The sequence below is a fragment of the Trachurus trachurus genome (genome assembly GCF_905171665.1).
Source record: "Trachurus trachurus genome assembly, chromosome: 5".
In the NCBI taxonomy this organism is placed as follows: domain Eukaryota; kingdom Metazoa; phylum Chordata; class Actinopteri; order Carangiformes; family Carangidae; genus Trachurus; species Trachurus trachurus.
The window spans coordinates 29,777,826-30,052,834 of NC_139896.1; the positions used below are offsets into that span (position 1 = coordinate 29,777,826).

At 42.7% G+C, this 275,009-nt stretch overlaps 4 protein-coding genes across 6 annotated transcripts; 1 reads left to right on the forward strand and 3 right to left on the reverse strand.

The window, feature by feature from the left end:
- Positions 1-3,809: 3,809 nt before the first annotated feature.
- On the reverse strand, positions 3,810-20,996 carry mst1 (macrophage stimulating 1). 2 transcript variants are annotated; one of them, XM_083972031.1, is made up of 18 exons: positions 20,735-20,995; positions 20,148-20,292; positions 18,001-18,116; positions 17,788-17,902; positions 15,615-15,751; positions 14,398-14,518; positions 14,186-14,304; positions 12,514-12,688; positions 11,590-11,720; positions 10,478-10,580; positions 9,637-9,773; positions 9,459-9,491; positions 9,231-9,345; positions 9,064-9,141; positions 6,152-6,298; positions 5,954-6,060; positions 5,514-5,653; positions 3,810-4,104 (listed from the first exon to the last, which is right to left on the reverse strand). In XM_083972031.1, the coding sequence occupies exons 1-18, from the start codon at positions 20,781-20,783 to the stop codon at positions 3,943-3,945; spliced, it is 2,130 nt and encodes a 709-aa protein (XP_083828157.1). In that variant the 5' UTR covers positions 20,784-20,995; the 3' UTR covers positions 3,810-3,942. The 2 variants fall into 2 exon arrangements, with proteins under 2 accessions (XP_083828157.1, XP_083828158.1); XM_083972032.1 differs by lacking the exon at positions 3,810-4,104 and adding an exon at positions 5,122-5,410 and having other exon boundaries at positions 5,468-5,653; positions 20,735-20,996.
- A 129-nt stretch (positions 20,997-21,125) lies between these two features.
- On the forward strand, positions 21,126-26,353 carry abhd14b (abhydrolase domain containing 14B). 2 transcript variants are annotated; one of them, XM_083972034.1, is made up of 5 exons: positions 21,126-21,432; positions 22,386-22,600; positions 23,737-23,978; positions 25,315-25,503; positions 26,150-26,353. In XM_083972034.1, exons 2-4 carry the CDS (start codon positions 22,387-22,389, stop codon positions 25,492-25,494), a joined length of 636 nt encoding a protein of 211 aa, XP_083828160.1. In that variant the 5' UTR covers positions 21,126-21,432; position 22,386; the 3' UTR covers positions 25,495-25,503; positions 26,150-26,353. The 2 variants fall into 2 exon arrangements, with proteins under 2 accessions (XP_083828160.1, XP_083828159.1); XM_083972033.1 differs by lacking the exon at positions 26,150-26,353 and having other exon boundaries at positions 25,315-26,138.
- Positions 26,354-29,911: 3,558 nt separating this feature from the next.
- cacna2d2a (calcium channel, voltage-dependent, alpha 2/delta subunit 2a) lies at positions 29,912-196,995 on the reverse strand (the record flags this gene model as incomplete). Its single annotated transcript, XM_083971151.1, has 38 exons — positions 29,912-30,096; positions 31,457-31,539; positions 31,834-31,943; positions 32,259-32,382; positions 33,527-33,582; positions 33,941-33,993; positions 34,125-34,277; positions 34,365-34,436; positions 34,541-34,588; positions 35,228-35,319; positions 35,529-35,627; positions 35,736-35,839; positions 35,986-36,048; positions 36,156-36,246; positions 37,543-37,640; positions 38,518-38,578; positions 41,691-41,767; positions 44,663-44,724; positions 44,900-44,971; positions 45,126-45,197; positions 45,345-45,419; positions 45,633-45,707; positions 46,643-46,711; positions 47,626-47,715; positions 49,965-50,014; positions 53,929-54,007; positions 54,869-54,979; positions 57,487-57,648; positions 59,784-59,883; positions 60,143-60,193; positions 70,593-70,650; positions 70,870-71,001; positions 86,457-86,595; positions 92,370-92,414; positions 109,510-109,569; positions 143,120-143,236; positions 190,980-191,061; positions 196,880-196,995. 38 exons carry the CDS (start codon positions 196,993-196,995, stop codon positions 29,974-29,976), a joined length of 3,324 nt encoding a protein of 1,107 aa, XP_083827277.1. The 3' UTR covers positions 29,912-29,973.
- Positions 196,996-262,804: 65,809 nt separating this feature from the next.
- LOC310986335 (uncharacterized protein) lies at positions 262,805-274,097 on the reverse strand. The gene is made up of 7 exons (XM_083972182.1): positions 273,845-274,097; positions 271,831-272,803; positions 270,257-270,346; positions 268,473-268,860; positions 265,852-266,759; positions 265,664-265,753; positions 262,805-263,983 (listed from the first exon to the last, which is right to left on the reverse strand). The coding sequence occupies exons 2-7, from the start codon at positions 272,758-272,760 to the stop codon at positions 263,663-263,665; spliced, it is 2,727 nt and encodes a 908-aa protein (XP_083828308.1). The 5' UTR covers positions 272,761-272,803; positions 273,845-274,097; the 3' UTR covers positions 262,805-263,662.
- Positions 274,098-275,009: the final 912 nt, after the last annotated feature.

The following is a 275,009-nucleotide window of genomic DNA, read 5'->3' on the forward strand; positions in this document are numbered from 1 at the left end:
CCGAAGCAGGAAGTCGGAGTAATTTGAGAAATCTACGTCCTCGTTCAAACGATTTAAAGCCAAATGAGACGCACGACGTCGTCTCGTCGCTTCTAAAAAAGTGATTTCCGAGCAGCACACAACCATCCGTCCTGCACCTCTCCTGCAGCAGCAGACCCGTCCGCTCCGCCGCTCTGTGTCTGGCAGTCAAGTACGGGACTGAATGTACTTTTTGCATATGGGCGGCAATTGCAAACCATAAAAACACATTCTTTGATAAGACTTTTGAGAAGGTGCGTAAAGCGTTCCCGAGGCGGACCCGCGGTTCCCCCCGAAGCGTCCGGAGCTTGTGCCTGAAGTTATAGCTGGCACATGTTAACCGAGATCAGTCGAGGCCATCAAGAGTTTTTTTTTTTTAAAAAAAGCGGTGGTCGGCTGCTCACTAACACAACATCCCCTGCTCCCATCACTTGCGCAATCGATCTCAAATGTGTGTGTGTTTTTTTTGTTTTGTTTTTTTGGTGGAGGGGGGGGGGGGGGGAGTGATAACAACAGGTCCGCCGCTGACATGGATGAACCCGGTGCCAGCAAAGAGCCGCAAGAAAGACAGAAAGAAAAAAAAACTTTTAAGCAAAGACGGACAAAAGGCAAAGCAACACAGGTGCAAAAGCTCTGCCTTGCACAGCAGACACACAACATACATACATACATTGGAGCTATAGGCTCCATGTTGAGGCTCTGCAGTCCTGTCCATGCAGCCAGCGCCAAATGCAACACAATGAGAGCGGAGGCTGTTCAACTTACCTTGAGTCGCTTTGCAGTTTTACCTGGAAGTTCACACAGTCGGCTCACTTTGTGCTCCTGCACAACTATGAAAATCTTACTATATCGACCGTCTCATTGGCTGGAATGAAATGGTAATCTCTCTCTCTCTCTCTCTCTCTCTCTCTCTCTCTCTCTCTCTCTCTCCCCCTCCCTCCTCTAATCGGAAATGTGTGTGATCCCCCCAGACGTCCAGTCACGAATACCCCAGTTGCAGTATAATGGGGGGTTGTAGCAGAGTAGTATGCATTGCATACTTTCTCTATTAAAGCATGTTTCAAGAAAGAACGAGGGTAGGAGGGTTGAAACAGAGAGGACCCCGCCCCGAAAAAGCTCACCCACTTGAGAGAGAGAGAGAGAGAGGGGGGGGGGGGGGGGGGGGGGAGAGAGAGGGAGAGAAGGAGACGGGCATCAGACAAGAGCTCGGGGGTAGAGTCTGGTTCCGGGGTTCCCAAAGTGGGGTCCGGGGGGCTGGGAAGTTCCCTCCAACACAAGGGAGGAAAAAAGTTGAGCTTCAGTTGAAATGATGGTGAGATCAGAGCCAGCAGAGGTTTCTCTCTCTCCCTGCTGTTATCTCCCCACCTACAGAGTTACATATTCTCCTGTAAGTCAGAACAAAGGACATAAATATCAAGTAGGGTTTCTGAAAACAAAGTCTGCAAGGCAGCTGTCTCATAGGCTTTCGTCTGAGCACCAGTTTACCACAGTTTAGTTCATTTGTCATCATGCACTACATGAAAACATACAGGGGCAACACAAGAAGCAGTGAACAGATATGTCTGTGTCTCCTCCAGACGCATGTATTTAAAAAAAATCATTTTCATATGGAGCACATGTAAACAGTTTAGAAACCATCTCCAGTCTTTCATCCAGCTACTTTTAAAAAAATTGTATTTATATTTTTTTTAAACAAATGTATGTGTTTTGGTTTTTATTTTCAAATAATAAAATTTATATCCAAGAGTGGCCAATTGTGTTGAAAAGTTTTGCTTTATATTGAGGTTTATCGGCAGCTCTTTATGACTCAGAGGTGGAAACCTTTCAAGTTTGCACAAACTGATAAATACAGATGGAAATGTTCAAACCACGGTGAATACACATTCCAGGGACGGCTAATGCTGGGTTGCTCATGGAGTCATGTCAGGTGAGTGTGCTGGCATGAGACCAAAACATAAAGCTTTAAGTTACAAAGATGAAGCTCAGAAGTTGATTTGAGCGGTTTACATTTGAGAAGTTTCATGATGTAATTCTGAAATTCACCAACTGAATAATATCCTGTGGAAGCAGATACCACATTTAGTCAAAAACCAATGATGATGCTAATCTGCAGGTAACATGGAATTATTTTCTCTCTTTCAGTTCGCATAATTTCTCTGGTCATTACCTTAAGATGCATAAAACTGACAAAGAAATAATTTGCATATTTTTGTCACAGTATTTTCTCTTTAATTTTAGTCAGCTTCCTCAGAAGCTTTTGGCAGCAGTTGCTAAGAAGAAGTCATTTATGAATTTGATTAGTCACCCACTATAAATATTACTAAATGAAAGTGAACAGTGACATGAAAATCACAACTGTCAAACAACTATTTCCAAATGCTGTGTAAAGCAGGAGGATAATTGGCTGTCATTAGTTAGCTGTGGACATGGCCGACACTTCAGAGCCATTAGTTCCTATTTCTGCGAAAAGAGAGAAAAAAAAAGTCGGCGTCTTCTGATTGTTGAAGAAAAAGAAAAATGTTGCTGTGAAAATAACCAAGAGAAAGAAACTAGGAAAAGACATAATGGGAATTAGAACAAGAGGGGTGGGGAGGGGGGTGTGGGTTGCATGAGAGAGAATTGTGCGTGTGAGTGTGTGTGTCAGACAGAGAGAGTTCAGTGGCCTTCTGCAGGCTGGTGTGTCTGAGATTCGGTTGGACTCTGATCTTGAGGTTTATTTAAGCTGAATTCCGTGGGCTCATCAGGACCGGGTTACAAAAATCCTCCTATAGAACTAGAAAGAATGTGCAGCGCATACAGTTCTGCATAAGGCACAAAGGCATGTCTTTAGAGGTGGGGGCAGGCATCAAAAGACAGGCAGAGAAGGGATTTCTTTAGAGGCTGGGGGCAAAGAAGGTATTTTGGAGCTCCATTCAGTGCCAGGGAGAGGAGGGGAGGCATTTTGTGTTAAAGGGTGCATTTCCAGGGGATGTTAGGAGCCCGAAAACTGCTGCAAACCTCGCACACCTCCTCTGTTACTGGAAGTTAATTAGCTCCAGTCATTCTTGTCTGAACCCGAGGGGCTGCAATTAGTTTTCATCCTTAAATCCTTTCAGTTTTTTTAAGTGAATAAAAAACAGAAAAATTTGCAACACTTTACTTAAACTGCCTGTTTAGCATTTACATACACATAAACGTTTAAGAAATTGTGGACACCCTACAAAGCAGTTGTGAGCAGATAGAAGTGTTTATTAATGTATTGAGTCAACAACTATTATTCCTGCTGTGGGCTCCCATAAGTGGAGGCTGGTGAATAAACCAATGCTGAATTACAATATAGTAAAACACAGTTATAATAATAGAAAATGTGTCCTCTGATAATAGCTGCAATTATGTAAAATAAATGCTTAAAAGTGCTTGCAACTACAATGTAGTGTGTGAAAAATAGTATATTAAATGCTTTTATTCTGCTTATAAATACTACACACAGGGTGTTGAATGTAAAGTTAAGTTTAAGTAACGTTAGAAACATTTTATGCTAAATAATCTCTGCATGGCTCTTTATTTGGCACCTCAGGGTACATGATTATGATCTGAGAATGCAAATGTTTTTTTTTTCTTATTCTGTCTGGTGCAACAGTTTGTGAATCTTAATAACTCTACTGGTGCATCTAACGTTGATTACTCTGAAAGAATCAACTATTTCTCCGTGAAGAAGCACATGTACCTGCAGAAACTCTTCACGAAACAACAATGATAAAGTTCATAATGATACAATCTGATGTAATAAAATGTGTCTATACACTTTGATGTATTGTTTGTGTTTTTAATTGTAAAAGAAACGTGTGAGAAGAACAAAAATGCAAATGGTCAAACTGAATAACTGCTCCAGAGGAGTCTGAAAATGGATCTGATCAGTCCCTTGTCGGATGGCGGTATCCGTCTCTAAGCCATCTCCATGACCTTCTTGATCCAGTCCACGTAGACGGAGACGCGGATGAAGATGTTGGGCTGTCCGGGGTGTCCACAGCGCCTCATGGGGATGATCACACCCTCGAGTACCCAGCAGTCCCTGTTCTGACACGCCAACGGGCCGCCGTAGTCTCTCTGCAGACACACAGGAACAACACTCTGGAGTCATTATTTGTCTCTGTTATGACTGACTGTCACTGCTGAGGTTGGAAACATCTTGCAGTCACATCTCGTCCAATCCACCTCCATTACCCAAATGGCAAATTTGTTTGAATTGCAGGAACGTATAAATAGCTGTAGGCTACGCTCTTTGCTTTAAGTGATTTTCATCATCAAGGTCATAAAGTTTTTCCTTCACAATCAGTATTTGAACTCTTAAACACTCTCTCTGGCCATTCATCGAAGAGTTTGACGTTTTGTGAAATGTGCATACGCTTGCTTGCGGAGAGGTTGATGAAGCTCAGGAACACTCACGCCTGTACAGTAAACATGAAGCTACAGTCAACAGCACGTTATCTTAGCTTCGCATAAAGCCTGGACGGATGGGCAAACATTTAGCCTGCTTCTGTCCAACGTCAACACAGCCCACCTAACAGCACGGCTAAAGCTCAAAGGCACATAACCCCCCCCTTATACCACAAACAGACATCTTTAAACTTACATTTTCATAATGGATTAACCATAAAGATCAGAAAAAGACAAAGTCCTGCATATATATATATATTTTTTTTAAGTATATTTTTGGGCTTTTTGAGCCTTTATTTACCGTAGAGGATTAGGGCCGCTGTGGGGAAAAAAGTGAGTTCTTTAAGATCAGAATTCTGTGGAAAAAAGTCAGAATTCTGAGCTTAAAGTTCTGAGTTTAAAGTAAATTCATGCAAAACTGCTGATGTGTGTTTCTGTCGGAGGCTGTTTTTCAGCAAGCAGTCTCTGCATTCGCCTCGAAACCAACTCTGTCTCGTAATGTTCCGTTATTATCTCATAGCGTGGTGAATGTGCAGGTCACAACTTGTCCACAAGAGCGTTTTGGAGTTGTTGGATTGTGTATTTGATGATTTTGATGAGGGAAACCAAGAAATCCCATTAGCCTCTGTAGCGTAGCTCTGAGCAGCTCGCGGCTCTGCTCCGCCGTTCTAAAAATAGCTTGCACCGACAATTAAAGGTAACAAACCTACTGCTATGACTATAGGGATTATGGCAATGGGGCAATTTGCTAAAATGTTGAACTATCCCTTTAAAAGTCAAGTACAAGAACGGAAGAAACTATTCCTTTAGTTGCACAGTGTAGTAATGACCAAAGAAAAGGCTGAATATTGAGGTATCCCAGTGACCAAGTGGTTAAGATAAGGTACCATGACAACAACATCTCTGGTTGGTCCTCAGTATCACGTCTGCATCCTCTCAACTGTCTCACAATCTACTGAAGGCAAAATGTCAAAATCTAATCTTCAAAGTCAGCTGCGGCTCCAAATGAAAACTAGAAATCTCACTCAAAAACCAACAGTTAAAGCGTTGACGCTGGACATTTTTGCGTGGACACCTACCTCACAGGCACCTACTCCGCCCTGGAAAGAGCTCGTGCACATCTCATTCTCACGGACACGACCTCTGAAGTATTTGTTGCATTCCCTGTTACTGAGAACTGGTATGTGGGCCACGTTGAGGACAGTCTCATCTCCAGTCCCTTGAAAAAATAGAGAGTAGCAGAAATGAGTTAGCAGCTGTCGTGTTCAGAGAGATGGAGGAAAAGAAAAGGAAGGTGGACAGATGTTGAACGGTTCTGGAAATAGCAACACCATCTGTTGCTCAACGGTCTGAATAGCCTTCTCTTTTAGATGCAACATTACTTCCAAGGGCAGAAACAAGACGCTTGTCCCAAGGAGTCTATTATGAATCACTGCAACAGGAGCATATTGTAGTTGCACCGAGCGCAGCGTGTAGTCAATTCAGTGTCAAGTTATCATCCCTAATGGATTATACTTGCCTCTCGTGTCGCCCCATCCTGCGATCTCACAGGTCGTCCCCTCAGCTACAATGTAGCGCTCAGGGGGGAGGCAGATCTGAGAGACACGCTCATTAAACTGGGCAGGTCTACAGAAAGAAGAGGGAGTCAGAGGGAGATTATTGGTGTGTGTGTGAGTGTCTGCGTGTGCGCTGAGGTGGACACTTCAACAGTACACACGATTCCAGTTGTAGCATGACCAGCTGAGACTCCGAGGGCCCACAGACGATCTTGGTGAGAGGGATGGTCTGGACGGTAGGCTCTCCTTCCTGCGGATCCCGAAACAGTGTTCCCATCATGGCCGAGTATCCGGGCAGATCCACGTAGCTGTCGACACACACAGACAAATAACATGGAAATATAAATGCTACGTTCATCCATTGTAGTTATATAGTTGTAGTTAATTGTATGTTAGTCTACTGCCATGCAAATGACCAAGCTGAAGATGAACATTTTTGCACAATCTCGCGCATGTGCACAAACATCAACAGAGCCACTGGGAGCTACTGCTACAACAAGACAACAAAACAGAGATCAAATTCATTTATTCTGAACAACTTTTTCATGTTGTAGCTTCAGAACACTTGGGTCCGTACGAACGAGCTGTATGGAGGTATTTGGATGTTTCATAGTGTGTGTTTTGGACGATTCAAAAGTGAGCACTGGGTGGGGTTAAGAGATGTCATTCCCCCTCTCTGCTTCTCCATTTCCTGTGCGTCTCTCTACTGTGCTGTCAATTAAAGGCAATAAAAAGCCCAAAAAATACACTTAGAAAAAAAACAACTGAGCTCTATCCGCCGCCATTATATGAACATCCGTTGCCAGCCAGACCCCCCCTGGAACTCCTAAAGTGTTTTGATAACTCTCTTCTCTAAACCCTTCCTTAAGTAAGTAAGTAAGTAAGTACTTTATTTGTATAGCACCCTTCTCAGTACGAATACACAGAGTGCTTCACATCATAGATAAAACCATCATACACTACATCACAATATGCAATAAAATAAAGAAAGTACTGTGCATATTACATAGTAATAGTACAGGTAACAACATATGAGAACATCAAGTGGCACTTGATCGACCCGAGGGGGTCGAGGCAAAAACAGTGTTAAATGAGAGGAGAGTCACATCCCACTGTATCTAGCACCCAAAAGCCCTTTTAAACAGAAAAGTCTTCAGTTGACCTTTGAAACAGTCTGCCGACTGGGCAAATCTCATCTCCAGTGGGAGCAAGTTCCACATCTTCGGGGCCACTGCCCCAAAGGACCGGTCCCCCTTGGTTTTCAGACGGGTCCGAGGGACTGACAGGAGGCCCTGGTCTGCTGATCTGAGGGAACGACTGGGGGTGTGATGGTGAATGAGGTCACAGATGTAGCTGGGGGCTTGGCCATGGAAAGCTTTGTAAGTGAGCAGTAAAACCTTAAATTGAATTCTGAAGGATATTGGTAACCAGTGCAGTGAGGCGAGTATGGGAGTGATGTGACAGGACTTTTTTGACCGGGTGAGAAGTCTGGCTGCTGCGTTTTGAATGAGTTGAAGGCGGTCGATGGATGACTGATTAAGGCAGGTGAATAAAGAGTTACAGTAGTCCAGTCTAGATGAGATGAAGGCGTGAATTGCCATTTCTAATTCCGGGTGAGATACTATGGAGCGGAGTTTGGAGATGTTTCTCAGATGGAAAAAGCAGTTTCTGGTTAGTGATTTTACATGTTTGTCTAGTTGCATGGATTGGTCGAATTGCACCCCGAGGTTCCTGATGTCGGTATGGATGTGGTTTTTGAGGGGACCCAGATGTTCTTGTACTTTGGCTGTAACACTGTCAGATGCGATGATTAGGACCTCTGTTTTTGTGGTGTTTAACTGCAGGAGGTTATTGGCCAACCAGCCCTCAATAGCTGCCAGGCAATCACTGAGGATGCTGAGGCTCTGTAGGTTTTCAGGTTTGAATGAGAAATGGAGCTGGATGTCATCAGCATAGCAGTGATGGGAGATGCCTGGAAACTTTCTGATGATATGACTGAGGGGGAGCAGGTAGAGGGCGAATAGGAGAGGGGCCAGAACGGAGCCTTGGGGTACACCACAGTGAAGGGGGGTGGGGTCTGACTTGTGCGGGCCTACAGCCACTGAAAACCACCTGTCACTGAGGTAAGAGGTGAACCAGGCTAGGGCGGTGCCTGTTACACCCACCCAGTCCCTAAGTCTGTCAATGAGAATGTGGTGATCCACAGTGTCAAATGCGGCGCTTAAGTCTAACAGGACTAACACAGAGCATTTGCCTGCATCTGAGGACATCATGATGTCATTTGTCACTCTGAGCAGTGCTGTCTCCGTGGAGTGATTTTTTCGAAATCCAGATTGAAATTTGTCTCCGATGTTATTTGCTGCTAGATAGGTGGAGAGTTGATTGGCTACCACTTTTTCTAGCAGCTTGGAGACAAATGGGAGCTTGGAAATGGGTCTGTAATTTTGTAGTGTGGAAGGGTCCAGGGTCCTTGGCCTGACGGTGAGTAGAAAATTGGTGAATTATCGATTTTGGGTGAAGTATCCCTTTAAGAGAGTGTTTTTTTAAAATCTTTTTCATCTTGTGGGACACCTATGATAAATGATACATTTCATATTAGATTAATCTATAATTGTTGATATGAATGAATGAATGAATTTATTGTAATGTCTAAAATGAAAAATATATATAAAAAATATATATATATATATATATAAGCATCATCAAATCATAATATGCACAAGTTCGAAGAAGAAGTTTAGCATTAGCCTGCTCAGAGTGGTGATGCTAGCATGACAAAAAAGGTTCAAATCATAGCAGCAGAGGCCACAACATCCTTAGTGTGGATATGTTTTTATCATCTTGTTGGTGGTGAATAAATAAAAAAAATGTGAACAACGTCACTTACATTTTTATGTTAAATCTTGTTTTGCGCCTCAGCGTGTGTTTTGGGAATGTGTTCTGCTTATTCTGTCTGCGCCCTGGTGGATTTTGGCTGCTTGCAACAGGCAGCTCATGAATTTAAATGACCCTGCTGATGCGCCCTGCTGATGGGTTGTGCCTCCGAAAACCTTCAAATAAATAAAAAGTTTACCAAGAGGAGAAACACTGCTTGGTGCTGATCACCCATCTGGAGTTAACCAGGGATCCTCCGCAGAAATGGTTTCCTTTCCTGCACACAGAGGTCAGAGGTCACACACAGAACAGCCCGGTGTATTTCACCTGTTGAGAAGCGAACACCGCGCTGGCTCTCAGACTCACCTGTCTCTGAGGCTCACCGTCCACGGAGAGTTTCCAGGAACCCCACCCACGATCCGCAGCCTCGACCTCTGAGCGCGGTCCTCTCTCTTTCCACACTCACTGAACTCAACCTTCTCTGTGTTCACAAAAGGGCATGAAGAAGAAAAATATCAAATATTACCGTGAAGATACACAGGGACGCATGTTGTCAACTTGAAAATCTGACTTCATGTTCATTGAGAAACTAACCTACTGATTCAGTCAGCGACACTTTCTCTCCAGCTGTTTGAAAACATCAAGAAACAGATGAATCGTTAAATTGCCTGCCAGCAAACAGAAGCTCTGGATGAATGTTCACCACACAGTGCATGACACCAAGTTAAAAAATAATCAGATAGACAATGGGAGCTGAGCTCTGTGTCTGTACCACACTGTTTGATGGCACAGTAGTCAAACTCAGTTTTGGGGTCAGTGGTGTAGCACCAGGGTCCATGCTGGTCCCCATCTGGGTTACGGCAGTAGTTCTGCGTCAGATTGGCCTCGGGATGTGTCCGTGGGTTTATCCTGGAATATCACACAAATCATTTGTGATTTAATTTAAGCATCTAATCTATGTCACAAATCAGAGGAGTGAAGAACGATCTTTTCTCTCTTTTTTTCACATGAAACAGTTTGTTCACACTCACACAAGTGAATGAAAAGGATGTTGCCTCCTGGTTGGCAGCCCACTGAAGCAGCTGAAGGCACTGTCCCAATTTCATATTGCATACTAACAGTGTACAGCAGAGGTCTCCAACCCCCCATAGACCAGTACGAAAAAGAAAGGTTGGAGACCATTGATGTACAATATGTACTGTATCAAATCTTTACAGTTAGTTAGAGTTATTCTGGTAGTAACACAAAAGAAGCAAACATATCTAAGTGTTATAACTAATATTTCAGTCAAGTAAAATACCTTCCCGAGTGGAATTTAACAGAGACTATTAATGTTTTCACAAAGGTGTAACAGTTTCCCAGTTGTGAGCATCTCCTCTTTTTCCTTTGAGTATTGCATTGTGAGAGATTAGTGTTTGCACTACTGCTTGTGTTTTCAGTAGCCTGTACTTTATTTTGGCACTTTTCTAGAAAGAACACACAGCATAGTGTTTAGGTTCTATACTGCTCATCTACACAGCTTTAACATCGCTCCCCAAAGGTCGACAGATTGGGATTTTCTTGTTAGTTAGAAAAAATCCTCCATCTCTGCCAGAGTTTAACGGTCAGTGTACCTGGTGCGGTGAGGTGTGTTAACGTTCCATCTCTGGCAGGTGATCCCCTTCCGGGTTTTGCGGACCATTCCTCTGTAGTTTCTTCCATTTTCATGGTAACAATCTGAAAAAAAGAGCACCTGTTACGTTGTGGAATTCAGTCATTAAACCCTTTACAACATTTAAACCCTTGACCATTATTGGTATTAGGGGATTTTTTATTTTATTTTATTAACTTTTTTAATAAAAAAAATAAAATAAAATAAATAAAATAAAATCGCTGCAAATCAAGGTCAGTGAATTTACCATTTATGGTTCTCCACCCTTCAAAGGTAATAATCTATCCAAAAAGTGTAAATAAAAAATGTTTAAAAAAAACACACAGAAAAAGATATTTATATAAAATTGCAAAACTACTTAAGCAATTAGCCTTAACTTGAATAACTTATTTTATTTGTCAAAAATTAGTTACCAAATGTGATTAACTCCCCAATAAAGAGTTAAAAGTTGTATTTGTAACATTGATGATTGCTGTGTCATTATGAAGGATAATAGGTTCAACTAACAACACATAGGGAGGGGAATTTAATTCTACAGACTCATATTGAGATTACAGGTGAATAATAGCTTTTCTTATACTTATTTAAATAGAATTTGAAATGCACGTATCTGCTTTCTTGTGGGTGTTAGACAATAAGACAGACACCGTTCTCATATTCAGTGGTGAAATATAATAATAGAACTAGCAGCCTGTTAACCTAAGAAACAGATAGCCTGGCTCTGTCCAAACTATAAAACACTTCTATCAGCTGGTGGCTGGGCATCTAACTCCCAGCAAAAAGGCAAATAAACATCAGCACTGTCTCTGTTAAATAATAATACACCAATAAAAACAAAAAACATAGACTGTGAATTAACATGATAAAACATGAAGACTTGTCAAAACATTTCTTTAGTCCTGGTTACCGCTGTCCTGCATGTCCTCATGTGATATTAGTCTATACAATCACCCTTATACTGATAGACTGGCCATATTAACATGGCCTCATCTGGATCCACTGATGTTGACAGTAACCAGCGCTTCACTGAATTCATCTCTGCTCTTTCACAAATCTGAGGTGAGGAGCTGTTACCTTCTGCTTCAATGTCGTCTGCACAGCGTTTGATCTGCAGGCAGAGAGCGGTCCTCATCTCTGGCACCGACGTGAAGCACCAGGGAGCCTCCGACCCGTCAGGATTACGGCAGTAGTTCTCCTCCAAACCCCTGGATCAGGTGAAACATGCACTCAGCCTAAACAACATCCACTGGCTCATCACAGATACATTAAATGACCTGCTACATAGACTCACAATACTGACCTCCTCCCCTATGATTTAATAGATCAAAACAACATTTCTTGTTGTCTTCTACTAAAAATGGATGAGTGAAAAGCTCCTAATGGATTTTGGTATGATGAATGACCACTGCATCACGAGTAAGGTTAATATTCATTTCACATCCATATTGCCACTCAGAGAGCAACGTGCTTTGTAATGTGCAGCCACTAACTAATTTATCATTGACTGTCAACTGTCAGCAGAGAAATAAGATCACAAGAAAAAATGTACTGCAATGACAACTTGACATTAATATTCATGCGTGAGACAAACAGAGCACTTTTCAACTAACAGGCAGTGAGTGCAGGAAGTGACCTCAAAGTACTTCTCACCGTAGAGCAGTGGTTCACAACCTTTTTTGGCTTGTGACCCCATTTTGACATCACAAATTTCTGGCAACCCCGTCAATCAAGATGCACGATTGAACACGATTCAAATTTGAGAAAGTGAAAGTATAGAATACAGTTGTTTAAGATTGTGTGTTGTGTTTTTAATCATAATTTAAAAAAGAATAATAATTAGTTAAAAAAATATTTTTATTCTTTTTTTTTTTTTATCAATTACTAGACATTTCAGGCGACCCCATTTGAATTACCCCAAGGTTGAAAAACACTGCTAATTAGAGACACACTCAACCTCTTTTCCCTCCTCCATCATGCTGTGTTTGTGTGTATTCTTACTTGCATTCATATGTGTTTGGGTAGAAAGGATGCTCATGAGGATACTGGGCATCCCAGCGCTGGCAGGGAATGCCCGATGTAGTCTCGTTGACTTTCCCGCGGTAGTCCTCCCCGCGGCCGCGGAAACAGTTGGTGGTGAAGCTGGAGCGCTGCCGCTTCTCTACACGAACCTCAGCTGGGCAAGAGGAAGAGGAAACAAATCAGTGTTACAGGTTTTCTTTGGATAAGACAGTTGGTGGTTGGTAAGTGTGGATACTGAACCGTATGTAACATTAATACATTTTAAAGATTCATATTGCTGAGTGTGGTGTTTCTGTCCAACTCAGATTGACCTCAGGCCATGCTGTTAGAATGAATATGTGCATTTAGAGCTATTTAACAGCTCCTTCATTGTCTGATCATAATGCCTACTCTGCTGTGTTGTAGAGTAAAATGTATCAATTGTCAAATGTAGGTGTAGCCTATAAAATGTCTAAAAGTGAGATTTTTGATGTAATGCTTTTATTGAGAATAGCAACATACAGTATTTTCTTTCTATATTTTTGATGTTGTGATGAGAAACAGAGTTTATGTGGTGTAGTGATTTCTTTGCCTGGCTGCACCACAGGATGGCGCTGTGTCTCAGGCTGCCCTGCTCTCTGCTGCTCTCATCTTGCACAACTCATGTCGTAATGTTGGAGAAAACACTAATGCCCTGTTTGGTTTATTTATTTATTTAGTTGATGTAGATGTACCGAGGTTGAAGGTTCAGTCTGTTTGTTGTGTCATGCAAAATAATTATTTTTTAATTGATATATAATTCTATATTAAAACAAACAAGTACAAAATACATATTTAGTTCTGTCATAAATGTATTATTATTATTAATTAAATGAACTAGCCTGTTATGAACTATCATCACAGTAAAAGCTAAAAGGGAAATAAATATTTTCCAATAAATTAAAGCATTGAATCAGTCAAACATCCTGTTGGAGCAAGAAGAGCTTGTATTAATCACAAACATCTTCTTCTTTAGCAACATTTATCGTTTGATTTTCATAAATCAAACTGAATCTTTGGGCAAAACTATATTATGATTGTTTACCTGCTGCAACATTTCAGCAGGTTGATATTCAACAATTCAAGTCCAGGTTCAGAACATCAGAAACAAAGGTCAAGTGTTACATCGATCTGTAAACTCTCTGTGGGCGGACATTGCAGATAAAGTGTGACCAGTTCTGAAATGTCTCACAATTTGGGAGTTCATTTACACAAACAAGGAAAAGGTGATTTGTTTAAATTTAATTACACAGACTTGATGAGACTAACTAATTCAGCCTTGTCTCCTTAATGTGGCAGCAATCGACTCAGTCCAGCCCAACTAATGACTAACACCAAACAGGGCAAACAAACAAACAAGGTTGAATCCAACAAACCTCTACGCTGCTACGGTACACTACAACATCAATGCGTCATCTAACAATTAATCATTAGATCTATTAACTGTGACCAAATAGTGAAACTTGTTTTGTCCGACCAGCTGTTAAAAGATGTTCAATTTACACTCAGAGACGATTAGGACAAGCAGGAAAACGTCACATTTTTGAGAAGACAGAAACATTTCTGTCTTCGTTCCAGTTCTAATCTGATGAACAACATTTCTAATTGTGCTACTGTAACAAAATCGTCTTACTGCACTTGCTGATCTCGCAGTTCTCTCTCTCCACCTCCGGGTCTGTGGTGTAACACCAGGGCACCGGAGAGGCGTCGGGGTTGCGGCAGTAGTTGTCATCTAAACTCTTATCAGGATATCTGAATGTGAAAAACACATGAGAGCCAATCATACAATCAGTTTCATCTGTCTAATCTGATTCATCAAAGCTGATCTAGTGAATGTATAAGTACTTCTCAGGCTGGTAGATGTGCTGGTGAGGGTACTGCTGGTCCCATCTCTGACACTCTCTGCCACTCACAGTGTGGTCCACCTGCCCTCTGTAGTCCTCTCCATTACAGGTGATACACACCTCTGCAAACAAAACCACAAAGACAGAGTTGAGTCAGAGGTGTGAGAGGAGGAAACTGAAACATTTCATTTTACAGGTCCAAATGATCTCCTCTACAGGGACTGATGAGGTTCCCGGAGAAGACTAATGTGTAATTTGTTGCTAATTACAGGGGAATGGAGACTGTGTTTAATTGGCACACTTGTTAATTACAACCTTCTTTTTCTAAAATAACGATCTTTTTAGTCAGTGCACATTAAGTTAACTGAACATGCAAAAATATTTTTAAGGATGTCTTCCTGTATAAACTGCACTCGAGTAAATACTGATTTATATCCCTGTTCCTTTTTAAAACTGTATCTCTCTGAAGATTATCCAAATCTTCCTCTTAATTACAGACATTCTGTGGAAAACCCCTTATGAAATGAGACATTTCAGGGCCTACAGATAAAGTATGAGCCATCACACATAGTTCAACATTTTGGCAAACTGGCCCATTGCCATAATCCCTATAGTCACAGCAGTTGGTTCGTTACCTTTATTTGTCGGTGCAAGCTGTTTTTAGAACGGCTACTCAGAGCTACGCTACGGAGGTTAATGGGATTTCTTGGTTTCCCTCATCAAACTCATCAAATACACAATCCAACAACTCCAAAACGCTCTGGTGGACAAGTTGTGACCTGCTCATTCACCACACTATGAGATAATAACAGAATGTTACGAGACAAGAGTTGTTTTCGAGGTAAATACAGAGACTGCTTGATGAAAAACTGTCCCTGAAGGCAACGGGCATCAGTGGTTTTGCATGAATTTACCTCTAAAATAACTCTATTTCGTTATTATCTCATAGCGTGGTGAATTTACAGGTCACAACTTGTCCACGAGAGAGTTTTGGATTTGTTGGATTGTGTAGGCTATTTGATGAGTTTGATGAGGGAAACCAAGAAATCCCATGAGCCTCCGTAGTGTAGCTCTGAGCATCTCGCAGCTCTGCTCTGCCGTTCCAAAAATAGCTTGCACCGACAAACAAAGGTAACAAACCTACTGCTATGACTAAAGGGATAATGGCAATGGGCCAATTTGCCAAAATGTTGAACTATCCCTTTAAGCAGCATGTACCATCTTTGCACTGAGGGATGTTGCAGCTCTCGTAACGTCGCTCAGGATCCGTAGTGTAGCACCAGGGGCCGATCCGATCCCCATCTGGATTCCTGCAGTAGTTCAACTCCAGGCCATTGGCAGCGGTGGGAGTCCACCTGAGACAGAGTTTTACAGTGAGTGATGGAGTCGTTCAGTTATTATACAGAGGAGTCAGAGGGTTATTAGCACCTATTTCTGATGTGGCGGTTCTGTGCTCCAACACACTTGACTCTGGGCGAAAGGTTGAGGTGAGTGTTTCAAATCCACTTCAGATGAACATTGTTGGACTCGGGCAAGGAAGCAACTGGACAAATTAACATAAACTTAGACCTAACAGCTGCACCTCTGCACTTCTCTGACCACTGTTTAATTCACCTCCTGGAACTGAGGTCCATTCCAACACCTCCTGTTTCTTTTTGCTATAAAAACCTCCGCAACTTTGTCTCCCACCCGCTTTTCCTCCGTGGTCACCTCCGCTCTGGCTTCATATTAACACATTTTCCTCATTAGAGGTCATTACCCCAGAGGCCTAGTTTCTAGCTGAGTGCTCAAAGTGTAACATGTTTTCGTCCTGCCACAGGTCCAATGATATGTCAAAACGTCATTCCCACAATCCTCCCCCGAGCCATATTTCCATACATTATGCCAGCAATAACACATGAGATGAAGGCTTTACTGGCTTCGGGAACGTTTCCAACATTCAGCCCTCACTTGACCCTGTCCAAGAGGGGAAGTGGCTTTGTACATTGAAGGAGCGGCCACACACACCCCCACCCCCCCTGAACTGGCTCTGCTGTTAGGTTTGAATCCTATCTCACTGGGCGCTCATGTCCACATGGTCAACCAAATGACACCCTCAACTAAAGCTCTTTAACCTTCGTTTTGTGTTAGCTTTCTGCTACCATCTCTTGTGTTTTAAATCAGCTGTAAAACACACTAAAAACATTATGTTTCGTCCAATTTGTTTTTCATCTCTTGGTTACATTGTTAGGCTTCCTTATCCATGAAAATGTTGGTTTTGATATTTTTGGTGTGGGCCCCTGGGGCTTTTTGTCAGTATACCCCTTGACTTCAATTAACCTTCTTCTTGTCAGCTTTCTGCTACCATCTCTTATGTTAGGGTCAGTTATGACCTGGGTCTTAAATCAGCTGTAAAACACATAAAAAACAATTATTTATCATTCCATTTGTTTCTCATCTCTTCGTTATATTATTAGGCTTCCTTATCCATGAAAAGGTTGGTTTTGCAGTTTCAGTTTTAACTCTAATTATTGTTTTTATCATTATAACCAGGTCAAAACCGACCTTAACACCACAAATGTCAGAATTTTAACCAGAGCATTTTCAAATTTTGTGAAAACATTTTTTTGTTTGTTTTATTTTGTTTAAATAGAGAGTCAAAAAGGCTTGATGCAATAAACAAAATTATTTGGTACTCTTGTGCATTAACAACCTAAAAACACAAAAGGAAGGTTAACACTGAACGAAACCTCCAGCAACCAAACAAAAAGGCAACTTCATAATCACTCACATTAAAGGAATCATTTCTGTCCAAATGAGCTTCACTACTGCTGACTCTCTCTGACCTGCTCACAGTCCCACACTTGGATGACTAGGTGCTCAAACTGTTGCGACTTTGAACACCTTTAAACACATTTGAAGATGAATCAGCTAGGGGGTGAACCGATTATTGGTATGGGCGATAATATCGGCCAATGTTCAGCATTTTTTCGCTGAAACCCAAAATATAAATGTCTTAAAACACGCTTGTTTGGCTCTAATGCAGCTGTCTCTCTTCCTGAAGTCCCCACTCTTGGCTGTGGAACAATGTCCTGCCCACTGAACCAAGATCTGTGTTGGAGTTTGTGTTATTCTACAAAAAAATTGAAGGTCTTTTTATCACAGATTTTCACAGTGTACAAAAAACATGTATTCAGTCTAATCCCAGGTGTGTTATTCTAAATTTTGACACCAAAAGCTTAATTTTTCCTGTGAATGAATATCTGTTTTAAATATCAGTTTTCTTGATCACTAATAATCAGTATCGGCCCCGAAAAAAACACATCGGCCGATCCCTACAACCAGCACTCTGAGCTCCTGAAGCCTCAGCCTTCACAGTGTGAAAGAGGCAGATCTAGAGGACGTGTCTCACCTGTGATCATGAGGGAACTTGGACCACCACTGTTGACAGGTGAGGCCGCTCCTCGTGGTGAAAACCTTGCCTCGGTAGTCTTCCCCTTTGCCCACGATGCACTTTCTGACGTAGACTTCACAATGAAAACAGACAGTTGAAAAGCAACCCCAATGCTGACACACCAAACTGATCTGAGTGCAGTGACAGGGCACGAGTGCGTATGAATCTCACCCTTCTTCTCATACAGGTCACAGTTGACGTTTCTCTTCACCTCTGCGTTGCTGCCGTCGCCCACCCAGGGCAGGTGCTTACAGGTGACGGTGGGACGAGTCTCGTAGTTGAACGCTCTGGTGGTGGAGGAGAAATTCATGTTAAACATCGTCATGGAGTTTTACATGTAGGCTACAGGCTTGGTTTCTAGGTTATTATTAATGGCTTCATTTTCTACCTCAGATATAGACATTTCAGGATTGTGATGATAATTCAGCCTCATTATAACTTAAATTACCTGTAATAATAACATTGACTTACATTAATACCTGAGATGTGACTGTCTGGATCTCAATCACAACTGACAGAGCGACTCCCTGTTTCAGCTTTGATCCACTGAACTTGTAAGAGCCATAATAAGAAAGGCAGGGTGCTAATATGTGTTGTGATTCCACAGGGCTGCGTTATCACTAATTAACTGTTGTTGCTAAAATTGAAGTTGAAATAGTTATAACGTTTCCATTATTGTGATGCTCCACTTCTTTTATCAATCATGTCACGGCTGACGGCTCTTAGCTGGAGGTGGAATTAATTAAGTCTGTGGAGCGAGACAGGTTCAGAGCGGGAGGATAACAGTTTCTTTTCTTTTAACTTTTTATTTTCCAAACCTTCATTTTAGTCTGCTGCCTCCGAGGACTTCATGCATTTATACAGATTGTGACTCAGGAGTCGTTGGTGGTTACATAGAACCATACTGTTTTCCTCTGCAGTGAGGGATTATTAACAACATTGTTTGGGCGCACATTACCATCGCGTCAAGTGTTTCAGATAGTTCTGTTAAATTGTTGGTTTGTTTACAGCCCGCCTCTTCGTCTGGCTGCTCGCATTTCTTGCCCAGTTGGACTTAATTGAAGTGAGTTCGTCTGATGGCTGCAAATTACTTTGGTGAGCACAATGTTTTCACACCAGGTGGAATTAATATGACAACAGACCGGAATTGTTAAAAACTGGAGATGCCATTTAATTTAAGAAATCCCCTTATCAAGATGTCCCCATCTCATCGATCATTATTACATCTGGAAGAAAACAGCATCACAGCTGTTTATTAGGAACATTAACAACATCAAGAACTTCCTGCTGATCTTCCTCAGGAGATGAAGCTGGTTCATGGAAATGAACTTTGAAACAACACTCAGATAAATGAGGGTTTTCATGAGAAAATCGAGCTTAATCTGCTGATGAAGATCATGTGACGTGAGTGAAAGCCCCGGCACAGCTACAACATGTCAACTGTCAAGCTGCGATTGTTTTACCAGCTGATGGATCCAGGGTGAAGAAGGAACTTTGAGTATCATCAATATTACATAACATTAACTTCAGTATGAGCTCATTATGACAACACAGACGTTAGTTTTATTTGTGTAGCTAGATTGTAGGTAACAGATAAGTTCATTTACTACAGGCACTGATCAATTTTTTTCTTCCTTCTTCTTTCAAAAAAGTCAAAAGAAATAGTAGAAAATTATTTTATTTCATTTTGTCTCTTTTGTCGGTAGATTTATCCTCAATTCACCAAAAGTTAGCAGCTGTGCTGTGCCTGTTGTCTGACCCATGTCATGTCAGGTATCACTGTAAAGCCCTCTCTCTCCTGAACAATTATGTAGGCTCCAAACATTTCCTCCATATCCGCAACCAATCGTACCAAGTATGATTTACATGAATAATCTATGGGATTTTACAGTACAAGTCTTTAAAGGCCGTTTTCTCAAAATTAGTTTTTCCTCAGACTCTGAGCCCGAAATCTCCACTTCAGCAGCACTTACAGACACCAAACTATATTCTGAAGGTTTTTACAGAGGGCATTGTTGATATATCATGGTGACAGTATTTTCTCATTTACAGAGTGATAAAAAGAGATATCTAAAATCCCCTCTGTAAAAACTTCTGACTCTAATATGTCAACAAAATAAAACAAGACTTTTGAAAGTGGATTTATCCATTGTTCAGATTTCGGTTCTGGAAATGTATGGAAATTAGCACATATTTAATTAGATATTGTCTCATTTAAAAATCCAATTTGACAAAACTTGTAATACAAAACATATTTGTCTTAATGTAAGTGATGGTCAGGACCTGCTGTATGTGTCGAGGGGGGTTTATGTGGATACCTGCAGTCCAGTGACTGTGCGCAGCGTGAGGCGCAGTCGTCCAGGGTCAGGCCCTGGAACAGCAACACTCGTGCTGAGTTCCAGGAGGTAGGGACCAGCTCTCTGCCCTCGGAGCGCTGGAAGTCATTCAGAGGACTGCGGGACCCTGTTCACACACAACACAACCAGAACCATCTACAACAGGTGCTAATTGAACTTGTACCGACTCCATCATTTGGGCATGAGCCTGCTCACATACAACCTTTGGACCAGGAGAGCAGAACAGCTGAGACCAGACACAGCTTAGAAGAGCAACATGTGTAAAGACCAACCACCACCAGTAGTAGTAATAGCCTATACTAGGCTACTACAACAATCACGAGCATGTATTTATACTGAGCTGATTTTAATTCCTATAAAGAAAGAAAAAATTAAACAAAAAATAACATAATATTGTAGGCTATTTGAGGTATTTCTTTATTTTTGTATCTAAAGCCATGAGCTTCAATGTGCTATGAAACACATTCAGATTAAAACATCCCTGTCCTCATAACAAATCTAACTTTTAGCCTTTTAAAATGAACAACAGGGACCAGTAGAGTTCTTACCAGTGGCCAGTCCGACTGTCAGAAGAATAAAGGACAGGAGCAGCTTCATGGTTTGTTCTCTGGTGGAGATAAAGACTCTTCTTGTCTGATACTGGGCAGCAGTGGAACCACACACACTGAGACCCTGTGGTTACTGGTGTGTTTTGGTTTGTTTTTCTCTAAAACCCTAAAGCCTAATCAGAAAAAAATCCCCAAATGCTGAAAAGGAGTTGGAAAATCCACACAGAGAGCTGCACTAAAACACAACCTCCCACACGGTAACACTGCGCTCTTACTCAAACAGAGGCCCTAATCCCCCAAAACACAGCCGATCAATACACGGATCAATCATTAATGAAGAGTGGCACGTCGGCCCTGCTCCGCGCGCCCCTCATCCCCTCCTCCCCCCTCCACGATCCTCCACTCTGAGCCCAGTGTACCTGACACACACACACACACACACACACACACACACACACACACACACACACACACACACACACACACACACACACACACACACACACAGTCTGCTGCCTCGATAACGGTGCTGCTCCAAACCACCGCTAGGGGGCACTGCAACATTTTACACAGGGGGTTTTTCGTGAAGTTTTTTTTTTTTTTTTTTTTTTCCCTTTTTCCGGGAAATAAAGTGAAACTACAGCTGAGTGCGGACTACAAAGTGATCTGATCACCAGCTCGTCTCTGCAAAGTGAAAGGTAAGAGGAGGAGAGGAGGAGAGAAGGAGTGTGTGCAGAGAGAGAGAGGGAGAGAGAGAGCACACACACACACACATAACATGATCTAACGTGGACTTTGATCAGAGTTGAACCTCCAGCTGTGCACAGACAAACTAACAGCTGTCGAGTTACAGAAACCCAGTGGAAAAGTGACCAGGACCACGGTGTGTGTGTGTGTGTGTGTGTGTGTGTGTGTGTGTGTGTGTGTGTGTGTGTGTGTGTGTGTGTGTGTGTGTGTGTGTGTGTGGACTGAAGCAGTGAGGTCACCTTTGGCTCTGATGTGTCTTAGACATGTTCCACTTTATTAAAGTGAGGGGAGTGTTAGTGTAGAGTGTGTGTGTGCTGTCGAGCAGCTTCCACCTCTCACCTGTTTGTTATGTTGATGAACACCACACCCACACAGTTTCTGTCACGTACACGCAACAATATGCAGTGAGCAAATATAAGAGCACATTCAGACTCAACACAAAAATAATCATAATATCGATATAAAATAAGACATTGTTAAACACTTTACCTGAAACTTTATTGTAGGTTTGAAATCAACCATACTCTTATTTTCATTATTGATTTACTGTGTAAGTTGCTGTGGTGTGATATGAGCTCAGAGTGATGTGTAGCCTACTTCAGTTACATTTATACATTTATTCATTTTACAATAATATAACAATGAGAAAAACAAAAAAATTGCCTCATTCAAGAAGCAATTCTGACTGAGAGGAGACTTTAAAATAAGTCAGTTTGTGATCTGTTGAGGGAACAAAAGTCTACTGACACTGCTCTGTCCTCTTTTGATCTTTAAATATGGTTTAATGTCTTTGTTGTTCAGATTGTGAAGCCCTTTCCTACAGATTTGTGAGTCAGGACAATACTCTAAATGCACTGACTGGATTATAACCCTGCGTCTGTGTGTTGTTGTTGTTGTTGTGCAGGATGTCAGCTGTTAGGATGACCGAGGGGAGTGTGCAGGTGGAGAGCTGCACAGCTCCGCTCTTCTACAGACAGAGTGAACCTGCCACAGGGGAGGCCAGGATGTCGGTCCTTCTCCTCCACGGCATCCGCTTCTCATCTGAAAACTGGCTCAACATCGGCACCATGGAGGCTCTGGCCAGAGCCGGCTGCCGCGCTGTGGCCATCGACCTGCCAGGTCAGTCTGTGGGGGACAAGTCTGTGTTAACAAGTGGGCAGAGTGGGCAGTGTCCCTGGACTCCCAGTCCTCCCTCCCACTGGTCACTGATCTGTATATACGCTCAACACCTACTTTATTAAGTACACAATGTCTACATGTGTTTAAAGGGATAGTTCAACAGTTTGGCAAATTCACCTATTGCCACAATCCCTATAGTCATAGCAGTAGGTTCATTACCTTAAATGATCAGTGCATGTTGTTTTGAGATCAGCGGGGCAGAGACGTGAGCTGCTCAGTGAACACAATGGAGGTGAATGGTACAGGTCCCCTGTCCCTCATCAAATACACAATCCAACAACTCCAAAACGCTCTAGTGGACAAGTTGTGACCTGCACATTTACCACGTTATGAGATAATCATGTAACTTTACGAGACAGAGTTGTTTTCGAGGTAAATGCAAAGCCAGAACTACACTCCAGACATGGCTGCTGGGCAGAGTGATTTGAAAAGCGTAAGTAGTTCAGAGTATTTGTTCATGTGTCATAATGTTACATAATTATACATGATTATTTCATAGCGTGGTGAATGTGCAGGTAACAACTTGTCCACCAGAGCGTTTTGGAGTTGTTGGATTGTGTATTTGATGAGTTTGATGAGGGACAGGGGGCTATGTACCGTTCACCTCCATTGTGTTCACTGAGCAGCTCACGTCTCTGCCCCGCTGATCTCAAAACAACATGCACCAATAATTAAAGGTAATCAACCTACTGCTATGACTACAGGGATTATGGCAAATGCCATCGCAAATCTGTAGCAACTTTATGATGTCATCATGTCAATATGGACCTGTACCACTGAGGAATATTTCCAGCACCTTGTTCAATCTATGTCTCAAAGAACCAAGGCAGTGATGAATGTGTGTGATGAAAGATCTAATCTGGTAAGAGCAGGGTGTACCTAATGAAGTAGTGAGTGTATGTGGGGGCATTTACATCAACAACTGCCCCCCTGCCCTGTGTGTCACAGCCACTGGTGCTAAAAGTAAATGTGGACCAGTAGCTGCTGAGGCTCTGAGGTCGTAACAGAGAGAGAAACACTGCATTTATAGTGAGTTTCCACTGAAGCGCTGTGTCCGTGTGTGTGTCTGTTTACAGGACTTGGCAGGTCGAAGGCGGCGGAGGCCCCGGCCCCCGTGGGAGAACTGGCCCCTGCAGGTTTCCTGAAGGAAGTGTGTGAGCAGCTGAAGTTGAGCCCGGTGGTGGTGATCAGCCCGTCCCTCAGTGGGATGTACTCGCTCCCCTTCCTCCTCCAGCACCAAGTCCTGGTCCGAGCCTACGTCCCTGTAGCTCCCATCTGCACCGACAAGTTCACAGCCGAGCAGTACCAGAGTGTGCAGGTACAGTCTGCACACGGGGATATGGTGTGATTTATATCCCTCTGTAGCCCTGATTTTTTTTTTTGCTCTCTGAGTGTGTGCTCTTCATTTTCTCTTTACAGGACAACTGAAGTTACTGTGAATGTCAAATTTAATTTCCAGCACTTTCCTCTCCCCTGTTCAAAAAGAGGCTGTGGATTTGTACACGCAACCATGGCAGGAGTAGATATCATGTGACTTTGTACTTTTCACAGAATCCACTTGCTTTCATCCAACTCCAAACCTTTTCAAAATTAAATTTCGTAGATAGCAAAGCAAGTGAAGGTGCATAATCCATGAAGGAGAGGTGTGTGTTACAGTGAAGTAGTTCACCTCCAGGAACAAACAGAACAGACATGTCAGAGGAAACGCATGAAACTCCAACTGAAGCTTAACATTATTAAATATTCACAGCAAAGGAATAAAAGGACTATTTTTAAGTATAATATGAATATGCTTTTTGAAATATTTCCACTTTATATTCTTTGATACTTTTAGTCCACTACATTGATTTGACAGCTATACCAGTTTCTTTGATGATCAAGGTTTTACATAATAAACACATGATCAGGTTTTAAAGCTGCACTGCATTTGGTTCAGCACTTAACACCAGTAACTTTGATGCAATAATTTACAAGTGATGAAGCTCGTTTTCTTTTCATACTTTTGACTCATGTATTTTAGTGATTAGGTTTTTAAAGGGCAGTTCATTGATTTGACAGGTGACAGTCGTGGGGAGAGTTACGGTGTCCTGTGTGTGGAGGAGCTTTTCAAAAACCTGAGAAAACAACCTCAGTGACGTCAGAGTGAAGTAACCAGGTTTATCTTGGTTTGGAGACGACAGTTTTATAACAGAGACTGAATTTACACCCTGTTAATGAAAAGACGCTGTCAAACTGTATCATGGAAATTGAAGGATCCAGCGTTTTTGGGAACATGAGTCATATTTAAGCAATTTTATTATTAATCTTATTAATTGTGTGAACTCACACTACATGTTTTAATTGGCCACAGCTTGCAGCATCTGGACTGGAGTCCTGGGACTTTTATTTTGTAATTTAGTGGCTGTGTGACCTTTAAGTGTCTAAGTCTGAACCCTACTGATAAAAGCAGCTCTTTTATTAAATGTTTATTTGCTTTTTTATTCATTCTACTTTTGTCCATATCAAAACATAAATTAGAATAGAAATAAAGAGCTTGTCTTTTTTTTTTGTTAGCAGATGTGTTTGTTTTTATTTTACTTTAGGTAAAATGTATATTTACAATAACTCCTTTGGCAGCACAGTTGAATTTCTTTTTTTCCTCGTGTCACCTCCAGGTCCCATCGCTGATCGTCTATGGCGACCAGGACGCTCAGCTCGGAGAGGTGTCGCTGCGCAACCTGAGCAATCTGGCCAATCACAGCGTGGTGGTGATGAAGGGAGCGGGTCACCCCTGTTACCTGGACGACCCCGACACTTGGCACAAGGCTCTCACAGACTTCCTGAACACGCTGTGAAGCTCCTCAGTGTGTAGTGGTGGAGAGATCCATACACACACACAGACACACACACCTTCACCTATAAGACTGAGAGGAGCCACACAAATAAACATGTTGTTCATTCACGACAAACGTAGACCACAGACATCCTCCGGCAGGACCTGATTTTGACTTTTTAATAGTGTCATAGATGAAACTGGAAATCAAGTCCTGTTTTTATGATGAAGAGCAGACGAGGCTCAAATTTTAAAGGACAAGTTCAACATTTTGGGAGATATAGCTACTGGGAAACAAGTCCCAGCCATGAAACACAATGGGTTAATACTATGTGTAATGCCTCTCTTTGGGAGAAAGAAATAACATATTTCCCAAAATACTGAACTTTTCTTTTGACACTTCACCATGAAAATATATAATATGTATTACAACTGATACAGTTACAATTTATTCTCCTATAGATTTAACGTTTTCAATTCAACTCAGCAAATAAAATGAATCTCCAGCTGCGTCTCACTGAGAAACCAAACACCACACACTGAACTGAAGTGAAAAATATGAACATTATTTAATAACTGATTCTCTGTAATAAACAATTTGAAAATATTTTACAAGGAGTCACAGACACAATATTTTACAAATTTTGCCCTCTTCTTTTTTTTTTTTTTTGTTTTAGCTTCATCTGTACAAAAGAATGGAGCGACATGGACCAGTGCCCAGAAAAGAAGGAGCGAAATCTTCCACACACACACAAACATTCACACTCACATACGTACAAGAAATAAAAGAAACAAAATCAAATGAAAAAAAGAAAAGAAAAACATTTTGACTTCAGATCTCAAACTTATCAACAGTGCTGTATTCCTATTTTTTTTTTTGACTTCACTTAAAATTCGACTGATTTTACTTTTTTTTCCTCTAAATGTTGTTATTTTTTTCACACACTTGTCAAACATGGTCACATAGCACCAGACTACAGACTACAGAATCACATACACACGTGTCTTTCCCACAGAGACGTACCAACACAGATGCAGCGAGGGTCGGGAGGGGGGGCTTCGTGAAAACTCTCCCTTTACTGACTTACTTTAGGGGCGTGTCCCAAAGCTGACCCCTCCCTCTCATCCCCAAGCTGGTCCAATAATCTGTTTTTTTCTTTATTTTTTCTTTGTTTTTTTTTCTTTTCTTTTTTTTTTGGCAAAAGTAAATCCGTCAAACCACAGAAATCATCCGTGTGCCCCTTTCAAGAAGACGTTTTCTGTCGGGGTGCACACACAGACGTCACTACATGATTCCTCCATGACCTTCTGTCGACAGGCCCGTGCTGCTCTGTGGAGACCCACTCCCTGAGCTTTCCTCTGACATCCCGCCCGCTCACAAACACACACACAAAAAAAAAACAACAACAACAAAAAATAAAAAATACAGATTGCTGCAGACACCTGGGAAGTGACGTCCTAAGTTTACTTCTGCCTGGTGCTTGACATCCCAGCTGGGCGTGAGTTTGCTTAAATATGTGTGCGCGCGTTGTGCATAATGTCTCGGTGCAGGTGCACAAACTGTAGGCCTACATATTTTACGTATATGTGTGAGACTGTAAGCATACAGAGCCGGGAAAAGAGAGGAAGTTGCAGGGCGTACATTTCCACAGGCACGTGTAGTGTTCATTTACAGACAGTGGAAATAGGGAAACAGACAGAATTAATGGCACAGGACAGACAAACCACTGCCAGAAAAGTAAAACTGCACCCGGCGTCAGGTGAGCCGGCCCAAACCCAACTCTGAAAAGAACCAAATTGCAAATACAAGTCTTAAATTTCAAATTTTTTTTTTTTTAACAGTCTTCAGTTTCATCAAGTCTGATTTCTTCCGAGCCGCGCTGCAGTTACTGTGCTGGCGTGTTTGTCGCATCGAAGAGTACCAACAACTGTACAGAGTGTGTTAGAAGTTAGGGATTCTCCACCACCAGAGCGACACGGCGAGGGTCGGGTGGGTCGAGAACGTCGACGGTCGGAACAACTCCCGCCCTCCTTCAAGCGTTTAATCGAACAGGCATCGATCGATACTGAATCATTCCAAGACGTAAAGATACAAAACTAGAGCTCACTAAACTTACTGCAGAACACCAAGAAAAACCGGGGGGAGTGGATATTTTGGAGGATCTATTTGTGTATGTGTGTGTGTGTGAGAGAAAGAGTGTGGATGAGAGAGGAGGGGGGACGTATCAGAGCTCTGTACTGCGTAACACTAAGGCATTTATAGAGGCTTTGTTAACTATGTTGCATTTGTAAAAGAAAAAACACTGATGAACTACACATTCTTTCAGACTCCTCTGCTCCTGTAGACTGATATTTAAGCTGACGGATGGTTAAACACAGATTCTTTTTTCTTGGTTTCAGTAAAATCCCTTTTTTTTTTTTTCTCATTGACAACAACACTGGATTTTGTCCTTTGCAACATAGGAACTGGAAAAACAGCTGTGCTACCACGACAGTCCTCCCTCACACACTCGTATGTAAAAGACATTCCCTTTGAGGGGGGTTTGAACGCAAACTAACACACATACATCCATACACACACGATTCAGGCAGAACTATAGCAGTCAGGTGGCCCTAAAAGTTATGTCGCTGTATACTGATAGTGTATCGTAGATCTATACATGGCTTTGTAAAGGGACGGTATAGTAACTCCATATGATGGCAGTCAGGTGGCTCTGAGGGGGGAACAGCAGCCACAGCCGGGGCAAATACATTAAGCTAGAGCCGCTCAGTGTGACGGCTCCGTGTAAAGCTATGTCTAATAGCCTCACGGGCTCCAAAGCCTCAAAGATGGCTGCGTTATAAAGGTACTATACAGTAGCTCTACTCTAATACAGCCGATGCATTCCAAAACAAAGTGCGTCAAGGCACTATGAAACAGAGCGGCTCCTAAACATGGGAGTCTAAGTGACTGTTCACACATCGCGATGATCAAATGACGAACTGTGACGGATTACAACCAGAGTCCTACTGTACTGTGATCACCATATTTAGTGGCCTCTTCTGCACTTTTGTTGGAAATGTTGATAAGCCCCTATCCCCCAGCAGCGAATGGTTTTGAAGTTTGAACAGCATCAGTCACAAAGGTAAAATAAGCCCCCATTAACAAAAAAAAAAGAAGACAAACTCACCTGGGACTACTATGAGACAGTCATGAGGCAGAGAGCTTGGTGTGAGCACAGATACAAATCGTGGTTAGAGGAGTGTTAGTAGGAGTTAGTGGAGAAGCCTCATGAGGATTGGCAGAGGTGAGCTTTCCTATCAAGAGAGTGCAGGGAGTTCTTCTTTTATTTTTTTTTCTCAACATCAGTCTAAACCAGAGGTCAGAGTGGTCGATTGATCGTAAAGGAGAAAACTACACAACATCAACAATGCTCCTGAACAAATCTGAGTAACTCAACGCTGATTCATCTCTCCCAGCTGTCACTAGTGTTAACACAGAGCGCACTAGCCGTAAGGAGTCAATATGAGGACAAACACCACATTACCATAATGTCCGGTGGACGTCTTTTAAAAAGCATCATCAACATCTGCACTAAGCAGCTGCACGAAATGAATCAGCCTTCAGTTTCCGACCGTATCCACACCTCCTCTCAGGGTTTATCCTAAATCTAAATCAGAAGCATTTTTCTTCCCATGTTTTGGCTATAAAAATAAGACAACATGAAAGTCTATCTCATTTTGGCAAGTAGATATAGTGCATAAATTAATTCATGTCTTTTCAGATTAACACCTAATGACTTCCTTTTCAAATTAAAAACCTAAATATACTGTATGTTTGGAATACTCATCACTTCAGCAGTTTATACTTGACATTTTGTATACGTGACAGTTCTTATTTTTCTGTTGTTTTTTTTTTCCTTTTCTTCTTTTATGGTGGCTATTAGGCGGCTGAACGGTCCACAGCCCGTTATGAGAGGCGAACGACAGAGCGGTGAGACTCTGAGATGGAGAGAAGAGGAGGAGGAGAAGTCCCATCATCTGTCCCACAGACAGAGGCCGAGGTGGACAAGATCACCTCGGGCCCTCCGGTCTGTGTGTGAGGCGGGAGATCTGTGTCCAGGACATGGACGTGTCCTGTTTTCCCCCCTCCCCTCTCTTGGATGGTGGACGTGGTGATGGTCGTTGGGGGTGGGACGGAGGGAGGTTGGGTGGGGGGGCTTTGTTTTCTTTTCAGACGTTGTCTCTGATGATTCAGGTCCTCCTCTTCCTGCAGATGAAGGTTAATTGGCTGAGGACACAAATGTCCAGCAGTTGTCACTAAGCGACACAAACTGAAGCAAGCTGGGTAGCGCGGCACTCAGGGCTTCCGACTTGCTGTGATAGGAAGTCCCATTATTACCTATGACTATATCAGGGGAGGGAGGGGGGGCAAAGGGGGCACAGAGGAGGGGCAGAGGGTTTCAGGACGGGGGGAGAAGCCTGGGAGGGCTAAAAGAAGGAGAAGTGGAGGAAAATGAAATTAATGTAGTAGGGAGTGGACGTGGGGGCCGACAGCTGGATAAAGCAGCAGCAGCTGGATGAGCAGTAAAGTGTAGAAAGACGGACGGAAAGAGTGACCTCGGCCACAGTCCGACGTGTTCTCCTGCAGAGGAAAAGACACAGCGGTATAAGATACAGTGGAAAACTCTGATATTTATTCCCTATGCTTGGTTACCTCCATCGTCCCACTAATGTGTGTGACTAACAACAAACATTTTGTTTTCATTCTTTTTCTCTCATCATTAAAGGGATAGTTCAACATTTTGGCAAATTGGCCCATTGCCATAATCCTTATAGTCATATGAGTAGGTTTGTTACCTTTAATTGTTGGTGCAAGCTGTTTTTTGATCGGTGGGGCAGAGATACGAGCTGCTCAGCTAATGCTAGGGAGGCATATGGTATTTCCGGATTTCCCCCATTAAACTCATCAAATACACAATCCAACAACTCTAAAACGCTCTGGTTGACAAGTTGTGACCTGCACAGTCACCACGCTATGAGATAATAACGAACGTTACGAGACAGAGTCGCTTTTGAGGCAAATGCATAGCTGGAACTACATTCATGACACGGCTGCTTGGCTGAGTGATTTCAAAAGCGCAAGTAGTTCTGAGTATTTCCTTCATGTGTCATTATGTTACATAATTATGCGTTATTATTTCGTAGCGTGGCGAATGTGCAGGTCACAACTTGTCCACGAGAGCGTTTAGGAGTTGCTGGATTGTGTATTTCATAAATTTGATGAGGGAAACCCGGAAATCCCATGAGCCTCCGTAGCGTAGCTCTGAGCAGCTCGTATCTCTGCTCCGCCAATCGAAAAACAGCCTGCACCGACAAATAAAGGTAACGAACCTACTGCTAGCCTATGACTATAAGGATTATGGCAATTGGCGAATTTGCCAAAATGTTTTAATTTAATTTTTTTCTTTTTTTAAAGTCTTGGATTATTTAAGGAATAGTTTTCTAGCATTTTGAGAAATTCACCTATTCACTATCTTGTCAAAAGTTAAATAAGAATGCTAATGCTGTTAGCTTAGCTTCACAGATAAACACGGAGAAGCAGTTACTCTATCTCTGCCTAAGGTTTTAAATTCACCACTAAAGTTCACCAATTACCACGCTGCACCTCGTTTGTTCAGTCAGCTCAGAAACACACAGATCTAAAAGGAGAATCCAACTCTCAACAAGATAGCAAATAAGCATAATGCCCTCAGCTAACCAGCTTGCTCTGAATTATTCATGTGGATAGGAGACATAAAACAATGACACTATAAAACTAGGAGATCACGTCTCAATCAACTGCCTATTTGCATTTACATAATGATACTGCTGTGCATTCTGTTTTTCTGACTGGAAAAAATGAATAATTTCCTGTTCGTGATTTTGAACCTCGCTAGTTTGTGGACTAGAAGTGCCTGTTTGTCTTTCTCAGTGCTTATTGATACAGTGTGTGGAAATCTTACAGAGATGTTATTGTCAAAGCAGGTGGACGGTCCTTTTCGATAACGGGCCACGGGCATTTCTTCACACGGGTTTTCCTCCTGGACTGCAAATCGACTCAATTAAGAAAAATGTTTGAAATCCTTTGAATTTTTTCCTTTTCTTTTTTTCCCTTCTCCCTCTCTGCAGTGTCTCATCATTCACCCACACACTGATTCCTCATGCAGGCCTACAGATGTAAATGACTGGTCATAATTCACGGCGTCGTGATAAAAATAACCTTGAAATGAATGTGAAACGTCTGTGTTTCCGCAGGTATGGTAATAAGGAGATAAAATCTAGCGATTAGAGAAGTGTGTCTTCTCCTCTGCCAGCTGGTGAACAATGTGAAAAAGGATACACTCCTCCTCCTCCTGGGACAGCTTCTCTATCTCGCAGGTGTTGCATGGCATCTTCTCTGCCACCACAAACAGTAAGTTGGTGTTGTTTATCCTCTTGGCATGAATCAGCCTGCAGAGACACAACTCTGTCAACAACACACACACACACACACACACTCCTCCTTCTGCTTGCTTACATCATGGACTCATTTGCTAATGGATCAGTGAGATTCATGAGACAGTCTTATGAGGCTCATTTAGCCGATGAAATGACCGTTTCATTAAAGCTGATATGGTTTAATCATCAGCTGAGTTTATTAGCTCCAACGCAGAGATCCGTCTTCCTAACCGTCTCTGTCACAGCACAGTTCTTTATGGTGTGAGCACATGCATGCGTATTCAAATGTGTGTGTGTGTGTGCGTGTGTTTTGACATGTGTACAGACCTGGAGCAGTTGCCACAGTCTTGCAGTATGTTGTAGGAGCTGCTGAGATTACTTAAGTAGTACTGGGTCTGGATCATTACGCAGCTCCGCTCTTTGGAATCAATCCCGTCGGCCTCCACCTCATCTGCAGCGTCACCAGAGCACAGAGACGCGTCAGTCACAAAAATGATTTATAGAGGATCTGATTCTGGAAATAATATGAACACATGTGTCTGTCACTTCCTCACTATTTCCTTATGTTCACAGTTTGTGCACTGTTGCTGAATTATACACAAATTGCTTCACATCTGTGAGAATTAGAGCTGTCAACTTTGTTATTCGAACAGAATTCAAATTATTTAAAAAATGAAAACATTCGAAGGTGGAAACTGATGTTTGAATGTGTGCGTCGTGACGTTCGGGGTAGTAAACATGTTGATAAAACAAACTATTTTGTTGTTGTTGTGCGCAACGTAGAGCTGCAGCTTCAAATTTACGAGCAGAGTTTTTTTAATTGCCCGTTTATTGGGCTGGGGCGGTGCACCTACGTGTTCCCACACTACACACACAACTTCTTTTTTTTATCGATCGATCCCGCGGACCACTTGGATGTAGCCTGGCTCGTAAACCAGCCTCTCCCGGAAATGCATTTAATTTCATTTCACTGAAATGAAATGCATTTCCGGGAGAGGCTGGTTTACGAGGCTACTTTGGGTGCCGATCACGGATCAACTGTGATCCGTTGCATCACTACTTATAATATTTCGATTCCCCTTTGTTGGTAAAACACAAGCGTGTTGCAAATGTTACATAACAGATTTAGTTGGAATGCCCTTTAGTGGACGTAGGACGTAATAATAGGTATAGGTGTATATAATAAGCTAAAAACAAACAAGCAAACAAAAAAAGAGACATTAAAAATTTGAATCTAATTCAAATATTTAACATAAGAAGTATTAGACATTCAAATCTCTTTTTTCGTTTTGTTTTATTGTTTTTTTTTCTATTTGCTTTCTCTTTCATACTCCATAATCTATCTATCTGTCTTGCAATGTATTGTCGACATTGATAACTAAAATAAATACATTTTAAAAAAAGAAAAAAGGAATATGAATCTGATTGGGGGAAGATTGACAGCCTGAGTGAGAATAAATTTGACCAAAACTGACCAGTTGTAGAAGCTGAAGGCTTTTTGTCTCATCTTGATGATGTAGAAAAGTGTAACCGACAACAAAAACACACAAAAAACGGAACTAACACTAAGTGATTCAATATCTCGCTGCACCCACCTGTGACAAACCAACTATGATAAGCCAGGCCGTAGATGAACTGTTGGAACAGGGACCTGTGAAGACGGTGTGAAGGAGAATATGTAAACACAGAGCTGCAGCCCAGTAACAGAGGCTATAGACATCTCCCACACTCAGGCTGAGTGTGATGGAAACAGAGCTGCAGCACAAGCTGAAAATCTGATCACAGACAAAGGCACTGACTCAAGAGTTTTACAGGTACAACAGGAGAGTCGCGTAGCTGTTATGTTTAATGTGGGTGTAAGTGCTGGGAATGAACTGTGACTGAGCAGAGGGTATGAATAATGCATTTCTCATATCCACAGGTGGGAGATTTGGGGACGACCCTACGACTGGGAGTTTCAATTAAATCTTTAAACATCAGGAGAAAAAAAGAAAAAGACAAAATCTTACCATGCAGCTGCTGATGTCCACCACGCCACGTTTACAAAATCAGCAATTGTTGGCTGCAGACGAAGAGGAAATGTAAGAAGAAGAAAAAAAACACAAGCACAATACATGAATATTTCATTCTTCTACTCTGTGCCCTTTATTTCCTGCACCTTGTCCTTTTCCAGTGCTGAGTTTATGTTCTTACCACAAACACTCCTCTGGGTGCAGCTCCGGCTTCACTGTTGGGAATCCGCTCACACACAGACTGGTAATCAAATGACTGCTTTCGGTTGTAGAAGGAATTGTTGTAGAGAGCGTGCATCAAGTACGGGTCAACGTCGTTGAAGAACATTCCCACCTGTAGACGACGGGAAACACTATTCAGGCTTCGAGTCAGGAAAAATAAACTACAGTGAGGGTGTGAGAATCCATTCATCATCTTCACCTTGTTCCAGTCGTCCTTCTGATTGGACATGATCAGGAATGCACCGTCGTCTATTAAGTAACACAGGAGGTCCTGCACGCAGAGGGTAAAAACACTGGGCTGTTAACTGGAGGCACGGAGGAAAAAACGCACAGTGGTTTGATACATTTGATGAGAAACTCATTAAAAATCCTCACATCACTGTTGGCTTCACAGTCCATCTCACAGCCCCTGTTTGGTCCGCACTGTCAGAGAGACAAACAAGTTGAAAACACCATTTGAACATGTAAGTGCAAAAACTGGACTTTTAAAAGTCTATTTCAGTGAAAATCTAAAGTTGCCCTCCCGCTTTGGAACAACTGCCTGAGGAGATACGGCGTGCTCTTAAAACCCACTTTTACAGACTTGCTTTCCTTTCGTTTCCTATCATTTCTATTCCCCATCTTACTCCCTTAGTTGGTTTAGTTCCCCATTCCACTTTTAGAATCACTGCCCCTACACTATTGCCTCATTTTATCTCACAGTTTTACTCAGATGCTCATTCTTCTGTTTTAACTTTTTTATCCCATCTTTTCTTATCGTATCTCATCTTATCTCCTTTTATCATGACTGTAATACCCCCTTTTATCTATTTTATCTAATTAACTGCACCCTGCATTTTAATTTGAGTCCTCCTGGTCTCAATCTGTTGTTGGTGTCTTGTATTGCCTGTGTTGCTGTAATGCTTGGGTCCATCTCCTAAGGTTTGTGACACTTGTATGTGACTTCTGTGGTCTCTACTGTACATGTTGCATTTGTCATTTTGTAAACTTGTGTTTTTAAAGGTGCTATATAAAGAAGTTATTATTATTATTATATTATTTCACTACATTTTCATGTGTTACCGTATTTGAGCCTTGACGATTGTCGGTGTGGTTACTGGCAAGAATCTTGAACTTATCCGTCCAGGCTTCAAGATCGAGTTTCACTCCCACCACTGAGAGAAAAACAAGAAGATTCATTGGAATAATTAGATGAAAAAAGAAAAGACAGATGCACACAAAAGCAGAGCATGCAAACGTCGAGCAAACACATCCACACAAAGCGACAAGAAATGAAAACGTGGACGTGTAATTATCTCGTCTTGCTCTGACACATTTTCCATCATTATAAGGATTTTGTGTCTTCTCTCAGATCGGAGCCCACCTGCAGGTTTGATGGTCTTTCCTCCTATTGTGATCTCCACAGCTGTGCTGACCAGGATTCCTATGGTGTCATTCTCTGGGTTCAGTAATTCGTCCCTGGCTGAAGGAGGGAAAGAAATATAGAAACAGACCCCGGGCGGTGGGGGGTTAGAAACAAAGAGACACAACATTGTGAGCTATATAACCCCGGACCCAGAGCATCATTCACCTGTTCGATAAGGCGCTCGGAAGATGTAGCCCTTGTTGTCGAGGCTCCGGCGGTAATAGCTGGCATTAAACGGCTCAGGGTCTTCCTCCCATGTTTCTGCAGCCCTGAGATTTAAGACCACAGACACCAGAGCTGTGAATCTCTAACGTACAAGCTTCCTGCTGTTTGTGAGACATTTCAAGTGTTCCAAGAACTAGAGAAAAAAAAAGACACATAACAGAAATACTGAGCAACTGAGAGCAGCTCTTACTTGTTGGGGAACACTCTTGTTACACCTCCATCTGTGGCAGCAAACACGGCCAGGAAGCCATATCTAAATGTCAAGGTGCAGAGAAGAGACAGAAACAGGTTTCAAAATCAAATTCTTATCCACAGCCCAAATGTAGAATATGCAGCTCCCAGGCTCTTCCTGTTACTCACGTGTTCAAGTCTTTATTCTTCCACACTTTCTCGACCAGCTGTCTGATGATGCCCGTGTCCAGAATCAAGTTATGAAGGAGCAAATTGTCACCTGAACATAAACCACATGTTAGAGACTTGGCACAGAGCGTTAAGTCATGATGGAGATAATACTGCATCTCTGGTTGTAAGTGTTACCCGGTAACACTATATAGGTACCCACTATTAATAAGCATTAATTAATACTGAATTCTTAATTTATAAGGCATGAATACTCATTATGTAGTTTATAAATACATAAGTAAAACATTTTTAACTGTGTTTATAAACTACATACTAATGAGTATTCATGTGATGTGAATGATGAATTGAGTATTTAATGCTTTACTAATGCTTAATAATGTGTACTTATTATAAAGTGTTACTACCCTGTTAATCTATCAGTGACTTTATTAGGGACTATTTTCAGCCATGGACTGATACACATCCCACTGCCCTGGTGAGTATGCATGGCAGCTGGATGCTGGATGTGGGATTGACTCAGTGCCCATGACTGTCATAATAAAGGAGAGCGTCACTCAGCGCAGTGCTGCCACTCACTGATGTGTTTTTAATAGTTTTTTGGAAAACACAGTGCAGACAATATTTGCCAGTTGACAAATTATTCTTTGTTTCACTGTAGTTTGTCAGTTTCATTTTGTTTGTGAGGGATTTGTTGACAATAAGACATCCTTTATAGAAGCTGTTTGTTAGCTGGTAGCGCTACATAGGCAGTGTTAGCATCCACAGCTAACTTCACACACCAGTCTACAGCTGTATGCATCCATTTCTTTTAACTGTTAGCATGCTAACCAGTTAGCTCTGCATGGCCGAGCCATTTTGTCAGTGGTTCTGCTCAGAGAGCCCATTATAACCTATTTTTTCTGCTTTTGACAAGCCTGGTCAGTAAACAGCTCTTAATGCTGATGATGGCTACATGTTCACAGGAAAACGTACAGTACACAGAACTCTTTTAAAGGTCCAGTGTGTAAAATGAGGGGAAAACAGTGACATCTAGCATTCTGATTCTATTATTTAGCTATTAAATAATTCTATTGTTTATTCATGGACGTGAAACTCTTGAAACGTGCTCTCTGGTTGGCTGGATTTTCCATTCCATACAAACATGGCGGCGCAAGATGGCGACTCTCTCTAAGCAAGACCCTTGCTAATAAAAGAAGAATTGTAAGGCTATGAAAACCAAACAGATGTTTATTTTATAGCGATTATATACAAATATATTAATTGGTAGTATATTCAGATTTTGCCAATAAATCTTGACAATAAATCTTGACAAATATTACACACTGGACCTTTAAAGTCAGTCCTGAATGATCTAGTCTGTGTGGTGGAAGAGGAACAAACTCACATTGTTTAGAGTCCGGTGTCACCTTCTCCATGAGAGCAATGAAGTTGAGCAGGAACTCGGTGTTGTTGTTGGCCAGTTCCAGATCATTGCAGTACTCCCTGAGGAACAGACAAGACATTTAAACTCAGATGAAGAGGGAAAAAACAAACAAGTACACACCATTTACACTCTGCCTGCCTCTCTTGCCTCTCTTAAGGGAAACGCAACGCAAAGTGGAGAAGCATCAAACCAAACCATACACAGGTTACTTGATGCTATCATGTGCAGCATGCATGTCCTTAAGCTTATATTCAGATGCACAAAAAACACCTGTCAGTCAAAACAACACGTGGATTGAACTGCGGAGCAGAGAACAGGCAGCACGACCAAGAAGAGATGTTTATCAGTGTGTCTCAGATTCCAGGTTGTTGCTGGAGGATGTGAAGGTTTGATAACAAAGCAGCACATGCAAAGAGGATTTCACTCTTATTTTCCTAGTTATTCTTTTTGCTGTCCAATTTTATATTTAACAGTACACTGTACAGTACAACCAAACCAATAGGCTAATTGCTATAAATATTAGTGTAATGTAAACATGCAGCACCACAGTGGCAGCAGGGAAAGCAGATTCTATGTCTTTGGTACTTTATTGTAATTAGGGGAATTACATATAGTGGGTTAAAGTAACAATAATAATAACAATAAATAAGCATAAGCCTATGATGAATTTTATATTTTATAATGTTCATTAGAATTACTCACAGTACGTAAAACACACCACTCAAAAAATGAATAAAACAAAGAATGAATGAAACCAACAACTTACACACAGTGAATAAACACCACACAATCAATATAACTGAAGGAAGCAGATGATAGATAGAAGATGGTAAGTGTGGCGCAGGAACAGAACACAAAACAGGTGCGTCAAAGGATGTGAAGACAAGACCATAAACGGAACCAACAACGACAGCAAGCATTCACACTCAGGGCTACCTGGGAGCAATGAATACATGTCCTTCAGACTCAAAACTGTTTGGCAGCAGTGATTCAAAATCTGCAACAGAAAGGGGAAGATTATCCGGGAAGAGCAGTGGGCAGAGCAGTGGGGAGTTGTGGGTAAACAGCAGCTGTTCTTCAGAGGTGCAGGGACGCAGAAGGGAGTTTACCATAGCAACACTGAGGTATCATGGGAACACTAGCGTTAGCCAATATGGTGCCTAAAATGAAACCTGACTCTCAATGGACCAAGTTTTTATTTCACAAGCACTCACACATTTTGTCTTTTTTTTGGAATTTGTCAACAAACAATTTCCGATTCATCCTGTTTCAACCTAACATAATTTGGACGTCTGAAAACTGACTTGACTGACCGAACGTGATGTGTCAGGAAGGAAGTTTTCAGACAGGTTACCCACAATGAGTGCTGTTAGATCAGGCAGGCATCAACATGGCCAACTATTGCAGGGGAGGTGGGTGAAAAGTCCTGATGGAAGTGGTCACCCCTCAGACTGGCAGGGGAGAGGGCAGCGCACAGACACATAATCAGAGGAAATGCATTGCATTGTGAAGGGCATGTTGAAGGGCAACTTCATTTCATCTATCCTAAGACAGAACACATAAAGATATCGACCGACTCTGAAGCCGCAACACGTGAGTCTGCGATGGATCCGGCTTTGTTTTCTCATTGTGTGGTGACCTGTAGCTCTGTACAGCAGTGGAGGGAAATGTTGACTTTTAGTGCTAAAATAGAGTGCCCAGGTAGTTTTCCGCCCACAATGCCGTGCACATCCGGGGTCAGGGTTACTGAGGAAGTGTTGGTGCCGTGCCCCTGACGGTCTGAGGGGTGAGACGGGGGGGAGGAGAGGGAGACAAGCTGATGGAGACAGGGAGTACAGAGGGACGACACAGGAGTCAGGCGCTGCGCCGGGCGGCACCCTGACACCTGACGACATGGGAGGACCTGGGTGGGCTGGACACGGCTCGGCCCTGTAGGGTCAGTCTGCAGGCTGCAACGCCTCCAGCTCTAGACGAGATACTACGGCAGCTAAGAAAGTGTTATATAATAGTATAATATACCAATAACTCTACTAATGACTCTTTTTTTTTTAACCTTAAAATATCATATGATGACAACAATAAATCCAGATTTACTAGACTATGAATAAATAGCAGTAGCTACATGATGTAGGTTAACTGTAAAATATGTGTATTAATGTGTATTAATGTGGCATTAGAACATGTTAATTTGGGAGTAAACTGTGTATATAACAAACAATTACAAGTACTTTTACTGTATGTAGAGCTCGAAACGCTCAATTCTGGTCTGGCTATTGCACTCTGGCTAGAGTTGATCTGTCAATACCTGAGCTCTAGAGCAAGAATTAGTTAAGACGTTTAGGAACTAATGACGCTGTAAGAAAAAGACAGAAAGAGAGAGACAGACGAGAGTGAAAGAGAAGTGATGATACAGAAAGAGAGAAAAACAAGGACAGAAAAAGACAGAAATATGGTCAAAGAGCATGAGAAGAAAGTGAAAGAAAGGGAGAGACAGAGGAGGAGGGAGACAAAACCCATTTGGAGCTATCCACAGAAGGAAAAAGGATTAGGAGGAGGGGTGGACAAAAGACAAGTTTTAACAGAGAACATGAATATCTGTCTTCCTTGGGTGCAGGAGGCGTTTTTTTTTCTCTTTTTTGTTTGTTTTCTTTGCTTTCGCTTCTGGAGCAGCAGATACGTGGGGAGGAGAGGGGGGTGAGGTTGAGGGACTGGAGGAGCCATCGTGAGAGATGTGGGATCTGAGCTGCAGCAAGAGGGTGAAGAGGAAGAAGGGGAAGGGATAAAAGAAGGAAGAGGAGAGGGGAGGGGGGCAAGCAGGCTGGGACGGGTGAGGGTAGGAGGGAGGGCAGCAGGAAGAGGTTCAGGACGAGAGGTGTGGGAAGGAGGAGGCAGCGGTAAAGGAGTAGGAAGTAAAGGTAGGGAACGTGGACCAATATGGAGTATACTTGCCCTTGGTGTATGGCACTGTGTGGATCCATCAGAGAAGGAGTGAGCAAGAAAAGAAACAGGGGATCGGGTGGGAAGGGGGGGATCACAGACAATATTTTATTCAATTACTGTTTGAATAAAAATATTGTTTTCTTGAAATAAAGAAACCAATTTAAGTCAAACAAGACAAGAGAGAAAAAGAAATGAAAAGCAAACATCTTATTTGCAAGAGCAAACAGAAAAACCAACAGAAGAAAGAAAAAACTGGAAGATCCAGGAAAGGAAAACAGGAAAGACAAAACCAGTAACTGTGAGAGATAACCATGGGGAACGAAAAGATCAAAATAAAACAAATGAACTAGGAAAAGAGGGGAGTAACAGGGTCTGGACAAAGAAAGAATGAGAGAGACAACACGTGTCCCCATTCAGACCCACAAAAACCCAAACTCCCACATCTGACGAGCCCTGATCCCGGGCCGTGTGGGAGTTTATCTACTGAATGATTCCAAAGCTGAGAAACATCGCACACAATCCAACGGAAACAAAAAAAACAAGAAGAAAAGAAAGAAAAATCACACATAACAGAAGGAAGATTCCCAAAATCATAAAACTCATCATAAGGAGTGAAAAGCATGCAGTTTTTCACAACTTTTCAGAACATCAAATACTTTGAACACAGACGCTTCAGAATCATTACTTGGTGGAGAAGAGGCGAGAGCATTTGGCAAAAAAAATAATAGCACAGAGGTCACCATTATTTTCACCTGAGTAACACAGTAAAACCACAGCTTTCACCTTTCTGTCCGTTCAGTTCTTTTTTTTCTTCAGCCAGTGTGAAGAAAAAACATCACCGTTTTACAGCACAGCATGAAGACAGGAGGGAACAGGGGGCAGTAGAGGAGGCAGTAGGGGGGAGGGGCTCAGGTATGATCCTGCCTATCAGAGAGCGCCGAACGGGGGGAGAGGGGGCGCTAAAGAGAGGGAGGGAGGAGGACGGGGGGGCAGAGCTACTGACTCTGCTCAGACACTCCCTACGATGATGTCGGAGGACCCAGGACGAAGGGATGAATAAGAGCGTAAGGTCATATTTGGAAGAGAGAGAAGAGAGGAGCGGAAAGAGAGAGAGAGAGCAAATAAGAGAGACAGAGAGCAAGGGATGCTGGGTAGTCGCAGGTACTTACACTGCACCTGTAGGATCTGGTCACTCAGGTTGGCCTTGATGTGGTTCTCACTATAAGTGGGCAGTACCAACCCTAGACTGAGGTAAAACATCAGGAACATAGGATGAACTCACATGTAAACACACACACACTTTACTTTAGGCAGTTACCGTACACCACATACAGTAAAAGTAAATCTGTAACGCTTTATATTAAGGTCCTTGTAATAAGCATTAGTTAATAGGTAATAAGGCCCTTATAAGTGATTACAAGATGGTTATTAACATTATTATGCGTAGACTATATGTATTAATAGTCTCATTATAATATAGGTAATAGCAGACTATAAGAGATTTATAATAACTTATGAGAAACGTGTTAACTGTTTGTTGATGCTTATGCCTTTATTAATCTTGGAAGGACCTGTAATAAGCGTTAGTTAATAGGTAATAAGGCTCTTATAAGTGTTTACAAGTAATAATAGTCTCATTATAATATAGTTAATAGCAGACTATAAGAGATTTATAATAACATAAGAAACTTGTTAACTGTTGATGCTTAAGAACATTAATAAAATCCTCATGAGTATCTTATAATTGTTCATAATAACATTACAAACACATATTGAGTCAACTAGCCCAACCATGATGTCTTTGTAGAAGTTTATTATAAGTTATTATAAATCTCTACATATCTACATATATAGTCTTATAAACGCATAATAATGTTAATAAGCATCATGTAATCACTTATAAGGGCCTTATTACCTATTAACTAACGCTTATTACAAGGACCTTAATATAAAGCGGTACCAATAAATCTTGTTATTTTGGACCTCTACTGCTCTGACCTCACCTGGTTGCAGTGATCTTGTACAGTAGTGTACTCCAGCACACACCTGAACACACCAACCACCTGACCACCTGACCACCTCTCAGAGGGGCAGCCCTCACTGTCTGGGAGTTTTTCTTTTTACATTCAAAACATCCACATACACTATTGCACCGAACAACAGGTGGCACTATTGCTGCAAAAATAAAGATAACTGCAAGCTAGAAAACACAGTCCTTGGTGCAGCAGCTTCTAAAATATTCATTTACAAAAGCAGGCTTGAAAATGTGTTATGAAGATGGAGATAGCTTCAAGACATTTTTGTTAGACGTTGAGGATCCACTGTGTTGTTGGTCAGAACTAATAAACCCAGAATTAATTGTTTTATGAATCTCCACAGAGGAGCTTTACTAGTTTAGAAAGGGCAGCCCTACTAAAAACTTTGTGATGACAAGTCCGATTTTTCAAGGAAGTTCAAGCCCCCATGACATGAGAGATTTAAGCTGCAACCCAGATGATAGTCAAACCCCACAGTCAGTATATGAGAACACACATCTGGTATGTCTCTGCCTCTGCAGTGAGAAGGCTAGCATCCTGTTATTTCTGAGTGAAGCAGGTTAACAAGTGTCCAGTGAGTCATATTCAACAGGTTTGATAGGTGATGGTGGTCGCATTCAATGGAATAAGTCTCAAGTATAAACCTGTATTAGCTGATCTTTGTGGGCCTAATGTGCGGTGCAAGCTGTAAACACAACATTGACGTATTATTACCCAAGAAAGCTGATATTGTGAAATACTGGCAAACAGTGACCTTTTACCTATCTAGCACACAGAGTACCATCATGTTTCCAACCTGCTGTTTATTCTCAACCACCTATGTTCAACAGCTCCCTCACCTTTGTTTCTCAGCTCTCTGCTGCTGAACAGGTTGAATCACAGAGCCACTTTAACAGAGCTTGAATTCTAAAAACAGCTGCAGCAAGCAAGAGCACCGATGAACCAGAGCAGTTCCAGACAAACAAAACCACCAAAACAATGAGCCGAACGATGTTATTGAGTGCGGTGAGTGCGGATCAACAAAGGACCACTTCATATTACATGTACACATAGCCATTTGTTTGACTGTCAATAGAAAAGTATCGATTACAGCAGCTTTGAGTTTCATTTCTATTATAGCCACATACTGGTTTTGCTTTGTAATATGTCATCGCCACATCCTGAGCTCTACATCTAATCTACATACACGTTACTAAATATTTACTCTTCTACCAGAGCCTGAAATTAAAGAGAGAATAAATGGAAATACATGTCTCATCTCTTAATCTGTGGAGCTATACAAAGCTAAACTCAGTAAGGGGATTAATTGGAACAGACACAAAATCAGGCTGTGACAGTATCAGGTTCGGAGTGCCACAGTTCAATTTGACTATAATATAAGGCGAATGTAGATTTAAATAAACATCCAAATGTCACCAGTCTCACAAGAAAAATATTCTGCTCTGAACTCTAAGGGCAAAGGACCAATAAGAGCGCAGGGCTGAGGTTCCATTTGAACGTTGCAGGCCACGACAGTGACATACGGAGCATTAAATAGGCAGGAAGTTCCCTTTGAGTTGAATATTAATAGAATTTTGCAGAGGAAGCCTCATATGGACTCGGCCAGGACTGGGCACGCTGCCAGCAGATGCAATAATGAAAACACACATCAGGCATTTGTAGGACTATTGAATATCATAAACTGTAATTTACCAAGTGCTGCCTGGAGGAAATGTCATTATGATGCAACCTCAAATGTTCAACCAAGTTTTGGGATGATTAAACTATGCAATTAATTTGTGCTTAGAGAACTGTTGAGGATCTTTACGAGAGAAGAAAAACGTTTTTTTTTGTTTTTTGTTTTTTTTACATGGGTGATTCAGATGAATTATTTCATGCAAATGCAGAAAGCAAATGAGCTGCATTTAGTCAGTGACAGGTTCGGTCTATTCCAAACGCACGACAAACGCTGCCGGTCGATGAGTAACAGCTGTCGACAGGAAAATCTGAGACCTGTGGCTGAAAATGGACGATTAAAAAGTATCAAAGTTGGACTTCACTCACTGGTTCAAGTTGCACAATCTTTGGTTCTGAGGTCAGGGGATGACGTTCCATTTGAAACCTACCTGTAGTCTGTGCCGTCCACGGGCGTCCACGTGTACGTCCGCATGGCCTCGTCGATGTACCTCTGTTGGCGGCCACAGAGAAAAGTCTGGTGAGTAAAAACTGTCACAACCTCGGCTCGCGTCTCTTCCCCGTCAATGGAGGGAAACAACGGATCCTGAACATTCAGACTGATTCAGATTCATTACAGGAAGGTGCTACTTTGGATCGTGATTGAATCTCATATATTGATGACTTGCCTCATCAACTGACTTAATGAGCGTCTTGATTTTCCTTTGCCCTGATTTGCCATCAATCATCTGTCGACGGATCTGGAAAGCGAGAGAGAGAGAGAGAGAGAGAGAGAGAGAGGCTGCAGCATGAGAAGGTGTATAAATACGTACAAACACTTGCACAAGTCAGAACCGGTGACAAATAGATACGCAGGTTTTCCCAGATGAAGATGTCTGACAGATGTTGACTTGCCTCCTCCTTGTTGCTGTCCTCCAGCTCAGCGTCCAGAAAGTCCAGAGTGACGGGCTCCCTGAAGTTAATGATCTGAGGCGGGGGGAGAAAAAAAAAAACAGAGGAAGATGGAGAAGCAGATTCACATCAGTCAGCGGGAATGACATCTAACTTTGCCTTTAGAATCAACAGAAGCAGCAGGCTCAGTATGTAGAGAGTGGGGTGCACAGTCAGACCAACCTTAGGTCGCAGGTTGGGATGCAGCAGCACGTAGCCATTTGGATCAATAGCAAAAGTGTAACCATTGGCTCCAAGCTGCACAGAAAAAAATGGTAAATGCAGATGAGTTTCAATGATCATCATGAAGGTGATATGATGTAAATGTAAATGTACCTTTACCCTTTACAACAACCTCTTTGGTGAACCAAAGTGCTTTATAATAGATAATAAATAAAAAGAAATAAGTAAAAACAATTAAAAACAATAAAATACAGTATGAGGTGAAACTGAGTGTGCAGCACAGCTCACTCTGTACGTAGGAGTCTTCCTTTTGATTTCGTTGATTGCAATATCCACTCCCATAACTCCCAGGATGAGCTGGTTCTGTGTGAAAAAACACATAAAGGCAATTATTAGCATTTTACCCACAACCCCTGCCGACATCAGAGCATCACACAGAGCTGGGAGCTGTGCCGCGGGACTGCTGAGAAACATCTCTGTGCCATCGCTTGACTTATCGTCACTTCGTGCGCAATCTGATTAGTCCGCATTTTCACAGTCTATCTTAAACTGAGTCGCTTTGCGGCAGCGTCACTGCTTTAAGCCGGTGTGATAAGCTCAGAGTAAATACTTTTGTCATGGATACTGGAAGCTGGATGCATCTGTGCTTCTCCGGATGATAGTAGATACCACAGATGGGTGGCTGTGGTGTTTGCTGTCACCTCAGGGGGGAGGTGTTGCCTCGAAGAGCAGCATCTGCACGAATGCCATCACAAATGACTGATGACGGTCAACAGCACCAAACAGATGCCAAATAAAAACCGAAACCCTCCTGCTACTGCAACACACTGTCTGTTTGAATAACCTCAAACATCTGTAAACTTACTCACCTGAACGAATTTCAAAACATCACTTTTATATAATAATAATAATAATAAAAAAAGGCAAAGAGTCATTTTGCAGTGTTTTTCAACCTTGGGGTTGGGACCCCATGTGGGGTCACCTGGAATTCAAATGGGGTCGCATGAAATGTCTAGTAATTGACTACTGATAAAAATGTTTTTTAAACTAAAATTATGATTAAAAACACTACACACAATCATAAACAACTGTATTCTATACTTTCACTTTCTCAAATTGAAATCGAGTTCAAATAAAATGCAGCATATAGAAATATCTGAGCTGACACATCTTGATTGGTGGGGTCGCCAGAATTTTGTGATGTCAAAATGAGGTCACAAGCCAGAAAAGGTTGGGAACCACTGCATTAATGCAAAGGTAGAAGTCATACTGTTTATATGTAAAAGTGTTGTATTTACCCGAGAGCTCACAGTATCAGCAGTGAGGTTGAAGACTGGCATTGTCCCAGTGATGACAAGGCCCAAACCCTAATCAAACAGATCAGAAATCCAGTTCATCCAGGAAAAGATAACATAATGTATTGCATAATCTTAATTATAAAATGAATAATATAGCAAGCAAATAAATCAAATGAAATTACACTCACAAACCAAATTGATTAGATTTAAAAAGACTGTGACACAAGGTTTATGACCTGAATTTGCCCAAATATCTTTAACAAACAAAAGCAGCAGAGGGAGTGAATGATGAAACGCAGACTGCATAAGTCTGCAGAAGAAAGATCTGAACAATTTTACATAGATTTCTTTAAAGGGATAGTTCACCCTAGAATGATATTTCGCTCATTATCTACTCACCCTCATGTTGACTAAGGGCTGGAAGAATTTCCAGAGTCCACCGTCCCTTCTCTGAGTTACAGGGGGTCTTGGCGTCGCAGTGCATTTCAATGCAACGGTTGCAAAGGGACACCAGAGCTCTTCGTAAAAAAACACACACAAAAAAACATCCAAATACCTCCATGATGCTCGTATGTAATGTCCGTCTTGTGCTGAAGCCCCAAATTGCGTAATTGTCCCGAAAAAAATTAAATAAGCTTCCGCTACAAACAAGCTTAAAATATAGACTTATTTAATTTTTTTCAGGACAATTACGCAATTTGGGGCTTCAGCACAAGACGGACATTACATACGAGCATCATGGAGGTATTTGGATGTTTTTTTGTGTGTGTTTTTTTACGAAGAGCTCTGGTGTCCCTTTGCAACCGTTGCATTGAAATGCACTGCGACGCCAAGACCCCCTGTAACTCAGAGAAGGGACGGTGGACTCTGGAAATTCTTCCAGCCCTTAGTCAACATGAGGGTGAGTAGATAATAAGCGAAATATCATTCTAGGGTGAACTATCCCTTTAAGGATTGAATGAATAAAATGCTGTCTCTCTCACCAGTGCATCCTGGTAGACGTTTGTCCACAGGACCTGCTTGGCTCTGGGCCCGGCCAGCACCATGGGACGGCCCAGGACGTCCAGGTACTCCTGAAACAGGAGAAACACACAGCGGTGGTGCTGAGACAACATAAACCCTCGTGATCAAACAGACGTTTACAGTGCTTGTCATGTACGGTCATAAAAAGCAGAGAGCTGGAAGAGCCGCCCAACATCCATGTGTCATAAAACTATAAGACCCTGACCGGCACCCTCTCAGTAACCACATAAACCAGTGGGCCACCAGCAGCATCCCGGCCCCGCCGAGCAATAAAGCCTCCGGTCCTGATCCACTCAAGGCCGTTTTTCATCATTATGAAGGAGCTATTAAAAACACATTAGGGGTGTCAATGGCACGACGTGCAAACAGGCCTTTCTCCCAGAGGCTCTACTGTCAACGCTGGCACTGTGAGAATGTCCCACAGCGCTTGTGAATAGAGGTGAGGGGTTAAGTCTACTAGTAATACATCACATTCGCTATATTGTGTTGTAAGGAGCCACCTCATACGAAAGCTGAGATGTCTTTTTTTTTGTAAACAACCTATTGATCCGTGTCATTTTGGAGATGGAGTGTAATTGGTAAAAATTATTGAGGGAGTGACCTCATGACATAAGAAGCAACCACACTGTGAGGAGGAGAGAAAAAGCCTTGCAGGAAGAGGACGGTTAATCATTGAGTTTTTATTGTCTTGTTGATGATGTGTTTACAATATCCTATTCAACAGCCGAGTGAGTTATAAGAATATATATGTATTGACATAATAAACTCACATAAAAACAGAGCAGGAGCACTATACAATTTAATTTCATATATAATATGATATATATATATGATGACGTATATTTTGCGGTAAAAAACGGAACATTACTGCAAATTCCTGACCCTTGCCACAGCGCCACTCCTCTTTGTGCATCCATCCTGAATATACAAAAAGGGGCTCCCTGTATAAGCACACGGCGATTCCAGTATTGCCTTTTTGACCGTTTGTTTTTCATTGCCTGAACAGTGAGGTGCTGACAGGCGTAACCTATTCTATTATTAGCTCAATAAAAGTCCGGTTTAACGCGCCACAGGGAGATATTCCATCAGGACAATGACAGCCAGACCTTTTCACGGGATATAGGGGGAAATTTTCCGCCTGGCTAGAACAATCTAGGAAACATAAAAAGTCAGCAACCGCAGATGTGTGGTCCAAACGGAGACGGAGCCATATAGACTCCGGCAGCCTCTCTGCGCGTTGATTAAACGCTATTGTCTCCCTGGGTATTGTAACAACCACCACTGCGGAAAGTAAACTCATCAGTATGTTCCCTGTAAAGACAAAACATCCTAACTAATGTCTGGCCTGTTATTGTTGTTCCACTGACAAAACGTCCAAACAAAGAAGCAAAAAATGGATGAAATAGCAAGAATTTCACAGGTAACCTTGAGGAATCACAAAATATACACTCATTTATTTTCAAAATGACTCCACTCTTCCCACATTACTGTATGACTCAGGAAAATATGAAATATAATATTTTTTTTGCCATCTGTGGTCCATCCGTTATTGGAATGTTGTCATCTCAGTCAAGTGAGACTATGTGATGAGTGTGTGACGTTGAAGGGCAGAGTATGGTTAAATAACATAAGGCCCCAATGTGTCTTCTGGCCCTATGCAGAGAGCTGGAGTCTCCCACTTTCAGAAAACCTATTAGAGTAAGTGGCAGTTCTCAGAATATAAATATGCCAGAGTTAATGGAACAGCTGACAGTCTATTCTGGGGCCTGATCGCTCACCGGGGCTGTGGGGGGGTGGGGGGGTTGTTGTGCAGTAGCTCCCCCACCTCCCAGCGACTGAGTCAATTTCTACAGCTGGAATGAGGTTATCCCAAGGGCCTCTAGAAGCTCATAGTGCCTCGAGCGAGTGTGATGGGGGGTGGAAGGGCCCTGAGTGTGTGAGGGACCAGAGAGGTGTGTGTGTACCAGACAGAGAAAAAGAGACAGAAAGAGGAAAAGGAGATCTGACAGTCTTTAGATCAGAGCCTCCCCCCAAAAAAACATTTCTCACAGAAAGACTGCAACCATGTTTGTTATCGCTGCATCTCCACCTCTGTCACCTCGCTTCTTTAGTCATACAGCTGTGCCCTCTTATGTCCCTTTGTTACGGTATACTCAAAGATATCTACAATCTGAGTAATTAACATCAAAGCAAGCATGAAGAAAGGGGGAAGAATGGACTAGCATCTTGCTTGAAATTGATGTTTCTGTGGATTGGTGAAGGCGCATTCAGACGCATGTACACACTCTATATATCTCACCTGGGTGTTGATTCTGATGGCGCCGATCGATGGAATTTCAAAGTAGTAACCTGCAGATTAAGAGGACAGGATCAATACAGTATTCCACTCACATGCTTCTGTCATGTTGCGTCTCAGAGCTTTACATTATCAAGAGGTAAAACATTCAAAGTGTGCGCTAAAGTGATCTAATCTCTTCAGTGTTATTGGAAACGTCTAACACCACTGTTTCAGTCTGATGATGTTGAGCCAGACGGGCACGGTGGAGCTTGTGGCCATTGACCTCTGCACACTCATGGTTGTTCTGTAGGATGTAAATGCGGAGGCATCTTGGGACTGCAGAGCCCCGGGCTCTGCTGCTGCTGATTAGGAATGGAGGAGAGTGACCGACTGGGTCAATAACCACGCCGCTCCCCAAGTTATTAAAGCCATGAGTGTTTATACAAAGAGCCGCGAAATGGAGACGGCATCCCCTGAATGTTAAAAGGCAGAGATGACTCTCATTATTTTGATGCATTATGCACTTTGCCACAGTGGTCTGTGTCGAGATTCGCCTCCTCTGTCTCATTCATTTGCACATGCAGACCGTGCAGACACCGCGCGCCGCACGTGCACGGGCGTACACATCCCTGCACGCACAGTCACGGGGAGCAGCTATTTGTTAGAGTTTTCTTCGGAGCAGCGGTTCAACCCCGGCTTTTGGCTGTTTGCCAGAGAGGTGGCATCTGTGGTTGTAGTGGAAGAGAGCAAAACAGGCTACAGGCAGTAACCAAAGAGTAGGAATGTAACATGGTTCACGTCTGGGCTGTGGACGTTAACTACAGCAATCTGCTGCGCAGGGGGCAATTATGCTTGTAATCGACTAAGTTTGCTTTGCAACTCTCATTTACATAACGGCTTTACTCTAGTAGACGTCAGTTTTCTTCAAACATCAGCCTCAGATTTTGGGGTTGTATGTGTTTATTTGATTTTGACAAAATTGACTGATTGAATCTCCTGCTCTGTCCAGTGTGAGAACGTCTTTTCCTCTTATTTAGACCAGCATGCGCTACTTTCTATTCATGATCAGTTTTCTTGTCTTGCTTTAGTTGATGTATAAACTGTAATAAGTCTAGCTGATAAAGTGGTAAATGAAATAAGGATTTTACTTCTACTCCGGGTGGTCATCTTGAATTTCTGCCATATTTTATTCCCAGTGTTGGATTAACAGCACCACTTTTGTGGAAGTATTAGGATCACCAATGTGGTAGATCACATTTGCTGCTTTTTATCCTCAACTTCACCTCTATTTTTTTTTTTTTTTTGAGGATAACTCTCTTTTCTGTTTTGGATTTTGTGACACTGTTTGAGAGCATGGATAAATGATTCCATTGTCCTCAGAGTCAAAGAGAGGTTACTTTCTGCTTAAGATGGGCTTGCAGCTCGAGTGAGCCAACAGCTAGCATCTCCAAGTGGCCTAGTTGTGGGTGTTTGTGTGTGTGTGTGTGTGTGTGTCACGGGTGTCACGGGTGAAGGGTTAGGGCCTGTGGAAGTGTCAGGGAGCTGACTCTGTTGGAGTGAGATACCAAAGAGTAATAAGTACTGGAGATATGAGAGGACAGCTCCATAGAGGCTGGTGTGTCAACACTATTGTCTTATGTTGGCATAGACTTTAGTAGCATGGTAATCACTACAGTGGCGAGCTGCAGAGAGCGTGTTGGCACAGAGGCGTAATCCTGGACTTTCCCCCAGCCTGACAGGGAGATGGCACGGTAATCATCCTGCTACCAGACTCCTCCTGCTAATTAATAACAACTTCTGGGGAGATACTTCTGAAGCACTTGGCTCCAATGGCGACGCTCTAATCAGCGGCAGCAGTTAGCCGAGGCTTCACACAGGCAGCTGAAGGCCTCATAAAGGAGCAGCTTCGGATAAACCGCAAGAACTGAGGAAATCTAGTTAATCAAGCCCACAACTGAGATGAAGGGAAGTGGGTTACGGTTTAAAAAGAAAAAAAAAAAAGCGTGTTCACACAGCAACAACAATGTGAGCTGAAAACGAGCTGAGTCAAGATGAGATTCGTTGAGACAATGCAGCTAACAGGAAGAGCCGCTGAGTCATTTGGGCTGTCAGACTGTCAGTCAGAGGCAGGGCGGCCCGCTCGCTGGGTTATTTTAGGGACTGGAGCAGCTTGAGATGAATACAATATTGATTTGATCACGTGCACATCAGACAGAAGACACACGGATAAATCTCAGTGATGATGAGTTAGTGACGGTGCAGGTGGGTCTGAGTACTTCCATCTATTTTACTTATTTTCTGCTAAAGAGGTTCAATCAAACTGACCTGGATGTGATCAGAACCGGGCTTTGTGTATTTATAACCCCACACAGCAGGAGAACATCTTTACATACAACTGATAGATTTATTTTGTGGTGGAAATTTTGATGGAGTCCTATTCTGGGCAAGTCTGTTAGAATGATCAGTGTTGACCATGTATGGTGAGCCTGCTGAAGGTAACAGGATGAACTCTGTATAACATTCTCTGAGACTGATCTGGGTTGTAAATTCCTAAAGTTAAAAGGATAGTTCAACATTTTGGCGAACTGGCCCATTGCCATAATCCCTATAGTCATAGCAGAAGGTTCGTTACCTTTAATTGTTGGTGCAAGCTGACTGAAAAACAGCTTCTACCCCAAAGCCATCACAATACTAAATGCAAACATGAACTGCCTATGGCTATATAATATCTCTTATTGATTTACTTTTATCTTTTTATTTTTTTATATTTTTATACATATACTCTCATATTTTACCATGCTAGCACAATGCACTTGCACTTCTCACTTTATCCATACGCATACTCATAAAGTTGACTGCTATACAACTGAATGTCGGCACTGATGCGTTATTGTTATTGTCTGTCTTGTTTCTATGTGTGGTGCACTTTAAGGTTTAGCTTTTAATCTCGTTGTGCTGACAAATACATTCTTATTCTGATTCACATCCATTGAGTATTGCACCCTGATTGTTTTATTACCTATGTGAGCTTATCTTATGACTGGGAATGAGATAACCAGAGGCATAGGATGGAGTACGTATAACGAAGGGGCTGCAACCACTGCTCAGTGGGCACATCCCTGAGCTACTAGACTGCCGTGTGGTTCTGTGTTGTGTCCTTCTCTATACCTCTCTATAAAGAATAAATTATTGCGCATGATGTTTCGTTGGTCTTGTTTTTTGACTCTCCTCAGGCAGACCTAAACATTTCCACAACAATTTATTTACCTGATTATGGCGATGGATCAACATTATGTTGTACAAGGCAATAAGAAAACCACACCTGCACAGTGGTGTGGTCTTGGTCCCCGACAAAAGTCAAGGTATCAAATTCACAATAGCATTTTACAGGAAGTAATCATTTACATTTCCTAAAGAATGACGAGATTGGAGCTGCTTTCCAAGTCTCCTTTGCTCACTCACTGCTCCCTTTGTAACAGACCTGCTGTATTCCACTCACTACAGGAAACAGTAGATTTAGATTTACATATAATTGTGATATTGTATCACTGCTAAAAGGTGTTGTGTTACTCAATTGTTATTTTTGCATCTATAAATTGTGACCTGTGACACTGTGGGGCTGTTTACAGGGTAGAGAGCAAATCATGAACAGATTTTCATTGTGGGGAATGACTGAGAACACTACACTGTGCATACATTTCACATTCAGAGATTCAGACAGTAAACAAATATAACACAGAAGGGAAATAAACCATGACTGTCACAAGAATCCTCTACAAATACAATTCTTTGAGTTGATTCCCTCAATATCTGCATGCACTAAGGTGCTCAGGGACATGCAACCGACTAATGACAGAAATATTTGTTCATTTAGGACATAATCCCTCCACCTGTTTTACCTCTCTTACATATACATATATATATTTTTCTTTACTTAATTGTGAAATTGATCACACACAAACATGGAAACATGTTATCCACTTACCTTTATTGGCACAAGCTATCCACTGCAAGGGTGTGACATCATAGTTATGCTGGCCAACAGAGAAGGTGAAGACACGAACCTGAACAGAGGGAGAGAGAGAGAACGATGGAGACAATCATTTGAAGGAAATCTGAGAATAAAACAGAAAGCAGTCAAACAGAAGAAAAGCAGAAAGTTCCTGCAGAAAAACGCTTCTGGAGCAAAACCAGATCCCACAAAACCTCCTTCTGGACGACAGGGAGTTCACTGTCATGCAACAACTACGATGCACAAATCTTGACTATGATTAGATTAGCCTCCCAGTCAACTCACACAACTGTCTCCAACGCAAGAGTGCAGTGAGAGAGTTGTCAAACTGCAGATTATTCCTGTGTGACAGCAGCCGTCATGAGGGAACTCGATAGTAATGGATATCAGAATAAATATTGGTGGGGCTGTGAGACCGGGGTGGGGGAAGGAGGGGTGAGAGTGACAACGAGACGGGAACAAAGACACAAACCCGGTATCTATTGGCTGTAATTTTCATAGGCTCTGATGATAAAGTGGCTAATTAGTCAGCAGGTCAGCGCTGTTAACACCCAGCAGCAAAAACAACAAAAGAGACAGAGCAGGAGAGAAAACAGACTGAGAGACACGAGGACAAAGTTGAACACCAAATCACAAGAGGAAAAAAAGAATCTGAATCAGAACAGCCAGAGTGGAAGTGAAGAAAGCTTGGGAGAGGATGTTCTGTGCACAGATTGGAGTGCTTGGCATGTCTGACAGCCTAACGAACACAAGCGCCTGTGCTATAATGAGACAATGTCAGCAGAAAATGGTAAAATGGTGGGATATGGGGAGAGAAAAGGACCTGCTAAGACAGTTTGTGGACATGCATGATCTCTTGGGCTGGCAGAGCGAGTGAGATGACTAGATAACAGCCTTATGGGGACAGACTCACTGTTTTGTTGGGCCAGTTGTACTTCTCAAAGATGTCTTGTGCACGATCCTCCCCGCCATCTGTAAACATCATTATCATCTTATTGCAGTTGGCCCGCGGGGCGCTGCTTTCCTGTGGCACATGAAGAGAGAAGAGGGAGGAGAGAGGAGCGGTGAAAGGGAAAGAAGAGGAGAGACACACGGGAGTTGGAGAGAAGAATAAACGGGGGAAGGTGGTTAGACTAGAGCATCATTCAAAACAGAGTGCTATTGTAGTAGATATATCAAAGAGACAGAGGGGACATTGTGACACTTTAACCCCGCTGTTAAGCATTCATAAGCTGTACACAAACATTGACATTTTATAACACACTCTAATGATGCAGCTGTAGTTAGATATGTGTCAATTTATCTGTCAACAACTAGAAACCCCCTGTGGACACCAATAAGAGGAGGCACAGAATGTAAACTGGACTCCTTTCTACAGCATCTGCAAAGAGCTGACACTGCTGATTTACAAGATGGCATTGCAATAGTAATATGCGTGATATGGGTACAGTATCATTAAGTAAGTACATTTTAATTTAAATATAGTAGTACGAGTACACAGAGTGCTTAACAGTATACACATTAAACCATAATTCCACAACACAAATATTAAAGGGATAGTTCAACATTTTGGCAAATTGGCCCATTGCCATAATCCCTATAGTCATAGCAGTAGGTTCGTTACCTTTAATTGTCGGTGCAAGCTATTTTTAGAACGGCGGAGCAGAGCCGCGAGCTGCTCAGAGCTACGCTACGGAGGCTAATGGGATTTCTTAGTTTCACTCATCAAACTCATCAAATACACAATCCAACAACACCAAAACGCTCTGGTGGACAAGTTGTGACCTGCACATTCACCACGCTATGAGATAATAACGGAACGAAACGAGACGGAGTTGTTTTCAAGGTAAATGCAGAGACTGCTTGCTGAAAAACTGCCCTTGAAGACAATGCGCATCAGCTGTTTTGCAGGAATTTACCTCTAAAACAACTGGACCGGCTGGGGGTGTGATGGTGAATATGGTCGCAGATGTAACGGGGGGGTTTGGCCATTGAAAGGCTTCGTCAGTGAGCAGCAGCACCTTGTACTGAATTCTGAACGGGACGGGTGGCCAGTGCAGAGTAGCGGGTGGTATGGGTATCCTGTTGGGTTCATTTCATAAATCTCCACTTCAGGTAAGAACCTTCTTTGTAAGATGGGACTTCCTCATGGGATATTTTATGGACCCACCTGGCAGAACCTGTTTAGATTTCATTCATTGCAAAAGATCTCCTGTGCATGAGCATTTTCCTTTTTAAGCTTCTTTCATTGGGTAAATTAATCAGTAGCTACACATATGATTGTGTTTTGATGATCTGATGGTAATACTAACGGGTTCATTTTTAGGTGTAGCATGGAGCGGTAATATCACCAAATCAAAGAACTCATCATAACACAGAGAAGTCGATCATCATACGCCACAGATAGAAAGCAGATATTTGTTCAGGAAATGTATTTACATCCCTACAGAGGTGAAATTACTATTCTTTTGTCCAAATATATTGTTCTTTTTTTGCTGCAGTGAATCTATCTAATCCACTTTGAGTTTTCATTCTTTGCTTTTCATCTACACATTCCCCAGTAGGGAGGCACACACTTCCTCATATTATCATGATTTTAGGATTTCATTTGAAGTATACAATATTATTCCAGCGTTAAATTTGATTGTGTCAGAAGCACTTTCACAAGCATTTCAGGACTATATGTTCATAGCCGGGCTGCAATGTTTAGCATTCAGCTTTCATACAACCCCCCCCTCGCCCCCCTCCACCCCTCTGCACGGCAGCTGCCATTGATATGCAGGCCAGCGGCATGTCAATCTGACAAGATTCTAATAAAGATAAATAATATTGCTACAATTACATATTTTTATTGTGCTTCTGCCACCAATCATGGGTGTGAGTCTGCCACAGACAGCGATTAAAGGGGCCTTTTTATTTCTCATTCTGCTGGCAAGGGGAGGAGGAGGAGGAGGAGGAGGAGGAGGAGGAGGGGTGGGGGGTTGCAGCCGGCACTTGGCTCTGTGCCGCCAAACCCCACCAGAGGAATATAAAGTGTCTGTGGCTGATCTCCTCTGGGCTGCGCTCATCAATCATCCCATCAGAGCCCATTAGGGTGGCAGCCTCCTAAAATACACAGCAGCATACGGAGCTGAGGCAGCACCTGTGTTGAGAGCACGTGGCTGCCCGCTGCTGACAGGCCTCGCTGTTGCGCCGGACGGTCGGCTGGCCGGCTGGCTGGCTGGCTGCAAACGCTCACGTCACTCCGTCACAAGAGCGTTGGCTTTTAATCGGACAAATCTTCCCCAATGACAGAACTCTGGAAATGTCACACACAAACCTGAGCCCCTCACTGCCGGCACCGCTTTATCGCTAAGTTTGGATTTTATTAATTGGATTAGACACTAAAGTGTGGCAGAATGTACTGGAGCTATTACAGCACACACAGACCCAGCATGTTATCCGAGTCTTTCTGGAAGCGCACGATTTGTCAACCACAAACAAACATCCTCCCTCTCGCTGCCCTGCCCTCAAACTGTTGCTGGTTCTTACATTGAGAAGTTGTTCAAAGGCAAAAGTGAAGCCAGACTTGTAATCTGTGGTTCCTTTGGCTTGCATGTGCATCACAGCCTCCTTGAAGATCTTCTTGTTACGAACGTTGGCTTGGACCAAAGTCCTGAAGCAAGGGACAACGGCGTCGGCCTTCTCATTGAACTAGAGGGAGGAAACACAAAAATACATGTAAGTGAACCATACAGTACGTATGTCAGCTTTTCCTGGCAAGAAGACCCATCGATTCACAACATTTAAAGGGATAGTTCAACATTTTGGCAAATTGGCCCATTGCCATAATCCCTATAGTTGTCGCAGTAGGTTCGTTGCCTTTATTTGTTGGTGCGAGCTATTTTTAGAACGGTGGAGCCGAACGGCGGGCTGCTCAGAGCTACGCTATGGAGGCTCATGGGATTTCTTGGTTTCCCTCATCAAACTCATCAAATACACAATCCAACAACTCCAAAACGCTCTCGTGGACAAGTTGTGACCTGCACATTCACCACGCTATGAGATAATAACGGAACGTTACGAGACAGAGTTGTTTTTGAGGTAAATACAGGGACTGCTTGCCGAAAAACTGCCCTGAAGGCAACGTGCATCAGTGGTTTTGCGTGACAAACAACTCCGTCTCGTAACGTTCCATTATTATCTCATAGCGTGGTGGATGTGCAGGTCACAACTTGTCCACGAGAGCGTTTTGGAGTTGTTGGATTGTGTATTTAATGAGTTTGATGAGTGAAACCAAGAAATCCCATGAGCCTCCATAGCGTAGCTCTGAGCAGCTCGCCGCTCCGCTCCGCCGTTCTAAAAATAGCTTGCACCGACAATTAAAGGTACTGTAACAAACCTACTGCTATGACTATAGGGATTATGGCAATGGGCCAATTTGCCAAAATGTTGAACTATCCCTTTAAGTTTGCATCCGTCTGTTCTAAGACTATGTGCTTGTGTGTTATCTGTATGATGTGTGTGTGTAGTTGATGGCAGCAGGATGCAGACGTGGGTGTGTGCAGATGTAAGCCGCCCTGCTACTCTCTGGCTGGCAGTAAACACTGGTAATTACAACTTTCCACACAAAGAACAGGTGCACCTGAAACACCAGTGCAAACCACTGAACAGAAACCCAGCCAAGGTAATATCATCTGTCTCATCTCATCCACCAAATTAGCCTAAAGGCGCGCGCATGTGTGTGTGTGTGTGTGTGTGTGTCATATATATTTCCTCTGAAATCTAGTGTCTATGCATGATTACAACACAAGCAGTGATGTCAGTAATAGCAGGTTTCAAATGTTTCTTTTTGAAGGTCAACTTCAAAATCTACTGACATTTTCAGGCCAGATTGATGTAAAACGCGAAAAAGCTGACATTTCTCATGGGGTTTTGTTGTTTCATATTTAAATTGGCAGACAAAGAAATCAAAGAGACAAAAGTATCCACAGCCACATGTTGAAAAATCCCCACTTATTCCCCATATCTTGAGTCATAAAGGGTTGTGATACACAGTTAAGAACAGGCTTAGACAAAAACAAACTGGGTTACATTTACTATCTATAGTAAATAAAAATAAACTGGTCCTTTGAAATAAATTCCCTTATTCACAACTAATGATATTAGCATTACTGAAGTGAGGGCACAGTATGTGTTCAATAAGTCTACTGAAACATGTGGACTGGAGAGATGCTGTCTGATGATTATTTTCAGTTAATTTTTTACTTATTAATGTCCTTTGTGTTTGCAAATAATTCACAGCAAGCTTTTGTAAGCCCTCACTTTCTTTATTGGGGTGAAAATCAGATGCGTTCCCACCCAGATTACCATGCTCATTTCTTGCTCTTAGAGCTGGGATTTAGAGGCATACAGTGGCTAAGAGCAATGGATTATGAAGGATTACTGAAGGAAGTCTCCAAACACAGCCACCACACCAAGCATGTGGACGTGCGCGCGCGTATGTGTGTGTGTTATCTGTCCTGCAATATAGGATAACGTTAATATTCCCCTAAACATGAGTCCTAATAGAAAGCTTAGTAACTGGCAGAGAGTGAAAGAGACAGACAAGCAAAAATCCCACACGGACAACAGTGACGCAGGAAGAGCAAATATACTGTAATGAGGGAAGTGCAGTGTTTCCACTACGAGCAAACAACTGGGAACAGTATGAGCACACGGTGCCGTTTACTGAATCCCTGCTTGATTACCACCTGCTTAATGAATACAGCAAATATTTGTGTTATCGTTGTTTACAGAAGCGATTTGTATGATTAATCGCACGTCATGATCTACAAACTTGCACTTACCCTGGCCACGTTCACATAGTCATCATCTGATAAAGTGTCCAGCATCTCCACAACGGAGGTTTTCATGAGCTTCAGGGTGAGTCCGCTGACACTCCCACTCCTGCAGAGGAGAAGCAACAAAGGACTTTAGAGGCTCAGATGAATAAAAAACAGGACTGGAAATTTCTCCAAACTCAAAGTAGCTCCTGTGTGTTTTAGACAGTAGTGCAGTGGCAAATGGACGACGGTCGCCTTCTTCTAACTTTGGGCTTTGCTCAGACCAACAGGTGGCACTAGTGCCCTTTGAAGGAGACACACACACTCACACACTCTAGCCAGGCGGGGAGTGATGTTGAAAGAGTGGGCAGCGAGACACTTACACATCCACAATGATGACCATATCCTTTGGAGACGATGCACCTTGGATATACCTGCACAAAGGACACAAAGGAGGAGCTTTAATTTGTTCCCATAATCTTTGTGAACTGCAATAAAGAAAGAAGCCAAAGTCGCAATGAGCTGAGCCATGATAATATGAAGCGACCATGGCTGAGCCCACTTAAGCTACAGAATACAGAGAAGGCTTATGTGCTTAGAAGAGTTAATAAGTTGTGCTGTATAGTATACTTCAGTCTTGGCAACGGCTACTGTCGACGGACCTCGACACAGATACTCCACCGTTCTCCACAACAATACCTACTCTAAATAATTACTGCGTAAGCCACAGTAATTGTTAGTTTATGCTCTAAGTATGTAATGTATTCATGACAATGGTCTGTACTGGACTATAACCTCTTAACCAAACAAGCTATCACTGTAAAAACAGCCTTTATAACAAGCCAAGTGCTCTGTCCAAAAGATACAGCAATTTACTCAATATATTTCTCTACAAAGGCTTCATAATACCCTCAATCAATGACAACAGCTGAGCTGATACTGTCTTGTTCAGAGCTCAAACAATTATTTTGATATTCAGAAATTAACAGGAGGCCAAATATCTATTTTTTTTTAAAATCTGCTTGAATAAGCTGTTTTATTTATATATTTATATGAGAAACAGGTCACAATATGTTGGTTAGTACATTTTATTTCCAGTTCCAGTCAACTGATTAAATAGTTTTTGTCAAAGGAAATGACAGTTTGCTCTTAGTAGTGAATGATCAACCTTAAGTCTGCCGGAAAGTACCAATTCTCATAATCATAATGATATAGAAAGGAAGAGCAATTTATCTTAGGGCTTAAAATGAGCACAAATGACTGTTCAAAATAGAATTTTTTTTGCAGTGACGCTATTGTGAATCACACAATGTAATATGCTTTATTCTTAGTCACTCGAAATTTATATAAACTTGTCGAGGAGCAGCCTGAGTGGTGCTGACCTGTGCTGTGGAGAGCCTGTGCTGAGCTAAGTGCTGTCAGTAAAGGAAGATGGCTGACGTTCTGTTCCTTTAATGACTCATCAGTTGGGCGTCAAACACATTATTTACTGTGGCGGGCCTTTGTTGGGGGGGGGAAGACGCAAGCTGCTTAAGACCATTATGCTTCCGCTGCAAAGAAACTCCTAAAATAGGTGCTGTTCTTCTGGGTGCGTGTCACAGCGCCGGCCAACAAAGCAGCCGCGGCGCTCAATTAGCCAGGCCGGACAACTTGTGTCCTGGGAGACACTCGCACGCAACACCTGTCCACGTGGATAGAGGATGATATACAGAGGGAAATCAAACATTCCCTCGCTCTGCTCCAGTTGCAATTAAATTCACATTCACCCATGATACAAAGAGAAGTGACATTGATGGACACAGTAGGCTTTTTTCTGTGGCACGCTGGGAAGAGGGGGAGCGAGGGGGGTTTGAGTGTGACATTCTGGGGTGTGAGCAGGGAAGCAGTTAGCAGCCGTCTTAGGCAGAGGCAGAGTAATCATCAGGGGTCTCTTTCTGCTGATTATCAGCCATTCCGCTGAGTGTGGAGAGAAGCCAGCTGCCTGTGGGCCAGAGAGCCTCTGTTCTTATGCTCGGCCAAGCTGATATGGAGGTAGAGCTGCCGAGCCCCCAGCAGGCTTTGCCGGCGCTCCCACAAGTCTCGGCGCTCCCCGCTCGCTGGCAGGCGCCGCTCCAACCTGCAGAATGACCCCTGACCCCCCCTGAGTTGAAGTGGCGTCCCTCAGCAACACTGCCGGGGCTGCTCAAATCCGGTTTTCAGATGCAACCTGGGCCCCGCTCCGCCGGAAAAGCTGCCTGGAAACCCCCAAACGGAACGAGGGACTCGGCAGCACTGGCCGCACCTCGCAAGAGGTCGATTAACTGAGCATGCCCAGAGTGAGCATGGGCAAAATGTGCGTCTGTGTGAGGGAGAGAGGGGGGAGGGAGAATCCAATTATTTTCAATAATAAAGAATGCCACATCAAAGGTAGAACTTCCACAGCTCTCCACAACTGTGTGGCATATGAAATCAGGTCTGGAACCATGAGGCATATTGGCATGCTTGACTTTTATCAATTTAATTACTGAAATCTTAATTTGAGGGAGAGAGAGGGAGAGGGAGAGGAGGAGAGATCTGAGACTCCACACAGTGGTGGCCTCTTTCTTTTTTTCGAGCGGATGGGGTTTGTGAAAGCAATCATCGATGCAGGACGGAGACTCAGTCAGAATGTGGCCCACGTCTCCATTCCCTCAGGCTCATGGACGGAGACACCCTGTCTGGAGATTGAAGGAGGGTCATTTGGTGACGGCCGATGCCTGCAGACCAACAGTAGGATTTCATTAACTTCTCTGGTCAGCCTATTTCTCATAGAGGAGAATAGTCCTTTAATGGGACTTCAAGTTATTTTGAAGGGGGCTAAATGTTAATTATACAGCAATGCAGACTTCAATTACTCAGTCATTATGGGTCATCTCACAATGTAAAATCTCACAATGGTGGACTGTGTAAACTTTGGCCCTAAAATCTGCTGAGAAAATATTACTTTCAAGCAGATCATTTCTGTCTAACTGTGAAAGAGGCAGCATTGATCAGCAGTAATGGGGTTTAAGAGGAATGTGTGAGCAGCGACGGAGGAGAGAAGAGTAACACATGAGCCAGAATAGTGTCACTCAGCGCTGAAGCTATAGTGCTACCACGGCTGATCTTCCCCGCAGATTGTCTTGGTGTATCAGCACCGCTTCTCTTTCTCTCCCTTTCCATTGCCTGAAGTACGATTGAATTTCTCTCTGTGCCTGTGAGCAGAGAACATCAGGATCAGAGTGAGAGGGAGAGAGAGGGGGGGGGGGGGGGGGGGATGAAGTCAAGGATTTTTAGTCTCCGGGCTGATATGCAGTTCCGTGGTTCTGACAGATAAAAATCGCGAATTGAGGCCGGTATCAGTGTATAATTCTCCACATTTTGACTCATGGATCCAGATGTGTTGTTTCTGCATGGATTCCAGTCAGTAATTACCTCTCAGCTTCTGCCCACTGATGCCATTCTTTCCCTGTCATTACCCAGTCTCCTGCGTGCCAAGACCAGGTGACAAGCAGATGGGCCTGGCTGGTGCTGAACTGAGCCCCGTCGCCCATTCTGTCCCGCAGCGACGCAACCATCAGCCATCAGGCCAGGAGACTCAACGGATCAGCCTATGGCCTCTCTGTTCTGTTCACTCACCGAAAGTTATGGTCAGCATCCGACCACTGGCGTTGAACCAGCGTAACTAGTGGAGGCGTTTTATTTTGACATCACATGATGATGGTGTGGTTCAGTCTGAGTGGCTCACTGCAGAAGATCCACCAGCAGACGCTCTAATGCAACCTGTTTCTACCCGTCCATCATCTAGAGGTATTCACACCTCACATCTCATAAATTACCGAATCTGAAATGTGAAACCGGTAACAACTCCTTTGCTGGCAATCTAAGTGCAGCTGCCTCGCTGTAAAGTGAAACACTGCAGTTGGAGTTAACAGGATTCAGCTAAAGGGATCATAAAAATAAAACCATAAAAACAAAAATCTAAAATTTGTTTATGTGATCTCTAAAATACATACAATAAAAACCTAAAAGCCTCCGAGTACCACAACAAAGAGATGTTGCACTGTGGAAATAAAATGTTGCTCTTATTCTTAACAAACACTGCACTGTTGCTTGTGCTGTGAAATATAAATTCATCCACAAAGTGTCTTGTGTTGATCTGACATCAATCTAATAGTTGTTACACCCCTACAAAGCTGTTTTGATTGTTTGAAATAGCTTATTGATTGCGTTTTTCTGACAAACAGAGATCAGTCAATAGACAGAAAATTTATTAAAATCAATTTGGAATATATAATTAGGTTATTAAATAACAAAATGTAAAACCTTGGGAGAATTTAACTATTTTTCTGTTGTAAATGTGATATTTTCCTGGTTTTAGACTGTTGCTCAAACATCATTTCTTATATTTCTTTAATTTATACTTTTTTTTAACTGACAGATGAATTGATAAGGGACATAATTGTTAGTCACAGCCCTAAAGCACAGTACCGAGTTGTACAATATATCTCAGCTGGCATCAGAGGTCTTTTGAGTTAATAGTTAATTGCAAACATGTGATTGCTGAGATCTTTTTTCTCCCTATTGTGATATATTATAAACCACATACATCATGTATGTCATGAAATAACCGTGTTCACGCTATCACACATGTGCATGTGACATTATGTACAATCATGATAAAGTCTGATGGGTGTGTGTGTTAGACATGTGCTCTTTACACTGAGGTGGAACCAAGTATTGCTCTAAATGAGAGGAGATTAAAGCAGCGGCATTCACAGCCACCTCAGCCTTTACACCCCGCCCCCCCTCCACATAAATCTAAAAGAAATGCATTATACAAGCAATGAACACAATGACATATTCTTCGTTGTGGTGATTGTATTTCACTCCTTTTGCAGCAGTCCGGCAAAGGAGTCTCATTGGAATTCATGAAATAGTTTTATCATGGCACAGCGTTGTAAAATCAATACATTAACCGTGCCGGGGGCCTGACTCTCTGAGGAGATTGTGTTTATGCACCCAGACACATTCCACAAAGTGTTGCGCATTACATTTAAATGGAGGAATTATCTCCGACATACATTTCAGATAAATGCCATAGATACATGTAGCATGATACACTGAGTAGCTTAGGCTCATTTCATTATGCTACAGCAAGTGTGCAGGGAAAGCTTATGCGCTGTGTGTGTTGGTTTCACCATGCTCTATTGTGAACTCATTTTCTTGAATGCACCGTATAGTGCATACACAGAATGACTGGGACATACAGTAGAGTAGAGGAGAGTGCCTTCACTATTATATACTGTGTTTGTCCACTATAACATCCACTAGTGTGTGTTTGTCCACTATAAGATAAATACACTACAGTGTGTGTTTGTCCATTATCCACCTTTTTCCGAACGTCAAAAACGTAATGTGGTTTTGCTCTTCCGGTGGAATTTTTTGGAATTTTTTTTTCCAGTTTCCATGGTTTCGGTAGTCGCAGTAAATGCATGGATTTTTTTTTTCAATGAAAATCTGTAAAACACATGGATCATCACATCAGCTTTTAACAATGAATATCACACAATTGACATCCGTGTTAAAAGCCAGCGCTAATAGATCCATGCATTTACTGCAACTATGACAACGACTGAAAACCATGGAAACGTAAACGTACAATTCCACCGGAAATGCAAAACCGGCTTCCGGTTTTGACCATAGATGACGTTCGGAAACTTGTGGATAGCATACATCCACTACAGTGTGTGTTTGTCCATTATAACATACATCCACTACAGTGTGTGTTTGTCCACTATAACATAAACAGACTACAGTGTGTGTCTTCTATAACATACATTCACTATAGTGTGTGTTTGTCCACTATAACATAAACAGACTACAGTGTGTGTCTTCTATAACATACATTCACTATAGTGTGTGTTTGTCCACTATAACATAAACAGACTACAGTGTGTGTCTTCTATAACATACATTCACTATAGTGTGTGTTTGTCCACCGTGATGTGTGAATTTTCTCCACAGCATGAACTCTGATGTCCATGCACCATGTTCACCATACCATAATGGCAGAACTATGCAGAGAAATTGCTAGTGTGCATGCATATGTGTGCACTGTAGGTGTGTCTGTGTGCGTGCTCCCAAGTGTGCGTGGATTTGTGTTGTGCTGATGGGCTTATTATTTTATGGACTGCTGCTCTCTTAGTGCTCCTGTGGATGTGGCAGGCGAATAAAGATTGAATTAAGATAAAAATATAGGAGGACGGCGTCCAGAGAGCCTGCAGGAGAAAGAGATGTTGTCTGCCGTTTATTTATTCCACTTTCTGTTGATTATTGGAAGTGTTGGTGCCAACATTCACATTTCCATATTTTCGGTTTCCTCTAAAGAAGAATACATGAAATTCTATGCTGAAATTTTCCACCACTTTCCACGCTGTAATAAGTACAGAATATTAAATTAGCCCTGCATATTGGAATACATCAGTGCCAATTATGAGTGGGTAAGTACAAGTCTGTTATTGCCGCTCTTAAGACGGAACAAAAAGTCTCCTGCTGTGTGTTCGTTCAAAATGAAATGTCAAATGTTTTGATTGGGACTCTCCTTGTTGAACTGCTGAAGCTTTATGTCTTTCAGTCTCACCAACAACAACAATAAAAAAACAGCCTGTCCATGAGGCAGCGCTGGAGTACAGGCGCTGAAGGATGAAGAAGAACTGATGGAAAAGGTGAAGCTCAGGGCTCTAGATATTGGAAATTGTATTTTGGGGGAGCCTCAGCTTTGAGGATCGACTAGTCGTCATAATATTTACAAAGAGGTTAGATTGACTTTTTAAAGAAATCAATAAGTGATATAGCCTGCTGCAGTGAACCTGGGAGGTAATGGGATCTCTGCAACGCTTGGCTAACAGGACTCTGGTTACTTCTCTCTTCCCCCTTTCATTTCCCTCTCCCCCTCTGCCTGACTTCTCCCTCTCTGCTTGGCTTCCCCTGATATTGTGAACAGACATTATAATGGACAAATGTTAATAATTAATGTCAGAGCAATTGGAGACAATTAAGTGTGTTGACTGGACCATTAATTTTCCTGGGGCAGTTGGTGGGGGAGCAGACGGGGGAGAGGGGAGAGGGGAGAGCCCATCTGTGGAGGCAGACGGCCCACCCATCTTCTTGGTAAGAAGTGCACCTGGTCAGCTCCGGCCAGGTCGGCCACGCCGCCGTCCATCCGTCCCAGTGAAGCTACAGGTCTATTACACTACAAACTGGCCATGAATTTTTGGCAGCTATTTCCTCCACGGTGAATTACAGCTCTCACTGGGTGACGAGTCCCCGAGACAGTGTCAGTGAAACATTACTGAAGCTTGACCAAAGGGTTGCATCTGTGTATTCCAGTGATTAAACCTGTATTAGAGCTACATATCAGGTATATCAGCCCATATGAGCTGAAGAGTTTGAGATAGGACAGATGGGTTGGAGACAGAGTGTGTCTGTCTGTGTTTGGACATTATTCACTGTCCATATTATCTTAAGTCCTATTTGCCTCTATGTGTTCATCCTTGGTGTCGTCTTGTCTTTCTTGGACAGAATTGCGAATATCAAGAAAAGTGATATTTCAGAGAAGAAAAAATGGAGCGACATCATACTGTACACACCCTCTCAACTTGGCGGTCTATTTAAGATGGGTGACTTATCCATCGTCCTCTTTGCTAATCTATGACACAGCAGCATCTCACAGCTCTGTTCTGCCCCACCACCACCCCAGCATCCACCTGTCGGCTCCGGGTTAAGATAGCTGCTCATCACTCCCATATTCTCAGGGAGTGATGAAGTCGGAGCCTTGACGCCAAACGCAAAGGTATAGTCTGTCTGTCTGAAATATATTTTTGTTTTACAAGTGTCAAATCTCTGACTTTTTTCTATTCTGCTACATTTACTATTTACTATTATCTCATAATTGTCACAGTGGTAGGTTCACTATCCCCATTTTAAACTCAGTTGATAGGCAACGTTATGTGGGAAACTGTTTGTTGACTGTGGGTGGTAACTGCTTCTGTCAGAAACACCTGTAGCTTTAGATGATAATCTAATTCTCTTATAGAAATATGCTCAGTACCTGCAGCGTCATAAATTATATTAATTTTCAGTTCTCAGTTCTATAGAATCAATAAGGGAATGTAGAGTTACATTATGTGTGACTTGAGTTAATGCCCACGTTGCGGTTTGCGTTACTGTCCGTGTGACGGACGCTGCTGTCTCAGCCTGTCACATGACGGGCTTACCTAACCCCTGCCGACTGTTTTTGTAACGTGTGTGATTGGTCGACCTCTCCAGAGAATGTCAGTCGGGGAGACAGCATGTTAGACTATAATCACACAAGTCTGACCTGACATATAATGACACTCCCTGCCACGGCCCCGCCACTCAGCATGGCTGGGCACAAGTTGCTAAGCAACAGGCCACAGGAAATGTCGAAGGCTCCGACATGAGGAAAAGCACGACAAGGATGACAGTGACAAACATGGAGGACCAGGGGCTGATGCGGCGTTCCTCTGTGCAGAAATACACCTCTTCCTCCGTGTGATCTCGGCCCCCCTCATCCTCATCCTTCTCCTCCCTCGTTCTCTCTCTCTCTCTCTCTTCAGGAAGACTCCCCCAGTCAAAACATGTGTAAGTGCATTAAACTGGGATGTACTCTGGTTATTGTGCTGACAGATCAAAGACAGGATCCTTGTAGAAGTTGTCCTGCTACACAGTGGCTTCTTGTGTTTTCCCACATTTGTCATGTTTATGGTGTTGCCTACTGTGACAGTGGAGCGCTGGGGAGACTTTCTTCATGTGCTGACTTAATTAAATTGTCAGGTAACACCTCGTTAGCCTGATGATTACAGATAGACTGAGGTGTTGGGCAATCCCTTTTAATGTTTTTCATTAAAAGGCTTCAAATCTGTGGACAATCTAAACAAAATGTTTCTTCCAGTAAGAACCTGCTGTCACTGACTGACAGGTCAAACCCCTCAGTGTTATATCTGAATACAGATTGGAATAAACAATAAAAAGTAACCAACTCTACTGACTTATTATTTTCTGTCTTTTATCCCACAAGTGATAGAATAGTATAAACACAACAGCGTGAGAAAGATGTAAACTGTGCAAAGTTCAATACATTTCATCTTTGTTTTCTTTGTTGTTTCTTCTTTTTTTTTTAACAGATTATAGGCTATATGAAATAAATTATAGGCTGTTGTTTTCAAGTATTGTGTTATTTTATGGGTATTTATTGACTTTGTTTTGCTTGGTTAGGATGGGAGCACTATAATTTTGATATTTTTGTGCCTCTCTAAATCAAATCCTGAACCTTGCCTGGACATTTTAAACACTACACTTATTAATCAAATGATTGTTGCAGATTTTAGATCTTAAGTTTCATAAAACTTCAGCAGAATGTAAAGGTTTATGTTGCTTGTCTTTTGTTTGTTTGGTCTGAGATCGTTGACTTGATCTGACAGCCTGGCCTGACCTCAAACAGCCACTCAGGCTGAGCTGGACCGAGACAGAGAAGGGAAAACGGGGTCAGGTCTAATCAACATTGCTGCCATGATTATGTCCAGTTCACTCCAACCTGTAACCAGGCAACAGGCAGGGCCGCCACAAAGCCGATGTGACAGTGGCAGGTAGATTGAATGTGGACGGATGGACAGGAAGCCGGGTGAAGGGGCTGTTTGGCCCGATGCAGCCTAGTTCTGTCCAGCCTGTCACACTCGCCCACCCTGGCACTGTACGGGGATCAGCTGTTGCACAAAGAACCACAGGCAAAGGTGGCCACTTTAAACTAAAACATTACCCCCTATCTTGTTTTTGTCCTTGTAGCAAAATACAGTGCATTCTACATTATCACTTACAGAGATAAATATGGGTCAGGAAAATGTTCTGATCCCATTCCATTAAACAATAGCTCTTATTTAGCTGGAGGCTGGAGGGAGCACAGGAAGTCCACACAAGCCAGGGACAAATACTGTACAGGAATCTTAATGTAAGACTGAATCCAGCCTCTGTTTCCTTTAGTAGAATTAAAGCTTTTCTGTTTTACATGTGACTACAGTCACAAAGCCGTGCATATAAGCAGCCAGTGTAGGAAAACTGTCTGCAATTATATTATGATACATTTTTATAGAAAAAAAGAGTGTTTTTTGTATAATGCAGTGACGTTAAACACATTGAACACAACACAGAGCAAAGAATAGAGATTATACAACTAAAAAGTCCTCAATGTAACAAAGCCAGTGTGGACACAAGCCTATTCCCTAATTAAAAATCAAATGTGTTTACAGCATGTGAAGTCACATCTCAACAGTCTGTCACAATTTTGAGACAGCGTCATGGCGCAGCTGCCGACAGCACAGGTGTTGCCATGACAAGTTAAATCTCTGCCGTTTTACTGTGCTGCTGTTGCCTCTGATGATGACGATGATGATGTTTGTATTGGTTAGAGGCTGTCCACTCTGAGCTACACAAACTCCTGCCCACTCGACGCTCAGCTGCACCAAGACAATGCACTTTGAAAAGTTCAGCCAATGACCTTACAGCACATTAAGTGCATGGAGGGTTAAAGGACAGAAGCCGTGTCAGAGTAGCATTTACCATTAATGCTCCTAAAGAGATTAAAGGTGCCAATTTAGTAAAAAAATATCTGAAATTGTCAAAAATGTTGAGGATAATGGTTGCTCTCTTTTATTCAGCCCGAAGTGGCTGATAGGCATGAACAGTGGAAGGAAAGAAATTACACTGTTATTAGGCTGAGGCTATGTACCTAAGCTTCTCTATAAATACGGCACTTACCATGGTCTTCTGCGGACGTCATACAGGTCAATCTTGTTGGGCGCCCTCCATGGAGTGGCTGGAGAGAGCAAGGCGGCGAGTTAGAGGTACGTACAGTTGACTGTAGGATATTTTGGATCAGATTAGATCAAAGTAATCATAATTTCATTCTGTCTATCGAGTTACCAGTACAGCCATCTGATAAGAGATTGCCAATGTTCCTGCGGCTCAGGAGCCCAAGGGTCAATTTAGACTTTATCTCTCCCCGAAGTTCTAAGGCAGACTGAACTGTCCCTACCTGGGTAGTAGCGTGTCACCCCTGTGGCGCTGCCGAACACCTGCCACCGCAGAGAGCTGTCCTCGCGACGGTTCTCGATGAAGACCCTCTCCAGAGCCTGGGTCCAGTTCAACTCGTTTAGGATGACCGGGGCTGTGGGGAGCACACACAAAGAGAAATGCAACAGTGAACTGGTTAATATCATGTGAGGAGAAGATGAAGTTTAAACAGATTTTCACCTATTTTTTTTATTGTCCCCAGTGGAATGAAAAGACTTCCGCTGCAAAAGGACACTGTTCAGTTTTTGGTAAACAACCACATCCTCTTGCAATAAACACAAGTCAGAATATGCTTCTGGTTATATAAAAAGAAAAAAAATGGAGAGAATTGCAAATGAGTTGCTGATTATTTCCCGTAGCCCCTCAAAGTATGTATTAAAAGAAGCAATAAATACTGAAAGTACAGGCGCTGGAAATGGTGTCTTTTAATCCGATTTACACCTGAATCTTATATTACTATATTGATTTTTGCACCTGTGTTGCAAATATGCAAAATAAACAGATAAATTCCCTTATTTTTTAATAAACCCACATGATGAGCACTAGATATGGTGCAACCAAAGTGCAAAACACAAGGTTTTTTCTCTGTCAGTACCCCAAAGGTCAGCTCTCCCTGCTGAACAACCTTGTCTGTGCCGGCAGCGGTAAGCTGAGTACATAAGAATGGATGTATGCGGGCGGCGCGGCCGGCGGTGGCTCTCTGAGCGGGGCATCAGTCTAATCTGGGCGATCTCTGAGGAGTGCAGATGAGGAATCTGAAACGACCTTGGCAGGAGGTCATGTGTCACTCGCAGCATGTGGAGGCAGAGGCCACGACTGAACTTTCTGATAGCACAGAAATACAAAACTAAGGAACTAAGGAGGGGGGGGGGCAAAACAGAAGAGAAAGGAAGTGAAGAAATCTGCATGTTCATGTGTCCAACCACATCAAGGTGTTTTGTTTTTTAAAGAATCCCACAGGCAGTGTTGGGCACGTTAAAAGTAATTAGTTATAGTAACTTGTTACTCTTCCCAAAAGTAACTGACTTACTAACTAATTATTACATTATAAAAGTAACTAATTACCAGGAAAAGTAACTATTGTGTTAATTATTTTTTTTAATAAAATGCTCAAATATGTCAAATTACTTGGACTCGCCCCCGAACCTCCTGTTTATCTGGAACCAACCAGCTCACAGTATTCCTCCTGCCTGTATATAGGAATACTGAGTGAGCTGGTTAGTTCCAGATAAAAGGCTTTCCTCCGACTAGTTGATGGACTGAAGAAAAAAAAGGTGTACATGACGTATACATTAACGCGTGTATTATTTTGTGATGTTAACGGAAACAGTAACTTTTTTGATTACTCATCAAAAGTTGCATCATTAGTGACGCTGTTATTCCCATCACTGCTCACAGGTCAGTGGTACTTTGTGAAATGGATTTATGCTCTTGGAGAGAAGTCTTCATCATCTGGTCAACAAGAAATGAAGTTAAGATGCAGCTGCTGGTAGAATAACACTCACCATGACTCATATTCCCTTTCTATATGAGGGACAATATGAGTTACGTTAGACAATCTGTATACCCACACACACACACACACCAACCAAAAATGCTTTCAGCCTGTGTTTAATAGCTAAGCTGAAGTCAGAAGACGGGGAGTGCAATCAGAGGTTTAATAGCCACCTGATTAAAGAGGAAACAAGATGAGGCGCGGAGCTGAGGAGAACTTCACTCGCTCCTCTGATTTAATTACTCAGCCAACCAAAGCTAGATAAGCCTCTGAACCGACAGGTCCAGCTTTTCTCAGCCCCTCGTTTGAATTGCACACAAATAAATGATCGTTATCCACTTTTCCCGTACTTTTGAACCACCACTCTGATTATTTGACGAGCTGTCAGTTTAGGTGTAGGATTTACGCCACCGACCTTCCCCTCATCTACTGCAGCCGGCTCCTGAGCTCTGTTGAGAGCCTCAGAAGACTCATGATCTCACTGTCATTACCCAAACCTACCTTTCACAATATTGTTCTTATATTTTTCACCTGAAAGCTCGGTTCCACCCTGCCAAACACGCCCAGAAATTGGAGCTCGAAAACAAAGCTAAGTTTCATTACTCTCTAACAAATGCACACAAACATACACACACACACACACACACACACACACACACACACACACACACACACACACACACACACACACACACACACACACACACACACACACACACACACACACACACACACACACATGTACACACAAGCTCACGACACAAGCGCTAAGTAGTGTCTGGAGGAAAGGAATATATGAAAGCCAAATTGCTGCCATCACCAAGGGGAGCTCCTCAACATGTTTTTCTCAAAATTCAGACATAAACACAAAGGAAGAATGGAGGAGGATAGAGGGAGCCCTACAGATGTGGATAAACATAAAAACCCAGAGAGAGAGAGAGAGGGGGGCGGGGGGGGGGGGGGGGGGGCGATTGATGGAAACCAACACATAAATTAACACGAGTGAGTGGCTGATTCACAGCCCGAAAAAGGCAATTTCTCACCCATGAGGGGAGGAGATAAAAAAAAAAAAATCAAAACAACCTTGAAACTGCTAAATGAAAACTGGCAGAATCTAAGACATGATTGAGGTGAATGAGTTGGTTATAGGAGTTTTTTTTATTATTATTATTCTTATGTAAGAAATGTCAGATCACGAGTTGAGTGAGATGAAAAATATGTTATTGCCTCTTTTATCACTCTTAAAGGAGACATACTATGCCTCCTTTCCACAAATTAAAATAGTTCCAGGTGTCTTAAAGACATGTCTGTGACATGCTTTGGTCAAAATACCTCAAGGATCAAACATCACAGCTCTTTTCATCCTCTCAAAACAGCCCTGTTCAGAACGGCTGGTTTCAGTGCCTGTCCCTTTAAATGCAAATGACCACTGCTTGCCCCGCCCCTTCTACCGGTACCAGGTAATGGTGCGTTCACACCGGGCGTGAGGCGAATTTTTTGCGCGATAAGATTATATACAAAGTCAATGTACAGACGCGAATGGACGCGAATTTGTGCCCGCGGCGCGAATGACGCGAAAGGTGCGACGCGAATGAAGCGAAAACGCGAAATTCGCCCGTTCGCTCAAGTTCAAAATATTGAACTCAAGCAAAATATTTGCGCGAATGCCGCAAGTAAAAACAAATATTCCAGCGGGCAAACTCGAGCGAGTAGAGCAAGGCAAATATTTTACTTGCGCCCGGTGTGAGCGCACCGTAAGGGTGAGGTTATGCACATTTCGAATCCTAGTTACATCACTGGAAGACGTCTGAGGGAACAGCTCATAAAACCACGTGGATTTCAACCAAGCCTGAAAATTACAGATTTTTTTGTCAATTCCCACATTTTGTGGGCCGCAAGACAAACACCCAAATATATGTTAAAGAGCCTTTGGAAACACTTTACTTGACACCTATCTCTATAATGCATTACAACCATACTTATAATGAGTTAAAATGCAGTTTTATCACTGTATAACTATAGTTATAAACACTAAAATGATCATAAGGCTTTATAACAATAAGAATAACACATCAGAGCATCTTATAATGGCTTATTAGGTCAAGTATAATAAGTTAATTGAGTTAATTGCTCTATGATGTGTTTATAATGATAGTTATACACATCTATAAGAGAATTATAACACATTATAACTATATTTATAATGTATTATCGATGTGGGCATTGTCAGCGAGTTACTAACAATTATAACATTTTATAATACCTGACCTTATAAGTCATGATAAAATGCTTTATAGTGTGTTATGATTGTTGTTATAAAGCAAGAGTGTTTATAACTATAGTTATAGACTATAGTTATACAGTGCTATAACTGCATTATAACTCATAAGTATGGTGGTTATAATGCGTTATACAAGCGTCAAGTAAAATGTTACCGAGCCTTCAAAAAGTGATATTTCCATAATACGTCCCCTTTAAATCATTCTTTGTGTTCGCAGAACTGAGGCTTTATACAGTAACTTCTGATTAACTGGAAAACAACAACGTCTGTGGTTTGTCAGCTTTCTGTCGTGTAGTGATTCTCCCTTCTGTGATGTTTCTGCAAAAAAAATGTTTTTGCAAATGGAATTAAGAAGACAGAACGTCATGTTCTACCTCTCGCAGAGTCTGAAGAACCAAAAAGACTAAACTTGAGAGAGAAGTGTGTGACACCTGTGTCCATGTTTTACCAATGTGACGTGCAGAAATGTTCAGGGGCACCAGACTAGGCATTTCAATTTCATGTGGGTCAGGCAATCTGCCTTGGTTAAGGAGTCATCCGATTAATGTGTAAAAAGTATTATCCGTTTGAGCGCCGGTTATCACAGCGGGTTCCTGCCGCAGCAGCAGCCTGTATGCTGTGAAGTCCTGGCTGCTCTTATCTGGAGAGGCACTGGGTCTGATGATGGCTATCCCAGACAGGCCAAGGGCACAGAGACGTCCTGTGACCTCTGGTTTAAAACCAGAACCACCACCACCACCGTGACTAACATCAAGGCATTAACCAAACCCTCGCTGCCTATGTAAGATGAATTATCAGCTGCATCGCTGCTCAGGGCTGCACACACACACGCACACACACACACACGATGTGCTTGATATGATTTCTGAATGTTTGTGGTTTTACTCTCACCTCACTGCTGGTCAGCGGTAACCTTTCAACCAAGAGTAATGCAACAGTGTATGTGTGTGTGCGTGGGTGTGTGTTTATGCTGCCAGTATAAACTAAGCCAGTCATGTGTGAGCCATCGCTACTGTTGGTCCAACTCTGCAAAACACACACACAAACACACACACATACACACACACACACACACACACCTGCAGGAGATCTCTGCAGAAAAACGGGCACATCAGAGATAAGAGAACACAACAAACTAATTCTCTTTGATTTATTCAGTCAGGATATGCCGTGACTTCTCTGGACAGTTGATAAAAAGACAAATTTCCCCTGGGGTTGGAGGGGGAGGGGGGGGTTGTGTGCTCACACAAGCAGACAGATCCCCCCCGAGCGTTGTGCTGGGCTCATCTTTCACATGAAACGCGCCTCTCTCTGATATCTTTAAAAGGTAATTCATCAGCGTGCCACTCCCCTGACATTTAGAGCACCCTTGGCTTTGCCCCTTTATGGAACAAGACTGCACACTAAGTAGAGAAACAATTATGAGTGGAATTTATGGAGCATCTCTGTGAGATCATTCTTCAACCACCACCACCACCCCCCCACACACACCACCTCCTCCTCCTCCCACCACCTTCTCTATCCCATGACCCCAACCCCACACACACACACACACATTATTCACACTGATATACTTATGATAAGGAACCATCCAAACCTATCTGAGCCTTATGCTGTGTATTAACTCGGCATTACAGCAGCAGGTACATGCGCCGACTGTACACACAGGCACAGTGGCCTCTCATATATCACAGTGGGAACACAAGCGGTCGACTCGCTCATAAGAAATCCATAACAGTAATGGAGCTGGAGCTATTAGCTGAGCCCCCTTTGAAGAGTCATAACCATTATAGCTGTCATTGCCATAAGGCGTTTACATATTCTACTTTTTAAACAGAGGGACTAAGTGGTGCTGGTGTAGTTCAAGTCTGCTAACTTTGACCTATAAGTGACATTAATCGTGCAGACGTGTTGGGCTAACAGTGAGACGTATGCAGCACGGTTGAGATCTTAGTTAGTTCATATCTAGAAAGCATATTCTGGTGAAGTCATATCTCAAAGGGAAGATTATCACAATCTTTGAAGGTGTCACTGACCAAGGACGGACTCAGATCAGATCAGAAAACTACCGCTCGTCTCACTTTGACGGTCAGTTCACCTTAATTAAATAAACGGATATTTCCACTCAGATAGTTTTCCTGCTGAATCTTCTGAAACATTCCTTTTTTTTTACTTCCAGACCAAAGCAACAGAAGGTGACTAGAATTTTCTTTTTCTTTTCTTTTTTCTTAAAAAAAAAGGGATATTTCAACATTTGTCAAATGTAATCCCTATAGTCTTACCAGTAGGTTCATTACCTTCAGTTCCGGCCTTTCCCAATCAAACTCATTAAATACACAATCCAACAACTCCAAAACGCTCTCATGGACCTGTACATTCACCACGCTATGAAATAATAATGTAACTTTACAAGACAGACTTGTTTTCGAGGTAAATATGGAACCGGAACTACATTCCCGACACGGCTGCTTGGCAGAGTGACTTCAAAAGCGAAAGTAGTTCTGAGTATTTGCTTCATGTGTCGTAATGTTACATAATTATACGTTATTATTTCATAGCGTGGTGAATGTCCAGGTCACAACTTGTCCACGATGGATTGTGTATTTAGTTTGATGAGGGAAACGTAGAAATACCATGAGCCTCCGTTGCGTTAGCTGAGCAGCTCACGTCTCTGCCCTGCTGATCTAAAAACAGCTTGCACCGACAATTAAAGGTAACAAACCTACTTCTAAGACTATAGGGATTATGGCAATAGGCGAATTTGCCGAAATGTTGACATATCCCTTTAAATATATTGTTGGGGCTTTTTGCCTTTATTTTTAATGGATAGTATAGTTGAGACAGACAGGAAATTGGAGGCAGAGAGAGGGGGGAATGGCATGTAGCAGATTCAATACGGGGATTCTATAAGGGGCCGACTGCTACGAGGACTATAGCCTCTGTATATGGGGCGTCTGCTCTACCAACAGAGCTAAACGGCGCCCAAGCTAGAATTTTCTTTAACAGTGGAGAGTCACTAAATTCACCAGCAGCATGTATTTCCAGCAAAGACATCACATCTGTGCTGCTTTCAAATCAGCCTAAAGGTCAGGGCCAAATGTTTCTGCTGTAATTTGGTGCAAGTGACGGTGTAAAACAAACACATCACAGAGCAGCATGTCTGCATCTACACGTCTCCCCCCCCCCCCCCCCCCCCCCCCGTCTCTCTGTACTGTCAGCCCGATTCCTTTTCCATCACAACCACCCCCCCCCCCCCCCCCCCCCCCCTCCTTCCCTTCCTCCTCCCGTTTCCTCCCTGCCTCTCCTTCGTTCCTCTTCCTTCAGGGTTGCTTTGTGGCCTGGCTGAGTGTTAAAGAGGCCGAACCCTAAACCTTTCATCCTGCAGAAGGAAACGGCAGCGACAGGAATTGGCAGCCGCTCACACGTCCACAAAGACAAGCTGAAACAAAGTCTAAGCCTTCGCTGAGAGAACTGCGTCTGTTTTTGTAGCTCCGGTGGAGAAAAGTAACACCCACTGGATACTGTACAACCTCATTGGTATTCTCTCCACTTTACTTTACAAAATCATTCTCCGAGGATTTCTTTGCAAATAAGATGGTTGTATTAACAAACTACAATTAAAATTCATGTGAGGGATTCACACAGTGTTGGATGGGGAGGGCTGGTGGTCTCTGAGAGGCGGTGATTATTAATATATACAAAAAATACAGAAGGGAGAGATTTCACCACACCTCCAGAGTGATGGTCCAAATACATTTTTCTAATTAAAGGAGAGCAGTAAATAACAAACACATGAAATGTAATTTGTGAGGCTGGTGGTGAGTGAAGTGGAGTTTGCTGTGCTGACTGTTCTAATTAGTGTGCTGGTAAACGATAGTGCCCCTTCACTGGGCACACACCAAAGGGGTTGGATGGGTGAGGGGCACGCAGAGAAAGATGGAGTCTGTCATGATGACTGAAACACAGCAGTGTTTTTACTGTCTTGGTTTAACTTCAAATCCCATTCTCCTTATCCCTCTCTCTCTTTCTTTCTCTATTGCCTGTTTTGCCACTTTTTCTTCTCCTTTTTTGTTTCACAAATCACTTTTGCTTTTTTCCACACATCTAAATCTGGTTTGATGTTGAGAGGGGCTGAGCTGATCTCCAGTGTTGCATGAGTTGGTTGACAGGGAAGCTTCCTCCACTTGAAGGAACCTGGGGCGTGTGGAACGAATACATGCTGGATGTACTGTACACACACACAGATGCCATTTTATATTTAGCTGAAGCAAATGTCAAGATTTGAAAATTCTGTATCAGTAAGATGCCAAATGTGGCATTTTATTACAGATACACAGTGAAGAAACTAGCTAATTGGAGGAGCTGCATTATCAAACCATAACTCTTCCCTTTCCTTTATGCGAGTCTGTCCATCAAAAGTCGGCTCTGTCCTTCCAGTAGCGAACACACACACACACACACACACACACACTTTCTCTCCAGATCTATTTTAAACCAGACGAGACATCAGAGGTAGTTTCACTCACATGAAACCTCACAGATGCAAATCTTCGTCTTCTTTTCAAACCTCGTACGACATCGCGTTGACTCTCTATCTGCTGTATCTGTTGCACTCCACTCCGCTGCACATTACACACACCACACGCAATTTGCTTTTTTTTTCCAAAGGTGAATTGGATGATTTTTTTTCTTAAAAGCCAGGAGCTTTTCCAGCGGGGGATCCAGGCACAGACCACAGAGTGCTGGAGCAAAATGGAGGCTAACATTCAAAGGGCAGGCAGCACAAGCTTTACAGCTGGTTTGGGTATTTTATTTTCCTCTTGTAAATTAAAGCCTCAAAGTAATGAAACATTTTAACCTCTTGCCTACCCTACACATTGTTTACACTTCAAATTACTTCCATTGCAAACTCCCATTACCCTGAGCAGAGCGTTTTAGCCTAATTTCCCTCATTGATTCAGATATGGACGTGACCACACTGAACGCTTTCCTGTATTTGTGCTACTGCATTACCACATCAATATCTTCATAATAACAATATATCAGATAATAATGTGATTTGTGTGGGTACTGTAGCTCCCCTCGGCTTCGCAGAACTTCATAATGTGTTTCTGATCATTGTTTTTCTCTGTGACTGAAACTTGGTTCATTCTCACTGCTGTCACAGCATCATTTCCAGCCACAGCGGTCGAGCTGGTTTCTGCGAAAGAGCCCTAAAAACCCACTGCACACTACCTGCTCAGCAGAGAGGCACAGTTTGCAACCAGCCGATAAAAACAGTGAAGTATTTAGCAGCTAAAGAGGCAGATATTTCCCTCAGGAGAACAAAAACAGAGATAATAAAGAGCGAATATTGGACTTACATCCACCAGGCGCTCAGAAACTCCACTTCAAATGAATGATAATGTTGTTCCATTACGGCTGGTGCTCCGCAACTGTTTCCCTCATAAGTTCACCATATCAACATAAAAGGTGATGATGTGTTATTGTGCTCACTACATGTTTCCACTGCACCCAAGAGGCCAAAAACATCAGTTAATGCAAGTTTAAGCAAACAAGGGAATAATGTGACTTCAGCTTTTTATTGTATTCAAGACAACACTGTGCACTAGGCACTAGGCACTAGGCCAGCCATTACTGCTGCTATAATTAATATTTTCTGATATTTTCCCACCAGTGTTGGGGCATTTTAGCTGCTTTCAGGTAATTGTTTTGGTTCACTTTTCTCTAACCCATCCAGATGCAGCAGATAGCTGTTTTCAGGAAAAGGCCCTGAAAACCCACTGCACTGCACCAAATGACAGGCAATCACAATTATCATTTAGCATCTTAAGATCCAAATAAAAAGAGTGTGTTATCTTTTCTGTTTGGTCTTGTTTTAATAGTTTTTGTTTCTTATCTTCTTTGTTTGAGACCTGGCTGAGGGAACTCATAAGCATTCTACATGTGGAAAGACTCCAGCATATGGAGTCCAGTGCTACAGCATATGAACGTCCAATGATACTCTCTTTACCCACCTACCTTCCTAATGTACCTCCTCCTGCTGTGACTTTAGCCTTCTTTTTATTTTATTTTACATGTCTGTGTCATTGTTTGTTTTTATTATTTTATTTTATTATTACTGTTTATGTTTGTCATTGTCTCCTTGTCTCTTACTTGATCATTTAATTTGAATTTTATAAATAAAATGTTCAAAAAAAAAGAAAAGAATGCTGGTGTTGTACTTTTCTATTGATGTCAAAATAAGTTACCGATGGCCAACAGGCTGCTCTTCTCTGTCCTGAGGTGACCAACAAGGAGTAGTCATGGAAAATCAATCTATAATCTATAGGGTAATGGTGTACTTTGGAAGTGTTGGCAATGTCTAAGGCAAATCTGATGGAGCTGAAAGGAGCAATGAGTGGAACAATCAGACGGGCAAGTACAGGGAAGGGTGGCAATGATGGTTGGTGACACGTGTGTGTGTGTGTGGAGGCTGAAATGCAAAACATTTAAGCTCTGCTCTTTCATCTGCACACACAGTTAGCTTGGCCTCGCCATTCATTTGTGATAACCAAGTTTCTCACTGTGCCTGACTACAATAGCAAACTGACAACATGACGTTAGGCCGCTGGAAAAGGCGCCGCATGCAGCGGATTTAAACTTCAAATTTAATGAAAAGACGTCCCACATTCACTGGTGGTTTTCTCTATTCCCTGCTGGGAATTGTGACTGCTTATTCTCATATAAACACAAATGTAGGCATACACTGTGTCTATACCATACACACATAATTACCACCTTTAAAAAAAAGAAAAGAAAAAGGCTGATTTACAGCCTTCTATATTTTCAACATGTTATAATGTACATTAAACTGTGGAATGACCTAATCTGGCTTAGTTTTCCCTATGTGCAGCATGGACTCCAATTACCAGCCAGATTCCACTGAATCTACAAAAATAGTCACCAAAGAACAATTTGTGTATTCCTCTGCCTTATTTTTCAGTTATTTTAAAGATTATATTCCCAGAGGCTTTTCCTCTGCAATTATTCATAAAATCTCTGCCTCTTCTCCACAGTTTCTGTAACATTCAGTGGGAGAATAAAACCTGTTTCTCCACAGACGACACCACCCACATCAATATATCCCTCTGTGGCTCTGTTGTGATGTCCATCCCGTAATAAGCGACGATAATTAGAAGAAAACTGTATGAATGTTTGACCTAAGATAATTAGAAAGTTTGCAGGCTTGGCAGCAGGAATCAGCAGTGGGATAATGAATCATAAAATGGTTCATTACTGCGCTCAGGGAACACTCTCAATCTCAATAAACGGACATGGGGCCTAGCAGACAAATCAAACCAGGACGCATACACCGCCTCATTTAGCTGCTGAAAGGATCACAATAAAAAAAGGAGTTTTTTTTTTTTTTTTTTGCTCTAAATGGTTGCTATTATTAAAGTGTCTCTTCTCTTTCACTCCCCTCTCACCCCTTCTCTTTCGACTTTTCCACCTATCTCTGCCTTTCTCTCAGTCCATCTGCAAGGACACCCATTTTGATGTGACCGGCAATTTGAGCTTCATTTGTTCAGTACATTAACAATGTGTACAAATCAAAGCAAGCTACTCCAACAACATAAAGCACCAGCGCTAATAAACAACACTTGAGAATTTCACTGTTGAACATTACACTGTACTCCATTCTTCCTACAGTTGTCTCTTCTCTGCCTTTTCCTCTGGCCTCCGCCCCCTGAGGAGCAAGTGCTGAGTCTACCCACTCACTCTGCTTCTCTTCTGCTAATCCTGTACCCACAGATGCACTGAGGATCCAGACCTCTCTAGACCCAGAGGACAACAATCCGCCCACGTTGGTTTCCTCAGACATCCTCTCCAAGGCACCCTGCAGGCTCCCACTGAAGGGACCAAGAGCAGAACACCTCACACAGATAATAATCCACTCTCACCATCTCTGTAAAGCTGCTGCAGCTCCCATGACATGAGCCTGAAGTACATTTCTGGAAGATGAGTTCGTTAAAACAGCGCTCCACTGATTCAGCACTTGAATCACATTGTTATAAAAGTTTTATAAATGGATAAAGACTGATCTAACTAAAACCAAAGATACCGCCACACACTCTCCCTCCTTGTGCCCACGTTACCCACCATGCAACTTGACCACTGACAGTTTGATCAGAGTTTTAAATGTGTTCTGACAGAGGTGGCTAATGTGACCTTAAAGGGATAGATCAACATTTTGACAATGCAGAGACTGCTTGCCGAAAAACTGCTCTCAACAGGAACGTGCATCAACTCTGTCTCGTAATGTTGTGTTATTATCTCATAGCGTGGTGAATGTGCAGGTCACAACTTGTCCACCAGAGCGTTTTGGAGTTGTTAGATTGTGTATTTGATGAGTTTGATGAGGGAAACCAAGAAATCCCATTAGCCTCCATAGCGTAGCTCTGAGCAGCTTGCGGCTCTGCTCCGCTGTTCTAAAAATAGCTTGCACTGACAATTAAAGGTAACAAACCTACTGCTAAAACTATAGGGATTATGGCAATGGGCCAATTTTTCAAAATGTTGAACTATCCCTTTAAACAGGACCTATTATGGAAATATCACTTTGTGAAGGTTCTTTGTGTTTGGCTTGCCCCCCGGTCCACAAAATGCGAGAATTGACAAAAAATCTGTAATGTTCAGGCTCCCTAGGTTGAAATCCACACGGTTTTATGAGCTGTTCTCTCAGTTGTCTTCCAGTGATGTAACTAGTTTTCTAATTTGCATAATCCCACCCCTACCTGGTACCAGTGGAAGGGGCGGGGTGAGCAGTGGTTCATTTGCATTTAAAGGGACAGGCACTGAAACCAGCCGTTCTGAACAGCGCTGTTTTGAGAGGATGAAAAGAGCTGTGATGTTTGATCCTTGGGGTATTTTGACCAAAGCATGTCACAGACATGTCTTTAAGACACCTGGGAACTATTTTAATTTGTGGAAAAGGGGCATAATATGCCTCCTTTAGCCTTTAGGTGTCTACTCAGCTCACTGCTCCTTAACTCCACACACACTGATTTCTTCATTTTCAGATGTACAGTCTTCAGACACAACAGAGTCGACTTAAGTGAGGCAGTTATCAAATTTTGTGCAGTCCCTTCTGGAGCCATAAAAGGCTTTCTACTATTTTATACACATAATACATGCAGTTGTACTTCACAAGACCTGTAAACAGACTTTGATGTGTAAAATCTGTGGAGTTCCCCCTTTAACATACACATTGCTCATTCAACATCTCAAAATTGATGTTTCTCATTTCGATATTTGTACTCTGGAACATTTGGCGTGGTAACGTCTGTGGAGGTGTCTTTAGGAGTTACTGTACATTTGGCCGGCGACATGGTTTTCAACACTGCTTATTTATCGTCAACCACTAAAACACAGCACACGCGTTCACAACGGAGTTGGCACAGCGTCTGCAGTTGGCAATCTCAGCACAGCAGACCGCGCAATGGGAGCTAACTAAACAACATCAACAGTAAACATTTTCCACAGAACAGAAGTGACAAAAAAAAAAAAAACTAATTCCATGCACTGTACCACTCTGCTCCTCTGGTCTCCACCAGGCTCAATCAAGAGGCCTTTATTCTCTGACTCATATCTTCAGAGAGGGGAACCAAGACTGGCACAAAATGGCTCCGGGAACAATGTACAAGCCTGATTGCTCTATTGTGAGTTAGCTGTGGCCTTTGACATCTCCTTCTGAACCAAGAGTGTCTAATTCAGACAAGATTTGTCTGGAGACACAGCTGGAGGGCATTGTTACAGACAGGTGCCATACACAGCCTGTTCAACAAAGACGGCAAAGAGCTAGACAATAACAGACGGGAAAAAATTGCCACTGCGAAAATGGCTGTCCGTCTGCACATGTTCTGGGTTTTGAGTCTTTAAAGCGGCAGGCAGAGAGCGTCCAAAAGGTTAGAGGTGGGTAACAGAAGGGACATGCCAAGCAAAATCAGAGTCCCGGAAGGTACATGTGTTCCCTTTTGTCCGTTTGGCAGCTGCGGACTAAGAGGAGGGTGTTACTGTAGATTCACAGGGCAGAGCCGTGCCAGGCAGGAAGGGCAGGGTCCATGAGCGAGCAAGCCTATGACCATGCAGAGAAATAAAAAATAAATAAAGAATAAAAAAAAAAAACACTACAAATCTGGTGTGAGAGTCTGTCATGTAAAATCATGTTAGTGTGCTTAAATGCTGGGTGATATCAGAATGGAGAGACTGAGCTAACGTAGTGAGAGAGAGAGGGGAGAGGTCAAGTCAAAACAAAAGACATCTCTCCATGACCCAGAGGTATCTATGGGAACCAGGAGGGGGGCATCTTGCTACATGCATGATACCGGTGACGGTAGAGGCAACAGTCCTTCCTGTGACTACTGTAATCTGATGATCTGACCTGCGGACAAACAATATCCCAGAATCCACTGATATAAATATTGCCAACAGGGTGCAGGTTATAGACTGAAATACTACGTTTTTTTGTTTTGTTTTCACCCTGCAAATGTGAATATACAGTATGTGCACTTTAAAGGAGACATATTATTTTCCACAAATTAAAATAGTTCCCAGGTGTCTTAAAGACATGTCTGTGACATGCTTTGGTCAAAATACCCCAAGGATCAAACATCACAGCTCTTTTCATCCTCTCAAAACAGCCCTGTTCAGAATGGCTGGTTTCAGTGCCTGTCCCTTTAAATGCAAATGAACCACTGCTTGCCCCACCCCCTTCTACTGGCCCCAGGTAGGGGTGAGGTTAAGCAAATTCGAAAGCTAGTTACATCACTGGAAGACAACTGAGGGAACAGCTCATAAAATCACATGGATTTCAACCTAGAGAGTCTGCATATTACAGATTTTTTTGTCAATTCTCGCATTTTGGGGGCCTGAAGGCAAGACAAACACCCAAATATACAGTATGTTAAAGAGCCTTCAGAAAGTGATATACTGTATCTATAATATGTCCCCTTTAAAGACCCTGTAAAAGCATTTACATATAACAGAATAAAAAATTGTTGTGTGTCAAACTGTTGTATATTATTTAAATGAGGGCATTTCATTTATTACAAATATTTCAAAAATCCTTCTCTCATCCTGCTGTAAAATGTTTAAGTATTTTTTGATGACTCATCTTACACTAACACATATATTCATCCAATCAAATTTGATGTGGGCCAACCCGTAAATTTCTCCTATTACAGAAAATTGCACTTAAGCATTACACATGAGGATGGAGCAACATCATTGGCTCTTAGGTTTCTTTTTAGATATCAGTTCCCTGAACACATTTCCATACCAGCGCGGCTGAGGTCTGGTGAATGGACTTCTCCTCCACACTCTGCAGTAGTAGGATCTAACAACACAGGTGAAGGAGCTCACTATACTTACTGTTCGCAATCCAGTTAAATCCTTGAATTATATGATAACATCTCTCCGGGGATGATACTTCCTCAATGAATTCTGTTTCAGTCGGAGATATGTTACACTGCATTAGATAAAGATGCTCTAGCTACTGGTTCACTGGCCTTTCATGTAAATTCAGCTTTTCGTCTTCATGACCATATCAGTGCCTTCTACATTTAAAAAAAAAAAAGTTATCCTCTGTGTGGTTATTCATTTCTCTTTGTGTACACCGTAATAGTGTTTGATTTAGCGCACACATTCGACTGTTAATGGTCTAAATTGCTGGATCTCATGTAGTGCCATTCACCACAACACAAACAAAGACAAAAACCTCTGGTGTACTCACAGCCTTTGTAGATGTCTGTAGGAATCTGGACTGCACTGGAGGAGTAGTTGACCTTGTTTTTAAAGTTGGGATCATCAACAAACTCCAGCTCCAAAGAGGTCGTAGTCTCCAGTGGGCTCTCCTCCTCTCCATCCTCCGTCTGCACACACATTCACAAACACCCACACGCACGCACGCACACGCACAGTCACACGCAAATCTGGGTGAGCATACAAATAAAAACGAGTGGATAGAAAAACGAGGAAAACATGCAAATATAGCACAGCATTCTGTCATTTCCCATATTGTGGCTTAACAGCCCCCCATCTGTGGCTCGGGTACATACAGTATATCATCTTGCTTTCTCTCTCACATGGAAAAGTCACACAGAATTGGGATAGTATTACGCACAAAAGTAGTAATTATTCCGCCTATTGTCTGCCTTCGGATGCAGGCGCTTCTATTCTCTGTGTCTCATCAGAGAACAGCAGCAGGTATCGGAGCAGACACCAAACAGAGATGCTCATTAGTCCCAGAGTTGACGATCACACACATGAGGTGCCGTACAAATTAACCCCAACGATAACTAGCAACCAACACCACTTAATCACTGTTTAGTCTCCCACACATTCCAATGATAGCAGGTTTTATAACAGACCGTCTTGCTTGCTATTGTTGAAATAAAACAAATATTTAAAAACGTGCCAATAGTGAATATTTCTAAAAATGTGTTGTTGTATTTTTTTTCTCCATGATCTCAGTGTTGCCATTGTACTCTGTGAGAAAGCCTGACACATATATTACATTAGAAAGTGTCAGATATGAAAGAAAGCCACAAGATAAAAAGGCAAAACTGACATTTAAGCTTTCCATCTTGATAAGTTATCAATAGAGTGCAATCTGTGTCTGTTCCCACAGGAGGAAGTGATTGTGGGATGTGGGGAAAAGATAGAACTCCACTCCCCGGCTCAGTTTATTAGCTTATTGCTGATCTGATTGCAGTGTGTGCATGCTTGGAGCGGTCACTGAAAAACCCTCTTTGCTACAACCTCAGATACTGGTGCATACCCCAAGTGACCTGGTCACATTTACACAAGAATTTTCAAACATTTAAATGATTACGTTTGTCAAATAAATGGCCTTTTGTTGAATCACCACTATTTAATTAATATGCGCCCAGGCTCTTTGATCCACTGCCATGGAGAAGTAGCCCTCAGCACAGTCTGGCATCATGCTTCTATCATTCTTCCTTTATTAGTCACCCTTCATTAGCTTCATTCACTGAATATTTGTTAAACAAAATTCATATCTGGTGATTTCTCATGCGTCCTGTCTGCGGAAAAGCAAAATCTGACTTCAAAATAAATCTTTTGAGTGTAGCAAATGCGCGCCTTCCACGCAAACTTCTCATATTAATAAAGCAGCATGGGTTAACTGGATCTGACATGATAAAAACGGTTTGTTTTTTGTTTGTTTTCTTTGAGAAATTAAATCAAAACCCCATGTCCATGGCAGAAATTGATTGATGGGCCTATTAAAATGCAATTACAAGCTGTTGGTGGGATGAGCCAGCAGATAGTTGTGTTCAAGTCCCGTTGAAAGTCAACGTAAGAAACAAGTCAGTGCTGTGACAGAGACCTACTCATGAGAAATCTCTCATTTCTGCAGCTCTTATAGCATAAAAGTGCAGGAGAGATGTCCGGATGGATGAACATGTTGTCATGGAGACACCTGACATTCAGCACGTGAATTATTTCTTAAACTATTCCAACGACTCCAACTATTATACGAGGTGGTATGAGTTATAGTTAATATTCAGCAAAAGCAGCTGCCAATATTAAATCTAGGAAGATTTTACAAACAACAAAAGTTTATTATTTTAAAGGGATAGTTCAACATTTTGGCAAATTGGCCCATTGCCATAATCCCTATAGTTTTAGGAGTAGGTTTGTTACCTTTAATTGTCGGTGCAAGCTATTTTTAGAACGGTGGAGTCCGCTTTCGTGGACAAGTTGTGACCTGCACATTCACCACGCTATGAAACTCTCTGCATCTGTCTCTGCATTTGCCTCGAAAACAACTCTGTCTCGTAACATTCTGTTATTATCTCATAGCGTGGTGAATGTGCAGGTCACAACTTGTCCACAAGAGCGTTTTGGAGTTGTTGGATTGTGTATTTGATGAGTTTGATGAGGAAAACCAAGAAATTCCATGAGCCTCCGTAGCATAGCTCTGAGCAGCTTGCGGCTCTGCTCCACTGTTCTACATTGCACCGACAATTAAAGGTAACAAACCTACTCCTAAAACTATATAGAGATTATGGCAATGCTAAAATGTTGAACTATCCCTTTAAGGGGGAGAGATGAATATTTCTACTCAAAGTTTTAAAAAAATAACGGGAGCAGGACTGACAGTAAATGTAACAATGACCAATCTTGTTAAAAAATACTGACAAACTTTTTTACAATGGGCTCATCATCAGTTCAGATGAATGAGAGCCAAGATCTTGTCTACCTGATGTTACTTTTATTGGAAACGGTCATTACAGGCGGGACGTTTATAGAAATGATTGGTTTTAATTAGTTTTAGTCTGGGGGAGCCTGATGGGACAAGCCTGGCCGCCTCCTGTTTTTAGTCTCCACCTCTGGGACCTGACCTGAAGCTGCAGTCTGCTGCAGTCCTCTCGTCACACTCCTTCAACGTGGAGGTTTCACTTGTTTGTGATTCATATAGCTGTGGCAGGTACACCGAGCTCCCAGGCCCTGGATTAATGTTGGTTTAGAGCAGATTTGTTGACACAGTAAAGGGCCTGAGATTCCACAGAATGACTATCCATTAATATTAAACCTGATTAGGTAAGGGATGCTGGCTTTTCAACTGTGAGGTTTAGGTGTTTGTTTATCACTCAGTCTGACACTAATTCTGTCAATGTCGGGCAGGGAGGCACTTTTTTTTCTCCCCTCTCCCTTTTCTTCAGAAGAGCCCAATCATAATTAACCAAAGCAGCGTCTAATTAGGAGCGGAATAAATCCACGCAGGAAAGACTGATTGGTTCATTTTCTTCAACCATCCACCACCTGTTTTGCTCGATTCATTACCCAATTTGTTAATTTTAACTCCCCGTTCTCAAGGTTTAATTAAAGGCTGAAGAGGCCAGAGATGACATTTTGAAGATTCTTTAATTCCTGCCTTCAGCCAACCAGGGCTAACCTGAGACGTGTCACTTATGACCCTGTGTGTGCATGCGTCTCTCTGTGTGTGTGTGCGTTTACTTGAAAGAGTGCAGGAATATAGACCATCTCTTTTAAAAAGCAAGGATTCCTACTTTGCTTATAAGATGTTGAATATACACAAATATACAGAGAGAGATGACATATTTTATATTTTGACGTAGAAGTAGAACAATCAGAGTTGTAATCATGTATTTGACGGTTGTTGTCCTCAAAAGTAAATTACAACCTACATGACCGGCAATATTCTTGTACCAGACAGATAAAACTATTGCAGTCAAAGTGGGATCAAGCAGACAAAAGCATGTTTGCATTTCCACGCAGGATGCTTTCTCTGCTCTCTGTCGAAGCGCACCTTATAATCTCTTATGGGGGACGAGATGTGTGTGGGGTGGGGGGTTGATCTTCTGTCTGTCTGTTTTTGCAGAAATAAATGCATTTGAGCCGGCGGTCAATAAGACACGATAGAAATACCAGAACAGTCAGAGAACCTAAAAGAATGTATTTGCATATTCCCTGAAAGTGCCAAACAAAATGCTGCAATCAATATCACACAGGCTTTGGCATTCAAGCAGATTTGACTTTTAAATTATCACAATTTTTACTTTTTGTATCAAGGGTACAGTGACAAGTGGAGACATTAAGAGGGTATAGAGGACAGGATAGGGAACAGATGAGGCAAAGTCTGGATAAGAGAACGTACCAATCACTTACCTTTCGTAAAAAAAGAAATTCTCATCATTTCTCCCAAATAGTAAAAGAATTGACTCCGGTGATAGCGTCGTAATTGAAATGGGTCATCATGGGAGGAACCGAGATTCAGACAGGGGAGTACTGGTGGGCTACTGTTGGGGTTGTAGGGATGAGGAATGACCTCTGCCTGACCTCCGCCACTGTCTTTGGGAGGTGGTGGGGCTTGGTAGAGTGGGGGTCAGGGGGCGTGTCACCGGCTCGGCCTTGGTGTGCCATGTTAATGATGACCGATGTTCTCCAATTAGATGTGCTGACAGGCCCTAAAGCGCTGTGTCATTAATCACGGGAGTGGTGTGCACAAAGAGAAAATCACACCGTGATTTATTGCTCCTCCGCCTCCCTTTCTCACTCTCTTCCCCTCTCTATCTCACTCTCTTCCCATCTTTTTGTGCTTTGGTGATCTAGGGGGGTTTCTTACACTCCTCTGTGAAACTTAATCAATCAGCGGGCGTTGGCTCCGAGTGTGACCTATCCTCGGGAGGAAGTGGAGGTTGCGGCCAGAGAGGGGTGGCGTGGTGGAACCGGTGTCTTGCAGGGGGCATCTCAGGATGATACTGCCTTCCACCACCCTGCAGGCCTGTTTCCTCTGAATGTCATTCATCCTCCTCAGAATGAATCACATGACCCCCATTGGACAAAATTTTGAAGCAAACACCATAAATACATAAATATTTGTTCTGAGAATGAAGAACATTACTTTTTTAGTCAATGTAATTGTAATTGTAGAGAATTTTCTGGAAAAAAGTGGTAAGGTTTAAAAAAAAAAAAAAAAAAAATTAGTTAAAGGGATAGTTCACTCAAAATTCAAATTTCACTCATTATCTACTCACCCTCATGTCAACTAAGAGCTGTGAGAATTTTCAGAGTCTTCCATGCCTTCTCTGAGTTACGGTGGGGTCCGTGCAGCAGTATTTGTCCATATAATGGTTGTGAATGGATACCAACTTTCTTCGTCCAAATGACACACCAAAAAACATCCAAATACCTCCACACAGCTCGTCTGAAATGTCCCTCTTGTATTGAAGCCCCGACATGAGAAATTGTTCCGAAAAAAATTGAATAAGTCTATATTTTAAGCTTGTTTGTAGCGGAAGCTCCCAGTGTCTCAGTTCACTGCTCTTCCTGTGTCACCGGCGGAACAATTTCTCATGTCGGGGCTTCAATACAAGAGGGACATTTCAGACGAGCTGTGTGGAGGTATTTGGATGTTTTTTGGTGTGTCATTTGGACGAAGAAAGTTGGTATCCATTCACAACCATTATATGGACAAATACTGCTGCACGGACCCCCCCCCCCCCGTAACTCAGAGAAGGCACGGAAGACTCTGAAAATTCTCACAGCTCTTAGTCGACATGAGGGTGAGTAGATTTTTTCAAAATTCTCGAAAAAAAAGTGGTAAAATTTTAAGAAAAAGACGCCTGGGGGTCCCGGACCCCACTTTTAGAAATTGCATTATACAGATTGAAGTCCTGGTATAGGAGCACAGAATGGCTTGTGTGGTGTGTGTGTGTGTGTGTGGTGGCCTGATGGACACAGAGGTCTGACAACCCTGAAGCTGAGGTCCGCGGTCGACACGGCCAGGGGTCCGGGGGGAGGAAGGAGGAGAGAGGAGAGAAACTCTGGTGATCAGACCGGCGGAGGAGGACAGCTGAAGTCACTGTCACATGCACGTCGGTCTTCTCCTGCTCTGTCACACTAACTCACCATAAAGCAGTGTCACCTCGCTAACACACACAGACAGCCCAGGGGCCTGTGACCGGAGGCGGGGGAGGAGGGGGCATCAACACCGAGGAGGCCAGGAGGAGGAGGAGGAGGGGTGGGGTGGGGTTGCAGGAAAGAGTGGCAGGGATTGGGGGGTGGGGGGGTAGGATTCGGAGGGTTTAAGGCAGGCAGACGGGGTGGAGGGGGGTGGGGGGGTGGGGGGGTGGGAAGCAGTCCGTACTGTACTCACATAGTCTGAATCCGCTTTGGAATCGTAGTATGAAATGGCATTCTCCTGTGCAGAAAAGAAAAGTGAAAAGAGAAGTGATGAGAGAAGATATAGCTGCGCCTTTAACAGCCCCCCGACTCTTGGCGGTGGGAAGCTAGAGAAAGTCATGGTTATATTCCATCACACCGTTCAGCATGAGAATATAATCAGCATCACAGAACACAGGAGGAGTAGTGTGATGTGGAATGACAGTCATGAAAAAGGCGAGCAGATAGCCGTAGAGATACTGAGGGATGTGACGCATCTGTGGCGATGCCGTCGTTAATAGGATGCGATGTATGTATGCGGCGCATGTTCGAACTCGTGTTGAAAAACACCGTCGGAACATTCCCATGTGTCAGAGAGATGTGTGTTTATGTGGCGTTATGAGCTCAGATGTAACATGGAGTAGAAGAGGTTTGCGGCGAGAGAAGAATAAACTCAAAATATCACTCTCTCTGGGACTCTTATCAACCGCAGCTGGGTGTGTTTTCTCGCCTCGCGCAGGAGGAGAGAAAGAGGAAAAGAAAAAGAGGAAGAAAGAGAATGTAAATTTATGCCATTGTGTTCTCCAATTTTGCTCTAATTGCTGACAAAATCTTCCAGTTAGCAGCTGAAGCCCCTCACCACCAACCTGCCGGTCTCTACCCCAGACCCAGGCTGGTAGCCGCCGGTCGTCCTGCTCTCCTTTCAACTGGCCGTCCTTATCTGGCGAGTAGGCAGGTGTGAGGGCGGGCGGGGGCGTGTGGAGCGAGGCAGCGTCCGTGGGGTCCTGCCTCATTGTCATGAGGAAGGGCTGGTGGCTCTCAGGGGCGCCGTGGCGACCGACGGGCCCTCACTGGAAGAGCTGTGGTCATGGTCTGTCCTGAGGTACAGTGGCTCTTACACACCGCCGTACTCAGCTCGCTGCTTCTCTGTCAATATCTGTTTTGTTTGCTTTTGTCTGTTTTCATCTCTCTCCTGTTGCCACAAACACAAGCTCCCTGCATTTGTGTGCAGGAAACACACACAAACACACACACACCTATATGCACAAGTATTTTCTTTCTCCGTCAGCCTCCCCGTCTTTCTCGCGGCTCCTTTTGGCGTGAGAGCCTCTCTGCATACCACTGCTGGCTTCCTGGCCGGCCTCCAGCGCTAATCTGAGAGTCAGCCATCAGCTCGGCTCGGTCCTTTACAAGCCACCAAAGAAACGCAGTATAATCACAACTCTCACTGACATGGAGCATGTGGCCGGCCGGCCGGCCTGGATGCAGCTTGTGTCTTTGGGAAAATGAGAGTGGACAAGATAGAGGAGGAGCACAATCTGTCCTCCCCACTCCAACACACCCTTGACACATCTCCTCAACTTACCAGCACTCCTTTTTCTCCTTCCTTCCTTCCTTTCCTTTCCTCCCTCCCTCCCCGGCTCTGTCAGAGAGATCAGGAGAGAGAGGGTGGAAGGAGAGGAGTCGAGTGAAGAGATCAGAGCGGGGCGTTCGGGGAGTACATTGGGTTAAGTTGGAGGGCTAGGATGGAGGCTGAGTTTGGGGTGATATGAAGGGATGAATTGAAAGGAGAGAGATGGGGTGGTGGTGGTGGTGGTGGTGGGTGCAGTGGGGAAAGAGCTGCCAGGGCTAAAAATAGCCCGTGCCTCTGCAGAGAGAGAAGAGAAAGAGAGGGAGAGAGGCTGTGGCAGAGCAACAGTGTTGTTGTGTCTGCCAGCAGGATTGATCTGGAGCCCAGTCCTGCTCAGACTGGTCCCTCGCTCCTAAAGAGTTTACTCTCACTACTGCCGCATTACAACTCATTATTCAGGATTGTTTTCTGTAAATAAACGCTTGGTTCTTTGCACCCGAGGGACAACGTCCGGCAGCTTTACTCAAACAAACAACACTAAAATATATATACACTACATAAAAAAACTGCTTTAGTTTGGGTTCTGACACTATAGCTCCCTTTGCTTACACTTGTTATTTTGTACATATCCCTCATAGTGGCTCTGTATTGCAAAAACATAATATACAGTTCAGTCATAAGAAAAAAGCCTGAATTAAAGGTCCAGTGTGTAATATTTGTCAAGGTTTATAGGCAAAATATACTACCAATAAATATATTAGTATAAGTGTATAATCACTATAAAATATATATCCGTTTGGTTTTCATAGCCTTATAATTCTTCGTTTATATATACATATAGCAAGGGTCTTGCTTAGAAAGAGCTGCCATGTTTGTACGGAATGAAAAATCCAGCCAAACAGAGAGCACGTTTCAAGAGTTTCAAGTCCATAAACAAACAATAGGATTATTTAATAGATAAATAATAGAATCAGAAAACTTGATGTCACTGTTTTCCCCTAATTTTACACACTGGACCTTTAATAAGTGGAAACACATGTACATTAATGCACAGGCTTCCATGCAGGGCAGACAAAAACATTATGGGAATCATCCATTTGGGCTATAATAGCCTAAGCCTTTGCAGTCAAAAGATCTCAAGTCGGTTGTAACTCCTGGCCACTGGTGCCCGACACCTTCCTAAGACAATTCATGTTGGCTTTTCCTTCTATTTGTCACATATCAGTACTGCTAATGTCATTGGTATCATGTCGGTTTGCACAGCTGGACAGCTGTGTTTACCTTCCTGCACTGTCACCCGGTGCACATCACTCCTGCTCAACCTGCACTGTGTTCATACAGAATCTAACACTTACAATAAAGTCAGTACAGGCAGCATTAGCAGAAGTATTATAGATGTCATACCACTCCTAGTCTACATATCTAACATTACTAAGCAATATATTCCCATTTAATAAATGGATTATAGCAGATTATAGAGCGCCAAAGCGGAAGCAGGAAGTAACGCTCGCCATGGGACGTCAATACAGAAAAAATCTCCATGAATGGGTGTCAAAATGTTACTTCGTGATCCAATTGAATTGTGTCTATTTAAGACATCTCGTTTCATGCCAAAAAATCAGCAGTTTGTCGTAAAACAGCAACAGAAGAATTTATTTTGTGTGAAGACTGCTCTATGGACTACAGTACAAGATCAGGTGTCCCACAAAAGATACGTCATCAACACCATCAGCAGACATGGTGTGTGACGTCACCTGCGCGACCTGTAGTCTTTCTGGTTACGGATTTTCGGAATTTTATTTTATAATAGTTTCACAGCTGCTGATTTTTTGGCATGAAATGCAATGTTTTAAATAGGTAGAGTTCATATATTTTTCTCATGACAGAATTCAATTGGATCACGAAATACAATTTTGAGTCTTGTTTACAGTATTTACATGGAGATTTTTTCTGAATTGAGGTCCCATGGCGAGCGTTACTTCCTGCTTCCGCTTAGGCTCTCTATAATAAAGTTGTAAACAGATATTTAAAGAGTTTCAGTGATTGAATTGAGTTATTTATCTGTTGATACATGATCTTTGTAGTTGTTGTTGAATACATTAATAAAGACTTACAACTGTTCAAACCTATAATTATGTCTTTGTAAACACTTGGACTTTAACTCAGTTTGCAGGAGCTTATTGGAATAAAGTTGTTGCCTTTGTGGTATGATGACAATACAACTTCTACATAATTACATCACTACACCTGCTGATGAACACACCATCCTCCAAACACACAGTTGTGTGTGGACAAGTCCGGGGCCACCGTGACCCTCTGAGCCCCCCCCCCCCCCCCCCCCCCCCCCCCTCCCCCGGGGGTTGCGCGGCCATCTGCTGTGGCCGGTCACAGGTCTCTACGGGCTCAGGGTTAAACACACATCTGATACAACACCATGCCAGCAATTATCCCACACTCATCTCTCCTAAGACCCCGGTGGACCCGCATACAAACACACACATCACACACAAATACATAAGCACCCCATGCTTCCAAACACGTGCACACCTCTGAATACACATACAGTGCGTGTGCCACAACAGATGCGCACACTGAAACACACAAGGTCTGAGAAATTCCCACTGACACAAAGTGCTATCAGTAAATTAAATCTTCTTAAATCATGCTGAGTGGACCAACAAATTCCAAACGGGAGACAAACACTGAGGTCAGGTGATGATCTCCAGCCCCTCCCTTACATCAGTCTTCCTCTGCCCCCCCTCCTCCCCTTTCCTCACCCTTATCTCGATCTGCTTCCTCTCTCCTCCTCCTCCTCCTCCTGCCTACCCTGTCTTATCTTCATCTTTCCCAATCTCTCTATCCTCAATACCAGCCTCCCTCTCGCCAATTTCAGATTTCAGCAAAAGCAACGGCGCGTAGGTTAGATGCTTACTGTTGCTATAGAAACCGCCCCTCTGCTCTAGATTACAATGTGACTTTGTCTCCTCGCCAGGGCTACAATGTCTGCTGTTTTTTTTTGTTATGTGGGACCAGATGCAGGCCTGCCTATCTTTTTGTTTGTCTCAACGCCTGTCAGTCTCTCTCCACCTCGGACTACGAGGTTGTTCTTCTGCCAGCGCGTTTCATCTCACTGCTGCAGTATGTGCATGTTACCTTCATGTTGTCCTATTTGCTTGCAGTTACACGTTTAAACAAGTGAATGTCAGAGCCTTTTAAAACCTCAAAATTTCATCATATGCTAAGAGAGACCTTGAGAGATGATTTATCCTGGAAAATGCGGAATAACAATGCGCCTGAAAAATGACTTGTACATACCAAAGGCTGTCACATGGAGGGCTACATGTTATGACTGAGTGCAGTCGTCGGAACTAAATCTTTTGAATTTGAATCCGTGAGCTCTCTCAACGGGCTGGCTGAGACAGGTTGACATTTGAGCGTGAGACAAGCGCTCCATCATGGGTGGGGACAGATTACAGTCATATTCATATCTCCTCTGGACACCTGCTAATGATTTTATAATTACAGAACACACTCTGTGCCTCTGCTGTGCCCTGGGGTGTGCACACAAGCATGCAGAAACACACACACATGCACACACACCGCACCTCTCTCCTGGCCCCCGATAGTCTCGCAATCATTCCTAGCACCAGTTTCCCTAATGGAAGCTGACATTATATCAAACACAATAAAGGATTTCATTTACTGCTCTTCATTAACCCACGCACATCAGCCCATAAGGTACAAACCAACACACACACACTTGGAAATGCAACTAGAATGAAGAACTAGTTTTCCTGCCTCGTGTTAGTTTGCTTCTTCCAACCAGTCAGGCTGCAGTTTACTTAGATGTCCAGACTCACACCATATGTAGTGAAGTGTGTCCTTCTGTATGCACATGTAAGGGAAGACTATTAAGTGTGTTTTATCCTAACCTGCAGATCAGTTTTTGAGTTTGGGCCTAAAACATTTTTTGTGAGGTCACAGTGACATTGACCTTTGACGGCCAAAATCTAAACAATTTATCCATGAGTCCAAGTGAGTGTTTGTGTTGCATTTGAAGAGATAATGTTAAGGCGTTCCTGAGATATTAAAGGTGTTAGCTACAAGTTTAATTCCTCCCGGCCAGTAGGTGTCACACTCACACTTGCCCGCTCTCGCTCCAACCTTCAATTACTGGTTGCCAGGTTGGCCTATGGGGAGCGGCTAGTAGCTAAAGCTAAGCTAACGCTAACCGTATTTTACAAGCAGCAGCTCCGTTGTTGACAGCAGACTGGAAACACATCTGAATCATTTCACACTAACTCACCTGCAGACGAACCCGACAAACCCACAGCATCACGCCTGCACCGGAAACGTTACAGTACCGGCTAACCGTTAGTTAGAATTAGCATTAGCACAAGCACAATGCCATTTTCTCCACAGAGCTATCAGGATCTGGCCCCTGAGCTCCGCCTCACGTGACGTCAACGTAGCCTACTAATACTGTTGGCGCAGCGGAGATGTTGCCAACGTAACCAGATGTAAATATTTATATATTTTGGACCCGTCAAATTTTATTCATAAAACAATTATTTCTATAGGCCTACTATACTTTTTTTTTCAGTAAAAGGAATACTTTTATTCTGTACCCCTCTAGACGTTCTGTGGATGTTTTTTTTTTGTTTTTTTTTTAATCGTTTTGATGAAAAAGTTGTAGCTATAACCTTTAAGTTATGTATGTAGTCCTATTATATGTAAGGAAGGAAGAACAACCTGAAAACACAACACACAAAACCTCCAGCTGCTTTGTTGGCACAAACAGCTAAACAACTGAACAATGTCATTTATCTGCAGAGAAGGGCTGCTTATGTAAAGTTTGAAGTAAATCTACTAAATAAATTCTAACTCCTTTTCTTATCTCCTCCATTTCAGTCACTCTTCTTGTCTCTACCTGTCTCTCAGTCGATGTCCTTATTTCCACAGAGTCCCGGTATCCCATCTCTGGATGTCAAACAGTATGAACTCTAGACACAGGGACTAGATAAACACTGGGCTGTATTAGCTGGTGACACCTCTCCTATGAGCAAGGGGAACGCAATTCCCCAAACTGAGTGAGCACACACGGCACACAGGTGTGTTTGGTAAGAAATGACTGACGGCTAATTTCTTCTGCAGGATTAAATGTAAAGGAAATACATACACAAGGGCCTTCATACTAAGAAGGAGAATTAAATCGACCTATACCATGAAGAGCTCATTTGTTCGGCTCATTTGCTTTAGTTCATATGGCCCACAGGTTTGCACAGAGGTGAAAAGGTGAGCTAATGAAATATGATTTTCAAACAGTGTTGAATTAATCATAGACATGTAGAAATTTGTCAGAGATCTAAAAGCCCTTTAACCACTTTGATGTAGAATTGCAGAGGTGGCCTGTGAATAAAATATGAAACCTTGTTCGGTGGTGGTGCAGTTTTGATTCAGGGGATGTTAAATCCCTGGTGGGTGCAGGCCCACTGCTTATTCAACCAAATGGGAGGAACCACAGTGTGTGGACAAAAATCTTCTTCCTTGTACCACATAATATGTTCACTCTTTCTGAGAGTGGTCTTAATATTTAGACTTATCATCAGCAGTCACTTAAAAGGCTGCAGTCTGTGATGTTGTTGAACTGTACAGTGTTTTACTAGGAGATATTACGCCCACTGTATCCACATCAGTGAGGTGGATAAACACTGAAATGCAATTTTGTGTTAAATCAAATTGAAAATAAGCATAAAGTTGAATAAACATCTCTCTAAATCGGTGTCTAAAACTAAAACTAAACATCATAATATTCATGAATTACATGGCTGTACTTTCAGCTAGACATGTCAAAACACTATTTCTAAAAACCTAAATTTAACTTTTAAAACTATTTAAATCTACTGCAGTTTATCATGAACTCCATAATCATTTTTGCAATGAAATACCAGCAAGAATAGATGATTACTGGTTCAACTCAAGAAATTAATCTTGGTTTAATGCAATATAAGTACAGATACAGAAAAATCTGAAAGAGGAAAAGTGAACTCCCCACAACAAGTGCAACACATTTCATACTCATGTAATAATTAAAACCTTTTTAGTATTTATTTTTGTAGAAGTTGTTGCAGGTGATTCTTGTGTTGTTCTACATCTAGATCTAATTGGGTCCAACCTCCGTCAAACTCTTAAACCATGCTGCTTGAGGCCAAAGATTGTGCAGTAATTTCTTATTGTGGTGGGTTTTAGTATGTGTTCTTTCCACTGGTGTGTGAATGTGTTATGTGTAATGTTATAGGATATGTGCAATGCTGTTATGGAATTGTTGTTGTGATGGTGTGGCTGGTGGTGATGTCTTGTTGGTTGTCGTTGTTGCTGTCAAGGCATTTATGGTGCAGTTACTGAGTATAAGACAAATTTCCCTAAGAGGGACATTGATGAAGTTTATCGTATCGTATCGTATCGTATCGTATCGTATCGTATCGCATCGTATCGTATCGTATCGTATCGTATCGTATCGTATCTAAAGTCTTCATTTCCTTGTGTGTGCCTATAGTGGAAGAAGCCATTTGTTTTGCTGTCACATCACTTTCCAAATAAATGCAGACATGCTGTTTGAGGTGTCTGGTCTGAAAAATGCGGCTGTTGTCTTAGCCACTGAAGGTTACAAAAAAAAGTGCCTCTTTATAATGTCAAGTCAATAAAGAGTCAACCAGCAAACTGGAAATTAAACTGTTGGCCTGGAAGAAAGAGAGAGGGAGCGAGAGAAAGAGAGAGGGAGGGAGGGAAGGAGAGACCTACTGGGCTGGAGTGAAACTCAGATAAAGGAGTGCATGACGGAGGCCTTGGGCGGGGCTGCCTCCCTCTCCCTCGCTCTCTCATTGGCATGCTCCGCATCTCCAGGCTTTTAAGCGATTAGGGAGCTGCTGAGACCATGGCGTCCAAGCATAGCTCCATGCAGATGTTCATTTGTATGCCAATAAACAAATGTGCCCCCAGATTAAAGCTCCAATACACAGTGCAAATTCAGCAAAGTGAATGACATTCTCCATGCACATCTCATCAATGTCTTGCTCCTCTTCAGACAGAGCACCATGCCCCCTCCTAACTACACACTCACTTCAAAGACTCTCGCAAAGATAGGCAGCGAAAAAACCAGGAGATAGAGGACGGAGAGAGGGAGGGAGCGCAGCTGAGGATGAGAGACGTCTTGATTTATAGGAAATTAAAAATGCGTAATTTAAAAAATATTAAGGTTACGTATTCCATGGTTATATTTCATGCCCCCAATTTTTGACTATGAATTTGCAATTTGCGCTCTTTAGAATCTCTCTTTGTAAACATCCTGCAGGTCATAAAATCCTATTTTTTTTTCTTGTCCATCTCTGCTGTGCTGTCTCTTTTCTTTCAGAGCCTGACACTTCCCCTTGGTAAAAGCGGGTTAAATCAGTCTGTGAATATTCCAGTCCTGCGATAAGGAAAGACGGCTTTGTCCTGCTGCACTCTGGGTAATGCTGCTCTCCATTGTTGGCTGACAGGGCTCCATTGAGGAGCAGGTTTTAATGCTGATAGCATCACCACACTGCGTGGACACAGCACCAGATAAAACGCCTATCCAACATGACACATGCATGCCAATACCTCCCGAACAAGCCCCCAATCTGATCATCAGAGAGGAAGCAGGAGAGAGGTGCTGTAACGCCAAATAAAGACAAATAAGATAAACAGGCCGCGCCGATATTAACACTATCATTGGATTCCAGAGGGATTTGATACAGCACATGCAGTTATCCATGTCGTCTAACGTGTTTTTGTTTTTTTAATACCATCTGTACAGTAGCTGTGGTGGTGACCAATCACAAACAATCTGGCGCTCAGCCTGAGCCACTCCGTCCAATCACACCGTAGCTCCGTGTGACACCGGTGCTCCACTTATCTGAGCAAAATGTTTCTAGGATCTTTTTTTCCCCCCTTGGAGCGTTGAATACAGCTTTTCATTTTGCTGATGTTTTTCGGCCATTTTACCATTGTTAGTCCTTAGAGTCCTGAAAAGTCGCCACCCCTCCCCTCCTCACGGGGCTGACTGAGAGTGGCCAATCAACAATCAACGCCGGCCAAGGGAAACCTGTTATTTTCGACCCTGTAATCATTTCCATCAGATGCCTTGCTGTCCCTCACAATGATTTGAACATTCAAATGACAAAGGGGCGCCTGCTTTAAGATATCTGCAGACGGGCGCCAAGGACAGCAGGGACAGAATGCGCCGAGCAAACACTGCAGCCTCAGCAAGGCCCCTCTCCTCAGCCACACCTCGGAGGATTCGGCCTCATCATCGCACGGAAAAAACATCAGACAGGAAACGTACGGTCGTCCTGCACACAAGCCTTTTAACTGGGGCGAGAGGTGAAGCTTCCACACATGTTTAAAATGAATTGATTTAGTCTATAAATTGGCTAATAACTGTGAAAACTACCAATCACCAGAGACCGTGTGGATGTCTTCAAATTTGCCCAACCAGTGGTTTAAAACCAAATTCACTTTATTATTCATAAAAATCCTGTCATATCCTACTGAAACCTGCCAGTATTTGGTATTTTTTACATAATTACTGACAGAAACAATTCATCAATTATTACTATTGTTGTGTTCAGGGTTCCCTGGTGGGTTTCACATTTATACCATGAACAGTAGCATGACTATTTGAAGTCCATTTGGGGACTACAGTTATTGTTGCTGTCATGTTATTTCCCATCTCTCCAATTTTCTGTCAAGTCTTGACTCTCGGCTCTATAATCAAACAGAAGAAGAAAGAACTGTTTTCTATCAACAGTTGACTTCATCCCCAAATAATTTAAGCTCTAAGACAACATATGCCGATGCTGATACCAAAAAAAGAAGAAAATATTGTATTGAGTGCCATCAGTCTAGTTTTCTTTCTCTTTTCTGGACCCTGCTCTGACCAGAGGGAGAAAGAGGCAGCAGGTTTACCCTTTAAAAATAACATTTCATGGGTGTTGGCCATGTGTTGAAATGGGGAAAAATCGAGGTCTGCGGTGTGGCTCACTGGATTTCTCTGACTATTGATTCCCATTTCCTGTCAGCCAGAGGGATCGATCAGTGGGATTTAGACATGGGGGCCACTCTCTCAACCCTGCCTCCTGGCTAACACGCTGCATTACAGTTGGCCAAACTCCTACTGACTGAAGGCTTACCGACACACCTCAACGTTTTCTCTCCCTCTCTGTGTGTGTGTGTTCTTTTTATTGAAGCATTTCTCGTTACCTGCTTCCATTCTTTAGTGCCTCTTTCAGTCTGAGCCATCTTAGACTTCGCTATGTCTCCCTATACTTGAGTGTAGAACAGCATGGGTTTCTGAGAAGTCTCACTTGAAGCAGCAGCAAAACATTAAGGGTGAGATGTGGAGAAAAAAAACTATAGAAGGGGAGAGAAAGGAGTCGGAAAAGGGAGGAGGGAAAAAAAGCAAAGTACATTTTTCTACCTTGGAGAGCGCCACTTAAACAAATTACATCGGTCTGCAATCAAGGAGCTGAAATTACCAAACTGCTGGGTCACCACAGCAACCACAAGCCTGATCAAAGCTGTGAGGAGAGCAGCGGTTGATAGAAAGCGAGGGAAGGCAGAGCCAGAGGAGACAACAGTGTGGAGTTTAAGATGAAGTCTATATTGACATTATACGTACTGATCAATTATCTAATGTGGCTTGATCCAAGCATGGATCGCCTGCTTTGATTTCATTGGTGTGTGTGTGTATTTGCATCAATTATAGATGCATCTAAGTGGTGAGTGAAAGTAAAGCTCGGTCTTCTTTACCCACATCATCAGATTTGATAGGGAAAGAGACTATAGGAATTTCTCCCCACATAGCCCCCTTCCTCATTTCTTTCCCTTCCAGTGGTGAGCAGATGGAAGTCCGTTCCCTGGCTCAGGATTCAGTGATAACACTGTTTATGAGTTCCATTACGTGCTCGGCAGGCTGCGAGCACTCTGTCTCAGCTCAGCCATAAGGAAGGGGGGAAAAAAAAGAAAAAAACCTGCTCACAATGAAAATAGATGCAGTTTATTTGTGATTATACAATGTGGCTGTGCTTATCAGCGTTTGAAATAAGCACTGTGCATTTAAAAAACTCACATAGCTCTATACTCCCCTCCCGACCCCCCCTCCATCGCTCTCAGGCCTCTGCTATGGAGATCCTTTTGAGTTTTGGTGGTTGCGGTGCAGACACAAGACAATCTGTTTCTCTTTTTCTACTTTCGCTTCAGAACACCCGCATCGAACTTTCAAAATAAGGAAGGGATGGAAATGCAGCTCTGGAAATATAGTGCAGAAAACAAACTCCCCATCACTTACAGACACAGCACATAACTTGCTAATTACTGCTCTATGCATATTGTGATTTTCACAATTCCACAGGAAAGCATTTGTTTAAAAAAACAAAAAACAAACTAAAATGCATGGTCCGCTGCTCCCTGGTCAGATGAAAATGGTGGTTTGGCAGTGTTTCCAAAGGACTAAAAAAGAGAGAGAGAAAGGAGAAATAAAAGAGGAGATTGATGAAACAAAGCCAGAGTGAAGCATCCATTCATTTCTGTCTATTTTAGCAGAATCTGAGTTTGAATCTGTCCAGAGCAGCCCTCATAAGACTAATGTATTCTGTGGCTAATGGAGCTGGTAGCTTCGAGGGCTGGGCTGAGAGTCGCCACAATGATTTTCACTCATTTCCTCTGAAGGGCCAATTATCTCAAATAGAAGCATTATGAAAGGAGCCGAGCTTGGTCAAGTGAACAAACCCTTGCAACTCTCGCCCCCCTAACACTTAAGGTCATGCTGCACCTCTGTGGGGCAGTGGATGTATGTGAAATCCCCAGTAGACTTTATGTGACGATGCACAGGATCTGATTCAAACATTTGGCAGAAGCTGATTTGGAATAGTGAGTGACTGTTTAGACCTGGAGGGGCCGACGCTGCAGGATGTGTACTGTTTGAATATTTCCTGTAGGTATTACGAGGATACAGATGAGCATACATGCGTGGAGAGCAAGAAGGAGGTCACATGAATACCACTGTGTTTTGTGTTATGAGAGTGGGTGGCTGAGTGGAGATGAGGAGAGAGAGAGAGGCAGAGAAGAAAAGAAAGAAGAGGAGAGATTGGCTTGATTGATTAGAGAGTGATGATTGCGGTAAATGGCCTGGAAGATGGCTCCATCTCTGTTTCCCGTTTTCTCCATCTCTATACCTTCTTCCCTCGCTCACTTGCTTTCTCACTTACACCTCTCTCTCTCCCCCTCTGTGTCTCTTTGTCCCCCCCCACCACCACCACCACCCTCCTTCTCCCTGGTTTCATCATGGCAACCCATCAACAGAGTGCCTCTCTCTCTCTCTCTCTCCCCTAATGGCACAGCTATTAGCACTAATGCATTTCAAACGTACAGCAGCTGCCACATCACAATCTGATGGAAAGTACATGTCTTCCTCCAATCTCCACAATCTCCGTCCCTTCTTTTTTTTTCCTCCTCCAATCTTGTGTCTCTGTTCCAATGTGTTGCACTTTGTGTCAACCCTCCTTCAGCTAAGCGACAGTGGTCATCATCACCACCTGCCAATGACTGCAGATGAGTTTGATGATAATGTTGCTGATGATATATTACTGACCAGATTTCATCAATTTTCCATTTTGTAAAGTTAGCAGCATAAATTAGTTTGGGGGTATTTTTTGTTAACAATTCCAACAACTTTCAGGACTTAACAAAACTTCAATGGTGGATAAATGATTCATTGTGGCATTTTCTTTTGGCCTCTTTGAGCAGCTAGTTGAAGTAGTCAAGTTCCACATCCAGCACTACACAATATAATAACAGTATTTATAGTTATGTTCCTGGCCACCTGGTGAATTAAGTCAGATACTCGCTCTCCTTTTACTCATGGTTTGACTCACCAGAGGGAAATAACCAACTCTTTAGATGGTAAATGGCTCCCTGTGTTCACCAGCTAGTTTCAGGAGTTTTTTCCAATGAAAACATCTGCCTGCCAGAGTTGAAAATGATGTTACGAAAGCTGTCGGGTAGGAAAAAAACAGTAAAGCCAAAACAGTGAGCTGAAAGGAACTACAATGAGATGCAAGGCTAAGGGAACTGCAACTCTTTTATATATTAATATATATTTAGACTTAAAAAGTATTGAAGAAGGGTGCTTTAAAGTTTTCCAAAGACGTCAGCAGGGTCAAACTAAAAAACACTGCTAAAGTTACCTAATTTCACTGATAAAAACATTTGCTTTATATACAAAGTATGATGGGTGATGATGAATTACTGTCCTTGAGAAAATATTTGTTAACTGTAGGTTAACTATTAAAAACTCATAAACCCTCACTGTTAGTCATACACTCAGCCAAGCCAAGCTGACCATCTATCACATGTTCAAACTGCCAGCACAGACATAAAAAATCTGTGAGAGTTTTTTTTCTTCCAGTTTAAGGCAGAAAATGGTCAAACTCTTCAAATGTCACATACTCTATGAACTCCTAATTACATTGTGATCAGTTATAATTCAGGATATCTTCAGATGTATCTTTACCGATCGGAATTCATTTGAAGTTACTGTATCTGTAATGACTCTGGAGCCATTAGCCATTTTATCATATAATAGGCTGCCTGGATTAGAATCAAGAGACATCTACAAGTCAGATATCAGACTACATTTAAGCAAACTGCTACAATGTATTAAACTGTCACAATAATGTTAGAATAACAGGAGGTATCACTGGTGGTGTATATGCTGCAGTTTGCTCAAGACAGATCTACTACTAAACCAAACCTAGCACCTGGCAGACTGACGCAATGAAACAAAAATAAACAGAAGCGGCACCTGTCTGGATGTCATCCCACTTACATGAGAATTTAGTTGTCAAAGACCCAGTCCCACAATAGCACAACAATAGCTGTGTAGTCAAGAGTGTAGGTTTTGTTCGGTGTATCAGAAAGCTGTGTTTTATTTGTCATCAGAGCACCACTGCTGTGTCTAGACTGAGAAGCTGCTCCGTGGTTTTAATAACGCTGCCGTCTCTCCGAGTTGATAAGTGAAAAAAAAAAGATCAATTCCTGAAATATCGCCCCGGAGAAAATCTACTTTGACTCTCTATATCAAAAGGCAGCAGTTAAATCACTTTCTAAAAAATTGCATAAATACAAGTCCAGCAAGTGGGTCAAAGCTGTACGGCCCCGGAATTTTACATTCTGAAAGGGGAAAAATGAAAATTGAGTTATGCTGATGCAACCCAGGGAGGTTCAATAGTGCTCTGCTCTCTGCCTCCCAATTTTCTGTTTACAAAACAAAAAAAGACTTTTGATATTTGGCTGTGAACTTGTTGGTCCTCCCTCATCCCTGTGAGGATTGCAAAGCAGCGCTGAAATGACTGCGTTGCCTTGGGATGACTTTCTTTGCCAACACAATAGTGGAGTGTCACAGAGGGATGGGCACCTGACCTTGAGAAATCACCGGCAATCCAACACTTTAATGTCTATTTCACACACCATTACATTCCAATGGATTTAAAACCCTGAACGGCCATCACAACAGTTGTTACGATCAACATTTTGACATCCATAATGTCCAGCAGTCGGGATGGTCAGAAAACTGGCTCTACGGTTGGACCGGGAAACCACTTCGGCGTGTGTGTGTGTGTGTGTGTGTGTGTGTGAGGATGAGAGGTAGAGACAGACTGAACGTGGTCTTCCCATCGCTACGGTAACAGCTGCGACGGCAGCCGCTATGAGGAACAGGCGTGTCATTGAGTTTCTATGATGTCACCAATTTGGCGAGGCAAGCAGATGGGCCGGGCCAGGTACAGAGCCTGCAGTTAATAAACACATACAAATAAATACCCACTCGCCGACAAACACAAACAAGCGCATCACACTTTTTCTAACATACACACATGCGCACACGTGTGCACGCTCAACCAAATTCCATCAAAACGCACCGTTTCTCATGCAAAAACACCTTTTCTCTTCATTTGACAGACTGCTCTTTAAGATGCAACGCATTCCTCCTAATATGCCCAAAGAGCATGTAGCCCTAATCTAATTAGAGTGTCAGTCAGCAGAGTGTTCACCCAAAGAGAAATTAGGAAAGCACAAAATCTACAAACAGGAAAAAAAAAATCGTCTTTCAAGAATGTGGCATATCTCTCCCCCCTCCTCCCCCCTCTGCTTCCACCACTTTGTGAGTTTTTTTAATGGTTTCACAGTCGCCCCTGCTGAGATTCATTACCTGGCCTAATAATAAAGGCAAATGAAATCAGCTTCAATGCATTATTAATAAAGGAGCGCCATTAGGATTCATTTGCAGTATCATGCAACAGTATGATATATTCCGACTGTTTTCATGCCTGATTAAAGACACCTACAGATAAGAAAAAGAGGTATATGAATGTCATGGAGGTTGTGAGGGAAAGGGTGGGGACGGTGACGGGGACGGGGGTGCAGAGGGAGAGTGAGGAATGGAGTGACAGAGAGGAGAAAGAGTAGAGACAGAGGAGGGAGAGAGGAGTGGGATTGAGTATGGCTGGATTAAAAAAAAAAAAAAGAGAGTGCCGGATTTTCCACTTGAGGAAGTATCGATGCCACGTTGGATGCAGCTACTATGAACAGGTGTGCTGTGTGTGGTCACCGTGACCCAGGCTCCATGTCCTGCTTGGCTACACATCTGATTGAGGTGCACCGGAGTCGGGGCATCAACCCCCGGCTACTGCACCCCCCACCTCCCTCGACCCACTGCCTAAGATGAAGGGACAGCCGCACTGCAGCTCCCTCCCTCGGACCCAGCAGAGAAGGGAGGGTGAGGGGGGTGCAGCCGAGTCACCCCAAGACTCCGGCTTCAGAGTGTAAGCAACCATGAATAAAAATGGACTTTGCAGGGGAAGTAGGGCTCATAATTATTCGTTTTAAATCAGTTAAAGCCTTTTCTCAAATATCCCCCAGGAGGCGCGGGGTTAAAAATCCATTTGTGGCAAGTGTACCATGACAGCGAGCTCGTCTCCCTGGAGACAGAGAATATGACAGTAGGGAATGTGCGTGTGTATCTCTCGGGTGAAGCTATGCATATGTGTGTGTGTGTGTGTGTGTACGTGTACGTGTGTGTATGACGTGTGAGTGTGTGTGTGTGCATCAGTATGCATGCATGTTTGTGGGGCATTTCAGTGTTTGCAAATTTGAGAGTCAGTGGAGCGCAGTGGCTCCCAAACACACAGAGACAAACATAAAGCAGAATAATACCATTTCTCCTGTTTTTTTAGATTTCAAAGCAGATTTGTCGTGTTTCAAAGGTCAGATACAAAAGAAAATAACTGTCCAACTCCTGTGAAACTAAACGCACAAAAAGCTCTTAGATAATACTGAAGCCCATGGAAATAACAACCCCTGCTCTGAGCAAAGGTGCATATGCACTTGTGTATATCATTGTTTTCCCACATTGTCTCTGTGATGCTGATCACATTGTCATTAAAGGATTACAAGTAAAACAACTAAACTGGGGGGTATTGGTAAACAGATGGGAAGGGGCAGATGAGGGGAAGATTATTAACCAGTTTGCCTGAAAAGGAAAAAAGAGGGAAAAACAAACAAAATAGTAGAGGTCTTGGAGAGAGAGAGAGAGAGAGAGAGAGAGAGAGAGAGAGAGAGAGAGAGAGAGAGAGAGAGAGAGAGAGAGAGAGAGAGAGAGAGAGAGAGAGAGCGGGGGAGAGGGAGAAGAACGGGTGTCCTACTTTACCGTCACACCGTCTTGCCATACATGCTCCTTCTGAAGCTGCTCCGCCTCCCTGGCCAGTTTCTACAAGGAAAAGACAAAAGCAGTGAGAGTGAGTGTCAGGAGTCAGTGGGACATTTGTGTGCGAGACAGAGACAGACAGGCGGATGAGGACAGTGAACTTGTTCCCTACAACAGCCAGAAAGCTCTGAATTAACAGGCTAATTCAGAGGATTAGGGAGCAACACACTCAACAATGTGGCCCTTCAGAAAACTATGTGAGCATATAATACTACTAAGCTCATAAAGCTGTAGAAGCAGACTGTTTCTCAAAACTGATGGATGTATGTGCTTTATCTATTCGTAAGAAATAACTTTATTCATCAGTAAAGCGGTATACAAGAACTTTTATTATCGTGATTACAATATCAAGCAAATAACATTTATTTATCTAAAAAAATCTCTTTTCCACACATTAAAATAGTTCCAGGTGTCTTAAAGACATGTCTGTGACATGCTGTGGTCAAAATACCCCAAGGATCAAACATCACAGCTCTTTTCATCCTCTCAAAACAGCCCTGTTCAGAATTGTTGGCTTCAGTGCCTGTCCCTTTAAATGCAAATTAAGCACTACTTGCCCCGCCCCTTCTACTGGTATGGGGGGTTATGCAAATTCGAAAAGCTAGTTACGTCACTGGAAGACAACTGAGGGAACAGCTCATAAAACCACATGGATTTCAACCTAGGGAGCCTGAAAAGTTTTTTTGTCAATTCTCGACAAGTCAAGAAAGAGCCTTCATAAAGTGTTATTACCATAACATGCCCCCTTTAAAATGAAACAAACAAAGACCGTGCACCAAAAGTTTACCATTTACCACCAAAAGTGTTGTGTTAGAGTGTATTTGTTTGAGTGACAGCTGGGCCAGCAGAGGTATGAGACACAATGTAAACAAACCTGGGCTGGTAATAGAACAAGACAGACATCATTATTATCTGTGGTACTGAAGTCCAAACCCACCCCCACTGATCTTGACGTACAGACTAGTTTTACTTTTGAAGCTGTGCGCACTTTCTCCCTGGCGGAGGTTTGTCTCGTCAACGAGCCAGCAACATATTTGTTCACCCTTGAAGATAAGAAGTAAATATTAGCTGGAACGATATAATGTTTACTGGTGTTAAAATTCATTGTCTGAGCTGCTGCTGTCAAGAGAAGAGTGATGATGACTGCAGCTTTATGAAAACAAAGCAGGAACTAACATCCAACGAAAACTGATCCTATACTTGAATTAACTACCACGACCCACTGAGAAAAACGTGCTTTAATCGTTTGACACCATTTACCATGATGTAGTTGAGGCTTATCTCTGAAGGAGCTTACTGTATGTAGGCTTCTCATACAGGAAGCCATCCAAGTGGCAAATATGGTGAAGCCTTAAAGGGCCCCTCCCTCCCTCCTACGCCTCAGTATCTACGTTTCCCCAGGCCTCTAGGGGGCGATCATGTTCCTGTCCCAGAATAGTGTGATTGGCCGTACAGTCCCCAGGCTCTAAACGACTGCTTCTACTTAGACCCCTGCTTCAGTAAGAGCTCGTTCATTTTGCGAAGGCCCCCAAACTCCCCGACCGCAGAGGGCTTTTTTATCTACCAAAAACACACAAGACATAAACTTCCATTCTGGAAAAAGCTGTCCTATATCTATTGGAAGCCCCGCCCACCCCATCTCAGAGGACCCTCCCACTCACAGCCACAGAGTCGCAGCGCTGCTCCACCTACTCTCAACGCACACCAGGGAGATAATATTAGTTCACACATCGTATGGGGACGTTCGTCAAGCATAACAGCTTAAAGTATGCACATAATGTGATATCACTAACCTCATTTGTGTTATATAATAGAAGAAAATCTGGATCAGTTTGAATCCTGTGTGTCTTGCTGCATTCCGCATTGTGCTTTTAATCACCTGAACAAGCCTTAAATAACAATGATAAGATTTCAGTCATTTCCTAATGAGACAATAGGAAAATGAAACAATGAAATGCAGATCTAATTAGCCCATTGAAATGATTACCAAAGCGGCCCCATTAGAACAGACAGTGATTGCGAGGCTCTTCGTCAGAGAGGGTCAGCGCAGCTAAAGGGCAGCGCCACGGTGGTAATCTCTTGGTGAAACCATCCACTCTGAATATTTTTTAATTAGGGATAAACACAGAACATCTGAACAATAATCTCACGGCACTGCCTCATCGGAGATTAGCCTGGAAATTAAACCCATATGATGTGATGTTACTCTATTTCACTGCGACAGTTTTTCTTTTCTTTTTTTTCCTTCTTCCTATATCAAAATGCACTATATTATTGAGGACACAGAAAATAGGTTCAGTTGCAGAAGAGTTTCTTTTCCCCTCCCTCAAGTCCCTGTCAGGATCTGTGATCTAGCTAACCTGTCATCCTCTTGGCCCGGTCTTTTTCTCAGGATTAAATCTGTCACTAAGAATCTCTACTTTGTCCATTTAGAAAATCCATTTCTCTCCCCCTTGAGTAGCCTACGTGCTTTCTTTTATTCACTTCTGTCTCTCCAGCTGTCTCTCCCTCTGTATTCTTCCTCCCTCTGCCCCCAGTAGGCCACCATTTCTCTGGGACCCTATCTCTTCCCGAGCAGCTTAATGCAGTCCCTGTGCTCCAAAACAGCCATGTGTCTTCATGCGTCTTCCCTTCCTCTGTGTTGGCCCAGATGGATGGGCGACACAAACAGCCAATGAATCAGAGTGAGAGATGTGGGAAGGAGGGGGCAGGGATATATCATCTATGCTGGTGGCTGGAGCCCAAGCAGCTTAGAGTACTGGATGAGCATAGTGAGATCAGCACAGTACAGCACAGATAAGCTCGCTACAGGCCCACACAACACAGCAAATAACACTACGGCACGCAGGCACAAAGACACCGGCGGAGTCGACAACATGAGCGCGGGGCCTCTAATGTTGTTGCCTTTGTAACCTTGACACAAAATGCATCACATGTTGGGCCATTTGTCACTGAGCCTTCAGGCAAGGTCAAGAACCATAAACACAACTCTGTAATGGATAGTGGCATTTGAGGTGCCTCCGCCAGGACCGCGAGCCTTAAATAACAAAACACAATGGAGTCTGTCATGTATGCAAACACTGTATGTAACAGTGCAGGTGACAGATTAATTGTACGAGCAGCCGCCAGATGATGTCTCCATTGTCGAAGAACCCCGCTGCTGTAAAAAAAAAAAGCTGTGATCCCACACTGTGAACTCACAGAGCAGGAAGGCAGCAGTAAATAAATAAATAAATAAATAAATAAGGAACAGCTCAGCATGACGTGATTAGGATCTTTAAAGGAGACATATGATGTCCCCTTTCCACAAATTAAAATAGTTCCCAGGTGTCTTAAAGACATATCTGTGACATGCTTTGGTCAAAATACCCCAAGGATCAAACATCACAGCTCTTGAGCCCTGTTCAGAACGGCTGGTTTCAGTGTCTGTCACTTTAAATGCAAATGAACCACTGCTTGCCCCACCCCTCTTCTACTGGTCCCAGGTAGGGGTGGGATTATGCAAATTTGAAAACTAGTTACATCACTGGAAGACAACTGAGGGAACAGCTCATAAAACCACATGGATTTCAAAACATTTTTTTTGTCAATTCTCACATTTTGGAGGCCGGAAGGCAAGACAAACACCCAAATAAAGAACCTTCAATAAGTGATATTTCCATAATATGTCGCCTTTAATATTCATAACGTTCAGTTTGCTCGGTTCCAGAGGGGAGCAGTTTAATCACTCAAAGTCGTGTTATTTCTAGGGGAATGGCAGCATGCCGGTGACGGACGGCGTCATGCTGTGGCGAGCGCCGACTTGACACCTGTGTGTGTGTGTGTGTGGCTGCAGCAGCCGGTTAGGCCCCTTCCACCGAGCATTAACTCAAAGGGCACTCGATGCATCACGTCGGCGTCTGCGCGATCTGGAGGGACACTCTAAAACAGCCCCGAAAAAAAAAGTGTGTGTTTGAGCAAGAGGGGCACTTGAGAAAACACGACACGGTCTGTACGTGTGATTGCAGCCTTGAATCGAGGTACTTAACATGTTCCAAATGACCCCCCTCAGCTCGGTTCCTGGGAACGCTCAAGTCACCTTGGGGACCGAAAGACTGTGAAATGACTCTGCTGAGGTCACTTAACCTTCTCGGAGCGACTAATACAGCGAGGGAAGACCCTGAGTAAATTTTCCAATGATTGGCTGCTGTGAACGGTGACAATCAGAAACGGTAAAGCCACTAAGCTCTTAGGAAAAAAAAAAAGACGTCTAAATATAGAACAGTTTTCTTAAGGGTCCTTCCCACATTGTTGAATTAAATATCCAGATGTAACAGACAGACAGAGAGGATCTGTGCTGTATCTAGTGAGGCACACAGGGACACCGAGACTCATCATGAACACCTTGTTTACCTAGAGACGGGGTGAAGGACGTGATCCCTCTGTGGGCGGCGCTGCCTCCTTTGTGCACCGTGACACATGAGCTCACGATCCTCACAGAGAACACAAGGAGCTTTCAAATTTGAGCAAGAGCTGCCGCGTGTCACGGCTGCTGATAAATTCATATTACATCAAAATGTCACGGCCTTGAAAGCAGCTCTGTGTGCAGAGGTGCAGTGTCATGCCATGCAGCAGTTGATCCATTAGGCGGCAGCAGACTGAGAGAGTCCAGCAGCAGCAGCAGCAGCAGCAGCAGCAGCAGCAGCAGCAGCAGCAGCAGCAGCAGCAGCAGCAGCGGCGGCGGTGGTGGCGGCGGCGGCAGCCAGTGGAGCCTGTCAGAGTGAGAGCAGTCTGCTTTAAGCTCTTCATTCTGTCTTCTCCACTCGGCCGGGATTAAGGCCAATCATAGAAATCACTGAGTCAGAACCGTCCCACAATAACAGATGGAGGGACTTTCCACTCCAGAATTTTAAAACATCACAGACAAACTCACTTTCACTCCGCCTCACACTCTCACACTGTGCCGTTCCCCCACCACCGCCGCCGCTGCCGCCACCTTTCATTCTCGCGCCATCCTTTTATCTCCCCTCCTCGCTCGGCTGTTTTATCCAGCCATCGTATGCTGTACTCCATTTCTCTCCATCTGTCTCAGTTTACTGCCCTCAAACGTACTTCCCTCTTCTTCTGACGCCGTATTAATTCCAACAACACAGTCACAACCCAACTTCAAAACAGTCAAATTGACTTCACAGGGTGCGGAGCTCGTCGGTAACGTGGGGTGAAATGGGAAGAAGCTTGAGAATTTATGACTTTTTTTTTTTTTATGGCGTGCATTATTACACATTTCCTCTCATTGGAGTGGCTGAAATGACAAAAACATCCAATTTCAAAAAGTACTGGAAGGAGGACGGAGATAATAGGAATAGACTTTTCTCTTCTGAGTGGTCAAACAATGCAAAAGTCCATAATGAGGAGAAATAATGACCCTTAATTCCAGGTCCCTTGCTGGTTTGTTGTTGGCAGCTGGGTATTGTAGTCCTTATTAGCTAACTCTGACAGAGGATCTGCATGGATGGGTGGGAGACCCTGTCTTTGTTCTGTGATCCAAAGCACCCTGTGGCAGGCCCATTTGCAGAGGCTGTGTGTAGTGCTATTGTAGCATGTGCTGAGATAATCCCTGCCTTTGTCCCCCCCCCACCCACCCCTCTCCCTCTATAATCTCCCCCCTTCACAACGGAAATGTTAACACTTTCTTCTGCATTTCCCCACTCATCGCGACACGTTTCCCGACTCCACTCCGCTGTTTCCACGGAGACCCGATCTGGAAGACGCGAGCTGTCACCTACCCACAGCGGTGGCGGCATCTCACCAGCTTTTCAAAATCAAACAGCAGCTTTTCTACACTCACATCGCAGGCCCACAGAAATGCCATATTTCCACAATAGATTGCCAGCATTGTGCTGTGTGTAGTTGAATGAGACAAAAAAAGGCAGCTGTCTTTACTTTGGAACAATACAGGAGCTCTCTGCCTCCCTCACAATGCTTCTTCAGAGCTACACTGAAAATAATCGACCTTGATCACAAGCTTGTGTGCTAATCAGTCTACTTCTCCGTTTATAATATGGATTTAATCAAAATACGATAACATTAGAGGCAATGTTACAGGAGCAAATGGGCTGATCTAATATATTACTGACTGCTGACGTATCTCCATAAAAACAATATTAATTCCTTTCTAATTGGGCCTCTTTTTTTGTTTCATTGGAGATACTCCATTCAAAATAATATGCATTTCACTCATTAAATTACAGATCCTTTGAAGCTTAATGGCCGACCCATCTTACCAAAGAACAAGGCTAAATAAAGACCATTGTACTGAACATTATCATTTACTGGGGCAATTACTACTACTGTAGAAATTCAATTAAAGCTCCTGTGGGATAAATGCTACAAACAGATCTATTCTACAGTTTACTTACAGATGCACATGAAGGCACAAAAAAAAAAAAAAAAAAAATAGCCGGCACAAACTTATAGGATGTAAAGGTCAAACAAGGTCATGGCAGGAACATCAATAACCACCCAGATGAGCAGCCATGACTGCTCACAGGTAGCCAAGTGTCCTACCCGCAGGGGGCCAGCAGGGGGCTCAGGGTGAGCACGCAGGCAGCAGAGCAGTGTATCGATGGAGCCAGGATTAGCTCGGTGACATGTGAGTGTCTGGCTGGTTGGGCTCACTGTCTATTATTTGACAGATAGTCACAGGCATGCCCAAACCGCTGCCCGGCCTTTCCTGCTGTTTCCTGCTGGCATCAAGCAGACAACAGGGACAGAGCGAGCGAGGGAGGGAGGGAGGGAAGGAGCCTACAGGCGCCATTTACAAAAAAAAAAAGAAAAAGGAAAGATTCAGACATCTTGTTTATTCAGGCATTGGCCTCGCAGGTGAGTGAGAGGGAGAAAATTGCATACCCGTTGTCTGGAACCAGCGATAGCTAAAAATAAATAAGAGAAATACACAAAAAAAAATACAAGAAAAAAAGAAAAAGAAAAACACACACAGTGACATTCCACCAGAGAGGAGCAGAGCGCACGACTGCTCTTTTAGTCTGTACATCTGTTAACAGGTGTGCACGACTGCCTGCATGACCTGCTCGTTTCTTCCTCCTTCTCAGCAGGTTGGGGGGAGGAGGGGGGGGGAGCAGAGCGAGGGGAGGCGAGGTGAGGCGGGGTGAGGCATCAAGATGCAGGGCAAACGTCTCCTTGATCAGAGGTGAGAGCGATACATATACACGCCGCTCGCAGAAATACAAACTCAGGAGAACATGACGGAGCGCCGATGTGGGCTCCCCCCACCGCTCTGCGTTTCACCAATCTGCTCTTTGTCACATCTTTTTAAGGGGGAAAAACACACGTTGCAAAATGTGTATATGTATATGTTTGTGAGCGGGGCCGGTAGGTGGAGGAGAAAAAGAAGAAAACAGATAGGAGAAGAAGCAGAATTGTTTTAAAACACAAAGCCATACCAATTTTTATCTCAGTCCATCACCTCGCCTCATCACAACGCTGTCTGCAGTTCAAGGGCAAACTGTTTATTATTTTTTTGTCTGTCTGTTTTTTGCCCTTTACTTCAATCATCCTCCCTCTTACTTTAGATTGCTGATAGAATAATGAGGGGAGTTACACACTCAGGGCTTATATAAGAGAGGTGATTATTCAACTAAAAAGGTCATGATGTGTTTCCAAAAGATATTTCATGATGTCTTGCAGATTTACCACGCTCCCTGCCCCCCCCCTCCCTCAGACTTTTTCCTGCTGCACACAGAAAGTGTGCACGGTGTCTGACAAAAGCCTTGTCGAAGCAGAGGAGAGTCCGGTGACAGCAGCTGGTGTTTGACAAAGTGTATCATTGACAGTGTGTGGCCGGGCATTTGTTCAGGATTTACACACGTGCGCACGAGTACACACCTTCAATCATATTCATCCATATACACACACACGCCACGCCACGCCGCGCCACACCACAGCACACACACATTATCCATCTAGTATTCCAGCAGACATAAGAGAGGGAAAACATGAAGACACGGCCGTCTCTCAAAGCAATTACAGCAGATTGAAACCAAATTAAATTTGAAGCCTAGAGCAACACCGGCGACTGAACGCCTATGACAGATATGACAGGGGAGGACGGGGGAGTGCCGTGGCACCAAAGGGTGGAAGTGGGGAGGAGGGGGGGTGATGGAGAGAACGGCAGGTGTGGGTCACAGAGGAAGAAAGAGAGATACTTGGATAGAAGAGCAGGCGCGAGCAGAAGTAGGGCGGAGAGCCGGTCGGAGTGGACGCTTCTCAGATCCACACAGATGGTTTTGAATATTTCAGCCCATTAGCTACGTATAAACTATGTAGCCTATTCCAGGGGTCCTCAAGGTTTTTCAGGCCCCCAAACTGATGGAGAGACAAAGCAGGGACCCCCAACGATAAATATTGTTTAAAATTGTGTTAAACTGGGCCTAGTGCCATGTACAAACATACCTACTCAAATAATACACAGGTGCATATAGTAAACATATACTGTACAGGTACAGTGAGTAGGGGGCCGTGCCGCTGCCATTTATAAATATACTGTCTTAACTGATACCAATGCTAATATCAACAATGTCTGTCAAATGCATTATAATCATACATACAAGCTATTCAAACTGACATTTTCATTATAAACATAAATGTGTAAACAAAATAATTGTGTGTGAAAAAATTGTCTAATAAACCACAAATTTTGTGACCCCACCACAGCACCTCCACGGACCGCCTAGGGGTCACGGACCCCCTGTTGAAGACCTCTGGTGTATTCCATAGTGCATATTACTACAGTACCAACTGATTTCAATAATGTACCATGTTACATTTCACTTCTTTTCAGTTGGAGAGACTTGACTGAGATAAGGCACAACTGTATATTTATTTTCACCCTCATCATACTGCTCTGACATTTTCAATTCACACACCTCTTTTTTCTTTCTGTATGTTTGCTTTTTGTGTGGTTGGGTTTACAGTGACACGACATCCTGTAGTTGCTGAATACCATGCTCTAACAGCCATGATAACGACAACAACAACAGTAATATGAGCAATTAACCTACAGTGTCTATTTAATATTATTTTCATACTGTCATGAAATTGGTGGAAATGGATTCTGAAAAACAGGAAATCGGTCTGAAATCATACTGTACACTCAAATAGAGAGGAGTAATGTAAAACAAATGTGATTTGCAGTTAATGGACCAAAAGATCAGCACATAATGTAGTACGTATACTATAGTCTGGCTAATGCATAAGGTAAACACAATGATTATCTATCCAATTATGGCTCAATGGATACAGTACATCTTGAAAATGATAATGAGTCAAAGAGGAAACCACACACAATAAAGCAAAAACATCCGATAAAGGCAGAATTTTTAGCAGCCGTCACGCTGGAAGATGACACCAAGCGACTAGAAATATACCATAATCTGTAGACCGTTTAGCAATCACAACCGCGCTCGTTATAGGCATACAGATTAGCTCGGTTTCCAGTTCTCCACCAGATATCATTTCTCCATTTTCATTATTCTAGTCCAAGAAATGACAGGATTAGTTGTGGCGGCTTTTAAACATCTGATGTTATCTCCCTCTCCTGGGTGAACAATTAATCCCTCTCACTTCCCTTCTTCTCATCAGCCGCTCTCTCCCCATCCAGCCTTCATCTCTGCTACACTCCTCCGTCCCCACCCCACCCAGCCCTCCTTCCCTCCATACCGTCTCTTTCTCCCTCTCTCTCTCTCCCAGAAGAGATCTTTTCAACGAGAGCAAAACGGAGCTAAGTGCCCCGGCATTTAAATACCTACAGTGTAGCTACCATGCAGCTATATAAAACCTCACAAAGACGGTTTGTGTAACCACAAGTGACTGCTCTCACAATATGTGCACACTTGACAATTCAACGCTGCACACACTATAAGCAGCCGCTGCTATACTGCCTCACCGTCTGATGACTGTACATCAACATGTATAATAGTCAGATTACTGTATATGTTGTTCACTAAATGTATGACGCTCAGTCATCCAAACTTGTCTCAGCTCATTAGGTATTCATGTTTACAGACGGAAGCATCTACATAAAGTCACCGCATGTTTACATTGATTCTACGAGTCTCTGAACTCCACCGGAGGGATGGAAACCGCTCTTCCATAGAGATATGACTTCATGTGGTGTTTGGATGATGATGGTGGAGAAGGGTGCCATCCAAAAATTTCCCCTAGGTGTTGACTGTATACAGTATGATTGGATGGATATGATTTACATAATTTCCACAGTTGTCAAACCACTGGGTGAGCCCTGGTGCCTTATGGATGGTGGCACTGTCACTTTGAGACCACTCTGATCGCCATATATAGGATAAAGGTGATCACACTGAACAACTTTACAGATTTGCCAGCCATAGGCATAGGCAAACTAAGCACCTGCTTAGGGCCCCATGACCACTAGGGGCCCCATAGAGCAATTAACTTTTTAAAGCTATGGTGCTTAACTTCTGTTGACCCTACTTTGTAAATTTCTAAGATTTACAAAAACCCCTCAATTGTTGTTTTTACACTTTAAATTGTTGTTGTACTGTACATTGCTGTTGCAGTTTTTTAAGACCAAAAATTATATATATATTGAAAAAACGCTGATTACTGTATGTGTTACTTATAATAGGCCTAGATGACATTCAGTATCCCACTTGAAATCAACTCCAGGCTGCACTTTTAGCTGAATGTGGTACCATTTCATATGAAAAACCAGAGATGGGTAAAAACATGCCAGGCAAGGATGATGATTCACCATGACAGGTTAGAAAAAATAAATGAAATAAGTTTATAGTAGGTGTGTAAATGATCAATAATTAGTATTAGTAGTAATAGAGGGCCCATAAATTAAATTTTGCTTAGGGCCCCGTGCAGGCTTGAGCCGGCCCTGTTTGCAGTGACCATTCCCTCCTAGTTGACAAAATACCTCCCCAACACAAGAGCTGCTCATACATACAGTACCACACTGATGCACCAGCACCATGGAGCTCATATTCCTGACACTGCTTCCACCATGACATCACTTCATTCACCGCTGCTACAATGAACGCTCCCTCAAAGCCACTTAGATCTGTTCCTTGTCATCTTTATTCAAAACTAAGAATCATCTGGGCCTGCTCAGCATCCTTATCCCTGCCACAGAGCATGGCTGACTGTTAACTGCTTAATTGTACCCTGCATTCAGGTTTTTTTTCTTTACATTGTCATTAGTACATCTGCAGTTTTTCCTGAATATTAAATATCTATTAGATGAATCTATAATTTCAGTGTGAAGAAATGTGATACGGTAATCTCTCACTATTTTATAGTCAACGTGCCTTTCCAGATTGTTTCCATTGTGTGGAGAGTAACTAGCTCGCTACCAGGTCTCATATGTTAATGCAAACAACAGTGTAAATGTTTGATCAGTGTGCTGCGTCTCGTCCTCAAAAGGTCCACTCTCCTCCGTCAACCACAGGCCACTCTCTGCATGCTAAGAATTCACCGCTGCTGTGGCCTGGTGATAACACAGTGTAGGATACTGAATACAGACCGACGTATTAAAAAAAAAAAAACAGCCAATAGAATAATAAGAGGACAGTTGTGAAAAAAAAAGTACAAAAGGTGTAATGACTTACTCTATGCTCAATCCTTCTTTTTCATTTGAAAATCTCCTGATGCTGATTCGTTCCCTCCCCGTCCTGTCTAAGAAAAATAATCCCGGAGCTTTCTTTTCATCTCTGTCAGATACGTAGAGAGAATGTGTCTGTATTTTCTGTGGAGCTCACAGACTAGAGTGGCTGTCTTCATGTCGTTTTATATTTCATTTGAGGAATATCATGAGTTCAAAGCATGATCCAAGTACCACATGCATGTAGTTAAACCAGCCTGTATATTCTGGAGCTGTGCTGTATATTTAGAAGTAGAACATACTGAGCATGAAAAGACCTTTTATCCAGAGTCAAATGAGTAAATACATGTAAACATCCACACGTTGGTCCTGTGTGTGTGTTTTACCTACCTTGTATATAAGGTTGGCACCGTAACAAATGCCATGCTGTCTATATCATATTTAGTGAACACACATGCAGAGAGTGCACGCAGCCTGCTGTAAGTCCTGTCATCACACCGTCAGGCTGCTCGCTGCAGGAACTCACCACAACACACAGCCCAGCTGAGTCAGAGCTGTATTGTTGACTTGCTCGCAAACTAACAAGATAAACGTGTAAATAAGACATTTTGGAGCCGTCGGAAAGCTGATTTGTCACTTCGCACACAACAAGGGTAACATTTTTGAATATGTACTGTAATTGAACCCAATAAAGACAAAATGAAAACAAATTATTGAAAATACCACAGCGCCGCAGCAGTGACTATTAAGTATTAACTTCCACCAGCCGCCCATAATAAAAAGGAAGCATCCAGTTAGGCTGGGTGCGTAACATGTACTGTAGCCAGTGTATCCCTGATTTGGATCAGTCTGGGACCCTTTGGTTACATGTCATCCCAGCCTCTGTTCACAATGTTGGCTGGTAAACATGGAAATTCAGTAAATTGATATTTATGCTAAAGGGAGAAATAAGTAACTGTACAGGAAGTAAGGGATGATGCCCAATGAGGTGCCCAATTATCAGGAATTAATGGACGACGTGAACCGTCCGATGCGAAGCAGAGTTTTTCACAAGCCACAGCTGAGCAGACTACTTAATATCTCTCGTCCGCAGGCGAGAGAAAGGAAACCCGCTGTGGACTCAGTGAAGAGCCACAGCGACTCTGCTGCAGCCTCATAGTTGATCAGTGGAGGGAAGTGAGATGACGGCTTAACGTTACATGATACTAAGTATTATTTCAGAAGGCCACTTGTGTGTTACAGACTCTGCTGGTCAGGGGACGATGCGCTGAAGAAAACTTGTTGTGCTCTGAATCTCTGTTGCCATGATTATCAATTAACAAGCTGAGCCAGCGGAATAATTTACAAGTGTCTATAATGGTCGCCATGCAGCCAATCAGAATTGAGTATTTACCCAGGCCATAGTATAACTGGCTTTAAACATCGTAAGATTAATATATTCTTTTCTTTTTTTTTAGTATATTTTTGGGGCTTTTTGCCTTTAAAGGTTGAGTCTGGAGTTTTTTGTCCAAAAATAAACATTAGACTTATACAAATGAAATCTATCTTCAACTGAGTTTTTTTTGGTTATAAAAAGTCTCATATTAATGTGGATGAATCTACGTTACCCACACTTGTTAATGGGTCCATTTTCGATAAATATATTGTTTTGTCTTTATAAAGATTTAGTTTCCTACTTTCGGTTTCATGATCGGAACTACGACGGTATCTGATCGTCTTCAAACCTCCGACTTTCATTCTTGATGAATTGGCAAATGTTTTTGCTTTTGTCCGTCTTGCGCCGGTCCAAGAATTTCACCATGTGCGCGCAGAGGCTCATGGGAAATGTAGTGTGAAAACACTTAGCTTTCCAAAACTCCTTGTTGTCCCTTTAATCATCACATATGGGCTTCTAGTCCTGTGTGCTAGTGGCTGTGTCTGCAGTGCCCCCTCCCCCTGCATGTATTTTGAGACTCTACCTTTAATTGACAGGATAGTTCAGAGAGACAAGAAATGGGGAGACAGAGGGACACCAGATTTTGGGATTCGAACCGGGGCCGGCTGAGCTTTACGGCGCCCCAATTATTAATATATTCTCTTTATTCCCTTCTGAAATCGGCCTGTAGAAACATAGTGTAAGTACTGTATGACTGCTTGGTTAAACACGTATCAGACACACCATGTGCTGCTTGACATGAGAAGATTGAATTAAAAATGATATTCTTGGCTGATAAATCAAAGCAGGGTCAGACTGAACTGACAGGACCTTGCCAGATAATTTCTTCATTCAGCATACATTAAAACACTCACAGAATAAAGAGACCTTTCAGACGCTCTGAAGAAACTAAATTTGGACATAGAAGTGTAGATAGGAAATAGAATAGCACCGGCAGTAGCTGTGATATGTCACGTCATGTGAAATTAGACCAAGAATTGGCCCGATTTATGCTGACCATGAGAATATAGGCTCAACTACTAAAACAAGTGCTGAGGATAAATGAATGAGACGACAAGAGGTAGAGCCCAGGGCGTACATGAACGTTACCCAATCTAATCAGCCTAACAGGGTGATAAGACACATTCAAGACGTCTCAAACTTGAATTATCAGTTTTAAACACATGCACGCACAGGGTGAGTGCACACACACGCGCGCACGTGCGGCACCCAGCCAGCGCAAAGCTGCACAAAGGCTATCGACGTGGATCTATTTTTAAAGAACACAGTCGCTCTGTGTTGTTGAAGGGCAGGGAATGAAAATACCTCATTTAAATCGCTGGAGAAAGAACAAACTCATTTTCAAGAAAGCTTCAGACACACAGCAGCCAGCTGCTATATTCAATGCCATTATAGACTAACATTGGTCAAAGATTACTCTGTGTAGCCCATTCTGTCTGTATGTATGAAGTCAATTTACTAGATGGCATTTTCAGTTTCTCATTACTTGAGCGGAATACACTGTACGACTTTAACCTCACCTACGTGGTGGTAAACAAATCTGCTGTTAAGGAAACATTGCACCGCAAGAAAAGGAGCCAAGGTAAAAAAAATAAAAAGTAGTGTGGAAAATGTGTAAATTACAGACAAATATGAGAAAGCAGAAGAGAGAGATAAAAGGAGGGAAATTGTAAGATGAAGAAAGCTAAAGTATGCGGGAGAGAGCCAGAAGGAGAGCGCTAGGCAGCAGCGAAGCAGTATAACCTTGACAGAGAGCATCTTCTGACAAGCATCTGCCTCCTGTAATAATTTAGAAATAATCTCCATCCACAAAGGCCCAGCAGTCTGGCAGAGTAAATGCTCTGTGCCTGATCGATCACTCCGATTCAGCCAGCTGCCGCTCTCTGTGTGCGCAGGCCCGACATCGATCTCAGGCCTTCTCTCTCCCTCTCTCTCCGCCGCGCCGGGGAGGATGATAAAGTGAAGAAGAAGATGAAAAGGTGAGAGAGAATGGAGACGGGGTAGTGATGTCAAACTGAGAAAAACAAAAAAGGGAAGCAGACAACGGATTCAAAACCAGATTTCACAAATAATAGTCAAAGAAAACCGAGTGAAAGCTGAAAACTGTCACCAAAGATTTTACTAAATAAAAAAAAAAGCATGGATGCATCTCCGAAAACACTTCAAATTCAAATCCAGACTATTATGCTGTTCTCCCATGATGCTTTGCAGTGTGACAAATGCCGTCCACAGCGGACGGTCCTTTTGTCGAGAGCTTTTGGAGTTACAGTAGGTGGCCACCCAGTTTCAGACAGGAGGAATACACACTCGCACACACAGGCACATCCCCTCACCACATCCAATTACGACTCAGCATTGTGACAGCATTAACTGCCACTGTGCATTTGGCCCCTGGCAATTAATTGACTTTTAAATAGTCTGCCATTAGCACCAATTTAAATGAATAGATGTACTCCTCCGCCTTCACTTAGCATACTTTGCCGCGGCTGTCTTTAAGAAGCAGCACCACGGTGGCGTCTGAAATGGCAGCGCTCAGGGCCAGGTTTCAAAACACAGCGGGCACAAAATGAACCAGGCTTTTAAAATGTGTCATTATCAAGAACTGTATTATAGTATCAGTGTTAGATCAGACCTTTACACTCAAACACCTTTGTACGATGAGCATGAGGGATAGCCTGAACTTTCAGGTTTGGTCTGACAGTGACAGCAAGGACTTCACTCATGAAGGACATATAGTTAAAGAGGACATATTATGGAAATATCACTTTTTGAAGGCTCTTTAACATATATTTGGGTGTTTGTCTTGCCTTCCAGCCCCCAAAATGCGAAAATTGACAAAAAGAAAATCTGTAATGTGCAGACTCCCTAGGTTGAAATCCATGTGGTTTTACGAGCTGTTCCCTCAGTTGTCTGACAATGATGTAATTAGCTTTCAAATTTTTCAACACCACCCCTACCTGGTAGCAGTAGAAGGGGCGGGGCAAGCAGTGGTTCATTTGCATTTAAAGGGACAGACACTGAAACCAGCCGTTCTGAAAAGGGCTGATTTGAGAGGATGAAAAGAGCTGTGATGTTTGATCCTTGGGGTATTTTGACCAAAGCATGTCACAGACATGTCTTTAAGACACCTGGAAACTATTTTAATTTGTGGAAAAGGGGCATAGTCTCCTTTAAGTTTATATAAGGCCTCACTTCTACCACAATATGAAGCATTATGAACTTCTGTCTTTTGACTGAGAACAGAGAGAGAGAATAAGGAACACACTGTCTAGGTTACATTTAGGTATTCTTGTGCTCGCAGCATTCAAACTTTCCAGTGAGTTCTTCATAGGCTTTCTTTGCCCTGTGTTTCGTGCCTCAGGTTACAAAGACACTTTTGTTTTGTTTTCCTTCCCACTGATTGGTGGATGTTATACCTGCTGCCTCAGAGGAGCAAGAAGGAAAGAATCAAGGATGGAGAAACATTATTTGTCTTCTGCGCTTTTTGAGTAAAAACATCTGAAAAAACATCTTAAGCTTTGCCAATATTCTCCTAAAAAATGCTCAAATTGAATATGTAGAGCTGTAATACTTCATAGTGTTTAAAACTAGTCTAGTACACTACATTGAATGGATTTATGTTTTAGAATACTTTTAACATTTTCTATTAATTTGGAAACAACCAATAACACACAGACACACAGACACACACACACACACACACACACACACACACACACACACACACACACACACACACACACACACACACACACACACACACACACACACACACACGTGAAACCACACCTCATAACCCTCGAGTGTAATGTATGGGTGTCAGTATTATAAACCATACAGTATGGGATGAGGGGGGGTCAAATGGTAAAGGCTTATTGTGATAAGCTGAACCTGAGCTTGTAATCAATGATAGGGATTAATGTGTATCAAAGAGAAGAAAAAGAGCCAGGTTGCTTTTATCTGAGGTCGCTAAGATTACAAGAGAAAAAGGACACACACACACACACACACGGAAAAAAGAGAGAGACACGAGGAGTGGGAGAGAGGCGGTGAAACAGGGAAGACAGTAGAGTGGGGGGGAGAGACGGGGGAAGGGACGGTGGGAGATAATTATTATCATAGAGGTGGTTTTCCAAGGTCAATATTTGAGATTCTCCTCAACTGTCTCTCTGAAGCATAACAGCCCCCCACCCCTCCCCCCTCCCCCTTCAGCACCTCATCGCTCCACAGCCGCCTCCAGGCAAGCTCCTATCTCCCCCCTTCCTTCTTCTTGCCCATTCCTACGCCTCTCTCCTGTCACTCATCCAGCAGAGGGAAAACAGCGTCCCGTTCCTCTGGTCACTGCTTCGGAGGAGCCGCGGCCGGAGTCGACAGCCGCTCTACACTTTTTCAAACGCGCAGGACGAATTAAAACTAAAAGGGCGATAAACAAACAAACAAACAAACAAACCGGCCTTTCTCTCTCTGTGTGGTTTGGGGAGCCACCTGTCAGTCAGTGGAGAAACAAGGTAACTGGGCATCAAACCACATCTCCCCCCCATCCCCTACTTCATTGGTCTGTAAGGAAAAACACCTGCCAATCATGAAAAGTGTTAGGTCATTATGTTATGACAGGCTATAACAGGCTGACAGAGTTATGACAGGCTGTCAGAGCTCAAGACAGTGGGGCAGAAATCACGGGTGAGGAGGAGAAAGAGAAGGAGGTGGAGAGGGAAGAGGAGGAGGAGGAGGAAGAGGGGCAAAGAAGAAGAAGAAGAGGTTGTTTAAAATTTTGCATTGATGAGAAAATATTTCAAGTCAACTTCAAGTTAGGCTTCTTTACAATGATGATGTCATCATTTCTTTAGAGGACGAGATCATAAATTGCTCAAATAAACAGTAAACTGAAATAATAATAACACTTTCTGATCAACTGAAAAAGACCAAACATTTTCTAGTTCCAGCTTCTTGTGGCACTTTTTTGCATTTCTCTCTTCCATCAGCCAGCTACAAACTCTCTTTAGGATTTGGACAAAACAAGTCTCAATCAACAGAATCATTCAGAATAGAAAAATCCTAAATCCTAAAAAGTAGGTATAATAAATAAGCTGATCAAACACACACACACACTAACTCAGAGCATGTGAATAATAACATGCCAGTGTTTGCCGCCACCAATGAACACCAATAAAAGCCCCCATTTTATTTTTGTGCAGACCCTCAATGGTTGCCCCACGCCACAACCGATATAAGACAAGGCAACAAGCTGAGACAGACTCTGAACGGCTTCCATTTAAAAGACAAACACAACAGAAGAGAAGTGACAGCGCAGCGCAAATGAATGCAAACTTGGAAGAAATGGAACGGAGAGAATAATTCAATCTGCAGCCTGCACCTCCTCCAGTCAGCCAAGGAGAAGTGAGCCGAGGGGAGGGCGAGAGGAGGCAGGCAGAGGGCTGAGGCGTGCGACGCCTTTCTCCCTGGGCAGGGCTTGGGTGGCAGGCGCCCAGATAAGCTGCGGCCGAGCGGAGATTAACTGCTTGCTCTGATGGAAGAGCAAAATAAAAAGGCAAGCCGACCTCTGATTCCCTGGGCCTCCCTGCGTGAGTGTCCTGACTCTGTGGGGACGGGTGGCGAGGATTGTGTACATTAACCATGATGAGAATTTTTAAGCAGACTCAACGCTGGCCCGGGCAGAAAGAAAGCCGCTCCGCTCCTCCTGTGAGCAATAGGAGCCGAGCGACCTCTCGTATCTTTTCAAACTCAAACATCATCATCATCCTCCTTTTTTTTTTTTTTTTGTCTTTCACATAAAGTCAAACTTTTCATTTCCTGCAGTCTTACTCCAGCAGAATCGTACAATAGCACAAGTGAGGGCACCTGCAGCGCCGGCAAACGGCTCCTCTGAATATGGCTTCTAATTGTGCTGCTGAAGCACGGGCGCTACAATAAGACGCAGCTATTCATGGAGAAAGTGAGAACCGCGGTGGTCGAGTGAAGTTGATCTCATGGATCATTCTCATGTGGCTGAGCTCAAGTGCTAAAGCTGTGTTAGCTCTGTGAAGAGGAGATCTTTCTTTTCACTCCAGGACTGGTTTTTTTTCCAACCAGCTCCAGTTTTCCCCCCAAAAAAGTCACATGATCTGAAGTAAACCAACATGAGTTACTCAAGTTAATTGTTAATTTCCTTTTTGGTGTGTGATAGATTTGATACTACACTTCATTTTACTTCCAATCATTTAAAGGGATAGTTCAACATTTTGGCAAATTGGCCCATTGCCATAATCGCTATAGTTTTAGGAGTAGGTTGGCTACTTTTAATTGTCGGTGCAAGCTATTTTTAGATCGGCGGAGCAGAGCCGTGAGCTGCTCAGAGCTACGCTATGGAGGCTTCGAGGGAAATGCAGAGACTGCTTGCCGAAAAACTGCCCTCGACAGGAACGCGCATCAGCGGTTTTGCATGAATTTACCTCAAAAACAACTCCATCTCGTAACGTTCCGTTATTGTCTATTATTACTGAGAGGTGATCAAACAAATAAACTTTGTTCTTTAGGATAAAAAATGGTTTTACAAAAAGTTGCCTTTTGCAAATCAGATCAATTAAAATCTCCAATTAAAACCGTCATTGTGTTTACATGTAGTTGACTACAGTATATGTCTATAGATAAATAGATGGATTACAATTTGGTTTGATTATTGAGAATACCCATGGAAATATATGTTATATGTAAACATATGTTAGGATGTTGACTGACTGACCTACAGTAACAGCTGTAGTTGTCAGGTTGTATGTGTTTGGCCCTGACCTGAATTTTCTCTGTAACCTGGTTTCTTCTGTGTTTGGTATTTATTGGTATATATGTGTAAATAAGAGCTGCAGTCATAGTGTAGACTGCTCTGTTGTGGAGTTAATAATATTGAATGAAAGCCTTGAACCTCAGTTCAATAAAAATGATTTTTCTGTCTGTTTTCTCCGCAATAGAGATTTCAGAGCCCTGAAACATAAAGTACCGTAGTCTTTAGGAGACATTTGTTAGATTTACATATATTTAGTGCCACTGCACGCACGTGTGCGTGTGTATTTGTGGTTATGTAAGAGCACCATACTGTGAAAACAGCCACTGTTCTTCCGATCAATGGTCTGTCAGGAACTAACAGCTCCTTTTCAGGGCACAAGCCCATTATTTGCCTTGTCCATTCCACAGGGAATAAAGGAAGGGAGTCGCTCAAGCAGAATCTCACTCTCCATCACACTGGAATTAAAGCACGGTTTCCCAGAGTCAGAGGCAGGCAGTGGATATCAGGCCAGCCTTCAGAGATAGGGATTATTTACCTCACCACTATTTGGCCCGCAAGCAACACCCAGCCTATCAACTCATGATTTAGTCTTATTGACAAACAGCATTAATATGTCTATTACTGAATCGCAATTTTATGCAACACTGGAGTGTTTAGAGCTTAAATTATAAAGGAAAAGAATGTCTCTCCATCTTTGTGGTCTGTATCCACAAAAGTTTGGACATCGCCTTTCTCTCATGGGAACCATTTTGCTATGTGGCCTCTCAGCTGATGAAGCTGATAGGAGGGAGCTGGGGGATAATCGGCAGGATGAAAAGGAGGTAGTGGAGGTGGAGAGATCTGATAGAGGGAGGGCTGGGGGATTGCAGATGGGCTGGATTTTGACCTGTTTGGAAAACAGCAACCACAGAGACACAATAAATAATAATAAAAAAATAAATTGCCTTTCTACAAAATGTCTCACTAGGAAATGTAAATGACCACACGGTGCCATTTTGTCTTGGAAAGTACAATTTTCTGTTCGAATAGGGCACTATTTTACACAGCGCTTATTTCATTTTTTTTTTTTTTTTGCACCAAACAGAAGTATAACATGTATTTTCTTTTTGATTGCTGAGGCGTTTTTCAAAAGCCTCTTTCATAAAAGTGATCTTTCAGTTGTGCCCTCTAGGAAAGAAAACAACGAACAGACAAGAGTGCTGCCTTGCAATTGGAAAAAAAAAAGGGAAAAAAATGTCTTCGTTTTAGCACAACGATTCCTGATTCAAGTGTCTCTGTCTCTCCTTTTCTTCCCCCTCTCTGCAGATACAAAATCGCACATGGGAGACTAGAAATATATGTTTTATGCGGCTCAGAGAGACGGCGGCATAAAAGCACAAAGCAGTCATTTCTATTCATTTGTCTCTTGCTGACGGGGAAATGAAGGAGTGAAGCAGATGCTATTGCTACGTGAACAAGTTGCTTAAACACAGAGGGCTTTTTTTTTTTTCTTCCACCAATTCAGGAAGTTGGATAATTAGATGCTGAATCAAACCCACATCCACATCCACACACACCCCACTTCCTGCCTGGAATCCATATTGTCACTCAAATGTGAGGTGGGAACACGGCACAAAAAAGAAAATACAAATCTTCTGCAGTACACTGACATTTGTTTAGGAACGGGGAAAAAAAGGGGAAAGCAGAACATTCAAATGGAGCTGAAAATGGTACACTCAGAGCTAAAATAAATGTGTGCATTGAAGATGTGAAGAAAAGTGCTGGAGGCAGAGTACTGGCATGAAGCAGATCAGGTTCTGACATTTTGTCTAATGTGAAACGCTGCCAAGAAGCAGTGGGTGGGATGTTGTGACCTTTATCAGTGGGAGAGATAGAATGACCCAATACTATAGATAGAAGAAATCTGGAGATACAACAATCTGCTTTTACAACACAATGCTGCGACCTATCCCTGCGTGTGTGCGTGACCTCCCATCCCGTGTGTGCGTGCGTGCGCAAAGGGGCCGCCGACCTTCTGACGCATCTTTTGGTCGGCGGCGGCGGCGCGGTGACGCTATCGCAGGTGTGTACGGGTGACTTCCTCTCTGAAGGTTAAACAGGAGATGCTTCAGCAAATTCTCTCAAGGCTTAGAAGAAGTTCGCCAGCCTTACGTTGAGCGAGGTGAGTGTGTCCATTCATATGTATGTGTGTGAGTGTGTGTGTGAGCGTGTGAAGTGTAATAGCTTTGCTGCAGGTTGTAACAGATGGTTGCTAATGGAAGTTCATAGATCTGAATGACAGGGGCCAGGGGATTTGGGAGGAGATTGTGGGAGGGGATATGTGTGTGTGTGTGTGTGTGTGTGTGTGTGTGTGTGTGTGTGTGTGTGTGTGTGTGTGTGTGTGTGTGTGTGTGTGTGTGTGTGTATAATCATCCACATGTTGGAGTGTGTCTACCTCTGTGTGTACATATGCACAATTAGTGTGTCTATTCCTGAGAAAGTGGACCGACTAGCGCTTCTGGTCCTTTGGGTAAAGGAAGATAAATGAAGTTTGGAGCCATGTTAGTAGTTTGGCTGGAGGGATCAAGTCAAAAAGTCAAGAAGTCAAGAATATCTTTATTATCCCTCCAGGGGCAAATCTTGTGCAGCCGCAATTTGGAAACATTCAACATAAAAACATACTATATAAGAAGTAGGGATGGGTACCTTTCACATTTGAACCAATACGGTACCGATACTTGGTACCAGTATACAACAGTACCTGTTTTTGTGTGTATGTTTGGTAATTAAAGTTATTTTGTCTAGAAAGTAAGTCAAAACTTCTGAAATTGGAATATTTATTTCTCAACATCACAACTCCTCGGCCTTTAAGAGTATTTTATGTTTTAGAGATGGGAAATGTTTTCAATAGTCATTCAATGAAATAAAATATTGAATAGTTTATGAGACTATCATTAAAAAACCAATAATGGCAATATGAAAGAGAATTTCACAATCAATTTCACAATCAATTTCATATCAGTGTTAACCACACATTCATTTATTCGTAGGGGCCCGCCACAAAAGAATTACGTCCGCCACAAATAGATTTTTCTTTTTTCTTTTTTTTTCTTGTTAACGCAATCTCGTTCTGTTCATTCATCTCCACATAGCGCTGCTCCGTATTGCATTCTCTCACACACACACACACAGAGAGAAGTGCGCATGCATGACAGCAGTGCGCGGTAAAAGTGAAACTTATACAGTCCGATCGCTTTTGGATCGATTTTGGAAGACTGTGTTTTCCTATATTTCAGTTGTATGAGCATTCAGACTAAGTTTCACAATATAAAGGTCAGATAATAAAAAGTCTTCAGGCAATGTTTGTTCATCAATGATCATGAGAATCTCCAACATTTAGCATTGACGCCTGTTTTCAGACAAACTTATACTTGACTGAGAGATATTCAAACACCCTTGAAAACAAAAGTTTGAAGAAAGAGTCCATACAAATGGTGTAATCATCAGAAACCTGGAGTGTCTCTGAACTACACTGACAAAAATTCAATTTATCCTTTTGCCAGTTGTAAAGTTTCCTCTTCTATTTTTACCCAAGTAGAGCTCGGCCTACTTCCTCTGTTCTACCCTGATGGGACCTGAGAGTTATAACTGCCTCTCCAAAGGCCTACAGGAAATGGAAAACCAAATTACTTTGTTAGAGGCTCCTCTTTAATTTAGTTTTTTCACTTTCTTGCAGTGGTGGTGGTGGTGGAGGGAGGGCCGGGGTTGTAATATGTAGCTATGTCTCCTACAACAGCACATACAAAATGTTTCACGCATGTTAAAGTTCTGACTGGTTGTTGGGTTCATTAGCTATTCAAACCATCTGACCTCTCCACAGCACTGCTCAGACACACTCATTATACAGCCCTTGTAATTCATTAAGCTCCTAAATGAACACAAGCCACACTGAAGGGTGCTCACGATTTGCTGAGTGGCTCGCCGTGCCTCGGGGATGTTCATAGTGAGCAAGTGGAGCAAGTTTTAATGCTCCGAGGAGGCCAAGGTTGGACGTTAACCACTGATGACGGGCTGCAAGAGGACAATAAACTGCGAGGGTGCAAAGACAAAAAAAAAATGCATTGAACATTAAGTGTTTAGTGTGAAGTAAGATAAGCAAACATAATAGTAAAAAAAACGCAAATGTGCCTTCGGTAAAATAAATATGGTGGAGGACCACTTGAGAAGTGATGGTAATAGCGATCAGAACACACACGCTTTCATACGCTGTCGTAAAAATTCACTTAAATGTCGCCCCGGAATGAGGTGTGAGGGGAAGGAGCCAGGCTGCAGGGAAATCTCATTCCCTCTCAAAGTGGAAGACAACTCCTTCATTTGTCATCACTTCACGCCAACAGGAGGGACATAATCACTTGCTGCCGGTGGTGTAATTCATTGCGGGTGCACCAGCTGCTGTCGTACCGCTGCTGCTGGGAATGACAAAAAACTTAGAATTTGAGTGTTTGGGGTGATTTAGAAAGTGGGGTGACGTTTTTTAAGAAAAAAATCTCTCTCTCAAAAGGACACGTGGAGGTATTTATCAATATACTGCACTGCGGCCGATACACGACACGCACCACAGCGGTGACTAAGTGATTCCAGCAAGTCATCAGCAGCTGGACTGGGATCAGTAACCAGGCCCAAGACAAAGCAGAGCTTCACTAATCCTCCTGCTCTAGTACACTCCGCTACAGCGACACTACCACTGGGGGCCAATCCGCAACTGAGTCACAGCTCTCACTGCTCACAACTGCTTCACAGCGGTGCGATAGCAGGAGCCTGGGTTTTTTTTAAGGGCTGGTGGCCCTTTAACAGACTGAGGGCTAAATTTAGCTGTTATAAATTGGTTATTTGTGCCGGATGCCTGTTCAATTAAAGCCAGTCACTGAGGCGTCTGAGATCTCGCTGGGATGACGACTCAAGTCATCAAACACAAACTCCGAGGAGGTGGTTACACTCCCAGTGTTACTACACTAACAATAATTAAACTGTTGATTTCTTTGCCGCTGTTGCTTTTTTGGCCCGACAATGAGCAAATAAGAGTATGAAGTATGACTTATCATTAAAATGAACAAGTGCACAGTTAGCGCCTTTTCATTATTCATCAAACTGCTCAATGATCAAAGCTCCGTTTCTCTGACAGTTTTGTTGAAACGCGGCTCTTTATCCTCATAAATGCGCAGTGGGGCAAGGGGAGGGTGTGCAGCCTCACCTCCCTGTTTGTCATGATAGATATTTGGGAACCAGCACGTCACCGACCCAGTGTTGGTTCTATCTCTGCCTCGCCTCTTCAAAGCTCCACTTCCCCAGAGGAAACAGAGAGCGACGTTTCTCCACATAAAGCAGCCGATCCTCCAGTGTTGAAGAGGGTTAGACATTCTCTGACAGTAATTCTGTGTCGACTGGAGTGTTTTTTTTCGACCATGTGCAAGTTCATGACCGACAACCTGCTGCTACCATCTAACAGTCTGATAAACGCTCAGCGCCTGGTTTAACTCCCTCTGTTTCTTTAGTACAGTACACTACAGGTTAGCTTAGTGTGAACAGGTCGCACAGTTCACAAGTGAGTGCCTCCAAATGTTCACACCTGTGCCGACACGTGCACGCCCCCGCGCTCCTTTTCATCGTGCGCGTCGGCCATACGTGTCACGCACCAGAGTCGGTGTCTCAGTCAATTATTAATGGGTGTAACTTGATGACAGATGACTGGGAGCCCTCCGTCCCTCCCCGTCCCTGACCCGGCCGTGTCGTCTTGGTTTCCATGGTCAGAGGGAGACGGGGGCCTGACGCGGTCTGATTGATTAATTCTGTCAAGCACACTTTCGCTGTCCCTGCACAGTGTCCGGTCCGAGCTCTCCTGCAATCTCTCACAATCACCGTCAGCGTGACCGCGAAATCACACAACATCTCCGTCATTTCTGAGAGAGTCCAACCCTCTGACAGTCCGCCAGTCTTCTACAGCTCTCCTCCCGTTAGCCTCCAGTCATATGCTGATTTGTCATTTGCACATTGTAGTGTTTTATTTCAATATGTTAACATGAAACGGGTTTTCTTACTGTACCTAAAGGAGAGTCTCATCTTACTGTAGTCTATCTACTTCTGTCAAATCAGTACTCAATGTAGAGCTACAACTAGCAGCTGGTTAGCTTTGGTTAGCATAAAGACTGAAACACAAGGGGGAGTCAACCAGCACCACTTAATTTTACTAATCAGTATAGATCAAGAATAAATTTTCACCTAAAGGAATAGTTCAACATTTTGGCAAATTCGCCTATTGCCATAATCCCTATAGTCACAGGAGTAGGTTCATTACCTTTAATTGCAGTCAGTGCATGTCGTTTTGAGATCAGCGGGGCAGAGACACGAGCTGCTCAGTGAACACAATGGAGGTGAATGGTACAGGTTCCCTGTCCCTCATCAAACTCCTCAAATACACAATCCAACAACTCCAAAATGCTCTCATTGACAAGTTGGTACCCCTCCCCGTCGGACGATCCAGAATTTGCCAAAAAACTATCCCTTTAATTGATTTTCAGTTTTGATGTAAGATATGCTGACACAGTAAACTGTGCAAAAAAAAAGCAAAAGATCAGTCCTCCAACTTCGTGAAGCAACAGACACACAAATGAGAGGACAGAGGGAGGCAATATTGAAAAAAACTGAGGGGGGATTTTTAAATTATGGAAAAAAGAATTGGCTTTATTGCCGAGAGAGAACATCAAAAAAAAGTTACTGTTATTATGATATTGGACCGGGCCTCGTCCCTTCACCCCCTGCAACGATCTCAATAACCAAGCCAGTGGAGAGCTGGGTGTGTATCCATCAGGCGGGGAGTCGCCCAGAGGCAGCCATCCTTCAGCCTGTTAAGTGGTATTGGAATAGTATTGAGATCTGTGTAATTGGATTAGACCAACCTTAGTCCCCTCTCTATTCCACCAGTCCCCTCTGTGAAATCATCACTTAAGAGCTTTGACAATACTAGTTTTGCTGTGCGGCAGCTGTTGGGAATGTAACATGATCTTTGCCAGCTCGTGGCCTCGTCCTCCCTCCCGGAGGCTGGAAATTCCCGGCAGAGGTCTGACTGACAGCTCCGCTCGGCACCGGCTTTGACTGACAGCCTTACAGGATGTTGTGCCGTCTCAGCTGGTTCTGAGGAGGGGGGCCCAACTGATCTCAAGGCCTCTGTGGTGATCATACCACAGCATCACAGAGAGGAGGACAGGAGGGGATGGGGGGCTCGGATCAGTCCGGGAGGCCGATCACACCTGTTTGGCTTTTATACACATGACAGGTTACATGGAGGGGCTGTGTCTCTGTGGCTGCTCTGGGTTAAAAGGCCTGTCAGACACACACTCTTGTTGCATCGCTCAGGTGTGAGCCTGCTGCTCTGATAACCACACACACACACACACACACACACATAGAGAGAGACACATGTACACACACAGAAAGGCAGACACAAAGCAACTACAAAGAAAAACACGCACAGTACTGGTGCATAGACTGTGAATGAGCACACACACACACACTGTGCTCAGCTGCTACCTGCAGATCCGTGTGTACAGTACAGTAACCTCTCAGCTATGACCGCCTCAGATAAAGCGCAGAAAAAGTTGATCAAAGTGAATCTTACAATGCTTTTCATTACAGCTTCCCTTCTTCTCATGGCTGGAGAGAAAATGACTCTGTGACTCTCCATTGATGTTCAGCCTCTCAGAGATAGTATTGATTACTAGACACTAGTTGGTGAAGGTTCCACAGATATCAAAGGACTACGAGGTAGAAACAGGCAGCACTGAGAGAGACTGTTTCTAAATTTGACCGTTTAGAAAAAAAAGTCTTGAGTACTCAATTTCAAACTTCCGTAAATATCAATTTATAAAACGGAAAGGTGAAATCCGGCAATCTGATTGGTTGTTAACCGTGATATAATGAGAATATACCACGGCTACTATTCTAAAGCCTTATCACAGCATAGGCTATCACTCCACGTCAGGCACGTATGACCACAGATATATACACATAGATGCCGCCTCTGACGCTGCTGTCCATTGGAACGATACGTCAACGCGGCCGCCATCTTGGGTCGGGGGAAGCCCTGTCTACTTACTGCATTAGGCAACAGAGGCAGAGGTCTATCAACCATTAAAATCGCCATAACTCACTGAATATTTAACCGATTTTCAAGCCGTTTGGTTTATTATAAATGTCAGACATATATTTATGATACAACAAAAAAATGTTATAATTTGTTTTTATATTAAACATACACTTACATACTCAGACACACATACGCTGAAATTTGTTCTACAAGGGTCTGACCGGGTCTGACTGCTTGTCAGATGTGTCTATGGTGACAAACCCCGACCCAAGATGGCGGCCGTGTTGACGTGCCTGACAAGCCCGAATGCAGCATCCATGTGTATATCCATACGTATGACTGGTATGAATGGAAGTTGTTGTGGAACGTTGCAGTCGGTAGCAAAAGACAGTCTGTGTTTTTACGACGTTAGAAAATGGACTAAAGTAGTTGAATTCACATGTTTAAGGTTGACTTTCACCTCCGGGAGAGGTGACAATGGTAGACTGGATTGAGCAGTGACTTTCACCTGAAAAAAAAAGCAGAGGAAAAGACGACATGCAGAGCTAACTTGGAGCTAGCGTCCGGAGAGGTGGGACTATTTTTTTCACAGTTATTTTTTTATATTTTTATTGGTAATATGTATGCTGGTTGAATAAAAACTACAGCACATGAAATTGATTGCGTATTCCTCTTTCTTCGTGTCGGGCCGAAGAACTCCCCTGAGCTGTGGTATGATGAGTACCACAGCCTGTCGTGATATCATTGATAAATTATTGGAAACCTCTCCATATAGATTCAATTGATGCTTATTTAAACATTTTTTTTACAATTTTAAATTAATGGACTGAATGATTTTTTTTGGCTTCTGTGACTCACTCAACAGATATTGCCCCACAGGTGTCAATCAATACATCTGGTTCTTGCTTCTGGTCTTGTTTGTCATTTGTATTCAATAATTCATCAATAAACTGTGAGTTATGAGTTGTGGCCAACAATGTGTTGTGAGGTCACAGTGACCTTCATCTTTGACTAGTACATCATTTTTCTGAGCTGAACTTTCATGCAAAAGCTGATAAAGTTCCCTGGAGCTGTTGCTGAGATGTTGCGTTCATGACAGCGGTAAAACATAACGGCCCCGAAACTCAATTACCGCCGGCCACAACTGTTGACAGCGTGGAGGCATAAAAAAAAGAAGAAGTGCAGGTGTCAGCTTCAATTCACACGACGACCGAGAAACAAGCTAAAGTTTTTCCAAACATCAGAGGAAGCTTTCCTGAGTCACTCATTTCAACCTGCATCGGAAAACAAAGAGATTTATATAAAATGTCCGGCGGCACCACAGAAGCCTGTCAGCCTACCAGGGTTTGTGTTACATTTTAATTTTGGCACCGACCGTGGAATCAGATCATTGTTTGAGAAGATGGCTGGAGCCAGAGGCGGGAGAGGGAGAGCAGACAGGGACATGCAGCGAGGGGGGATTAAGACAAGGAAAAGGAGAGAGTAAACACTGGGGAAGATTTGACAAAAAAAAAAAAAAAAAAGTCAGTCAGCTTATGTTGCTTCCATTTTTAGGGTGAGAGGAAGGTTGAGTACGCTGCACTTTGAGTTATCTTATAGATATTTAGCTCTCTGCCTTCCTGCGTAGAAGCAGGAAGGCCAAATATGGACGTTGGAGCTGAAACACAGGACTCATGTTAATTATGAAGAGTTTTCCAACTGTTGCCCGCCACCAACTGTATCTTCTTCATGTTGTTCATAAACAAATGAACGCTCACCTACCAGATTTTCTTTCTTTCTTTTTTAACCCCCTCCCTTTCCCTTCTACACAAACACAGTATTTAAGTATTGCTAATTTTGGGAATTAAGGCTAAAGCAAGTAAATCCAGAGCACAGAGAAATGCTTCCCTCCCCATATATCAGTAACTGAGTATTTAGAGTCAATGCGTATTTTCTCATTAGTAATATAAACATGAATTACAGCGAATCACCCCCAGCAGTATTTAAATAGGTTGCAGAAGAATAATTTCTTCCTGCCTGTGCACACATACACACACATGCATTTCCTGATTTCTTTTTTTCTTTTTTTCTTATGTGTGGCAGGGAATATATGGGACTAAATAACCATTACAGGGGGTAGAAACAGGCTGGAATATAAAACGCTGTCAATACGGCGCTGAGCGGAGTTTGAGACCGTCTTATCTACTGACTGCATTAAGACACGGCTCCCTCCCTCCTGTATGAATAATAAGTCCACATGAATTTGTTGGCTTACAGTGGTGAATTTTTTTAGTTTTAGCGGGGGAGAGACGGTAACCTCGCAAGGATGAAACATGCCAACTTGTTGCACGCCTTGCTGTTAAGGCTTGTTTTCCATAATGACATAATGACGCCCTATTTTCTTTGCATTGCTCGCCCCCTTTCTGCAGTTTTATCATTTCACTCTCTCCTGACATCCCTGCTCTCTTCTTTTGATTTCTTTCCCCCCCAAAAAAACTCCTTCTCTACCTCCTTCCACCCCCGCCTCCACCCCCCACCCCCCCACTGTCTGCTCCCTCTCCCCTTCCCTCCTGCTTTGCTGCTCATTTTTAAATCTATGAATTTCTGAACATCATTTTCTTGATTTTTCCACGCCCCAGGGAGACATTCTCATTCCAGCCCTTCTCTTTTTTCACCTCATTTCCTCCCTCCTGAGTGAATATCCCAGACAGGATGTGAGGTGACAGTGTGGCCTGTGGAGGTTAGGGGGGAGGGTAGTTTGTGTGTGTGTGTGTGTGTGTGTGTGTGTGTGTGTGTGTGTGTGTGTGTGTGTGTGTGTGTGTGTGTGTGTGTGTGTGTGTGTGTGTGTGTGTGTGTGTGTGTGTGTGTAGAGAGAGAGGCTGAAGTGGTGAAGGTGGGGATGTGAGAACTGCCTCCGACTCTTCAGAGCAAAAAAAAAGGAAAAAAGAAAAAGAAACAGGGTTGGAGGGTCAGCGCTCTTCCAAATCTAATCCTACACATGACCACGGGAGACGTACAGTAACACCTTCCCCCCCTTTCAGAGTCCAAGCTGTAGAATTAACCGTGCCTTTGAGAGACTTCTGCTCCCTGGCATGAATGTGCCTCATCCCGCAAGACCTCATGCTCTTGAAAGATATACACACTTCTGTCCCTTTCTAAAGGCTGGGCTGTGGAGGAAACGTCCATGCTCTCGCCTTGAGTGAGCGTATCTGGGCAGAAACAGAGAGAAACAGCCCACTTCTTCAATGAGGCGCCACATGGATGAAATTCAAATCATACCTTCCATGAACACACACACACACACACACACACACACACACACACACACACACACACACACACACACACACACACACACACACACACACACACACACACACACACACACACACACACACACACACACACACACACACACACACACACACACACACACACACACACGAACTGAAAGCTCAGTGTGCATTCGAGCAAGAGAGATGGTTGTGAATACGTTCCATAGCTTTTCTAATTTCAATGTATGGAGCATGTGCGTGTGTGTGATTAAAACAAATCAGTGCTTGTGTGCGGTGAGTGTGTGGCTCCTCAGGGACGTGTACGTGTACGTATTTATGGTAAAAGGACCGTCTCACCACAAAGAAGGACAATTCATGCTTTAACTTGCAACAAATAGAAACTCTAATCAGGTTAGCTCAGAATTAGAAGCTCTCGACATGTCATCGTTTTAAGTGTGAAGCTGATTTGAACAAAACTTATTGATGCTCCAGGAGACAGGCTCCTGAGGAGGGGGAGGGCAACATTTTGATTTGAAAAATCCAATTTTTCTGTATTAGCACAAATGCTCCTTTTACTTTATTGATTGTGTACGCTTTTTCTCATTTCCCTCCGTCACTCCGTTCATCTTCCAGCGGCCCCTCCCCTCCTCCTCCTCCTCCTCCTCCTCCTCCTCCCTCAGAGGTTAGAGGTTTCCCAACTGCGATAGCAAAACAAAATTTTAACTAATCACAGGACTGTCTGAGCAGAACAGTGGGAATAATTAAAATGCCAGTCGACAAAATGCAGGACACTGAAATGATAACCTCTGAAAAATAGCCCGTCTTCTTCCACAGACTAAATAACTATCTTTCAGAATACGCTCTGCCATTATTGAACAGAAAAAAATAAAATCTTTAAAATGATAAAGATAATTATCTTTTTTTTTTTTTTTGGAACTGACAAAATTCAGCCTGTAATTCCATTTCAATAATAAAAAGAGCTCCAATTGAAGGAATAAAGTCAATATCCTTCCATCATCCAGTTGTTTGTCCACATGAAAAGGGAGCTCAATACTTAACGGTGTGAATAAATATATACTACACTGAAGAGGCAAGCTGGTGATTACAAAGTGAAAACTATTAGATGATGGCCATTTCAGATTTTTGTAGAAAATCCTCAGAGAAGTGTCAGACCAGCTCAGGCATGGTTGATGATACTTTTGACAAATGTCCCTGCCAGTTTTGGGGATTATTTTGATTATTTATGGTCTCATTGTCCTCGAGTGTACCGGAGACAGAAGAGTAAATAACCCAAAGTTAGTTCCATCTAAATCATTATATAGAGAAATGGAAGACAGTAGTCATGTTTTCTTTGGTGTATAATCACCTGAATGTTGAATGTTGTATTTGTGTTATCTTAGAATGAACCCCTCATATATACATAGAGAGTAGTAGTAGTAGTAGTAATTGTATTTGTCCATTCAACAGAACATGATACAGTATATACTGTACATACATATAATTTGGATGGATTTCTATATTAAGTATTGCTGAAAAGGCGTAGGCTGAAGCAACAGCTAATTTTTTACTCTATTTACAAGAAGAAAACAGAACAAGATAATGCGATGGCACAGTTTTGAACATTGATTTTTTATCTAAACTGAAAACAATAAATAATATCAATCCAAGCAAAATCTTCAATTTATACTAATAATTGGCTTACTTTATCCTAATATTTTATATTTATTAAATACCTTAGTTTTAAACATCTTTTTAAATGTAGTGACTGATGTGCATGTTTTTAATTATTTACTATAGTAAATAGTTTACTCCAATTACAGATATGCATTTGCCTTTTGTGTTGGTCCTTGCCTTTGAATTCTTGAAAATGCAGGTCGTACTGGGAGGTCGTACTGGGAGAGCAGGTCCTCTTACAGCCCACCATGTTGCACCGCAATGTTTCTACAGTAGCCCAGAGAGGACAAACCAAACACTGTCTCTAGCCTTTCAGGTTTTAGGTAAACCTGAAGGCCTCTGTAGCTTTTTCTTCATGATTGGAAAGGAAGATGTGAGGGGAGGGGGATTCAGGTGACTGCAATCTGCAGCCTCACCACTAGATGCCACTAAATCCTCTGGTCTTCTGTTGATTTGGGTTTAAATGTAAAAACTGTCTTTATGTGTATCTTCTCATATGTGCATTTAAAAAGAACACACAGACACAAAACGTGTATTTGTCTCAACATAAAAACCTCTACCCAGGGAATGTGTGTGTGTTTATGTGTGTGTGCATCAGAGCAGTGTGAGTTTCTACACAGGTGTTATGATATGTGGGGCATTCTCCTCTTACCTCCAGGGCTTTTCTCTTACTGTTGAGCAGCTTGGAGATGTCCCGTGCCACTCTCTCCACCAAGTCCTTGGGGTTGTTTTTCTTGATTTCAAACTGGCTCTTCTTCTCATTATAAATCTGCAGACGGAGAAGAGAACAGAGAGGGGGAATCAAAGGTCAGGTGACCACAGCCATTAGCTTAATTAAGAGGACCACAAAGTAAGTAACACATGATGCTAAACATCTACTGTAGAGGAGGCAGTATATGCAGCCTGCCATTACGCCCATAAGCCTCAGCACTGTAGCAGAATTAAACACAGAGCAGAGCCTTAATGGCAAAGCACTTAGCTAGCCGGCTGCAGTCTGGCAGTCAGGATCAAATTAAATAAACGCAACCTCCAGCAGATCCTCACTGCAGGGTGAACACCTTGTATCTCTACAATGTGAGCTCCTCTGGAGCCGAGACAAGCAGCCTCATTTACAGCCTGGTGACAACTATTTGTGCCTTAATCCAGTGAGTTACGGAGGGCTACTATGACCCGACAGGCTGGAGAGTTTTTGCAGCCTCTGAAAAACCACATCTCTTTACTAAAGTTAAAAAAAAAGAATAACAACAAGGTTTTCCACTGGAAATCGCAACATTCAACAGACTCAAGACTTTGCGAATCCTTCAAAATAAGTAAGATAAATGGTTTGGGGATATCACAAAGGTCTGGGATGCTCAGAGAGGAGGGGCAAGCAGAGGTAGACTGACGGATACTTGGACCACTGAAAGGTTGGAGGTAGACGTATCGGGAGATTAGTCCAGGACCCCTGGAGGGACTGCAGCTGACTCAGCAGCCGGGGCTTTCTATGGGATGTGTAGTCTACAACAGAGCGCTGCCCGAGGGATTACTACTTATCCTGCTGCCCCAAGACACTAAAAAGGCTCTTCACACCAGAAAACCATTCTGTGCAGGAAAAGCCTCTTGTTGAATATTTTAAAGCAATTAGGGAGTTACCATGTGTCTACTTTAATTGGCTTTACTTTTATATACTTGAAACCCACTTCTTCCATCCACCAATAAGTACACACTTTATAATGAACTATTGATACATTATATATATTATTGTGAATTTTCACAGATTAAATTTAAGCTTCAGTCTACAGATCAATAAATCTGAAGCCACAGCAGCTTGGACAAAAGGTGTCAAGTAGCCAGTGATTACATTTGATGAATCTTAAAACTGTGCAGACCACAGGCCACATGTGATTCAATAACCCTTACAGAAAAAACATACAAACTTTTTCACATGTGAAGAATTTTGCACATGGGAATTGTGTTATTTGCACATGCGAAACATGTGGTTTTGGCCCAATTTTATGTGAATCAAATGTGAATTCCCATGTGAACCCATTTTCCACATGTGGTAACATGTTTTACACATGTCCTTACCTCTACATGGTAACACATGTGGTAACATGTGATTCACATATAATTGGGCCAAAACCAAATGTTTCCCATGTGCCAATAACATGATTCCCATGTGCAAAATTTTGCACATGTGAATCACATGTGAAGTTCATGTGGTTTTTCTTATGTTTCCTTTCCTTGGTCAAACTAAGAATCTAAAAAGAGGTTGATCAGATTCATGTTGTTTTCTAATTGAGTTCATTTACAGCACTGTTACACCATGCAGAAAATAACTCTGTAATGAAAAACAACGAACACAATCACACTTTGAGAGAAAGGAGAAAAAAGGTAAAAAGTTTGATATGCTTTTCTCTTTTTATTCTCAAACTTAATGGATTTCATTCGTGTGTATATAATGACACATCTATACTGGAACTGTGGGATAATGCAGTTTTTTAAAGCAAAAGACAAAGTCTGTAAGTGAAACAGTGCTCTCTGATGTGTCATTAAACAATCAATAAAGCTGGGGACACACACACTTGCTTTTGTTTTCATCCAGTGTCCCTAAATGAGGCGCAGACAACACTATTTCACAGAGTGGCACCTCACCAGACTATCACACAACTTGAGACCTGCTTGGTCAGGAAAGAAGAAGAGGGGGGAAAAAACCCTGTGAAAACGTCCAGGTAGCTGGAAACAGCCTGTACTGTGCATGTAGCATGACACAGTGCAGCTCGGCCAGTCTCTTCCAGGAGCTCCACAGTCTCCATTTTGTGGGCCGGTGTTGTTTACACTGAGCGAGCCGCTGTTTGTATTTATCATGTGACTCAGGTCATGAATCAATTAAACCGAGCAGTCGTGGCCTCGGGTTTCACTGACTAACTGTGGTGTTTGAGATGCAATCACTGATCTCCACACACTACAGCGTACATATCAATGAGATCAGACATGAGTGGAATGAGCTCACAGCCCCGGTCCTGAGGTGTCCCGGCTGAATGTTTACCGACCGGTGCTTCTTTTTTTTCTGTTGACAGTGTCAAAGTATCTCTGGTGCTGTTGTGAAATATCAGATCTGCTGGATTGATGTGTTGATGCGCGGCAATTAGGAAAAGGAAAACACCGGCGTCCATATGATCCGTCTCTGTCGAGCTGAAAGCTGGGCGGGCGGCCAGGGGCGGTTTCCTTCCACTGGCCCACTGAACAGCAAAAACCTGGCCCCTGCAGCTCAGACCCTGCCAACCAAGCACTCTGCTCAGATTGCCTGGTGTCTTATTTTGGCCGCCCTCGGAGGGATGCAGGATCCTGCTTAGTTTCAAACAACTTAAAACCACTTGCTCAAAGTGAAGTGTGAAGGAAGGTGAAATCTCTCTCTTCCCGAAAAAATCATTAGTCTGCACTTCACACACACACACACACACACACACACACACACACACACACAATTAGTCCTACATGAGGCAGGCTCAGACCTGACACCCCAAAATGAGTATTTGCACACATACCTATAGGGCTGCCCCCAAAGAGTCGACCAAGAAGTCATTAGTCGACCTAAATTTCATTGGTTGATGAACCGTGTCTTGTCAAAATCTATATGACTTAACTGTGTATGAAAAGCTAGAGAGCTTTTAATTTGAAGGGCCAGATACAGGAAGTCATGACACTCATTCACTGTCAGTTTTTTTTTTTCACACTGCGCAGTGGTTGATCCAAAATGAATATCATGTCGAGCAAGAAATCTACTATCTGGGATTATTTTGAGAAGAAAAAGGGCGACCCCAAGAAGGTGACATGGAAACTCTCCAAATATATAGGCTATATATACTATATAGTATATAAAATTGATGGAAAAATATAGGCTAATGTGTTCATTCAAAGGGATGGTTCAACATTTTGGCAAATTGGCCCATTGCCATAATCCCTATTGTCATAGCAGTAGGTTCGTTACCTTTAATTGTTGGTGCAAGCTGTTTTTAGAACGGCCGAGCGGCGAGCTGCTCAGAGCTACGCTATGGAGGCTCATGGGATTTCTTCGGAGAGTGCACGTTCCTGTCAGGGACAGTTTTTCAGCAAGCAGTCTCTGTATTTACTTCGAAAACAACTCAAACGTTCCGTTATTATCTAATAGCGTGGTGAATGTGCAGGTCACAACTTGTCCACCAGAGCGTTTTGGAGTTGTTGGATTGTGTATTTGATGAGTTTGATGAGGGAAACCAAGAAATCCCATTAGCCTCAGTAGCGTAGCTCTGAGCAGCTCACGGCTCTGCTCTTCATACCTACAGTATACGTCAGGCATAAAGTATTCCACAAAGGGTCGTGTGGCTGCAGCTTTTCTTTCCAACAAAGCAGCAGCACACCAGACTTGACTGATTTAATCAACTGATCTCAGTCTGCAGACAGTTGATTGGTCAAACTGTGTGTTCTTGATTGGTTGGAACAAAAACCTGCAGCCACACAGGCCCTTGTGGAATAGTTTGGACATGCCTGTTATACATCATAAACCACACATTTTTGTACACACACTATTTCAGAGGGACAATGGCACAGTGTTTCCTCCGTTTTTTTCTTTTTCTTTCCCCCACCAGTGGCCCACTCATGGCCCCAGCTCTGGGCCACCCACAGTAAAATGTACACAGCATAAACACTGGTAGAAGAAGCCATTAACAGAATCTTATTAAACCATAAAACAAGAGCCAAGTCTTCTCCGCTCCATTGACAGACTGTAAACCTCTGACTGCAGAGCGTTTTTCAGGTTGATTTAAAAACCATGTCAAATTTGTTTTTAAATCAATATTCATTCCTCTAATGTGTGGTAGTGCTCCCGGGGTCTGCCCATCTCTCTGCAAGATGCATGGTCTTCACAGACAGAGCCCTCTCTGCTCTGAGCTCACACACAAAAAGAGAAGAAACAACAACACAGTCAGAAATCAATGAGACTCATATTGCTTTATGTGGGGATTCCAAAAATATTGGTTACCTCTTATATTACATAGTAAGGTCACTTTTTGGATTTGTGAATCCCTTCAAAAAAAAAAAAATTCTTCAGAGAAAAAAAAAAACTTTCTCATGCCACCTCCTTTACATGTCCTGAATTCCCATTCTGTACAGTGCTGAGGGATTTAAAATGATTTCTGTGTACTGTATAATTGTGCAGTCTCTGCTGCTACAATCATCAAACCACCTCATTGGAAAATGCGCTGCTTAATTACCGCCTCAAAGCGTGGAGCCAGCAAACCAGTGAGGAATGAAGTCAACCACTGTCAGAGTGGTCCGACATGTATGAAAATTAGCTGCTGTGACGACACACACACACACAGTTGGTAAGCACGTCACGAATAAAGCAGGAAAAAATATTAAACTGGATTATAGTACTACAATAGGGCTGGACAATGACTCAATATTACCTTTCATCAACTCCACAAATAACTGTGCTAAAATTTGCATAATGAGATATTGTGGTTTATAGTTTTGATGGCTGTATTATTATATCCTAAAATATAATCTTATATGGAAAAAGAAGAATTTAGGACTGTCACAATCATGAAATTTTAGTCGTCAGTTAATTGCCATAATTGCCAAAAATTGTGATTAACAATTTAATCTTGTCAAATGATGGAACTGTGGCTGCCGGTGTCTTTCCAAGTTTGGCGAATTGGGTGGGGTGGTGGATATGTAGATGTTTTTTTAAATTTGTGGTGTCAACAACTTTGTCCGCCACCTTTTTGCTGCAAATCAGACAAACTGCCTCCTCCAAGTTATTGGGTCCTCTTTTCATTTGGCCTAAAACCAAAATGTGCCCACAGCGGCTTTTTAACTAAATCAATGATGCTTATGTCAATAGATGCTCATTGAAATGTGGTTGTTGAATATTAGAAAATTAATCTGCTCGAGATAAACAGTTTGTGGCTCCACTCGTGTCATTAACCCATAAAAGAAGAAGGGGGCGAGGTGATTTCATTAAAGGGATAATATGTAGGAATTATCCCCATCTAGCGGTGCGGTTGCATATCTGAACGTATTCTTGATGTTGCATTCACGTGAACTCGGGCAGACGTCAGACAGACGCTGCATGTAACAGGATAAACAAGCGTCTTTGTAAACAAGTCGTCCACCAGCACGAGGCAAAACAATATAGGCGTTACAATATGTTGTCATGGTGATGCCGTATTGTTTACCTGACCCATGTTTTACCGTCTTTCTCTCATTGAGTAAAATGACAGCCAGTTGGTTTGCCGACGGCCGTCTGCCTGACTGCACCTGAATGCAACAACTCATTCTAAGGTACGAGAAAGCTTTCATTTGTATGCAGGTGTGATTCGAATTCAGTGAAATAAGTGAAATACGTATAGCAATATTTAATTTTTGCTAATAAAAAGCCGAATAAGTTACATACTGGGGCTTTAAAAGAGGACCAGTCAAACCTCAAATGGTGGAAAACAACATGGCGATAGTGATGGAAATATGACATTTCTGTTAGTTTCCTCCAGCTGGTTTTATACAGATGAATGGAAACTATTTTAATGATAATGCAAAATGATTTCGACCTGCTCTACTGATGTTGATCAGGCGATTATGTTATAACTGTGACAGGCCTGTTCTACAGTAGTGAAACTACAGACAGTATGATTTGTATGATCACTCAGTGATTTTTTGGTTCACACAGCTGACAACTACTTTAACATAAATCCAACAGATAAGAGATCAGTGTCATACACCTGAGCTGGATCGTGCTCCCTCTGATTAGACAGGCACGACACCAGTGTCCTGTATCCACCTCCACAGTTTGTTCCCTTCTCCAGTGACCTATATCTATTATGTATCATTCGCTGCCACATAAACGCCACTGGTATCAGTTTCTCTGCCATTTTGGATGGGAACCACTATGGATGTTTGCCTGAGGAAAACCTGCTTTATTCATTTTATCACTCTACGTGGAGTAATAAAAACTACAAAAGACGCTCAGATAGAGACAGATTGTACTGTTGGGTGCTCATGTCTCCGACAGGTTGCCTATTACAAGCTCCAATAATGGGCAGATGAGGTCCCCGTCCATTCTGAGAGAAGATTGAGCTGTGCTGTCAACCAGACAGAGCTCCGGCCCAGAAGAAGGAGCCGGCCAATGAGCATTAGGCTGGAGGAGCGATGGGCGCAGACAGACAGCACATGGTAATGCTGGCCACGATAGGCCCGAGGAGCTTTAAATCCCCTTTTAGCTGGAGGTTGGAGATGAGTGACCATCATCACTGAAGAGCCATAAGCACATCAGCCAGCCTGAAATTATATTTGAGGGTTTTAGAGCTTGAGAGCTCACAGGTAATGGGGCAGCTACAGGAGACAAAGCAAGCACTCTGGCAGCCAACTTTACTGATAATCATATGCAGTGTTTGAGCTGAGGTAAGCCTCTTGAGCTTCTGCATGAAGATATCTGAGAAGAATGAGCAATATCCTCGATGTTCCTTTTAGAAATGTTAAATAAAATACTTTCTATGATTACAGTAAAGTTGCATATCGATCTACTCTTCTTCTTTTTTTGGTAACAGCTATCATTTCACTACATCTATGTATCAGTTGGCATTAGAAATAGATTTAATTAAACTTATTTCAACTGATTTGCTTGATACTTCAATGTTAACAAACACCAATAAGACAATATAATAGTTTGCCAGTGGAAACAGAAGTGCTGAATGATCTTCAGTATGAAGTGCCCTATTCCAAGTCAAAGGGAAGTTAACTATTAATATTGCCAAACCGAATGCAATTCAACTAAGTACTTATTAAGCAGAATGGCCTCTGTCTGTGTCTTATTATTCTGGATCATTATGACTGAGGCAATAAGCATGTGAGCAGTACATTTAGATTGTAATAGCTCTTTATACTACTGGGTAGTTTAATAAAAAATATAATATAATATCCCAAAAAGTCCTTAATGTTATATGTTTTTTTTACTAAACTCTTATTTTGAAAGGTAACTAGTACCAGCTGTGAAACAAATAGTATTGGAGTCAAAAGAAATCTCTCTTTTCAAAGTGTATTCAGATTCAGTTCCCCTCCATTAGTCCTTGCAGAGCACATCTCTCAAACATACCCACAAATTAATTCAGTTATGTATTTTAAAGTATGTCAATCGTTGATTGATGTTCCTAAAGACTACGGGTGTGTTTTAGTCCCATTTACATTACAGAAGTGTCAGCTCTAAGCAGCAGTTTACCAAAAATAATGCATGAATGTTCAAAGGAAAACAAAAAAAGGGATAAAATGGATGCAAGTGTTTTGTGGTGCCCATCATTTTTTTGTAAAGAGGAATGAAAATTCATGGATTGGAAAGGCTGTGGAGCAAATTAGCAGTGTTAATCAGTTCTGCAGTTGGCTCGAGGCTGTGACGCCTGGACAGCTTTCTGTGTAGGGCTGTCATTCTCGCAGGAGAAGAGGAGAGGTGGCTCTGCAGAGCGCCACTGACGGCCAATCGAACCTTCTGCTTCTAACGCTCACACAGGATACGACAGGAGCAGCTATGCCAATCGGCACCAATATGCTTCCTCTGGCAGGCAGGACACTCAAGCACACACTGAGAATCTCACTCACACACATACGCGCACGCTCGCGCACGCTCGCAGACAGTTAGTGAGACGCGCAAATGTACATGTGCACAAACTCAGCTTCACCCCTGTGTACGTACACTCACATTCTCATCATTAGCCATGATGACTGGTTCCAGTGAGCCAAGCTCTGAGTGTCAGTGTAAACACACAGATGGGAAGACAGAGGGTGGCCAGACTCCAGAAAATCACTGTTAAAAAGTGGTATGCAGATTCGGCTGGCTCCCGACGCTCATCAAAGAACTCCACTGTTTTGCAAGTCAATCCCCCTGTTCCTCAGCTCCTGTTACATCATTTCAGAAAAATATAAACTTGTTAATGCTGCATTTAATTTCAGCACAGACAGGCTCCTGTTATTGGGGATTTTTTTTTTTTTTTTTAACTATTCCTCCTGTCAGAAACGCAGCAGAACAAAGTCAAAACAGTCCCAATGATAACAGATGAAAAAGATTTCCGTCTGCCTCTGTCACTTTGTATAGAGACTTATTTGTTGACTTTTTCGCTGTGTTCGCTGGTAGCGCTGATGTTGTTTGGTAGTGTTGACGTTATTGTCCCTGCGTCTGTGTCTAAGAGAGAGGACTGCTTATCTCTCTGTGAAGTCAGCCACAATAGGCCGCGTCTGGCTGCAGCGGCGCGGAGCTTGACAGAGACAGATGCCACATCATTAAGGAATATTAGTGGGCTCTGCCGAGCAGACCCAGCTTCCACAGGCCCCAGGAAGAGTTCAATAAGAGAGAACACATAGGGAGCGGCGGCCCCTCGGAGGAGCTCGATAAGACACAACACACCAGAAGCCTCTCGTAGTTCAATAGCAATGGGAGCCTCCAGAGAAGAGACCAGTCAGACGCGGAAAAAGCACACGCGCCGACTGCTGCTGTGAAGTTCGGGGGCTCTGGCAGGTTTTTTTTTTTTTCTGTCCCAATGAGACGGAGGCAGGAAAAAAAGAGACGGATGAGCGTGTCAGCGCCGGACAACATGTATGCAGCTAATCTGCCTCCTGCTTTGATAGCCAGCACATTAGTGGTTACATTCATAAACAGGTCCACATGAGAGACCTTAACAACAGGGCCTGCTTTGAATTATCCACTTTTTTTTTTTTTTTAATTTCCAAAAACACAAGAGAAAAATATGTAAAGAGTGGACGTGCAAAATACAGCACCATCACTTCAAAGTCTAAGTGATGCATCATTAACCAACAAAATTACATTAGTCCGTTTGTTGTTGGTTTAAAGGGATTCTTCACCAAAAATCAATAATTCACCAATCACCTATACTCACCGTCATGCCAAGGAAGGGTTTGGAGAACTTTCGGGGTCATCAAAACGCTTTTGGAGTTCCGGGGGGGTCCGGCTGGCAACGGATTTTCATATAATGGTATTTGAATGTTTCATAGTGTGGGTTTTTGGATGATTCAAAAGTGAGCTCTTTCCGCCACCATTATATGAATATGAATATATGAAAATCCGTTGCCAGACTGACCCCCCCTGGACTCCCCCAGCCGGACCCCCCCGGAACTCCAAAGTATCCCTTTAAATGACCTTTTTTTTTTTTTTAAATCCCCATTCATGATCAGCACATTCACTGTATGGGGGGTTAGTGAGGGAAGTTATTTGACATATTTGAGAATTTTATAAAATAGTAACGCAATAGTTACTTTTCCTAGTAATTAATTAATTAAGTTTCATCACGTTGTAACTCAGTTACTTTTTGGGGAAAGGAACAAGTAACTAATTGCTGTCTGTGGTTCTATATGGGCTGAGGCAATCATTTTGAAAAATAAAAGCTTGCAGCAACATATTGAAAAAAAAGAAAGAAAAAAAGAACTATGAATTAGTTCAGTTTTGGGACTGTGAACTTAGTTCAACATTTTTCAATTATGAACTGAACTGAACTTTAAAATTTGTGAACTGAACTTTGAACTAGTTGAAGTAGTTGTAGAAAGGGAACTTTCCTAACACTGACGTCATACAGGACCAGTGCTGTGCTGTTACTCACAGAGTCTCAGCAGCTCTGGTCTTTATATTGGATTTCTGGCACTTCACCCAAGATAGTGTTGTATAGCACCATCAGCTCCATCCAGGGTGCTGTTGGCTGACTAGAGCCTTCACAACACCATATCCAGCCATCAAGTGCATATTTTTGATAGACTCATGGCTCAAAAACAAGTCGGCTGGAGGTATTAGTCTGTTGGACGTGGCACTTAACGCCCGACAAAGTGTGCCAAAATCTACCAGCATCTGTTGTCCTCTCAGCCAGTGAAATCAATGGCTGCCAGCTGAAAATGAGAAGGCTGCTTCTGTCTGAAAACAAGGACTCATTGTTTCAAAAATGACTACGAATTTTGAGGGATCAATCTGCCACCATTGTCAGTGTAAACTGCCTACAGTATGTGCAAGCCAAATTGGAAAGCTCAACAGAGGTATCTACAGGGGGGCGGAGCTTAGCGAACAGGCTGTTGATACCTTTACACACGACCCAACAACATCCTGTTAATTGTCAAGTGACAGGTATTTACGAGCTGGGATGACTGAGGTTAATCAGATTCATTAGGCACAAATCCACTGTAAAATGACACACAGATGAACTCATTCAAAAGCAATATTCCTGAAATCACAAACTTCAAGAGGCATTGTTGTGTAGCTTTTTTTGTCCAAATAAAATTGCTACTGCACATGAACCACCAAAGTTAAGTTTCATTTTCTCTGTAATTGCTCAAGCACGGAGGAGCATGATGTAGTACGAATACGGCAACACGGCGAGGATAAATCATACACAAAACAGCACAAACAGTTGTCTTTGGTGTCAGAATTTAGCAAAAGAAGAAAGAAAATTCTTCAGCTGATGTAAGAGCAAAAGTAGTGAGTAAGTATAGCGGCAGTCCGCAGGTATATAGCTACTAAAAGTCACGAGGGACCAATGAGGTGAAGTGACGACTTGTGACGGTTAAGTCTGGTTTATGGTTCTGCATTGCGGCGACCCCTACGCGGACCCTACGCCGTAGCCTGACACGCACCTCCAAAAAATCCTAACTATGCATCGCGTCAACAAGTAGTGACACGAACCGCAAGGCCTGTGATTGGTCCACTCAGAACGTCAGTGTGGTAAATTCACCCGTTCTCAGCCTCGACCGGTTCAGTGGTCGGACAGACCACCTCCGCAAACGTCTTCTTTTTCGCCTGTTCTTCAACATTTGCAATAAAAGCGTTTGTTTTTCAGTTGCCATTGTTTACTGTGACCGGAAGCAACGCGTTCCCTCGACGCAGAACTTCGAATGCTCAGCGACGGCGTCGGGTCTGCGCCGTAGCTACGCCGTCGACACGACGCAGAGCCATAAACCAGGCTTTAGCGGTACTCAAGTTTAACTCACTCACCCATAAAAGACGTGCAAACCCACTTGCCAAGTGGTCATTGACCTCTTGGTGAAAAGGTTTGCATCGTCACCCGCGGTGCAGGAGACCTGGGTTCGGAACTCACCTGGAGCCTATAACATCCACATCGGTCACATAAGGACAGCATCAATAGAAATGTAGTGGAGTAACAAGTACAACATTTGTTAGGGATGCACGATAAGTATCAGTACACAGGGCGGTGTTTAGCTCAGTTGGTAGAGCACCCGCCCCATGTGTTGCCCTCACTGCAGGCGACCCAGGTTCGAATCCCACGCCGAGCCGTCCTATCCTGCCTGTCATTCCCATTTCCTATCTCTCTCTCGACTCTCCAGTACATTAAAGGAGCATTATCGCAAATACAGCAGTAATAGCATAAAATAAGCTGAAATATGCAAAAGATAGGGGGGACTAAACGAGGCTGCTCTCTCTCTCTGACTGCTGCCCACTTGTTTATATCTGATAAGCTCCGCCTGGCTCCATCTAGTGGCCGAATTAAGAATTTGGATTTGCGATAATGCTCCTTTAAAGGCAAAAAAAGCCCCCAAAAATATACTTTAAAAAAAAGAAACTATCGGTACAGTAATTATCGGCCCAATATTGGACGATAATTATCGCACAATAATCACTGAATGAAATACAGAGACAAGTCGGATAATGTAATTCTTTGCAGATAGAGCCAATTATAATTAACCAACATTTTCAGTCCGTTTGCCCCCTAATGGTGATTTCTGAAGGGTCATAACTGTTGTGTTTGTTGTGATGTCGGTTATATTACTGTGTTTATTCAGAGGCAGAGCTTTAATGTTAAAGGCATCTTTACCACTACATCTTAGCCTTTTTAACCTCAGGTGTGAATATAAACTATTAAATTGTTGTTATCGGTATCAGTATCGGTTATGAGAAGCAGTAAGTTATCGGTTATTGATATCCGTCATCATGCATTCCTTATATTTGTCCTTCTAATGTAGTGGAGATAAAGCATCCTCTAAAATTACTACTCAATACTCAACAAAAAGTAATGAGGTACAACACTCAAGTTATTCACGTCTTCACTGTCCACCACTGGTAACACTGTGTGCAATAGGAGGCAACACAGGCTGCTGGTGCCAACAGAAAGTAACTCGGAGCAGCATCCAGGCACTCATCAAAGGAAACAAAGCCTGGGCTAAATATTTGCATACACCCCTTAGGGAGAGTTTGAGATTAGAGAGAGAAAGAAACAGAACGATGTCATGGAGAGGAGGTAGGGTGGATCGGCTTCTGTAACATTATCAGAGGGATTGTCAACCGGTGATACAAACAGGTCGAACACAAAAGAAAACATTGCTTGCGCTCCAACACGTGAACAAACACGCCCAACAGACGTCTTTACATTCAGCCCTTTCTAATCTCTGCACTGAAATAGCGCATGCATTCACCTGCAGGTACTGTGGCGCGCTCTCATTCAGTGCATTTAAACTTCAACATCCTGAGTGATGCGGTTTATCGACTTCCCCTTTTGTCATATTTCACAAGATCTCAGGCCCCCGCTCAAGTGCCCATACTTTTTTGTGATTGCCACAGCTTTGAGATTCATTATTCCGTGCCATAACTGATTCATCATTGTAGTGCACCTTCGCTAATCAACACACAATCAGGATCTTTAGTAAAGTGACCTTTAACGCTGTGTTTTACATTATAATTGATCCGTTTCTGCTCCCACATGAGCAAATAGAGAGAGAGAGAGAGAGAGAGAGAGAGAGAGAGAGAGAGAGAGAGAGAGAGAGAGAGAGAGAGAGAGAGAGAAAAAAGAAAAAACATATTCTCCAAACAGACAGTACGGCAGCGTACAAGAGGGGATGCTCACGCTGCCAAGGCACAGACGGCCACATACCAACAGGCACACAGGACCAGCTGGACAGATGGAGCCCACAGCCATCCTTTAACTGCCCGCTTTTTGTATTTATTCATTAATTAGCCCTGTCAGCAGAACCAGAGGGTCACACAGGAGCGCTATGTGTGTGTGTGTGTGTGTGTGTGTGTGTGTGTATGTGTATACTATATCGCGAAGATCCAGCAGGACTGGCTCAGTGCAGGGCAGGGCAGCATCAAATATGTGGGATTCATAGTAAGTGACTTGTTGGAGTGGAGAAGGACAGAAAAAAAGAAATGTGGGGCAGCCCCCCTCCCCCTCTGCCCTGCTCCTCTTCCTTCCTCCCTTCCATCCTCAGTCAGGGTATTTGTCTTTGAGACAGAGATAAACTGCAGCCCTTTTATTAACTTGCTGATGGTGGGGAATTGTTTTTCCCATCCACTAGGTTTTCTCAAACAGACAGCCGCAAAAATATCCTCCCATAATTCTTCCCTTCACTATTTCTCTTATTTTCTTGACTTCCTCTGCCCCCCCACCCCCACCCCCCCTCAATACTTCATGTAGCTCTGAAAATGCCTGCATATTGTTACAACAGCTCAGTCAGTATATCAAACATACAATCATCTAAATTTCATCTCCCACCCCATCGCATTAACTCACAGCAGCAGAAAAATAACATGTAAAGGGTGTGGGCCTGTGTGTGTGTGCTACATTATTTCAGAAGGGCATGTGTGTGTGTGTGTGTGTGTGTGTGTGTGTGTGTGTGTGTGTGTGTGTGTGTGTGTGTGTGTGTGTGTGTGTGTGTGTGTGTGTGTGTGTGTGTGTGTGTGTGTGTGTGTGTGTGTGTGTGTGTGTGTGTGTTTGCCCCTTGTTTCTGTTTCTAAAAGACTTTTAATGTGTGCGAGAGTGTGCACATTATGTTTTGGTTTGTGCGTGAATTCATGTTTTGCACGGTTGTCTGTGTATGTGTGTGTGTGTGTGTGTGTGTGTGTGTGTGCATTTGGGTGGGCCGCGGCGGTCCTCCTGCTGAGGAGACACAGCCCCCCCGGGAGGTTTCTCTCCCTGTGGCGTCTCCTCCACATCCTCCTCATTTGAATAATTACTGCGCCACTTCCACACGCTGAAGCCTGGCACCTGCCCATCAGTGGAACCGCCGGCTTGGCTTGTTTCAGCCTATTGATACCAACGGCTCGCAAAAAACACACACACACACCGTCTCATCCAGCTAGAGCACTCTCCAGTTTTATATCTTCCTCATTCATTAAAAGAATGTACTCCGCAAAGAACTGACTCATGGTGCACTCCCTAATCTAGGGTATTTGGTTCATTATGTTTTTAAATAATAATGTCCAATTGCATTATTTTTGGTTTGCAGCTCGCTGTTCATGGTAATGTTGGTCCTAGTTCAGCCATGCAGCCAGAGAGTGCAGGGCAGGCACCGCTGCTCTTTCACGCCATCTGTCTGTCCTCCTCTGCACTTCATATCCTCTCAACATCTTTTACACAGATGCTCAATCTGTCCCTCACTGCTTAAACACCGCTGCTCCACACGTCTCTGTCCACCTCTGCCAAGCTTTAGCCGCTACATTTCAACCCTGAACTCTTTTGGTTTTTGGCTTCCCACTGTGTTACAGTAAAAAAAAGAAGAAGAAAAAAAATATTAAAAAGACTGCATCCCCCTGGCAGCCTCACTGATTCAGCCTCACTCCTGTAAACTCCGCAAGTGCGAAAAGTCATCTTAAATCTCCCCTTTTAAGTTCTCGCCCTGTAAAACATCAGTAAATATGAAACGGGTAATGAGCTGAGATACAGCGCCGGCGTCAGTCGAGTGTGGATCTGCTATAATTTGGAGGAGAGAGTTCATAGCGGCATTAGAGCAGCAGAGGTCAATGAGGTGATATTATATAATTCAAATGGGTGAAAACAGCACGGCGGTGGAATACAGTGCTCATTATCCAGACGCATGGATTTTGTTTAACACGGCTGAACGCTGGAAAAATCCCCATCAAAGAATTAATTCTGTTTATTACCTAAGTCCTACAAACGTTGTTTACTTAAAGCCAGTGGAAAGCTTCTAATGTGGCTTGATTATTTCAATGTGTTTCAAATCCAAATTAACTTGTCCGAGATCAGTGTAATTTCCATGATCCCAAATTAAAATCAGCTTTAGCACTTGACACTGTTTTTATTGAAGTAGCGGGATCAATTTGCAAATCGTCAACACTTCAACAGGAGGAGACTGAGAGATAAACCACCAACCTCATGATGAATAAACTACTATTCTTGATTCTGGCACATTAAATATTGTTTTAAAAAAGTGATGATGATTAATTCTGAGATCAGTTACCGTGTAGGGATGATTGCTTTTGGAAGCAGGGACCAAATCAAATGGTGTTCTCCAGATGTGAGTGAACATGTTTAAAGGGATACTTCACCCAAAATCGGAGAACTTCCGGAGTTGTGCGAGATGTGCAAGGTTTGCTGCGAGATGTTCTTCCGTGTTTACATCAGACAGCCAATGGTTTACAACGACGAACGAACATCTCACAGCAAATCTTGCGCATCTCTCGCAGCCACTGGGAGCTACTGCTACAACAAGGCTAAAAACAGAGATCAAATTATTTTTTCCCGAACAACTTTTTCATGTGGCGGCTTCAGGACACTTGGGTCAGTACGGACAATCAGTATGGAGGTATTTGGATGTTTCATAGTGTGTGTTTTGGACGATTCAAAAGTGAGCATTATATGAAAATCCGTTGCCAGCCGGACCCCCCCTGGAACTCCAAAAGTGTTTTGATGACTCTGAAAGTTCTCCAAACCCTTCTTTGGCATGACGGTGAGTAGAAAATTGGTGAATTATCGATTTTGGGTGAAGTATCCCTTTAACAAAAAATTATGTCTCATATTGGAACTTCATTTTTTCATATCCTTGAGCCCTACTTTGAAATAGTTCTCAAATTTATTTCAGATACATTTTTTAAACCGGATTCAAGTGCAATGTACTGTATTAGTTGGTGAGTTGAGCTTGGTGTCGGACTCTGCAGGCTCCACACACATACCTGAGTGACAGTCACTATGACAGCCATTTTGCTCTGGCCCACTTATCTCTGTCTTACCACAGGCAGAACAGAGCAGAGAGGGAGGAATCCAAAGACAATTTAAACTCACAGTGCAGATTACATTTCAAACCTCCCAGACTGAATATTTAACCCTCTTGCCTTCGATAAGCGATAGGGGGATTTCCACTGACTCAGGAACTCAATTTAACCTCTCCTCTGAGAGACCGCGGCTACTGCACAGACGCCCCATAGCCTCGCCCTTGGTGATGGCCGAACCCCCCCACTTTCCTCCCATCCTCCCCCCCGACTGTCTGACGCTAACCGTGGCTATCTGCCGGGCCTGATAGAGAGCGGCTCCATGCTAAGTCATTACACAGGGAGCGCAGCCTAATTACACACAGACAGCCCCCCATGTAACCTGCCAACAGGGTCAGCGCTCTTAGAAGTGACGGCATTAAAGGAACATTTACACAAACCTCTGCAGAGAGATAAGGGACGGAGGGGCCGTCTTCAGCGGGCCATACGCGCATCCTTTGTGTGGGTGGGGGTGCGCCCTCAACAACCTTCCATATCTCCCCCCCGCTGAGAGACGTTGGAGTCAGCTCCACCCCCCAACCCCCCACCTCCATACCTCCAGGCTCTGCAGCCCTAACAGGTTTTTTTTTTTTTTTGCGGCGACACACTAAACTGGACAAGCTCTCAGCGGAAAGAAGATAGCTCTCCATATTAAACATCACAGGGCCCGCTTTTACAGCATGCCAATTCCTGCCAAACTGGCTGTTTCCATGGAAACACAACACTTAATGACCGATAACAGAGAACGACCTGGGAGAAAGAAAGAAAAAAAGAAAAGAAAGAAAGAAAGAAAGCGAGAGATTTGAGAGCAAAGGAGAAAGAGAAAGACACTGACAGAGAGAGATGGAGAGAGAAAGACAGAGATCTTGTGGAACAAAAGAAGCAATTTAGTATCGGAGGACAGCGTGAAGCCTGATTATGTCGTCAGTGTAAATGATCATTAATTTCCCTCTGTCCAGCTGGGCCAGATTAATGCCTACCCATTCTGCACTGTAGAAAGCGAGCCAGGGCTTAACCATTTCACTGGGCACCCCCGCATCAGCTGCCATGGCCTTAATAAAATACTGAGCGTGGACCACACCAACACCCGGACACGAGGAGAGATGGAGAAGAAAAAACACTTTCCAGCAGCAAAATGTATAACTAAAATTATTTCAATAATCTACCAAAGAACAACAGTCAACAATAAAAAACTAATTCAGTTTAAAAAAAAAAAGAGCACCTACAAGCTCCATCTGGTTGTTATATTAATATTTAATGTGAACACTTAACTGATGATACACAATCTGTAGTCAGAAATAATATTTTCCTCCATATTCATTACCAGAATACGTCTGTGCTCCTGTAGAAGTTGGACTCGTTTCAATGTAACAGATAAAAAAGCAAATGAATGGTAACATGAATGATAATAATAATATCGTCTTCTTGTTATTTTTTCCATTCAGTGGACAAAATCTGCACAATTATGCAAAATAACAGGAACATGAAATCCGATCCAACACACAAGCCTCATGTGGAAACTAAACACTTGTTAAGGTTGTATAACCTGTTGAGGCTTAAAAATCATAATGTTATATACTATATAACCTGAAGGGATGTGTTTCGAATTTGGTTTGTGTCGTCCTTATTTTTATATTTTAAGATCTATGTAGTTTTAGCCAAGCGTCCTTACTTTGGCAATAATTTGTGCCATGAAGATTTAATTGATAGCAGAAAAAAGGACTTTAAATGAAACATATTGTTCAGTCTGGCTGTAAGAGTGCAGGCAACAGGGACCAAGACTCTCTGATTGATGGCTACAGAAATCCTGTAATGTAGGAGTCATCCTAAGTCATCCTTTTTCAATAGATGCCTTTCATCCATATTACACCACTAGCATGTGTATAATTTGACATTAAAGTGTATTCACGCCTGTTAAATGCAGAGCTCTCTTCTTTTTGGATAGAGTGGCTTGTCTGAGGCTTTAGCCCTCAAAGCCTCGGCTAATGATCCCTCCGAATGAGACTGTGATATTTAAATATTTGACATATCCGGACAGTCGCGTGCACCCGTCACTCCGCAGACTCCAGGTCAGAGGTAAAATGGCCCCTGTGATCCCAGATCAGAGGGACAGCGAACACACAGTCATTGTGCTTTGATGTCTCTCTGCGGAGCTCGGTCGCCGGTTTTCCACATAACTAGGTCTGATCCCTCTCATCAGAACCACCGCGCTGCTCGGCGGCTGAAAGCCCTGCAATTTCACTCCTCTTTGCATGCTGATCTGATTATTCATAAAGCGAGCAATTATACATCCATTAAACCTGCAAATACAAAAAACTGGGATCAACACAAGTGTCGCATGGATCAGGTTCATTAGTGAAAACATCCACGACCTCGGCGAGTCAAAACACGTCCCAAAAATCATGGTTGACTGACAACCAATTATAACCTGACAACATTTCGCGTCCCCCAATTGCTGAGGACAAAACAGTGGCCACAAACAAAAGGTAACACTGACGGGTTCACAAAAGTTTCACTGTCCCAACAATTACAACGTATTCTGTGAAGACAATGCTGGAAAAAGAAAAAAAAAATATTTGTTTGTGCTGCCTTAATAATATAGGAGTGCAAGTTCAAAGAATCAAATATATTCTTCACTCATGACATCCAACACATTGTGTTGATTGTGTTGGTGGTTTGATCCCCGGAGATACTGAACCCAAAATTGCCTGAGGTGTATCATCAGTGTGTGTAAAGCTTTGTCCCTGTCATGTAAACTAATAAAATAAAATAAAATATAGTTTGACATAATGCACAATCTGTATGTGCTGTGTGAATGTGACTAGCAGTGTAAAGCACCTTGAGTGGTTGTAGAGAATAAAGAGCATGCTATAAATGCAAGTCCAATTACCTTTTCTCCTTTTTTTTCACTTAAACTGCCATGACATTACCCATTAATGCATATTTTCATTTTGTGTGCAATTAGGTGGAACTGGGGGAAAAAAAAGCAATTTAGTTCAAATATTAACATTGCTAAATTTGGGCTGAATAATACATTTATCATTCAACACAGTTTGAGATCTTTACAGACTTTATGTCCTTTATGTTTTTATTTCCCAAACCCCATCACCGCTTTTGGTTTCTACCTCCTCTGTCGTCTTCTTTGTTATGTGCATTACTGACACCTACACAAGTCAGCTCCACAACAGAAAAACATATTTATATGATGCAATACTTGTGGTTTCTCTCACTTCTTTCCAAATAAGACGTGTAGGCCTACAACTGATTGTAACTGATTACAGTGTGAGCGTGTGTGTGTGTTCTCCTGTTGGGTGTTTACCTGTTTCATGAGGTGTGTAATTGAGATCTCTATGTCCTAACATTAAACAAGTAATGATGGTCTCCTCCTTCCAGCCTCTACCCCAGTCACTGAAAAGGAAACAATAAAATAAACAAGCCCCGAATATTTATCGCTGGTCTCTGAGGAGTTATTATCCCCTGACTAAAGACCAGATACTCACTTTGTAATGAATCCAGATTTACTTTCATTAGAATCATTAGAACTAGTTACATTTGTTGGTACAATTTCATTTTCTATTTTCTATGTTTTTAATTTATGATTCTAAAGCCTTGTAATTCGTAGTTGTTATTTATGCCCAAAAATACAAGCTGTCGTTTTTTTACAGTGTAAAAAATCTGCACGTCACCCAGTCAAGCTTGAAAAAAAAAGTGATGAAATTCAAGTGTTTACCAATCAGGGGCAAGCAGGACGGATCTGGCTCTCGAAGCCCTTGTTAGGAGAACAGACATGAGGGGTAACATCTCAAGCTTTTAGTTTCTCTTTGTGAAGCCTGACATTTATGACGCTTCCCCCAAAAAACCTTTCATTTTATGAGCCAACACAGCTTGCCATACTCTTTTCAACAGAAACTCAATTATGAGCCAACACTGCTTGCCATACGCGTTTCAATAGGAACTCAATTTTGATGAGACAGTTTAGAACAACAAGTTCAGAGAGGCAGAGAGACGGCTTCAATCCCCCAAAGTTGCGTGGCATAAATGGAGACAACATTCAAGAAAGAGCTGTCAATCAGCATTTGTACATGCTGTGTGTGTGTGTGTGTGTGTCTGTGTGAGAAACTGTGCGACAATGAATGCCTTGAACACGCAGGCTGCTCTTTGAAAAGCTCTACAAACACACTATTAAAATAGAGATCAATGTAAGGCCGTGCTTACTATGTTATCATACAACACACACACACACACACACACGCTGGGCCCAAACGACTGCTTTCTACTCGTGAAAACCAAACAAAAACACATTTAACACAACCTCTCAGAATCAGGGCTGAGACCTCCAGTAATGAGTGTTTGGTCTTATAACCAAGAGACTTTTATTTTGACAATACAACGCCACTATCAGCGTTTCCCACACGACGGAGATGGATTGAGAGTAGCCCCGCCCACGAAGATAAAATCAATCAATTGTTTGGGTGTATCTTTTATTACAAAACCTTATTTCAACTCACTTTTGGCCACATAGCTGTCAGAGTTGCACACAGTAAAGAATAGAGGCTTCCTGGTAAGTTATAGCACTATAAGGGAGGTGTTTAAAGACACCTGTAAATTGTCACCACACACAAAAAAAAACAAGACTGCCTGCAGAGGGTTACACTTCGCACTAGCACAAGCTATAATATCTTTATCTACACATTTTTCACTAAATCAATCGTCCCAGGAGAAGTAAAAGGTTACATTAAATTGCTCTGCAAGAATCCCAATGTGAAAATCATCCACAGGTTGCCAAAGCCTGGTCTAATCCCCGGTGGAAGAGAGGGTAATTTAAATAAAAGGACGGTGCTAGAGTGAGTCAGAGAATCACGACAGCCTTTCAGATCAGCCTCAATCACATAAAGTTACAGTTTATTTTACCTCCATGAGGAAAATGCATCAAAGAATATAAGAAAATAATATATATCATGATAAAACCGGAGTCTACCATTTACCTTAGTTCTGGTCTATTGTATGTGAGATGCTCATACAGCTGAGAGAGAGGCAGAGATAGGCTGATGAAAGGTGTCCCTGTTTCATGGTGGTGTCTTCTATATGCTGGAGTGTTTGTGTGGTTGGGAGATATTGGCGGCACGGGGCCTGTGAACCAGCCTGACTGATGGCTGAAAAGAATGATCCTCTTTGGAGCCAGAAAGTTTACGCTTTGGTGCACAAATTTGCAAAGCTTCAGTACAAAGGAAAATGTTTCATAAAATGCTCATTCTTCAAGCTGTAAGTTTCAATTTCCACTTTAGTGAGTCTGTCACTGTGGCTTCTTTATTGCTGGGAGAGAGAAAAAAAGGCACGCACAACAGTTGCACGATTTTTATATCTGAGTTTCAGAATTTCTCCTCATATATTAGGTCATTATTTTCCATACTGCAGGACAGTGAGAAGCCGTAAAATAAACATTTAATTTTTTTTATTTTAATTTTACAAAGCGGCTACACATTCCAGTTGGTGTCTGGTACCAGACTAATGTTCACTTTGCATCTCAGTGACACTGACATAAAATCCAGAACAAATAACAGAAGTATCTTTGTGTCTTCTAACATTTCTTCTACATTGTTTGAACATATCTGGATTTCGTGTAAATGGGATTATTTACCACTGCACTAACCCTAATGCAGTTAATGCCTCTATGCAGAAATCCCCTTACACCCACTCTTACTTTTACTTTGATTATTAACATCAAACGACAAATAAAGACCGTGAGGCAAATAAAGCAACAAATAACAGAATAGCATCCATTGTTTCTAAATTCAATTGAAATTCATTTACCATTTGTTTAATGGCTTAAAGACACACACTAACTAATGACTGAATTACAGTCATTATCCAATCCAATCCGATCCATTTTTATTTCGAGAGCACATTTAAAAACAACCAGGTTGGCCAAACTGCTTTACAACAGAGGTGAATTAAATAAATAAAATCAGCATTAATTAAAATTTAGAAATATTAAAACATACCAAATAAAAGTAATAAAATGAACCGACAACAATAAGAACAATAAGCCAGAGTGTAAAAGTCTCAAACTGTGCTAAAAGCCAAGGAATAAGTGTGTAAGACATGTTTTAATAACAGCTAGGCTAGGGCCTCGTCTCACATACAGTATAGGGCCAGTTTGGGGCCAATAGAAAAAGCTTGGTCCCCTATGCCCCTAAGTCTGGTCTCAGGACCTCAAGGAGCAGGTCTGTGGACATGCAAGAACATAGAGCTTTGAAGGTCAGCCAGAAAAAAAGGGGCAAGGCCATTATGTAAAATATACATATGTACTATACAGTATACCAATTTTATAGTATACTACATTTATGTAAACATACTGTTTGAATTGGCTAAACATGGCAGTAAAAATGGCTGTATTAAGTAATGTGTTATGTACTTTCCAAATTCACAAGAGGAAAGTGAAATTTGTCCAAGCCGTCTGTCTTTGTCATCTCTATATTTCATTTATAGCCGAGTGTGCGACTATATAAAACACCTAGAAGGTTTACAAGGGTTTAATTTAATCCCCCCCCTCCTTTTTTTCCCAGAGGATATTACAGGAGAGAGCAGAGGAAGCTGGTGAGGCAGCGGGACAGGAGGGTGCAGACCAGACGACAGAGGGTCACATCTGGGACAAGTTTTTGGGAGAGGAGATATATGAGCATGTTGTGGAAGCTGGGATTCTGCAGAGTGAGAGCAAAGAAGATTATGAAGTTTTTTTCATTATTTTTTTTTATAAGATGTGGTGTGTCATTTAGACCTCTAGGTACAGCAACATCCCCAGAATATAAAGTTTATTTTATCACTCCTAACATTTTGACATGCTCATAAAGGCCTCTGGTACCTCGCATGAACTTTGAAACAAAATTATAAGTTGATGTGCAAGAAAAAAAAAAAAAGAACAAACTTGAAAATAAAACCAAGGCAAAGTTGTAATAAACAGTTGTTGTTTTTTTCTTCTTGTGCTTAAGAATCCACTTAGGAAAATGAAACCCACTTATGGTAAATGGAAAGACATGAAGGTCAACAGTCTGATGGGAAGAGATGAAGAAGTGGTAGTGAGAGAAAAAAAGAAAGGATGACACAAAACAGAGAGAGGAGAGGATGAGAGTGATTAGGCCTTGGGAACACATGCAGTATTATAGGATGTTTATCTATCTGCTGGTGGGACAGGAAACCAACATTTTCCACTTGGGCATTGATGGTCAGCAGACAAGAAGTTCCCATGGATCTGGACAGAAAGTCCTCTTTGTGATGGAGACACTCGCAGAACAGCACGGAGTGGACAAAGTCCCCCCCCCCCCCCCCCCCCCCCCCCCCCCCCCCCCCCCCCCCCCTTCAAAAACACACCGGCGACAGCGACCACACGCCGGTGAGTTGTCACGGACTGTTGCTATTCTGTCACCTGAGTACCCGACCCAGTGCAGGACTTGGCTGTGAAGGTGGAGACATGTGGCAGTGGTGTATTTGTGGCAATTCAAAAAAGAAAGAAAGAAAAGAAATTTGAAGGAGCAGCAGCTAGGATTTAGGAATGGCGGCCTGCCACTCCTAAATGGATGTAGAGGAAACACTGCTTTCACCAATAAGGGATAACATTAGAGTTATGTGATCAATATCATGTGTATGCGAATTAGCATGGCTGTGTGAAGGAGTGTGTAGATTTTACAGCCAAAAAAAAACATTTTTTTAGGTCAGAAACTAATATTTTGGACCAAGTCTAAATTTAGATTAGTACTGATACAGTTCAAGTTTGAATTAGGTAACTTGTATAAGATGAAGGAGCAGGTTCTTTGGTAAAATGTGAGTCATTTCATTGATGTTCATTTCAAACCACCGTGCTGGTACAGCTGGTCAAACAGTGGCTGACAGGGGTGGGGATGGTTGTACTGTAACGCCTTTTACCTACTGAGATGGTTTGTGATGAATTGTGATGACCGCAGAGTGAAGGCAAAGCAGCCAAGAGGTGCTCAGCTCCTCTGAGAACTCATTTAAGAACAGAAAACCGTTCCAGGTGAGACCTCATCAAGCTGGTGACTGAAGGTCAAGAGTTTGCAAAGCTGCCATCAAAGTAATCCCCGAAGAAATTTAAATCAAAAGCAACTGGACTTGGTTATTTGTCTAGGAAGACGTTTCACCTCTCATCCAAGAGGCTTCATCAGTTCATGTACGCATCTGACCAGGCTGGGACTGGTCCAACGTTGGACCAGTCCCAGTCAGACCAGTCAGAAATGTAAACCAGTCAGCAAAAAATGTAATAAAAAACACAAAGAGGTCGACATATTCTAGATGTGATTGAACAACAATGTTTAAAACCATGTCAGGAACGCCAGCGTTGGTTTGGCATGTCATAACATGGTTCATGCCTTTTTCATGAGTTCTGGAACACATTAATGGTAAAATAAAATTATAAATCAATATTATATTTTTATTTTCATAAAAAATGTTATTGGCCAAAACTGTAGTTTGTAAATTGAGTTTTACAAAAAATGACCCAAAAAGTAGTTGAAATACTTGATGCAGCACAAAATATGAATGTAGTTTAACTACCAGCAAGTTACAGCAAATTGTAGTTAAGCTATGTAGTTCAACTACATGGAGTTTAAGTCTCCCCAACACCATCTATCTGCCTACAACAAATACACACGTCACTGTGCCAGTGTTTTGGTAGAGCTTTATGTTGATATGAAAGCCTTTTCTCCAGCATTATTCAGATTTTGAATGACATTTATTCCAGCACTATCATCTTTGTGTATAGGCTGTATTAGAGCTCACCTTTGAGTGTGCATTTCTGACTGTACACAAGAATTACATTTCATTTCCCACCTCTGAAATGAATAGAAATACCACTGATGCCACCCATGCAGGTAACTACGTAGTTGTCCCTGGATTAGAATTGCACCCCTGATGTTTGAGAGAACCATCTTGCTGACAAACTCATTATCAATTCATAGAGAGGCTGTAGAGTTATAGTCACACACAGAGCTGTGACTAAGAGCTACTGGATACTGGGAGGCCCGTATGTTAAAGGCATGAGAGCCACAGGAAAGCAGAGCTGACTGACAGCTAGTTTGAAAATACATGTGTAGAAATAAAAAGCAAAGGCTGCTGAGGTTTGAGCTGCAGAGTGGGTGTGTGTGTGTGTCATTAGCTCATGTCGACTGGTCTTGTTAGTGGAGCTGAGGTTGTGAGTGCAGTCCCAGCAGAAGGTTTCACAACTCCACACATTTAACAGTGAATTTAACATTACACACCCTGGAGGCCATGCACGGTTTACATCATTGGCAGACGAGACTGTTCCCAACCCCCCAATACACACATACACACACGCACACATACACACACACACACACACACACACACACACACACACCCTTGAGCCATGTTCAATGCCAAAATCTCTTCACAAATACACCACACAGCTGAGCTAAAAAAGGGATTTCACTGTCAGTGTACATACTGTATGTCCCTTTCCTTATGATGTGACTGAATCTTTTTCTCATGTACACAAACACACACCTAAGCTCCACGCAGTCACTCAGATACACACATAGACACACACACAAACCCATGGCTCGCTATGCTCCTGTATCCTCGCATCCGTATTTCATTATGAAGCTCGATCAGTCCTGGATGGGCTATTTATCCTCTTCATTTGATGCTAAATCCTACCCAATACAAACAGCTTTATCCCTTTTCCCGCTCTGCAGACCGGCAACGTCATCTTTATCTGGAGCAGCTACAAACACACAAATGTACAAATGCACCTAGATCAGTTGGGCTGAGTACAGCTGAATAATTCATTTGAGGAAAATTTACAGCGAGCCGTCATTACGGGCAGAGACAAATGTTCGCTTGAGCGCGATACAAGAACTACAGGACGGGCTTTAACTGAAATGCCACCCTATAAGCAATGACCCATTACCGTTTTATTGACATGCTGAAATGAATTACACGAGAAATCAGCCTGAAATTAACTGTGCCAGGCTATAATTGCTTTCTGTTACTAAAAAAAACCCGCAGTACAACACATGAGTCACTGTAACTCATGAATGTCATTTGAAATGTACAGTAAAGGTCTCGACACAGGTGCCAAACTTTAGAGTGATAGCTCAGTGTGGTGACAGGCTGCTGCATGGTGGAGGGTGGCCTCCTTCTAATATCACACTGATATTAACTGCTATGCTATGCTATGCTAAGTGTTATGCTAGGCTATATGTTATGTTATCTTATGTTGTGTTGTATTATGTTATACTATGTGTTATGTTGTAGTTTACTCAAAGCGATGTTAGCTAGTGATGGAGAACGAACCCGAAGCGCGTTATGTGCTTGTGCGCATTCCTGACCAAGTGTACTGTACTCAAGCACACCTCTCCCAACCGTGCCGGGCCAGGGAAGTGTACCGTACTCAAGCACGGAACACTTGCACTCACACTAGCAATAGAATCCGGACTTTAGGGGGCAAATGTGCTTGGGCACGGTACGATTGTCTAGTGTGAGTGCGCCCTAAGTTTGCAGTGAACAGATCCATTCAATGGCACCAAATGGTAAAAGCTTGTTTTCTCATCTATGAAGTTTATGTCAAACACTAAAGTGTGTGTACTGTACAAACCTTTTTTATAAACTCTTTTGTTTGTCTCACCTGTCATGAACCTGTGCCTGTATGTGTTTTCACCAAGGACATTTTAGCATGTCACAGTAGGAGAGTCACAGGTGTAAATAATACAACCAATGAGAATGGCTCAATTCCATTCGGCTCTTCCACTTTCGGGGGGTCTTTCTATTGTGCTCACCGTCACACAGTCACGGCTTAGTGCAGGGCCGGTTTTAGCTATGGGCAATATGGGCGACCGCCCAGGGCGCAATCTTTGTGGGGGCGCACGAGCGCTCTCCAAAAAAAAAAAAAAAAAAAAAGACAAAACAAAACTCGCCGTCAAGTTAGTGGAGTGGTCGCTGGGGCGCCCCTATGTCACGTCAACTTGCTGCTGAGAGTCATAGGTCTACTACTGGGTCTAGGGGGGGGGTCAACTTGCGACTGCTGAGGTCTCACGTACGTCGGATGCTCCGCCGGCCCAGAGGGCTCTCATGCGGGGAAAGAAAGGAGGGTTAAGCGCTAAACTCCTTGCCCTGAAGTTGGCTTCATTTTGGTAATGTTGCTATCGGGATGCCCAGCGATATTCCTCTTCTTCCTCTTCAATGTCCGGTCTCTGGTAAACAACATGAATGAACTGCGACAGGATCATGTGTTAAAAAGGATCCTGGACTGTCGTGATGTTTCTAATGAGCTGGTTTAACAGCAACGTCACGCTGTTTCCAAAACCACACCGACTTCAGCAGAGAAGTGAGTTTAAGCACATTTTTAGTTTAGCCTACAGATGGAACAGTGGTTCCTGTCATTACTTTATATTCAAAATATCATCATGTTGCTGGCCCTACACTCACAAACAAAAACTATTTTAAATTGTGTATTTTTTTAGAGGTTCAGAGGCTGTAGTCAAGCTGCTCAGTTTTAATATAGCCTAAGCCTATAATGTTATGTGATTGGCTATTTTAAAAAATCATTTAAATATGGCTGGATGATCAATAACAAATTAAACTGTGGTTTGACAAATTCAAACACATTTATTGATGATTTAATTTAAAGGAACCACGGTAGCCTATAAGATCATGTGTAAGATCAAATTCAGTGTTAAAGGCACTCAGGCAGGTGATTTTGAAATAGGCTATGCTAAAAGTAATCCAGAAAGTACTTACTTTACTTGAGTAATCGAAATGCATTACAGATTACAGATTTTGGGACATGTAATCAGTAATCTGTAGGGGAATACATTTTAAAAGAAACCCCCCCCAACACTGATTATAATATATTCTTGTGTTTGTTCGTTGGTGGGTTTTTTTTTTTTTTTTTGGGGGGGGGGGGCACCAAGGGATGGTTTCGCCCAGGGCGTAAAACTAGCCAGGACCGCCTCTGGCTTAGTGGGACACCTGAACAGGACGGAGCGGTGCTAATGTTATTATGAACTCATCTCGAACACTTTCAGAACTTCCTCCACTTTGGCTTGAAAGTTAACCTTGAAAAAAAAAAAAAACTTTAGCTGAAAGTTGCTGCAGTTGAAATCTCCGAAACAGGAGAGTGAGTGGATGTGGAGTTGAGGCTGTTTTGTCAGCTGTTGTTTATAAAGGTCAAGAACTATCTGTAAAGCCCCAAATCCCTGAAAAACAGCCTGTGCTTGCAGCGCCGCCTACAGGCCCACTAGGATTATGTAATTCCATTCCACCCATTGTGTCTTATTTTGCGTGGCGCTGACTTGAATAGCGGTGGTGAAACCGTACGTGGGTGAGCATGTGAGGAAAATATACCCACACATAATCCAAAACATGACAAAAACAAAACATCTCCGTATACGTACGGCCTCGGAGTGGCAGCCGTCAAATCAGCTGACGTCAAGTGGGTTTTCATTTTTCTGCTTGGTGAATTAAGTGGTTTATTTAAACAGATGTTTGTAGTCGGTCACTGGTGCACCCCATCAGAGTGTGCTCACACACTGTAAATACAAGTACAGTATAGTATGTGGGTGTATTTATATTAGCAACGGTCCTATATGCTGTTAAATTTAGCCCTCATAGACGCAGTAAGTATGTGGCAAATCACCATGAGAAAAGACTTCCTACAGTAGTACTTAGAGCAGAGTGCTTATGTGTGTGGGTGCAGGTAACACAGTAGGATGAGGTAAGGTCTCAGAGGATTAGTGAACAACCTCTAGAGGAGACAATGAGAGGCCGCCAGGGGGGGAGGAGAGGGGAGAGGCCAGATTAATGAAATATGAATGTGTTTACTGAATAGCCTACTGATGGCGGAGGGATATTAAAACATACACAGTCAAGCTAATGGTTTCACCTGCGCTGCCGTCTCCAGACGTTGCTCTAATCAGCATACGGACTCATCGCAATCACAATCATCACCCCCTCTGCAGAAATTACTGTGCCATCATCGCCAACTCTTCATCGCCATTTTCCATCCAACAACGCCGTCGCCTCGCCTCGCTCGCCGTTCGTCCACCATCATCGCTTTCCTGACGCCGCCGCGGGAAATTGAAGTTGGCCGGATCAATAAATACAATATGAAATTAAATTAGCTGCCGTGATGAGGTGAGAATGTGAAAATGAGGACGGGAAAAAGAGAGTGACGACGCTGTCCGGTCAAAACAATCCAACACAAAAAAAAGAAAACCAAAGCTTCATTTTTTGGACACACTAGAATAATAATGTCCTGTTATGGATTTAAAGGTGAGGCAGAAGAAGTGAATGCTTTGATGTGCGCATGGCCATGACATCATTTCTGCAGTGTCTAATCAAGGAGAAAGGGAGCTGGCTATTGCAAGAGGGCTGTAATGGAAACACAATTGGCCTGCTTTAATAAGGAAAACATGATCGGTGCACTTTGCCCGCCACTTTCTCAGAGACACAGAACACCTCCACTTCACCTGCGAGGACACACAGCCTCGCCGCCGCCAAACACATCCAAAATGTATCTGCTCTTTTGAAGTTTTATCTTTTCTCAGTGAAGGATGGCAATTGGGTGCATGGCCAAACTCCATCTGTTCATTTCAATATGAATGGCTATGTAAGTTTGGTGCTACTGGAGCGGCAGAGATGTGAAATTGCGGATGGCGCGCGGAGCGGCCCCCCGACACGCAGGGTTAATTCAAACTGCCTTTGATGTCTGTCTGTGTGTGAAATGAGCTGGTGGTCCAGAGTTCACACACACACACACACACATACACGCTTGTCGAGCATGCGTATTATACACGTGTTCATAATCACTGCGCCAAAAAAAATGAAAACCTCAAGAGACCACTCGTGTAGCCGCGTGAATCCGGGCGCGCAGGAAGTACCTGTGCTCCTATCTCGTACCTGATGGCACCAACACACAGACCCAAGGCTGAACTTGACTGTTGTCAGTGAGTCATAAATCCATCGCAACTCTTCAGGATTTAACTCCTGAGCATCCCCCCAAACATTCACTCGCATGCCATCCACATCCCCATGACAATGAAAGCTAAGCTGCCTGTAAGCGAAAACAGATTGGCGGCTTACACACACAATACCTATGTAGAGCAGATGCTGGAGTTATACAGCAATAATAGCTGGAATGAAATTTTTTAAACTCTCGCTCAGGAAACACGTCTAATTGATTGAGGTCTTGGTAGCCTGCGACCTCAATCAGACGTTTATAATTTTCCTCAAAACACTTGTGTGATTGATTTCCGCGTTGCCCCCGAGTCTTGACGCCTTCAAAATTACACCTATACAGTCATTAATGTAATTATATATCAGTTGATTCACATTTAAGAAACAGAGTTAAGCTTGAATTCAATTAGACAAACCGTGGTATTTATGTACCAACACACACTGAGTGATAGTAATTGCAGTGTTGGTGCTAAGCTAAATGGCAAATCTCATAGTGACAATGGAGGGTTAGAAAAGTAAACAAGTCGGTCTCCATGATGCCAGAATATCAATAATCAAACTTTGTACTTGGATTTCATTTCAATGTGTGAGCTGTTAGGTTGGAAGTCTGGCCAATTACACGGAGCCAAACACTTTCATGAATATAAACAATGGGCAAAACAACAAGTGTTGATTTGGATTTATGCTAGCATACTTTTATACCTGTTTGAATGTGAAGGCATTAAACGGCCCAGAGCACGGCGGCATTTCAGGGTTGGGTGAAAGTTGCTAAACAATTTGAGTGTACATAATCAATTTTACTTTGGATGAAAATGTTTCTCATTATCTCTCAATTTGACTGTGAAATAACACATACAAGGAGGTAATGATGTTCTCTCTGTCTCTGACCAGTTTTACTACATCCTGCTTTCAGCTGCATCAATATTTCATACCGGGCTTCATTTATAGGAGTCGTTCAGGTTCACATGTACTGGAGGTCAGATATAGGTTAACTGTATGCGCGCTGTTTGTTAAAATTATAATAAGTGAAGCAGCACATGATGGTATGGTATTGACTCTGTTAAACTGTATTTCCTCAGGCTGGTATTCAATTAAAAACTGGGTGTCTTATAACAGCCAATAGTGATGTTTACACAAACAAATAAAAGGCCGGTCCACAGGCTGGGCCGCAGCGCAGGCTCTGGAAATGCTCCAATTGACTAGAATGGGAGCATATTGGTCTGTCGTGTGCAACAGAGTTTGGGGAATCTGGGGGTGACCCAGCTCCGACAGCGCAGAGAGATAAACAGGTGGCAAGCAGCACAAGAGGAAGAGGAAGATGAGCCACTGAACAATGAGCTTGTTGTTGCATTTGGTCGCTAATGTGTACAAATTAAAGCAGAAGTAAGCGGAATATTTGTGTTAATATAAGTCTTAAATAGTTATATCTTCCGACGGCAATCACTTACATAGAGTGTTTGGTCCGAAACACGGGTCTGTCAGTCACTCTGCTCTGCTCTAAGCCGAGGATAAAACTTTTATCTTACTTCCTTGTATCCTACAAGCTTTATCCAATGAGGAGAGAGAACGGCATAAAGGGCTGTGTGTGCAGCCAAGGGATGCGCGTGAATGTGGTGACGTAGGGACGAGGACCAATAGATCCATGACAAGGGCGGGGGCTACTAACTAACGAAGTTAGCCAAAACGACCGGATCGCTTACTTCTGCTTTAACAGAGCAAGTGGAAGGAGAACAGAAAACAAGGAGGCTTCATATTAAATATATGAATATACTCATTAAGCTGAGGGAATTAGAAATAAAGGCCTCTCTCTAATAAAAGCCTGCTGGCATCCTGGGCAGATGAGGTAAATAAAGACCCCGGTCACTATTTGAGGAAATGTGGTAAACTATTGACTTCTATCTCCAGGAATGTGTTTTTTAATTATTTTATTTTATTTTATTTTTTGGGGGGTGGGGTGGTTGTTGTTTGAGTGAAATGTTAAGAGAGTTAATACAGGGGTGCTTGATGGTCTAGTGGTTAAGAGCACCTCCAAACTCGGCAATGCCGATTGCAGTGATCGCTGGATCGATTCCTGACTGTGCAAATCTGGACTGCCTGACATTCCCCCGGTCTCTCTCCACTACCCTGTCAATTACAGGCAAAAATGCCTAAAAAATATCTTTAAAATAAGAAAGATAGTAAAAACAAGCTGTCTGGTGATTCAATTCAGTTATGACAATATTTATCTATGAAATATGTCATCAGTGAATGTTTAAATATATGTTCTGTACGGCAGATTCAACATTAATTAAAATCATTCCTGTACGATTTAAGCTATGTATAAATGTCATTTCTAAGAGGCAGGGTCTTCTTTCAGGCACATGCATGACGTATTATGTGTAACGCTGCAATTATAGCGGTGGAGCATAAATCCCATCTAACAACGGAGCCCTGGGAAAAGAGCCAGAGGCAGAGATGAGAGTGAGTCCAGCTCCAAGCCAAAGAAGAGGGTAGATAGATAATGTAGTGGCGGGCGGGGGAGCTGCTCCTCCAGATTTCACACAGACACAGAGAACAAGGCAGAAGACACAAAGTGAGCGACAATCTGCGGAATTAAAAAGATGTAGGTAGCACTTTTGAAGACCCCTCTCTCAGATGGCAGTGGAGAGTCCTCACTGCCTACATGATCAAAAATTAAAACGCTTTTCTAGGACTTCCACAGCGGTTTTTCGGCGTTTGAAAAACCACCCACCGCTGAGGCAAGCCAATTAAAGTTATTCAGAGCTGTGACCAATCAATCACAGACTAGTGCAGGTGGAGGAGGAAGAGAAGAAGAGGAGGACAAAACCTCTGAGACTTGAGCGCACCCAAACTCTCTCGCACACAAACACAAACACCGACGGTGGAGGGGGGAAATAAACGAAGAAAAAAAAAGGCCGATGCATTTTGTTCACAATGGAAATAAACGTCACACACCTACCACTTCACACATAGAGAAGCACTCCCTCTGCACTGGAATGAATAAAGCACTTCACACCTGGAATTTTCTAGGGCATCACGCCACTCTACATTACCACTGCAACCCACTCAGGGAACTGTACCCAGTTTTTTCTCTCTGTCAAGCATAGATAGCACTGCAGACACGTCATGCGCTCTATGAAACATCAAACAGAAGACCACTGAAAATTGCACCAGCACACGCACGCGCAAACGCACGCGCGCACACACACACACACTGTGTAAATAATAGTGTTGAAAGATGGAGACAAGGAGAAAAGATTTGCAGCGTAGGCAAAATAAAGCATCTTCCCTCTGACAGGGCTGGAGCTTTAGCAGACCTCTAATCCTATTTTGACACATAATGCTATATTGTCTTCCTTTTAACAAGTGCAAGGCCGTCTTTTCTCCAGCAAAAAGCCACTAGAAGCATGAACGCATCTGCTTTTTGTTTCCCCCTGAATTCATCAAGCAACAATTAGTTCCACAAATACAGTCCCCAAATGTACCAGAGTGAATGTCATCCAGATTCAGACACTCCGGCCAGCGCAGTTTGCTCTGTGCTGACACTCCCCCCCCCCCAGTGGGTCTTCACAGCTCCATCCTGGTAATTCACTGCACACTAATACACACATGCGCTGTGATATACTGGAAGATGTTTTACTATGTGACCAGAGAAGACATTAAATACAGTTTGCATCATGTGGCACTGTGTCTTTAAATAATGCATTATTGATTTCATTCACCTGGACCAGAGGTCGGCGACCTGCGGCTCTTTCATCCCTCTGCTGTGGCTCCCGTGGTTTAGAGAGGGCCAGCTCATTTTGGGGAAAAAAAAGTGAATAAAAAATGGCCATTTAGTTTTTTTCACTGTGATAGTTATTTCTTTGGAGATTGAGGTGCCCTTGTGAAACTTATTTTAATATTTTGTCGATCAAAATATGCGTCACGTCAGGTTTTTCCACCATGGCATGAACTACATCAAAAGAAAACATCGCTTGTGCCTCACAGATGAGATTTGCAATTGTAAAATCAAAGTGACGTCTTACAACCCTGATATGGTATGCTGTGCAGTGAAGTTCAGGGGCAGAAATCACATTAACCAGGTAAGAGAAATAATTTAATGAGCTATTATTTTGAAAATATACCTTTCTATATCAGACTCCCAATGGTTCATTTTCAGTGCGAGCACCAGCCAGTCAAGGTTGCAGTTTACTGTACATCTACAGTATGACTAATATATGTAGTGGAGCCTTTGAAGGATTTTAATCGAAAGACTTTCGAAAGACTTTGACGTCAGAGTGAAGTTATAAAATAAGCTATAAAATATTTTTACCTCATTATTTTAATGTATTAGTCATTTGGTGATTTTTTTAAATATGTAATTAGCGTCTTCTTGAGCTGTGGCTGAAAAAACACTTTTTGGGGTCACAGAGGTCTCGACCTTTGAAAATCTAATTCTAATCAGCTAATCCTCCAGTCTGAGTGAATATTTTTTCTGGACGTATCTGAATCCCCTTGGTGTGTTGCTGAGATATCACAATCATGAGAATGGTAGAAAAACATAATACCTCCAGGCACAGCAGTTGCTGCCATGCAGGCAGAATAAATAAACTGAATATGAAAATGGAGACAAGGCACTGACACTATATAATCTGGTTCTACTTTTCTAAACTGCCACATTTTTTTTTGTTGTACTATAAAGCTATTTCAAGTAATTCCTTCTAACACCAACCCAGGGATATCTGCATGCGGTTCTGCACTCTGCAGATATATGCATTTTCATTTCTATAAACATCGCCAACCAGTGCCAGGCCATCAAGTCGCAGAGCTGAGGAACCCTTGTACCCTTCCCCGGTGTCAGAAAACCAATAAAAAATAAAAAATAAAAAGCAGAAAAATAAATAGAGTTTGTGTGCCCGTCTGTTCTCCTGTCAGCCCAGGGGAGGCTGGGGCTGGGAGTAACGGTGCTGACCAGCTCTCACACTGCTTAACGTTCAGCCTGCTACTGGTTTTATGTGCCTCTAACGTCCACAGTTATTTTGTTGCTTGTTGTTATTTTGTTGTTTTATTTAGTTTTTGTCGGTTAAATACAAAGTAAATGCCAGAGTTGGCACGCAACAAGAGAAACATTTGTTACACAAGGGTCCCAGACAGAATAACAAGTGGTTAGCTAACAGACCATATCTAAGCTTTCATGACCCTTACGTGTAACCCTGGCGACCCTGTGCTCTTGGGAACTGCTAATGGGATGTCTGAATGGGACCGTTTCCCTGGTGAACGTCACGTCCACTTGGGCAAACAAATGGAGGGTTAACTACTGTAGATTAAAAAGGTTGCATCATTTATTTCTGATTATTAGGTATCACCTCTGTACTTAACTGGACCTGTTTGCACTGTGTGAAATAACAAGCTGCTCTCATGATGTAGTGGAGGTAGGCCTGGGACGATAATCAATAAATCAATTAATCGCACGATAAATGAAAATTAACTCGATAGTTTTTCCGGCCTCGATAAATCGCCATGTGCATGCGCACGTATTTGTTTTCCTGGTCTCTCCCTCCAACCAGGCTGGATGACAAGAGGCTTCACTCTGTGCATCGGTCTCAGCACCTGGGCCGTTTATTTTGAAGAATGAAAGGAGTGAACCCTCTTTTCAGTCATCCAGGATCTTTGTTTCCCAGAATGCATTTGGCAGCAACCGGCAGCGCTAGCTGTAAAGCTAAGCAGCTAAAAGCTGTTTTACCATAATTCTCGCTGCAGCGCTGTTAACACGTCCCTTTTTAAAGTTTTAATATTTTTTCATGCAAGAAAGTCACAGTTTAGACCCCCAGTCTGTGGTCAGTTTATCCACATATCGCCTGTTGGGAGTTTTCCTCCGAAGTTTTTGGAGCTACTGTGGTAGCAGCGAGCAGGAGGAGCGGGGCTTCCCACAGTCTGCAGCCGCCTGCAGCAGCTCACGGGCCGGTCAACCTCCGTCATTGGGGGAGAAAACGACTATGAAAACTTATCAGCAGGTTTTTAGAGGTTTACCGCCAGCTGGTTTAATACTTTATAGGAGATAAATGCTAGTCTCATTGATGAAATCTTACATCTTTGGAAGTCACATTAGTTTCTTTGAATGAAAAGTGGAGCTTCAGGTGTGTAACGTTATTGGACAGAAGAGCTGCACTGCACTGTTTATTATTTTTTGTTTATTTTATTTATTTAGGATAGTAGCTATATAAGTTGTTGTCATTCCAATTACAATGGTTAAAAAAAAAATACTCATGAGAAATAAAAGTTTATCGCATTTAAAAGGGTCTACTTGCATTATTAGTGTGACTGCTGAAGCAGTCACACTATTGTTCTTCTGTTTGGCCATTTTCTTCCGCCTTTTTACGGTCTTCTTCTAGTCCTTCATACTTTGTGCTATTTCAACAATTCATATATCAAAACGTGCAGCTTTTTTTGAACTTTATTGGCATTACTTTTCTCTTTTTAACTATTTATACTTTTTCAAATATTTAACCTTTTCTGATTTTTTTCAGCTTTATAATGGGTGTGTATTGCGTCTAACGAGCAGAGCCAGAGTGGTGTCAGAGTGGATAGAGGCAAAAAAACATTCTAGAGTTTTTCTGGCTAAACTGTCAGCACGGCCACAAACTCTAGACAAATTATTTTCTCCAGTTTTGTAGCCACACTTGTCTTCTGGCTAAAATTCTGGTCAAAAATGCAAAGAGACTTAGATAATAATTTTAAATATTTTTTAAATGCAGCCAGGGAGCTCTCTGCTCTCATTCAGCTCAATGTATTTTTTTCACAGCAGCAGGAGAAGGAGCTCAACTTTGTAACTTGCTGTTAAGTGCTTTTTAATTCATTTTAATTCACCAAAAAATAGTCACAGGTCACAAAAAAGTCCTCTCCTTACTTGGTGTGGCTAATCTATACTCATTTCTTTTTATTTTAAGCATCATTGAAAAATCTCACATTCATCAAAGTCTCAATCTCTCTTCTTCACAACTCCACTGTAGTGTAGGGGGTAGGGTGGCTGCTTCCCAACCCCAAGGTCACTGGTTCGAATCCAAGGGAAGAACTCTTGTTATGTTATGTTGAATTCTGCTCTCCTCCCCCGCCTTCAATTGGTTACAGGTGTTTGTTATCTCCTTGATTACTCATACCAGTTTGCAGCACATCATCACATAACAATGAATGACAACAATCTCGAAAGCAGTGTGCTCTCTGTAGCCGAGTGGCAGAGTAAAGGTTTAGTGATCATATGGTCATGGGTTCAATTCCTGCCTCGGTCATTTCACATCATTGCTTGACTTTTGATTCCAATTATTCAGCTGTCATTGGACAGTCTTTGATTCCTCATAGTATAAAGCTCATTGTAACTCAGGTTCTCTGTGGCCATATGGTTAGTGTGTTAGGTGTTGTGCTATTTCAACAATTCATATATCAAAACGTGCAGCTTTTTTTGAACTTTATCGACATTACTTTTCTCTTTTTAACTATTTATCTCTGCTCTCATTCAGCCCAATGCTGAGAGGTCTCCACAACTCTGTCTGTAGCCTAGTGGTTAGCTTGCTGGTCTGGGGACCTGAAGGTTGCTGGTTCAAATCTTGCCTCAACAACAATTATAGTGAATTATTTTCCCAGTTGTCCTCTGTTGACTTCTGATAACTTGCTTCATGTTGAAACTGCTGCTCTCAGCCTGAAATTCACAGAAATTTTCATTCTAAGTCATTCAAGCTTGACTCTCAAGCTTTCTTGATGTTGACAGTGTGCAGATCATTAACAGACAACAGTCTCTGCAACTGTGTGTGCACTGTGGCCTAGAGGCAGAGTGGAAGTCTAATGACCATGAGGTTGTGGGTTCGATTCCGACCTTGGTCAAACATTTGTATGGTGATCACTATTTGCTAATTCTGCAACAGCGTTCAGTTGCTGTCAGCAGTCACACCATTTCCATTCTTGGAAATGCTTTTTCTAGTTATGAAATATTATTAGTGGTTAATTTGTTCTAAAAAAAATGTGTCAATAATATCGTTTATCGTCAATAATTTGTGGGACAATATATCGTCCAGCAAAATTTATTATCGTCCCAGGCCTAAGTGGAGGTCTCTAGTGGAGGGAACTTTTGCAGAATACAATTCAACGTCATCCAGAATGCTTGTAGCAAGTCCTGTATCAGCATATTCCTGGTACATAACATTATACCTCTCAAAGTGAGATGTGTTCAGAGTTGTTTTGTATCATCATCTGTATCCAAATTCAACAGTTGTTGTTTTCGAGGCAAATGCAGAGACTGCTTGCTGACAAACTGCCCCAGACGGGAACACACATCAGTGGTTTTGCATGAATTTACCTCGAAAACAACTCCATCTCGTAATGTTCCCTTATTAGTGTGAATGCTGAAAGCATTCACACTATTGTTCTTCTGTTCGGCCATTTTCTTTGGCACTTAACTAGTCCTTCATACTTTGTGCTATTTCAACAATTCTCACATCAAAATGTTCAGCCTTTTCGGGACAGGTGTGCTATTACTTTTCTCTTTTCAACTATTCATACTTTTTGCAATATTCAACTATTTCTGATTTTTTTTTTCCCCATAGAGAATGCATTGGAACAGTCTTGAAACTCTTCAAATCTTCTTACTTCTTTCAGCCTTTAAAGCGTCCACATACTTTCAGCTAGAGACTTCATTCAAATTCTGAGTTGTAGACAAACTTCTAATGTATTCATCCTGTATTTACAAATTTTTAATAGCTTGTACCGTTTTTGAGATAAATCCTTTAAAAGCACATGAGGATTTCTGACAAATTTCACACTTTTCAATGAGTGTGTATGGGGTTGGGTCAGAGTGGGTGACGTCATCGTAGAGTGCAGCAGATCCAAAAAAGCGACTGGAACTTTTCTTCTGAAATTGCCAGCAAAGCTACAAATGACACTCTACACTCATGATTTTGGAAACAGTTTGTAGCCACGCTTGTCTTAGGTCTCACAATGCCGTCAAAAATGCACAGAGACTCAGAGAATAATTTAAAATATTTTTTAAATGCAGCCATGGAGCTCTCTGCTCCCATTCAGCTCAATGCATTTTTTTCACAGCAGCAGGAGAAGGAGCTCAACTTTGTAACTTGCTGTTAAGTGCTTTTTAATTCATTTTAATTCACCCAAAAATAGTCACAGGTCACAAAAAAGTCCTCTACTTACTTGTTGTGGCTCATTTATACTATTTTCTGCTTCTTTTAAGCATCATTGAAAAATCTCACATTCATCAAAGTCTCAACCTCTCTTCTCCACTACTCTGTCTGTAGTCCAGTGGGTAAGGTGGCTGCTTGCCAACCCCAAGGTCACTGGTTCAAATCCAAGGGAAGCACTCTTTTTATGTTATGTTGAATTCTGCTCCCCTCCCCCACCCTCAATTGGTTACAGGTGTTCGTTAAGAGACGCATTAATTCCTAGTGCCACAGTTTGCAGCACATCATCACATTACAATGGCAACATGCTTATGTCTGTGCTCTCTGTGGCGAAGTGGCAGAGTAAAGGTTTAGTGATCATGAGGTTGTGGGTTTGATTCCTGGTTCAAATCTTGCCTCAACAACAATTATAGTGAATTATTTTCCCAGTCGTCCTCTGTTGACTTCTGATAACTTGCTTCATGTTGAAACTGCTGCTCTCAGCCTGAAATTCACAGAAATGTTCATTCTAAGTCATTCAGGCTTGACTCTCAAGCTTTCTTGGTGTTGACACAGTGCGTTTCCAACAGGTGCAACTTTGGGCTCGTTAACTTCAGAGTGAGACAGAGTGCAGCTCATCAACAGACAACAGTCTCTGTAACTGTGTGTATACTGTGGCTTTGAGGCAGAGTGGAAGTCTACTGACCATGAGGTTGTGGGTTCGATTCCTACCTTGGTCAAACATTTGTATGGTTTGCACTGTTTGCTAATTCTGCAACAGCGTTCAGCTGCTTTCAGCATTCACACCATTTCCATTCTTGGAAATGCTTTTTCTAGTTATCTCATAGCGTGGTGAATGTGCAGGTCACAACTTGTCCATGAGAGTGTTTTGGAGTTGTTGGATTGTGTATTTGATGAGTTTGATGAAGGAAACCAAGAAATCCCATGAGCCTCGGTAGCGTAGCTCTGAGCAGCTCACGGCTCTGCTCCACTGTTCTAAAAATAGTTTGCACCAACAGTTAAAGGTAACAAACCTACTCCTAAGACTATAGGGATTATGGCAATAAGGCAATTTTCCAAAATGTTGAACTATCCCTTTACTGTAACTATCACAATTACTCTGTAGCTGGTTAATTAAGGTCAGAATCTAGTTGCCGTTTTAATAGGAGTCAAGGTCATACAAAATTAAAACTAAATGTTACAAAATTATTTACTGTATTATTTCAATTTCTTATTCAGGTGTGGAATATCAAGAGCAAACTATTAATTACAAATAAAAAGGTGGTGCCATGATGGAAAATAGAGACATCAGAAAAACCGCCACAGCTATGAGGAAAGTAGAAGTGAACAGCTCCTCCTTGACTTTCAACATGAAACTGTTTGAGTTCCTAAATTGCATCATCATCATCATCTGCTGAGATCAAACTTAAGTTACTGACGACACTGTGCGTTTTCTCCTGATGCTAAAAACCTAGTAATTAATGAATGATTCATTTTAACAAAGGCCTCAGTAAAAGTCGACCTCTCTGTGTATGGATGTGTGCTCCACGGTGACTGAGGGATACCTAAGCAAGACATCAGCAGAGAAAACTAGAGCCACAGAGTAAACTATCTATCCTGCAGAAATAGCCTGTGATGTTTCACACAGGCAGATAACAAGCTGCTGTTGTATAAGGTCCAGGACAGAAGATGGAGGGGGTGGGAGGACGGAGAGCTGCAGGAGGAGGACTGAGCGCGCTCGCTCTCCCTCTCCCTCTCTCCTTTAAAGGTAACGGCACATGATGGGAGGCGGGGCCTGGGACTCTTCCTGTTAACCGTCTACAGGCATGAGGAGCTTTCAAATCAAGAAACAAATGGCAGTGATGCCCCCCCCCCCCCCCCCCCCCCCCACCCCACCCCCCCGGTGCGTCGTCGTCCACTGATGGATCAGCGCAGGCGGAGGGGAGGGAGAGGTGAAGCTGACATCAGCTCTTGGAAGTGAGGATTGTGGAGGGAGAGCAGGGGTGATGTCTAGTATAGCGGCCGGGCATTTCAGACAGATTATTGGAAGTTTCTGTAGTCAGCGATAGTGAGTAAATCCACCAATGCACTTTACAGAGATATGTGTTTGTTGAGGCCGGCTGTCTTGGCCATGAGCGACCATCTTTTTCCAGGAGGAGGAGGAGGAGGAGGAGGAGGAGGAGGAGGAGGAGGGGGAGGAGGAGGAGGAGGAGGAGGAGGAGGAGGGGGAGGAGGGAAGGCTGTGAGGAGCAGCAGAGACATTTGGGATTGTGTTTGGGTCCACATACAACATCGCCCCTCAAGTGCTGAAAAACACACCTGCGCTGATCAAATTGAACCAGAGGCTGCAGCAATGTTCACAACAAGAAAAAGATGAAGACCTTGCGCACGCACACACACACACACACACACACACACACACACACACACACGCTGTAAGCACTAGAGGCAAGAAGGTCTGTGTTGAACTGAGATAAACCTGCTGCCAGCATGTGGTCAGTGGGCCGACTGATGTGGTGTTGACCACACACACACAGACACACACACAGGGTGAAGGGCAAAAGTGACAGAGAGCAACAACACCCTTTGTTGTAGAAAGAAAACAAAGCTCATAAAGAACAGATGGATTAATAACCACCATTGTGTCTTTCTGCCCTCCCTCCCTCCCTCCACGTGGGCGGGCCGGTGGGTTGCATTGATCTGGATGGACGTCATTCTCAGGTTTCCAGTAATCAAGAGCAGCGAGAGGCAGGAGGACGGAGCGTGGAGACGGGGCAGACGCGTCCTCAGAGTGCAGAGGAGTTGTGAAGTGCCAGGCTGAAGTGAGGGGTGCGGGAGCAGTCATGTGCACCGCACTAAATTATTCATGCTGATTAGACGCTTCTTATTGAAATGAATTTGAGAGAGAGTTCAACATATGTTGCATGGCATCGCCATTTAAGGATCTTACTAAATTGAAGCTGAGGAAATTGCCCTGACTCTGTGTGCAAGTGGTGACGAGACATTGGTGTAATGTAACCAATTACATTAACTATACTAATGTACTTAATGTACAAACTACAGGCGAGTATTTATTTCCATTTTCTGATTACTGTAGCACTCCACTGCATGTCAGAGGGAAACGTTTTAATTTACTCCACTGAATCTATTTTAACAGGTGTTGTTACAAGTAACTTAAAGATAAATATATGTAGTATACAATATACACCAATCAGGCATAACATTATGACCACCTGCCTAATATGGTGTTGGTCCCTTTTGCTGCCAAATTCACAATAAACTGCGCTGCACTGTGTGTTGTGACAGCTTTCAGTCAGAAGCAGCATGAACTTGTTCAGCAGTCTGAGCAACAGTAGCTGGTCTGTTGGATGGAGCACACGTGTATCAATGAGTCTGTGGCCGCTTCACCACTGTTCCTTCCTTGGACCAACTTTTGATCAATCCTGACCATTTTCCTGCTTTTAACACATGAGGACAACATGTTCACCTGCTGCCTTATACTGTATATCCCACCCACTAACGCCTAACAGGTGCCATGATGGCGTGTTGTTCACCTGTCTGTCAGTGGTCATAATGTTATGCCTGATCAGTGTATATACACACACAAAGAGTCTTAGAGGTTATGCAGATGAGGAGGGAATATGTTATTGTATAGTATATTTATTTTATTCAAGTTGATTCACTTAATAAATTGGGTTGTATTTAATATGTTAAAGGGATATTTCAACATTTTGGCAAATTCACCTATTGCCATAATCCCTATAGTTTTAGGAGTAGCTTCATTACCTTTATTTGTTGGTGCAGTTGTGACCTGCACATTCTCCACGCTGTGAAACGTATAATTATGTGACCTTAGGACACATTAGCAAATATTCAGAACTACTTTCGCTTTTGAAGTCACTCTGCCGAGCAGCCGTGTCAGGAATGTAGTTCCAGTTACGTATTAACCTCGAAAACTACTCCGTCTCATAACGTTCCATTATTATTTCATAGCGTGGTGAATGTGCAGGTCACAACTTGGGCACGAGAGTGTTTTGGAGTTGTTGGATTGTGTATTTGATGAGTTTGATGAGGGAAAGGCGAAAATACAGCGCATCGTACAGAGCTCACGTCTCTGCCCCGCCGATCTAAAAACAGCTTGCAACGACAATTCAAGGTAATGAACCTACTAGATTGTAGGGATTATGGCAATGGTCGAATTTGCCAAAATGTTGAAATATCCCTTTAAAGTGAATATTTATTTGTATGACTGTACACATTTACAATCGAGAGAGTACATAAATACTGATTCCTACTCCTTTTGAACATCGTTGTTGTTGTTAAGTGTTGTTCTGTCATTGTTGACATGTTTTGCTCAAAATAAGATCAAAATCAAAAATATAATTACATTTTACATTATGTTACATACACACACACACACACAGACGCGCACTCACAAGTGTTGCAGGATGAGTACTTGCCGTAAAAACAAGTACCGTGTTCCTGCCACCACTAGAACAGGGGCATCCCTCTACATGCACAGCTACAGCGAGGAGACTGTAAGTGTGTGTCCACCTGGTGTCTAAATATGTACATAATAATATTATCTGTCCGTATCGCTGATAAACCATCAAATCACTGTAATGACAGTGAGTGGGTGTAGGCGTGCTGCTCATGTGCGCCCATTAAAACCGTTGTGAATAAGCCCCCGAGGATACGGAAACAATGCCAGTGTCCACCGCCGCCTCTCATCACCACGTACTGGAAGACATCAAACACAGCAGCACGCAGGATAATGAGGAGGACCACCACTAGAAACAGCATCCGTCTGCTCGCAGTTCTTAAATTTACCAACTCTCGTCTTTCCCCTCTATCATTTCATCCATCTTAAGTAGTTTGACTCTAAATATACACACAACACCGCCTGAACATCCATCTCAATTGTCAAGCCATTCTTCGTCCTTTCTCTCCCTCGACAAAAACCCCCCTCCTCCTCCTCCTCCGCTCTAAAAGCCGCCCACTCTCCGTGTCTATCCACGCTGCTCACGCTTCCATTCCAAACTTCCAACTCCTCCAATACATCACTCACCCACTATCTTCCCTCCGCTCCCCAGAGGAAGAATAACATCTTGACCAAACCTGGGCAGAATATATTACAATGTGATTTCAACTCGGGTTTTATTTATTTTGACATTTCAAACTTGCACACAGTATGCACAAACTACAACACATCAAAATATTCTACATCTCTTTGCTGTTTTTTTCCTTTTTTTGTAAGTCAACTGATTTAAAATGTATTCAGCTATTTTCTGTGTTGCCCCTGTCTCGCTCTTTGTCGTTCTTTCACCCACAACTCTGCTTGTCAGAAAAAATAAAAATCTCAACCGAGAAGAACTGAACACACCACATTATATTCAACTTACTTCCTTGTCTCTTTCCATGTAAGACAAACTCAAAAATAATTTGCACACACTTTACATTTTTTTCCTCTTCTTCTATTTTTTTTTTTTGTCTGTGAGAATAAACTGCGCATGAAGAGGAAGGGGGCGCAGAGGGAGGCAATCTTGTTACCAGCCGGCATAGCCCTGGGAAGATTTCTATCAGACACACGTATAGAGAGAGGCATCCATTTAGAAAATGGCTTTTCTAGGCATGCTGGGCCATTTAGCACACCCTGTGACGACTCCTGTTTGGGGCCATGATAAATGTTCTTTCACACCCGCTCTGCGCACACAGCCAGGCCAGCACATCCACATGCAACCATATGGGCCCCCGTACAGGAGGCGTCACCGGGGTGGACGTCACATTTTTAGAGAGAGAGTCCACAGAAGGAAACCTCAGCAACTCGGAGCGGAAATTAGATTCAATCCATGGAAACGTTAAAGCGCACTGAGCACTTAACGTCATGTCAGTGTCGCATCTTAGCTTTAGGTCTCATTAAGCTCGGGATCATTCAATACGTATGTCCCAGTTTTATATGCGCAGCAGTCCGGAGATGGAACGACATATTTAAAGCAAACACAGACTAAACTGCTCTGAATAATAACAATTACTCTAATGATCGATTAGGCAGTTGACAGAAAATTAATCAGCAGCCTCTTTTCCGCGCAAAAAAATATCAAACATTTCCCCGTTCCTGCTGCTTAATTGGGAAAGTTTGCTGCTTTTCTTCTAATTACATGACAGTCTGAAACAAAAAGCTATCGAGCGAACTGTTTGTCTGAGTAAACAGGAAATGCAATGGCACCACTCCATGCCTAAAGAATCACAATGGACACTGTCCCCATTTGTTTATACACTATAGAACAAAAACTAAGCTTGATCCAATCAAGAAAATCACCAGCATGGTGAATATGAATAGAACACAGTTTTTGCTAATGTGCATGTACGAGCTAATGTAGCCTATAAAAGAAGCTGAAAGAGTGACTTAGTGGTGAAAAATATTTTTGCGCAATTGATGTAACTGCAACAGAGTTGTAAAAAAGTTGACTTACACTTCACAAGACATCATTTACATTAAAAAATCCATAAATGTGAACACACACACAACATAAACAGCAACATTAAAATGCTTCAGCATTACAGAAAGTGGATCATAACATCTCTCTCAGATATCTGATATGTTGAAAGCCGACTTGTTTGTTTATGGTTGAAAAAACTCTTTCAAAAACCAATTTGTTTATCTCAAAAACGCAAGTCGACTGACTTTAATCAAGACTTTTTTGCCTTGTTTATTTGATGTTTTTTGTGAAATGACGACAATTTGAAGATAGAGAATTCTTATCAGACAATGTGATTCCTCCCTGAAACCATGTGTAACATTCATTTAGAAATCCACACTGCTCAGGACGCAGGAGCAGCACTGAAGAGAAGTGTGCACGAATGTTTTGAGGGGTAAACAGAGAGTGTCTGTCTGCCTGACATCCGCTGACGGTCGTTAACCTTTGCACCAGCACGATCCCCGTCATCTCACTTCCTCTCTCTCTCTCTGGGATCCATCAATGTTGCCACCATGCTAACAGCCGTCACACTAACCACCGCTGCTGCTGCTGCTGCTGCTGGTGCTGCTGCTGGTGCTGCTGCTAGCATTAAAGCTGCCACAGGCACCGCACCGGCTGGATGAATCACACTCACCCATACAGCAATAATGAAGCATTTATCTCAGGGTGCATTACAAACCCTGGAAGCTGGGCGAACATGCGCACACGGCAGAAACATGATGAAACAGTGTCAATCACACTCCGCTCAACCATCTGCTCTCCCACAAGACAGACACGTGTTACGCACGGCCTCGTACAAGGAAGCAGACACAAACAACCAACACCAGGTTCTGCAAATGTGTCCATCTTATCAAGCTACTCTTGTTTGTTTCGAATTAGTCAAAGAAAATTGCCAATTTATTGTAATTATTCCACTAATTAAAAATATGTCTTTACCTCAACACCACTGCTTCGTGGACTTTGGGATTACAAAAGTTCAAATAAGAATCATCAGGACATTCAGAAGTGTGAGGCAATTGAAGGGGTTGAGAAAAGTCACATTTGTTGTTGAGGTAAAATTGTTAAAGGAATAGTTCACCAAAAAATGAAATTCAGTCATTATTGACTCAGCCTGCTGGGGCGTGCTCTCACGTTCACACGATGCACGCATGAATCGCTTAAACGCCCCAGGCAAATTCAATACAGGACTGTTTAGGCTGTAAAATGTCCTAAATGACGTCGTTTCGATTTAACTCTGGACTATATCCCTTCAGGACACTTGGATTGCAGCGGACGAACAGTAAGGAGGAATATTATATGTTTTTTTTGTAGTTTTATAATATTTTATAAGTTACAAGGTGCTTAACAATAAAATGGTTAGTGCAATTTAAAATCCATGACGGTATAACATTAAAATACAGGACCACAGAATAAAAAGAATCAGTTTAAGAGGGACAGACGATAAAAGTGAGTTTTAAAAAGTGATTTAAAACAGGACACAGAGTTTGCATTCCATAGCCGAGGGGACCGGGAGGCGACAGCCCTGTAAGAGGCCCTGCCGGCAGATCTCAGGCTCTGGTCAGGTTTTATGGACCTTTTTGTGTCAGGCGCTATTGACTCTCATTTAAGGATTTCGTTGGACTACGAACCCCCCTCCTGAGTCTCCAGATGCACTTTGAGGAATAAAAAACTTCCCCGGAGTATTCATCAGCATGAGGGTAAGTCAGTAATGACTGAATTTCATTTTTTGGTGAACTATTCCCTTAAAGTAAAAGTTCAATGCGACAGCCGACAAGTGTTGAACCATTGTTTTTGCAGGCGTCACACAGACAGACAGACAAACAGGGCATGTTGCAGTCCTCTCCCAGGGAAATCTCACTGATTAATAATGCAGGAAAATGCAGCGTGTCACATGCGGGCGTGACGTCAACTCACCGATCTCATCTGCTGAGTTCCCGTCACGTGTTGCAGAACCTTCTCCAGCTCCTTCTCGATGCGTCCGGCCCAGTGAATCATTCTGGAAGACAAAAAATGTAAAACATTTTTAAGCTGCATGTGTTGTGTTGCTATACGACTATGACAAACTTAGTGAGTCTCTCCCTCATCTTTGTGTATCTCTGTGTTGGCAAACTCTCACTCTCTCTTTGGATCGCTATCTGGCTCCCTCCTATCTTCCATCTCTGTTAATGTCTGGGCGAGTCATCAGCACCCCCCCCCACCCCCACACTACCCATCCCATCCCATCCCATAGCACCTTGCGTATATCTGGTCGGACTGGCAGCGAACGTGCCTGTCTTGGTCGGGCTGGGATCAGCGCCTCTGCAATAAAACTGCTCAGGTCTGACAGAAGTGCACCCTAAGCAGGAGCTGATCTCCGTTAGACGGAGCCAAGTTTGGAATTAAGAGATCAAACGGCAGGGGCTCATCACTGTATATCTCCCAGCAAGCAACAAATGACTTAATGGATCAAGATTTCCACTAGATCATTTGGAAGCAGCAGTAGCAGCAGCAGCGGAGGCCGACCTGCCAACCTGCAGACACACTGAACAAGCATGGCCAACAAGAACCCAACCAAAACAAAAAAAATCTAACTCATCTTTCAGCAATCAGATGAATGAATTCTGTCATGTGTTTGCAAGCCAACCACTGACTTGGTGCCAACCTTTTCCTTTCAGCAGCCTGCAGATAGCTAATCACTGGCATCAACAGCACAACACAACAGAGTCGTTTTGTCTTTTAATATGATGACAGAGACAAATGTCATCTTTAAATGTCAGATTTGCTCAGAAGACAAGAGGGGGAGACAGATTTATTAAATTGTACAAATCTGCCAAGCGGTGACAGCGTTCGCCATAATCACCAAGCCGCAGCGGGGGGGGAGCGGCCTCGTCAGGAGAGGCACGGCAGCGAGCGTGCGCACTGTGGCTGGGTTTATGGGGAGCAAGATGAGGAGAAGTGCAAAAGAGGAGGAAAAAGGAGTGTGCAGTGCGGGACCACTGGGGAGAGGTGGGGGGGGGGCTGACTGTGAAAAGGTCACCTCGATATGAAATAAAAAAACAAAGCGTACAGTGAGAGCAGAGCCGAGCCGGGCAGGACACAGTGATACTAACAGTGAGGGACACCACCTCTGTCCCCGAGCCAGGCAGACTTCTTATGCAACTTCATTAGTCTACATGCTACACACACACACACACACACACACACACACATGTATACGGCTCTGACTGACTGACATGCAGGAAGGAAGGAGGGCACGTCTCCTCCTGTACAGTGCGTCAATGTCTGTGTGTGTAAATACACACGTCACAACAGTGACTCAGCTGATTAAGAATATTGGATTTGATGGTTTCATGGAATATTTAATATTAGGTGTGACCAAGGGGAAAAAAACACAATTTACGACCACACATGTAGGCTAGTAAATGTATTTTTTGATTAGTTCTGAGTGTTACTGTTTGTCCTCTCTATGATATATATATCATGGTTGGATTGATAAGAATTAAGCTATAGACCCTTTCACAGATTGTAATCATCCGGGTGGGCGGGGCTTAACTGGAGGCAAAACGTCTCAAACGTGGCAGCTTGTAAACGCTGGTTAGCATGTTTTAACGGACTGTTTTTTCAAGAATGGACGAGGAAAAGGCATATTTTAGTGAATACGTCAGTACATCCACCCTCCGAGACTGTGAGTGTTATTTGAAAAAGTTGACTCCAGACCGTCATATGTACCGTAAATTGATTCTCAAACAGACGCCGGCCGGGTCTATGTCTATTTTCTGCTAGTTCTTGTAAATGTACTAAACCTCTGAACGCCCACGATCGCCTGTTTGAGCCCTTTCTAAGCTGCTTCAGTCCTGCTACAGTTCTCAAAGACCCGACCTGGTCAGATCCGCGGGTGTTGAAGCCTGGACCCGATGCGGCCCTGGACTCTTTTCGACGGGACTGCGGCAAAAAAAAGAAAGAAAGAAAGAAAAAAGAAGCCGGTGGTCCGCCGCGACCCCAGCTATTAAATGTTTTCAGCCTGAACCCGGTACGTCCGGTCGTGTTGTTCGGTCCGGCCCGTTGAGACCTCGGACTGAGACAAGGAGAGAGGCCTATATACTGTCTGTGGGAGTAGCCTACACGTTTATCTACAATAAGTTTAATCGGTGCTTGTAAATGAATGCTGCTCTGGATCCGACTCTTTCCTTCTATTCTTACACTTTTAAACAGAACCTATTATATATTTTCCATCTTTGCTGCAGCATAAAATTTGTTCAAACTTAATTTAAAACCTGTCCCGTACACAGTAGACGCCTGTCTAAACAGATGCTGGGTCAGTTGTTTTGCCTCCAGCGAACGTTGTGACGTCACAGTGACGTAGGCCGCGAAGGGGTCTATACAATGTAACTACATATTTTAATTATCCAATATAACTATATATTGTAAAGTTTAATTCAGCATGAGCTACAGAAAATGATTTGACAGTGCAGAATAAAAGTGATTTCAATGTTTCGCTGTGATAATTAGAACATTTGAGTAAATATCAAAGAATATGAAGATATCAAGATAATTAGATTTGATCGGTGCTGAAATAATAGCGTTGCTCATGTAACCCTAACCCAGTCAAATATAATTAAGAAAACGTAATGAGTTTGGCCAAAATGAGTTAGCATGACCTGTGTGTCAGCCACTCACTGTCTGCTGCAGTGGAGCTTGTCATTAATGTGTTTACACTGAAATGTTCAAAAATTAGATTGGTAGACTATCAGTGTGTGTGTGTGTGTGTGTGTGTGGGTTATATCCACATTCAAAATATATATACTGTAGGTTACATAAAATGAAATACATCAATAACAGGATGATTGACAGGTGCACCGTGCAGCCTTAACACAGCTGACTGCACCAGGTCAGATCTAATGAGGCTGATCGGGAGCGTTCAAAGGAGAAGACAACACTGTCCTCCTGTAAAACACTGGACTGATGCTGACTGAGATGTTGTGTAGAACTGAGGAGAAGCCGGTCTGGAGAAGCACCTGCGCTCCTGAGGCCTGATGCTGTGAGGCGCTGCCACCGTACGCCACATGAAAGCCAGCTGATGCTCTCCGCCTCTTTGTTCTTTGATGTCGGACCACGACTTCATAATATGTCTCTTGGTGGTATTTCTTTTCCCTGTGTTGTGATATGTTAGCTAAGCATTATGGGAAAAGTAGAGAATGTGATGAAATGAGTTTGGATGGATGACCTGCGTATCGGCCACACACACACACACACACACACACACACACACCGTCATCATGTTCATGCTGCTGCTGTGGATCTTGTCATTCCAAGAACAGCAGTAAATTTCTTTAAGGGCAAAGGAGGATAAACTATTTTCATATGTGTGATAATAACTAAATTTGGGGGATATAGTTTGATATGAACTCCGGGAAAAGTAATAATATTTTACCTTCCCAGAGAAGATAGTACGTCCTGTCATTTAAATTCCTGCTATCAGAACTGGTTTTCTCCACATAATTTAGTGATGTGGCAATAATTCCATCTTCCCATCCACACACACACACACACACACACACACACACACACCAATGATACACTAACTACTATAATATACAAACTACATATAAATGTGACCAGGCTGCCAGAGGACAAGGTGAAGAAAAGAGACACCTTCGCAGCACTGCTGTAAAAATGGACAAGAGGACAACCTGCCATTTCTTGTGGACACACTCCCTCGGTTATAAGCACTTAGGCCAACAGCATGAGCATATACAAGCGTGTGTGTGTGTGTGTGTGTGTGTGTGTGTGTGTGTGTGTGTGTGTGTGTGTGTGTGTGTGTGTGTGTGTGTGTGTGTGTGTGTGTGTGTGTGTGTGTGTGTGTGTGTGTGTGTGAAAAGTGATAGCAGCTCTCATACACTTCAATTATCTAACAGCCGAATTCTAGCAAATAGCACAGAGATGTGGGTGACACAAAACCCAGTTTTTAAAACCCAGGAGAGGACCAGATATAATACTGACATAATATATGACCAGACCTGGACTTGATCTTATTTTTATCTTGCTAAAACAAGAACACTGATAACAACGACAAGTAGTGAGATAAACACCGTGTCACTTCGGTGACCGTAATGTAGAGGAGCTGGAATTATCTAAGCACTTGTGGAGAAGATATGGATATACGGTTATAAATATAGCATTTAATCATTGACAAGTGCAGATTATAAAGCAGCTATTCAAATACAATGCACATAGAATTTAAACATCCATGCAAATTTGTTTGCAAAGTAGTTCAAACGGAGGAGAGATTTTCTACAGTCCTTCACTTTATGGCGCTCAATCAAATCAGTGAGGCGGCTAATTGTGGGTTTAAGTCAGAAGCTGTAATATAAAGGATAAGTGATTTTCATTTGAAAGTCACCTTGGCCAATCCGGAATAATAACGCTCCCAAGATTTCACAGAGATTATCCAGAGGATGCATCGGAGAGGAATGGTTGAGATTCTTGTCACTTCTGGTGAACCTGACTGACTAATCATCACTACAGGCTACACTTAGCGTTCACATCAGATCACCACCACATGATCATCATAAACAGGCCGACGCTCACATTCGAGGGGGGGCACGGGCGACTTCACAGACTGGAGTGAGGAACTGTTGCACTGAGGCTGCAGAGGTTGATTTTATGCCCCTATAGATATATATATAAAAAACATCTCAACTAGGATGTTAAATGAAGCAGCGGCGGCCTAAAAAGAAAAGGTTATTTTTGGTTAATTGTCGTCAGTGTTGCATTGAATCTCCCAACAGACACACAGGTATAAGATTGTTGCTGCAGACGTTATTCCTGCAGCCTCCTGAAATAATGTGTGTCATTCAAGGTGAAACTGTTCTACTAAATCACACGAGAGAAAAGAAACCACTCTTTAAATTGAAATGTCATTGCAGGGAGAATATCCCAACAGGTGCACGCAGGAAAAGTCTGCACACAGCTGGATGCTCAGCTACTCTCTCTGCATGTGTCACTGTGACACCGGCTCCAAGTGCATCTAAACAAACAAAACCACAGCTTAAAAAAAAAAAAAAAAAAAAAGAGTTTTTACTTCTTGCCAAAAATAAGCATGGCTCTATCCAGAGGCCATGTTGCTGCTGTTCTTGTATTAAGAGTCTGAGCAAGTAGTTTGCAGTTGAGGTGAGGAGGTTTTACAGGTTTTAAGAGCTGGTGCTCCTGCGGCATTAACTAATTGGTTTGTTCTCTGAATCAAAGTCATCCGGTTTAAAAACACCAGTGCATCCTGCTGTGGGATAGACGAGATTATTTCCACGGTGCTTGTGCCATCCACTGGAGGACTTTTAGGAGCAGCCTCGTTATAGCTCAGCCTATCCATCAAGCATAAATGGGATATTCTCCCCCCTCCCTCCCTCCCTCTCTCCCCTCCATGCAGTGACAGCAGAAACAACACGCCGACTATTATTTCATTTTCATCCCCGTGGATGTTCCAATAAATTATTGCTCGGTTGGGTTATTCGCCTGTGGCACCTGTGCGTGCTTCCCCCTGTAGCCTGATTCCATGTTGACTATGACAAATTGAACAGGGCTTTGGGTTATTAAATGCCACTGCCCACAACAAGAGAAACAACAACATGGGCTCGATGAGAGAGATTCAGAACGCAGCAGCAGCAGCAGCAGCAGCAGTAGAGACGGAAGCTGCGTCTGTCTGTTTGAACATCAGGGACAAGGTAAACGCCGCTGCATGTGCAGGCTCGTCGGGGGGCCACCTGTCCTAGTTCCGTGTCCCGCACCCCGCTGGATCCCCACAACCCCCCCTCTTCCTCTAAACAGTGCAGGGTACTTACGTGTAGTGCTGGGGGAAGAGATGGGTCCCGTCCGTCGGCGTGGACACGCATATGATAAGTACAGTTTGGATAGTGAAGAGGCAGAAAATACCGTACGACTGCGCGCAGATCGCCATTTTCCATTAAATATTCAAGAAACTGGGGATAAATAAAAGAAGGACCGGAAGGACAGCCGCTCGCAAAAGCTGAGCTAAGAATAAACCGGGCTCCGGGAGAAAGTGGTGTTTTGGTGGGAGGGGGTGATGGTTGGCGGAGGCTTCTGGACACTTGAGCCGGACTAACTGAGGTCTCAATCAGAGAGGCGCGCGGAGGAGGCTGGAGGCTGAAGACAGGGGAGATCAGGATCAGGATCAGGAAGATGCTCCGCTGCTGCCGCTGCCGCCGCTGCTGCTGCTGCTGCTGATGATGATGATGTGCCTTGCTGCCTATTTGCGCACTCGCTGTCCTCCCTCCCTCTCCGCCGCCGCGCACATTTGCTCCTTTTCTCTCCCACTCTCTCCAATGTAACGACCATACAGGGTGAAGCTGGCCACGACACGAGTGGATTGTTCCCACCCGCACTTTCGAAATAAAACCATCTCTCGTTTACAGCCCCCCCCCCCCCCCAACATATGGTGTATACTAATGAGAGGATGCTGAATTCTCAGTATAACACCTTCATTAGAGCACAGACAACCTTAACTGAGCCGAGTTCGTGCCTTTATTTATATAATCAACTTCAATAAATATCTGCTTTTCATATATGGATCTATTTTGACACGACATTCAAGCATGAAGCTCGAGAGTTTTTATAATCTCGCGCAGACAATTTCATTTTATTTTGAAGGCCGAACCGTTGGACTTCCTGTATCCGCCGTGTGTTTGGTGTGGTGCTTGACTCAGCTGTTGGCAGAAGCGCTCCTTCCTCCATTCAAACCGCCTATTCCTGTGCGACAGACGGGGGCGCGCATCAGGCCACCTCCTCTTTCTCCTCAGATCCACTCTCCGTGCACTGTGTCCTCCCCAAACTCCAGAGTATGAGCAGAAATCAAGGCTTTATTTTGGTAATTAGAGGCATGACTCCCGGGTTGGGGGGGGTGGGGGCGCGTGAGGGTGTGTATTAACTGGAGTGTAAACATTCAGCAATCACCTTGGGGCTGCTCTCCAACCACATTTGTTCTATCACTTATTAGCGCATCTGGTCCAGTGGATGAACATGTAAATGAATGCAAAGAGAATTAATAAAGTCGACGTGGAGCTACCTGGCTTTTGTTTCAGGCTGTCTGCAGCTATTTAGGTGAGAGGGGGCTTGGAATTAAACTTCACAGGAGAGGCAGGGCGTACTGTACTGTATCTTGCTTGTTCCTCATCACTGGAAGCCTGTGAATAATCATTAGCTTGCTAATAAGGGAGATTTCATGAGGAGCAAGTTTCCCCTGGACGCGTGTCAGATAGTGTTCATTTTAAATAGTAAACAAGAAGGAGAGATGCACCGGAAACCTCGGAGGAAATCTAATTCAGCATGAAGCTAAACCCCGGAAAGTATCTCTCTCCATCAGCAGTGTGTGTGTGTGTGTCTGTGCACCTGTACCTGTCTTATTACCTTTTTCGTGCACTGCTGTTTGTTCTCTGATCTTCCTGTTTCAGCTGGGGGGCACAGGAGGTGTGACACATTTGCACCTAAGCAAAAACACATTTCTCAGGATCGTCTGCTGCGCACAATAAAGATTTATGGCTTTTTACATAATTTGTTCCAGGTGTGTCTCTGTCCTCAATATTACAAACAGGCGACACAGTCCTCTACAAACACAGACTATTGGGGGGGGGGGCAGCTGCTCAAGGCTGTAGGTCTTTCTTTTTTTCATGTTTTCCAGTTGTCTCCCAGTCAAACCTCCCCCAAGTGTCCGGGACGCTCGGTCCCTTCGGCTGCTCCTGGACGCGTCTTCCATCTCTCAGCCCATTTGCTGGGCAGGCATGGGGAGAGACAGCCGGTCTCGTGGCTATGTTGTCCTTGGCTCAGTCAGGCAGCAGGGGACACGCAGGTGCTCTGCCACAGAAAGCCACGCAGCAGTCGGCAGGGGCTGCTGCACAGCGTTTCTGCCTCCTCACTGACGTGGAAGACGGGGGCTGTTTTGGTAGAAAAGGACACACTGCAGGGCACAGGCCTCGGCAGGGGAGGGAAAAACCCACCTGATGGCAGGGATGAAGAGTATACAGCAGCAGCAGCAGCAGCAGCAGCACCTCGGCTGGTGTACACAGACGTCACGGATCATTCAGTAGAGAAAAATATCCAGGCCCCGTTCCTCGGGAAAAAAAGAAATCTGTTTTTATTCCCCAGAGCTACTAATTTTTTGAGACGTATTGAGCAAACGACTCTCTCTCATATACCTCTCCAAACAAATCTGTGGCAGAGAACAGGGGGACAGACGTGTTTTGATTCATTATTATTCCCCGAGCGGAGAAAAATCATCTTAATTGATGGCTACTCTCGCACAGTAATTTACTGTACCGTGCTTCCCATGATGACATTAATGATAACAACAAACAGATACTGGTTGGAGGGATGTGGGCTGGCTGACTCACACCAAACATTTCTGCTGACTCACAGCCACCCCTTCTCTCCTCCCTCCATTCAAAAACAGAAATTTGGCAAATTTATCTCAGCAGGTGCGATAGAAAGAATTCATATTTAATGGGAACGTATTATGGAAAAATCACTTTTTGAAGGCTCAACATATATTTGGGTGTTTGTTTTGCCTTCTGGTCCCCAAAATGTGAGAATTGACAATAAAATCTGTAATTTTCAGGCTCCCTAGGTTGAAATCCATGTGGTTTTATGAGCTGTTCCCTCAGTTGTCTTCCAGTGATGTTACTAGGATTCAAATTGGCATAACCCCACCCCTACCTGGGAACGGTATAAGTGGTGGGGCGGGGCAAGTAGTGGTTCATTTGCATTTAAAGGGACAGGCACTGAAACCAGCCGTTCTGAACAGGCCTGTTTTGAGAGGATGAAAAGAGCTGTGATGTTTGATCCTTGGGGTATTTTGACCAAAGCATGTCACAGACATGTCTTTAAGACACCTGGGAACTATTTTAATTTGTGGCAAGGGGGCATCATATGTCTCCTTTAACTTTGAATTGATGCACCAATGTGTGTTTTTTCTAAGAGAGAGAGAGAGCTGTCCAGAGTAGAGGTGGATTTTCTCAGTGCAAACAAAACATGGGGGGGGTAGGGATGTCTCTCTGGATGAACACAACGCCTCTGGGTGTTGAGCAGTTGCTGGGACAGGGAGACGATTGGCAACCACTCTGAGCAAAAATTTCTGATGTATGGCCTTGTCACACGACTCCGTCACACCAGTGCCTTAAATGCAAATTAAATTTCATCTGTCTGTATAATGTGCGTATATGTGCGGTGGTGGTGTTGGTGTTGCTCGTGGGTGGAAGAGTGGCAGATAAAAAGAGGTGATTGCCACCCTGGGGCCATGGATCTCATTCAACATGTTACGAATGCTTATAGAGAATCCACTCTTTATTAGAGGCGATCGATCGGGCCAGCCAAGGGATCCGCTCAGTGAAAACACACAGATCAATGACCTCGAGCTCCGCTGAGCCTCCGAACGGCGACAAAAGCAAGACGAGAGGCGGGGTTTTTCCCGACGCTCAGGATCTCTCTCATTGGCCGTGCAGCCTCTCCTGAAGAGACCGACCTGCCAATCTGTTATTGATCTGGAGAGTAGAGCGCAGGAGCCTTCCTCAGGACCGCTCCCCCCCAGACGGAGGCCAAGTAGGTTGGAGTAGAATTAATCACTTCTTGTTTCTCCTGTCTCCGGGCCCCGGGGAAGTCACCAGTAAAAAAGGCACACCCCACACATCTAGACACATAGATACACACTAACACACACACACTCGCGCCGGCTGCTTATCTTCCTTTCCCTCCACCTTATCCATCTTTCTCTCCCTCCTTAACCTCCTCCTCTGTCTCGTTCTGTGGCCCTGTGTGCTGATGTTCTGCTGCGCTGGACAGAAAAGCGAGGCTTCACGTTCTGTAAAACCTGGTCTAGTCAGCACGCTGGATGTTAAGATTTTATATTTCTGATTAGAGAGGGGGTGCGCGTCGCGCTCGGCGCCGACGGCGGAGTCGGCTGCCCTTGAGAGACACTCCCGACGCTCTCAGCAAACTTCAATGATTCTCTCAAGTGCTCTCTGTAAAAACAGGAGCATGATACACTGTCACTCATTACCACACACTTCCTTAGGGGCTTTTTTTTTTTTTTGAAACCACAGGAGAGAGGACTCTGTGTGTCTTTGTCCTCTAGAGGGACGTACAGAAGAGATCGGCATAGTGATTCCAGCAATCAAGGTTATCTTCCCTCTGTGTCCTTTTCGGCTTACTCCCTGCTCACCTCACCGCTTATCATCCCATTTACTTTCATCCACTCACCACAACAGAGAGATCCCATCTAAATACCACACAGGCCGTCTTGTTTACATAAATATTCCTTAAACCCTCACATCCCTCTTTATTTGCCCGGCTCTGTAATGTGGCTGTTACCTACATGACCTTTAATGCAGTGGTTCCCAACCTTTTTTTTTGGCTCGTGACCCCATTTTGACATCACAAATTTCTGGTGACCCCGGGGTCACGTGCAGTCACGTGATCGCGGCCAAGATGTGTCAGCTCAGATATTTTTATGTGCTGCATTTTATTTGAACCCAATTTATATTCAAGAAAGTGAAAGTATAGAATAAAGTTGTTTGATTTTAATCATAATTTGAAAATAATAATTAGTTTATTTATTTATTTGTTTATTTTATCAGTAATTTTTAGACATTTCAGGCGACCCCATTTGAATTCCAGGCGACCTCACGTGGGGCCCCGACCCCAAGGTTGAAAAACACTGGATTAATGCTAAACACCGGATATCTCCATTCAGGCCGCGGCGCTGCATATACCTCCTTTACTGTAAAACACAAACACACACGCCATGTTGGGCCGCAAGGCACTCTGGGACTTTCATGCTCAAATGTCAGAGCGTTTCATCCTGATGATGATGACTCACTCCCCTCGCTCTTAGTCTGCATGAAAGAACAACAGCGCCAATTAATGACCCGACCTCCTCACGTGCAACAGTGGGAACAACAGCGGCCGGACGCAGAGTTACAGCAGGACACACACACATGCACGCACGCAAGCACGGCGCCGCTCTGTTAAAAAACACAGATATTTATGAGGGATGTGTACATTTAAAGCTGCGTTTTATCACCTCCAGGGAATCCCCCCGCCTGGCTCACCCACATACACAAGTGGCTGCATGTGAAAACAGAGCAAGACTCAGCACTCATTGACATGCTCTACTAGAGGCCTAATGGCCCCTGGGTAATGGCCTCTTTGGTCTTCAGGAAATCCTCCTTCATGCATACATCAAAGCTGGGATTGAGAAGGATAGAGAGTGGGAAATAGAGGGGAGGAAAGAGACATCAGTGCCACACAGGGAGAGGAGAGATGAGAGGAGGAAACGCGCCCGGAGAAGCTCCGACTGCACTCCGCTTTTGTTTGTGATTTTCAAGACAAGGTCGATCCGACATGTTTCAGACTCAGGGTTTTACATCAGCCATGCTGTACTAGCACTCTTCAGCCAGCCAGGGCAGGGCACAGACTAGTTCACGTTTCTCTTTCATTTGCCAGTTTTTAGACTGCGTCAAATTTTGTAGAATACGTATGTATCATTTCTGTATTAATCTCCAAGCAGTGTTGATTACATTTTAAATACTCGATTCAAAAATTGTAATCTCATGTTTTTGTATAATCTTTACTATAATTTCATAAAATGATTATAAAAATGTCTATATATTAAAGCTTTTTCCAGTGATTTTCTAATGGCCTTTTCTGGGATGGTTTGTTTTGGTTTGTGTGTTTCCCTATAGTAATCTGTACATTGTGCATATTGTATTGTCTTGCATTTACTAACCTCTGTGCATACTAAGTAGCCTATATATGCCCATACATGGCTCACTTGAAGCCTGCCTGTTTGATTGACAGATCAGACAGAAGTGTGACGTCACCAGGCTTTCAGCCTATATTATATACCTACCACCTGCCATGTCATTTCTTTATAGTTGCCTGAGGAAGACCATTTGGGTCAAAACATGTGTTTTTAGTCAATTAAAATTAATTTACCAATTATCTTTAATTGACTAAAAACACACGTTTCAACACTTTAACTCAATGTGCGGATATTCCCTTTTTTTCTCTGTTTGGATCCCCTGATCATCCGGCACCTGGTCTAAAACAGGATTGGATGTACTACTACTACTACTACTACTACTACTACTACTACTACTAGTACTACTACTACTACTACTACACTGTTTTCATTTTTGTGTTACAACAAATCCAAGGTGTCTTAATGATGCTAGTGTCAAAATTTCAATAACCATCATTCCCTTCTCATTTTAAATAACTCATCCACTTTTTCCCTTCTTGATTTGATAATTTGTAAATCTATTAATTCATTGAATTCTCATAATCAATCATTTATGTGATTCTGACATTGATTGAGTCACATGATGGTCAAATAAATATCCTTGATTTCGACCTGTTGGCAAGATGAAGGTCATTTAAATGTCACCGCAGCTCAATGGAATAGTACAGTAATTGTCATTTTTACTGCTGTGACATTTTAATGAAAAAACTTTATCATTTACACTTTATTCAATTAACTAATTAATCAATCAAATAATGGGCTGATTAACTGATAGCGCTGTACTTTCACTCCTACTCACTATTTCTGCCAGGTTTTTTCTTTTGTCACTTGACGTCAGTCACTCTCTCTGCTGACGTGCACTCCAGAGTATAGTCAGCCAGCTGCTATAATACAGAACAAGACCTGTAGCCCACTGGCCCACAACACCACCCCCACCTCTCCTCACTGTCCATGAGCCATCTGCTTAGTCTGCATATTGCAGATCTGTCAATGCTATCTAATTAGAATTCAAACACAAGTGTTCATCGTGACCCTGACTGTGTTTGCAAAAGTTTGGGCTGGCTCCATATGGTAGATGCGGCCAAGGCACCTGTGTATACCGCACACATCAATCTATATATTCTACATCCATATATATGTGTGTGTGTGTGTGCGGTCTCTCTCCGGTGAGCAAATACAGCAGAACACTGCTCACCCACAGTCAGAGAAAGCAATGACCTCCACGTGTCCTACACCATGCAGCGGAGCATGTGAGTCCTGCCCCACACAATGATTCTCATCTCATCTCCCGGTTCAAGCAGGACGCAGGAAAACCTCCTCTTTTTTCTTTTCTTTTTTTTCAAATGCCTTTATAGCAATCATATTGTTTCAAAAAAAATCAGATGAAATAAAGCAATTTGAAGAGGATTAAATTTGGTTGAAAATGAAATAGGGGAGTTCCTTCAAGCTGCTCCACAGTGATATGCCGACATCAAATTGGCCTTCAGTACGTTCGCAGTGAGAGAAGCACTCGGTGTCGGCGTATAGAGCACATTAAACAGTGTCAGTGTTAAAGAGGCAAAACTAACAGGCCTGTGGCGCCTTTAGTGGTTTGATAAGGCGAGCGGGTGGTCCTGTCTGAACGTGGTCTGCTCCTCTTCTCTTGTCACTGTGGAGTGAGAAGTGCATAGTCGCTTGCCCGCCCTGCCGTCACTTTAAAGCGCATCTTAATTGGCATTAAAACTGGCGATAAGGGCTTAATGAAGGAATTAATAGATAACACACATTCTGGAGCTTATTCTCCACAGTCACACTCTGACAGACACATAAACACACAGCTGTAGTCAAACTGGAGGATTTCTTTTTTTTTTTACAACCAGAGACAGTGAGTGAGAATTCAGGAGGAAATAGATGGCCTGCAGTAAGAGGCAGAACCAAGACTGAAAGCCTCTAATACATCACATCACCTTGCATGACAACAGCTAACCTTCTCCTGGGCTACACCTGGAGCTTTGGCTTGAATGGGATGGTTCACTCTGGTATCACTCCAGTTGATTACACATGTAACATAGACACTCGTACGTACTCTCTCAGATACATCGCTGTTAGTTGATTGATCTATAAATGGCTTATCTTTATGAAGCTAAGTGCATCACATAGATCGATACTACATATCACAGTAATAATAGCTAGTCTGCAGCACCATGTGCTTTGATGGCCAATGATACAGTACGGTATACCAAGAGATGAATTAGTCAATGCATTTTTCGATAATTAATCAGCAATTATAAATAATTCAATAATTCTACAGTTTGATCTTCTCAATTTTGCAGCTTCTTCTCATGTGTGACTTATGACTTATAAATATCCCATGATCCAATCAAATTATTAAAGGGACAACAAGGAGTTTTGGAAAGCAAAGTTTTCACACTACATTTCCCACGAGCCTCCGCAAGCACGGTGAAATTCTTGGACCAGCACAAGACGTACGAAAGCAAAAAGAAATGTTTTCAAATCAAGAATGAAGGTCGGAGGTTCAAAGCCGATCAGATACCGTCGTGGTTCCGACCATAAATGGTGATTCGGTGGCGTATTCCCATGACCCGCCGGGCAGCGTCCGCGAAACCTAAAGTAGGAAATGCTGGGCGAGCCGACCACTAAATAATAATAACAAAATAACGATAAAGACAAAACGAAAATGGACACATTAACAAGTGTGGGTAACGTAGATTAATCCACATTAAAGCTATAGTGCGTAACTTCTATCGCCCCCTAGAGGATTTCTGCGTTATAACAACGATACGGCCAGCACCTCAATATGGCGTATGCACCGGTGTAACCCGCCCCTCCCCTCCCCACCGCTACCGTTTCTCTTTCTTCGCCAACAGACCTTCTGCCGAACGGGAAGACTTTTTCTTTTTAGTAGGATCCACTTCTGAACCTCTTGGTCGCTTCTTCGGGTTCTCTGCCATGTTGCTTCTAGCAGCGCTCTCCTCCCTCCTCCCTTCTCGTTGTCAGGTAAAACTGAGTAGAACGCGTTATTTCCTGTGCGCCAGCGCGGGAATGTGTTAGCAAACAATGACAGACACAGGTGAGAGCTGTGTTTTCCAGACACCTGAGGAGTTCCTGCTCGTTTCATTCTTACATGGCTCGTTTCTGTCAACAGTCATTTGGTTAAATATTATAAACCAAAAAAAAGCAGATTTAACCTGACATGCTTCCTATACTGTGAGTAACTCTCAGAAAAACAGTGGATTGATAAATGGCTGCTACTTCAGGGATCAACCAGCTTCCTGAAGCTGTGCTCCAGCTTCTGTTCCATAACAAGAGAATGTGCAAAGTTCCTAAACCAAAAGGGAACCTGATGTGTATTTTGTGTTGCTGAATTTTAGGCCTTTATACTGATTATTAATCATGATGACCTTTGCACAAAACCTAAGAAAAAACAATGTGCTGCATCTACAAGTTGTGTGTGTTGCTGCTTATTTAGCTTTTTGGTCATTTGAGCAAGAATTGCATCTTTAAATACATTTTAATCCATTTTCCACAGTGATTGATTGGATGTGGCTTACCTTATTTTATTATTTAGTTGGGTTTTTTTTTTCCTTTCACAAAAATATCAACTTTCTGTGGTATAGTAACTATACTGTAAACCCAACCCTTTACATGGTCAGGTAAAATGTCACAAAGTCACATTGTAGTCTGTGGCTCAATTTCGATTAGATTGTAGAGGAGATTACTCAAACTAGCTTATACAAAAAAAGATGAAAAAGCAACATATTTAGTGCTCATCAGAGAGAGATACAGACAACAGTGTGTGCTATCATTAAAATACACGTCCCTCTATCAGAGACACTTGTTTTTCCTCTCTTGTAGAGGTGTTGACATCTGTTGCTAATATGTTGCCCAGAGCCAAACAAAGAGGATTGTTGCCATTTTGCTTTGATTCACTAATAATGGAGTCTATAACAAGTAAAAAATAAATAATAATAAAAAAAAGGTTCCCAGATCTTAAGATGACATCTTTACATTCCTTGATCTAATCAATTAACAGAGTTTATTTGCAATGAACCAAAACAGGAACATCAGCAAATGTTCATCCTGAGAAATTGCAAACAGCAAATGCTTGTTAACTTTGCTTGATAAATAATAAAAATTAATCAAATATTCAAATTTTAGTCCGTTTATTTTCTGTCAATCAATTATCCGTCTAATTGCTTCAGCACTAATGTTGACGCTACAGTCCCAGTCCTTCAACAACATTGTCTTGGTGCTTCCATTAATCAGCAGGCTTCCTCCTGGAGGGACAGAGTATCAACCTGGGTTCATGCTTGCTTGGGTTTTACCATACTGTCGGCTCTAAAAGCGCATGTCGTATTTCCTGGATGCAGGGCTCTCCATGGTCCAAAGGGCACATATTCCCCACAGCACAGCACATTGAAATACAAAACGCTGCAAACAGGAAAAACTAACCAACCAGGTAAAGTGGAGGGGTGGGCTCTGGGTGAGGATGCTCCCTCTGAGCACCTAATGAAGCCAGCAGTGTCTTTTCCTATTACAGCTAATGGTTTGTTTATGTGGTTATTTGATCCCAGGCTTACAAAAGTGTTGCATCAATTGATACTGTAATCTTTATTAATGTATCATCACTTCCAGCCAGTGGAGAAAGGCTGCATTATATCCATGTGCTACAATCTGACAACGAAAACTGAGGCGCAAACATGCATTTACACAAATTATTGTTGTATTTGTTCAGATATGTAGGTGTATGTCTGTTTATGTATGTGTGTGTGTTTATGTATGTGTGTGTGTGTGTGTTTATGTGTGTGTCTGTGTGTGTGTGTTGTTTCCCTCCCCCTGAGCCGCAGGTTTTGGGCTATTTTCCCAGAAATGTGTTAGACAGACAGAGGGAGGCAGATGCTTTCCTGTCCTCCCAGAGGAGACGGCAACACATGTGGAGAGTAGCTAGGCTGGTCATATTAAACACACCATGTGCACACTGCATGTGACTGTGTGTGCGCCAGTGTGCCTCTGTGTGTGTGTGGCCTAAAAACAAGCTAGGAGTGAGACATCTAGTGGCAAATACACAGTACTTCAATAATAATGATAGAAATCTGTCTTGCAAACTGTGACTTATGATATTTTTTAAACAATAATAAATATGTATTATATCTGTGATCTGCAGGAAAAAAAATCCTGTTGTCATATGCGTGTGTTAGTACGTGTGTGTGGGTGTGTGTGTGTTTGTATTTGTCAGATTGTGGATATTGCTGCAGTATGATACCATCTTTCCTGCTGTCATAACAATAGATCTTGCAGTTGATGGTGATGTATCATCCGTCAAACTATCAGTGCCGGGACATGGTCCGCTGGTCCCATGAGGCTGCAGACATGATTCGCCACAGATTTTGATGGCGGGTGTCTTCTTTCACCTCTGGAGTTGCCTCTGGACCGGCTGGGCCTGGGCCTCCTGCTTTCCGCCTGCCTCTGCAAAAACTGTTGTATTAACCTTGCACCACTAAGCGCCGATTATTTGTGCTGTGGATATTCAGGATCCATGAGCAGCATGCTGAAGCTTATCTCAATTAATCTAATGGCTCGGTAATCAAGACATCTGCACACAAGTAAACAGGCTTCGGCAATCCTTCCACGGTTATTAGTAGCAAATCATCGGGCTTTTACATTTTGGATCAACATCAAATTCTGGTTCGCTCCCCCGCCACTGCAAAGTCCGGCGTGTAATGAATCGGCTCCAGACGCTCCAGACGTTTTGTATAGAAGGACTTCAAAAATGGGAGGATAATTGGTTGTTTTAGAATCTGACATGGGGACAAACAGCACTCGTGATGAGAAACTGCGGGGCTTCAGAGAAATGCTTAACGTTTCCTGGTCGTAATTTACCAGCGGCACTAGGCGCATCCCATGCTTTAAAACACCTGTCCCTGTTCACATGTGCACGGGCACCAAGGTTACAACAGAGATAAACAGGTTTTATGATGCATGCTGCCTGTTTGAGCCTCTTCTCAAATCTCCAGCCTCTTTGTTACTACTAAGCTGGGAGGCGGAACCTGCCAGAAGAGTAGCAGACAGGAGATTAAGACCTGAATCAAAAAGCAGATTAATGGACCTGTGTGTGTGTGTGTGTGTGTGTGTAAGTGTGTGTGTTTGTGTACGTCTGTGTATGTGTCTGCTCTTAACCCCGACAGATCCTTTAATTTAGCAAATAGCATATGCTCTTTGCAAGTTGCAATTTCTCGGCAGCCTTTATCTGTGATTAAAAACACATACTAGACTGACCGCTTCAAACATCACACACACACACACAACAAAGTCCCTCAGAATGTCACTTTAAAGCTTGGTAAAGCAGATGCAGAATAATCTCCAGGTCCTGACAGGCTGCGATCCAGCAGATAGTTTGGAACATTTCACAACCTTTCACAAACAATGTGAAAGGTTGTTGAGGGCAGTGATGTGTCGGTCCAGAGCGTATACGCCCTCATGGTGGGAGCCTCCAACCCTCCTTTCACATTCTGGATGTGTGTGTGTCGACGGCGTTGTATTGCAGAGCGCTCTCTGTAATCATCTCCAAGTGATCAGCAGGGATAACGTCGAGGAACGCCAGCTCTGCAGGATGCCACTAACAACAAGTTTACCACTGAAATCGAGTGATAGAGCATAAACAAAGGCACGCCTTGAATTCAAATCCCTCCTCAGATGCTGTGATAATTCAGTTCGACTCCACTGAACAAGAATATTGATCGTTGCTTCGTCAAGTGCTTAAAAATGTAACCCTCGAGAAAAAAATGTTGCTGCAACTTTGTTTTTATTCCCATAGTTTGGACCGTTATTTCCATCATGTTTAACATGTCGCAGCAGGAGGAGCCCAGGTGAAAATCAATAACTTTAATATCGACAGCAGATTAGCAGTCTGGGGGTCTCGCTGCTGCAGGTTGTGGGTCAGTGGAATGATTTAGAGGGACACTTAATAGAACTACGAGCATCATTAATGTTATTAGTTCCGCCAGCACTTTTCCTGCCACCACAAGTGAAAGTATCTGCTGTGAAAAATGTGTGTTGCTGAGAACAGGGGACATGGCACCAGCCTGGTCCTAACAATTCACTTGTACAGACTGGACACCCTTCAGTGAGAAACGTTTACTTCCTGGTAGGTGGAAACTCTGCTGAGGTTTAAAACTATTGGATCTGCCTTTACCCAATCGCTAACGTTTGGTCGTGATGTCAGTGATTCCCAACCAGGGGACATGCAAGCACTTTGCAGGGGGTATGGGGAAACATTTACTAATCTATTTACAAAATGATGAGTAAATATTCACATTCATTTCATAAGCCCATTACTAAAATGGTACGTGTGTGCCACAACTAGTTCCCCCCGAGAGACAATAACCTGTGGAAGAACTCTGAAGACATACGCCAAGTCACGGCAAACACCAAAACAACCAGAGAGAACGAAAACACAATACACTATAAGTGAAAAATGCATTTGTACAATTTAAAGGGGTAGTTCAACATTTTATATAGACTCTATAGACTTAGCAGTAGGTTCGTTACCTTTAAAGCAGAACTATGCAGGATTCCGGCTGTAATTATTGTGGCTCAGAGTCACTGTGATGGTTGAGTGACCTATTATGAGGTGAATGGGGTCTAGGCCAATGCGCTCACCCCCCCCACTGGCTGAAAACCGCACTTGCAAGATCAGTCCTCCGTCTCGGTGTAAATCTCATCAATGGATAGAACTATCGCGAGAAACTGCCTTACGGCAGTACGAGATAAGAACGCAGATGACGTCATGCATGTCATGAATCGTGATTGGTTTGAGTTCGGAAAGTCGGAGGAAACCATGGAAACATGTTTGTACTGATGAAGTTCGGCTTGTGGCTAACACGGAGCTAATGCTAACAGACACACACACACCATGGATCTTTTATAAGATAATGTAATACATCATGACACACACACACACGCCTTCGCGTTTTGGAACCTTTATTCATGTGTGTGTGTATGTCTGTGTCTTTGTGTCTTTGTCTGTGTGTGGCCGTATTAGCGTTAGCTCCGTGTTAGCATTAGCTCCCTGTTAGCGTTAGCTCCGTGTTAGCATTAGCTCCGTGCTTAGCAAACACCGCTCTCTACCTTCAGCAGTAAACACAAGCACGTGTAGGGAGGGGGTGGAGGAGGTGGGGCGGCGAGTTTTTTTTTTACGACAGTGACATGTGCCTCCCAGAACTGTGGGGGAGCCCCGGAGAGGGAAAAAAAGAGAAACCAACGAAGGAGCGAGCTATTTCCGGCCAAGTTGCATAGTTCTGCTTTAATTGACGGTGCAAGAATGGCGGAGCAGAGCCGCAAGCTGCTCAGAGCTACGCTATGGAGGCTAATGGGATTTCTTGGTTTCCCTCATCAAACTCATCAAATACACAATCCAACAACCCCAAAACACTCTGGTGGACAAGTTGTGACCTGCACATTCACCACGGTATGAGATAATAACGGAACGTTACGAGACAGAGTTGTTTTCGAGACAAATGCAGAGCCGAGAAACAATTCAAGCGCTGATGGGAAATGGAAATTGAGCCGAAGTGCGTCGATGGGTGGATCCGGGCTGACGTGCCACCATCGTCCAGGAAATGCTAGGAAGTACAAATACACAAAGTAGTCAGACGATCAGATCAGCTGTAAACAGCTCGCTCTTTAGCAAGATTATCTGCACCACTTTATATGGAGGTCAAACCACAAGTCATTATGTCTGTTCTCTATTAAGAAAGACAAATAACAAAAGGAGTGGGTCAAAGTTTGTCGCTTTGTGGAAACTGCGACAGATCTTTACAGTTGAGAGTGTGGGTGATCATTTGGTTCAGTTTGTTTCGCCGCTGTCATGTTTCCTGTCTCATCTAACCTTTACCAAATATCTAGGTGAGTACGGTGTAGTTATGACCAGGAGGAGTGACGGGGAAAGTGAAGCAGATTTGCGCCGGCTGGATGAGACTGAAATGTCCCGTTTCCCTCCTGTGATGTTAAAGCCGTTTCATAAAGTTAAAGGACTCACAGGAGACAGATTTTAACGAGATTGGTCAAGCTCAAAAAACACTGGGTCCTACATTTCCCATAATGCATCTCAAGAGTATCTTTTATTACATCCCATCCTAACAGTTATTTCCCCTCCAGAGAGTCACAGAAGACATTTAACATCCATTTTCATCAGCTTACTGAACTGATCAAGTGGGTGAACAGAATGAACAGTAGGCAGAAAACCACATTTGCACTTCTACACGATTCTCATAAAGAGGACTACAGTGTTGTAAATAAATTCAAAGTTAAAGGAGAAATATGATGACCCCTTTCTACAAATTAAAATAGTTCCCAGGTGTCTTAAAGACATGTCTGTGACATGCTTTGGTCAAAATACCCCAAGGATCAAACATCACAGCTCTTTTCATCCTCTCAAAACAGCCCTGTTCAGAACGGCTGGTTTCAGTGCCTGTCCCTTTAAATGCAAATCAGCCCATGCTCGCCCCGCTCCACCCCTTCTACTGGTCCAAGGTAGGGGTGGGGTTATGCAAATTTGAAACCGAGTTACATCACTGGAAGACAACTGAGTGAACAGCTCATAAAACCACCCAGGGAGCCTGAAAATTGGGGAGTTTTTTGTCAATTCTCACATTTTGGGGGCCGGAAGGCAAGACAAACAATATGTTAAAGAGCCTTCAAAAAGTGATATTTCCATAATAGATCCCCTTTAAAATATGTTCATGGGTTTTCTATTGTGGCGCTAACACACACAAAAAGAATTGCAGTGAAAATATTATGGATATGATGAAGTAATTCTTTTACTCCAAACAAACACTGGACCTGAGAGTGAAGGCTCAGACTCATTAATCCACATTCAATCCCTCAATATGACACAGGAGTAGACACTAGGTCTGAGGCTTTCCAGCCGTGTTTTCTGAGCTGGTACTTGTGTGTAGGTGTGCGGCTGATTTTATTCATCGACTGTAGATCACTGTGAATAACGGAAATATCTGCCCCACTGTCAAACGTGGCAGACGGATGTGGGGAGTGAGTGGTGGCGACAGAGGCGAAGATAAAGGGAGGAAAACAGCAGGATTTATAACAGGATGAGGATTTAGAAATTAACCAGCCTGCTTTGTGACAGAGAGTTCATTTTTAGAGGAGATGGGGCATTGATTTGAAGTTACACAAAGGAAGAAATGAAAGGAAAAGAAACAGGAAGTGAATTGATCACCATAAAAACGTCGGTCATATACGGAGAGCAAATCAAACTCACACATACGATGTAAAATATAATGAAACAAAAATGTCTACATCTGTATACGAGCATGTGATAACAAACATGTTCCCGTCCAGAGAATGAAGACACGCTCGTATGCTTTCCGTCTGCTTTGTCCTTGACTTGTCCGAGGAAGAGAGAAGAGATTTTCCCCTATTTGTTACTCCAGAGACAGCAACTGGCTGTGACTACAGCAGAATTTAAAACAGTAAATAAGGAGGTAATGGGCTTTGAGCCTACTGTCATCTCTAGTCTAGCTCTGGCTATCACCCAGGATATTAGCAGATAAATCTGAATGGCTTCCATCTGAAGCAGTGCACAGTGGTTATTGATCAGACGGAGAGGGGGGGGGGGGGGGGGGGGGGGGGCGGGAGCAGAGTTTATTAATTAGGGATTGACAGCCAATTCCCTCTTCTTATTCACAGACGGGACAGCTCGGGAATCCTGATGAGCTGTGCCCTCTATGCGCGTGTCAACGTTCACGCTGCCTCGCAAACACAATAACGCCGCGCCGCTGCAAGAATACACACGGGGAATTGGACCGATGACCCCGCTCAGTGTTCATACTGTATGGTGTAAACCTGAGCACAAAAAGAGATCAGCTGCTTATTCAGGTGTAAAATGACCAACCAACCCCCCGCTCAGATCTTCATTGTCTTGGCCTTTGGCAGCCCTAACCCTCCTGGCGTGACGGTGGCGTCACCACTCCCTGCTTTAGTTTCTACATATCATGATTCTGAATGTTCTTGTGGTAGAATTTAGTTGCCTCTTGAAAATATATACTATTTTTTAAGTTTATTCCATCTTCTCTGCCTCCATCTTTTCTCAGTGACTTTCCTCCTCTCGGTTCTGATGGCTATATGAATGTCTTAATGGCTGTTCTCCAGCAGCTCTGCTTCTCCTCCCTAAACTTGACTCTAATAGGATACAGGGCTTTTCCACTGATTGGTTTGCTAGAGAATAAAATTGGCTCTTAACTGTACCTCAGTGCTGAGCGCCACCCTAATCCAGCCACCCCAGGCTGCCAGGCTCCGTTGTTCTCCCTCAGCTCTCCCGTATGCTCTGATACGGATCTGATCCCCTGCACAATTTCATGCCTGCTTTGCCCTCTTCTCCTGCAGCAAAGCATCAATTACCCTCATAAAACAAATTCTGCCCCTTCAGAAGCTTCGGCCTAACGCCTAACCCCCCCTCAACTCCCGTATCTTCACAGCGGCCAAATAGCCAGAACTCGCTTTAAACTTTGAGCTTTCCGTGGAACTCTCGGCACATTTTAAACGTGTACTCTTGTGAGAATCACAAAAAATAAAACACAACAAAGATTAAACACGACTTCGACCGCAACAACCCAGAGTACAAAATCTACCATCCGTTCAAGCAGGGCTCAAATCCTTGAATGGACAGTAGATGATGCACATCTGCACCAACACACTTTTACATAAATAGCCTTGAAGAAATGAGAGCTTTTTCCCCCCACATCTATATGAGAGAGAAGCACTACATTTCAATTCAGGGCTCAGAAACCAGACTGTGCAGCAGGGCGACTCACTTACTCCCTGACCTTTGACTTCCATCTCTGCCGGGCTAATCCCAGGTTAATGACTGGGCCAAAGAACGTCAGCAGGGGACACAACGGTCATCTTGAAATACATAGCTACACACACAACCACACACACACATACACACACCTCTGAACTGAAGCAACACTGCTGCACTTGAAAACTCTGTCAATTCAAATATTATAAAACAAATATTTAAATGATAGTTTCCTTTTTTATAGTAGTGGAAGAAATACTCGTTTACAGTTCAGTGCTTTACAGTGGAACTGATGTGAAAGACACTTCAGACTACTGGTCACATGACGTCATTAGATTATTAATACATCAGATTTAAAATGCAGTAGTTTAGTCCTGTGTCTGCCCCCTCCTATTGGTCACATGATAAATCTGAAAGGTTGTGTGATGCTTTTTCCTATACAGGAATTTTTAACCTTTTAAAAAAAATAATAATAATCTGCTGTTTTTCTGCTGATGAATTTAGGGGACATGTGTATTTTGTATAGACACCTGGAACAACACAAGTGATTATTGCTTCTTCTTTTTTTTTTAACTGGGCACCAGGCCAAAAGGTTTTGTAGTCACACTTAGTGTGTTTATTTTTATCTTACATTATTGAAATTTTATATGGTACTGTGGACACATTCAATTTTAATTCTGTACAATTCTGCAACGGCAAATAATCCAATTCAAATTCATATTTGGCAACAATAATTAATTATGTTAATAATGTGTATTAATGTTAATTAATGTAAATCTAATAGTTGTGATTCTGAATTCATATCTACAGTAAGTCCAGTGCTTGTGTTAATGTTAGGGATGCGGCTTATTTTGTGTGACATCAGGAGGTCCATGGTCGACACTGATCGTTTTTGGCTGCATTGCAGATATATTGTTTTGTTTTGTTTTGGTGGCCTGTTGCTCGCTGGTGCAGAGAACAAGGTGGGAGACAGGACAACATTAAACAGCACACAGTGTTCCTCTCAGACACCAGAGTATAATCCACAGGTGATCAGTGACTAGAAGCATTCACTCCAAACTCCCAATCACGTATTGGTAGCTGATCAATGAGGGCATCCCTCCTTAATGTGCTTACTTAGTTCCATATGTCTATATACGCAGTTTCTTTCTCCAAACCAAAGCTTGTGCAGGTGATATTCTCTTCTTTCCTCACCCACACGTATCAACATGCACAAACCAAACAGCAGCGATTTATCTTGCTGTTCACTGTGCCCTTGCTCACATCTCAACAGCTCAGCCGACTCCCTGCCATAGATTTACAGAATAATTCTCCAAAGAATATATTGACTGTGCATCAAGGTCAATGGTAATTCACTGCCGGCTCTCATTTAAACAATCTATCTGCAGTTAGCGCTTAAAAATTAAGAACTTAACATTTTTAAAGCACTCATTTGGTAAAGGTTTTCTTTTAGGTGTCTGCTAATGACTTATTGAGCATTTTCTTTCATGAGTTAATTAGCATTCAAATACAGAAGGTACTTAATTTCAGAGCAATTATCGTGTGATTGGCTGGCCCACATGAAAATGTTGCGTGCGTCCCGTTCTGTTAAACCCTCATGGGCTTCTGTATGAACTGATTTACTTGTGCGTGTGTGTGTCTAGATGTGTGTGTCTTTGGATGCCTGTATGTACTATTGTTGACACAGTGTCCACTGTGTGTGTGTATGTGTGTGTATTTGTGTATATAAGTACAAAAATATCTCGTACCCTTGACCGCTCATAAGCAGGTCCTTGACTGCTTTGTATTCTCCCGGTCAAGCAGGCAAATAGCAAGTAGCAGGTGGACAACATCTGCTGTGCAAAGTGAGGCTCTAAATAGAAGGAAACATTACAAACACAAGGTATTCCATCAATATAATTACTTTCACACAAATGCACATGAGCACACACACACACACACACACACACACACAGAGACACGCTCACTCTCATTGTGGATGTATAACATTGGGCCTATAGGGGGCTCTGGGATCATGATCCTTCTTGTAGTGAGGAAGAGATAAACAGGAAACGCTTTCCGCAGCAGTCAGCTCCTTCGTCCTATCGGCCGCCGCTCGGCATTTATCTCGCAAGAATCCCGCGCACACATGCTGGAAATGCCTTGAGATTTCTGAAGTTAATTACAGCATCAAATTAAGTGCATGACAAGTGCCAATAGAAGGCCATTGGAAGGGTCTTTAATCCGCTCCGCTCCCCGGACTCTCCTCCGCGAAACCTCAAGCGCCACCTCAGCCACTGTTTACCAAATTAAAAAAAAAATCCCAGCTGCAGCAGGCAATCAACAAGCGCGTGGATTTACACGACTCCATCCCCCTCACTTGTTTGTTTGTGCGTTATTGAAAGGAAAGTGATGCATGATTTAATTGAATGAGGTCCCTTTTTGCAGCCAGTTTAAGGGGGTAAATTTGATTGCAGTTTTAATTAACCGGCGTAGTTCGCCCCTTTCATTGGTCCAAGGGATTACAATTATGAACACAATGAAGCAGCGGTTGTGCGGTGATTTGGTCATTTGTACTCGAGTGGGGTTGTTCTGCTGCGCCTTTAAAGATGCCAGAGCCGCTCGCGCACACACACACACACACGCTGGAGGTGGCTGCAGTGGGAATTGAGGGGCACTTCTAATCCAGCATACGAAGGCCTGAGGTTCAGTATGTACGCAGAGCTACAAGTTGGAGACTCTGAGGGAGGAGTAAGTTTGTGCCAACTAATTTACTGTCTCTCACCTACTGTTCACTTATTTGCAGGGAAAGGTTATTACCATCATTATTGGTATTATTAACATACATTTTTTGTGTTTGCAAAACAGCAGGAAAAGCGACCAGACCTGCATAGTTGATGTGTTTTTTGTAAAATAGTAACCAATAAAGAATATTTTTATCCATTTTTCCTCTAACAAAATACAATCAACAATAATGAGGAAAGCTGGCAGGAAAACAGCAATTTGCAGCTTTTTAAAGCACCAATATACTAATATATCACTCCCCTTCCTATTGTTTAACCATCCTAGTTTGAAATCAGAGTCAGAACAGGTCCGGTGTGCTGCTTTGTCCTGAGTCGTGCTGCCTGGCCAACTCCCTGTGCAGATGAAACACTAGCAGAGTCCTTAGTAAATTCACCACCTGGATTTTTATCTCAACAGGGCTAATAGGAAGCCTCCGTCCTATCTGAGCCGTAAGCAGCCAAACACTCCATTTCTCTGCATCTCCTTCTTTATCTTGTTCTTTTAACGGAGAGGAGGGATGTGGGAGATGACGGTGGTGTAACTTGGTTCTGGGGCCGCTGACCTCGATTCCTAAGTGATATTACTGGTGCTAGTGGCAATCTGCCACTTATCAGAGGAACCGTACAGGTTTGGTGACACAAAAGAACAACGAGAAAGACTTGATTCACTGTGAACAGACTCCCTCTGTTCTATGGATGAATTCTTCATTTACATTAGCATTACATTAGCATGCATATCACAACACAAATATACCCATGCACAGTATATCTTTGTCAATCTAATGAAAATAAAACAAACGAGGCCTGTTCCAAAATTTATGGGCAATCATTCCTCATTTACAAATAATTTACATATTAAAGTCCCATTCTTCTCAGCTCTAAGTGGTGTATATAATACAGTCTACAATCTGCATAAACATATTTTTCACTATAAACGTATATACTTTAATCACTGATCTCATTTCTTTCCTGTGTCTTTTTTTCCTACCTTTTATGCTTGAAGAGCTGGCACTTATAAATGAACTTAAATCTGACAGACACACAAGGTAATGATTTCAAACTAAAACCTAGAAAAAAAAAATTTCAGAATAATAAATTATTAGTCATATTTATACTTAATGCAGAGATGCTGAATAGCAGGCTGACAGCTGATAGGAAATAGATTTACATACTGAGAGTAGCATAAGGAAGATATCATTACATATTCACATTTATCCCTTTATGTCATGGATTAAAGTTCAAACATCACATGGCTGTTTTAAATGTAAATCAGTGTGACGCTGTTTGGGCCTGTAGTTTCTTCTGGTTTTCACATTATTCAGCATCTTTATGTGTTATTGTGAAAAGACTGAGCGCAAATAACATTTAAATTACCTTCCTGAATGATCAACAGCTGATGCTCAAGAGGTAGGTGACCTCTTTCTCTTTCTACCAGTCGTGCTCACACCAATACAAAGACCAGAGGGCGTGGCAGACACAGACAGAACCCCCCCCCCTCACCCCTCCCATACTGTAAATGAGCAGCACTGGTTTAGATCAGCTCCTCCTGGCCAAATGGGTTGTGTCAGCTCACAGAGAGCATCATCATCACGCTGCTTAGTTTAGACTGGCGCTCCGCTGGGAGGAGCAAGCTAATGCATTACAATCTGCAGACACACATGCAGCGCGCACGCATTCACGGATGCGCACACACACACAAAAACAGAGTAATGAGATTCAACACATCAGAGACAGAGGTCGCTCCAGAGAGGTGGACGGGGGTTGGACGGAATTTAGATAAACCCGAAGAATGAAGTCAAGAGGAGGCTGAATTACCTCAAGACCTCGCTCAGCTCAGTCGCCCGGCACTACACAAACACAAACACACACATACACATATATTCAAGCGCATACACAGCACTGAGGAAAAACCACAGCGTGTACCTTCATGCCAGGGACACATCAACATGTTGTGGCACACGTTCACTTTGGTGCCCTCCGTCTTATTCCGTCTGTGCGGTTTTGTGATACGGCACAGGGCCCTGGTGACCGTGTGAGTTTAATGCCATACTGATGAGGTCAAAGAGAGGGGAGAGTCAGGTTAATTAGGAGCTGCTCAGAAATCTCAGGTTGAATGATGATTACAAATCCTCCAAATGTTAACAGGGAGAAAAAAAAACAGGATAAATATAGCTGGCAGATCAGCTGAATGGGAATGTGGAGCAGAGTGACGACAGAGAGAGCCCTCCCAGGAGATGGTATCTCTCAGAATTAGGTTATGATAGTGTACTAGATAGAAGGAGGGACAATTATCACATCTCCTCCCGTCCGGCCACACTCTGTGATTGATAAGACGCCCTGTGGGCTACGAGTGTTGTCACCGTTCCCTCTGTTCAAGTCTGTGTCTGTGTCTGTGGAGATTTTATTGCTTTTTTACTGCTAAAGCTTTTGTATTTTACTTCCTGTAAAATGGAATATGATTGTAGTGAAAAGAATAACATTAGTTACAAAAAATAAAAACATGTCCTATAGGAAAATAAACATGCAGGGACATTTAAACTAGGAAGAAATTAGCTAACTGTAAAATCCAACTGTAAATCCTTAGAGCTTAGTTAATTGCACAAACACACACACACTGGCACAAAGCAGAGTTAAAGTAGTGCAAAAAGCTTGGACTGCAACACAAAGCAGAGCAATAGAAAAAAGAGAGAGACAGAGAAAACAATGTTTTGAGAAAGTCCTCTGAAAAGAACAAGAAGAACAACACCACCGACTGAATGAAAAGATTTCAGCTTCCACTGGTTGTGTTGATGTTTGTTATTTCATGAGGTTTTATTGATTATTCTAACTTCATGTTTGTCTTTGTTACAGTTCTGGAACGTGTCACTGATGCCGTCATTTTCATTTCCAAAACTCGAGCTACTCAACTAGAAGACAGTGGTGATCTCAGTGGATAAAAAAATAGTTACGGCTCAAAATGAAAACAGTTGTTTTACGAATCTCTCCATACAGGCAGCGTGAAGACAATGGTAGAGGAGACCAGAGAGACCTCACCAAAGATACTTTACTTTACAGTAACAAGATGGCTCAGTGATATGAAATGAATAGATAGATAGATAGATAGATAGATAGATAGATAGATAGATAGATAGATAGATAGATAGATAGATAGATAGATAGATAGATAGATAGATAGATAGATAGATAGATAGATAGATAGATAGATAGATAGATAGATAGATAGATAGATAGATAGATAGATAGATCTCAAGCATCTCAACTGTCATTCACCTTTTTCGGAACGTCAAAACAGAGGCGGTTTTGCTCTTCTGGTGGAATACATTTCCATGGTTTCAATAGTCACGGTAAATGCAAGGATCTCTCTTTCTTTTTGTTTCATTGAAAATCTGTAAAACGCATGAATCATCACGCCAGCTTTTAACAATGGATATCACACAAATGGACATCCATTGTTAAAAGCCAGCATTAATAGATCCACGCAACTATTACAACGACTGAAACCATGGAAATGTACAGTAAACATACAATTCCACTGGAAGAGCAAAACCAGCTTCCATTTTTGACGTTCGGAAACTTGTGGATACAGGAGAAGATAAAATAAAAACATAGAAAAGATCTAAAAGGTCTAACTCAATTAAAGCCTCACACTGCAATACAGAACGAAATGACAACTAAGTACAACAGCTACAAACAGACATAAGAGTGGTAGAGAGTTAGAGGTTCATGTGAGTTAGATCAGTGGTCACAGACGAGTCCTGTCATCTAGTGCTCAGCCTCCTGTTTGAAGTGTGAAATAGACCCTGTTGCTCTGATGGGATACAGAGCTGGTTTTCTGAGCTGGTTCTGTGAGAAGTGAAGGTGAAATTGACCTGGTGATGAACTCCTGCCTTATGCTGCGTCTACTAAGTAGAGCAGGAGGTGTTGCAGGACTTATTATCTGGAACCCGACAATAACATCTAATGGCTCGGGTTAAGGATGTTTGCATGTAGATATGTGTTTAACAGTGTGGGTAAGATACTGTATGTACAGAGTAGGGCTGTCAGAACGAACTTCGCTATTCGAATACAATTCGAATGTTAGTCAAAATGAGAACATTCGAAGGTGGAAACTGACGTTCGAATGTTAACGAGGCAAATTAACGTAGTGCGTCGCGACGTTCAGAGTAGTACACATGTTGATAAAACAAAATGCAGTTATTGTTGTGCACAAGGTAAAGCTGCAGCTTCAAATATACGAGCAGAGTTTTTTTTAATTGCCCGTTCATTCGGCCGCCACGGTGCGCGTATGTGTCCCCACACTACACGCACACCTTTTTTTTTTTTTATCGATAGATCCGCGGACCACTTGTGTGCTGATCACGGATCAGCTGTGATCTGTTGCACCACTACTCTGTGCCCTAACCCCGCAGCCCCCGCGAGGAGGGGGGAGTGGGGGGACGCCGCCCCCGCATGTGAAGCCGGGTTTCCACCGAATCAACTATCCTTTTTTTTTTTTTTTTTTTTTTTTTTTATTTATAAATATATACCGCAACATATGGTTCACGTCAAGATAACTTCTGTATTTTTGCTATTCAAACTTCCACAGTCCATAGTTCTCTTTGTTTAACACTTCAAGAGACTTTTGGTTAAGTAACCATGGACAGCTCCAATGCAGGATTGTTCTGCGTTCTGCTGTGTCGTTGTCGCCACCGTTGTCGCCACCGTCATCGCCCCTCCCCTCTATAATGAGGTTAAAAAAAACAAAAAAAACAAAATTAAAAATTCGAATGTTAGTCGAATATTTAACATAAGATGGGTTAGAAATTCGAACCTGATTTGGGGGGAAGATTGACAGCCCTAGTACAGAGAGCTCCACACACTGCAACTTCTGAAAAACAGCTTGACAACACATGCGCTGCACAAACTCACAACACAGTGGAAGTGTTTCTGGGGACACAAACAAGTGACGGACCTGGCTGGGGCACACTCTCATTCATCGCTTTTTGACTTTTGAAGTTGTAAAGACGGCTACCTGTTGATATGTTTGTTTGGAGCGCTTTAATATTAATGCTGCATGATTCAGACATTGCAAATATTTACTGCGCTGTAATTGGGAAATGCAGTGCTAATGTTATCTGAGAGCCCAGACAGGTCCAGAGACTTTTGTGTTGTGTTGTGAGTCTTTGCAGCTCATGTGCCATCAAACTAATGAAACTGTTTTCTGAATGTGTCGTGCTTTTGTGCCGTGTGTTTTTTTGTTTTCTTTGCTGCAGTCCATTGAGCTCTCAGGGCCACCGTAGATATGGTCTGATCTGTAAACATGCGATTCCTAGTTGAGTTGAGCACCAGCTCTCACTGCACCACACATTACACCAAAAAAAGTCTCTTTTCTTAAAGGGATACTTCAAACCCTTCGTTGGCATGACGGTGAGGAGAAAATTGGTGAATTATCGATTTTGGGTGGAGAACTTTCGGAGTTATGAAAACGCTTTTGGAGTTCCAGAGGGGGGTCCGGCTGGCAATGGATTTGCTGCGAGATGTTCTTCCGTGTTTACATCATACATCCAATGATTTACAACGACAAACTAACATATTGCAGCAAATCTCGTACATGTACACAAACATCCACAGAGCCACTGGGAGCTACAACAACTTTTTCATGTGGCGGCTTCGGGACACTTGGGTCAGTACAAGCAGTATGAAGGTATTTGGATGTTTCATAGTGTGTGTTTTGGACGATTCAAATGTGAACTCTATCGGAAAATCCAGCCGGACCCCCCCTGGAACTCCAAAAGCGTTTTGATGACTTTGAAAGTTCTCCAAACCCTTCCTTGGCATGACGGTGAGTAGACAATTGGTGAATTATCGATTTTGGGTGAAGTATCCCTTTAAATCAGCTATAGTGTTGCCTACAAAAGGTGATGGTGTAACTGCATGGATGTCATCTCAACCTGACCTTCCACAGACTTTCCCCTCTAATCTTTAACCTTGTTTTCTACACTGATCTGTTTATAGACGTTGGAGTGCCATATGCAGGGAATGTAATTTGTGATAATTTTTCAATTATTGAGAGCGCTGCCCTGCCAGAGAAGGCTGGCATAAAAATGCTCTGAAAACTCTCTGGTTGAAATTGCAACGCATTCTGCTTATCAGCAAGTGTGAAGGCCGTCAGACCAAACCTCCCCCTCATAAGAAGAGGCCCTTCTCCACAACCTCTTTGGACCTGAAGGACAGCGGTGCCCCCCCCCCTCCCCATGTCTAGATCATGTTCAGTTTCCACAATATTGTCAATAAGCCCAATAAACTGTGGAGAAGGAGAGAAAAACACCGACCTCAGCCCTCACTAGCTAAAAGCAGTTGCTGATAATGGCCCAAATCCTCAGGACTGTTACGTGTGGATTCATCCCATACAACACACCAGAGACTCACTGATAGCTCTGACATTTACTGCTGGTGACCAGTGTTCAGATTACCCAGCAGCTCCTGGGAGAGCCAACCTCACAGACAGCACTCATTACAAAGTAGCCTGTTATGTAACCTTACAATACAGTAACTATACACAACAATACAGCCCATAATCTACACTGCCAAGAACACTGGCACATCATAAAGGAGTTTTTGCTCTGTTATCCTGCTAGTTTCACTGATTTTAAACCTGCATCCTTTAAACCTAACATGTTTATCCATCACATGATGTCCTTTTGTTGTTGTTGCTTTCTGTTCTTTTTTCTTTCCTTTCTTTTAAACACTTCCTTTACATTTATGTTTTTGTTCATTTTGCCGATTACTTTTGTATTATTATTCTCTGCTTGCATTGCAATAGTTTACTGTGTATAAAAGGATGATTCTGTAACACGACCTATAGCCACACCTGCTGAATGTTGATTAAAATTTGATTTAAAAAAAAAAAAAAGAAGAAAAAAACCTTACATGTTGGTAAGCAGCTGCTGCATCGGGGCGGTGTTTAGCTCAGTTGGTAGAGCACCCGCCCCATGTGTTGAGACTATAGTCCTCACTGCAGACAGTCCTGCGTGTCATTCCGCCTCTCTCTGCCTCCCATTTCCTGTCTTTCTCTCAACTGTCCTATCCATTAAAGGCAAAAAAGCCCCAAAAATATACTTAAAAATAAAAAATAAAAAAGCAGCTGCTGCATGGGCTGCAATCTAACAAGAAGCCTGCAGTGGATGAGGTTGATAGTGAACCAACAGGGGAGCTGCAGGCTGTGAAACCAAAACAATGATGTCAAAGACACCAACACCAGCTGCAGAGTCCCAGGAAAATATCTGTGGGTTCATCTCCACGAGTGATGTCCGTCCTCATCACACAGTCATTTAATAGTGCAGCTTTAGGGATTTGAACATTTGGCCAATGGCGATTTTGTTTTCACTTAAGTAACCTTTTAACTTAAGTTGTGTGTTTCACCACAGTTGAATTCAAATCCATTAAAGCAAAAATGTTCTCAATTTTCCGTCGGAGACACGCAGCTGCCAAGCCATTTGCAGTAAAGGGTCACTCGGCAACGAAGATAAGCGTAATTTCGTTTTACTTTGCTTGTGCACTTTATTTTATGGCCTCCAGTTGTGCCACTTTCATCCATTTAGAACCCTGTTCTGGCCTGGACGTTAGTCATGGAGATAATTTCCAAAAACACTCTTTTCTAAAAGGGAAAATTAACTTTTAATCTGAGTTCATAATGTACTATTTGTTTTTACCCTTTTTTTAACTAGTAATGTTGGTTTTGCTACAGGGCGTCTATTATTCTCTCCACTACTGGATACGGTCATTTATTTATACAAAAATGTTTTCAGGCACTTGCACAACACACTGGAAGGACAGGAGGTGCATATCGACATTTCAATGAATAATATGCAAATGGGGCGTCTTCTCCTTAGAGAAACTGAAATCAACAAGTGCTGCTGTTTCTGCAGTTTCACAGGATTATATATGAATTTCTGCTGTGTGTTCTCCAGCTCTGTGTGAAGAACACCAGGAAACACTGTGTCCCACCATAGAGCTCATCTGTGAGAGTCTGTTTTTAAAGGGATAGTTCACCCAAAATTCAAATTTCACTCATTATCTACTCACCCTCATGTCGACTAAGGGTTGGGAGAAGTTTCAGAGTCCTCCGTGCCTTCTCTGAGTTACAGCAGGGCTCCGTGCAGCACTGCATGTCCATATGACGGTTGCGAACGGAGCTCACTTTTCTTCGTCCAAAAAGACACACCAAAAAAACATCCAAATACCTCCATAGTGCTCATCTGTAATGTATCTGTATTGAAGCCCCGCTGTAACTCAGAGAAGGCACGGAGGACTCTGACACTTCTCCCAGCCCTTAGTCGACATGAGGGTGAGTAGATAATTGAAATTTGAATTTTGGGTGAACTATCCCTTTAACCGTGGTCTTGCAGGTCGCACACTCTGCAGCGGACTGAGGAGGAGACAGAGGGAGAGACAGAGGACAGGGGGACGAAGGGAACAGAATTACGACTAAGGCTGCTGGCCTTATCGTGCCTTACATGCTGCCTTTCCTGTACATTGCCTTTCAGTGTGGTTGTGTTACTGCGGTGTAGACTGAACTGAAGGCAGGTTTACAGAAACATAGTTTAAAAAAAAAAAAGAGCAACATCACACTATTGTTTGATTTTTTGTTGTTGTTGTGTTAGAAAGTGTGCATCAATTCAGATCTCAGCAGCCTCAGTTTTTCTTTTCTCTCTCACTGCATAACCCCCCCTTACACACACACAGCCACACACACACTCTCCTTCATGCACACAAAATGTACAATTTTTTTCCAATACTTCCCACATCTCTCCACCCACACCCCCTTCCACACAGAGATAGCAGCACATGTATAATTGCAGTGTGCAACAGTGCGCACCTTAGAGGAAATAATTACCAGCATAAAAAGAGCAATTACTAACCTGGCAGAGAGTTGCAGTGGATTTTAATGCTTCTGCCAGTAACGTCTGCTCACATACCGCTCTTTGTTTGTTTGACTAATGGTTTCTTTTGAAGGATAAACAAGCCACATTTACCAAATGCTAAAACGCCGTCTGTTTTGCACACACATTTAGACGTGAAGCGGGGTTCTGTGACAATCGGGGTGAGCAGAGAACGCTGCAGAGAGACACAGGGCTGAAGGTTAATGTGAGTTTGAGTCATGTAACCAAACATTAAAGAGGTTTATAAGAATTGACTTTTGAGAAAGGCCCTCCTTCAGTTCAATACTTAATATCCAGTTTTGATTAGCTGGTGTGTCATTCCGATCCCTTTCATCTGTTATGAATAAGCGCTTGCCAAACCGGCTGTCAGTGCAGGACAGTTATTCATTTTCTTCTTAAACGTCATTATGAGAGGATGACTAAAGTGATAAGAAGACTAGAGGGACTGAGTGGCTTTGTGATTTGCATTACAACTGCTTAGCTCTGTGCAGAAAATGAAAAGATGCATTAAGGCGCATGGTCACGTACACACCATTAATGAAGAGGAGGAAATCACAGCAGAGTTTTGGGGTTGTTTTTTTTACTACTTCCGGGAAAACACTTTGTTGGAGAATTAATCACAATGTGTTCTCCGCCTGCTGTGTCAGAGAGGAAACGACCATCTATCTATCTATCATCATCTATTGTCTGTGGGCTTCAGCCGTCTGATTTTAAAATACTACTACTGGGGATCATCATTTGCCATCACATCCTTCATGTAACTGACCAATGCAACAAAGTAAGAATTAGAGAGATGAATAACAGGCTTTCAGCTCCATGTGACCCAAAGCCCTTTAGCCTACTGCATGTACTCCCCCCTCCTCCACCCGTTCCTGTTGACTCCCCTGTCCTGTTAATAAAGACAAATGCCCCCAAAAAAGCACCAGGTCAATAAAACTCACCACAGTCTAATTTAACAAATACCGCCAGTTACCAGAGCTAGAACAGTTAAATCTAAAACAGTTAGAGGTTGTTGACAAGAACAACCACTGGGTTGCTGGTCGTTTTTAGAATATGAATTCATGCAAAAATAAAAGAATGGGTTAAATTCATGCACACTGTCAGCACTGAACTAACATTTCAGATTCAACAGTTCAGCCCTGGAATTTAAAATCCAATCCAATCCACTTTATTTATATAGCATGTTTTAAAAACAACAAGGTTACCTAAGTGCTGCACAACAGATACAAAACAGTAAAATAAATAAAGTTAAGGTTAGAATACAGTAAATTAAAAGCATATAAAAGCACGCGAGCAAGAAAAACATAATATGAGATATAGCCTAACACAAAGAAATATAAAAATACAATAAAAGACCAACAGAGACCACGCAACTCTCAGGCTGTATTAAAAGCCAAGGAGTAAAAATGAGTTTTAAAACGAGTAGGGTGGGGGTTATTTTGTCTTGGGTGGATAGCTCATTCCACAGTTTAGGAGCTACCACTGAGAAAGCACAGTCCCTCCTGGTTTTTTGTCTGCTTAAAACATGTAACAACATCAACAATATCCTTAGACAAAACCTGCAGGCTGCAACAACCAATCTAAAGAGGAACCACTATGTAAACCACAATTACCACAACAGTAGCTCCACAACATAATGACCTAATTAAATAGATGTGAATTAAAGCAGTGAACATATTCTAAAAAAAAAATGCTCATTAAGACATGTTACATAAAGAAGCACATCTATGTTAGTACAGAAAGATCAGCAGGGAGAGTGGTCATATCAGACACATCTGATATTGTCCAGAGGATAAAACCCATCAATGATGGTGATCAGAGATTCTCTCTTTTACAGATCTTTTTTTTTTTTGAGCCATTAAAATATTGCAAAATCTCCTGAATGGACAGATACACATTTTTGGGGGGACAATCAGTTCAGAAACAATGAATTAAAACCAACAAACTGGTAATCAGCTAACTCTTCCACTAACATCAATAAAGGAGAAGTTTATAACCTAGGATTTGCTACTGCTAGTTTTGTGCAACATGACTGAATATTTGTCAGATTTTAAGGTTGTGGATAACGACTTTGAATATAATGGATGTCCTTACTGTTTTGAGAGTATACGGATGAGGAGCTCTTTGAAAGGAGGATGTGGAGGCAGAGAGAGGAACAGCTGGCCAGAGAATAACAAACTGCTGCACGTCTGTGAGTAGATGGTAACTGGTGGTGTTCATGTGGAATAGCACTAGTGAATCATAACAAAATATTGGTGAAATTAACGATAATGCGTTATTTAGAGGCTGTATTTCGGTGCCCCAATCACTCTCACTATATGGATATACGGCTCTCGAATGGATCTCAATATTATCCGACGGACTCCGAATGACACCAAAGTTATATGGGTGAGTAAACGACCGTATTTTATGCCAGAAATAAGGTCCAGGTTGTAAAAAAAACGGCACTTCTTCTTTAAGATAAAAATTGAAATTAATGGAAATATATACATAACTAATGGATGTATTATTGTGGCATTTGATCCAGGTCAGATATCTGATGACAACATAAAAACAAAGACATTCCCATCTGTTATTTGTGTTCAGGGCTTATTAGCAATAATGATGCTAGCACACTAAAATGTGATGGTTTACACAGAATCAGTATGACAGCATGTCAGCATGCTGATGTTAGTGTTTACCTCTAAACAGACTGAGTTTGAGATAGTTTTGCGCAAGACTGCTATTAAAAAACTGCCTTCTGTCAGCCGTGCATAACGCAAATGTGTATTCAGTTCTGTGTAATACAGTAGCATCAGTGTATGTATGCTTTAGAGCGAGTCTTAGTTTGGGAGGGACGCCAGGCTTTAAATACAACAAGTGCACACCCATGATCACATTCCCATGATTCAGCACGCTAACAGATTGCTCGCCCGGGTTAGGGAGCGATTAGCATCACTCCTGCTAGCGGTTTAAGTAACACAATCTGGTGTCTAATTTCAAACAGCTGTCTGCTCTGCCACAGGACAGGAGTGGGGGTGGTGGGGGGGCGGAGGGCCAGAAACACCTTGATGATTCATGGCCTGCGAAATGAAGATGAATATTTTATATGAACTGGCATTAAGAGGTTTCAACTCAGTCACCCAGATCAAACACAACAGCCTGGCAACCTAGTTCTCCACTGTCTGTCTGTGAGGCTGCCGGCTGTAACATGGTCAATTATATGGTGAGCTGCCTTATATGGTGAGGACTTCATATGCATGACGAGTATTTCCTCTCACTGGAAATTAATGACACAAACTGATAAACGGATACGTACGTATATTTTAATCAGTAAAGCATGGATGCCTTTGAAAATGCTGTTTTTTCATGTTCCATTTCATTTTTTTAACATATTCATATTCTGCTCTTCAGAGTAGTGAAATATTTCGCGTCATTGCCTGAAACAGTGTATCATTTCATTTTATTGCACAAATGAGAAATGGGATTAAATTTTTGCCTTGATTTAATGTCCTTAATCCTGTTAACTAATGTGGAGTGCGTGTGTTTGCGGACGCACGCGTGTCGGCGTACATACGTGCCACCCCGCAGCATGTGTATGCCTCCTTGTCTGCTCCCACACTAACTAGGTTTGCAGGGGTAAATTGAGTGTGTGACTGCGTATAATTCACTCTCAGAACAGCCCCATTTCCCTCTGCCCGCCTGCTTGGTCACACTGATTCAATGCACCAGTAGCAGCAGAAAATCCATACCAATAAATTTCACCTCCAAGGGGTTGCATGTCCCATCAGCTGGGGATGCCCCCGCCAGAAACCAAACCACAGCTGGTTAGCCACGAGAAGCCAGCTGCAATCGCCCCCTCGGTGTGGCTCTCAGGGTGCCTTCGCCATTTTTTTTCCACAATGGTTTATCGTTATGATTACTTAAGAGGGGACGGTGGCTTCAGAACACATCCATACTGTCATCAGTGTTTTTATAATATGTTGTTAAATCAAGGCAGAGCCACAGGGCTTGACTGCGTTGGGTCATCTCATTTGGTCTGTAATGGCCAAGCGCCGTCTCCGTGATTGATTCTGCTTATTTGACGTGCATCTCGACAAGGGTCACAGACCAGGCTCGGATCAGCCACAGCAGTCAGACTTCAATACTCCGATGTGATCTATGCACCATTTCTACAAGTAACAATCTGGATTTTATACATAACGGTCCGTTCACACACCATTAACCTGCCCAGGGTCTTCATGTCATTATCGATTCACAAAGGGTACATGGGGCTGTAAACGCTTCTGATGCCCTTCAGAGATATCGCTCCTAATCATCCAGGGGACACTCAAACCTGCACGAAGGAAAGGCTTCTCTATGCAGAGAGGTGTGCTCTGATGGTGCTCATTTGTGTGTTTCATGAAAAAAAAATGGCGGTTTGTTGACAAAACCTCTCTGCTTTCACAAAAACGCAGCCACACACGGTTTCACGCTGAAGAGCCACTGAGGAAAACAAAGAGCGCCAAAGAGGGAGCTGAGTGGTGTAACAATCTGTCTCGACGGTTTGGCCACTTTTCAGATAGGAACCACGAGCACTCCCTCATCACTCCACTTAGGTCCCTCAGTGCCTTCATTAATATTCACAGACGAGATTGCAGTTTAGCAAAACATTATCACTGCTGATTAGCCGGGGAATGCAGCGAGGGCCAGATTTTTCCTGGCATTTCGATTCATGTTTTGATTTTGCAAGCATGTTGAACTTTGGATGCGGTGCCTCACCAAGGCACTAATTAATGCTAATGAGTCTAATTGCGCGGAGCGAGATAACAGCAGTGTTCCTTTCTTAAACCCCACCGTCTGCCTGGCCACACTTTTTTTTCAATTTTTTTTATTAATTTATTTTTGTTGATTTTTAAACATATTAAACACATACAACACACCCAATAATATTGACAAAGACAGTGCAATAATTGTGGTTACTACATTTTTCAAAAAGACATCGCATTTCACATATTGAACCAAACTAAAATGACGATAAATAAATAATGAAGTAAATAATAGTATAACAACGACACCACAAAGCACGTCTTCTCTTCACAACAATGCCAAAGTTGTGCACTGCCTGGCCACACTTTGTGCATTGTATGCCACCACCTGTCATGGGTGGAGCTATAGTGGGACAATATGGGGGTTTGGCTCCACCACAGCATCACTGTGTTTGACATAGAAAATTCTGTCTGAATTGTGTTTGTTTGGCTGCTGTTTGTCCCATTCTCCAGCTGATCCAATCCAGTGCTGCCCCAGATGCCATCAGCCAGGGGAGTTCATGCTGCTGCTCACGTCATGTAACACATTTACTTCTGCAAACTGTTATTTAGTTGGTTATAATAATCTAGCAGAGCAATAAAAAACTGTAAGTATTGACCAAAATGAGAGAGTGAGGGCAGGCCTGCTCTGCAGAGCTGAGCTGTTAGCTGTGTAAGTCTGTGTATTTCCAGCTGAACACTAACCACAGTGTTATCTGCTGCACTGGCTGTCAGGCTGACAATGTTGTTTTATGAGTTTTTGTTTAAAATGTTACAGTAGAATAGATAGACTTCAGCAGTCCTATCAAACAGCTCAATGTCAGTATCACGTTCAGCTTTTTAAATGTTCTTCAGTTGTTAGTTTGTAGTTACCAGCAGCAGCTGTGTTTGTTGTATCTCAGGCACCAGGTGTCAATCTAACATCAGACAGACTTGGATTCTAACAACTCCAATGTTGGAAAGACATTTCATCATTTTGAAAACAAGAAATTGGGGCTACCAATAACCATTCTGTATATACTGTAGGGCTGGGCGATATGAGAAAAAATCCTATCACGATAATTTTTTTCATATCAGTCGATATCGATATATATCACGATAGGACTCAAGTCACTGTTTTTGTCAAGCCTAAATGTTCCATCATACTCACAAGTGAGATTTGAAGATATCAGAAGGTTATTTCTGATTTAAATATTATTTTTTTTAATTCATTAATTAAATTAATTTTTCTGTCAAAAATTGAACATTTCAGATGTAATGATTAACATATAAAAGCAATGAGTAGCCTAATAACAGTTTCAGATAAATAAAACTGGTATTATACAGTTAGTTTCAACCAAATAATTTGATTGAACAAGAGACATAGCTACATGACTGCTGATATACAGTACAACAGCACTGGGTCTTTTTACAGACATTATCAATCTGCTGTTCAGGTGTTCTTTAACATCACATCAGACAAGAGTTAATCAGATCCACACTCCCCATACAGGAGCTGATCCACTTCTCTGCTGCTGCTGCTGCTGCTGCTGCTGCTACAGTTATAAACGGACGTGGAAATTAAAACCTGGACCTGACGTGGTCCGTTAATTAGCGATCATTCTCAGCCTAAACCCGGCTGAAAAAGAAAAAGGAAGAGAAATCGCTGCCGTTGGCGCTTGCTTCGCAAGTGGCCAGTGTTTAGGTCGGCACTGTTGAACAGTTGCGGTGCGTCTGTGTGTCGCTCTGGTGTCAGCAGCAGCAGCAGCAGCAGCAGAGCGGCCACGCCGTGACTGCGCTCCCTTTGATGTGTGACGGCGAGCCGCTCCGACTGCCTGGTGTTTAGCGTTGTTACAGTACTGTATCTCGTGGTTAATGTAAACATGACGTACCACGTCTTTTCGCGGTCACTCGTCCTAGATCTCCTCCATTTTTTCTTTCGAGGCAACACCCATTCTCTCTCTCTTTTTTACTGGCGATGCCCCGCTGCTGACGCCAGGCTGCAGCAGCCCAAACATTACCACATGTTGTTGTGCTGTGTACAGTCTTCCTGTGCCATGTCAACCTAACCTGGCTGGCTCAGCCATTGGTTCAGCGCGGCGCAACTCTCGTTTTCATTGGCTGTTTCAAAACATGAATGAATTAAACCTATCGACTTTCTATCGACCACGTTTCATATTGCTATTGAGTAAAGTTATATCGCGATATATATCGTTATCGTTTTATCGCCCAGCCCTAATACTGTAAATAATTATATTTATAAATTATTCCATACTTCTGCATGTTTATATCATGTCATCTTCTGGTCAATGGCAATAAAGGTGAATCTAGTTTAAATCTTAATGAGTAGAGATGCATGAGTAGAATGTCAGTGTGTTGCCATGACAGATTTAGGAAGATAGTAGATAAATAGAATAAAAACTATTAGCTGTGTCAGTATCCCAAGTTTGCATTCAATGGTGTGGTCACCTGACATCACCTTTTATGTTTAACCAAATATAAACATCTTAGGTTTGTTGATGGCTTCATGCCTGTAGGTATAAATAATATGATATTGAAATGCTACTTGTCAGTGCCTCGACTTGCTTATTCATGTATTTTCCATCACCATCGTGATGTCAACATGCACAATAAACACATCGCACAAGGTTGCCTGAAATGCGATGAGTAAGTTTTATATACAGGCGCACCTCTCATACCTGTAGCTGAGCCACACCGCTAGACGTACTGTAACATTACAACAACAACAATTATTATTTATTTATTTATTAGCCTTTATTTAACCAGGTCGGTCCCGATGAGATATGACCTCTTTTCCAAGAGAAGCCTCAGCCTGGCCAAGACAGCAGCATAGGAAAGTTGCAACAATTAAGAACACGCAGAAACTCACACAACACCACAGATAAAATATATGCAAAATAAAAGCAACAGGACTAAGACTCCTGATTTACATTAAAACAAGAACAATGGCGGACTTCTGTCAGGTCCCTCTGATACCGCGCCTGAAACACATCCACGCTGCATCGATCGGCATATTTGTACTTGCACGACTCGTGTTTAATCGAATTATTGTTTACAGCATCGCAAGCTTTCCACTCTTCTTCTCTGTTTGTGGTGTATTTGTGTGGCAGTGTTATAGCGCCACCACAGGCCTGGTGTATCTACTACAGCGTTGTCAGAAAGACACAGGAACTGTATGGTATGTACACCTGAATATTCGATTATATATCGCAAGTCGTATCGTCATCGCAATATTGAACAGTCTCATCGCACATCGGACATTGTCCTGATATTGTGCAGGCCTAAACAGCAAGAAAAAAAATGTCTCTGTTGCAGCCTATGCCCTCTTTGCCTAACATATACAGTCTATGGCGCTAACCAATACAGGTCTGTGAACTATGTCGACCTTTGCAGACTCGACAGCATCATGACCTTTAACTCTGTGAGTGCATGTTGTTTTAGGAACGTCGTTACCTTCACAGAAATCAGAAAATATGGCAGAGTGGCGTCCAGCTCAGGAAGTGATATACTTGATAGATACCCAGGCATTTCATGTTGTCACTTGGTCACTAATGGACCAATAAACAGGATGATGGGAGGACATAGAGGATGACAGAGTAAAAGGCACTCTCTCTCTCCTGTGAACATGGCTGACTCGCTTTAAATCCATATTCCTGTTATAGATGAAATGCCTTGAGTCTCACATTAAGCGCTGCTGGAGCAATGACCCACCTAATAGTTCATGTATAACTTAAGCTGTTGTTAATATCTCCACATGACATTAGCAGCGTACTTATTAGATAGAACTATTAATGTGTAGAAGTGGATGAGAATGGATGATAGTCTTAGCACTGATGAGTCCACTTGTCACATATTGATTCATGGTGAAAAAAAAGAGGCAGAAGGAAAACTGTCTGCTCTACTCAATGAGGTTTGACCACGCCGAGGTGTGTGCCTTTATGCTTGTGTATTGTTGTGCGGGTGTGTGAGTAATGCAGCAAATTGTCCATTTGCAGTATATCCGATGGGCTCAGGGATGTCATTAGTCACAGCATGCTCGCTCTCATTAAATGGCCCAGTCGCCATGGCAGCCCTACAAAGCCAACCCCACCCCCTCGCCCCCCCCACCCCCAGCGCATGGAGAGTGACAGGCCAATTAGAGCAGGGCGCTGTGACATGCAGTCTGCTGTGATTACAGCTCTGAGGAGAGCAGGAGCCAGGCAGGGGACACCGTACACCGGCAAGGTCCCAACAAGATCCATCTCCAAACAAACATGATGATCCGGGGCCCCTGGAGGTCGTGTCGGCTCACAGAGTGCGACATCCTCATCCCTCCGTTACATGATGTGGCACCTGCTATCAAGGGCAGTTAGCCGCGATACCAATGGAGAGAGCAATATAAAAACTACACCACCCAGAGGGCTTTGGGCCCACGTCAGACGCCGACAAGTTGATTGTCCTGCGTTATTCAGTGTTAGAGATCTTCATCACCTGTCACACACATACACACACTTCTTTGCTGTAATCCTCTCAAGTCTTGCATCTATCGGGGGAAGATGTAAGTCATGGAGACACAGCAGGAGAGTAAAGAAAGTATTTTAATCTTGGCAGCGATGAGACGATAACGGAGAAAAGAAAGTGTGACAGAAGAGTGTGGCATTGAATCTGTCAGCTCCTCTCCATAATACATTCATAATGTAACAGACATGCATGAGGCGCTGACACACTAAACAAGACACTGTCATGACTGACACAAGAGAAGAGAAGTCTATCCACAAAGTTGATTGATTAGTTGTTCTGCCGCGCAACAATCTCATTTCAGTCTCATTAGGGCTGCCACAAACCATTATTTTGATAATCAACTAGTCACCGATTATTTTTGCGATTAGTCGAAAAATCGGATCATACGTAAATTACAGCTTATCGCACCAGCATGCAGCTGCTCTTATATAACCATCATTAGCTTCCAGCTTTAAGTGTTTAAGGTACAGTATGTGCTAACTAAAAATAAATACACTTAAGATGATAGTTCATTCAGCTTTTAATGAACTTTGGAGCTTGTAGCAGCATTTACGACCTTTTTGTGATGTGCAAAATGGAAGGCAAAACTCTGGCCTTTAAAATTTTTAGCTGTAAATGTTTAGAGTATTGTAAAATGTGTATGTGGTTACTTCGTCTGTGCATGTGTGTGTGGTGGGGGCTTGGAAGAGGTTCATAGAGGGACCTGACAGTGTATCGTCTTGAAATTTCTGACCAAGTCGCGGACGTTACTTTCACTTTCATCAACTTTTTTTGTTTTTTTACTTTCGTCAACTTACCAACTGTTAGCAGCTAACTAGCCAATTAGCTTACCGAGACGACTGTCCCTCTTCAGCCACAACAGGGTTCGACAGTAACGGTTGCCCGATTGCCCAAGGCAAGTAAAAATAACAGGCGGGCCAGGAGAACCTGTGCAGACCTGCCCGGCAAGGGTTTTCGGGCTTTTTATACATTTTTGAATGGACAGCTGGAGAGAGACAGGGGAGGGGGGAGAGAGAGTGAGAGGGGGCATTGAAGCGGAGCAAAGGAACCGTCAGGTGGAGTCGAACTGGGTCGCTGCCGCGGGTGTGCTCTACCAGGTGAGATAGGCTATGCGTAACTCGCGGCTTGTCGTATTTAATCAGCGATTTCACCAAGCGTTTCAGTGACGGTGAGCGGCCGCCGCTGTTTCAGACTCGGGCAGATGCACGCAGTAACAGTCACCTGTTACCGTTACCATACCGACGAGCTAACGTGTCCTTTTTGGTTATAACCCTGTTGTCAATAAACACACCTGGAGACGGTGCTTCAACCGAACTACACAGCTGTTTTCCCGTCACTCATAGCGACGGGATGTTTCAATGTCCCACATCCTTGAGTTTTACAGGGGCATCTCAATAAACTAGAATAACATGGAAAAGTCTGGGCTATTTAGTAGTAGTTAACAATAGTTCCAAACTTGGCTTGAAACAACATTCAAAACACACACAGCCTAACAACTAAGCATAAAGTCTGCTAGCTTAATACTAACGTATAATGTAAAACCCCATAGACGGGCTAACAGAAATTAGCATTGCTATCGTCATTTCGCAGCAAGCGACAGCCATAGCAGTAAAGTTGCTAAAACCTGTTTTAATTCTGGTTTTAGCGCTGTTAACACGTCACAGTTTTCATATTTTTTCATGTGAGAAAGTCACGGTTTAATCCAGAGTCTGTGTATTGTGTTAAAAAAGTGAGGACACACCGTTGAACGTTAGGCCTAAACGTGCCGTGTTTACTTTCACTCTTCAGTCGCTTCTACATCCGTATTACGGCAGCCTGTAAGCGCCAAAAGTCAAAACACCAAAACAACAGGGCGCATACCACAACACTTAAACTACTCAAACACAACACTGTGGTCAGTTTATAACGCTTGTTAGGAAATTTGCTCCGATGTCCAACGAGCCAAGTAACTTATCCGCATGCTTTTAGAGGTTTACCGCTGGCTGGTTAAATTCTTTTCAGGAGATTAATGTTGGTCTCATTGATGAAATCTAACAACTGTGGCAGTCGCATTAGTTTGTTTGAATGAAAAGTGAGCAGGACTGCCTCTGGGCTACGTACTGAAATCACCAGATTTATGTAAATAAATAAATGTTTTACAATGAACCGATCAGTCTACAATACATTTTATTCTGTTAAGTAACATGGTTACTGTACACTGCAAAGATTATTACCACTTTATGACTTAAAATTGGTCGGTATTTCATCAACTTAGCTCAGGAGTTTCTTGCTGTGCAGCCATATAAACAGACGTGGTAGGAGTGTTCTCGTGCAGAGGGATCCGGCCTCACTCCCGTCATTACGTCACCACAGGAGCTGAGTCTGAGCAGCCTGTATGAGCGCTGTTTTACCGGTGGGTGGGCTGCAGAGTCGATGCAGTACCCGTTTGCTTTCCTCACTCTAGGAGTTGGTAGGCTCAGGGAGGACCAGTTTATAAGAGACCAGAAAAAAACATGTTTTTTGGGACCTTTAAATTTTTTTTAGATACTGAATTAATACTGAAGCTAAATTGTCCACTATCCACTGCAGCATGTGTGCAAAATCTGATTGGAGGAGCCAGCTATCTGTTAAAATGTTGTCCAGGTTAATGTTTTTGGCCAAGAAAGGCCCTTCAGTTCAAGATTTCAACTGTGATCGGGCATTAAACAGGAGGCTCACCTGTTCAGATACAGTAGGGCACAGAGGGTGTAACTGCTACTGGTCAAATAATGTGAAATAGCATTTAATTTTACATGTCTGCAATGGTTGCCATTTAAATGTAATGGCACGTGTCAGTTCCACCCCCCCCCCCCCCCCCCCCCCCCCCCACCGCCCCACCGCCACCCTGATTGACAATTTTGATAGTCGACGTAATCGTGACTAGTCAACTAATCTTGGCAGCTCAGTGCAGGCCTTTGTCAATAAAGCTTTCTACAGTAAAAACAAACATTACCAAACCCTGACTATTTGTGTGTCCCTCTGGTTTTTCTCAACTTGCCTTTAGCACCCCCTTTTATTATGTCCATCTCTCATCAAGTGACCAGTTTGGTGCTTGGCTCTCATCCTGACACCTGAGTCAGATCCACTCCCTGGAGTTTGAACGCTCCAGAGAGGGCCAGCTTGGTGAACCACCGTTTCTAACGTCAAGAATAAATCTCATAAAACAGAATGGATGAAACAATCCGTACAGCAGGCCACACGCTTTGTCTTCAGACTCTTGAACAGAAGCACGTCCAAGATACAGGTATGTTCACATAAACATAGGCCGAAAATGAGTTTAGCTGCTGTAGGCCATGTCTGCTGCAAGTAGAAGAGTTAAATGCCACTTAAAGCTTTTTCTATGAGCCACAATAGAGAAAATAGAAAAAAGGGAGAAGAAAAGAACACTCCGTCTGGGCAGATCGAGCCATTGGCCTCTCTCACTGCACATCTTTTGTGTTTCTGAGAGAATGGTTCGCTGCCTTTTCACAATAAAAACCATTGGGGGAAAAAAAGCCACATAATTTTCTCCAGGCAACACTGTCCTCCATTGCTTGCTGCTATATGAACAGCCTCACAGAAAAGCTGGAAATTCACATTTTGGTTGCTTGATTTGTATGAATTGCATTTCTTCTTGTACATAAACACTTTTTTTTTAAATTCTCTCATCTAAAATGGGGGCAGAGAGGATATGGAAGAGTAGAAGGCTGCAACAGAGTGATGATTTAATTGCTAGTAAGGAAAACATTATAATAAAAAAGCCAGTGATATACAACATTTAGCTTGTTTCTAAATTAAACTATATGTCCACGAACCAAACACAAGATTATAACTCACTCTGAAGACAAAGAGAAAAATCTGACTTTTTACTTTTAAAGGGACAACAAGGAGTTTCTCCATCGGCAGAACGAAAAATTCCGTGACAATAAAAAAGTCTCATATTAATGTGGATGAATCTACGTTACCCACACTTGTTAATGGGCCCATTTTCGATAAATATATCGTTTTGTCTCTATCGTTATTTTGTTATTATTAGTGGTGGTGGAAATGCTGGGCGAACCGACCAGCGTTTCCTTACTTTCGGTTTCGCGGACGCTGCCCGGCGAGACATGAGAATAACGCAGCCGAATCGCCGTTTATGGTCGGAACTACGACGGTATCTGATCGTCTTCGAACCTCTGACTTTAATTCTTGATGAATGAAAACATGAGTCTGTCTTGCGCCGGTCAAAGAATTTCAAGGTGCGCGCGGAGGCTCATAAATGTAGTGTGAAAACGCTTCGCTTTTCCAAAACTCCTCGTTGTCCCTTTAAATGTCTACTTCCAATTTTTAAAATGCATAGAAAAATGGACTTTCAACTTTCACATATAAAAATAACTTGTGTTGCAAACACTGCATTAAAGGTCCCATATTATGCTGTTTTACAACTATTTCACATGGTTCTAAGTTGTCCAACCATATTGTATTCCTAGTGTATTGTCCCCAAATCAATCTGCAGCTCTACATCTCAGTATCTAAAAGCTAAATCTAAAACCTGTAGAAAGTGGATTTTGCATAATATGGGCCCTTTAAGTAAATTCATTTGCATGCATGTAGCCTGCAAAATACTGCAATCCGTGAACAACTGTTCAGGCCACACCCACATCTGTGACTTTACCTGTACCTACTTAATGTGGTAAATAAAGAAAATAGGTGGATACTCCAACATTACACCAATAAGTAATTGTGATGTTGTTCTATTCCCGGACAGCATTACTATGCAGCTGCGGTGTGCTGCCATTTATTGAAACCAAAGCATTAGTGATGTCTGACTCCCAGGTTGCCCCCACTGATCCCACAGGGGTTTGGTGGGATTGTGGTCAGGCTCCGTGCAGTCAAGTTCTCCAGCACCAAAGCTACAAAAAACGTGTTACTATGGGTCTCCCAACAACCTGTCTCCACAAAGTTAGATGTAAACAACAGTCTTAATTATGATGGGACACTCACTGTAGCGTATTGTGCCCCTTGTTTAGAACCAACTCACTGACCAAACCATGACATACAGGCCCAGGGACCAGAATTACGTAAAGGAGGAAGTTGTTACAGTATTTAAAAATAAAATACAGATGAGTGCATTGGCCCATGGAGGAGTCGATCCCAGTCCTCAGAAAACAACACATCCAGCACAAGATTGGCTCATGTGTCTCAGCTATAGTTTGGCCATGTATGGATTAGGAAAGATTGGTGGATAAAGGGAAAGCCCCCAATCCCCTCTTATAGGAGGACATACAGTTGTTTGCCTTTCTTTTGTAATTGCTATGGATCTCTTCATGGTTTGTCTTGTTGAATAAGCTCTGTGACTTTCAACATGAAACACATCATACAGGTGCTCTGTACCCAGTAGTGATTATACTTCTAAATAAAAAAAATTGTTGGTCTTAAATGGGACACAGACTTGAGCACCTTGGATGAAGGTCAGAATAACAGGTCTCGTCTCTCGTCACTCACCACATCCTTTCCTACCTAGCTCCATAAACGGACACACTATTTCATGCACTGGCACTGCCAATGTGCACTAGATTATTTAAACCAGTGCAGGATTTTACAAGATCAACATAATACCAACAGACACTGGGGCTCTAGTGAGTTAGTCCATGCATACATATAAACCACCCACATATGAAGACTTCAGATATTTAATAACATGCAGGACATCAGCCATAATGCTCATGATCAATGTAGAGAACATCTCTCTCTTCTATCCCTCAGTTTCTGTCTTTCGTTTGTTCTTTCTGGCTGAGAAAAGTGACTTAAATTTAAGATGACAGGACAAGGTGAGCGAGGGGAGAAGATGCTCTAAGTGACTTAAGAGTAAGAACTCCAAGAAAGAAAAAAAGACACAAGTAACACAAGCCTGGAGTGAGAGTTGTAAGAAATGTCTTTGAAGGGGGGGAGTCTGGGGCTTTGAAAATGAAAGGAGAAGTGTAAAGAGAGTGAGCGAAAGAGACAAAGAGAGAGAGAGAAAGAGGACAGTGGTTGAAGGGTTAAGGGCGAAGTTGGAGTCTATGTGACAGTATCAAAGCCACAGGAGCAGCAGAGAAAAGCTGTTAACGGGAGCTCACCGTGCCTTAATCGATTGTGAACAGTGCTGCAGAGCACAGCCAATCACAAGAGCTCCTGGAGACTTCTCTGGGTTAGAGCACTTACACGCTGTCTGCCGCCCGATCAGGGAGACGACACAGGGAGAGGAGAGTGAAAGAGACAGAAAGAGAAAGAGGGGAAAAAACAAAGAGATGAGGGGGGAGGGTGGTGTTAGTCAAGGAGAGGGGAAAGTGGGACTTGAAGATTTTGGTTTAGCTTTTCATCTTTGTGACCTTGAACGCTCTTGTTGAAGGGAGTGGGCATCGAGCATCCTTTCTTTCCTGCATCTGTCCATTTCTCCATCCCTTCTCTCTGCCTGTCTTGCTTTCAGCCTTCTTTCCTTAACTTCACATGGGCCTTTTACTTGATGGCGGTATGTTATTTGCATGACCTTTAGAAGCATGTCATACGGCATCAAAGGGAGATTTGAACATTGTAACACCACATGACATTTTGTGAGGAGTTTCTGGAACAGACAAATCTCTGTGACATGAAACTCCTGGAAACTATTGCTATTGCTCTTGCAGGATTACACACAAGCCTACACATATAGTGTGTGAGAATGAAAATGTAAATAGACGCAGCAAAGCAGCTGAAATGATCTAGTTCAGTTGTCCTCTTCATTGATTTGTTTGATCTTGCTGTTCTGGGTTCTGACACTGCAACCACCTCATTAGTTGGAACAACTCATAAAGCATCCGCTAAACTCAACAATCCACAGAGTGATGTGACTTGAGAAAGAATTAACTGACTAAACCTATATCGTCTCTTTGTGATGACTCTGGGTATAATTTTCAAACAGCTTTAAGTCTTCAGTCTAATTAACTTTGGCTCGCTATAATTGGAAATTTGTAAATGAGTTTCATAACAGCTAAAAAATGTCTCTGTAAATCGGCGCTTTCTGTTTATTTTGGGTGTGTTACACAGAGAGCCAATGCCCTGACTGTGAACTGAAACATCACAAGGATGTGGGGAAAGATGGCTTTCTTTCTGAAAAACCATGAGTTTTCATGGCTTTATGTTTCATTCAGTGTATTGTCAACACAATTTAAATATTAAGATATTTCCTGGTAAAGTATAACAGAATATCAGAGTAAAATGAAGTAAATATAACGAAATCATCCGATCAAAGATAGAATTTTTGCTGACGTTTCCAGCTCTAAAAGAAGCTTTACCTGCGGACATTTCACAGGAAGTTAAAAGTTCAGAAAATAAATTGGGTCCAATCTACTGTGTCTATCCAATCTATTTAATAACATTTTTAAATCCAACTGTGCCTCCATGGAAAGAACTGAAATTTAAAAGAAACAGTCTTTTCTCTTTGTTCTTGTTACAAGTATAACTACTGTATTTGATTTCCTTGATGGAAATTATATCATTCTCCTTTCTTCTTTTTTTTAATTTGTTACACTGAATCCAGGTTGGATCAATAAAACTGGCTCTCACAGTCAAACAAAGGAAAACTGCAATAAATTGATCATTTATGGATAACTGATTGATTGATTTTCCTTGCTTTAGAAACAGCTTGACAGGTTAATAGCTGTGTGGCATCAGTATAGAAGACTAGAAGCAGAGCATGATCCCCTCCCTTCAGAAACTGGGCCCAGGACAGTAGTCCAACATGACAACGACCCCAAACACACCTCCAAGACGACCACTGCACTACAGGGTTTCCTCTACATGTAATTGATTGTGGCGCACCGCCACGGCAAAATAAAAGCCGCCACACCTTCAGAATGATGATTTTTTTTTTTTTATGTTAAAACAATGTAAAGCAGGGTTTCCACTATCAGTTACCATTACTTTGCACCCCTTTTCACTACACAGTTACAACTCTCGACTCGGTTTAGGTGCTTTTCAATCACAGCTGAGTTCTTCATAGTTCCTCCTCAGTAAAAACGAAACTTATCAGCCAGCGCATCCAGCGTTTACCATTAATAAACGAGTCAGTGGTCAGTCTCTCTTGCGCTGGTGCACACACACACACACGTTTACACACACACACACACACACACACAGGCACATGGGCAGGTGTTGTGACAGTAATAAACATATGCATTAAATTGCGCTAGTGTGTTCAAATTGCTATCCGCCCCCCCATCAGACCATCCGACGATTAGATTAATAAACACAAATAGGCTACAAATGTACACACATTGGCCTCACGTATCAATTGCGGTGTTTTATTTTGAAAATTGACCGGATTCTCTCGTGTTTCTTTGTGTGCCTGTTATATCAATCGCTCTGGTGACTTCCTGCCCAGCTTGACGCAATCGCTCGCGGCTCATGCACAAAATAGATTGGCGCCGAAACGATCGCTGCAGGGCGCGAGCCGGCCGAAACACGGGTCTCTCAGTCACTCTGCTCTGCTCTGAGCCGAGGAGAAAACTTTTCTCGTATCCTACAAGTTTTATCCAATGAGGAGAGAGAACGGCATGAAGGGCTGTGTGTGCAGCCAAGGGATGCGCCTGAATGTGGTGACGTAGGGACGAGGACCAATAGATCCATGACGAGGGCGGGGGCTGCTAACTCCATCAGCTGACAAGAGGTTATGGTGTGTTCAAGGCAGCCCGTAACTCGTGTTTTTCCGACCTGTGAAGTCGTGCCAGTTCGATCTGGTACGAGTTCACAGGTCAGAAGTTACGAGTGGCCGTTATAGTGACTTTCACAGGTAAAACAGGTCGTAAAAACACGAGTGGGTTGCCTGGAACGCTACAAAGTCGTAAGTCGTGACTTGAAGCTGTAATTTACGGTTTCAAAAGCCTGCCTGGAATGCAACATTAGCCAAAACGACCGGATGCTTACTTCTGCTTTAAGGCAGTGCTGGAAAAATATTTGGAAGCCACACAAAAAATTGACACTTTGGGCTCAATTTGGACATTTTCACTTAGGAGTGTACTCACTTTTGTTGCCAGCGTTTTAGACAGAAATGACTGTGCGTTGAGTTATTTTGAGGGGACAGCAAATGTACACTGATACAATGTAAAGTAGTCAGTGTACAGCTTGTATAACAAAGTGTCATATCTTCAGTGTTGTCCCATGAAAATATATAAAATGTCAGGGGTGTACTCATTTAGATACTGTATATTCTCCTTTTAAGAACCCCAGTTGTCACCGCATCTGTCTCTTGTTATTTATTTATTTTCCATTTAATTCCATCATTTAATTAGTTTAAGGAAAACTAAAGTGTGTGACCAACCCCCTCTCAGTTGTGTGTTGGTAGCGCCCATGTAGCGGCGGCTTCGTTTGAAGCCCCACTCCGACCGAGCCCCAATGACGGGCTGTGGGGAGCTCTGATGTCAACAGAGGGAGAGTAAGTCCACCTGTAGCTAAAAGCAGGACCAGCAGGTAACAGACAGTAAGCAACTAGATCTCTAAACAGCAGTGTTGTTGTCAAAATGACTGCGATCATTTTTGAATTAATGTGAAATATTTATTGCGTTATAAACGGCCCAGTTTTAAAGCTGGAGTGAAGATACAGATATATGAAACCAGGAGACACGAGGCATCTGTTGGTACCATGTCATGATAGCTTGTCAGAAAACGGGTTAAATAATGCTCCAAAGTTCAGCTAGATTCTGATGGGGGGAAACTTTTAAAAGGAGATCCTGAGCACTCCTGTCATCCGTCTCTCTCTCTCTGTCTCTCTCTCTCGCACTTTATAGGCATGGATGTGTTAAAGTAAATAACATTAGCAGTAAAAGCAGAATATTTAATGGATCAAATTAAAATACTAATGATATCTGGTCACACTGCAGGCAGCACAGACAGACAGGGAGAGACCTGCTGTAGGGAAAGGCCAGACAGAGACATGCCCTGAAGATGCAGAAGATCAGGTAAGACACAGGAATATAGTCTAACAAACAGCATGATATAAATATTTTTTAACCTAGTCCTACATGTCAGCAGTAAATAAAACTATGAATATAAGCAGAATATTCAAATGTTTACATTATGGTGCTGTTAATATCATAGAATTGTGGAAAATGCTTTAGAATATTCTGAGGAAGGGATCTTATTTGGACCACCCCAATGTCTATGCCATGGTTACACCTTTGGTGTCACCATTTTAATTAATGGAAGATTTATTAAATTGTTTACGTACTTGTTTAACAGATGTGCTGAGATGTGTGTGTTTATCAGGCAGTGAAGGTCGAACTAAAACTACGCTAAAAGGATGCTATTGATTGCATAAGTGTGTTTAGATATTGACCTGTAGATAACTCTGAATAGATGCTTCATCACCTTCCCCTTAATTTTTCACACCCAACAAGACTAACATGATGCACTGTGGAAGAAGTCATCTTTCTACCTATGTACCACCACCCAGTGTCACACGTCACACTGCCCATCTAAAAACTGCAGCATCTTTCTTCTACACTGTTCATAGTTTGTGTCAATATTTATTCATTGGTCACTTTGGAAACATGAAGGATTTGATAACAGTTTTCTGGACAGAAGGTTATTACCTTACATGAACTACAGCTGAACTCTTACTACTACTACGACGACGACGACGACGACGACTACTACTACTAAAATACAATTTAGAGTTAAATGGATAGTTCAACATTTTGGCAAATTCGCCTATTGCCATAATCCCATTTAGGTTCATTACTTTTAATTGTCGGTGCAAACAGTTTTTTTTTTTTTTTTTTTTTTAAGTAAATTGTTTTGGTGTTTTTGCCTTTATTTGATAGCACATAGTGAGATAGACAGGAAATGGGGAGGCAGAGAGAGGGGGAATGACATGCAGGAAATGTCTGCCCGATGCGGGATTCGAACCGGGGACGCCTGCGTTGAGGACTATAGCCTCTACATGGGGCGGCCGCCTTAACCACTGCGCCACGCACCGCCCCAGTGCAAACTGTTTTGAGATCGGCGGGGCAGAGTCGCAGACTGCAATTCCACATTTCCCTCATCAAACTAAATTTGCCAAAATGTTGAACTGTCCCTTTAAAAGGGGAACTATACAAGTCTGGTTGCTTTTTTTACTCTACAGAGCTCCACCTACAGTTTTGGAGTGCATATTTTACAACACTGTCCTAAAAACTCACAGCTAACCCTCCTCCCTCCCCCCGGCCATGTGCATTAGTTTTTAACAAGCCGGCAAGAAGGCAATTTGTAGAGTGATGTCTAGTCTACTGAGGTGGGTAACATTATGTTATTTGTGGAGTCTTATCTGTCATAAACAAGAGATTACCAATTACGGGGCATGTTTGTGTCGTAGTGCCGTCCATGTTTCTCGCGAGACGAGATCTGGGTAGAAGTGCTGTTCTTGCAAGCTTGATTTTTGGCCAAGAGACGCTGGGTGGAAGGCAATTTTCCCCGTAACAAGTCATTTAACCATCACAATTACTCCAAAGCTGTTTAACTGAGGTAAAAAATCTTTAACTTGGTGTGTTAAACAGAAGCCAGCCAGGGAGAACGTGCTAAGTGCCAACCAGTGGACCACCATGGCGCCCAACCTGTTAGAAGCCTCCTCAAATGTAATCACAAGGACACAGTGGTCAAAGGCGACACTACATAGTAATCACTAGAGCTGTGATTGGTCAACTTTGGCTGCTTGTGGCAGCTTGATTGTATTTTGAGTGAGACACATTTAGCGAAGACATTTGCAATGCAAATCCTTCGTTCACCATGGTAACCACCCTGTGATACAGTGACACCACAGTTGATCGGTGATGAGCAAGGTCATTGATCATGTACAATACATTTAGTGTTCTGTTAGTGAAAATTGATACTGAACGTATAAATCCATGTTGAAAATCACAGTACCTTTGTTTACGCTGTTTCAATTTTGACCATTATTTCTTGAAATCTATAAATTGCCCATTACAAATTCAGTCCTAAAAAGCACGCCTCGCATCAATTTAAATATCTAGTGCATCAAGATTAGAACTCTCAGCACAAGACCGTCCTCTACCTGTTTTCAGACTCTGTCATTTACATGCCACTCTAACACAAAAATATGAGGTTTCACACACAAAACCTGTGCTGCTATTCTGAGGTGAGAAATCCCATTATTTTTGCTTGACTGGTTTCACCTGTTAGTGAATAATTTGTTCGCTGTAATCATCAGTAGGAAAGAGAAGATGGGTTGCCAGATTGAGACATCAGGCTCTGTGTTGATAACAAAAAGGTGCATTCAAGGAGGACACCACCAAAGAATATCAGAGGAAGAGGAGGAGGAGGGAAGAAAATTCTCCACTACATTCATCTTAGGTGGTTTAATTTTAATTTGGTGGTGTGGTGGTTACACTTCAGGATGCCAGTGTCTACATAAACCTGTTATTCAGTTACTCAACTGACTCTACGGCTACACCTACACAAGTGCTGTGCTGCCAACTGGTATGAGTTTGCTCAGTTCAGCCACACTCCCCTTCTAGGCTGATTTCCCACATTAAGCATAAAGTATGACTCAAATCCAACTGCAGTGCAAATCTTTTCTTGAATTAAAATCCACGAAACAAGGCAAAATGGGGCCTCTCCTGTTTAATTCTACCCTCCAACCAACATGGAAAGTTCACATGGAGTTTGCAGCTTCAGCATCAACTGCCATGAAGGGGTCCTGAGTTTGTGGAGAGGTTCAGCAGAATAAAATGTAAATGTAAAAGGTTGGTGTAAACCATTTTCAAGCGCAAGCTGGGTGCTGGGTCTTGGGCAAACAGTCAATATTCAGAAACATCCCTTTACATGTCTGTTGTCTTGGAAACAGGTGCAAGAAAGGACAACTTGGGTGGTGGCTGAGCAGCCCGGGTGTCACCGTTTAGCAGTGCTTAGAACAACAGCGACGGCGCTCTGAGTGAATGTCACCCCGTGGCGCCACGTTACTCCACTGAAGCACTGAAAGCTGCAATTCAAGCAAACTGAGGGGTAGAGGACCATGAAAAATGTCAGAGCCCACCTGGTGGTATAATCCTAATCTCCAGTATAATTGTGTGAGACTCACACACTCACTCATACATGGAGAGGTAAACTGACTGGGTCAAAAAAAAATTACATTTGTCGTGTAGTCAGTGTTCATCAAGATGTCTTGGATTGAAAAATAATAATAAAATGAATGTTGAATTAATGGACGTCTTCAGCATCAGTTCTTGTGAAAGACAAATCCTGGCACTCTGCAGCCTCATAATACATTTTTTTAAAGAGTGCTGTAACCTACATAGTAGTATAAGCCCACCCATCACACTCCCAATAGATTATCCAAATAGAAGACGTACAGCATTCAACAGAAAAAATACTCATGACCTCGCCCAAAAATACTGCAAGAAAGCAGGCATCTTGGTGGAGAGTTTGTCACAGACTCTCAGCAGAAACACTATTCACTACTGCCCCCTGCTGTGAGCATGAGCACTAATGTTTCCCAGTGTCAACACTGTGGAGGGGGAACTAGAATACTAGAATAGATGTTGGTTTATTTAATCCAAAGGAAAAGCTAAAATGAGGTGTACTCCCTGTTTGAATAGTATTTAAAACCATAGCACTTGTTCAGTTGATCACTTATGGGCACTGTCAGAGGTCAAATATGACATCCTGACTGTCAGACTGACGAAGAACCCTTACCACCTGGGGTGCTTGTCTGTTTTTAACAAGGTAAGTGTGAGAAGAAAGCACATTTAAATGTGATAAATGCTGAGTAGAAATATAGTACAAGAAGAAGGTATGCAGAGTAATTATTAAAATTTGATTTGGCAACACTTAATTAATGTGTTTGCTATTTCATATCATAATTTCCTGAAGTTAATTGGTACGAACCAACGTAGAGGATGTTATTGTTTTGAAATTATTATTGACTTTCATATGAATTTTCATACAAGAAATTCCTCCATTTTAACCCCAGTGAGAACATTTACTGCTCATTTATTGCAGCGCCAACTACAATAGAATAAATTGAAGCATACCAATCAAATGTTATTGTTCTTTCCAGGACACCAGGAGATCATTTGGAAAAAAATGGAATTTACAGAGCCGCAAAATAACGTGCCACCTTTGATAAACCAATGTTAGGTTCTAACTCTATCTCTGTTTTAGTAAATGTTTTAAGTGACGTGGCACATGTGATGGGGATTACCATCAAAGTTAGTACAAACACTTCTGCTTCCGAGACAATAAATATGCCGACTTTGCTGATCCAGACCTTCTCCTACCACAAGGTTTATGTTTGTGATTTGAAATAAAATGTTTCCACAATTGATGTTTGAACTTTGGTTCACAAATTGACGACCACCACATGAGAAATTCTTGTAGAAAGTCTTGTTATTGTACACTATATTGCCAAAAGTTCACACGTATATGAACTTGAGTGATCCATAGGGTTTAATATGATGTCAGCCCACCCTTTGCAGCTATAAGGTTTAGGAGTGTGTTTATGGGAATTTTTGACACTGAAGGACCGGCTCGCAATCTCCGTTCTAATTCATCCCTAAGGTGTCCTATCGGGACTCTGCGGAGTCAAGTTTTTCCACACCAAACTGGCTCAACCATGTCTTGATGGACCTTGCTTTGTGCACTGGTGCACAGTCATGTTGGAACAGGAAGGACCATCCCCAAACTGTTCCCCCAAAGTTGGAAGCGTGAAATTGTCCAAAATCTCTTGGTATACTGAAGCATTAACAGTTCTTTTCACTGGAACTAAGGGGCTGAGCCCAACTCCTGAAAGAGAACCTCACAACATAATCCCCCCTCCACCAAACTTTACACTTGGCACAATGCAGTCAGACAAGTACTGTTCTGCTGGCAACAGCCAAACCCAGACTCGTCCATCAGATTGCCAGACAGAGAAGCGTGGTTCGTCACTCCAGAGAACACGTCTCCACTGCTCTAGAGTCTAGTGGCGGCGTGCTTTACACCACTGCATCCAACACTTTGCATTGCACTTGGTGATGTATGGCTCGGATGCAGCTCGCACCACGCTGGGATTCACTGAGCTCCTGAGAGCGACCCATTCTTTTAAAATGTTTATAGAAGCAGTCTGCATGCCTAGGTGCTTGATTTTATACACCTGTAGCCATGGAAGTGATTGGAACATACATTCATTTAGGAGTGGCGGGCTGCCATTCCTAAATCCTAGCAGCCGCTCCTTCAAAAAAAAATTTTTTAAAGCAGGATTCCACTACCAGTTACCACTTTGCACCCCTTTCCACTACACAGTTACAGCTCTACTCAACTTGGTTTAGGTCCTTTTCCGTCACAGCTGAGTCCTTCACAGTTCCTCCTTAGCGATGGCGGGGTTGTCATATCACGCCGTCTACGACCGCGTCGTCTGGCTCTCTTTTTTCTCTCCTCTCATCAGCTCCAAACTCACTCGTCTACACCTCATTAACTCAAGTGAAAGAATAACAGCCTCAGGTGGTGTTGTGTGGCACACTGCCACCTAGGCGCAGATTTCCACCCCAAAAACGCTCGTCTAAACGCAAAATAAAAAGTGAGAACGCAACGCTACTTTTGCGTTTTCTGTTCAGATCCTTAAACGTAGCCTCAGTACAGATCAGAGGGCGCTGCTGTTTTTAAACTTAGCAGGTTTGATTCTTGTCAGACGTCACGTTGAGTCACTCCCGTCCTCCACTCTCTCCACTGGCTCCCCATCAGACAATGCATCAACTTCAAGATACTCCTCCTCACCTTCAAAGCCCTCCACCACCTGTCTGACCTCCTCATTCCCCACCGCCCCACCCGTGCCCTCCGATCCTCCTCCACTCTCTCCCTGACAGCACCCATATCCAAACTCAAATCCTTCGGCGACAGAGCCTGGCTTCTCCCGTACTGCACCACGACTCTGGAACTCTCTCCCCCCATCTGTCCGCGATTCACCCTCACTCCCCACATTCAAGTCCCGTTTAAAAACATACCTCTTCTCCCAAGCCTATGACCTCCCCTACCCATAACCGGTCTCTCCATCATCTTGCTCATTACTGTGTCACTGTGTACTGTCTCTCCCTCGTCTCCCCCTGTATGTCTCTACCCTTTTCTTTTGTTTTTTTGTAAGCGTCATTGGGTTACTGAAAAGCGCTATATAAATTAAATTAATTATTATTATTATTATTATTAGTGGAAAAGCAAAAATAAACAGAGTAGAACCGTGTCGAGCCGTGTCGCCATAGTGGAAAAGAACCATCAATAATAACCCCCCCCCCAAAGTGTCTCAATCTGCTCTGTTTATATAACGGGGAGGATTGCCACCGTCAACTGATCTGAATTCAATGATTTGGATGGGTGAGCGAATATAGTGTACATATTTTAAAGTTCTTTATGTTCAAGTCAGTGTGTGCTCTGTGTCTCACCTTGCACTAAGGCAGATTTCCCCTTTAAGGACAATCAAGTCAAACTTGAAAGTAGGTCAGAGTGAGAACACAACATAACATGCATCTAAACTAATTATTTTTGCAATGCTGACTAAACTGTCTTCTCATCATAGTGCTCAAGAAAAGAGTTATGATGGAAGAAAACTCCCCTGCAGCAGCCTTTGTTTTTAAGTGTATCATAGTTTATGTAATGTAGATCTCTGTTTGTCTATCCGAGCTGACATCAAGGGCATCCTCTGATCTCTGCAGTGCACGTAAGGAGCTGGCATTGTCAGTTTCATAACTCATGACCCGTAGTGACAGACACACATGTCAGCACTTCTGAAATACAGATCTGCCTCTAACACCACCTTCCACGTGTGTCTCTGTACTCCTGTAACCTCTCTAACATCCTACTGTCCTACCATTCACACTGCAGCTGATAAAACCACAGAAAAAAGAGCAGACATCACATGTCAAATGGATTTTTTTCATTTGGCTCCCATTCTGTGTCATGTTTCTTCACATCTTACGTCCTCTCCTCTCAAATGCACAATGACCCCACTCCTATTCTCAAGCCACAGCTGATTAATTGAGGGCAGGGAGATGCAGATACGGCGGGACAGATCAGACCCTTGATACTTTGCGGCATGCCGTAGTGCTGGTGTTGCTGAACTATGGAGTCAAGATAGCCGGTGGGCACGACTTGGATGGGGACCTTTCAAATCCAATCGCATCGAGTTGGTCCCCATCCCGGCCCGGCCACGCTATCAGAGCAGATAACGTGCTCTAGTAAAGGTTACGACTCACCATGACATTTCTGTTGAGACCCAGTAATCTCTGATTCCTGCGGACTAATCTTGAATTCATATAAGTGCGTGTTTGTGTGCATTTCCCTGCTGGGTGAATGTGTGTGTGCATGGGCTCCGTACTCTGTTGTTTGTAATAAAAGGTTATGGAATAAAGAGAAAACAGTTGGCAAATCAAAATAGGAGGTACAGACAGTCGATTAAGATAGTGAAATAGGAGTCACGAATCCCATTAAATCGCATTCTGCTGTTGTGTACTTTAGGTTCGCTGAGATCATCAAGAGACCGGAGCACTTTCCGGAGGCAGAAAATGACTATTTCACCACTTTGTTGACCCTATTCATACACCTGTAATATAGAGAAGTGAAATCACCTATGAAACTAAACTAACATCTGTTCTTCTTTCCTGTTGCACAGACAAGTTGGTCTTGTTTTCTTTAAGATTTCCCTGAAAATGTCAAATGAACTGAGCATTAATAGAAACGCACAGTGTTGAGTTTGCAAACCTGAAGTTAGAAACATGATAAGAAGAAAATAATTTCTGTAAATTATAGATCTGAAATGAAAAATAGATTATGGTGTCTAGAAAGGTAAGTTTGTTCTTTTTATAGTTTTATCTGGGCTCTTTCAACTTAATTCACTCAGATAGAAATATCAAAACATCGGTTTTCTCACTGTCTCTGACCTCTGTCTGTTCACATGTCCATGGAAACAAGCAGGCTATGACAATTTGGTGAAACTGTTGTAAAATTTGATATTACTACAGTTTTAATTTAGTAGTTTTGCAAATCCAATATCAAAAGTATGGGGACACAGAAAACTTACAGTCAATGTCAAAGGTGTCTGATGTAATGGTCAGAGCTTTGTACAGGTCTATGTCTATATACCAGTAAAACACATTTTTAATGGACCTTGTGCCCCGGAGACAGCAAAAGGCCATCTACGAGGTTAGAAATGACCGCCCTTCAATTTGACAAACACACACACACACCAGTCACAACATCTGCCAAAAAATCGCAATGACATTTTTTTCAATATCAGCACCTGTAGGATTCACAACAAGAGGCTGGGACAAACACCTGTAGACACATTCTGTCATACAGCAATAACACCACATAATCGTAACAATAGCTACTCCTGGGCCAGCAGCATGGACTACAGCACTGTATGTAGCTGAATGGCCTTTACCAGCATCTACCCACTACCACACACACACTACCACATACTAATCGATGCCTTTTCTTATAATGCCCCCAGATCATGGAACGCACTCCAACACATCCTTCACTTATAGTCTAGGTCTAGGACCTTGATCTCAGTTCACTGTGTTTCTAACTGTAATTCTTTTAAATGATTTTCTTCTTTATCAAATATTGTTTTGTTTGTAATCTTTGTCAATGTTTTTAATGTGCTTGTGAACTCCTTGACATTGAAAATGGGGAGAGCCTCAATGTCCTTTGAGAATAAATAAGGGGCCTGTTTATGGATGAAATATATGTTCTTATAGCAGATCCATGCTGTTTATGTAGCCCTACAATGATGTAAGCAGAGCCCATTATGAGAAAGCAGAAGTTCACCCAAAATGCTTCAGACTTAGTTGGTAGTGAGCAACTTGATCACATCACATCGATTTATGTAAGTAAGTATACTGTAATGCGAATAAACGTATTATATTGTGTTTTTAAATTAAATCCGGTAGGGTAACGTATTTGACGTCCTACATACTGTTCCAGCTGCTAGCATAGCCTGCCTCGTTGACAACTTGACATGACATTTAAAGTCAACCTTGTAGCTAATAGGTGTAAGAGGTATCCAGGAATGTCATAAATTAACCGACAGACACAACTAACAACAATACAGCACAGCATTTCAGTGTCTTATAAAGGAGAGCTAGAATGACAAAGCCTATTAAACCACCAATGACTGCATTTTCCTCTAAGGTTCTCGGGATGTGATTGAATCTGTGGGTGCTGCCACTCTTTTTCTAACATGACAGGAGGCCTACCTGTAGTCCAGGTCTTCCTCTTGGTCTTTCTCCTCGGAAACTCCTCAACAACATCATTGGCAAAGTCAAGGTCCCTGACGAGTTCCGACTCTAGTCCAGTCTATTTCCAGTCCGGCTTCCTCATCCAAATTCTCGGTTCACTTTTTATTATTCTCGTGATGTGGGAAACGTCTTGACCCCACTGGACTGTCTGAAGATGAGGGTGGAGGTGGAGCTGGAGCAGGAGCAGGTCAACAGGTGGGTGTCGCGGGGCTGTGCGTTTCTTTCATTAGGGATCATGTGGAACAGCTGCTGCGTTCTGTCCTCCTCTGTGACGTAAGCATCCCTGTCTCCGCGTTCTTTGCTAACGTTAATGCTAACGTTAATGCTAACAAGCGGAGCAGCAGCAGCCATCTGTTGAGACGAGAAAGTCCCGATAGGCGGCTTGTCTGTCCGGATTTCCAAACTTCCTCCGACTCCTTTGATTTTCTCGTCTTTGTTTTTGCTGCTCCACCATGCCGCTCTTTGTTTTCGGTGATTCCATTAGAAGAGCGACCTGCCGCTTTTCCGACTGTTGAGAAAATGACCTCTGACCTCCCTTGCCGTCCACAGACACTGCCAGCAGCAAACCCATTAAAAATAAAATAAAATATTTTTCGAAAGTGTAATTGATTTGTATTTGTGACTATTTTTTTCTCATTCTCAATTAATTTTTGTTATAGTATATTTAAAAAAAAAAAAAAAAAAAAAACGGTCGGGGTTTGAGGCCCTTAGTGGTTGGAGGCCGCCGGGAACCTGGCTCTGAGGGTGGTGTGGATTTGTAGCATATATTATTACGTAGATCAATGATTTGTAGCCTACTTGATGGCTTATTTAGCTATTGATGCAAACAGTGACATTTTTCAGGAAAATTAATGTAAAAAAAAGCTACAGACCAAAAGCAGTATGTGAACTCATAGTCAAAGGCAAGGCAATGTGAACTCTGTTGCAAAGCAAATTTCCAGCAAAAGTACCTACAAAGTGTCAAAGTGCAGAATATAAAGATTTGACATGTATTCAAATGTTTGCTAAATTCAATATAGCCTACTCAGTGATTAAATGCTGCTTTTCCATGTTTAGTTTGCAGTGCACCTTAGGAACAGTTAGCAGCCCTCTATTCAATCAATCAGAGGTATAATTTGGCCGTCGGGAGACAAATTTATTGAAAAGCGACAGAACTCCAAACTGTGTTCTCGGAAGCACTTGAAGCCAGTGAAGTACCTGATGAGTCCTTGCACAGACAGACCACACCTGTATTTCTGACTTGGCTCTCAGAGACAGGCAATCAAGATAAGTAGCCTACCCTGTTTTGCACCGGAGACAATTATCCCACTTTTGTCTTCATGTAGCCTAGCTGGAGAAACTTTAGTGTTTCATTTGTTCAGTTTCCTTGCACAGACTCCATAGGACTGTAGTTGCCTAGTGACAAAGCGAAGTAAATTTTGGTGTCATCTGCATAATTATGATAGCTGATGTTATTATAGATATGGTGTCTCTGTGTGTGTGATGGTCATCATGTAGGTGCCAGCTGAATATTAACCAAATCATTTCCCTAAATAGATCAACTTAAAAAACCACAAGACTACAATCTAAGATCGTTAGTGGCGACAAGAACCACTTCTAAAACACAGCACTCATCACTCTTGACATTCAAATGTTGTTTTAAAAAAAATCATTATTGGCATTCAGCAATAGATTGAATCTGGTATCCAATCAGCAATTTCCTTGCTGAGGTGACCAGTGTGACACTCCTTTGTGCCACGGCAGTCTCCACTCTCATAACAAAAGCATTTTTCTGCAGAGATCCACTTCATTACCCAGACTAATATGGAGCAAAATGTTTATTCAAATGAGCCAAGATCAAATCCTATAAAATGAATGAGAAAAATGCTGAAATGGATTATATGCTTACAGAAAAAAAAATCATATTTAAATTAATTACAAACTGAAAAGGCATTGGGGTTGGAGAGAAAAAAAAAGCTTATTCTCTTTCCATTTCCGTAGTTATTTTCTCATTAGCTTGCATTTATTTATTCTCATCATCCGCCACTGCCCAATGTCATCAATGTGTGTCTATGAAAACAGAGAATAATTTAATTTTATTAGGATCAACATGACAACGACAAGCATTGTGAGCAACCGATTGGCCGTTATTTGCGGGAGAGAGCACATTGTGAGCTTTTGATTGGCCGCCACCAGAGGAAAGACTTTCTATTAGTGATTGATTGGGCGGTGTAATTTTCCACCTCAATGCCTCCCGGGCACACAGACATTGGCAGGAACCACCTTTGTATAGTAAGTGTGTGAATGCGAGTTTTCCGTTTGCTCTTAAATGCTATTCTCTGAGCTCTGGTGGGGTCTTGCAGGGTGGGGGGTTGGGGCTGAGCACAGTAGCTGCCCATCGCAGGATAAGTCACATGTGACAGTCTGTCAGGTCACCTCTCATCAGGAGGCATACAGCAGAGAGCAACACACGTACACATTCCACTTCACCCACACAGACACACAGGAGACACACGATCATTTCTTTGCTGTGGTCTACCTCCCTCACTATCTTTGTCTTTACACTCATTTACGTCCAAAAAGCATTGATCACCTTCAGCCCGCCGGCATCCAGCCGTTCGACACAACTACTGCAAGACGTGGTCCGGCACTGGCAGCGATCCTGTCGGTTGATAAGCAGCCTGGAAGTGGAGAGATATCAGAGCTCCATCTCCCAAGAAATAGGACACCCTGACCTCTCCCACAATCTGCCTTTTTTGACTTTTCATTTCATGTGTCATGTGATTCACTCCTCTGATTTCATTTACTTACATAGAGATGAGATAAAAGGTTTCAAGGACCGTGTTCCATCAGTTCAGTTTTTACAGCCCGTTTTCTCTCAGCTGCTTTTAGCTTGAAATATAGTGCCATATTATTTCCGTTCACACAAAAGGTGCCATTCACCATCTGCCAAATGCATATGAATGATCATGTAGAGTTGGTCTTGTGCTTGTTATGATGAATGAACTGCTCTCTTTAAAAGGAGAGTTACATATTTCACAAAGAGGGGAAGCGGGTAAGCAGCTAGCCTGGCTCCGACAAAGACTCTGAGGAGAATCTCCCTGTGATTAGCCATAATGCACCTGCTAGCATAACCGCTAGCTGCAGAGGATGACCCTCAGATGACCTTGGGACTGACCAGCCTGATCAATTTGCATCGCAACAGTACCATACCTGCATTTACAGTGGTTGGTGTGTTGTCTCTGTTTGGACTGAATATGTAAAATATTGGCTTGTTGAGGAGTACATTTAAATGACTGGTTCTTGGTTATGGTGGATCAACGCAATGGGTTGTTGGTCAGAAGAACAATACACAAACTCAGAGGATCCAGTTCATGGTCATTCATTACTTAAGCCAGTTGGTTTCTGATGGAAAGGAGATAATGAAAGAACAGCAAAATATTAATCCACACAACTCAAACATAAGGATCAATTAAAGGGATAGTTCCACATTTTTGAAAATTGGCCCATCGCCATGATCCCCCTAGTAATAGCAGTTGGTTTGTTACCTTTAATTGTTGGTCCAAGCTGCTTTTAGATCGGGGGAGAAGAATACCGAGCGGCGCAGCTACACTACGGAGGCTAATGGAATTTCTTGGTTTTGCTCATCAAACTCAGCAAATACACAACCAAAAAACTCAAAAACGCTGTGGTGGACAAGTTGTGACCTGCACATTTACCTCGCTATGAGATAATAGCGGAAAGTTAAGAGAAGTGAAGCAAATACTCGGAACTACTTTCTTCAGTGAACCACTGGTCGGAGGGACACAGTGTGCGCACCTCAGCCAGTGCCGTAGTATACGGACGTATCTGCAGTAAACAGGCGCTTTTGAAATCACTCCGCCGAGCAGCCGTCTAGAGTGTAAAGTCCGACTTTGCCTCTAAAACAACTCCATCTCGCAACTTTCCGCTATTATCTCATAGCGTGGTGAATGTGCAGGTCACAACTTGTCCACCACAGCGTTTTTGAGTTTTTTGGTTGTGTATTTGCTGAGTTTGATGAGCAAAATCAAGAAATTCCATTAGCCTCCGTAGTGTAGCTGCGCCGCTCGGTATTCTTCTCCCCCGATCTAAAAGCAGCTTGGACCAACAATTAAAGGTAACGAACCTACTGCTATAGGGGGATCATGGCGATGGGCCAATTTTCAAAAATGTTGAACTATCCCTTTAACAATTGAACGATATTTGATCTATGGAAAAACACAGCTCAAACTTAATAAAAGGTAGAACTTAGCATCACTGATTAAACTATTAAATATATTAAGAGTGTGTGGAACAAAATAACTCACATCAGATACAGCTCAAACAACTGGGATGAGTCAGGATGCGGCCAGGCTGCCTGTAGACTTCCGGGCTCCACCACTGATGTAAGTTGGAAGGAGGCGGGGATTTTCAACTGAATACAACCAGAGTAAGGGCCAATGCAGCAGTTTTTCAACTGTTTAACTCCAGCTGAAGGTCAGGGATATGTGATGCCTTTGTCAGCGTGGGGGGAGACTGGTGAATTTCAAAAACATAAATTATCCATTTTCCTATCTTCAGAGATGAAGGGTGAGTTTGTCTGGGCACATCAGAGATTCTAAGTCAGTTCAGTGTTTAGAGTCCAGAAGCTACAGTACTGCCTGAGAAAGCAGATCAAGAGGGACCTCTTATGGTACATGAGTGCGAACTGGTCTATAGCACAGAGATGCAAACGGAGACTGTGAGCCTTGTGAGAGAGACAAGTTTCTCATCCATTGCCAAGTTAATGCACTGCTACTGTAGGTGAGATCACAGATTCAGTGAGCACAACTCACAGTGGACCAGTACACTTGTTGCACAGACTCAAGTAAGTGATAGATTTGTAAAGTTATTCATGTCACTAGCACAATCGTAGCCCAGGGAGGGGGCACTGAATAGTGCTGTACTTCCTCTCACACATGCCCAGTGTTCTTCCTGCTCTCAAACCAGCCTTAACAACTGGCAAATCCACAACAATGTGCAAGAATTCATTCTCCACTCTGAGAAACGTGTTTCTGATACACAATGCTCAGCAGAAAAAAAAAGAAGACCCAGTCGGTTCAGCGAGCATTTGAGAGGAACTGAGTGGGAGGACAGTGTTCTTGGGAGGTTCAGCACCAACGCTCACCGGCTGCACCACTCATTTAAGGGTATTACGTATATTCAATTAACTTCATGGTGCCACTGCTGAGTTGATTATCATGATTATTATATAAAATATTGAATTATGTTGGGGTCTTTCTGAATAGACTATAGGCTACTATATCTGAAGTGTATAGTCATAATTGAAATTATGCACATGGTGCAGTGTGAAGTGTGTGTTAGAGACGGAGAGAGAGAGAGAAGTAGGCAACATACTGGTAAGCTATATTTGGCGTGTGCGTGTGTGTGTGTCAGAGAGAGACTTTGCAGCATGTTTTGAAGTAGAACTGGTTGGTTGTTGATGACAAACTTAGACTGTCAAGCATTTACATCATAGATTGAGATCTGTGGCCCCCTGCAGCTGCCATTATCCCAATCACATCAGCTCTGGGGCCAACTCTGACTCATTTTGACCCAAACCGTGACCTTTCTCTAAACTCAAGTTGTTTTTTGTGCATAACTCTAACCAAACCTAAACTGCAGCATTGTCACATCACAATGGAACTGATTCAAATTTCTGCATGATTTTGTAACAGCTCTGGAGAGTAAAGTTGAACAATGTCCTCCTGCCAATCGTGGCGTTAGATCTGAGTGCTGTCCTTGAAGGTAAGGAACAAACAGCTTATTTTGATGTTTACTTCAGAGGGCTTTTGTTAATTACTGAGCTTAAAGGTGCTGATAGGCAGTTGTTACATTTGGACAGAGCCAGTGTTGGAGCTATGTTGGCTAGCTGCCTCATGGCTGTAGCTTCGGGCAAGAACACAAGAAAATAAGTGGATTCTTATTTCCCAAGATGCAGAACTTTTTTCTGTTTGTTACATATTTACAGGAACTGCATTTAATAGCCCAATTAATGCATACCGCAGTGGCTTTGGTGCCAAATACGCACATAAATCATGTAAACAAGTGTGCATCTGATCTTTAGGAAAACCTGATCTGAGAGTCAACTCCTCTGAAGGACACAGACGCAGAGCGTGACAAAACAGTTATTAAACCGAGAGCGAGCGAGACGATCTCGAGACAGAGCAGCAGGGAGAGAGGAGACGTGACCATGCAGGGGTGACAGAGCGAGACACTGAAATGAACAAATGCAGAGATGAAGGAATAGAAAAATAGAGGGCCTGCTATACCTGACAGGGTTGGAGGAAAAAGAGGGGACCACTCAAAATGTGATAAATAGATCAAAATGGCTTGTGTGCATGTACGCGCAGGTAAGACACTGAAAGGCCATTTCCAAATTTGCGATGTCATTTGAAAAGGCTTATCTTATTACATGAAATTCACTGTTAAATAATATGTATGTTATATTTGTTATATGTATTTGAGTAGATTAGATAGATAGATAGATAGATAGATAGATAGATAGATAGATAGATAGATAGATAGATAGATAGATAGATAGATAGATAGATAGATAGATAGATAGATAGATAGATAGATTGACTTCAGAATCATATAGTATATATAGCCTATATACATACAGTATATGTGTGCGTGTGTGCCTTCATATACATGAGTGTCCACAGCCTATATTAGAAGTAGCACGGAATGAACATAATTTCTCCTGTCTTTTGGGACAAACAGGGTGGACTTTAGGTTGCCAGGCTGGAGAACAATGAACAGAGGAGCAGCATTAAATGTCAATCATCCTAAGAGCACTGTCGTGTTTTCCTCCATTATCAAGTAACTACAGGTAAATACAGTGTTTAAGGATTACATTTTTTGTCCTTGGTCTTTGAAAAACAATTTAGCTGTCTTGTTCAGAAAACACTGCACAATCAACTCCAAAGACTTTTCTTCCACCCCTAACACATACTGCAAATATTTCTCCCCAGCTTAAAAAAAAAAAGGCTCCTCCTCATCATTTCCTCACAAACCAGCCAGTGATAAAGCTGGAAGCAGGAAAACGGTGAGGTCCTGTGGGATTCTCTTCTTCCAGCCCCGCTGAGCCTCAGGGGACAGAGGAGGGAAATTACAATCAACGACACCAGTTTGAAGCAGCAGTAGCTATCAGATAAGACGACATTGTACACGCCACTCATAAATCAATCAAATGTCACCCTATGCTCTCTTTGCTTCTGTGTCACAGTGGGTTTAATTCATTGTGGGAACTTCAGCTACTGCAGAGTTATCACTATAAAGTTATCACAGTCTGACATACCGAGTCAAATATGGCTTTTCCTCTACAGTTATTTGACTCTGTCTGTGATAACACCCAGGGCTCTGACCTTGATGTCTGTTGCCTTTCTTCTGGTTAGTTGTCCCACAACACCTCCTGCTGGCCGTGATTCCAGCCATAAAAAATTCAAGCTTCAGTCTGGCCTCTGTTCCCTCCACACTGTGGGGGAATAAGTATTCAAATCCATTACTTTGGTCAAAGGAGCAGCACGCACTGTAGATATGCAGCTTTACAAAGGAAAACTCTTCCATTCAAAGGAAAGAATCATCAGCTAAATGTAATTTAAGTATCAGAAGACGTATTCATATAGTGGCCACTTCACAGTGTGTTTCCAATAAAATATTATATCACTGGGATATTAGAAGCAGCTTTGCAATATATTCAATCTATGTGGAAACACATTTGACGTCTTTAAACACTAAGGTTTAATCTCTGACAACAAATCATGTTTTACTGAATGACAATATACTAACTTGTAAGATAAAGTATGGATGTGAATTAAATGTAGTAAAAAAGTACAAAATATGCTGTAATGTAGTTACATAGTGGGATAAATTGTTCATACTCAATGCAAGTAATACAAGTACCACAAAATTATTCTTCTATTTGTCTTGCATTTATTTCACCAGTATGTTCAGATTACCAGTCTTCACACTAAAAAATATAAGAATCAAAATAAAATGTATTAAGAAAATAAAAGACATTTGTTGAGAAATTACAAAAAATAATCTAACATACACCTGTCGACATGTAGTAAAATGAATATACTCATTGAGACCTGAATGTTGTTGTCAACAGTCAATCTCCTCTCACACAACCTCAAAACCAACTGTGTAGTTTCATAATACACTTGGGATATCACTCATAAGTCATTCTTACAGCACATTACTGCTCCTGAAGTTTCTCTTTCACCCTGCCAGCATTAAACAAAACAAAACAATGGACAGCTAAAGAAATGTTGCAGTTCATCAGTCCATTGATCTGAATAACCTTTGTGTAGCTACTATGTTGTTGTTTCAGCGAGGACAATCTTGTAATTATATCTATTACATTTTTGGTTATCAGATAAACTTTCCAACAGTCTTATTGTGTGAAACTTATACATATACAGACACACTCATACACATCATGGAGAAGCTCAAATGCCCAGTGAAGTAACAAGAAGTAAAGCATGTTTTATGTGACACTGATTTTTGATCAACACATTCTTATATCATTACTTATACATAAAAATCTGTCTATATACATTGGAAACTGTGGATTTATCTTTAAAACCTGGAACATTATCTCCTATATAAATATAGGAAATTACAAAATTAGTTTATAAAACAAATGAGTCAAAGAATGAGAAGTGTAAATTCACAGGAGACCACATGAACTCATGCTTAAACTTCCTCAATTTGTCGTTCAGCAGCTTTTTTCAGACATAACCCCCGATCAGACCTTGAATGTCACCGATTACCCCGGCCTGGAGCAGTTCTCACCGCCCCACCCTGGGTAACACTTGCACTGAAACTGAGACTTCATGAATGTTACCTCGCGTGGCCTCATCTGTCCTAAAACTCTGTAGCTAGTCCTCCCTTCTGGGCTCTTGTCCGTCACCACCTTCCACACAGTGGGGTCAAGGTGGAGGTAGGCAGCCGACCTCACACTCCTCCTCTGGCATCTTCCCTGAGAGGAGCACATAGTCCGGCTGCACAGAGTGGCCGCTGATGTTACATTCACCAAGTACGGGCCCAGGGTGTCGTCGATGTAGGATTTGACAGCGTTGCATGTTGCCTGAGACCAGAAAAGACAGAAAGGACATTAAAGGACGCTTCAAGGAACTTGCAAACAACAGCTCTTACACAATAACTAAAAGTGTAACTAAAATACTTAAGAATAACTAAAAGACTTCATGGACCATTTGCAGAGAAGCCAGTTCTCAGAAACTCGTCTGTCATCGTCTGTCATCAACACCTAATGAAATTATACTGCAAATATCTCTGGTGTTGTGCTGTTGAGGATAATTCAAGTGGTACTTTATATTATCACCAGTGAAAAGACCCAAATTTACATTCACTTGATACTAATAACAAGTATCTGTGTTTTGACTGATCAAATATGCACTGTGATAATACAACACAGTCTCTAATATGAAACTGTACACTAATTATCTGTTCTTAGTGGTGTGACTTATAAAATCACTGTTGATCATATCATTAAAAAATGTCTTAGAACAATTTTCACAAAATCAGTTACAAGAGAAACATTAAACACAAAACAGTCATAATTATTTTTAATATTTAACAGCAGTAGGCTATATCATATTAAACCGAAGCTCACATCCCAGTTTTTCCACTATGAAACAGCACACTGTGTTCAACACATCATATTCACTATTTAATCTTTTCCAAAAACATACTTATTTCTTATTTAAATATAACAGTTAACACTAATTGATTTCAAACTCAGTCTGTATGAGCACTCAGTTCCCTTTTTGAACTAAAGTGAGGTATAGCCAGGATTTCCTGTTTCTGTTGAATTTAAACAGAGCTCCTGAACCAACACACACACACACACACACACACACACACACACACACACACACACACACACACACACACACACACACACACACACACACACACACACACACACACACACACACACACACACACACACACACACACACTAGTTATTGTAAATAAGAGCAAAAAAAGAGCAAGTAATGAGCCCAAAACATGCCTGTTCAACCTGCAGAACCATGTAGAACAAGGTATTTTAATCTTCTCTGTCCGCAGCATGTCCTCTAACCATCTAACTCAGTTTGAAACTGATCTAAAAAAAAAAATGTGTCAAACTGTGGTTAACCAATACTGTCTGTGTGTACGCACAGTACTAACACACACAGACACAGAGTAGGACACACAGTGGATGTAGAGTTAGGGGAAATAAAAAACTGCTGGCCAGAGATCTCCTCTCAAAAACTTGATTGAAATGGTAAAACTACAGAGAGGAGCCACTGGAGATGTTTTAATGACCGGCTGTTAGGCTGCTGCCGGCACTGAGGGAAAACTCTGGTCATGGTATAGAATCAAAAACCTTATCATGCTTATTATATCTTATGAATGAAGTTGTCTGTTACCCTGGCCTGACCTCTGTGTGTAGATCTGGTGCATTAACATGATGAGGAGGCTGTGCAGCCGTCAGCCACGATCTGAGCCTAATTTCTGCATTAATGATAATAAAAAATCCTTCATCCCCTTTGCAATAACCATCTATCTATCTATCTATCTATCTATCTATCTATCTATCTATCTATCTATCTATCTATCTATCTATCTATCTATCTATCTATCTATCTATCTATCTATCTATCTATCTATCTATCTATCTATCTATCTATCTATCTATTCCTGTGGTGCCTCTACACCTGACCTCTGACCTGTAAACCAATCAGTTTATGTTATGTGATACCTCAGATTTGGCGAAGGAGAGGTCACCCCAGAGGACGACCCCTGCAGATCCTAAAGCAGCACTTTCTCCGATAGTGTAGACCAGGTGCTGCTGCAGGAAGAACGGAAAAAAGAGATGGTGTAAGAGGACACAGACAAAAACAGGAACCCCCCAAAAAATAGCATCATGTTCACACAACTGCTACTTGCCTGAGAGAGGAAATCTAACGAGTAGGTGTAGACGATGCGAGCGTAGGGGATGACAGGTGGAGCTGACGGGGACGCCTGAGCCCCCACTCTCATGGCCTCCAGGACGCGGTGGTGGGCGTAGAGGAGCACCTCTCTGCCGAGGCCTCTCTGCTCCAGGCTGAGGTAGATGTCAGGATACAGGGCGGAGGAGCTGTTCCACATCCAGAACAGCTCGTCGTTCCTCTTTATCTCCACAGGTGGACACCTCCCAGTGTAGTTTTTGCTTTTGTCGTAATAGTTGTAGCAGCTGGGAAAACCGTAGTAACCCCACAACCCGTTGGGTCTTTCCATCTGGCCCAGTTTCAGCGTTTCCTCCATGAACTTCCTCCCTGCTTCCTCAAACCTCACCCTGGCTTCTGCGTTTATCTGTGAAGGGCTCCAGTCCGGATGCCTGGACCTCACCAGTGCTCTTGATGCTTCCCAGTACACCTCCTTACTGTCCCAGTTTCTCTCCCACACGGGTCTCCAGCTCTCCCAGTCTACCACAGCGAGGCCCTGAAATTCCCTGTCAGGGATATAGTGGCGGATATCATCAGAGGCGGCTCTGAGGTGCTCACCAAGACTGGCGTTCTGTGGGACTCCGCCATTAACAGCCACTCCCTGGTTGGAGTAGCGGGGGTACAGACCGAGCTTTTCGGTGTAGAAGATGGTTATGTTCTCCCCCATGAAACTTTGGTTCTGGTTCTGGACGATGTTGAAGGTGCCCAAGTTGAGATCCACGCCATACTGAGAGAGGCAGCTGGCAGTGGGAGCGTTCCACACAGTAAGGAAGGGCACCTGGGCGAAGGATGATGTTCCGACATGTTGCCCTGAAACCAGGCTGACCAGATTTAGGAGGAGCAGCACCTCGGGGTGAAAGGAAGCCATCCCTGCAAAGAAGAGAAAGACAGCACTGTGAACATCTCAGGGCTGTACTGTGAAATATAAAGAGGATATTGCAACCACAGTGAACTGTTTTTAAAGCTGTGAAGCAACTAGAGTCTCAGTGATCAAAACTCAAAGTTAATTGACTCTGTCAGAAAGCACTGAGAAGTCAAGTCTTGAGTAAACATGTTCTGCTCTTTGTCTGTTAATCCTGTGTGGTTTCCCATATGATGCCACAGGTTACAGGGCAGCTACATTGGAATGAAGCACTAAACTGTCAAGAAATAGGCTACAATAAAAGATGAATGGATTATAGACAAAACTACAAACACTAACTTACCAAATGAAACTCTGGACAAGGATTTGGGGTTTTGTATTTAGTTTTTGGAGTCTGGATGTGCGACCAGCAGTCTCATGATCTGGATGACACATGCAGGAAAAGGGGGGTGGCGCAAAACTGGGACTGCTCACAGGGTTTTCCAACAACCAATCAGACGAGACATGCAAATCCATTCACGGGACAAGACAGATTTAAAGTCACAGGCACTTTAAAAAACCTCGTCCCATTCACACAGGAGTTCTCATTTTGTTTCAATCAATCATGTAGATATAATTACAGATGAGCAGCCACTGAGGAGACGTGGAGAGGCTACAGGGCTCCACTCTGGATGACTGTCAGAAAAGCCATAATGAACTCTTCCACCTCCAGATTTAAATGTATGCCTGCTCAACTCTTAAAAGAAGTAAAAAATAACTCTTGGCTTAACACTAGCCTACAATTACATGGGGAGGGGGGGGTATGAGGCTAGAGCCTGTAAAATGCGTCCCTCCCAGGAGCCTAGCTTTGGCTTTCTATGACCAATTGTGACACGTATTTTCCCTAAAGTTTAATCTCTGGTGACTGTAAACAACAAGAACTTCAAAAATTTCCCAGGTTATTTTTCTGTTGAACTTCATTGGAAAGAAATTGCACAAGTGGTTGGACAAAGTAGTTTATTTAATTTGACAAAAAGTTTAAATTTGAGAAAACAGCATTAAGACAGAGGCGATAATATCAGTAAAAAACTGTGGAACATACAAAGTGTCAGAAAATTATCACTATCATGTGAATAGTGTTTGTGCTTCTCAAGTCAAAGAGCTGCAGACTGTTATTTTTGGCATAAACAGAGAAATATAAGTGTCTTTTTAGCGAAAACTAGTAGTCATGATCTGGACAATTAACATATCATACAAAACACCTAAAAATACATTCAAATAAATAGTAACACTTAATTGCCTCTGTAACAAAATTAATGAGAGGTCATGTTGGGGGAAAGACGGATCAGGCACTTAAAATATATTGTGCTATTACCAGATTTAAGTGCATCAATTCCACTTTCACCAAGGCGACTAACATGTGTCGACTCATTCACCACGCCCCCCCCCCCCCCAAAAAAAACAAAACAAAAAAACCTTGTCATCTATGAGAAACATGGAATTTGACACCTTAGGAAATTGAGAACAAAATGTAAACATGGTCATTTCCAGGGAGCCCTCCATTGTTTAAAAAAAAGTTATAAACAAATATAACTTTGCAAATTCCACAGTGTTTCTTATATAAAAATTTCACTTTATGCCATCCATTTTCTACAGCAACTCTACAGCAAAAAAACGACAGCTCTCGCTCAGAAAACCTCTCAACCCGTCATCCTGTTTGCTCCTTTGCGTTTTGCATTAGCAGATGAGCAGAGAGATAATCAGTAAGATCAGACAGTGCAGCGCTGATGCCACAGGTTGAGCTGCCGTCCCTCTCTGGTACAGAGGGTCTGTCTGATCGCAGCCCTCTCCCTGAAAGCCGCTGTAGCACTGGCACTTAAAATCAGTCTGAAAACTGTCCGCCGCCCCTTTGCTGAGGCCGCCGGTGACCGCCAGCTTGCCCTTCTCCCTGACGATAGTGTGGGTGACGGGGTTCAGATGCAAGTAAACATCGCTGTCTGGATTTCTGCGCAAACAGCGCCCGTGAGAAGCACACAAGGTCTGGCTGCATAGCTCGGCTGCTGTGGAGACGTTGAAGAGGTATTGACTCAGCGGACCCCGTAGATAGGTGTCGAGGCTGGAACAGCTGTTCTGGAGAGGACAGGAGAAAAGATACTCACTCATACAAGTATAGGCTGAGATTCAACGAGAGCTTTCTGTCTGATAGGAATCCCTTATCTTATAAGGTGGTTATGATACGGTCTTGTTGATTAAATGAAACGTTTTCCACACATTCTTATCATTATCTTACTATGCCTGACACTCTCCTGTATTTATTTTATGTATCTATGTATACTGTATTTATATATTTTACTATATACCCTCTATTTAATTTATTACTGTTTCTTTTTTATCAGTCAGAGCCAAAGAAACGTAATAATCTATCTATCTATCTATCTATCTATCTATCTATCTATCTATCTATCTATCTATCTATCTATCTATCTATCTATCTATCTATCGCTACTCAAATACATACAACATACATAATTTATTTTGTATAACAGTGAATTTCATGTAATAAGAGAAGCCTTTTCAAATGACATCACAAATTTGGAAATGGGCTTTCAGTGTCTTACCTGCGCGTCTATCTATCTATCTATCTATCTATCTATCTATCTATCTATCTATCTATCTATCTATCTATCTATCTAACATTCCTAAATGAGACTTACTGACATATCTATTGATTCAGGACAAACTGAAAAAACTTAAAGTCTTGATGTGGTGTTCAAGTCTACAGAGATTAACATTCATGACTTAAAATAACTCTTTATGATCCACCTGTTCAGTGACCACAGAAGAACGCGCTGGTTAATCCAAAATAAAGACAAACATAGAGAGAAGTCGAAAAGGTATCACAGTCATCAAGTGTCTAAAATGTGCTTTTACTCCCGACCCACACCATAACACAAATCTAACACAGATAGATCTCCATATTCATATTAGCCTGTTATTTTGTTTGAAAAAACACTGAGCAATCTCCTTCCAAACCAGACTGTTCACCAGAGTGGAATAAAGAGATGTAGCTCTGATGAGGATCTGTTCGTCTCATGCTTAGCTGCTTTCCAGTGGAGATTAGTCCACTGCAGGTTTAAAAGCAAAAGCAAATCTGGCACAACTATTTTGTCTAATTTTCTTCAGATTAACTGAAATGCTAAAATATAGACTGGAAAACACCATTTGGTTAAATGTGGTTCTTCACAACTGGGAACAACATAAGTGTTCATGGCTGATATGTGGAAGTTTTAGTGAAAATGAGATCTAAGCACCTATCGGCCTGAATGTGACACTCATGTGACTCAAGCCGCTATCTTTGAACTGGAAACCCTGAGGAATAACTGTTAGTTCTCGAATGACTGTGCACATGACAGACAAGAGCAGCAGGGTCAAAAACTGACCAGATGATGACGCTCGTGGGCCGAGCTGTGAGGTGTGTCTTGGGTGATTAATGAGTTTGTCTCATAATCAGTGTGTCAATGCTTACTTTGCTGCTTGCATAAACTGCCTCTCCCCACAGGATGATTCCAGCTGCTCCCAGAGCCACGCTCTCCCCGATGGTGGAGACCAGGTCATACTGTAAAAGATGATACAGCGTTTTAACCCTATCGCATTTAACCTTTTACATTTCTAAAAATACAGGTCAAAGTGGAAAAACACTCTGTTATGTATCACTTTACCAGGGTTAAAACGGTAATGGGTCACATGCTACTGTATGTCACATACATCAGCAGCTCTTATCTGTTCATTCTCCCATAAGGAAACAGACTATAGGGTGTAAGCGAGATTTTCAACTTGACCAACACCCATCCTGCTTTCTCCGCACAAATGAAAGGTATTGGGGTGTCCGTCTGCTACCAGAACAGGAAAGGACTGTGGCTGCCGATAAGGAAAAGCAGAGAGCTATAGCTCCATGCAGCGTGCACTGATCAGAGAGAGAAAGAGAGAAGCGAGCAGTAGTGCTGAGTGTTAAAGTCGCAGTGAGACTGAAAGTTAACAAAGTCGTCCACATTTTCTGCTCCAGATATCTTTTGTATCATGACCAATGAAGACATTAGTCATTTTAAAATGAAGAAGAATGCTATATGCCCATGTGAAAAACAGTATAATATGGAACCTTTAAAGGGATTTTTCAACATTTTGGTAAATTGGCCCATTGCCATAATCCCTCTAGTTTTAGGAGTAATTTCGTTACCTTTAATTGTCAGTGCAAGCTATTTTTAGAACGGCGGAGCAGAGCCATGAGCTGCTCAGAGCTACGCTACGGAGGCTAATGGGATTCTTAGTTTCCCTCATTAAACTCATCACATACACAATCCAACAACTCCAAAACACTCTCGTGGACAAGTTGTAACCTGCACATTCACCACACTATGAGATAATGACAGAACGTTACGAGATGGAGTTGTTTTCGAGGTAAATTCATGCAAAACCGCTGATGTGCATGGTGGGTTTTTTTTTGGCTGAATTTGCCTCGAAAACAACTCTGTCTTGTAATGTTCCATTATTATCTCATAACAACTTGTCCACGAGAGTGTTTTTTGGAGTTGTTGGATTGTATATTTGATGAGTTTGATGAGGGAAACCAAGAAATTCCATTAGCCTCTGTAGCGTAGCTCTGAGCAGCTTGCGGCTCTGCTCCGCCGTTCTAAAAATATCTTGCACCGACCAGCTCCACTACTTCCTGAACTTAAGCCAGCTCCTGTATTTCCTGTCTTACATTATTGGACAAACTGATTAATCCAGGTGTGTCTGACCTCACAACAATGGTCAGACACACCTGGATTAATCAGTTTGTCCAGTAATGGTAGACAGGGAAAAAAAGGAGCTGGATTAAGTTCAAGAAGCAGTTGAGCTGGGCATAAAGCCTATTAAAGGTAACGAACCTACTCCTAAAACTATAGGGATTATGGCAATGGGCCAATTTGCCAAGATGTTGAACTATCCCTTTAAAATGAAGAACAATGCTGTATGTCTATGTGAAATGGTTGAAAAACAGTATAATATGTAACCTTAAAAAACAAATTCAGGGCAGGCAGAGTTTTAAAGTAGGAGTGTCACCTCTGTCAGCTGTTCCAGGGAGTTGTGGTAGGTGGGCCGGGTGTAAACAAAGACAGGACGTGCCAACCCATCGCCTGACGACGCTAAACGCATCCCCTCCTTCACTCGGTTCCGGACAAACTGCCGGCCAGAGGCGGAGGAGCGCAGCACAGTGCCCATGTAGATGGAGGGAAAGAGGGCCGTGCTCTCCGTCCACAACCATTTCAGCTGCTCGTTGCGAGCCACCTCCACGTCGGGACAGCGCCCCGTGTAGCTCTCCAGGGTGTTTCTGTAGTCGTGGTTGTAGCAGTCGGGGAACAGGTAGAACCCCCACAGCTGATTGGGCCTCAGGCTCTTGGCTCGCTTGAGAGTCTCCAGCATGAACTTCCTAGCAGACATCTCAAACTCCTGCATGGCGACTTTTTTCACCTGATGTTCAGGCCACATGGGGTTCTTCTGGCTCACCAACATTTGAGAATGGTTGCGGTAGACATCTTTGGGTTTCCAGTTCCGTATCCAGAGCGGGCGCCACTCCTCCCAGTCAATAACCGCCAGACCCTTGGCCCCTTCTTCACGTATGTACTTTTGCACGCCCTCTGGCATCTTCTCCAAGTGCTGTGTGAGGCTGCCCACCTGTGGGAGCCCCCCGTTCACCGAGGTTCCATCTGGCTCAAAGTAAGGGTACAAGCCCAGGCGGTCCTTATAGAAGATGGTGAGGTTCTGCCTGACAAAGCCCTCATTGGGTGAGGCCACAATTTGGAATTGGTCCAGCTGAAAATGAATGTCATGCCTCGGGGCACAATCCTCAGTCGGGGCATTCCAAGCAAGAAGCAAAGGCTTTTGGGAATACAGCGGCCATCTTGTGGGTTTCAGTCCCAAAACACAGATGCTGTCCCATAGTAGAACAATCAGCAGCAGCACTTTACAGTTACACAGAGTCCAGTGCAACATGTCTTCAGATGTGGATCAACAGAGGGGACCGTCACTCTCGGCTCTACAAGTCACAGAGGAGACAGAGTGTTCAGTGCAAAATGTTGTTTTAGTTTTATGCTCTGACTGGAGATAAACAAAGCTGCTCTCACAGCCTGTGGGGATGCACAGATAAATAATGATAACACATCCTTAACTTTTTCACCTCAAACTTTCTGATAAATCTTCACATGTGACAGGGGCTGTCACTCTGTTCCACAACTCACTGAGGAGATTTCAGTGAGTTGTGGAACAGAGTTCAGTCAGTTATCAACAGTTAAAGCCCTACATTCAAAACCTAACCTAAATACAAAAGTATTAGCATGCCCATACACCTGAGAAAGGTAAAACTATTCACTATGCAGAATAACCCACTTTCAGAAAGATGTGAATCATGACAGGAAGATTATCATTGGTAGCCTACATTTATTGTACATTGGTTTACTATTGCAGCTGCAAAAGCAGTACATAATGTCCTGCTGGGTACCATTATCTAGCCTATATAATATGCATCGATAATTCAGACTATTTACAAACAGTTTATATTTTGTATTATTATCTGTATCGTTAGTTATCAGTGTTGAAAAATAAATGTAGTGGAGAAATACATTCCATATAGAAGAAAAAAAACGTACTGTATTACCAAATAGCTATAAAATACAAGTGTCTAAAATAGTACTCCAGTTACACTTCGTTACTTTCCACCAATGGTTTTCAGGAATAATCTATTTCAGATTTCAGAATTAGAATACAATTAGGTTTAGTTTCTATTGCTGTTCCTATCTATAAAACAAATGCTCCAAATGACAGAATGACACGTGATTAGTGATGATTATTACTGATAAGTTTTCATCCTGATTTAGCCTACTGAACGCATCTTCCCATAGGAAGTAGCCTCCAATGCTCTTCAATGGGCTTTAACAGATATTTTTATGTTACATAAACGCACTTTAGTTGAATTATAGCTTTAGACCGGTTTTTTTATTTTAGCAAAGAAAGAGTAAAACGTCATGTGAAAGCAAAGATGATCCACACCGACCCTCTCCCCGCAGCTGGACCAACTTACCTTTAGTTGCAGACAGAAGCATTCCCAACTCCTGCTTCAAGCCGCGTTTCTCTGCCGCCTCAAAACAAACAGGAAAGTTTCAAAAGTGAACATAAGTTTAGGAGTGAGGGGTTCACTTCGGGGGAAAGTTGTTAGGAGGGAATTCGCGTTGCTTGGAGGAGAATTGTTTTTCAGGAGGAGCTCTCGAGCTTCCGTTCGTGAGTATGAAGTGAAGAAACCAGAGTTTACCCCCTGCGACGTTGTCAGTCGCAACTCGCTCGCTCCGAGTGCCAGACCGCTCTCAGTCAGGATGTTCCATTAGCGCCGGGAACAGGGGGGAGTGGCGAGGGGAGCGGGACTTCCGAACACCTCTGTCGGCGTATCTAATGTGTTACAGACACGTCCTCCTGCTCAAATCCATAACCTCGATAACCTTAATTAAAGTAGAAAAAAGATGAGAACGGGGAAACTGCAAACACACATAGCCTAATGGACCGTTTCCTCTCATTCATTGTTCTTGTTTTTAATTTTCTGCCACAGCAACGGGAATGCGACCCAGTTATGTGTTTTTTGGTTCAAAATCATAAAATGTAAATATTTTGTCTTTTTTCCATGTTTTCATTCTGGTTTAAAACTTTATAAACTAACTGGCTGAACGTAGCGACCCCTCGCTGAATGAGTCAGTCCAAGAAGTTTGCCAGCCACCACGCTGTGAAACAGATACACTGTACCGAGCAATGTCAAGATTCACAAGAGGTCACCGCGGGCCAGTATGCCACAGACATCCCTAAAAATAAGATCACCACCACAATTTGATTTGATGTGTTCCGGTGGCCTTCCCACATTACAATCAGATGTAGCCTATAAATAATATGGTATTTAGAAATAATGAGAGGACTTCATTTGACTCTGGAAACATCCAAGGGTGCGTTTTGGTGCCTCAAACACCTGCAAACTTTCCCTACATGCCAAGTGTTGCACTATAGGCTACACTAAAAATAAAATGAAAATAAGATTTTTTTTTTCTTTTTTTAAATCCCTAGTTCAAGATGAATTAACACATCTCAATGTACGGATGTGATTTGATCAGATTTGATGGACAGATGTAAAATAATCTGTCAGGTTTCAGTTGTTTGTATTGTGAGATTATGATTGGAACTTGGAAGGGTCAAATAGCTTAGGCTAC

What these genes read in the sequence shown, in the direction of transcription:
- mst1 (XM_083972031.1), bottom strand. Translation starts at nt 20,783, where the DNA reads ATGAAGCTGCTCCTGTCCTTTATTCTTCTGACAGTCGGACTGGCCACT. An exon ending in CTGTGCCATCAAACAGTGTG is followed by an intron (nt 9,492 to 9,636) that starts GTACAGACACAG and finishes GTTTTCAAACAG; the next exon opens with CTGGAGAGAAAGTGTCGCTG. An exon ending in AGGATGGGGCGACACGAGAG is followed by an intron (nt 5,654 to 5,953) that starts GCAAGTATAATC and finishes TATTTTTTCAAG; the next exon opens with GGACTGGAGATGAGACTGTC.
- abhd14b (XM_083972034.1), top strand. Translation starts at nt 22,387, where the DNA reads ATGTCAGCTGTTAGGATGACCGAGGGGAGTGTGCAGGTGGAGAGCTGC. An exon ending in TGTGGCCATCGACCTGCCAG is followed by an intron (nt 22,601 to 23,736) that starts GTCAGTCTGTGG and finishes GTCTGTTTACAG; the next exon opens with GACTTGGCAGGTCGAAGGCG. An exon ending in AGCAGTACCAGAGTGTGCAG is followed by an intron (nt 23,979 to 25,314) that starts GTACAGTCTGCA and finishes TGTCACCTCCAG; the next exon opens with GTCCCATCGCTGATCGTCTA.
- LOC310986335 (XM_083972182.1), bottom strand. Translation starts at nt 272,760, where the DNA reads ATGTTGCACTGGACTCTGTGTAACTGTAAAGTGCTGCTGCTGATTGTT. An exon ending in CCCTGGAACAGCTGACAGAG is followed by an intron (nt 270,347 to 271,830) that starts GTGACACTCCTA and finishes CATCTTTTACAG; the next exon opens with TATGACCTGGTCTCCACCAT. An exon ending in CGTTAGATTTCCTCTCTCAG is followed by an intron (nt 265,754 to 265,851) that starts GCAAGTAGCAGT and finishes TTCTTCCTGCAG; the next exon opens with CAGCACCTGGTCTACACTAT.